The following is a 271,326-nucleotide window of genomic DNA, read 5'->3' on the forward strand; positions in this document are numbered from 1 at the left end:
TGGGATGAGCACTGGGTGTTGTATGGAAACCAATTTGACAATAAATTTCATATATTAAAAAAAATATATAGTGCTCATTTTGGCAACACGTATACTAAAATTGGAATGATACAGAAAAGATGAGCTTGGCCCCTGAGCAAGGATGACACACAAATTTGTGAAGCATTCCATATTTTTTTTAAAGTCATATAAATTAAAAAAAATTTTTTTTTAACATTTTTTTATTTTTGAGAGAGAGAGACAAAGCACAAGCAGGGGAGGGGCAGAGAGCTGGGGAGACACAGAATCTGAAGCAGGCTTCAGGCTCTGAGCTGTCAGCACAGAACCCGATGCGGGGCTTGAATCCACGAACCATGAGATCATGACCTGAGCCAAAGTTGGACGCTTAACCAACTGAGCCACCCAAGCACCCCAAAAGTCATATTAATATTAAAGGGGATTCTTTGAAGGGAAAGGAGAGACAAAAGTGACAAAGACAAGAAAGGAACAGAGAAAATCTCCAGAAACAATAACAGAACAAGTAATAAAAAGTCATATAAATGGAACCATATAGCACAGAGCCTTTGGTCTCTGACTTCTTTGACTCAGCATAATGCTTTTGTGATTCGTGGTGTCATTACATGTATCAGTCATTCATTCATTTTCATTGTTGAGTAGTATTTTTCATTGTTGAGTAGCTGGATTTAACAAACTTTGTTTATCCATTCACCAGTTGATAAACATTTGGGTTATTTCTAATTTTTAGTGACCATGAATGAAGTTGCCAGCAACAGTCACCTATAGGTTTTGTTTGTACGTGTGTCTTCATTCCTTTTGGGTAAATAGCTAGGAGTGGAATTTCTGGGTCATTTGGTAAGTACATTTTTAACTTTATTAGAAGATATCAAATTGTTTTCCAAAGTGACTGTACTATTGTATATATCCACCAGCAATGTATGAGAGTTCCATTTGCTTCACATCCTCACTTGTGCTTCCTGTTGTCTAGCTTTCTTTCCTTATGGCCATTCTAATAAGTGGTATCTCATTGTAGCTTTAATTTGCATTTCCCTAAAGATGTTAGCATGTTTACATGTGCTTATTGGCCATCCAAATCTCTCTTTTGGTGATGTGGATGTTCAGATTTTTTGCTAATTACATTATTTTCTGGGGCACCTCGGTGGCTCAGTCAGTTAAGCCTCCGACTTCAGCTCAGGTCATGATCTTGCGGTTTGTGGGTTCGAGCCCCGTGTCAGGCTCTTTGCTGACAGCTCAGAGCCTGGAGCCTGCTTCAGATTCAGTGTCTCCCTCTCTCTCTGCCCCTCCCCTGTTCGTGCTCTGTCTCTGTCTCTCTCTCAAAAATAAATAACATTAACAGTTTTTTCTTATTACTGAGTTATAAAGAGTTCTTTAGACATTCTGAAGGTAAGCCCTTTATCAATTTTTTTTGCAGATATTTTCTCTTTGTGGTTTGATGTTTTATTTTCTTAGTAATGTCTTTGAAAGAACAGAAATTTAAATTTTTTATTAAGTCAATTTTGTCGACTTTTTATGTGTCTCAAATTTAAGAAATATTTGCTTAAATATAAGATCATAAAGATTTTTTTCCCATGAATTTTATAGTTTTGGGCTTTACATTTAGGTCTCTGACCATTTTTGGTTAACTTTTGTATATGTGGTGAATAAAATTGAGATTTTATTTAATTTCAATTTTTTTGGCATATAAATGTTCCATTTATCCATCACCATTTCCTCAAAAGATTACACTCTGTCCATTGAAATATATGGAAACCTTTGTCAAAAATCAGTTGACTAGATCTGTGACATATTTGTAGACCCTCTATTCTGTTTTATTGATCTATATGTCTTTATCTACTGGAATATCTCACTGTCTTTATTAGTGTAGCATTAGAGTAAGTCTTTTTTTTTTTTTTAAGTATAGTTGATGCACAATGTTACCTTAGTTTCAGGTGTACCACTTAGTGATGTAACAAGTTTTTATATTGTGCTATGTTCACCACAAGTGTAGCTACCATCTATCCCATTCCACCCCTATTATAATATCATGACTATATTTCTTATGCTATGCTTTTTATTGCTGTGACTTACTTATTCCATAAGTGGAAGGCCGTATCTCCCTCACCCTTTACCCATTTTGCCTATTCTCCCACCCCCCCTTCCCTCTGGCAACCATCAGATTGTTCTCTGTATTTATAGGTCTGATTGTGCTCTTTGTTTGGTTATTCATTTGTTTGTTTGTTTTAGACTGCACTTAGGAATGGAATCATATAGTATTTGTCTTTCTCATTCTGACTTATTTCACTTAGCATAATACCCTTTAGGTCCATTCATGTTGTCTCAAATGACACAATTTCATCCCTTTTAAGACTGTAATATTTCATTGTTTATATATGCTGTATTTTCCTTATCCATTCTTTTTATTTATTTTTTTTTGAGAAGGAGAGACAGAGTATGTATGTGAGTTGGGGAGAGGAGGAGAGGGAGGGAGGGAGGAAGGGGGAGAGACAGAGAGAGAGAGAGAGAGAGAGAGAGAGAGAGAGAGAGAGAATCTTAAGCAGATTCCATGCTCAGCATGCAGCCCAACGTGGGGCTCGATCCCACAACCCTGGGATCATGACCTCAGCTGAAATCAAGAGTCAGACACTGAACTGACTGAGCCACCCAGGTGTCCATTCATTCATCTACTGATAGACAATTAGGTTGCTTCCATATCTTGGCTATTGTAAATAATGCTGCAATAAATATAGTGGTGCATTTGTCTTCTTGAATTAGTGTTTTCGTTTTCTTTGGGTAAATACCCAATAATAAATTTATTGGATCATATGGTATTTTTATTTTTAATTTTTCTAGGAAGCTCCATACTTTTTTTATAGTGGCTGTACTAATTTATATTTCTGCCAATAGTGCACGAAGCAAAGTTGTTTTGGCTATTTTTGGTACTAGATTTTCTATATTAATTTTAGAATAAGCTTTTGACTTATAATTTCTGCAAAATATCCTACTGGAATTTTGATTGAGATTGATTCAGATATATAGATCAATTTGAGGAAAGTTGACATCTTCCCAGTATTGGGTCTTGCAATCCATGAATATAGTATATCTGTTTATGTAGGTATTCAATTTCTTTCCTCAGTGTTTTGAAGTTTTCAGCACATAAATCTTGCACATATTTGGTTATATTTATTTCACTTTTTTGATGCTATTGCAAATAGCATTTAAAAATTTAATTTCTGATTTTTCATTGCTAGTAGATAGAAATAATTGATTTTTGTATATTGACTTGCAGACTGCAGCCTTGCCAAACTCACCTATTCTAGTACCATTAAAAAAAGTAGATTATGTGGGATTTTCTACTTAAATGATCATGTTGTCTGCAAATAGTTTTATTTCTTCCTTTACAATTATTTTATTTCTTTTTCTTGCATCTTTGCATTAGTTACAATCTCCAGTATAATGATGAATCAGGGTAGTAAGAGTAAACTTCCTTGCTTCTTTGATTTTAAAGAGAAAAACATTCAGTTTCTTACCACTAAGTATAACATTAGCTATAGGTTTTCATAGATGGCCTTTATAAGGTTGAGGCAGTGCCTTTCCATTTCTAGCTTGCTGAAAATGTTATCATGAATGGATGTTGGATTTTGTCAATTTTTTTTTTGCATCTATTGATGTGAGCGCAGAGCATTTTGTTTTTAGTTCATTGACATGATTGGTTAACTTTCAAATATTGAATGAACCTAAATATTTGAATGTCCCCAAATATTTTGGGGACAACCTCAATTTGATTGTGTTATATAATCTTTTATATGTTGATAGATTCAATTAGACAAAATTTTATTAAGGATTTCTGTGTTAGGATTCATAAGATTCTCTTCCTATAATGTCTTCCTCTGTGTTTACTATTAGGATGATGCTGGCTTCATAAAATGACTTGGGAAATGTTTTCTTCTATTTTATGTACACATTTGTACAAAGTTGGCATATTTCTTCCTTAAATGTTCACCAGTGAACCCATCTAGGCCTGAAGTAGTTTGTATCTTTCAAGGAATCTGTCCATTTTTCCTAAGCTATCAATTCATTGGTATAAAGATGTTTACAATATTATCTTATTATAATTTTAGTTTCTGTAGGGCTTATATTGACATCCTCTCTTTCATTGCTAATGTTGGTAATTTGTGTCTTCCCTCTTTTTTTTTTCATGATCAGCATGGCTAGAAGTTTATCAATTTTATTGATCTTTTCAAAGAATAACTTTTAACTTCATTGATTTTTCTCTATTTTTCATATTTTATTGATTTCTGCTTTTATTATGTCCTTCCCTTTGCTTGCTTTGGTTTTAATTTGATTTCTTTTTTTTTTTTTAATTTCATAAATGGAATCTTAGATTATTGATTAAAAGACTTACTTGTTTTCCAATATAAACATTTAGTGCTATCTATTTTCCTCTTGGCGACATGAATGTGAAAAATGAACTTGTTTCATGCTTTTTATTTTACCCAGTCTAGGTTGAATTGACAATTTCTAATGCTTAATGACAATGTCTGCATTACTTATCATTGATTGGTCATAATCATTTTGGTCAGCAGGTCACATTTGAGTATCTCTGCTTTAGATAATAGAACCTGGGTTCTAACCCAGGTTTGCTCACCACATGGATTAAGTGGTGAGGGCTGGAAGGAGACTGTTGCACCTGTAACCTGTGGGCCAGCCACCCAGAAGGAGAAAGAGACAGGCCTTGTGGAAACAGCAACTTTAATGCCTCACACCCCCCCAGGAGAGAGAAATAGCTGTAAGGAATCAGACTCCAGCCCTCTCCCACCTTAGGGAGTAGCCATTAGGAGGAAGGACTAACTGTCATTCTAATATCCAAAAGAAAGTAGAAATTCTGTCTCCACAAACCTATATAAATAAGGAGAGAGACAATGATTCCACTTGCCTTGTTACTCTCCTATTACATCCATTTCCCTGATTTGCCCACCTTAAAAATCAATTATATTTAATAATTTCCTACTAAACTCACAGTGCTTAAGTGCTATGCATAAACTCAACCAGCTTGTTAGTGTTAACAAAGAGAATGAAAGAGTTCTTGACTCTTAGCCTAATGTATTCTTTTCACAATAGTAAGTTTAAATTATCTTTCCCTTGCCTTTTAGCTTATAGTCAAAGTGAAGGTGTCTGTGTGTGTGTGTGTGTGTGTGTGTGTGTGTGTGTGTGTGAAAAGAAAGAAAGAGAGATGTGGATGTTCATTATTTAAAGGTTTTGATTAATCAACTTCTGGTTAATAGATATGAATATCATAACAAAGATTTCTGTATTAAGAAATAGGAATTTGAAAATACCATATTGTCAACAGTGAGATATGTCAGAGTCACTGAACTTTGGAGCTGGGATCTGTATGACTCAAAACTCTGTACTCTTTTCATTTTGTCTCTTTGCTTCTCACATGTGATTACAAGTCCCAAGTCATAAAGGCACTTGGCTGTCGAGTCCCAAAGGCATCATTTTCTTGCTGTTTTCTCAATTGCACAACACTTGCCCCCAGAGTACTGACCCTGGGACATAGGGCTCTACTGATTGCCCTTATTCTCACTTTACAAGAGGAACGAAGGTTTTCATGAAGTGGAGTGTTTGAAGCTGAAACTAGTGTTGAAAGAACAGTTGCTCCTCTTACTAAAGTGTCCCAAGAGCAAGGAGTCCATTTGCTCTCTCCTCCCAGCCAGCCTCCCACCCCCAACTCACACCCCTTTTACCAAAGCAAAGGAGTATGCATCTATCTGCATAGTCATTAAAATGCACCAAGTCTCAGAACTGGCTTTCTCTCCCCCCATTCTACTGCTTGACAAAGGATTTGTGACAAAAGACCTTCTTCCCGGTTTGTAAAACAGTTGTGTAAAACTCGGACTGTAAAGTCACAGTTGACTGCTTTAATGTGGAACAGCTGGGAGGGTGTAGACACACTGGCAGGTTGAGACAGGGACTGGGAATGGTCCCCCATTCTGCGAAGGGTCGACTTAGTCACACCACCTGCTGCCCCTATTATTTCAAGAGCAAACCAGTCATGACAGCCTCAACAGACGGACACACGGCACCAGACGGTGCAAGGGAAGTTAAGAAAAGATAAATTAAGTGATCAATAAAGATAAGGGACCTGCTCAGCAGTAAATGGTGCTGACAGACCAGACAAAACATGAAGCAAACGGGCATTTGATAATGTGGGGGTGTGTGGAGCTTAGCGTCAACCTTCATAGTATTGACATTTCGGACACCACTGGGACATTGGCAGTGGATTTTCCTGGCTAGGCTGACTTGAGTTGGAGGTGGTTGCCTTTATCTTTCCATTGTACATGCAGAAGAGTTCAGGGTCCATTTTAGAAGTGTACTAAGCTATATACATGGAGGAAGTCACAGCCGGCATTGACCTAAGCCAAACTAGATAGTGCATGGGTATGAAATTGGAGGTTTAAGGTCCACAAAGATGCCTCTCCTTTTGACTTATTTGAACATTCATTAGTTTGTTCACTCCATCTAATCTTGAACAAGCATCTATTATGGACTAGGCACAGTGCTAGGCCATACTAGGTATGGGGGTATGGTGGTCATAGTGGTGATGATGGTACAAAATTGCAGTCATTTCCCTGAGGGTGTTATAGACTAATGAGAGAGACACTCCCAACACCCCACCCCCAAACTAGTTTAGATATCATACTACCCTTAAGTAGTATAGTGGAGGGATGTACAACATGCCAGAGAGTGACTCAGTCTGCTTGAAGGAATCAAGAACATGTTTACAGAGGAGGGTAGGAGGGAGAAAGTCAAGGAAAGCCATTTCTGGCAGAAAAAAAACAACACAAAAAACACAGATATGACAAATGTGGCCTTCCTTCCCAGTTCTGTATGTGAGGAATTCTCAAAACCACAGTCTACTCAAGGGTGAGTGATTTAAATAGTTTGGTTTTATTAATGTAAACACAAGTATATAGTAAAGGAGAATGAAAATTCAAATTAATTTTTTGAAATCAACTCTAATGCTTCCAAGAAATTCTGGGCTTTTCTATAAGTCTGCTTCAGGCTTTCTCCCCAGATATTCCTGGGGCTTATGCTTATTCTTCTCTGCCATAAGTAGAAAGAGTCGAAACTTGTGTTCAATTTGGTATAGCTAGAAAATGAGATGCCTGGAAGGGGAGGTTGGAATGGGCAGGAGAAGAGAGAAGGAACAGGGCTGGTCAGAGGAGGCACAGCCATACTGAGAAGATGTCTTGATGCCTCCTGTTTAGATGGAGTTTTACAATATACAAAGTACTCTTACAGAATCATTTCGTCTGACCTTCATCATGACCCTACCAATGACTTTTAAATGGGGATAACATGGGCATATCTGTGGACATTGTTGTTTAATATTTGAATTCAAGAAAGATTCTCTGGCTTTTGTAAGAAGAATGAACTTGATGGAAAGAGAAGACAAGGAACTACAATTATTGAGGGCCTACAATGTGCCAAACATTTTAACATTCATTATCTTACATGGGTTTGGCCACAGCTGGCAGAAAACTCAAAATAAAATTAGCTTAAAGAGGTGGATTATTTTTAATTATTCATAAGGTTATTCAGAGGTAGTCTTTGCAGGGCTGGCACGGGAGACCCACTGTCTCAGGATTTAGGCTCCTCCAGCTCTCTGTTCAGTCTTCCTCAAGGGCCAAGGAGTTTGTTGAGTTCTAGCCATAATGCCTTTGTTCCAGGAAATAGGAAAGATTAAAGAAAGGCATGGGACACTTCTAACTAAATCTTACTGGCCCAGTTTAGTCATGTGACCCACAGCTAGCTGCAGAGGATATTGGGAAATATAGTCTTCTAATCAGGCAGCAACATGCTCAGATAAAAAGGAAGAGCATGGATCCTGGGGTTGACAACTGGAAGGTTGTTTTTTTTTTTTTAATTTTGTTTTTTATTTTTTATTTTTTAAAATTTACATCCAAATTAGCATATAGTGTAACAATGATTTCAGGAGTAGATTCCTTAGTGCCCCTTACCCATTTAGCCCATCCCCTCCAGTAATCCTCAGTTTGTTCTCCATATTTATGAGTTTCTTGTTTTGTGCCCCCCCCCCGTTTTTATATATTTTTTATTTCCCTTCCCTTATGTTCATCTGTTTTGTCTCTTAAAGTCCTCATATGAGTGAAGTCATATGATTTTTGTCTTTCTCTGACTGATTAATTTCACTTAGCATAATACCCTCCAGTTCCATCCACGTAGTTGCAAATGGCAAGATTTCATTCCTTTTGATTGCTGAGTAATACTCCATTGTGTGTGTGTGTGTGTGTGTGTGTGTGTGTGTGTGTGTGTATACACACCACATTTTCTTTATCCATTCATCCATTGATGGACATTTGGGCTCTTTCCAGACTTTGGCTATTGTTGATAGTACTGCTATAAGCATGGGGGTGCATGTGTCCCTTTGAAACAGCACACCTGTATCCCGTGGATAAATGCCTAGTAGTGCAATTGCTGGGTCATAGGGTAGTTCTGTTTTTAGTTTTTTGAGGAACCTCCATACTGTTTTCCAGAGTGGCTACACCAGCTTGCATTCCCACCAACAATGCAGAAGAGATCCTCTTTCTGTGAATCCTTGCCAACGTCTTTTGTTGCCTGAGTTGTTAATGTTAGCCATTCTGACAGGTGTAAGGTGGTATTTCATTGTGGTTTTGATTTGTATTTCCCTGATGATGAGTGATGTTGAGCATTTTTTCACGTGTCGGCCATCCGGATGTCTTCTTTGGAGAAGTGTCTGTTCATGTCTTTTGCCCATTTCTTCACTGGATTATTTGTTTTTTGGGTGTTGAGTTTGATAAGTTCTTATAGATTTTGGATACTAACCCTTTATCTGATATGTCATTTGCAAATATCTTCTCCCATTCTGACAACTGGAAGTTTTGCCACGAAATTATCACCTAGGTGTTCAGAGAAGGTAGATGAATTGTTCCAAGTCACAAAACCATAACACTGCAGAGCTTAGATTCAATTCTAGTTCTTACTGAATCTGAATCTGATGCTGCTTCTACAGTTGTGCTCCACTTGGACATGGGCTCATGATACGTAAGAAATAAAATTAAAGCTGAAAATTAGGAGTACATCGAATAGCATAATGAAGATCTGAATTGATGATAAAATAAAGCCATATATTTGAGAATATATCAAACCATCTATTTAACAATAATAATTAACAATCATATCTTGAATCTTGGCCACATATAAAGCTTTATTCTACATTAGCCCATTCATTCTCCCAAATTTGGGAGATAGTTATTATTTGTTCTTATTTACAGATCAGGAACCTAAGACTCAGAGAGGTTAAATAATATGCCCAAGTATGATTCTCTGTTCTATTTTTATGCCATGCTATCTCTCAGTGTATCACTAGAAAATAAATATTTTGATTTATGGGTTTTTATTTATCTACAGTTTTTCTAAAATATTACTATCATTAATCCAGAACTGAAAGGAACCTTAGTCTTCCTATTCAATTTCCTTTTCATTGATAGTGAAGACAGGAATGTAACAATGGCAACAACATCAATGACAGTGATTATAGTTACAGTACATTGGGTGCTATAAGGTAGGTGAGTCTCCAGCCTTGTCTCCCAATGCCTACCTCCACTCACCGTCTTCCATGACCCCTGTCAAGGGAAGAAGAATTGCTAAATGAATAACAAGAATCTAAAACATTGAATGGGCCATGGCTGTCAACAGACAAAGTCACCATGCTAAAACACTGCTACCATCGGGGCAGTAGGTGGAGCATCTGACTTCAGCTCGTGTCATGATCTCATGCTTCATGAGTTCGAACCCCACATCTGGCTTGCTGCTTTCAGCAGAGCCCACTTCGGATCCTCTGTCCCTCTCTCTCTCTGTTCCTTCCCCATTGCACTCTCTCTCACTTTCAAAAATAAATAAATCTTTAAAAAAACAAAAAACAGTGCTACCATTTCCTCCTACCTTTGTGTGATAAGCAGATCTAGACAGGGCCTGGCACATCAGTGTGGACCCAATCATCTCTCTTTTTCTTCCTTTTCCGCCCCACCCCTCCTTCCTCTGCTGCTGCTTCCTTTATTTTTTCCTCCCTTTTTCTTCTTTCCAAACCCGGACAACTTTTCCTTTTTCTTTTCTGATTTTTTTTTTACTTCCTTTTCCTGTGAATCCCCTTGAAGGTAGATGATTCTCAGGTTGAATTTTGGGAGGAGAGTGCAAACGTTCTACCTGGTTGTCAAGCTGAAACCATGTGCTCCACCAAAGCTTTTCCGAAACTCAGAACAAGGGTGTGCCAACAGCTAATGCCAAAAGGGAACTTTGATTTCCATCTGCTTTTGTTCTTCACGTGTTTAGCTCCCTCAAAAGGAGGGGAGATTGCAGGGCAGGATTTGGTGCTGCCTAGGCTCCTCACTCTGATATTATCAATTCATCCCTCACCAATAAGAAGAGTTTACCATGCACCTGGCTCAGTGTTCAGCATTTCATGTGCAGGATTTCACATACTCCACACACATCAGCCATCTAAAGGTACTCTTATTACTGAAGAGGAAATCAAGATTCACAAAGTGAAGGACTTGCCCAGTGCATGACCATCCCACCAGGATCAAAAACCAGGTCTATCTGACTGCAACCCTGCTCTTTCTGATGGCATTTCTCGATCCCCTCCAATGTGCAAAAGGAGCCCACATGTGCCAGTCAGCCCTGGCCTTGGAGCTATAGCAATCCTAGATTTCATGGAAGATCCCCAGTCTTTTACAAGCTGTTCCGGTCATGACCATCCTAGTCTTTGGTTAATGCTTTGCATTTGTGAGATGATTCCAGTCCAAGCTGGCCATGGAAGTATTTCCTTTTATGAACTGGCCTCCATGACTCTAGGCCTAAGAAGGCCATGGTCCATTAGTGCTGTCAGATCTTCTCAGTAGGCACACCACATCCAAGCATGATCTCAGCAAACAACTGCAAGTGTTATGCCAGGGTGTGGAATGCACCAATGGCAGCCATCTTATGCTTCACTTGGCTCTGTCTTCTTCTAGCCAAGTTTTTCTTAGCAATTTCTGGGCATCTTTTTCTTCCTCACATGACAATTACTTATCTAAGTAAGTGAGACATTGAGACATTGTGGAAAAGCTTATAATGGGGTGCCTGAATCACCAGTCCTAATCCATGCTCTTCTCCCTGCTAGCTTTGGACTTCTCCAAGGCTTAACTTCTCAGCACACCAGTGTCTTCAGAGCTTAATAGGGATGACAAAATGCTATTGAGCTCCAGCGAGTTAGTAATCCATAGCAGTATCTTGTGAAATAACCAAACAAATGACATTTTTTGGGTAATATTTCTCACTCTAGAATCTGAGCTTTTTGAGAAAAGAGATCTGTTAGCACATATTAAACTTTAGCACATATTGAGATAGCAGTACAACATATGGATTACGAACAACAGCAATAACAATCGTTATTAATACTCGTGCAGACTCTGTACCAGGCAGTATTCTAAGTGCTTTGTATATATCTACTCACTTAATCCTCATAATTGCCCTTCTAGGAAAGTCCTGGTATTATCCTCATTTTACAGATGAGGAAACAGACAACAAGAGGTCACTTACATTTCCCAAGGCATCACAGCTAACACCTAGCAAAGCCAAGATTTAAACAAAGACTGTCTGGCTCTAGAGTTAAAAGCATAGATCACAGACCATGTGTTCAATTGCAAATGATCAACAATTCTTTATAGCTCTTCCCATTAAGAGTCAGACTCTTATTTGCCCACCCATTGAGCCTGGACTGACTTTGTGACTTGCTTCGATTAACAGAATGAGTTCTGAGCCTGGACCTCAGTAGGCCTTGTAGTTTCTGTTTGCACCGTCTTGAAAGGCTGCCACTATCTGAACAAATTGGCATTAGCCTCCTTAAGGATGATGTGGAGAGAGGACCAGCCCTGTAAGTGAGACCATCTTAGACCATCTAGCCCCAGCCACACCAGCCCAGAGCAGCATAACCTCTGAACCAAACCACAGAATCATGAGAGGTAATAAAATGGCTGTTGTTTTCAACCATGAGGTTTGGAGTGATTTGTTATGTAACAGGAGGTTGATCTGCTTAGAGGCTGTGTGTCCTTGGGTAGGCTGCTTAGCCTCACTGACCTCAATGTCATTACTTATAAGTGAGACGAATTTTTCCCACTCCACAGGAGACTGTATGTTTGGCATGTATAAGGAAGTACTCAAACAATGTTAAGTTTTTTCCCCATGAGGAATATATTATGCAAAGACAAGCTTTAGAGGGATACAAAGTGGCTAGAAGATCAATTTGTAGATTCGGATTACAAAAATGTAAGGACATGGTAGGTCACAAGTGCCTAGACAAGGAAGGGGGTATATTGAATTTTTGCTAAGAGGGGATTCAGAGTCTCGGTTGCATGGTTGGATTTGAGGACCCTTAACATTCTTTCTGTTCTCGAGATTGGACGAATCTCTGGCATCATGGATCATATGAACCAGGTTAAAACTTTTCCTCTTCTCTTTTCCTTACTATCTTTCCTAACTATATTTCCTTTAATGCATGCTGGTAATGCCCAATTGTGGTTGAAACTATGCATGATTTGTCGAGTGAATGTCTTTGCTAACTAATTTAAGCACAGCAGAGGGTGGGGGCTCAAAAATGTTAGCTAAATTGAGCATCCAACACGGATGATCCAACCGCTTTTACTAAAATCTTACCAGGAGTGGACAAAGTAATTAAAATAATAAAGGCAGAGGGATATAGAAATGGAAATCTTTGTTTTGCAGGCTGGTAAAACACACATCAATGTGCCCATAGGATGATTATGATGTGGTGTTTTTATTCATCTGTTTTTCTGGCTTGCTAGCTTGGTTTTTCATTTTGTTTTTAAAGATTTGACTTTACAGTGGGAAGCCTTTTATAACAACTGGTCTTGCCGAATCTCTGTCTGTTGCTTATAGGGGTCTCATTTGAATCCCTGAATCCCACTAGCCAATTTCACTAAAAACCCCGTAAATGACCAAACTCAGACACTCAGACTTGCATTTGGTGGATATTTTAATGTGTTCCTTCGGTAAAGACATTCAGAAGCATAAACCTAATTGAAATGGAATATTTCAACAATTGATAAAAAGTATTTGCACTGTCCATTTCACATCAGAATTTGGGGTGTGTGTGCAGGGGCTGTGGCTTTTAATAAAGAAAACTAAAAATATAAAATCAACCCACCGAGAATCGAAGTGAGTTGAAATATTCTCCTGTACTTCTCCAATATTTTTATGGAGGAAAAATAAAATTCCTTGTCCGCGTTTCCCTTCTGTATTCCCTGGCTTCAAACTCTGGCCTTGTGATCCGTCCACATTCCCCTTCTTCACTCTTTCCTGGTGCCAGTTATCTCTCAGCTTCGCAAACCCCAGCACTGCTGATGAATAAACATCGTTCCGTCTGTGGCGCCCCATACACTTTGGAGACAATGTTCAGCTTCAAAGTTTTCAGAATTGCCTGGTCCGGTTTTGTTAACGACATTAGTGGGACCGCATTGTCGGGGTTAGGGGCGAGACAATGGCGCATCTCTTACATCATCAGGCACAAGGAGCTCTGTCTCCAGCTGTACAAACAGCACAGGAAATGGATTTTTTTTCTTCGTGTTATGTTTCGTCTATTAAAATTATGCAAACCCGGCAAATACAATTGCTTTGTTAAGACTCCGAAATGTCTAACCATTCATTTCCCAAGTAAGGAGCCTGCGGTGCGTTTGATGCTGAGGATTGTTAATCCCAAACGTGGAGAACTAATAAAATAATCAAAAAAGGACCCCAGAAGTGTTGATAAATTTCAATTATCTCTTGCTCTGTATCCCAGGATTGGACTAGCAGGATGGGACTGCCTTCAAGTAGTACTTGAGTCGGGGCTGCGTTTTCTCCTCGTTGGGCCCCTAGGCACCGACGTCTCTCCTTTGTGGCTGAATCGCCTTAGCAGGGCTGGTGTTTGGAGGTGCTCAGGGCCAGAGGAGACAAAGCGGGCCCGCTGCACAAAGGCGAGGGAGCCAAAGAAAGCAAAATTGAATCTCTAGCACCCTGCTCCTGAGTAAACAGACAAAACTAATGGGTCTGCCATTTCTCCTCCCATCCAATTACTGGGTTCCAGTAGAGAGAATATGGCAACATCAGCTCACACAAATCCTAATACTCTTAATCCCTTCCATACATATAAACCTCACATCCACCCACATGACTTCATTACCCAAACCACCCAGGCAGACAGTGTGAAGGAATGGGCCCACCAGCTGCAGAAACCTGCCTTCTTCAGGTTTTAATCAGCTAATGAGGGATATGCAAATGAAAAGCTTATGGGATTATGGCTTGTCCGACAGCAGTTCACCCCTAGTGATGGAGGACTAATACAGGTGTTAGTAAACGGGTTATTAGGCCCGGCCTAATTTAGGTCTATTCATGCTGCGCTTGCACTCTTAGCCTAAACATTTGTCCTCGTCCTGGGGGCCCAGCAGGAGCCATCTTTAGGCCTGTGGTAGGTCTCACATGAACTCCTTGCTAAAGATATGAAGTTAATAAATCCGGCCATTGGGTGTTTAGGCATACACAGCGACATCAGAGTGGCCTCTGGTAGGGGCTTTTTTCTTTCCCCACGGGGGGAAGGGCCTGAGAAACTGCCGGGGAGCAGTGAGAGGGAGTCTGACTCAACATCATTCACCACTTACTTTGATTCACAAAGAAATAGGGACATAGACACGTTTAACAATCAGCTCTCTAGAAGAGGAAAAAAAGGCCCTGATTCATGAGTCCACTGATTTCTATGGCCAATGTGACGTCGAGCGTCTTGCAAAGAATTCTCAAAAAGTTAACGAGTCAGCTCTCTCGAGCCACGAGGTGGCTCCAGCACCCCACTGGACACAGGCATTGCCCCCAGGTTACTTATAGTCTAGCACAGTCATTCAGCGAGTCTGTGAGGTCTCAGAAAATTTTTACTTTATGCTAAGATGCTATTTGCCTTTGTTTCCCAGGTTGACATTTGCCCCGTTGGTGCAGAAACAATGGTGCTGTAACTGGACGCTTAGCCCAGATCAACACTGTTACAATCCCTGTGTTCTCCCGCCACTCGCTTGTAGGAAAACAAAAAAATTCCAGCCTCTCTTAAGAATTTCCTTGATGAAGCAGTAAAAATCATTAATTTTATCAAACCTTGACCCTTGAATGCATGTCTTCTTAATATTGTGTGTGACGACTGAGGAAGTGCATATAAAGCATGTCCTCACACCAAAACATGATGATTACAAGGCAAGAACTGAGTGATGGTTTAAGTTCTGAACTGAACTAACTGCTTTCTCATGAAATGCCATTTTGACTTGAAAGAGTGACAAGCTATGCTTATTCAGACCTGGTTGTTTGACAGACATTTTCTTGCAAATGAATGAGATGGGTCTGTCATTACAACTCACTGTATCTGTTGCTAATGGTAAAATTTGAGATTTCAAGCAAAAATTAAAACCTTAGAAAGCTGTCTCCCCCCGACGTGAATTTGACACATCCCAATATAAAGACTTATATGAGATTAGTAGTGATATTAGTGCAAGTGATATTTCAAAGTTGTATCATGAAATATGTCAACATTTGGAAGATCTGCCTGAGTGAACCGATATTTTCCAAATGATCAGTGCGCAATGTTATAAAATCAGGCATGGATTAAAAAAAATCCATTCAGAGTGCCAGATAGACCAAGGGGTATGAAAATCCCATTAAAACAGTTTCAAATTTCATGTTGCAACTCTAACCTTTAAGAAATTACTGCTTGTTGGGGCGCCTGGGTGGCTCAGTCGGTTAAGCACCCAACTTCAACTCAGGTCATGATCTTGCGCTTCCAGAGTTCAGGCCCCGCATCGGGCTCTGGTGCTGACAGCTCAGAGCCTGGAGCCTGTTTTGGATTCTCTGTCTCACCCCCCCCCCATCCCTCCCTGGCTCTCTCTGTCTCTCTCTCAAAAATAAATAAACATTAAAAAAAATTTTTTAAGAGAAAGAAGAAATTACTGCTTGTTTACTTTAGGTATAATGTTGAAGAATAAAACCCAGTCACATGAAATGTTTATTAAAATGCTCATTTTTTTCACCCAGCCACGTATCTGTGAGGCCAGATAGTCTTCATACACTGCAACCAAAACAATGTATCCCAACAGACCAAGTGCAGAGGCAGATAGGAGAATGCACCTGTCCTCTACTGAGCCACACGCTAACAGGATTTGCAAAAATGTGAAACAAAGCCACTCTCTTTTACCAAACATGTTTTGTTTTGGAAAATAGTTACTTTCATAAAAAAAAAATGCTATGTATTTTGCTTTTATTTAAAATTTTTTAATATTCAGAAAAGTTTTACTGATAATAGTAAAACACAAAACAAGAAACAACACCAATGTCTACTGACAGAATGGAGAAATTGAGGCATATGCATAAAATATGATGCAGTAAAGAAAACAAATCTCAAATATAATGTTCAATGAAAAAAAAGCAAGCCCAGGAGACTAGTACAGTCAATATCATTTACAGAAAGTTCAGTTAAAGAACAAAGATAAGCAATATATGTGGTAAACCAATAAGCAATAAGAGATTGACAAATATCAAATGCTAAAAGGTCTAGTGTAACATCGATATCTGGCCCAAACCAAATATCACCATCGTGGAACAAACTTACAGGATCCAAAAAAAAAAAAAAACCCTGAAACTTCATTTTTAAAATTAATTATTGCTATATTTTCATTAGTAAACATTTTATTTTTTATTTTTTTTAATGTTTATTTTTGAGAGAGAGAGCGTGCGTGTGCGAGAATGCAGGGGAGGACAGAGAGAGAGGGAGACCCAGAATCCAAAGCAGGCTCCAGGCTCTGAGCTGTCAGCACAGAACCTGATGTAGGGCTTGAACTCACAGACTGTGAGATCATGACCTGAGCTGAAGTCGGACAGTTAACCAACTGAGCTACCCAGGGCCCCCGGATGTATTATGTGTCTTTTAGTGAATAAATATTTTTAAGCTTTTCAGTTTTAACTTCTCATACTGCAAGTCTCAAGAGATATATAACCCTTACCAACAAAAACCTCTGTCATTCTCAATAACTTGTAAGAGTGACCAGGGGTCCCAAGACCAAAAGTTTAAGAACCATTGGTCTAATGAACGGTACTTTTTGTCATAAACAAGGAGTAGGAGTTTGCTTGATGAAGGTGATGGGAAGGAGAGATCAAACAAGAAGTGTAAAGCCAAGAGGACATGTACTTGGCCTTCCGTGGGAGAGTCAGCACCACGGGGCATGAGGTGTGTGTGTGTGGCAGGAGGGGAGCAAGCTGGGGCAAAGACAGCTTGTAAAGCTGCAGGAGTAGGTGGGGGCCTTGTCCCCTCCCTACATATTTTGTGGCATCCAGGAGCCACAGGAAGCCTTTAAGCAGGGTCATGACCTGATCTACAACTTAGAAAGATCACTCTGACCCCAGGGGTCTTAGTACATTTATCCACGGGTGAAAGGCTGATGAGTGAGAGTCCAGTTTCAGAAGTTTTCTTTAGCTGACACTGTAGTTTGAAAGTTTAGAATTTGACAGCTGTCTTGTTCCAGGCCCCATCGTGTAAGACCACTCCCCAACCCCTGTGTTGATGTTATCTTCCTAGTCCTTATGATGTGTGAACCTGAGAACCAAGGGGAAGGTGTGTACACTCATGGGTACATTCTCTCTACTGGGCAAAACTGGGGACTTCTCCATGCTTTGTGAGGACCATCTCTTTGGTCCAAGGGTTTTTGAAATGCAAGTGATCTTTGGCACAAACAGAAAGAAAAGAAGGGCTTGTGTAAAGGGCAAAATCGGGCTTAGAGAATTTTAGATCTCTTTAAGAGTTCTCTAATGTTCTCTTAGTGAAGAAAGACCATTACATGTCATGAGTTGATTTTCTACAAACTATCTTTTCTGGAAAATAGTAAATTTACATGCCTGTTGTCATAAGGAGTATCTCTTACTCTCCTGGGAACAATCTTACAATACGTTGGACTTTTTTTTTTTTTTTAAGTTTATTTATTTTGAGAGAGAGAGGGAGAGAGAGAGGGAGAGAGCAAGCGTGGTAGGGGCAGAGAGACAGGGGAGAGAGCGAATTCCAAGCAGGCTCTGCACGGTCAGCGCAGAGCCCCATGTGGGGCTTGAACCCACAAGCCGTGAGATCACGACCTGAGCCGAAATTAAGAGTCGGACGCCTAACCGACTGAGCCACCCAGGTGCCCCACGATATGTTGGACTTTTAAAAATTATAACTCTTATTTATTTTGCAAGGATCAGTGAGACATAATAAAAAGCCTCAGGTCAAGGGGGGAGGAAAGAAAGACAAATTACCTCTAATCCCCCTCCACACAGTTTTTATTATTTCTTTCATGGTCTCTCTCAGTGTTGGCCCCCACACATACATAATTATTATGTAGTTGTCATCATAGGCTGGAAATAATTTTATATCCTACCCTTACTTTTCAGTAAGGCAAAGAGAAAATGGACACACCTGAATGCTTGCTCCATGCCAGAGATTGCTAGATGTTATAACATGCTTTATCTTGTTGATTCTTACAGGTACTTAACAAAGTGGGTATTATTCAGACTTTGACGCAGAGGTTACATGACATAATTAGAGGTTCGACTAATACGAATTGGTTATCAAGTTAACCAGCTCGTGAATGACATTGAGGAAGGATTCAAACCTCCTTTCTCTGGCGGGACATCCCCTTCCTCTTTGCGTTGTATTTTCTCCATGTTGCTTCATCATTTCCAATGCTGTAACTCATGCTGGCTTCGCTATAATCTAGTCCATTTCTAGTCCATTATAAACTGCCTGAAGGTAGTTTTACTTGTCTTTATCCCAGCACCTAGCACAGTGTCTGGTAAGTCGCAGGTATTGAATCAATACTTGTTGGATAAATGCAGCCCCTGCACCCACCTTTCTCAGAGTTTAGGGCTAATGAGGGCCTCCTCCTCCTTGCTTACTTTATTTGACAAAATTTAATTAAACTGATGCAGGCCAGCCAGGTCCGAGAACCCAGGGGAGGGTCCCACAGGACCAGCCAAGAGGTGTCCTTGGCTTCACACAGGATAGAAATCAAACGCAAGCCAGAGAAAGTGGGAACAGTTTATTGAATAGTATGAGTGACAGAGAATAGTAGATGGAGCGTGTGGGAGACTAGGAAAGGAGAGAAGAAAGTCTCATTGTTGCTTGGGGTTAGGGATTTATATTGGAAAGGGGTCCAGGGTAGGTGTTCTTTTGGGAATTTAGGGTAGGGTCCTATCAAAGGTGTCAGGCAAATTGCTGAAGGTAGGGGTATTGATGCCAATGTTAGCTGAGGTTTGCTTGAAGCTAACATCTTGGAACATGTTTAGGATCTGGCTCTTCTTAGGTGTTAACAGGTATTTGGGGCTCAGGACAAAAGTCAGAGAATGATTAACTTTCTTGCTTCACCCTTAACTGGGAACATAGCTTCTTTGGCTTATTCAGAGGCAAAATATGGAACATGAGTAAATGGGGTCTAGCAGAAAAACAGCAGAGACAAATCCTTTCTAAAATGGTGTCCCTTCAGTTCTCCACTTGAAAACTAGTATGTCCTGGGCCCTTGACCAGGTACAGGGAAACAAAGCCCAAAGCCCCCTGAAGGGTCGCAGGCAGGATACTGAGACAGAAATGCTCCATGGAGGTACCCACAGGCAGCGATACAGGGAGAAGCAGCTAGGAATGTGTGAGATCATCTGGGATGGCTCTCCAGGAGAGATAGCTTTGTTCCATCTTCTACAAATAGCACCTCGATCTCCATCAGCCATCTTTTGAAAATGTGCACTTGGTTACAAGAGACCAGAGATGAGAAGAATTTCATGTTGCTAAGGGTTGGGGTTTCAGGCTTGTTGTTTACCTTTGAGGCATTTTATTTTAGCTTACACAGAAGGTACACGACTCACCTTTTTGTTTCCTGTATATCATATTTAAATCCATTAAGGCACCTTGCAGTCTGAAAGAATTCTATTTGCAGTTCCTTCTGTAAACTGAGTATTTGCCACCGCCATTGCCCCTCCCCCTTTTACCTTTTGTCTGGATCCATACACTAAATTCTCTAAATTTTGTACTTTATAGAGTTTGGAGTCAGTGTCATGTACAAAAACTTTGGTTTTTATTTTTTTTTTTATTTTTTTATTTTTTTTTTAAATTTTTTTTTCAATGTTTATTTATTTTTGGGACAGAGAGAGACAGAGCATGAACGGGGGAGGGGCAGAGAGAGAGGGAGACACAGAGTCGGAAACAGGCTCCAGGCTCTGAGCCATCAGCCCAGAGCCCGACGCGGGGCTCGAACTCACGGACCGCGAGATCGTGACCTGGCTGAAGTCGGCCGCTTAACCGACTGCGCCACCCAGGCGCCCCAAAAAACTTTGGTTTTTAAAATGTTCTGCCCTGTCATTGCAAAATCAAGGAAAACTCTTATTTGATTGGTGTCAGTTTCCTATGGATTCACTAATGTGATTCTGTGTGTTCTATCTATGCCAACACCTTCAGAACTCAGGGAGGTGATATGAGAATTCTGGTGCTAGATGAAATTGACCAGGTACCTTTTCAGAGTATGTTGTACAAATGCCTGAAGAAATGCTTTTTTCTCCCTTCAAAAATGTCATTTTCCAGGCACATGATCTCATTGCTCTAGAATTCCATCTTTGGATAACAACATAGCCAAAGTCAGTGCTTAAGTACTTTGCAGGATGACTGAAGAAAATTTTTCTGGCCTTTGGAGTGCGTGGGGTTAGGGGGTGGGGGCAGGTGTCCAATTACACTCTTCTTTCCTCCAGCTCTAAAATGGTCTCCTTCTTCCTGCCCTTTCCCCAAGCCTGGATTTCACTGGAGAATTCATAGTCCTAAAATGTAGAAAAGATATTGGAAGTATTTAGATGCCAGAGCACCAGGCAATCGTAGGTACTTCTTGGAAGTTCTGCTTGGCCTCAGTGGGAGAGTAATTCCAAGTGAAAGTTGTTCAACAGGGAATTGTGCCAATTGATGCTGAGAACTCAGAACACAAAACAAGCTTTATCATTTTTTATGTTTAATTGTCTCCTTGAAATAGGGGTGAAATTTTTAACATTTTTGGTTCCCTTGGAGAAGAGAGGACCCAACTAGATTTCTTGAATTCTTCCTTACAAAAGTCTTTTTTTTGTTGTTCGCTAAATACTTTTTCTGTTGGAAATAAAGAACTCAGCAGAGTTAAGTCCTTCAGCAAATGTTCTAAACACCTAATTTGGGCCGACACCTTGTCCTGGGATTGGCCTGTTAACCTTTCACCCTTTACCCAGGCTGCCATGGGGGAATGATCCTCTTAGAATCCTCCCCAGGCAAGGCCACAACATGGGATTCTTAAGTCTATTTAACCTCGGGATTTGGGGAGGCAGCTTTTCCACCCGGCATTGTTCATCATCGGCATTTGTTTTCTGTAGTTCCTTCCAATTAGTTGGCCAGGGCTTTGACAGCACATGTGATTCTAATGCCTTGTAGACCATTCCTCTATTCTGACAATGAGAAATGAGAGCAGGCTCATGACACTTGGTAAAATGGCATCATGCTTACAGATCCAAACATAGTCCATAAAGAGGTATCCCACGTATTTCAACATATATTAATAACTATAATTGACATTTGTGACACCATTTGGAATTCAAAATTATTTTCTATGTCTAGCTTCCTTAGCTACTTACAGTAAACCTGTGGGGTAGGTAGCGATTCTAAATGCCAAGTTTTCAGACGAGCAAACTAACAGTGAGAGAAGCAGTGGAAATTTCCAAAGTCACTCAGTTAGGTAAAACTGACTTGCCTGTTTCCATTTCCTTTTTTCATTTGAATAATACACTTTTAAGATTTAAATAATTTGGTGTTTCACTTGATTAATTCATTTTTCTTATTAAATAACAACCAGCCAAGGAAAGTAGGACTTACCATAAGTCTGCTGCTCTCACAGTATAGGACTGGTAAGAGCATAGAAAAATAAAAGAAAAATAAAGCATTGGAGCCAAATAAAAAATCTCAAAAAAGATCTAATGCATTGAGAACTTAAGATATGAGGCATGGCATTCTATTTTAGGAAAAATAAATATTTCATTTTATAAATGGTATTGACTACCTTCCTAGAAGAAAAAGACCCCCTTAACTCATACCTTATACAAAAATTATAGGTGGATTAAATATTTCAATGTTTTAAAATAAAATTATAATTTTATTTTTACTTAAAAAAATTTTTTTTAACGTTTATTTGTTTTTGAGAGGCAGAGCACAAGCACAGAAGGGGCAGAGAGAGAGAGGGAGACCCAGAATCCAAAGCAGGCTCCAGGCTCTGAGCTGTCAGCACAGAGCCTGACGTGGGGATCGAACTCATGAACCGTGAGATCATGACCTAATCCAAAGTTGGATGCTTAACTGACAAAGCCACCCAGGGTCCCCTAAAATAAAATTATAATTTTAGAAAAATATTTGTAGAAACCTGTTTGGTTGGAAATGTTCCTATTCACAGGAAGCCCAGAAGCTATAACAGAAGAGAGATGTTTTTATGTGACAGATATACCATGACAAAATTTAAAAAGCAGTGGTGGCCGAGGAAAAAATATGAAATACATGGCAAACAAAGCTTAATATTTCTACTATACTATGTGCTCCCATAAATCTTAAAAGCAAACCTTAGAATTGGGCAAATAGTATAAACAGGAAATTCACATAAGAGGAAATCCAAAAGTCCTGAAACACAAGAAAAAAACACTTAACCTCAGCAATCAGGGAGATACCAAATACAGTAATAATGAAGTATCATTTTGACCCATCAAACTGGCAAAACATAAAAAGAGCAATATCGTTGTGAATTGGAGAGGATGCTAGAAAACTGTTACTCCCATAAATTAATGGGATGTGGGTAATCTGTCTATTACTACAACCTTTTTGGAAAGTAATCTGGCAATATATATTAAAATATACTTCATTTTAATATATGAAATTTCCATTAGCTCTAGCAATCCTATTTAAAAAATATATTCCAGGGGCGCCTGGGTGGCGCAGTCGGTTAAGCGTCCGACTTCAGCCAGGTCACGATCTCGCAGTCCATGAGTTCGAGCCCCGCGTCGGGCTCTGGGCTGATGGCTCAGAGCCTGGAGCCTGTTTCCGATTCTGTGTCTCCCTCTCTCTCTGCCCCTCCCCCGTTCATGCTCTGTCTCTCTCTGTCCCAAAAATAAATAAAAAAATGTTGAAAAAAAATTTTTAAAAAAATAAAAAAAATAAAAAATATATTCCGTAAAAATAAAAACATTAAAAATAAGGTTCTGAGTTCAAGAGTGCTTACTATAGCAATGCTTATAATCATAGAAATAAAAATAAAACAAAACTGAAAAGTATTTATTAGTAGTGGTATCTAGCAAATGGTAAAATACATATTTTTAGAATATCTATAGAATATTTTCAGTTTCTAAACAAATTACATGATATCTTTATCTCTCAACCCAGATGAACCACAATGTATTTATTAAATGAAAAAGAGAGAGAGAGAAGTGAATCTGGCATGGTATGTTTTTACTTTATAAAATTTTACGAGTGTGTGTGGGGGGGGTGTGTATCTGTATATACTATCAACTTGTCTAAGCCAATTTAGTTATGCACCACTTTTAGGGTCATATTGGTAAATAATATTAACCTTAAAAGTTTTAGGTAGGTTTAGTTAGCGAGTCTCAGACTCAATCCCACTGCATGTATGGACATTCATAGCCAGCAAGCACACACAGTTCATTTCACATCACCAGTTCTGGAAGCTCAATTAAGTCGAGCTCGATCCTTCAGTTGTTATACTTAACATCCTGCATGACAGGTTCCCTTGAGCCCGATGTGACAATATGGCAGGAGCAGGATTCTGCTCCCTTTATGGTCTATATCAGGCCATCAGAAATCCTCCCAAACTGGACCAGGACCCTTTAGGATCAAGTCTTAGACACCATCTGTAAAGGAGCAGGCTATACAGACTTTGCTAGACTTTTAAACCTTATCCATGCATGGAAGTGGAGTGTCTCTTAAAAGAGTTGAGATAAGTCATTGAATACCACCAATTTCACCAGTGGAAACCCATTTTAAACATATATCATGCAAACAAGCTACAAATTTCACCTGTGAAAAACCCATTTCTAGCATCCACTATACTAATCAGCAAAATGTCTTTGCATTGTCTAAGATGAGGATTACTGATGCAGTTTATAGGAGCCACATCTGAATTAAAGCAAGAGACTTTTCTTGGCTTGTGACTTAAACCAACTAATACACGTTAACATCACATTGTCTGGTTTTAAGCATTTTAAAACAAATTAGCTACACATAACAGCACAACAGGAAGGAGGTAGAGTATTCTACACAAGAGCAATTCATATTGGTTTGGTAGAAATGGCATGAGGATTGGAGAGAGAATATTAACTTATTTTTATAGAACTGTATATCATTTCATTTGGCCCAACATACTCATATCATTTTTGTGCTTAACAATCTTAACATTGTTTTTGAAAGAGGGAGTAACTTTTAAAAAGTAAAAGCAAGGAGGGGTGCCTGGGTAGTTCAGTCAGTTAAGTGTCTGACTTCGGCTCAGGTCATGATCTCATAGCTTGTGGGTTTGAGCCCTGTGTCAGGCACTGTGCTGACAGCTCAGAGCCTGGAGCCCGCTTCGGATTCTGTGTCTCCCTCTCTCTCTGCCCTTCCCCCACTCATGCTCTCTCTCTCTCTCTCTCTCTCTCTCTCTCTGTCTCAAAAATAAACTTAAAAAAAATTTTTTTTAAGTAAAAGCAAGGGTTGCCTTTGCACATGCTGTTCTTTCTATGTAGAACATCTCCCTCTTGTTTTATGTTAGCAGTGGTCTGTTCTTCCTCCAGTTCTCAGTTTGAACATTAAGTCCTTTGTGAAGGCTCCAGACAGTCACGTGCTTGTTCTCTATGCTCCTACAGCACCCTAAATATTTCCTAGCAGAAGAATCATAACAATTCCTATCTGTCTGTTTTTCCTGTTATGTATGCATTTTGGAAGAGTAGGAACTTTGGCTTGAATAATGCTATGTCTCCTAACACCAAGCCCAGCAATAGTTAAATGCTTGACAAATACGTGCTGAACTCATGGATGAATGAATAAGTGAGTGAATGTTGAGATACAGCATTTAGGTTTTTTGTGGGATTTTTGCCTTTACAATGCTTATGAAACAGGCTCAATAAGATTTAAACTTTCGTGCTCAGCCAGTTTCTTATCATCTTTTCATGCAAGAATATATGCGTCACCGGCCTAATTTTCAATACCAACATCTGCAATCCATAAGGAGGGAATAAAAATCTCCTCCTATAATAAGTTGTCAGGCATCATGGAGTAGTAGGTGAAATTATACTCCTCCAGACCTACTTTTTGAGTCCTGGGCTCACCATTTATTAAGTGTGGAATTTTTGAAGAGACTTTTAACAACTCCCTCTGAGTTTCAATTTCATCATCTGTAAAATGGAATAAAAATTGCTACTTCAAAGATTTATGGTAGGGATCAAATGAAATAATATATGTGAAAACACCTTGTTAACTATAAAGTTAGAGGTACATATTTTTGATTATAATGCAGGTAGGATGAAATAAGTCTCACATTTACTCCTGGAGCATTAAGGTTTTTCTATTGTTAGGACTAGGTGCGCCGCATTTAATCTTTGGGGCACCTCGGAAGAGAAGGATCATAGAATGATAAAATATTAGAGCCTGAAGAAATCACAAAATCCTAGGCCACTCTCCCATTCTGTAGTTAGGAAAACTAAGGGCAAGGGAAATGTTCTGACTTCACTCAGGCCATAGGGCAAGTTAGTTCAACGGAGGTCATCATATGCAAAGGATTGTCTTAACATCCTTTCACCAAGTCACTTTTTTTTGTGCTGCAAAAAGAAACTCATTTCAGGCAGAATTTGCCTTGCTTTGACAGAAAGAAGTACTCTTAATCCCAAGCACAACACAAAGACTTCTTTGAGGAATTTATTCATGTGTTGAGCAGTGAATTCAATTATTGCAATGACAAATGCAAATTTCCTTGAAAAAAAATGTGTCATCTGTTGGCCAATTCATAAATGAATCTTACTGCACAGTCTCCAAGAGCTTGTGTAAGCCTTGTGCAGCCCCAGGGAAACAAATATTAATGGCTATGAAAAAACCCACCAAAACCCTCAAGTCCAACACAATATAAAGAAAGACTGTGAACCACAACTCTGCCGTCCCATTGATTATTGCGTTTGGGGGAATTGTTTTGGGAAGAGAGCTTGGGGTTTTGTTTTTAGGGTGGTGACAATAACGATCCCTTACATTTCTGAAGGCCTTCAGAATTTTCAAAGTGAGATCACGCACATTCTCACTTTGATCCTCACATCAGCCCTGTGATGGAAGCATGCAATTTTCTAAGAAAATCCACTCATGTGTTTCAACTGATCTCCTCTTTTGTTTCAGGCATATTGCAACTCAAGGAGCTACAAGTCTCAAGTGCGAAGAGTCAGAATAATTCAGAAAGACAAACATAATGGTTGAGTTTTTCTGAAGGAACTGTGTGTGTGTGTGTGTGTGTGTGTGTGTGTGTGTTTATGTGCATGATAAAGAAATAATAAGCGAATGTGGGAGAGGGGTGGTGGAGAATAAGAATTCCAGTAGCCTATGGGAATAGAATACCCACAGCAGCTGGATTTACTCTTTAAATTTTTCTATTTATATGCTTCTCTTCAGATAAGGCTAAAGACTTTGTAGCCTCAATTTTTAGTAATTTTTAAGTTTGTCATGGTAGTGGTAGGCATGGCTGGATGGTTTCTCTAATAACAGACATGACCAGCCATATAATAGCAACATTTGGGACAATATGATATGGGGGGTAGGAGCGTGGACTCTGAGTCAGACTACCTGAGCTCAAATCCCAGATTCCAAACTTACTGGTTGTACGTAGTGTTGAGTAAGTCACTAAACCGCTCTGCTTCATTTCCTGTTCTGAAAAATGGGTATAATAATAGTACTTACCTTGAAGTGAATTGAATGAGTTAGAATACATAAAGTGCTAGGGACAGTATCTGATACAAAATAAGTACTGTATGTGTGTGTACTATCATTTTCGTCACCATTGATCATCAACATTGTTTCTGAGTCTCTGTCCCCAACCTCTCTTTTCACTAGGTATTGGAGTGCTAGGTGTGTCTTATGAGGTACAAGATTTTATAGTTAGGGATCAGTATTTTCTGAACCTTTTCACATAATAAATTGGTGTGAAAGTATTTTGCAACTCGTTTTGGAATTTCTCACACGGGGATTAGGAGTCCTGGCTCTAGAGACAGACTACATGCACAAAATCTGTCCTCAACTACTTGTAAACTATGTGATCCAGGCAAGTTATTTAATCTAACGGTACTTACCTCCCTGAGTTATTTGAGGCTTAAATGAGATGATATATGCAGAGAGCTTACAAAAAGGGCTCCATATAGTTGTGGAATTACTATTCATCAGCATAAGAGAAGGAGAAAGAGAAATATACTTGCACTCAGAAACTAAACTTCCATTTAAAAAAAAAAGGAACCAAAGGCTAAAATGTAACAGGGACTTACTGTTTGTGCCAAATCTTATATTAAGCTCTTATAAGTCTTATATTAAATTTATATATGTACATTATCTCATATAATTATATCATTTACAAATGATGATAAATATAAATATTTGCTGTGCAAAACCTTTAATTTGACGTAAACCCAATAATTTATTTTTGTGTTTGTTACCCTTGCCTGAGACATATCTAGAAGAATGTTGCTAAGGCCAAAGTCAAAGAAATTACTGCCTATGTTTTCTGCTAGGAGCTTTATAGTTTAATGTCTCACATATAGGTCTTGAATCCATTCCGAGTTTATTTTTGTGTATGGTGTAAGAAAGTGGTTGGACTACATTCTTAAGAAGATGCTCAGTTATAATCCCTGTTCTTCTTTGAGAGCTAATGCTGACTAAATAGATAAACTGCTAGCCGCAAAAGCAACTTGATTATTTGAAGGTATTGATCATCCTTTTGCTCTAAAGCAAATCCTGGGTTGTATGCTATGCCTGTTATAGGTGATGTTGTATATTTACTCTAATAACTAGATATTATGAAAACATTGATGTAGGTTTTATGCTTTATGTTCACAAACAATATAGATAATGCAGACCCTTTTGGCTGAAATTACTACATCGGCACAGCAATGATAAAAGTGTTCCATCTTGGTAATATTCTCTGTGGTTGTCACTGTCTTCATGTGGCTCTTGAGCACTTGAAATGTGGTTAGTGCAACTCAAGTATTGAACTTTTAATTTTACTTATTTTAATGATGAATTTAAATAGGCAGGGAGCACTATTGTCTGTGGCTCTGTGGCTTCTTCTTTTAAAGTTTCACTACCGAGAGAACCTGGAGCAGGAAAGGGCCTAGAAGAAGCAAAACCCAAAAGCACAGTGATCTAGTGCCCAGATCTTGGGTCTTGAATACCATTCTCTACTAAAAGGGACCACAGAGCTCCTTCGAGAAATGATTGATTCAAGGGCAAGGGCAAGGAAGATATGGCCCAGAGTATCTTGTTGAATCAGAAAGCAAGGATATGTTCAAAGAATAATGGAGACACGTTAAAAAGACACAGAGGAGTTTTGATCAGGATGGAAAACGCATACTTCACTCCACTGCTTCCATTGGCTACAACTAAAACCCTGTATAGAATGTGTGAAGCAACATCAGAGGACTCTGCAAGGGGGATGGCGCAGGGGACCGTGTCAGGAAACCCATTGTTTGAGGGACAACCCAGCAATGGACCTCCTAGACTGCTTCTCTTTCCTCTCCTAGAGGCCTGTCTCAGGCCCTAGGGCAGCCCTTACCCTAAAACTACAAGTGGGTGCCGACAGAAAAAGCTTTAAGAAAAGCCCGTGCTTTGTAACCAGATGACTTAGAGAGGGGAGTCCTGTGAGACACAGGTCTTTTGACTCTCCCCCTCCAAATGAGAGCCAGCAGGTCGCCCCTCCTCTTCAGTGGCAGCAGCAGCACTGGAAGTGGCCCCTGCAGTGTGAAGCTCCCGGGATTTTCCCCACCCTTTACCAGGTGAGCCTCATAGGTGTGGTTGGAGGTTTCCACCACAGGGCTGAGCCCTTGTAAGTTTCCAACATATACCAAGCGAGCACCAGCAACAAAGGGGCATTACTGAGATACTCTTTCTGCTGTGGCCAACAATTTGGGAAGGTTGTTTCTCCTTGAGTTGGAAAAAACCTAAATCCTTTAGCAATCCTATGGATAGTACAAACAGAGGAAGGAGACAGAATATAGAAGAGAAAATAATATCGGGACCTCAGTATAACCATGCAACAGGGAAGCCTGACCCTCTCTGTTGCTCCTAAACACCTGCTGCTGTGTAATCCCTATCTGGCTCTCGTAGACACCCATCCATTGGGACGTGGCCTGGAGGCAAGAGATCATGCACTATTTCCTACCTGAGGATATTATTTTGCTTGCTTGCCACCAAGGTGACACCTGGTGATCAGGGTGGGAAATAGAGTGGCAAGATTCTTGCTAGGAGACCCAAACCACAAGACTGGTGTCTCTATTCAGGGGTTAGAAACAGGATTTCTGTCTTTGGACCTTACTCCACTGCCACTAACAGAATACTCACAGTCTAGCAGCCTACCCTGATTTCAAGGGTTGTTGTTGCCAGAGAGATCGCAAGCTTGCAAAATAATGTCTTGAAATCGATCAGCTTTGTTTGCAATCCCTAGATGCCAGAATTGAAACCAGTAGAGAGAACTGCTAAAGCAGTACAGCCCTCAGAACAGGAATTCCCCCAGAATATACCTTCCTGGAGTGGCCACGAGGCAAAAGACAATTGAATTTCTGTCACTTGCAAACTAAAAAGCCTTTACTAATACAAACAGAACTTTGTTTCTCTCTTTTCCTGGCGAGGATGTCTCAAGACGCCTGATGTATATACTCCTCCCAGCTCTTACCAGACCCAAGATCCCTTCTGGGGGTCATCCCTCCAAGTTCATCCTGAGAGTAGAACTGAAAGCAGAGAAGAAAGAGGGACCGTATTCCCTTTGAACCCAGCCGACATCTGGATGTTCCAAGCCTGGCCTGGTATGTTTTTCCCACTTTAAGAAAGATCCCAGTTTTGATAGACTTCATCACTACTGATTGCAATTTCCTTATTATCTGTTAAATTGAGAGTTTGAACTATAAGAGTATTCAAGTTTTTTTTCCAGATTCCTCTGGGGCCTGGGACTCAGGCATCTCATTAACTAAAGTGCACCCTATTTAAGGAGCCACGGCATATGAATGGGTCCCTCTAATTCCCTGGCACAATGCCATGGCTTCAGTAGGTTTCTTAGTTACTATTCTATTGATTACTAATCTGGGGCAAAGCCAACACAGCTAAACCTTTTTCCATATAGGTTCATTTTGCCTTACTGTTCTTGCCTTGGGCTGTTGTAGTCTTTTGATGAAGGTCTTAAATTAACAAGCTCGTTTCACATCTAGAACTAAGACAACCCTTCCTGTTCTCCCCATTCCAAATGAGAACAATTTCATCCCTATCACTGCAAGATCCCTCATCCCCAAAAGCTCAGATACCAATTAGCCTCCATTGGAGATTAATAAACAATACAATAATGACAGATAAAAAGACTAATTCTTTGGCTGGGAGAATCACTTTAATTAATTTAATCCCGGCTGAAAGATCAGCTGTGCTCAGGCCTGCTCACCAGCAGGGTCCATTTATCCCAGTCTGTCCCTTCCTTGAAAGCCAGGGTGAGCCTGGGAGCTGGCACTTAAGCAACAATGAGAAACAGATTGTACTGTCAGGCTTCATTAAAGGTCATCATTAGTATTCCAATTTGAAGACTGTCGCTCTAGCTCAACCTTTTACCAATTCTTCCCTGGTGCATTGTGAAGTTTGGTTCAGCTGTGAAACATAAAAATTCTCCCTGGGCTCCCCATGTCAGGATGGGTATCATTTGACGCCTGTCGCTTTGCAGCTTAAGGGGAAAATCCCCTGGGAAGTGACGGTCCCAGGACTCTATTTGAAAATCAAGCCATGTGCAGCTGCCTGGGATCCAAACATTTCAAGGGTTGGAACTTTCTAGGAGTCAGCCATAGCAATCAGAAATAGGACGGCCTCATCATCTTCCCTGGGAATCTATTCCAACTGTTCTCTTGCAAAATAGCTGAAAAGGGATTCTTAGTGGAACCCAAGCTGGGGACAAATAGGAATCACCATCAAAGTGGGAAATAGCTCTGGGTCAAAGACTCAATAGAATGACGGGAAACTACCCTGGTCTGCTTTCCAGCGCTCAGCTGGCTTTGGAAGACCGTTTTCAGCCTGCTCACTTTGCACCGGATATGAAATGATCATTTTCTTTCTCTGCAAACAGCCAATTTTTAACTGCTTTCCCTCTGCTGAAGCAATCTTTATTTTTAGGTGATTTTGTGCACAGGGTAAAATTTTACGTGCTTTTTACCCCTTTTTTCTAGTAAGTAGAGCAACAGCCTAGTCTGCCTGTTTTTGGCATTAGGTCACCTCCACTCGGTACTGCTCCATCGCCTTTCTTTTCTCACTTACTCCTGCCAGGTTGTTTTCAGCTGCTTATTTGGTTGTTATTATTTTGACTTTTTAAAAAAAAAATTTTTTAACATTTATTTATTTTTGAGACAGAGAGAGACAGAGCATGAACGGAGGAGGGTCAGAGAGAGGGTGCACAGAATCTGAAGCAGGCTCCAGGCTCTGAGCTGTCAGCACAAAGCCTGACGCAGGGCTCCAACTCACGGACCATGAGATCATGACCTGAGCCGAAGTCAGACTCTTAACCGAATGAGCCACCCAGGCGCCCCTCTTTTGACTCTTTTAACCTTCTTGTCTCACATCTTATTTGGTGCTGGGCCACGTTGTTCCTTTTTAAAACTCTCTCCCTTTTTTAATGCTTATTTATTTTAGAGAGAGAGATACAGAGAAGGAGCCAGTGTGTGAGGGGGACAGAGGATCTGAAGTGGTTCCCCACTGACAGCACAGAGCCTGCTGGAACTCAAAAACCATGAGATCATGACCTGAGCCGAAGTTGGATGCTCAACAGACAGCCACCCAGGTGCCCCTAAAACTAGTGTCTCTTTTGCACTGGATTCTAATCTCCAAATCAACATGTCCCTGGAATAATCTCTATCCCTTCCTTCTTTCCCTCCTTTCCACCATCCCTCCCTTCCTTCCCTTCCGCCTTCCTTCCTTTACTCTTCCTTCCCTCCTTCCCCCTCTCCTCCCTCCCTCCCTCTCTCTCTCTCCTTTCCCTCTCCTTCACATTCTCTCTGCTTTTCCATTGTTCAGGTTGGTAAACATTGTCTAGGAGAGAAAAAGTTAAAAAAGGAAAATAAGTGGACTGTCAACCACACTTGTCAACGAATCCCTGATCTCACAGTGGTATGTTACTGATGACAAGGTCTCACCGGGGACATTTTAACAAAATCAGGGGAGAACTAATTTTTAAATAACTGCACATATAAATGAGCCAAATTAAGCCTAAATCCACCTTGCTGCAGTAGTTTCTGTTTCATGAGTGTCTTCTGAAGCTCGATATTTTGAATGCTACAGCATTAACCATAAGGATCAAGTCTTAACATTCCCAGATCCGTCTGATGAACTCAGCTTCTGACAAAGCTCAGCCCATGTCACTGTTTCCTTGGAGCTTCCTCTGACACCCTCTCTTCAATTAGAAGTAACAGCAGTGGGGGCACCAGGGTGCTTCAGTCAGTTAAGCATCAGACCGGCTCAGGTCATGATCTCACAGGTTTGTGGGTTTGAGTCCCGCGTCAGGCTCTGTGCTGGCATCTCGGGTTGGGATTCTGTATCTCCGTCTCTCTCTCTCTCTCTCTCTCTCTCTCTCTCTCTCTCTCTCTGCCCCTGCCCTGCTCATGCTCTACCTGCCTCTCTCTCTCTTTGTCTCTCTCTCTCTCTCTCTCTCTCTCAAACAAACAAATAATATTAAAAAACAAAGAAATAACAGCAGCCTCCTCTGTGCCTGTAGCTGTCCCAGTACATGTTGGATGATGATAATTTTAGTATGTCATTCTAGCTGCTTATTTATGTGTTTGTGAGTAGCCTGTCAGCAAGGAGGAGTTGTGGTTCTTCTCCTTTATTTTATTTTTTTTAATCTTTGTACCCCTAGCACAGGCCTGGGAGGAAATTATAATCACCACATGGCTCTCAGCCCTCAGCCTGCTGGATTGTAAATTCCGTGAGGACACTGAATGCAATATCTTGTTCGCTGCTGTATCCTCGGCAGCTACCATAGTGTCTGGGGAATATAGTAAAAGATCAAATGCTCAAAAAATAGTTTTGGAGTTCCTTCCTCATCAACACAAGGCTCTAGACTTCTGGAAACTGAAGCAAGGATCATATTTCGAACCTCTCAAATCTGCTCCATAATGATGTTGATAATAATGGAAATCCCTAATTATCTGTGTGATACTCTATAGTTCACAGAGCCTGGCTCTCTAACCTGTCCTGTTGGACCTATGGTACCAGTGCCTTTCAGAAATAGTGAGTCAAGAAAAATGTTGATGATCTCTTGGAGATCATCTTGTGTTTTGCCAGACAGATCAATCAGTTGACAAGTACCTGCTGCCTGGGAGATAGCAGGTACATGAATATTCATCAAATGAAAAAATTAGTGAAGTATTTACTGAGCATGGACTGAATATACAGCTCTGTGTTAGGGGTCCTGGGAAATATGTTTTTTAAAAAGTATAAGACACAGATTTTTGCAAAATAGGCAGAGGCAGCCCTCAGCAACCCTGTTTGTGCCCTGCCCTTCTGCCCAAAATGGCCCTACTGCCTTCATTCACCTGGATATCTGTGCTGTCTGTGGTTATAAGTCCTACTAGTTATAAGGAAAACAGATCCAATAGTCATTCACACTTTAGTGTAAAATAGTGACAAAAACTCCCACCATAGGTTGAATTCTGCTTCTCAAGCATCCAGAGTAGGGCCAAGCACTGAGTAGACAATGTATAAATTTGTAGAATTTGATTGAAACAGGAGTGGAGGAAGAGGACCCCAAAGGAGGGTGTCATCAATGGAAGGATTTACAATATATACTAAGGTGGCAGCGTCTGCTTGCATTCTGTTAAGCCCTAAACAGTAACGCTTTCTTTGCCTAATCCACGCAAGACCCCATGCATTCCGCAGAACCATAAGAGATCAAATAAATGCCCTCTGTTACAAATCATTGAGTTTGGGGAATGGTTTATGATGCAGCTTTATTGCAGCAATAGATGACGCAGTGTTGCACAGGTACCTGGAGGGGCTTGTCGGGCGGGGGCAGGGAGAATGTGGATGAAGTAGGGGAAGCTACACAGGTGGCTCAGGGCTGCACCCAGCTTTAATCACAGCAGTGTACTTTTATCTACTTTGCATACCAGGCTTTGAAGAAGGGTGTCCAAAGCAAAAGCATTCTCAAACCAACGTGCTATTTGATCTAACAATTTTTACAGAGTGGAGCTGTTAGGATTCTATGAAAATTCCTGAGTTCTGAATTTTAGTCTCACTGGAAGTAAATGTGAATCCCAGAAATAAATACCACAGGGAAGGGGAAAACAGCCCTACCCATCGGACCTTTCCTGAGCCATTCCTCAGACACCCTGCATGTCACACAAATGAGACAAATGAGAATTTGGAACTTCGTTAGGTCTCTTCTTGGTACTCATCAGTGGTGCTGTCTGGCTGCCCATATCATGCTACCTTTCAGTCCCCGGGTGGTGGGGTAGGTGGCTTTTTCAGATGGCAAGCTCAGTTGTCTTTGGAAAATGCTTTAGTGTAGAAGCCCCTGTACTGGGCAATTGCCACTATTTGTCCCATTAGTCCCACTACGTTTTAAAAATGCCTTTTATTGAGATATAATTCATACACAAAAACTGCACGTATTTAGCATATACAATTTGATGAGTTTAGACATATGTGATGGAACTAACACCACAATGAAGGTAATAAACGTAACCTTCACCTTCAAAAGGTTTTTTGTGTCCTCCTTTTTTCTTTTGTGTCCATCCTGGTAAGAATGCTTAATGCGAGATGCACCCATTTAATAAATCTTCAAGCGCACAATACCAGGCTAACTCTAGGCACGATGTCGTACAGCAGAACTTTAGAACTTATTCATCTTGTATAGCTCCTGGCAACCACCATTCTACTCCGCTTTTATAAGTCTGACTGTTCATGTAAGTGGAATCCTAGGTATTTGTCTTTCTGAGATTGGCTTATTTCACCTCCAGTGATGTCTTCCAGGTTAATCCATATTATTGCAAGAGGTAGGATTTCCTTCTTTTTTAAGGCAGAAGAGTATTTCATTGTGTGTATATGCCACATTTTTTTATCCATTCATTTGCTGATTGCAATTCTTTTGTATATATACCCAGAAGTAGAATTGCTAGATAATATGGTAATTTAATTTTTAATTATTTGAGGAATCTCTATACTGTTTTCCTTAGGAGTTGCACCATTTTGCATTCCCACCAACATTGTACAAGGGTTCCAATTTCTTCACATCCTCGCCCATGCTTATCTTTTTTTTTTTTTTAATAATAGCTCTCCTAAATGGTGTGAGGTGATATGTCATTGTGGTTTTGATTTGCATTTGCATGATGTTAGTGATGTTGAGCACATATTCATGCATCAGTGGCCATTTCATATATTGTCTTTGGAGAAATGTCTATCCACGTCCTTTACCCATGTATTAATCAGGTTACTTGGGGTTTTTTTGCTATTGAATTGTAGGTAGTCCCGCTTCTTATTTCCTTTCTGGATACTTCTCTTTTTTGTGTAGTCTTGGTAGGAGGTAGTAGCTAGTTCCTACCCCAGAAGTCCAAAGTGCTAGATTTCACAGACTTTGGCTTGACTGTTGGTGTGGCCGATCCCGATGCTTAACCTTCCAGGTATCTCATGCTTTCTTCAATTGTCTCCAAGCCTGGTCCCTCAGCCTCCTGTCAATTCTGTGAGTACCTAGTGTCTACTTAATGGACTTCTTTTTTCCCTAATATGGCCAGAGTCTGTTTTCATTGTTGCAATAAAAAAATTTTAATGATATTCTCTGTAAGTTCACTTTCCATCTGCCTCTTCCTCTATAGACTCCCATGTGAAGAAAGTGGTATATGTATTAAATGTTCGAAGCGACAGATACAGGCAAGAGACCTGAGCTCTTGTTTATAGAGTATCATGTATAAACATGAGTCTCAGACCTCTTTCTCTCTGAGTACATTTGGAATAAGAATAAATGGACTTGTGCTTTACCAAGTAGTTAGCTTACAGCCTTATAGTCATTAAAGGTTGTGACAGGAAAATCTGGAATAGACTATGTTCTTCCAACCTTGCTCTTTCAGGGCTATCCAATGGTTCCCAGTCTTTAGTATGCTTAAGAGTTACCTGAAATATTATTAAGACATAAACTTCATGGATACTCCCTCCCCACCCTACATCCCCAGATTCTACCTCAATAGGAGATTTTGATGAGGGTGACCTCGGGATCATACTCTGAAAAACGTGGAAAGCCCGTCTGAAGATGAAACCATTACAGAAAGAAGGAGAAATCAGAGAAATTCAGAAAGAAAGGTAGAGCCCTAATCAAGCTGTGCCTAAAGCTCAATCCATCTATGGAGTTAAAATAATACATTCCTTGTATTATTTAATCCAACACTAAAATTGGTTTTCTGTTACTTACAACTGAAAGCATCCTAACTGATATGAAAACACTTTCATCTCATACATATGATTGGTTAATCGCAACCACCCATGAAGACAGTTTTAGTTTTAGTCCTATTATTAGATGATGAAAACAGCTTTTTTAAAAATCTGGAATCTTTGCTTACATCAAGCATAATTTGGAGCTAGATCCATGGAGATAGGTCTTCTAGAGGCTTAGGGACCCTCTATTAAGGAAAATAGGATTTTTGCCCCTACTCATACTCATTTTGTGTTCCATTATCTTCCTGAAGTCTTTTCTAAAAACTGGGCCCACTCTGATATTCATTATGTGGCTACCAATTGGAAACAGATTCAGTGTTACATATAATTTAGTTGTTCTTATATAGTTTTATGTTTCAATGTTTTTCTTTTTTTTCCTCCAACTCGATTGTGAGTTTCTCAAAGACCACATCTTGAATCCCTCACATTCCCTAGAAGATGCTCAACCTAGAAGATTGCTAGTTATTGGTTAACTGAATTAAAAGGACAAGTAAACCCAGGGGTAGAATAAACTGGTTTATTCAAATGTGTAACTGAGTTCCAGTAGTTTCTGACACATAGTTTGTCCTCAGTAAATGTTTGCTGAATGAATGAATGAATGAATATCAATTGAGCCTTTCTTTTATAATGAGACTCTACATCCATGACATTGGAGAGTGGGCCTTTGAGTGAAATGCTGAAAAACTAACAGCAGGTTAATAGAAGGTCCCACTTTGCCTTCAAAGAATAATGCTTTGAGGCTGACAACAATTTGAAGATTCTACGGGATGCTTTTAGCATCAGTGCTAGTAGCACTAACCATGAGATGTTTATAACCCAACTTTCATATAATTTAAGACCAATATTTCTTCTTTGTTTTACAGTGCAGAGCAAGAACTGCATGACACTCAAGAAAAATTCCAGCATACTCCGACCACAGATTAGGATCCATATGGCAAAAAAGATTTAAAAATTAAGGAATCCAAGCACTCCCGAGGACCAAAGATAGGGATTTTAGATTGTATAATATGTGCCTACCCCATTTTAGTAATATTAATAATTACAAAATCTTATATGTTGCCTAAGTCATAAAAGTTCAAAAATCTTCCCAGAGGTTGGCATTTCAACATGACGTGTTCAACTCAAAAGCAATTATTTTAGACTAGAATACCTGATTCCATTTCTGCCTCTAACACTTACATGGTATGGACAGATGTTAGGCAGTTCACAAACCTGAGACTTCTTTCCTCTTCTGTAGAAGGGAGATGACACTAAGACCCACTCTACCAAGTCATTGTGAGGGTCCAGTCATAGAATATAGAATGAGAAAGTACTTTATTAAATATATCATTTAGGATGATTTGTGTGGCAAGGACAGAAAATCAATTTCAAAGTAGCTTAAATACAGAGAGAAGGTATTGGCTTTCATAACTGAAAAACCCTGAGATGGATTGGGCTCCACCTCTTTTCTCTATGCTTCTCTGCTCTGCTCTTCTGAGTATTTATCACTGGGTTGGCTTCATTCTTAGTTTTACAATGGCTTCCAGCAGTATGCTGGGCTATGGACTTTCTCATTCACATCCTGGGAGGAAAAGATGCTTCCTGTATCCTTCAAACAAAACTTTTAGGTTTTCTTGGGATCGGACTAATCCTGAATAATGACAGAGGTCAGGATTATTCAGATTGCCCCGGAGCAATCAGGGCCAACCCTAAGACCAAAAGACGAGGCCAATACTACCAAAAGTACATAGATGCTAGAAAATGAGTAATGTTTTCCCAAAGGAAAGTTAGGAAATGGGGGGGGGGGGGGGGGAATAAATGCTGAGTGGGTACAAATCCTCACTCCACTGTATAAATGGCACAGCTTTATATTTTGATTGATATTAGTGTCATAGCTCAACTTAGTATACATCTGTGTATTTAATCTATATTCCAGTTTGGCTTCAAGATATTTAAGTGGTTTAACTCATGCTATTTCCTTCCTTACTTTTGTTGCCACTTCTCAAATTACTGGGAGTGTTCCCATAATGAGAGTCATATACACATTTGATTTGTAGCATATGGAAGAGCGTAGAAAACTGGAAAGCACAATGCAAATGGCAGATATTTCCCCTGCTACTTTGCTTGTCAATATGGGCCTTTGACTTTGGGGATGCTGACTAGCATGTTAGGGCTGTGTGATTCTCTGGATGGTCAAATTCCTTGGAAGCTACATTTATTCATAAAGGATATGCTTTATAGGTTCCAAGAAGAAATCCCTCAACCCAGACCTTATTAGACAATCTAGCCTCAGGCTTTTCTTAAACAGGTGGCTCACTGGCTCTTCGTATAATAGTAGTAGTCATTTTGGTAACAGCTTAATTTGTGTAATTCTGACAGTTCATAGACTGCTTAAAAAGAGTCTAAGAGCAGTGGATGGATGTGGAACTTTTATAAAATTTAGGCTTAAGTGTCAGATCCCTGAGTGAGGGGTATGTCTAGTGTAGCTTGAGAACAATCATAACCAAAATTCCGAGTAGCATAATTATTTAAGATATAAACCCTAAATCTTATTTATAAACTTCCTAAATGTCTGCAGTTTTATAATTAGTGTGTGTTGTCACATACCTTAGCCCATTTGATTCCCACAACCTCCTTTGAGATAGGTAAGGATTATTAGCTTTACTTTACAGATGAGGAAACCGAACTCCAGAAAGGATAAAGGATTTGCTGAAGATCAAATAGAAAGTGTCAGTGCACCTGAGTGACTCAGTTGGTTAAGCGTCTGACTTAGGCTCAGGTCATGATCTCACAATTCATGAGTTCAAGCCCCGCGTCGGGCTCTGTGCTGACAGCTCAGAGCCTAGAGGCTGCTTCAGACTCTGTGTCTCCCTCTCCCTGTGCCCCTCCCCTGCTCAAGCTCTGTTTCTCTCTCTCTCTCAAAAATAAATAAACATGAATAAGATACAATAAAATAAAATAAAATAAAATAAAATAAAATAAAATAAAATAAAATAAAAAGTGTCAAGTGCAGATCTTTTGATTCCAAGTTCAGTGTGCTTTCTACATGCATACCGGATTCACTCTGGACTCCAGGGAAGGACTTAAACATTTGTGTTAGTAAGCACATAGAATCAATTAGTAAGATAGGAATAGAATCTTGGGGAGTTTTACAAAGTCAGACTCTCCACCTTAATCCAAAAGAGGCTGCAGGAAGAACTAAATGGCTTAAAAATTCCTCCAACTCTTAAATTCTGGAATTCTGGAATCCATAGTTCAAGGGTACATCTTCATTCCAAGAGCTTTGATTACATTGTCAGGAATGACTTACCCATATTAAAGCATCTGTTTCTGGCAGTTAGCATGTTTTGCTAACAATTAGGTTCACTTTTGAACCATGACCGCAGAATGAACTAATGTTCTCTGGCAGTCCATCTTATCCCAGGGAAAGAGTAATACCAACCAAATGAATTCATGTTGGCCCTGTCGGAAGTATGTGATCTCCTCCATGCAGTTCTAAGGGAAAGGGCTATCCAGCTTTAAATTGAAGAATTTGGTTGACAGATCAAGTCATTAATGTGGACACTAATCATAGTTATCCAAGTTTATAAGCATCACTCTCTTAGAATTAGACTAGGTTTGACTTAAATCACTAGTTTTCCTACAAAGAACATATTTTTGCTTTGTGTTGTATAGTCCTATCTACATAGTCCTTGCAACTCAGATAGTTGCAGTGTGCATTTCATTACAAAAGCACAATAAATTTAAGATATTGCTTTTGATATCCATTTTTGTACACTCTTGGAAAACTGAATGATGATTTTGTAATAAGGAGAGCTAATTAAAGCTGATGCTTTTAAGTGACAGGGGAGGGTGGTGAATCATCTCCAATCTAACATAGATGTGGGGAGATTGTGTTTTGTTATATTAGCAAAGCAAGAACATTGCCCAAATTATGTCATCTTCAAATAAATGCTTGAGTTTTGGGTGTTTTATCTTCATAAGCATGTAAAATTATTTTAACACAACACGCACATGTTTATCTTAAAACTTAATTACTATGTTTGCATTTCATTTCATTCATTTACATGTAGTTGGATTTGTACCAAAAAGGATATAATGCAGGATGCTACATTTTAATAAAAAGTAAGATTTTTAAAATGCTTATAGGGAGAGTATTTCAGATCATCATCAACAACAACAAAACCCCAAAATACTAGCAGCTAACTTTGCACTCTTCCTTTTGTTTATGTACAAATTTGAAAATAAACTTAAGCCTTTCCACTTTTTAATTCCCGAGCGAATTCTTGATTCAGCCTGAATTTGTCCAGGCCAGTAATGATAGTAGAAATTTCTCTGAACCTGCAGAATATTTACTGCTATTAAATATTAGACTCTCATGCGATAATCGCCAGGGGACAAGGGAGCTTCAGTGACTCCTGGTCGTTGATGCTCCTTTCTTAAAACTCTCACCAACCAACATTTTTTTGCTGAGTGATTTATCCATAGCTCAGTAATTTATTGTGATTGACATCATGGCAGGATGGCTGTGGCATGCCCAGGTGAATTCTTTTTACCAACGAAGGCTTGGAAAAATAAGCACTAACATTATCGTTACTACTGTTATTAAATCAGATATTGGGATTTGACAAGAAAAATGGGATTATGAATTCTTGGCTTGCTTGGCTCTACTCAGAAACCTTTCTTTGTTGTTGTTGGTGGTGGTGGTGTTTTTAAGATTTTATTTTTAAGTAATCTCAACACGCACCTTGGGGCTCAAACTCACGACCCTGAAATTAAGAGTCGCATGTTCTACCGACTGAGCCAACCAGGTGCCCCTCATAAACCTCTCTATGACAACATTTTAATATATAATAGGACTTTTTCATCGGCTGTGTCTCTGCAAGAACTCTAATTTCTATATTCAAATGAGTTATACTGATCTCCATAGTCATTACATGGTTTTTCAGCCTGAAAATGAATGTGGCAGGCCTAACATAATTACACTTTTCACCCAGGATGAGGATGAAAATGAACTGTCTGCTGTTGTAATCAGATTTTGTATTACTTGTTTTGTTCAGAAATGGTAAGTGTTGTGAAAATAAAATTTGGTGATAATAATAATCAGTCATACTGCTGCTATATTGTCCCAAGCGCTTCTCATGCATTTATTTAATCCTCCCAAGAATCCTGTGTCCCAAGGCATCCATTTTACAGAAAGTGTGTACCCTTTTATCAACTTTCCCTACTTCCCCCACTTCCCAGCCCCTGACAAACACCATCCCACTCTATTTCTAGGAGTTTGACTTTTTTCTTTCCTAATGGCCTGTTTGTCTAGAAGTCTTTGCAGTCAGCTCTGAGATATTTAGCACTGCACTGCCCTCTTGTGTTTTTGTCTGCATTTACAACATCAAGACAAGTAAATACCTCTCCCTGCCTCCCTCCCACCCAATCTTTCCTTTTGCACTTCAACCGTTGAGTTTGCCCTCTAGTTTTAAATTTAAATTGAGGTTTTAGAAGGCTCTTAGCAGATAATGGTGTCTTTGTCCACACTGAAATCCTGAATGCTTCCTCCCCTGCACTCAAGATTTTCTCCCCTTCATTGCTCTCTCTTAACAGTAAATTGCATAAAAGTGGTAAAAAGACCCAAAAATAGCCAGTTTCTCAGAGCTCAGATGTTTGAAAGGGAAACTGCAATATTGATTGAGCTAAGAAGTTGACTATGTTCTGACAATTCATTTTTATAATTACTCAATTATGAATTCCCGGTTATAAATAATTAATCAATGCTAAACAGATCTCCTGAGAGGAAACACATTTAACAAATGACCAAACTGATGAAAAACCCAACTCAAAGGAGTACTTAAAATGACCTAATAGGAAAAGAAAAGAAACAGAAATTCTTCAAAATGACAAAAATGCTGAAAGATGTTAAAAAAAAAAACCCAAAAAACAAAAAACCTCTCTCCCCAAAGTAAACCAAAACAACCAATTTTTGTAAAACCAATAACTGAGAAAAATAAGTCTTCTCATCAAACTATTATTTTGGTCAGATTGTCCTGTGACTCAATTCATTTCAACCTAATTGCTTTCTTCCAAATCAGATTTGTCTAAATTACTTCCAATTTGCATTTGGCCAAATCCTATGCTACCTTCACAAGTCAATCACTGTAAGGAATTCAGTCATCAAAAGGAGATTTTTTTTTAAACTTCTTTTACCCAGCAATGGTATATATTAAATTTATGTCTTCCTTTATATATCTTGCTTGGTTTTTCAGCCTTTTCATAACGACACAGTTTGATCCTCACAAAAAGCTGAGAGATCATTCCTATTTTACACCTGAGGAAACTGAGGTTCAGTGAAGCTAAAGGATCAGCCTTAGCAAGGCTAGGATGAGACCCCAGATCTTTTAGGCTCTGTACTGGGGCCAATGGAACCTAGAACAGAGTTTAGGAACACTCACATTCAGTTCCAATGTACTAACCAGGCATTCACAGGATCCTGCTGTGGAATCTGCAGGAAAGGATTTCCTTTTAAGGATAGAGTTGAAATATCTATGAGTCATTGTGTGTGTGAGTGTGTGCGTGCTCGTGCATGTGTGTTTAGCTCCTACAATGTGACAATATAGAAGAAATAAACAAAAAGGGATTTTTGACCAATGTTGTCAAATGTGTAATGTTCTCAAATAATCTAGTCTCCAAGTTGTCCAATGTGGTCAAGGAAAGCTAACCCACATTTGTTCATTCATTCATTCAGAAAACATTTAGTACCTATATTGTGTCAGGCATCATCCTCGATGTTGGGGATACAACAGTGAGCAACACAAAGTCCTGCCTTCATAGACTGTTCATTCTAGTAAGGCAGTTACTAAATAGGAGAGCATAGTAGGTAGAGGGATAAATCTGGGGGTTCTGAAAGTGACCTTGACCCATACTCAGGGAAAGGAAAAGTCAGTAAAGGTTCTAGTGATGTGGAAATGTGCCTGTTACATGCAGCCTCAAATGACTGAAGTCATGCTTTCTAAACATGTTGCACCAGCGCATATTTTTTGTCATTTCTGGGAATATCAATTTTGTAATAAGAGTAGGACTAGAAATGGATTCAGATTTTGATTCTTCCATTTATTAGTTACATGACCTTAGGTAGGCTACTTAATGGTTTTTACTCTCAGTTTCATCTGTAAAATGAGAATAATATCTCTCTACCTATCTCATCTCTACCTCATAGAGCTCTGATGAGAATTAAAAGATATGTAGAGCATTTTGCACAGAAACTGACACAAGTTTAAAAATTAATAAATATTGGGGGGCCTGGGTGGCTCAGTCGGTTAAGTGTCCGACTTCAGTTCAGGTCATGTTCTCACGGTCTGTGAGTTCGAGCCCCGTGTTGGGCTCTGTGCTGACAGCTCAGAGCCTGGAGCCTGCTTTGGATTCTAGGTCTTCTTCTCCCTCTGCCCTTCCCCTGATCATGCTCTGTCTCTCTCTTTCTCTTTCTCTCAAAAGTAAATAAACACTTAAAAATTAAAAATTAATAGATATAGCTGCCGTATCAGTCAGGATTCTTTCAGTTGATCCACTTACTTGATTGAAACAAAAGGGAATTTATTTGCTTGCATAATTATATCAAAAAATGCCTTAGGACCTAATCTCTCCATCTGTGATTTCAGCTGGACTCCCAAGGATGGGTAATATCTGAATGTGAATAAATAGACACTGAGCTCTTAAACAGGACACAGTTCCAAGCACAACACCCAATGAGGTAGGTACTGTAACCACCCCAGTTCACAAGTGACGAAAGGAGGGCCCAGAGAGGTTAATAGCTGGAAAGTGGCAGAACTAGGAATCGAACCCAGCTGTCTTACTGCAAGGCCTTTGTGCTTATCCCTTCCATACACTTCCTGTGAAGACATTTAATGATGAATAGATGAAGCGGATAAGGAGGGTTCCAAATAGCATTATGAAAATTTTGACTTGTGAATTACTAATGGGTTCAGTGGGAAACCATGTGTTCACTTATTGCGGTACTGACAGCATCCAACCGGCAGGCACACAGAAAGCAGCTAATAGATGTTTGACAAATGAATTAACTCATCACCTGCAATCTCCTTTACTTCTGCATTCTCCAACACCACCTACTTATTTTAGCTTTTTCATTTGTGAGCTACACACCTCGCCCAAAAGTATTAGCCAGTGAACTTAGGCACCCAGTCATTTCATTTTTAAAAAAAAAATCAAAAGAACTAATAATAAGCATCCTTATACATACATAAAGATCAGAGAGGATTTTCTAACACTGAGGGTTGTGGGGGGGGGGTGGGTGGTCTCTGAACAAAAGTTTCTGCCTTCTGTGGCGCCCCCTGGTGCTTTGTGGTAGAAACTAATTGAGGCCGCTGACGCCAGCTGGAGCTGAGGAGGCATGAAACTGAACGTGGGTTTGTCTTCTGCATTGTACACACACAGCCTTACAGATCACACTTTTGTTTTCTTTCTCAGCACGCTACTCTACCAGTGCCTGTGCCAGTAATTGCAAAATATTATGTGACCTGGGTTTCGCCAGTCCCACTAGGCTGTGATCGACCTTATCAACTTGACTTTGCTTCAGCTCCTCTTCCTAGAGACTCACACAGCCTATAAAAGGCATTTATATGAAGTGTGTGTCATGTGTGTTGTCTGGCAAGACTGTTCTCATTGGCCTCTCTCTCTCTTTCTGTCCCTTTTCCTCAGGCCAACAATCTGAATTCCTTGAGAGGTTAAAGCTGAGGGAAGTTCTCTTTGGAAGAAGACGCACCTGCTCTCCATTCATTTTCCCTTTACTTAAAGGGGCGCTCAGAGCAGCACTGCTTGTCCCTAGGTGAAGGCACTGAAGCACAGAGCTTGTTGTGTTGCTGCTAACAAAATGGGCCCTGTACCTCTTCAAGTCCTCCTGCGCACCGAAGGACCCTTACACACGAGTGCCGGAAAGGAACAGAGGTTCAGAAGTTAATGCAAGTAACAGGTCCCACGTTGCCTTGAATCAGGTGTCCTGCTTCAGCAGCAGGAAAATAGGCTCAGACCCTTAAGATTCTTAGACTTAAGCTGGAACCTGCATTATATTTCCATGTAACTGAATAATTAGTGATAAGTATATTAAAATTATGAGTAATAATGGCTGACTTCCATTTGGTGCTTAGTAAATTCTAAATACATTGCTAAGTACTCTACATATAATCTCTCCCTTCATTTTCACAAGTCCCCTATGAAGTAATGTTACACTTTACAGATAGGGAAAATGAGGTTTAGAGAGGTTACATGCGTGAGAGACACTATAACTTTGAGAGAATCCGTTTGATGTAGTTGTTCAAGCCAGAAGACTGCCCTTCCAATACTGGTGCTCCCTGCCACTTTTTAGCTGGGTGACTTTTGGTGAGCTGCTTAACCTCTCTGTGCCTCAGTTTCCTTATCTGTAAAAACAAAAATTCCTACTTCATAAGGATGTTGTGGGTATTGAATGAATCAATACATATAAAGTGATTCATGGTACTTGACATATAATTAGCATACACCTTTTTAAAAGGAGAGGTTAAGCTCAGGATGCTTCAGGTCCCTTATATCGTCTCCTTAAAGACTGTGTTTGTTCTCCTTATGGATATTATTAGGAAATGGATCCTGATATCATGTCCTGCCAGGGTAAATTGAGCCCTGCGTCGGGCTCTGTGCTGACAGTTCAGAGCCTGGAGCCTGCTTTGGATTCTGCGTCTCCCTCTCTCTCTGCCCCTCCCCTGCTCATGCTCTGTCTCTCTCTATCTCTCTCGCAAAAATAAACATTACAAAAAAACAACTATAGATCTTGATTCAGTAGGTGTAGGGCAAGGCCCAGACATATTCATTTTTCTGAAGCTTCAAGAGATGTTTCCGTATAGTCAGAATTGCAAGTCACGGTCATAGTACTTAGATTCTTTTTTTTTTAACAAAGTTTACAAAGTTCTTCCTTGTAATAAGACGTTTATTCAGTGCTTGCTACATGCTACATACTAAGTGCTTTTTTTTTTTTTCTGTTTATTTGAGAGAGAGAGAATGAGAATAAGAAGGGGAGGGGCAGAGAGACGGTGACAGAGGATCTGAAGCTGGCTCTGCACTGATGTGAGGCTCAAACTCATGAACCATGAGACTATGACTTGAGCCAAAGTCCGACACTCAACCGACCGAGACACCCAGATGCTCCACTAAGTGGTTTATTTGGATCGTCTCACTTAACCCCACAACAAAACCTCCACCATAGGTCATTATTATCATTCATGCTTTACAGATGGAAAAACCAAGGAATAGAAAGTCTAAGGAACTTGCTGAAAGTCCCTCAGCTAGCTGGTGGCAGAGCCAGGATTTTAAACCAGGTGCACTGATGCCATGGCATATACACTTAACTACTAGCCTGTACTGCCCTCCCACGTCCTAACTTGAAATTTGCCATGAAGCTGCACAATAAACTGGTTTTGCCATTACCCACCCTGTCCCATTTATAGATGAGGAAATGACAACCAGAGACTTCACCAAATGTATACAGCCAGTCAGTGTATATAAGCTGGGTGTCAGTGTATATACCAAGGATGATAGTTATTTTATAAACTTTTTCATATGCATTACTTCCTCCTCTTTCCTGCAGTGATTTTCTGGTTCACACCTTCATGCCATAGATTATTCTGGCAAGGGCTTCAACCACAAGCCTTCTTCTGTCTTTATTCCTTTTCTGCAACTACTTCCGGCTTCATCTTCATCCACTAAATGTAGAGCTCATCAAGCAACTCTTTTTTAAGAAATTTTAAAATTTCCCTATTTTTACATGCTGTATGAAATGTATCAGCAGTAATAAGTACTAAAAAATGTACTAATAGTAATTAAAGTAATATGCCACTACCTTAAATTGAAGAAACCATTGAATATACAATGAAAAGAGATCAAATTAGTAAATTTTAAAAATTAAATAGTAATTACACATGTTAATTTATCTTATGAGGTCTTCCCGTAATAGCCTGGACACCTGCCTCTCCAGTGTCATCTCCCCCACCCCTGCCCCATGCTTTTGTCCTTCTATTTCAGCCGAATTGCTTTTTTGGCCCCTCAAAACCAGCCACACTTCCACCTACCTTCCCTCAACATAGATCACTGAGAGGACACACCCCAAAATGCTAGGGAATTTGAATAATACAACAAATATGGGACAATCAGCTAATTTAAGAGGCACTATGCTTTCATGGAAAAGATCCCAGAATTGCCGTAGATATTTTGTCATTGACTTGGATATCTAGGTACTTGTCCTGATTAACTCTGATCTTAGATAAAATATTTAACAGATATGTGACTCATTTCTTCCACCTCTAAAATGAAAAACAAATTAGCACGGAGGCAGGAAACATAAGCACGTATGCCAGCAGCTCTCAGCTCCCACAACTTTCAAAGGGGAAAAAAAAATCACTGTCAAGAACATCATAGATAAACTAAATCAGCTACCTAAGTTGTTGAATGCAATTAATGGTTACATTTGTCCTGTGATAGGGGAATATTACCAGATTTTCTTCTAAAACCTACCTCTACCAAAACCTACCCCTGCCTCTACCCCGCCTTTCTGGCCCAACCACATGTCTCAGTCATGCTGTATTTATTTATAGGTCTCCCATACTCTGGTTTCTCTTCAGATCGCATAAATCTTTCACCTTATTTATAGGTCTCCTTTGCAGAAAAAAAAAAAAAATTATCCAGTACAGATATTTAAGTATAAATGGGATAACAAATGGAGAAGTATGGCCACTTTAGATGCCGTTTAACATCCATGCTTCTTTCTTTTTGTAATAGTGACCCCTACTTTCCTTGGGGGCTCTACCTCCTCCCCTACTCCCAGATGTGTGGAATGAGTTAGCCCCATCCAGGCTTCATTCCCTCAGTTACAGGGATGATCAGGATATAATCCGAATGAAGGAGACACAGCTTGGGACTTTGGCTTACAATTGTGCCCTTTTCTGCTAGACTTGAATCTGGGATGTTGCACTTGATGTCTTGAATGAGCCACTCTCCTCATTTCTTCCCCCTGCTCTATGCCCTGAAGAAACCTGGTCTGCACAATATAAGTTCCCCTAACTTCTAGTTGAGTTCAGCCAATTAGAAGTACCAGCAAGAGATCAAAGGGAGGGAGAAGAGAGAGGTTGGGGTATTATTCCCCTGACTTCTCCTTGGTGGGGGTCTCTTCAACTGAAGATCACAGCTCCTATGAGATAGTCCTGTCTAAGTTTTGGTAACTTATCCCCTCCCCCACCTTTGATCTTTCAAACATCATCCATTTAGTACACTTACCCTAGATTACCCACTTGAAGTGCCATTATCTTTCCTATCTTTGACCTGGGTAAAGGGCTGGAGCTGCTCACAACCTTCAGGTCATCTTGTGGCATATGAGACATGAAGGAGACCAGAGCCAAGGGAGCCAAAGGGACTGAATCCTGGCCCTGTTGGCCAGGGCCTGACTCCGGTTATGTCTGAAGCTGTCACATACACTAATTTTTCAGTTGCATGAGCCAGTATATTTTCTTTTTTGTTTAAAACATTTTCAGTTGGTATTTCAATTGCTTGAAATGAAAAGAGTGTTAATTAAGGTGTAACTAAAAATATAGCTCTAAAGTGAAGATGCATGGATCCCCAATCCTAAAGCCCCTCCATTTGACCTAAATACAGAACTGCCTTCCCATTCCATCTCCATGAGGCCCAATCCTACAGAAGAACCTATTTTCAGATTTCTCTGAGATTCTGTCTCCCTTACACAATTTGTGTATCCTTATAATATTCACCATCTTTACTCAAGTTTTCATGGGTGTGTCTCTGTTCTTTGGAGCAAAATGAACATAATAAAATGGTTCCCATTTTACAGATAACAAAATGGAGGCCAAGATAAATGAAGAAACTTCACTTAAGTTGAAGGTGGATATCAAACCTGGACTTATCAGGTAGGTCTTCTGGCCCGAGATTTTTCTATGTTCCTTTTTCCCTCCTTCCCTTATGCCTTTCTTTTCCTATTTGCCATAATCGTTTGTTACCCTATTGCCCTAGTAGCCTAGGACATGTCACATTATCGCAGGGCCTTGATGCTAGCCAACTGTCAGAGAAGACAAGTCATGGGTTTGTCTTTCTCTGAGTTTCCATTTCTTGTGTGTATACTCATTTGGCATTTAGCGTGTGCTACCCTATGAAGGTTTGGGGATGCTTGATAAGGTTTACATGTACTTCTATTTAGCTCCCGAAGTATTCATGACTTGCCGCCTCAGGTGAGAGTAAATTTATCTGGTATCTGATTCATCTTGGAAAAATCCATAGTGCCTAGCACAGTATTTACCTCACATTAAATAATCAGTAAATATCCATTGACAAGATTGACTAAAAGGATTTTATATAGGGCAAATGCTGGCTAAGCTGCTGAAACAAAATTATGGTAGCTCCAACATGACTTTAGTGTACTTCTCTCCCATTGCCCACAGATGGGCAGGCAGTCCAGGGTAGGTAAGTGTCTCTGTTCTTTGAAGTCACCCAGGGACTCGGGTTCTAACTTCTTGCTCTGCCATCTCCTAGGGTATTTTTCTTCCCAGGACCAGAGCTGGCCCACTATTACCACATTCACATTCTGGCCTAATGATAGGAGGAAAGGGAAAATGAAGGGAAAGCAGGTAACTTCCTTATTAAAATCTGATTCAAATATGTACATATTATCTCTGCTTGAGGTTCATTGGCTAAAACATTGTCACATGGTCATATTGTCTTGCAAGTGATACCAGGAAATATAGAATCTAAATGGACAGCCATGTGGTCAGATATAACTTAGAGCCCTATTGCTCAAAGAAAGACAAGGGGCCCTTTGATCATTCAACATACACTAAATGACTAAAATTAAAAAGTTCAATGATACCAAGTTGGTAGGAGAAGAAAATGGTATGTGAACCTTAGCAAACGCTTTGGTCCTTCCTCTTGTAGGTATTTACCTAAAAGTTATGAAAACATATTCCCACAAAATGACTGGTACAAGAGTGCTCATACAAGTCTTATTCATAAGAGCCCAAACCAGGAAACAGACCAAATGTCCACCCACAGGAGAATGATGGAACATGTTGTGGGATATTCATGCAATGGAATGCCACTCAGCAACAGAGGAACAAAGTACTGATACAAATCTAAATTTAAATTTCTTTAAATTTCTTTAAAATCAGGAGGAAAAAATGAACTTTCAGGCTGAAGAAAACATTTTATTAATATATAATATGGATATGTTTGTTTTTATAGTAACACAGTTATAAAATATAATTTTTTAACTTTATTTTTTATGAAGAAAGGGGCCCATGAAGTCCCAAGGGCCCACGGAGGTCATAATGCAGCCCTACCAACAACAGGGATGAGTCTTAAGAACATTATGTTGAGCAGAAAAACTTGGGGCACAAAAGAGTATATGCTGTATAGTTTTATTTAATGAAGTTCTGTAACAGCCAAAGTAATCTGTATCAACAGAGATCAGAAAATGGTTGCTTCTGGGATGGGGAGGGATTGCCTAGAAAGAAGAATGAAGGTGCTTTCCAGGTTGACAGAAATGTTCTATATCTTGTTTTGGGTGGGTTACCTAGGTGTATATATAATTGTCTAAAATCATGGAACTGAACCTTTAGGACCTGTGCCTTTTATTGTATAGCAATTATGCCACAACTAAAAACAAGAAAGGGGAGAATGGACATTGGGGACAATTAATCTCTGCAAGAGATATGATGAATAAATTCTTGAGACAGTGCTAGTTGACAAGATTTTAAATTGCATTTTAGTGGAAAAGCTTTAGGAGCCCAAAGGGAAGGGTGCAAACACTGTGACAGGTCAGTGGGGAACAAATCACTCTGCTTTGTATCATTCAAGGTTTTTTATTGCAAGCAAGAGAAGTAGCTCTGGCTAGCTGAAGCAGAAAACGAAATTACAGGAAGAATAGCAAACTATAAAGAACAGGCTCTGTAAACAGGCAGGAATTAAGGAGGCAAAACACGGAAAGGATCAAACCATCAGCTCTCTGACAGATCAGAGGATGATGCCCTTATCCTATGGCTGGTTCGCCCAGTCGAACCCTATCTGAGGCTTCCACTGCATCTATTTATCACTCCCCCAGAAGTGAAAGCCTGGATGGCAGTGTCTGATGAGCTGAGCCTAGGTCTCACCTATATATAACAATTCACAAGGAGTTGGGTGAGGGAACACATGGTTCACTTGGCTTCTAGAGGGGGAGGTGGGGTCCTGTGTCCTACTTACTTTGGAACTCCCAAAAATAGGGATAGAGTTTGAATGCTGGGCAGCCCAAAATAACCAACGTTTACAACGCAGTCTATCTCTGTTGTTCAGATTCCTACTTGTGATTCTAATTCCTGACAAGGACTTCAAGATCCAGGGCAGGCCCAATGTAGATTGTTATGTTCTAAACACCGCTGATCTGGGAGAGTGAACCACGGGATCAGGTGTGGAAGATCACCCTGGCTCACAATCTGGGACCTGGGTAGGGAAACCAGTTTTACTGGTGAGCTCTGGTGAGAGAATTACACAAGAGAAATGTCTGAAAGGCAGATAGGATGGCAGGACTTGGAGATTAATCTGGACGGTGGAAAGGCCAGGAAAAAGGAGTCAATGGGGACAGCCCAAATTTCTGACTTGAGAGAGGAGGGGTGAGGATGTGAGAATGTATAGGCAAAGCAAGACCCAAGGGAGGCAAGGAGGTTTGTTTAATTTCGGTTTGGGGTGGTTGGATGGGAACGGTTAAGGTTTTGTCATGGTGAATTCGAGATAGAGATATCCAATACACGACTGAAATGACACGTTTTAGAAAGAGACCAGCGAAGGTCGCGTCTACTGGCCGAGGCCTTGGATGAGGGCGACCTTAGCCTAGGCGGCGGCACGAAGGTCGAAAAAAGGATGCAGGCGAAGGCTGACATTTAGGAAACGGTCTCCAGGCTTCCCACCCAGCAGCGCTGCGCACGGGTTCGCGGCCCGACCCGCGCCCTCCCCCCAGGCCCCGCCCCCCCCCCGGGCGGGGCGAGGCGAGGCGAGGCAGCGGCTCTGCTAAATCACCGGAAGACGTAGTCGGGTAAGCGCGCGCTTCGGCCACCCCCGCGCGCACTTGGGAGGGGCATCCGCCGAATGGGGCGAGGGGACGCGGATCCGAGGGGAAGGGGGGATTCCCTGATATCCGGGCCCGCGGCGCTAAGCGCGGCGGCGGCGGCACTGCTGGCCGCCTTGCTCCTGCTGTGGCTTGAGGACGCGGGGCCGGGGGCCGGCTCCAGGTAACCCCTCCGTGCAGGGGACCGAGCTAGGCCCCTGCATCCCAGTGGGCGGAGGAAGGAGGGGTTGGAACCGGAGGTACCGGTGGAGAACCAGGCCCATGGGTGCCGTGGCACCTGGACGCATTCTCCTTAGGGCCCCTTCCGAGCAGTAGATTTACTCAGTTGCGGGGACGGCCAGGGCGCCACGCCCTGCAGGTGATTCAGCACTTTCCCCTGGGCCCAGACTGCGGAGAAAAATAGTACCGTTTTCTAGAACAAATAAACCACCATTGTTCCCCAGGATAAGCAAGGGCCATCCTTTAAACATCCCAAGACCACATCTGTCGATGTTATTTCTGTAGCATGGCTGAGACTGAGGCGCTGCCGAAGCTTCGGGAAGACTTCAGGATGCAGAATAAATCTGTCTTTATTCTGGGGGCCAGCGGGGAAACCGGCAAAGTGCTCTTAAAAGAAATCTTGGAACAGAACCTGTTTTCCAAAGTCACGCTCATTGGCCGGAGAAAGCTCACCTTCGATGAGGAAGCTTATAAAAATGTGGTGGGTATTTCAGCTGGGACTCAAAAATGTATTTGCAGCGATTCTGCGGAGTGAACATATTTTTAAGCCTAAAGGCTGAACGATTGCCTGTGCAGTGGTGGAGGTGATCAGAATGTGGCCAAGAATGGTCTGTGAGAGCCCTTTCTGGAAGTTTTTGTCGCGGTTTTAAGCCCAGGTCAGCTACCCACTCACTGTGTGACCTTGGGCAAAGCCCTTCTTTCAATCTAGACTCCTGTAAGGCCGGCCTGGATTGTAATGGGGCCTGGGGGGACAGAGAAGAGCACATTTTCAGAGCCATTCAAGCTGGGTTCTAGAAGCAGACCTGTAACCTGGGGCAATTTTCTAAACCACTTTGCTTGTCTTGTTTACCTGTCCACTCAATGCTGATATCAGTGAATTGCAAGCAGAGTCTATGGCAATGAAAGGTGCGGTTATTCACTTATAAGATTGCCCTCTTAACTTCCCAGGGCTGCAGCCTTGTGGATGTAAGTGGAATATTCTCTCCACTGCCAGCTTACATGGTTAGCCAAATGATACATGCCAGATTCCCCTAAATATTTGAAGTCTGAGCTTTGTACAGATTCCTTTCCTCATTTAAAGGGAGTTGTGAACTGTGGCAGATTAAACTATAATGTAATTCTGAGACCCCACAACTACAGAACTTGGTCCCATAGGCTTCACAGGTGGAACATTCTAGGTAACAAGTGTCTCACTATACATGTTCTTAACCCCTGAATACCCACGGTCAGTCATTTTGCATAGAGCTTATGTCCACCAGGACTTTTCTATTTAAAATGGACATCTTTGCTCAGACTTAGGTAATAAGTAGTTTTCATAGTCTGCCTTCATGGAATATGTCAAATACTCCTGGTAATTAAAAACGGAAATTGAGTTCTGTGCTTTGATAACTGAGTTCTGGTGGCACATCTTTTGGTTATGCACTTAATGGGAACATACTTTTCTTCAGCATTGCACATAGTGCCCTGAAAATCCTTTTGAAAAAGTTGTTACTAGGGAAGGAAAACTACATTTTATTTGAACTCCTGGGTGATGGGAACTTCTCAATCTTTTTTTTTTTTTCCCCAGTCTTTATTTATTTTGACAGAGAGGGTGCACACACAAGTTAGGGAGGGGAAAAGAGAGGAGGGCAGAGGATCCTAAGTGGGCTGACAGCAGAGAGCCCTATGCGGGGCTTGAACCCACAAACCGAATCCACAAACCACGAAATCATGACCCAAGCCAAAATCTGATGCCTAACCAACTAAGCCATCCAGGCATCCCTCAATCTTTCTTTTTTAGGTTTCACAACAAATTTATGAGGTTTCATGAAGGTTCTTAAACCTGAGTGAGCATGAAAATTACTGAGGGTGCTTATTACAAGGGCATTTTCTGCTTCAGGAGTATCGGTGCAACACCTAAGAAGAAGCCTTTCTATCAAACACTCACTGGCCGATTCTAAAATAGGTGGTTCATGAATTGGACTGAAGGAAAGATTATCATTCACATTTTATTGGTGGAAAAACAGGCACATGGTAAATAACTTGGCCAAAATCATAGGCTTAGTAAGTAGCAGGCTCGAGTCGAACCTAGGTCTTTGAGGTTCCAAACACCGTTCCTTGCCCTGAAATTATACCTCACTGGTATCCCTTCTGGTGGTATAGACAGGTCTTTTATTTTTCCAGAGAGAAAATGATAATTGAACTTGACTTTAGGGATCTAGGGATCACTTACAGTCCAATTATATATACTGTGGACATCTAAGTGCATTGTTGATTTTGAATTCAGATTAATAACTTTTTAGTGGGAGAAAATGAGCTTGCAAAATTTTTAAAAAATATGATTATGCATTTTCCTTAATTGAATTTCTATTATGTTACTAAACTCGGTTTTTCTCCTGGCAAAGTATCAATTTTATAAATAGTATCTGTAACAATCCTGTGGTCCTAGGTCTTAAAAACTACCCAGTACCTTATTAATTCTGTATAAAGTACTAAATGTGTCCATGCTTAATGTCTAATGCCCCAGCTTTCTGCCTCTCTGCACCAGTGCCGCTCTGGCCCTTTCAGAGGTTTCTTACTAAGTAAAAGAAACACTATGCGGCATCGCAATTTCCGTACCTAGGAATCTGCCCTGCTAAATAGCCTAACATGGAAAAGATAGGAGACTGGCAAGAGAAAGAGATGTCAGAGCAGAGAGCTCGCAAAATTTAATGGTAAGTGGGCAGCCTCTTCAATAATGTTCTGTAACTTATTCTTTAAATCTAGAGGGGTATTTTTCTCTTTTAATAACATCAAGTTATATACAGCTTTGTCCTTGTCGTCTAGAATCAAGAAGTGGTGGACTTTGAAAAGTTGGATGACTATGCTTCTGCCTTTCAAGGTCATGATGTTGGATTCTGTTGCCTGGGTACCACCAGAAAAAAAGCCGGGGCGGTAAGGAAGAAATAGACCCCTTTCCCTTTTGCCGGCCAGTAACGTCAAAGATTCCTTTCTTCCTCTTTTTCTTTATGTTTGTGGTGCTTAAATGTAAATAAGCTCTTATCATTTAAGATTTCATAGGCTGCCCTAGCTTTTACTATTCTTTGGATAGTACTGATAAATTCATCTTTCCTTCAAAGTAATCCTTGAGTTCAGTCCTCGTGCTGAGAGATGTCGTAAATATTTACAAGGTCTTGCCTCTTGCAAATGTTGCTGTCACCACATCCCCTGATGAAGGCAAACCATTATGTCTGAGTAAAAGTAACTGGCTCATGCTGTTGGCAGTAAACTTTTTTTTTCTTTATAAATGTTTTAAACTTAAAGCGTTCTCTCTCACATGAATGATTTGCTGGAACCTATTTTCATGCCAAGCTTTAAACTTCCGATATAGGACGTCAGAACAGAGGCACGATTCAGCTAGCCTTTGGTGATGACTCAGCCTTCGGCGATGATTCAACCCCAGTGGTGATTCAGCCTTAACTGACGCAGAACTGTTCTAATCCGTGTTTTATTTTCTTTTTAATGGTATTCTAAATTGCATCGGCCTCTGTCCAGAAGTCATAGTTTACTACCTAGTTAGAAGTCATTGCTTACTATGTAGATTCTGGGCAAGTGTTAATACATCTTGATATATACCTTGACTATAGTTTATCCCTCTGGCAGAAGATTGCTGGAGCTAAATGTATCTATTAAATATGCAGGACCACAATGCTGCTATGGGGGCTTATCATGGATTTATACACAGGCCCACGCATCAGCACCATTAGGAGAGTGCATGACTAAGAACTCTTGGTTTATACCAGCTGAGGAGTTTAGCTCAGATGTGTTTCTCTGGGCCTGCTGGTGATCCAAATAATAGTTCTATTTATGCTTTCGGTAAGGATGTATTTCCAAATTTTTGCAGTTCTGTTATGTCCACTTGGAACCCAGCTGGGTTTGAGCTCTGTGCTGAAAAGTATGGATTATAGAGAAATTGGACTTTCCCGGGAATGGGCAGATTATGTCTCCTAGAAAGGGTCATGTTCCTGCTCAGCAGCTGGTGCAGGCTTTTCTCTCCCAGGGCCAGTCACAAGCAGTGTGACCTCTGAGAGCATTGAAGAACTTTTGTTCTAGTGCATTGCAGGTTGAACTGTCTCAAGTGCCAACCTGATTTTGGTGGTGACTCAGCAAAATAAAAAACACTGCATTAGGTATGGAGCAGTTGATATTCATGACACAAGGCAAATCTCATTATAGGATGCTCCAGGAAAAAGTCTAAATTGTTTTGATGTATTCAAATCACATAAAGCAGTTTTAATCAGAGGAATCGGGTGTCTTCCCTATCCAGAATATTTTTTTAGATGGAGTTGGTTCCCTCCCCCCACCCCATCCCACCCTCAGGCTACTTGATACCTTTTGTTCTCCAAAATCAGTTTGAAAAGAAAAGTATTGGTGGGGAAGCAAGAGAAATAACCGCTAAGCCAGCTATAATCTCAGAAATGAGTTGGGGTTTAAATGGTTCAAGAGGATAGTGGCAGCAAGTAAGTTGACGTTTCCTCCAGAAAGTCTTTTTTTTTTTTTTCTAATTTGAAACTAATTTAGATTGGATGCAATATAAAGTTTGGGGGTTGTGACAACTTTAGGTAATTTAAAAGAGGTGACAGTTCACAAGTGGCTGGGTAATAATAGTTGTCTGAAGGGGGATTGTGGATTTCCAAGATCACCCTACTCCAAATTATGAGTTGGCAGCCCTCTCTATAGAAAAAGAGCTCATCAGGTGAATACTGTAAAGCCAATGCAAGCCTAGTGTCATTCTGTAGCTGTTTGGTAACTGGAACACCCCACATTTTTCCTCGGCAATATGACTTTCCATCAGAGAAGCTCCAAGAAACTCATGGTTTCTGTCTCATTCATTGTTGACACTTTGAGTAGCCATCTTACCCTCTTATGATCTTCAGTGTCTGAATTTGCTGTGGCTCTCATAACAAGGTGCCATAACCAGGGTGGCATAAACAACAGAAATGTAGTGTCTCACAGCTCTGGAGGCTAGAAGTCTGAGATCCAGGTGTTGGCAAGTTTGGTTACCCTGATGGCTGTGAGGGAGGGAACTTTTCCAGGCTTCTCTCCTTGACTCATAGATGACCGTGTTCTCTGCATGTCTCTTCAGTTGGCGTTTTTCCTGTGTGCGTGTGTGGCTGTATCCAAATTGCTCCTTTTTACAACAACAGTCCAATTGGATTAAGAACCACCCGACCCAATGTGACCTCACCTCAACTAATAATGTCAGGAACGACCCTGTTTCCAAATAAGGTCGCATTCTGAGGTACTGGAGGGTACGACTTCAGCACAGGAATCTGGGGGAGAACATTCCAACCCATAAAATTCAGTCAACCCAGATTTCTCTTGAAACTGGAGCTAGGGATAGGTCTGTTAGCCTCGTCAGCTGTTTGGATAACCATTTCCTTTAGTCGTGTTAGGTGCTGATCTTCTTTTTCACCTTCACAAGCCCCATTTGTCTCATCGGTGCAGTGGCTTCCTTACTTGGCCCCCACCCAGATCTGCTGGATCAGAATTTCTAAGGTTGGAAGCTTGGCAACTTATTTTTAGCAAGCTCCTTGGGAGATTGTGATGCGAGCCAACCTTCCTCTTCTTGTTGGACCTGCTTTCAGGAGCCTGCTTTTCTAGGTGCTGTAGTCCCCAGGTGGCCTTCACCTTGCTTTAATACATAACTTGTGTGCTAGTGAAGGTTGAAATACCCTTTGAAACCCAGATCTACATTGGCCTGGGCTGTGGAGCAAAAACTCACAGATGTCACTGAGAGTAGTGCTTTCCCCTTATGTGTATTAAGGGAAGGATGTGGTTAGTGAGTTTGAGGTGGTGTAATATGGTTTCACCTCTTCATTTGTTTCCTCGCAGTCCAGGTTCTTGGATTCTGTTGAATGGACAATGCCGTTAATGTGATTCATGGAACGATTGTAACGTTTATTAGGCATCGTTAGAGTCTCCTGGCTTCTGATTCTAATGATACATTCTTTTAATCCAGGTTGCAGACCACAGACTGTGGGTCACATCCAGCCCTCCTGTTTTTCTGCAGCCCATTTAGTTAAGAATGTTTTTGTATTTTAAATTTTTTTTTTTTAACATTTATTTATTTTTGAGACAGAGAGAGACAGAGCATGAACAGGGGAGGGGCAGAGAGAGAGGGAGACACAGAATCTGAAACAGGCTCCAGGCTCTGAGCTGTCAACACAGAGCCCGACGCGGGGCTTGAACTCACGGACCGTGAGATCATGACCTGAGCCGAAGTCCGACGCTTAACCGACCAAGCCACCCAGGCGCCCCTGTTTTTGTATTTTAAAATGACTAAAAAAAAAACCCAAAAGGGGAATAATACGTCATGATGTGAAAATATAAGAAACTCAGATCTCATTATCCACGAGTAAAGTTTTACTGGAACACAGCTGTTCTCATTACCTAATGTATTGTCTGTGGCTGCTGTTGTGCCCTGCTGGCAGAGCTGTGTAACTTAACATAAGCCTGCAAATCTGACAGTTTTTGCGATCTCATCCTTTATAGGAAAGGCTCTCTGACTCCTGTTGTAATCTGTACTGTTTAATTTGATGCCTGAGAGGGTGCTCGTGAAGTGATAGGGCCCCCGCTGGTTCGAGGCTCTGGATACCAAATAGCCATGGATGTCCTGGTTAGCTCCCATGGGCCACTGCCTCCTCATTGGTAATGAGAAGGAGGTGACCACTGAGACCCCTTTGGTCTGCAGAATTCTTTGACTTCCATCACACAGAAAGAAGAATGCCCCAACTGGAAACATTTTGTGAGAACGTAGAGATGAACTCAGGAATCTCAGTACCTGTTTGATTTTTATTTTTTTCTCCAGAGCTTTTTCTCTAACCAAGATCTTGGTTCCCGCGCGCTGTGCATCAAATACAGAGATGCCCTCCAGGACACAAACAGACGGGGTTCAGATTATGCCATTTGTTGTTTGTCAGCATCTCTGTTTTCTAGTCTAATTTTATGGGCTGGATTGCAAAGGGAGTAAAGGAGAAAGAATCTGAAGCAGGAATATGGCTAAGTGGGCCCCTTTACAGGATGATAGATCCTCCCTCCTTGGAGAAGGAGGCCCCAGATGTTGAATTGTTGTGGCAGGCTCGTTGACCATGCCAGTCAGCACTGAAATACCTTGTTAGGACGAGTTGTATCTTAAGTCACAGTGTTCCCACTTTTGACACATGTGTAAAGAAGATGAGAAGAAATACTTAGTAGCTTTGGATTTTAATACGATTCAAAGAGTCATTGGAGAATATGTCTCCCTGGATGTTTGTGGAGCCTGTGAAGATATGTCTGCCGAGTTGTATTACATTGTGCTTATTCTTTTGAGCAGGTGCTGGGAAAGGAAATTTATAGCGGGAACTTATTTGATCAGTTCTTTTTTCTAGCTTAAAGTAAGGCACACTGGCTATAACAGAATGGATGTAATGCTCTCAGAAGAGATATCTTTTTCTCCTGCCATATGGTTAGGGAAACTAAACACTGTTTTTCCAAAAATTGTGTTTCTTGGATATGAAGTAGCTTGTTTCAGCTTGTTTCTCCTATTGTTTTTTTTTATTTGTGCAGTTAGAGAACAAGAAAGGATGTTATTAAGATTTCAAAGATAGCTTCCTCCTGTCTCTAAATGGAATCTTCCTCACTCCAGAGAAAATTAGTGTGGGTTGGTATCTCCGAGTCTGTCACCAGGATCCACATTTAAGTTTGGTTTCTAAGTCCTTGAAAGCCGTTGACCCCTTTGCTTTTGAGTTTCATTCACAGCTAAAAGGCCATGCATCAGGGTGGGGGAAGTGAAATTCAAAATTTGTGGGCTTGGAAAAATGCGTATTTATAATCAGCTTGAGGGCTCAGAGGATTTGTGAAATCATTTTGGATTAACAGCCATTGATTGCTAATAAAACAATCTTTAGCTTTGTCCAGAGAACAGCAATGGAGAAAGGTATGGGCACCTTGTCAACGGGGCCCATTGAGCAGGGATGACGGGCTAAGCGTGGGGGTCTCTGCGGCAGCGTGGGTGCTCGTCCTGCAAGGAGTGGTTGTCAGTTGTTCGCCGGGCTGGTGAAAGGAAGGACGCCAGAGTGTGATGGCTGGGGTGGTATTGATGTGCTTTAGCGGACTAATCAGATTGAAAAAGTCCCATGGCATTTATGTCACTCTAATTTTCATCTAACAATTGGAGACGGCAGCACTCTATTAAGGAGAGGTTGATCCAGAACTAAAGCCAAATAAATTAGGGTCTCAGTTTAATCAAATTATCCCTTTACTGGCCCTGGATTAAGCGAGAGAGACAGCGTCGGTCCAGGCACTTGTGATTGGCCGAATCTTTCCTTTATTTTTACAGAAGCCGATAGAAGAGAAAGCATTTTAACAGCGACAGCTATGATAACGCTCCCAAGCAATAGTGCTAAAACAACTGAAAAGACAAAAAGGAATTTATTCCACTAGTCCACTCTGTAATTTCATTGTGAATAACGAACCTGTTATTGAAATCAGAGTTTGGGGAGTGGGGTTGAGGGGAAGAAATAGATGTGGAAGAGGAGCCGAGGGCTTTAGAATTTTTCTTTGTAGCTTTGGATTATTTTTCTTGGCACACGTTCAGCACATGTAAAATCTCAATTCGGAGACTGGCCCTGAAGGGAATCCCATCCCTCTCTCAGGATGAGCTGAGTCGTAAACTCAGTTTGCTTCATACTGGTGTAAAAGAGCAGCATCGTGAGTTGGAATGAGTGTGTAGGGGGTGTGCTGTGAGGAATGAAAGTGCAAGTGTACAACACAGAAGGAGATGGTGATGACGTGTGGGGACCGAGTGAAGTTTCTGTTGTCTCAAATAAGGCAGAAACGTAGCCCTGCCCTGCAGGTAGTGGATATAGTTGGAAATGTACTGTCAGTGATGACCAAGGACAGGAGAGGCTTTGGGGGGAGGAGTGACGTTCTAGTTCTCGATCTGGGAGCTGGTTGCAGAAGGTGTTCAGTTTATGAAAATTCATCGAGCTCTATATTCACGACATGTTCACCTTTACGATCTGTTTTTATACAAAGTTGGAAAAGTTTTCTTGGGCCTGTTGTTTTCAAACTGAAATCTCTTAGTTTCCTATTGCTGCTGTCACCAATTGCCTCAACTTTAGTGACTTAGGACCACATAAATGTATCATCTTGCAGGTCTCTAAGTTAGAAATCTGACGCAGATTTCGCTGGGATAAAATCAAGGTGTCGAGTGGGCTGTGTTCCCTTCTGGAGGCTCTGGGGAGAAATCCATTTCTTTACCTTTTCCAGCTTCTAGAGGCTGCCTGCATGCCTTGCTTCACCGTCCCCTCCCTCCATCTTCAGGGCCGGCAACAGGGGACTGAGTGCTCCTCACATTTCTCTGCTTCCTTTTTCCACCTCTAAGGACTCTTGTGACTAATTGGGCCCAGTTAGATAATACAGAATAATCTTATTTTAAGGTCAGCTGATTAGCAACCTTAATTCCACCTGCAGCCTGAATTCTCCTTTGCCGTGTAACCTAACATATTCACAGGTATGGGGGTCGGGACATGGACATCTTTGAGGGGCCATTATTCTCATCCCCCCCCCCCAGGTTATGAATTAGTCATTGTCGTTAGCTGGAGGCAGTGTGAGATAAGAAGGAAGATGGATACAATGGAGACACCACTCAGAGTCAAGAATTTGCATTCCACTCTCAGCTTTCTCTTCTTAGAAGGAAGTTCACCAGACGCCAGCCCTTGTTTTCACATCTCCATGATGACGGGGTTGGACGTGATACTTCCTGAGGTGCAAGACAAACATCTCCTTACGAAATAAAACATGTAGGATCCAAAACTACTACAGGGAAAATTTTTAGTTAAAATAAAAAAAATCACCAGGGTAGTAATATGGTCTTCAGATTTGGAATTGTCATTATAGAAAACCTCATCATAGAGTTGTGGGTGTGTATGAAGTTCAGCTTCACTAGGCTTTAGACTCTTGTCCAGCCGTGTGGAGATCGAGGATGCCAGCATCCTGGTCCTGAGAAGCCGTTACTTGATGGAATTCTGTGTTTTGGGTACCGGCATGTGACCTTCCGTTAGTTAGGCCCTGGAAGTGAGTTTCCGTTCTGTTGTTTGCACCATGCTTCCCCTTCCTCCTTTATTGCTACTTAGTTCTTCTTTTTTTTCTCTCTAATTGGATTTGCCTTTTCTCTTCTTTTGTTGGATTGTATTCATTCATTCAGATATTTTTAGAGTACCTCTTGTGTGCCAGGCACACACCAATGCTGAGATATGAATTAAGAAGAAAGACCCAGCCACTGCCCTCACCAGACTGAGTCTAGACCGGGGGCCCCCAAACATTCCCGATCATATACCTCTCAGTAAAACAATTTGAGGATTCACTCTTCATTAATATGTAAAGTATGATGTAAAACATATACAAAATTGGAAATTAAATAGACTTTGTTTTGGTAGTGCCCAGATAGTGTTCTCGGCTGTGCCTTCAGACCCTGTACGTTAAACCTGACACAGACAAAACAGAGAAAAGAGAGAGAGGGTTGTAAGCTTGTAAAGTTATTAAAAGACAGAGAAATGTGTGAGTTAAAGCAGTTTCTCAGCCTGACCTTACTGTTCCTTTTGCTCCTTGCAGATTTGTTTGGTGTCTGTGTTTCCATGTCACCGTCCTTATTTTCTCACTGGCCTCGCTGCTAAAGCTGGTCTGTCTATCCTGAGGATCATATTTGGAGTCTTTCCCAGGGTCTATGCTTGGTTGCATTTTATTTAGATCCCCATTCCCCTGCAGGCCTCCTGGCCTGCCACCCAACCTGAATAGTAATCTTTAAGATGAACTCACAGCTTTTTGGAAATAACTCCCATCCTTTTCACCCTCAGGAAGGATTTGTTCGTGTTGATCGAGATTATGTCCTCAAGTCTGCAGAGCTGGCAAAAGCTGGAGGCTGCAAACATTTTAACTTGATGTCCTCTAAAGGAGCTGATAAGTCGAGCAATTTTTTATATCTGCAAGTTAAGGTTTGTGCGTATTTCTGTCTTTCATATATTTTGGAGAACCCTGGTTAATTGGCAATACTAAATAATGTAAAATTATAAATAATACAGAAAGGCATTAAATGCATTAGATTCTTTTTTTTTTTTAATAATGACAGGGACTGTTTTTTGCACGGGTATGTTTAATAAACAGGAGTGATTGGAAAGATAATTCCCAGTGTCTTTCCCCCTGTGGAGTATCTGGTAATTATGAAATAAGATGTAGCAGCTCTGGTCTTGAATATTAGCATGGAATCTTAGCATGAGAAGAGACTTCGAGGCAGTGATTCTTAAACTCTTCCTGAGTAGGTGATATTTTATTATTGGGTATGGCTTTTGCCCCCAAGGTTTCTTGTTTGGGGATCTCCAAGGCTAGCCCCCAGTTTGGCAAATTGTGAGAAGTTCTCACAGGCCTCAGCATATACACTCACAGCCACAATTTATTACAGGGAAAGCAAAGGCAGTAAACAGGGAAGGATGAATGGGGTGAAGTCCAGAGGAAATAGGCACAGGCTTCCAAGAGTCCTTTTGCAGTAGAGTCACACAGGCTTAATTTTGCCGCAATGCGTGTTGAGAATATGAGAGAAAACTTTCTGACCCCAGGAGTTGAGAGTTTTTATGGGGTCAGCCACATTGGCACCCTGAGCCTGGAAAAAATTATAAACTTCCAGAAGGAAACCAAGTGTTCAGCATAAACCACATTGTTTATACAAGCAGTTTAGGCGCTATAAACTACCCTACCGGTTGGGTAATGACAGGGACACTCCTGAAATCCAAGTTCCTAGACACAAGCCAAAGGTCAAGTGGGCCTTTCTAAGATAGTAGAGTCTCAGCCTGCTATCTTAACTCTGTTATGCACGCTGCAGATAGAGACAAAACATACCTTTGTAAAAACTAAGGGATTTGTCCACATAAACACTTGCATGTGAATGTTCATAGAAGCATTTTTCATAATAGCCAGAGCGTGAACAACCCAAATGCCCATCAGCTGATGAATGGATGAATAAAATGTGGTATATACAAACAAAAGAGTATTATTCAACTATAAAAAAGGCATGACACATGCTATAACATGGGTGGACGTTGAAAACTTTATGAGGGGCTGGTCACAAAAGGCCACAACTTGTATGATTCCATGTATATGAAATACCCAGAATAGACAAATCTATAGAGACAGAAAGATTAGTGGTTGGATAGAGCTTGTGGGAAGGGGATGGGAGTGAATGCTGGTTGGTGTGGGGTTTTTTGGGGGGGGAAGGTGATGAAAAAATTCTAAACTTACGTGGTGGTGAAGGTGGCAGAGCTCTGTAAATATAGTCAAAAACATTAACTTTACAAAAGTGTTTAAAACTACCCAAGATTGTGTGATGCATCAGGTTAGGTGCCAAGTGAATGGTATGAACAGGCCCAGAAAGAGGGGGAATTCATGCCACTGAATCCACACGGCCTTTAGATGTTCCCATGGCCTGAGCTCCTCTGGCATTTCTGTTCATAGAGATGCTGGCATGAAAATTCATAGTTTGTTTAATAAATTTAATTGAAAGCCATCATGTAGATGTAATCTCACTGTCTCTTGAAATTTGATGGGGTTTGTTAGGAAGACAGTAATGTAGAGGATCAGTGGGTCCTCTGACTTTACTGGAACTACCTGGAAACCAAAAAAGGTTGATGTTCGTCAGCCTGCGACATTAATTCTAGACTAAGGGGAGGTTATTCATTGATGGTTGAACGCCTAACATGTTACTTACCCTCTGGATCTATTTTAAAATCAGTCACACGAGAGGCCAGGCTGACCATGCAGCCATCCTCTCATTCAGTACATCTTTTTGAACTCTCTACTGCCTGTGAAGATTAAATGATCTCTTCCTTAACTTCCCAGAATCTAAAATTCTGGATAAGGATATTTATAATTATTCGACCTCCAGAAGCAGATTATCTTCAAAACCCCAAGGTATTCCCTCTTAAGCATTATGATGCATTGGTCTTCTTGATTAAACGCTAAAATTTGGTTTTTATTAACAGGGAGAAGTGGAAGCTAGGGTTGAAGAATTACAATTCGAACGTTACTCTGTGTTTAGGCCTGGGTAAGCATTCATCCTGCCCACGAGTATGCCGCTGTTCATTCTTCCCTAGAAGTTAGTTTTTCATTTGAAGAGGCTGACAGCTAAGCTCTCCAAGATATGAAAGAAGCTGGCTGGAGATAGATTGCTTCTCTGAAGAACATACCTTTGGCTTTGGAGGAAAGGGCGGACACTTTGGTAGTGCCAGGTTCAGAGTAGTCTGGAATTTCCTGGGTAGCTTTTGCTGCCTTAAAAAAAAAAAAAGTCCTCTTCATTCACCAAACAAAATATCTTTTACCCATTGGCTTAATCTGTTCAGGCTGCCATGACAGAATAACACCACAGACTGGGAGGCTTAGGCAACAGAGATTTATTTTCTCACAATTCTGGAGGCTAGAAGTGCAAAATCAAGGTGCCATCAGAATTAGTGTCTGGTGAGGCCTCTCTTCCTGGTTTGTAGATGGCCTGACGTGGTCTTTCCCTTGTGTGCACATGGAGAGATCTCTGCTATCTCTCCCCCTTCTGTAAGGATACCAGTCCTATCAGATCAGGGTCTTACCCTTATGACCTGGTTTAACCTTAATTACCCTCATAAGTGCACTGTTTTCAAATTTTTTTTTTTTTAACGTTTATTTATTTTTGAGACAGAGACAGAGCATGAACGGGGGAGGGTCAGAGAGAGGGAGACACAGAATCTGAAACAGGCTCCAGGCTCTGAGCTGTCAGCACAGAGCCTGACGCGGGGCTCAAACTCACAGACTGCGAGATCATGACCTGAGCCGAAGTCGGACGCCCAACCGACTGAGCCACCCAGGCGCCCCAAGTGCACTGTTTTCAAATACAGCCACACTGGGTGTTAGAGCTTAAACATGAATTTGGGGGAGGGCATGGGCACCATTCAGTTCATAACACCCTCTATGGTCTGAATACAATAAACCATCTCTTCCTCGGTTTTTCTTTTTCCCTTTAGAGTTCTCTTGTGTGATAGGCAAGAATCTCGTCCAGGTGAATGGTTGGTTAGGAGGTTCTTTGGCTCCTTACCAGAATCTTGGGCCAGTGGGCACTCTGTGCCGGTGGCGACTATGGTTAGGGCAATGCTGAACAACGCAGTGAACCCAAGTGGCAAGAAGAAGGAACTGCTGGATAATAACGCCATCCATGACCTGGGAAAAGCCGATGACTCTCTCAAGCCGTGACCATGCTGGGGAAATGCTTCCCTCTGTAAAATGCAACACTCACCACCTAATTGGTACTCTCGGTGTCTAAAAGAAGTCAGTGTGTCTTAACTGCGGTTTCACTATTCTCAGCTGCCAGATCCAATAAAAAAATTATTGTATTCTGCATCAGCAGTGCAGAGCCTGCTTGTCCGTATATGTACGTCACCCAGGGAGCTTTTCAAAATTAGATTCACAGGCTGTGCCTCGACCTCTGAATCAGAATCTTCAGGGTGTGAGCACAGCGATCTGTTGATTTGTTTTAGCTTCCCCTGGTGGTTCTGGTGCCACTGGTGGGGAGGCCTGCTTTGAAAGGCTTGTCTGCCGTCAGAGCAGCAGTACAGACCTTTCATATTTTGCAGGGGAGTTCTGTTCCAAAATTGTCATATTTGTGTTTCTTAGTTACCTGGTGCTGACTGCTGTATTTGTGTAAAGGAACATTGTGCCTTACTACTTCTTTAGAATATGTAATAAAAGTTATTACATAACTGCGCTTGTATAATCATGGGGAAGTTAAACATAGGAAGGAAAACAAATGAACAAGTCCTGGGTGCCTCTTATATGGTTAGGAAATGTCCAAGTATTAGTGGTAATATGTAGCATTTTGGTCAGTTGGGTGGTATAATACTGGTTAGTATTTATCAAGTGCCAGCCTTTACATATGCTATGTGTCTTGTAACCCTCCAACAATCCTTATAATCCTTATAGGTTTGAGTATTATCCCCATATCTTAGATGGAGAAACTGAGCCTCACTGTGGTTAAGCGCCTTGCCCCAAAGTCTGAAGCTGAAGACCTGAAGCTAGGAAATGGCAGAGCCAGGATTCTAACCCAAGTCAGCCTGACTGCATAGCTTGTATTTGTAACCGCTCTATAAAAGCCTCCAGTATCTGTGTATTTCCAGGAAGTTCCGTTAATTGTGACTGGATTAGTACATGCTATGGATGAATAAAATTGAAATATGTGGTTTCTTTTATAGGGTCTAGGATCCCTGTAGTAATTAACCATAAAATGTTCACATAGCCAGTAGAAGTGTATGTCAAGGTGCACACTTGAAAAACTATGGACAAAGAAAGATGCAGAAGGAAGGGTCAAAGTCAAGAAGAGTACACAGTGTTAATTTCCATCCAGGAACAAAGGGTAGTGGTGAAACTTGTCTTAACTTCTGTGCTGAGGGAAACAAAGTGATTTGAGTGATTCAATTTTTACAGAGTCTAGGGGATGCCAGGTACCTTTCAAGCTTCAGTGAACACCAGAGGATAAAGGCTATCCCCTTTAATTGGGAGGGTATATCTGTAGAATGGACTGGACATTCCCATTCTCAATCACCTAGGAAAGAGATGTATTTTAGGATGGGGTAGGGTCTTAGGATGTGGACTTCAGAAAGGAGAGGGAACGTCTTGCTCCTGCCAGGCGGGGTTCCTTTGGGGCTGGACTCTGAAGAGCCTGTGGTTTGGGTGATAACAAGCGTGGGCTCCATAAAGGGAGGCATGAAATGAGGGGACCCTGTGAGGATATACTGAGGCCTGTGGGAAACCAATATTTGATAGATACTGTCCTCTAGGAGAGGAATACATTCATAAGAGTTTAGCAATACAGGGCATCATTTTCATTCAGCAAATTTAATGAGTACCTATTAGGAGTTAAACCATGTTTATGTGCCAGAGAAATGAAAGCAAAGAGACAAGGCCCTTACGTTCATACACAGTGCTGGGGGTAAGACAAAAAAAACAAACAGAAAACAAAACAAGCAAATGGTAGGTGCTAAGAAAGAAACTAAGTGGGGGCTGCTGGAATGGCAGTGGAAACTTTTAGAAATGGTGGTTTGTATTTGTATTCTTAGCAAAGGCCTCATTAGCTCTAAATCAGAGGCTGGAGGGTGGGACCCAGAGTGAAGGGTTGAGTTGAGATGGAAGTCAGGATTACGCCCAAGCCAAGGTAGTACATTTAATGGGATAAACGTGCTAGCCTCTGGGACTAGAAGCCTGCGACAATTCCCTACAGAAGTGACTGCTGTCAACTCCCACCTGACAAAGCATTCTGTGGCTTGAGTACATGCTCAGAAGGAGGAAAAATGGCATAAGGTAGGAGAACGTTTGTGTTCCTCCCACATAGTGGCCGTAACATTACTTTCTAAACGTATGGAAGAGCATCTCTCCTTCGCGTAACCGACAGGGTCAGCTGCTTCCCATTGTTCAGGACAAGTTAACACTTATGTGTAAGCACTTTACATGTATCAAGTCATTTTATTCCTACAGTAGTTCTGTGGCTAGTGAAGTCACTATCCCCGTTTTGTAGTTGAGGAAGTGGCGGCAGAGGTCTTGATCTTGCTCAAGATCACAGTAACAAAGTGACGGAAGTAGGATTCAGACTGAGTAGGTCGGCTCCGGAGTCTGTGCTCTCACTTAACCACTGCACTTTAAAGACTAAAATCCTTAAAACGGCACCAGGCTTTGGTCCCTATGTAGGCTCTTGTACACCCACAATGCCTCCTGTAGTTCCCTCTCCCCACCCTGCTGCACCCTACTGCAGGAGATCAGGTAGCTCAGGAATTAGAGTGGTGGCCCAGGCTCTTGCCTGCGCTCCGCCGCCTCCGCCACCAGAGGGCGCCCCAAGCGGGCCGCTCCTCCACTAACTGCTGGTTCCTAGAATAAGGGACGCACAGAGGGCGCGGTGCCCGCTGCAAAACAGTTGTGGCGTCTCTCCGCCTCTGGGCTCGGGGGCGCGAGTGAGAACCTCCCGCTAAGACCCGCCGCAGCGCGAGGAGGAGACAAAGTCACGTCAAAGCCTGCGACGTTCAATCCCCGCTTCAGCGCTTACTCTGCACGCACTACGTCAACCCGGAGGCTGCAGGAGGCGGAGCTCGGGCTCTCGCCCCGCCCACCCAACTCACGTGACCAACAACCGTCGCCTCGGGGCCGGAAGCGCTCCCAAGCCCACGCGCGCGCTCTCGCGTTTCCAGGCGACCGGGAGCCTCCCCAACTCTGGGCCCTGCCGCGCGCTGGCGCTTGTTCCCGGTTTTCCGGGCCCGGAGAGCTCGGAAGCGGCTGCGCGCACGCTGCCCAGCCCGGTCCCCGCCCCCAGGCGCGCGGGGTTCCGGGGCAATACAGCCATGTGCTCGTTAGCGTCGGGCGCTGCGGGTGGGTATTCCTGGTCCCTTAGCACCCGGTTCGCCCAGCCCGAAGGCCGCGCCGCCGCGGGCCGGGAGAAAGACCCTCCTATCCCGCTGCGTCTCCTGGACGCGGGGTCGGACGGTGGGGCCTGGCAGGGAGGGTGAAGGAGGTGCGCCGGCAATGGCCGCGGGGAGCGGGGCGGGGGCAGCATCACCACTCCCCCCCCCCCCCCACTTCTGCTTCACGTGTGCCCTGCTAGCACTGGTGTCCGTCTCGGGCAGGGCTAATCGTTTGCGTGTGCTAGGCGGCCGGGGTGCTATGGAGGACGAAGACGACCTGCCAGAGCTGTCCGACAGCGGTGACGAGGCCGCCTGGGAGGATGAGGACGATGCTGATCTACCCCACGACAAGCAGCAGACCCCCTGTCTGTTCTGTGACAGGTTCGTCCACCCCAGTGCCAGGCGTCACCCCCAGGGTGCCGGGCCCTGTGGGTACCTGTGGTCCGCAGTCGAACCCGAGCGGCCTGCCCTCAAATCCTTGAACCAGTGGAGTGATGGTTTGTTGAGAAGGCAGAAGCACAGTAGCTATAGAGAGAGAGCCATGAACTGGAAGGCAGGTTATACTAGTTCTCTTCGACAGCCTCAGTTTCCCCTTGTGTGAAATAAGAGGGTTTGGACAGAATCTATGGTTCCCAAATCTAGTTGAGCACCCTTTAAAGTCTCACCTGAGACTTTAAAAAGATACTGAACTCTGCACCACAGCACTTCTAAATCAGTCATGGGATCTAGAAATTTCCTATTTTTATAAAGACATTTTCTGAGGTTATTCTAATGAATAACCCGTTTGGGAGTCACTAAACTAGATAATCCCTTGGGTCCCTTCCAGCTTTACCATTCATTCTATAATTCATTTATAAGTGGAGAGCTACTCAAGTTACAGCAGAGCTTCTCAAGTTACAGCATTATTTCCATTTGAACTATCCAAAGAATCATCTTTCCTAGGTAGGGGCTCCCCACCTATGGAAGAGAAAGGAATTGATGCATTTTTCACTTAGGGAAAAAGAGACTGCAGTGTCAATAACTTGTTCAAGGTCACAATGCTGTGGTTTTCTTATATCCAAATCCCTATACTTTGCACTTAAAGTTCTGCCTATTCATCTCAGTAAGCTTTGACTTTGGCCGACTTTCTGGGCAAGTGGCTTGGCATTGGCCAGTATTACTTTAATAAACATTTGCCAGTTTCCCATAAATCTGGGCATGGTGCTGATTGGTGGTGTATTAGCTCCTCTTGATTCGTCATTGTTCTCACATGTAGCGTCATTTGCGTAGGTACAGAATGTCTATGTTTCCTTTAGTTGTCATAAAATAATATTTATTGAGCATCAGGGATGTATTTCTCTGTGATAGGCTGTATATAAGCACAGCAAGGTAAACATCGGTTGTAAACTAACTGCTGCATTTGTGCTAGGCGCTCAGAAGTATGCAGCTTCTCTGCTGTATATTTCTATCGTAAGTGTCCTTCAGTTTTGCAGGTCACATAATAAAGAGGCCTGGTCCTCACAGTGTCCGTAACACAAGTACTTTCAGAACACTACAAGATTACCTTTGAAATATGGCACTTTGGGAATATGCCAGCTGTAAAAATTACATGTTATGCTTTATTTCTAAAAGCAGTTTGAGCTGTTGCAGTTCAAAGCCTCTGGAAGCAGCACTGACAGAGAGGAGAAAAGAATCTTCTGTAGGGAATTTTCGTGTCTTGAGGGAAATAGAATCTATCAAAGGGAGTTCTCTTCCTTAAAAGCCTTCTGATCATCTCAGTGCTATTATTTGGCAAATAAATTAACTTTGACATTTAAAAAGGTTGTTAGGGGTGTAAAATGGGACTCAGAAGTTGTAATTCCCTGTAGTGGTGCTGGGTTCCTCTCATGTACAGGTACGTTTGTTTTTTTCTTAGAAACCACCAGAAGGGGGGGGTATATATTTTACATGAAATCCATATTTAGACTTTTGAGGGGACTGTTTCATAAAGCTGTCACTTGATTTTTCAGGTTATTTACATCTGCTGAAGAAACATTTTCACATTGTAAGTCTGAGCATCAATTTAATATTGATAACATGGTCCATAAACATGGTGAGTATTTTTTAGAATAAAGGAAATTGTTGTTGTGAAATTTAAGTTCAAACTTTGTATTCTTCCAGAACTTTCCTCTACAAGTTCAATATGGTGAAAAATATAGGAGCAGCCTATCTAATGAAGTTTTTTTGACAAGTGGCCTTTGAAGAAGGACTAATTATAAGTCATTCTTCTAGATAAGATTCACTGTATTTAAGCTTGTATTGACTTCACAACTAAAAAGGAAAAAACAACATTGGCATGTGATTGCATTTTTATCGTATTAGAACTAGGGAGAGCAAGGACAGAAGTGGGCTTTGGAAAGGGTGGTGGTCGTTATGGAAAAAGCTCACCAGGTCAGAGCATAACATGAACTTCAGGGCATACAAAGTTGAGTTTGGTAAGAGTATAGAAAAAGGAATGATGAAGTTAAGGTGGTAAGCAAAATACTTAGATGATGATTCTTTTGAAACTTGCATTTACACATGCTTCCTTTATAATTAAAGTCTTCTACTTCTTTAAATGGATGCAGAAGTGCTACACTATTCCACTAAAATTAAATACAGAATTGTTTTTTTAGTCCCTGCATTTACTATCAACTAGAAAAGACATTAAACATGTGATACGTTTATAAATCAATAAATTCAGCTGCAACTGCTTTTGTAAGACATGAATGACTTATTCTCATTTGTTTTTTTATGTGCATTTTTTAATGTTTATTTATTAGAGAGAGAGAGCGTGCACACAAGTGGGGAGGAGCAGAGAGAGAGGGAGAGAATCCCAAGCAGGCTCTGTGCTGTCAGTGTGTCCCTTTATGTGCATTTTAAAACTGAACTGGAATCATACTTTAAATATAATTTTGAGGTATGCCTGGGTGGCTCCTTTGGTTAAGCACCTGACTTCAGCTCAGGTTCGTGAGCACAAGCCCCACATTGGGCTCTGTGCTGGCAGCTCAGACCCTGGAGCCTGCTTCGGGTTCTGTGTCTCCGTCTCTCTTTCTCTGCCCCTCCCCTGCTTGTGCGTGCTCTCTCTCTCTCTCTCTCTCAAAAATAGTTACGTTTTTAAAAATAATTTTGTAATTTTTTTATTTAATAGAGGTTTTTGTATGCTATTATGCATATAAAACATTTTCAACGCTGTTATATTTCTCATAACAACATTATTCATGACAAATAATGCCCAGTTGGTTGGACATTCTATTGCTTTTCCTTGCTTTAAATCCTGCTTCATTTCCGGAAAGAAGAGAACCAGAGAACAAGCCTTATTGTTTTTTAACTTACATGATTTAACTTAATATAAAAGCTATTTCACTTTGTATACTCCATGTCTGACAAAATTATAATTTGGTAGGCACCCTAAAAATAGGGGATTTAAAACTTTTGGCTGTAATATCAACTGTCAAATAGTTGTTAAAATCTACAACCAAATTTTCCTGATTTGTGTTGTTTTTACAAATGAGGATTTGAATTCTAAAAATTAATTTCCTACTGTTTAGAAATGCAAGAAAAACATTAAAAACTGTCATCCATATGGCTGTTTCTTCAGATATTCAGAAGTATTAAAGTTACTATTTCTAGTTCTTAAGAAATTCAAAATATTGTAAGTTGTAGTTTAGAGGACAGAAATATTTTATTATTTAACCTCTATAGAACAGGTCAATTAGACAAACTCCTCTTATATGAAAATAGATGAATTATCTTTTTTTTCCCTTTTAGGACTGGAATTTTATGGCTACATTAAACTAATAAATTTTATTAGACTTAAGGTAAGTTGGTAGCTTAATTTATAATTTTGCTTGGAAACAAAAGAAACACCACAGTGACTAATGATGCCCTGGTTTTAGAAAAATACAAAGAACTGCTAAATGAGAAACTGTTTTAGATTTAGCAGTCATCACATTGGGGGAATCGTGGACGTTAGGAACTTGTCCAACATGCAGCACCAAGTAAATGAATACACACCATGCTTAGTAATGTTTCATTTTTAACTGTGTCTAGGAGGTGAATTGTTGTTATGTGAAAAAGTAATTGAGTGTCAAATAATGGGAAATACTGATACACAATATTTCTCTAAGATCAGAAATAATTTCTAGTGTGATTCCAAGTACTGTGGTTGTCTTTTCTATTTTTCAAATACTTTGTCCTTTTTTCTCTTCTATTCAAATGAATGTTTATGTTGCCACTTCCTCCAAATCCAAACAATATTGAATCCAACATTGAAACCATATTGCATATTAATGTAAGCAGTCATCTAATCAAGTTAATGAAGTGAGAGGTGAACATAGACTCTGTAAATAGAGGTTTTACATAAGGTAGACATGGTTCCTTTTTTTTAACTTAATTTTCCTAGTTTTTGCTAGGGGTGGTTTGTGATTATATACAATGAAAAAACATGCAATTAATTTTATATCCAGAATCCTACAGTTGAGTATATGAATTCCATATACAACCCAGTGCCTTGGGAGAAAGAAGAGTATTTGAAGCCAGTATTAGAAGATGACCTATTACTTCAATTTGGTAAGATGAACTTACAGTATCTACTTTAATGTAGGGTCATTTGTAATGGCAAAATGATGGTTAAAAGTGTTCTAGGAAAATATATTACCTCCTTAATTCTCTGAAGACTTCACCAGGTGGTTGGTCTCAATAGGAAAGTTAACTTTAAGAACTGCTAGTCACACTGATCATTACCAGAGAGAAATTTAGAAATGGGAGCTTGTTTAAACATTGTATACAAGATGTTCTGAAACATAGGGAGACTTGAGAAAATAATTTTTCTTTTTTTTTTTAACATTTATTTATTTTTGAGACAGAGAGAGACAGAGCATGAACGGGGGAGGGTCAGAGAGAGAGGGAGACACAGAATCTGAAACAGGCTCCAGGCTCTGAGCTGTCAGCACAGAGCCCGACGCGGGGCTCGAACCCACGGACCATGAGATCATGACCTGAGCCGAAGTTGGACGCTTAACCGACTGAGCCACCCAGGTGCCCTGAGAGAATAATTTTTAATTGTAGGCTACTTTTTAGTCTACTAAAATTGACTAAAATTTTAATTTAGTTTGCTAAAATTAATTAAACTTTTAATTTATTTTAAATTAACCATAATTTTAAAATCTGATTCAAAATAATTTTAAAGCAGGCAATAATATTTGTTGCTTCTGTCTGACATATTTAAGTCTGATAATTGACTTTTCTTAAGACATCCAGTTTACTGAGATTTTATTTTGATGCAGAACAGATTCCACTCATTTCCTTGGGCTTGCCTACATGCACTAACTCTACAGCCTTCCTTGGGGCAGGGCCACTCTCATCTCCTGACTGTAGCTTTCTTACTTAGTTACTTGCTCTGTGCATTGACCATTCCTTATTGAACAAGGATCTTATGAAAATTCTGTTGGCTTCTTACAGATACTTGAATGTTCTAACTTACCAGGGTTAATGATTTATGTTTTTTCCCCTTGTTTATGTTTGCTTCTATGTTTCTTGTGTCAGTAAGGTGAGGGAGAGGGTTTGCTCTTTTCAGACCAGTAAGACCAATCTAAACAGACATGTACCTTCACATATAGTAATTTAACAGTGTGTATTTGAGCACTTCTCTGAATAGTGAGAACTGTGGAAAACTACTCATTTTCTTGAGTAGTACCATCATTTGGTTGTGTGGTGGTACAGTGCAGTATTAAGGACCTTAATGTAGGAGTCAGGAACTATGTGACCCTGGACAGAGCTTTCTGTTTTTAAGTCTTCATGTATAAAATGAAGAACCCAGACCAGATTTCTGATATTCTTTCTAGTTCAAAATTTGTTGAGTCCCAGGTTGATTCTTTCCTGTTTTTACAAACTCTCTTTAATCTCATTTCTCCCCAGAGTGACCAAAGTGATCTCCTTAATAAATGACAAGTGCGCACTAAGTGTTCTTCATGACTTCCTAAATTCAAAGTCATTCACTGAGCACTCACAGGATGAAAGTAGTATGTTAAATGTAGTAGAAACATGAATAAGGGAATCCTTCCCATAGGGAGTCTGCAATCTTAATAAGAGTGCTTTGTTTTAAATGTCTGTCATGTATTATAGTATAAGGTCAAATATGGTAAGTTTCATGAGAAGTAGAAAAGGTAGTACAGTTCAGAAGAGGAAGAAATTATTCAGATCAACAAATATTGAGTGTTGTATGCTGGTCACTGTGGGTAAAGATCAGTATTGAATCTAACTCTCCAATGGTATATAAAGTTAATTTCTTTCAGCCTTAACTTGTAAAAAAGGTGATAATGAGCCCTACCTTATAAAATTGTTGCAAAGATAATGTGTATTAGCACAGTACCTGTGAGAGGGCAAGTGCTTAATAAAGGAGAATTTATTGTTATTAGTAAGTAACTAAGGCCTCCAGGAGTTTGGATGAAGTCATGACTGTGATCTGGAACACTTAAAGAGACCTAGTTAAAAAAGGAGAATTTGAACCAGGCATGCCCTTGAGTGCACTGCCTGTGTTCTCTGTCTGTGCTCCTAGCCATTGGTGGAGCGGGATGGAAGAGAAGGTCGTGATTCTTCTGGCTCCAAGCTTGATGACTGACTATTGCACTTCTACTGCCTTTCAGTAAATATTTATTGAGCATCTGTTAAGTATTAGGCTTTGAGGATGTAAAGATGCTAAATGAGTAAAGATGACTAAGAAAATAAGCAATGAAAGTATAAGGGAGGAACAGTAACTTTACAAGGGATAAACCTGGCAAACACTACCATAGCCAGATAATCACATCAGCGATAAACCATGCTGATAGTGTGAGCTCTTTATATGATGTCATGAGAATGGTACTTTCCCTCTGGTCTTTCTCCCCAAAACTGATCACCTCAGTCTGACCATGAAAAACCATCAGACACACAAAGTAAGTGTCATTGTCCAAACTACCTGACCAGTACTCCTCAAAACTGTCAAGGTGATCAAAAACAAGGAATGTCTGAGAAACTGTCATTGCTGAAGACAGGCTTAAGGAGACCTGACAATTGAATATACTGAAGTATCCTGGGTAGGATCTTGGACAGAAAGGGGACATTACGGAAAAACTAATGAAATACGAGTAAATAAAATGAGTTATTTTTTTAAGTACTGTGTAATATTTGAAACATACTCTACAAAGGGTTAATATTCTTTTATATAAAGAACTCTTAACCACTGAGAGACAAAGATCTCTTGATAGAACAATGGGGAAAATTACATGATTAGACAGTTCACCCAGAAAGGTTCAAAAATTGCCCAACAGTGAGATACCATTTCTCACCTATCAGACTGGTAAATATTTTTAAAGTATGACAACATTTCTGTTGTCAGCGTTGTGGAGATACAGGCAGTCATACATTGCCAGTAGAATGCGCGTTTGGCAACACCTCACCAAACTGCATATGTACTTACTTTTTAATACAGCAGTTTCTCTGATAATAATCTGTCTTGAAGGTATACCTCCAACAGCCTGAAAAGACATATACACAAGATTATTCAATACAGCATGATAATTTCCAAATATTGGCAACAACTTAAATCCCCGTACATAGGAGAGTGATAGAGTAGGCTATGGTGTGTCCACACTATGGAGTAGTATACATCTATTAAAAACCACGGAGATCTCTGAACTGATAGAGTGATATCCAAGACATACCGTGAAACGAGAAAAGGCAGAGCTCAAAGGAGTATCTATGGTATGATACTCTGTTCATGTAAGAAAGAAAGGGATTTGAGAAAGTACATGTGTCTGTTCGTTTGTTGAAAGAAATACAGGAAGGATAAACTAGAAACTAGAGAGAGTAGTTACTTACGGGACTTAGTGGGACAGGGATGGGAAGAAAGGCATAATGGGGTTGAGGTTACAGGGATAATGAGGGAGTGACACTTCTCTGAGGGTACCTTTTTGTATAGCTCCAACTCTAAGAACTGTGGGAATATTTCTCCTAGCCTTCGTGTAAAACAACAACAACAACAACAACAAAGCATCCTGGATGTGTGTGTGAGGATACTGGGGGTGCAAAATGGAATACAAACACTAACAAATGAACTTAACTATATTACAGAGGAATAATGTAATAGCTGAAGTGGGTAGGGAAGAAAAGAACTGTGTGAGTAACTGAAATCTTGACTGGATATTGTGCTGAGGCTATAGGTAAAAAGAACTGCATAAATGCTGTAATCTAAGTAAAGGTGTTTCTCGCAGAATATGGATTAGCAATTCTGGCACTACTTTCTGTATGTAACAGCATGGACAAGTAAGTAAATATATTACGGATAATAAGAGCTAGGTTTTCACTGTTAGAGAAGGAGGTTTCAAATAAGGAAATAGGGAAGGATAAAATAAGTCCTATGGTGATAGATTGGAATCAGAAGTATCAGTATAAATTCCACACTTTTTAATATATATTCAGATAAATACGAAAATATAGATGTGTGTGCATGTGCGGGTTAGTCTAGACACATGTATTTCCTAGCTCTGTTGAAAGAGCCTAGAAAAACCCCAGTAGCAGTGAGCACACTTACTGCCCAGATTTTAACACCATTATCCAGTAAAAGGAACCAAGGCTCTTTAGAGAAGTGAGTGATTCCTTGGATGGGGCAGGATGATACAGGATGAGTCTGGGAAAGCTTGTGCCACAAATTAAGGACGTACTTAAAAAGAAAAGGTGGTGGCGGGGCGCCTGGGTGGCTCAGTCGGTTAAGCGGCCGACTTTGGCGCAGGTCATGATCTCACGGTCCGTGAGTTCGAGCCCCACGTCGGGCTCTGTGCTGACAGCTCAGAGCCTGGAGCCTGTTTCAGATTCTGTGTCTCCCTCTCGCTGACCCTCCCCTGTTCGTGCTCTGTCTCTCTCTGTCTCAAAAATAAATAGTTAAAAAAAAATTAAAGAAAGAAAAAAAAGGAAAAGGTGGGTGAGGAGGGGACTTAACAAAAGAATACCGGAGCCAACCTGAAGGAATCCTAATGGTCAAAGCTGGAGTAATTTGAGCAACACAGAAAGTGATACTATTGGGTTTTAATCCACAGGATAGAATAAATATCCATAAATCCATAATGATGTAGTCAATCAAATAAATGGAGAAGGAACAGCTTGATCTTAGAGTAAAATTTTCATTAATAAATGTGGAAGAGAAGAGAGAAATAGAAAATCACTGTTAGGCAAACACCACAGTAATAATTTGCAGAAAAGATCCACCAATGGATGCTAAGATTAGTGGGCAGAAATTTAAGGTGAAACAGGTTCAGAGTATCTCCCTCAAGAAATTTAAGTACAAAGGAGATGTTAACTTTTCTAGCAGACACTACCACAACCAAGTGATCAAGGTTAACATCATCATTAATGAGTCATACTGACACCAAGAAACCCCTTGGTAAAATGCACTCAGAACACAACATCATTTTTCTGCTGTTCTTGCCAAGAATGTGTAACTTTATTCCACTAATGAAAAAACATCAGACAAACCCAGGTTGACGGACAAACTACAAAATTAGTGATTGGTACTCTACAAAAAGCGTCTGATACAGTTCTTGGGTGCAGGATTCTAAAAATAATTCGTTCAAGGTGCTGATTATTTTAGTTCTGACTTTTGTATATTTTTGGATTTTTCTAATCTAATTCATCAGTTGTTGATAGAGGTGTATTTACATTTCTGTGATTGAAGAATTATCTGTTTTTTCCTTTTAATTCTATCAGTTTTTGCTTTTGTGAGGTTAATACTCATTTATAATTGTTATGTCGTCTTGACAAATTGACCATCCTTTGTGGTAGTTCTCAGCTGCCAAAATGAACCTCCTAAGACAGAATGTAGGTGATTTGAACCTCCTAAGACAGAATGTAGATGTGGAAATTCATCTTCCTGAATATGGCTTAAGACTTTGAATTAGACTGTTTTGATAAATTGTAGTTATGGATCTTAATGTTTACTGAATCCTTCCTCCTTTTCAACATTTAAGCTTTAGTATATGGTTGTCTATGTATTATTAGTGTTGAAAGTTTTTACTTTGCCTTTCATTGCAGCAAAAAGCAAAACAGAAACTTGCTAAAACAAAGAAATCAATTCCTTTAATCAGTTCTAATCTGTAACTTAAACTAACAGCTTGGCTGGCAAACTGTGTAGAAGTTTTTTTTTTTTTTTTTTTTTTTTTTTAATGTTTATTTTTGAGAGACAGAGACAGAAAGACAGAACACGGGGGGGAGGGGGCAGAGAGAGACACACACAGACACAGAATGCAAAGCAGCTCCAGGCTCTGAGCTGTCAGCACAGAGCCCGATGAGGAGCTTGAACCCATGAGCCGTGAGATCATGACCTGAGCTGAAGTCAGGCACTTAACCGTCTGAGCCACCCAGGCGCCCCTTGAAGAAGTTTGAAAATGAGATACACAGTGAAAGTTGTAGTACGAAGTAGAAAATATGGTGCTGTCCTTAAATAGTTTGGACATACTTTGTTGCTCTCGTTAATTTTTGGTGAATTAAATAGTGAACGAATCTATAGTTTTTTAAAACAAATGACTCAGGGGCGCCTGGGTGGCGCAGTCGGTTAAGCGTCCGACTTCAGCCAGGTCACGATCTCGCGGTCCGTGAGTTCGAGCCCCGCGTCGGGCTCTGGGCTGGTGGCTCAGAGCCTGGAGCCTGTTTCCGGTTCTGTGTCTCCCTCTCTCTCTGCCCCTCCCCCATTCATGCTCTGTCTCTCTCTGTCCAAAAATAAATAAACGTTGAAAAAAAAAATTTAAAACAAATGACTCAGTATTCTGCCAGATGGATTAGAGTTTAGTGGTATACTGCTGTACTGTTTTTATAAGAAGTTGAACTTAGGCTCTAGTGTCTAAGTTATAATATCCTAATGTACTTGTTTCCCTTTTTTTTTTTTTTTAATCTTTATTTTTTGAGAGAGAGAGAGAATCCCAGGCAGGCTCCACGCTTAGCATGGAGCCCAACACAGGGCTCTTTCTTACGACTGTGAGATCATGATCTGAGCTGAAATCAAGAGTCGGATGCTTAACCGGCTGAGCCACCCGGGCACCCCTCTCGTGTATTTGTTAAGCTTGGTTATTTTGTCCCAACTCTAAAGAAGTGTCACCGCTAACAGCTGGCGATAAGAAAAAAAAGCCCTATTTCTCGCAGTGCTATACTGAAGAGAAGATGTATCTTCATTGCTTTTATTGCTTTATGTTGATCTGAAAGTTAATTGGACTGGTAAATAGACATGGATTTTATAACACTCACTAACTCCATGTGTTAACCTCTTTTTGCAGAGTTATTAGTTCTACAGTGGAAGTTAATAATTATACATAGTGAAATTAAATTTAAACCAAGAATTTTTAATAATGTTAGGAATCAGGATATTCAATATCAGCAATAAGACCTCAGTGTATAGATTGCACTACCCCTTACGCAGGATGAAAAACTTACCTGAGTATATAGAATTCTTTATGTGCATACTGTCCTTAGTGAATATGTAAATGTAATACCTGTTATTCTATAGATAAAGACTCAGAGTCTGAGAAGGAACCATGTGTAGTGGCAAGAACGTGAGCTAGGAGGGCAGGCATGGGTGGGAATCTTAGTTTTTTTATGAAACGTTCAAATGACTTTGGGCTAGTCACTTAATTTCTCTGAAATTTATTTTCCCATGCCCTAAAATAGAAATATTTATATCCTAGGTTTGTTTTGAGGAGAAATGAAATGTAGTATGTGTACTTGAAAGAAATATGGTGATAAGTACATATTAGAGCTGTTTCCTTCCACTTTTTTGTTTCTTCTTGGGTTTGGTTCAGTATAATTAATGCCTTTTTGTTTCTTTCTGGGTTTGGTTCAGTATAATTAACACTTTTATATGTGGTTAACTTAGCTACCTAATGAAAAACTTTAATAGCATGCTCTTTAAATTTAAATGGAAACAGCTTCGGTATTAAATATTTATTTAATTAAAAGTACTTTTACAAGTTTTTCTCAGCTGGCTGCATAACAGGCCCTCAGAATATATTTATTCTGAGTTAACATGTTGTATTTGCTTCATTGTTAGAAGATAGCTTAATAATAACGTCCATTCCTTCCTTAGACGTAGAAGATCTTTATGAACCGGTGTCACTCCCATTCTCATACCCCAATGGACTCAGTGAAAATACATCTGTTGTTGAAAAATTGAAACATATGGAAGCCAGAGCACTGTCTGCTGAAGCTGCATTAGCTAGAGCACGTGAGGATCTGCAAAGAATGAAGTAATTTATCAGTCTTAACAGAAAATTTGTTATTTAGATTCGAAAGTAATACGACTTATATAATAAAGTGGAATATGGTAAAACATTTTGTATATTGGAAAGCACAATGTAGGTATCTAACTTTAAATTTATTTTAAATTAATTTTAATGATATGCAACATTTTAATATGTTATAGATATAGTTGATTAACATAAAATTCTGTGGTTTTACCTGTTCTCACATACTTCTTTATAATTACTTTTGTACTAATGGTAATTTTTCTGGGAGTGTTACCCTCTTGAGAGTTTCTGTTCTTTGAATTACTCTATATCTAATAGATTTCTCCATTTTACTTTTTCTCTCCTAGGCTTTTAAAGGGAAGTGATTAATATTTTTTAGGTTTGGGGAAAATACAGTGTTGAAATTTTTGTTTTTAAAGAATCAAAGTATAATTAGGTAGTATTTAATTAGAAAACCACCGGGAGCCTGGGTGGCTCAGGTTATGATCTCATGGTTCTTGAGTTCGAGCCCCGCATCGGGCTCTGTGCGGACAGCTCAAAACCTGGAGTCTGCTTCGGATTCTGTGTCTCCCTCTGTCTCTCTGCCCATCGTCCCCTGCTCATGCTCTGTCTCTCTCTCTCTTTCTCAAAAATAAGTAAATATTAAAAATAATTAAAAAAAAAAAAAGAAAGAAACCAGATACATAGGATGATTTTCTTCAGTGGGTAAATTAGCTTTCTGCTGGCAATACACAGAATTTAATGTGCATATGAATCACCTGGGAATTCATTAAACTGTAGGTTCTGAGTCAGAGATCTGAAACAGGGCCTGAGATTTTGCATTCCTACCAAGTATAGTGTTAGCTATTGGATTTGTAAGTTGGTTGCCATTCCCTCAGTACCCATTTGATGGTTTGCTAGAATGTTCAATAGGGAAGATAGTATAGGTGATTGTGGTTCTCTTTCCCTGTTTTTGAGATTATATGCTGGGTAATCCAGTAACCAACAACAACTCTCCCCCATTATATACATATAGGTTCTTTTTTTTTATGTTTGTTTATTTTTGAGAGAGAGTGAGAGAGCCCATGCATACTTGTGAGTGGGGGGGGGTGGCAGAGAGAGAGGGAGACAGAGAATTTCAAGCAGGCTTCGTGCTAGCAGTGCAGAGCTCGATGTGGGGGCTCGAACTCAGGAACCGTGAGATTATGACCTGAGCTGAAATCAAGAGTCAGATGCTCAACTGACTGGGCCACCCAGGCGCCACATTATAGATTCTTAATGTATTGTGATCAGAGGGAGAACTGAGTTTTAGAGCTGGAGTGCATGGTGGTGGTGTATGTAAATAATTCTCCATTTGGGTCAACTTTCTGCCCTTACTACCTTTCCATGACATACATAATATGGTTTTAAAGAATATTAATAGTGTTGAAATAAACCACATTGATGCAGCTGCTACAATAAGATTTTAGAACAATAGAAATAATAAAGTTGAATAAAGACAATGTGCTTTTGTTCAGTTGAAAGATACAAACAGCTCTAATCTGCAGTTGGCAGTGTATTTGTGGTTTGCGGAAGGAATGTTTACAACCGGGTTTGCATATGCCATTGCTTGAGATCCAGCAGGGGGAGCTTTCAGTTGCTTAAGATAGAATGGAGTTAGAAGGCTCATCACACTGCACGCCCCACTCCCTCCCCATTCCTCTCCCTCAACCTCTAGCCTTTCCTTTTTTCACGGTCCAATAAACCTGTCTCAAGGGTCTATTTCAAATTGATTACAGACAATTTGCTCAGGATTTTGTGATGAACGCAGATGTCAGAACCTGCTCGTCATCTACTACTGCCATTGCAGACCTCCAGGAAGATGAGGATGGTGTTTATTTCAGCTCATATGGGCATTATGGGATACATGAAGAAATGCTAAAGGTTAGAGAAGAGCACAAAAGTACCAAGTCCATACTAAAGGAAAAATAGAATAAAACAAGTTCTTAATACATATGCTATAGGAGAACTGGTCATTTTTTGTTTTGTTTTTTTTTGAACTGCTTGTTAAATCTCTTTGGTGCTTAATAGTACATCTTGGGTTCAAAAGGCTACAGGAGCATCACAGTCACTGTAAATTCTATTGAAGATCATTATTAATCTTTATTAGGAAATCTTTTGCTTGAAATAGAACATCGGAAAAAAACAACTGCTGCTGATTTTTGTCTTCTCAGGAGCAACTGTTAAATAGGAACAAATAAGTTATATATTTGCCTTTTAATGTACAAAGGGAATGATTAATTTTAGTATGTTATATGGTAATATTGACCTCAGTTTGAGCAAATAATTCTTTGGTACAAAGTTAAGAAATAATTCTCACAGTTGTCACGGCATAACTTTTTTACATTTGAAATCAATTTCCTAAATTGATCAAATCAGGTTTTTAAATTTGGTTGGTTTTAATTTTTATAATGATAAAACCCATGTAAAATATAAGTAGATTTCTAGCTGTACCTGGCAATTATGCATTGTATCATGTATTATAGATTGTAAAACAGTAAGGTGTAATTTTTTAATGCATTGAAACTAAAAGTATTTATAGTAAAACAAACATAGGAATGTAAAAAATTTATTGAAAATGTTAGATGTTCATCTCTGTGCATTTTTGGAGGCCACTACCTTTTCTTAAAACCAGCCAGCAAAAAATTCATTCATAAATCCTTCCACACAAGATTGTTTTATTTTATGGAAGCCCTAAGACCATGTTCCCCTGACAGCTATGCATTTAAAATAACCAGGGATATTTAATAACATGTATGTATTTATTGAGTCAGATTTGCAAGATCCCAGAGTGGAGGTCTGCTGATTATATAGTAATTGTAACTACTTGGGGTCTTTTAAAGTAGTGTCATGTCATTTCTTTACCAATGACATGTCACGGTTGTACTTCTTGTTGTCACTTGAGTTATGGCATAGCATTACAAATAACAGTTATCTTATAAACGATGTTATTTTAAGTCCAGAGTGAGTTTGTTTAAAAAAAATTGATTTGCTCTGTTTCCTTTGTTAAAATTAATTTTACCACATCTAGAATTTTTCTTTTTAAGGAATTCACTTAAGCCCATGTTTGTCATTTTAAATCACCCCATGAATTTAAATGCCATGAACCTTTAATGGCTTTGGTATGGAAATTGTGTTGGATTTTCTGACAGATAAGATTACTGAGACTTCAAGTAGGTAGTACATAAAAGTGTCCTAGGTACAGTCATCAGGGAAGTCCAGTTTGAGTACTTACTTCCAAATGTCTGTTGTGGACATTTGTAGCTGTGTGTCCGTAACTAGAGGATTTTTTATATTTTGCTAAGCTATGTGCTGTGGATGAGTAGGAAATGTTCTGTGTATCGAGTAATATTTTGTTTCTTATCAAAACATTTTTTAGCACACATAATCTATTTAATGTTGTGCTACTAGATCTCACTTGATCTTTTTAAAGAACTTAGAATGGAGAAACACGTATACAACTTATCTTAATGCTCAGAGCTGGCCTTGCTTTTATAGGAATAGTATTTCAATTTTTGGTTGCTTAGCCTCAGATAGTTCAATGACACTGTTTTGGCATATGCTGTGATTATAATTATAAAGAAAAGTACTTTGTGATCTTACTTTCTGGAGTTCAGATGAAGATAATGGTTTTGAATTCCAGAGATACAGTCAGTGGAGGGATGGATTACATGAACTTACAAAATCCTTCACCACTTTATCTTTCTGAAGTCATTATTGACTAATGTTGTAAGTCTGAGATGCATCACTCTCTTTTTTTCCAAGAAAAATACTGTTCATCCTGGTGAACGTTTATCACAGATCATAGTACCATTAAATAACTTTTCTTTACCGCATTCTTCTCATGGTGTCTGCAGCTGACTTGTGCAGTCCCTCCCCCTTCATCAGCCTATCCATTTGAAACACACTGCTGTTTATATGTACATGAAATTTATGCTATATAACTCTTCTGTAGTCTCATTTTTAATATTTTTTTTTATATTTGTAGGAATAATTCCATGGGACTTGACTAGTCTTAAAAGATTGTTTTGCTTCTTAGTAATTCTATTTTTCTTGTGTGTTTCTTAGTTTTAATAGGTTGGTGAAAACGGTAATTTTTAAAATTTCTATTAATTGCCTTATTCTGTATTGAAGTGTTAGTCTTTTCTGAGAATACATTCTTAGAAGTGGTTAGGAGTGCTAGTCTTTTATTTCTTGCATTTTCATGTTCACTGGATTTTTTTTTCAGTTATTAAATTGAAGCTCTGCTATGTCCAAGGCACCGTGTTTGGTATACTTTGAATTTTATTGCAGCAGGGTGAGCATGTGAACGAAAGCACATGAATCTGTAGGATGAGCCTGGCATGGAGGAGACGAAGGACTGCAGTTGCGGGAGCAGTGGTGCACAGATTTAGGACAGGAGTTGGGGTGCGAGTGATGAAGTTGGAGTAGTGGTGAGGCAGTGTGATTGGCGAGAGCTGATGGGCTGATGTTCACGCAGCAGAAAATCACCGCTTGTAGTGTATGGAGAGTATAAAAATGACCCAAAAATGTATGGAATGGTATATTTTTTTTAAAGAGACTTTTCATTATTTAACATGTGTGAGTTTATTTAAACATTAGATTCTCTCAGTAATTCTTAAAATAACTTCAGGGAAAGGTTTAATAAACCTGATTTAAAATTTTTGTTTGTGAAGCAATTAGAATTCCAACAGAAAACACAGAATTTTAATTGTGCACCTCCCCATTTTTATATCCTGTAATTAAGTAAAAACTACATGGCTTTTAATCTGAGAACTTCTTTATATTTTTTTATTAAAAAATTTCCCGGTATTGGCTTAAAAATGTTTTTTGAAGTATATGTATTGCCGAAATTTTGATATTGTAGCACTTGGTGTCACATTTCTTTTTACCTGGTGTGAAACCCCAAACTGGAATTGCTGACCTCTTTTTATTGTGCTCATTTTATTTACTTGGCAGCAGAGCCCCTTCCTGCTTAATTCGCTGTCTTTGTAGGTCTCAACTGAAGTAATTTAAAAGGGAATCTGCTCTTTTCATGAGTGAAACTAAATGTTCACATTCGATGCCTGTCTTAGGTACAGGTCATGTGAGACTTCAGAGTGGAGAAGGCTCATAAATGTGGGCTGCAGGGCTCCAATGATTTATCTTCAGGATTACAGGCTTTTAAGCATCGTTTCCTACAACAGACATTTCTATAAACAAAACAGGATTATAAATCAGATAGGTGCTGATCGGTAGACTTTCTTAGAATAACCATACTCAGTGTAAATTCATTTTTTGTATGTATCTGTAAGTTTTACATTTATCTGTTTTCGATATTTTTCTCCCATGTTTTGATACAGCATTTTAACATTTAACATAGCAGTGTCCCTCTACTACAAGGAGTCAGCCTCTATTGAAAGGAGCAAGACATCATGTTCATCTTCTATTAGCTTTAATTATTAGTTGAAGTCTTATAATGACAATGCATGTCAAGACAAAAAATGTGTACATCTTTTAAGAACTTCGATCCTGTTTGACTTTTAGTGATTTTCTGAAACATGTTCTTTGGGTGTTGTTGGTATTTCTGTTTTTTTATTGTTTTCTTTTAGGACAAAAAAATTAAGCTTGGCTTTCCAAGCAAAAAATAACTATGGAAATTAGCAATTTGTGATAAAATAACAAATAGTTTCCTAAAACGTTTTATATTTTTAGTCTATCCTGTAAACAGAATGTTTTTCTCTCCCCTCTAGGACAAAGTGCGAACAGAAAGTTACCGAGATTTTATATACCAAAATCCACATATCTTCAAAGACAAGGTGAGTAGCACAGGTTACAGAATTGTAGCCACATTTCATGTGGATCTTGGGTAGTAGAAGTCCCCTCTTGGGTCATCGTTGTGATAGCAGTTGATTCAGCGCACTCTGGCTTTATTTCATGGAAGACTTACGATGCTGCTCTGTGGTGCAGGATACTGATAGCAGGCATGCTCATTGGTGCTATCATTCAGTATACTGATTTTTTAAATTGAAATTCATTAATTACAGTGATGTGGTTTTAGTTAAACTTTGCTTATCCAGATTCTGTTGCTGAAACCATATTTTTTATTTACTATGATGCCTATGAATTTCCAATGTATCAGATAAGCCCCATACCAAAGTGTACTTTTAATGATTACTCTAGTTTGTGTCAATTAGTTAAAAAATAATAATTTTAGGAAGTTATTATTAATAAGTAGGGGCAAATATTGTAAGGTAGGACTTATGTGCTTTCTTTTCAGATCTCATTTACTCCTTTATGAGACACGTTATATCTTACCATTAGTCTTAATACTCTTTCAGGTTATGTCAAAGATGAAATTTCACACAGTGTGTGTGTGTCTGTTTGAAATTTGTGTCATTTATTTTTCCTCCCTGTGAATTGTGTTCATTTTTTTCTTCTTCACTTCACCTCCTCCTTCCCTCCCTTTCTACGATGGCATGTTGACCTAAAAGTTCAGGTTTTCTGTTCTTCCTTATTGGAAATTAGTCCACTAATTTAGTCAGATATCATCTCTGCCACATGTATATCTTTGGGAATTTCCTCCACTCTCTCCACATCAAGAACATGTATATTGATAACATATCAGCTTTTCATAATTCCTTCTTCACCTTCACTTTATTTAGAAGGTACTTCTCCAAGCTCTTTCATAAGCTTCACATGATATTGCAGCAATGACTAACAGTTTTTATATTTTGAAAAATTTCTTTCCTTGATTCTTATATTCTTTGGAATATAATATGGATAGGCTTTTCATTTTCCATATCTATTTCCCAAGAGCAGTGTTTCACTTATGACTTAGCTGAGTTAACTGAAATTTGTTTTTTTGTTTTTTAATTTTAATGTTTATTTTGGAGATAGAGCATGAGCTGGGGAGGGGAAGAGAGAGAGGGAAACACAGAATCTGAAGCAGGCTTCAGGCTCTGAGCTGTCAGCACAGACAGCTGTCAGCACAGCCCCTGACATGGGGCTCAAACCCACAAACTGCGAGATCATGACCTGAGCAGAAGTTGGAGGCTTAACCGACTGAGCTACCCAGGTGCCCGACAGCTGAAATTTATATGGTACTCTGCTCTCTTGGCCAACAAAGCATTACCTAACATGAGAGGTTTATGATGGTATGTGTTTCTTTGTATTTGCTGATCCCCTCTATAGATAAATAGGTGACTTCATTTTTAAAATCTTAGTTTTTATCAGTTCTTTGTATTTAGCTTTTTTGTATGCTTTTTATATGTTATTACAGCAGAGACTAAGAATTTTTTTATAGTTGGCTCTTACATTTATACCCAAGTGCTGGAACAATTTATCTTACATGTCTAAAAACCCACTTTGTTTCCAGCGAAACAAATATATTACCATTAAAATTCTCACTTTATATTTATAGTTAGATTATGTCCAGATTTTTATTTTATTTTTTCATTAATATGTTGTGGAGAAATTAAGCATGTACTGGTCTGGGCATTATTAATCCTGCCTGGCTTCTCAGGAACCAGATATATAATAATTTTAGACAAGCAGTGGATCTCTTTAGGCCTCATCTGTAAAATGAAATCATTTTAACCCCTCTGGTTCAAAACTTTTATGATTTTTTTTAATTGTAAAATCATGGTCTTTGAGCCATCTTTTCTTAATACTTTTTGATATGAATACAATATGAATTCATTAAGTAAAATTAAGTTGAAGTTTCTTTTTCAGTATGCTTCTGAATAGACTTTTGTCCTATAATATGTAAGAATATACTGAAAAGGCACAAATTTTTTTTAAAATTTTTTTTTAATGTTTATTTTTGAGAGAGAGAGAGCGCACGAGCATGAGTGGGGGAGGGGCAGAGAGAGAGGGAGACACAGAATCTGAAGACGGCTCCAGGTTATGAGCTGTCAGCACAGAGCCTGACACGGGACTCAAACTCACAGACCGCAAGATCACGACCTGAGCCAAAGTTGGACGCTTAATCGACTGAGCCACCCAGGCACCCCGAGAAAGCACAAATATTTGTAATCAGAAGATTAATCATTGAGAAATTAAATAATTCTGAATATTTCTGTATATATAGAATACATCTTACTAGATTTATCAATTTATATACATAGTTACTTTCTGCTTCTAGTTTTTTATTTGCAACAGTATTATAGAAATGTTAGGTATAGGGGGTGTCTGGGTGGCTCAGTCAGTTAAGCATCTGACAGTTGATCTTGGCTCAGGTCATGATCTCATGGTTTGTGATTTCAAGCCCTGAGCCCTGCGTCGGGCTCTGTGCTGACAGTGCAGACTCGCTTGGTATTCTCTATTCTGGCTGCTCCTCCCCTGCTGTCTCATGCTGTCTCCATAAAAATAAATGAAAAATCTTAAAAAAAAAAAAAAAGAAAGAAATGTTTTGGGTATATTTTATACATTTTCAGACAAAATACATGCCTGTGGAAAATAATAATGTTTCAGTTATTTTGTGTTTTACTTCTCTTACTGAAGACATTAACTCTGCCAAAGTCAGGAAACAGCTAATAAATAAGTTGGGAGCACTTTTCCTTAGCACTTTGTCTAAAATGCTTTCATGTAAGTTATCTATGTGTTGTTAGTTTTGCTTGGCACTTACGGCCTCTCAAACATGTATTATAATGTTAAATATTATACCTATCAATTTTTAATTCCCTAAAACACTTTCAGGGTTTAATCTTCTGTAATTATTAATATTAAATAATCTAGAGCTTTCATATTTTTAGATGATGTGGGTGGGATACTGTATTATGCTATGGCTACAGAATTAGAAAATATACTACCATATATTTAAATAGCACTTGATAATTTATAGATTGCTTTCAAACATGATGTCTCATTATTAGTATACAATAACTTATAACTGGGCAGGGCAAATATTTATCTTCTTTTGCACATGCAGGTATTTGAGGTTAGTAGGTTAATTGACTTGCCCTAACACAGGCAACTAAAACAAAAACAACTTACTCCTTGTTGAGTGCCTTTAACCCTGTGCCACTACACTTAAAACACCATTATGTTAGAATGAGTAATTAGGGTGAGATGCATTATTTATGCTTTAATTCACATATCTTTTATATATAGGTTATATGATTTCTGTGTGCCATGATAGAAAATTATTTAATTCTTTTTAAAAATTTATGAAATGACTTGTTTTCCTGAGTTTTATTATCATTGTTTTTATTTGCTTTTATTCCTCATCAGGTAGTCAAACTTCATACACTAGCTTCTATATTATATTACGTAGTGCATAGTAGAGATTTATTTTTCAAGAAAGTACTAATATTTAAAACTGTTTCTTCTGCCTTTCCTTCTCTTCTTCCTCCATCCCTCGCTTCCTGCTTCCTTTCCTTGGTTTCTTTTTTTTTTTAAGTTTATTTATTTTGAGAGAGAAAGTGTGTGTGAGCACATGAGCAGGGGAGGAGCAGAGAGAGGGGGATGGAGAGAAAATCCCAAGCAGGCTTTGCACTGTCAGTGCAGAGCCCGACTGCGGGGCTCGATCCAGCCAACCGTGAAATTGTGATCCACCGGAGCCAAAATCAAGAGTTGGAAGCTCAACCGACTGAGCCACCCAGGCACTGCCCCTCCTTCATTTCTTTCTGAATATGGTTTCGATTCACAAAGCTCCTGTGGAGGCCATATGGTTTCTCAGATTTAATTTAACTTTGGGTGGCATTTAACCGTGTTATCACCCACTCATAATTAATTTCTATTTGCAGTACATTGAAGAAATTCACAGTTAGGTGCCTTCTGTATGCTTTTGGTTATTATCCACAGTTAAATAGATTCACTTTTTTTCTTTTTTCTTTCTTTCTTCCTTCCTTTTTTTTTTTTTTTTTTTAGAAGAAGTGACTCAAATTACTTCATTATTTTATAAAATAATGCTGGTTTATCATTTCTACCTTCCTTTGATTCTGTTAAGTTTTAGTTTCTTACCTAATAACCTAATTTTGAGCTAGATGTAACATATCATTAATGTATAATTAAAAGTATATTTTAAATATATGCTTTAGAAGCAGATTGACCTTTGTTTGCATGCCAGCTTTACAAATTACCAGCTATCTTATCTGGGACCTATTACCTTCTCTCTCTAAAGCTCTCTCACTTTCTTCATGTGCAAGATGAGGACTGAATAAGACTTTTATATATATGCATATATATATAAATTATATATATGTGTGTGTATGTATATATGTACATGTTACCAAAGAACACATACTCTAATTGAAGTATATGACGTATATTCTTCTCTATTAGCTTTCTTACTCAGCAACTTTTCTTAGAGATGATTCCTTATCATTCTTTTAATGGCTCATTTGTCCAATGTAAGAATGTCTGTAAGTTTTAATTTTTAATATTAGAAACAATGCATATAAAAATATAAAATATTTAAAATGTTTTAAATACATGTGAGAGTCCAGTAATAAGATAAAATCCTAACAGTGGACGTCCTGGGTCAAAAAAGTAATTTATTGAATGCATGGGTGGTTCAGTCAATTAAGCATCTGACTCTTCATTTTGGCTCAGGTCATGATCTCACAGTCCTGAGGTTGAGCCCTGTGTCAGGCTCAGTGTGCAGTGGGGCCTGCTTGGGATTTTCTCTCTTCTTCTCTCTCTCTGCCCCTCCCCCACTTGTGTGGTCTCTCTCTCAAAATAGATAAATAAATTACTTTTTAAAAAAAGGTAATTTATACCTTGGATGGAGTTAGTGCTGCCAGCTTGTCTTTCCATAAACAGTATGTGAGTGCTGATATTCCCAGTCACCTTTGCCAAATATTATAGTATCAAATATCTAAATTCCACACTGACCATTTAGTTTTAATTTTTTAATTTTGCAGATATCTTATTTCAGTGAAAGTTTCTGGAAACTTATCACGATTGTGTTGTATATATTTTTCCATTTTTATTTTAGCCATATAATATTTCAAAATAATGTACCATAACCATACTCTAAGCATACATACTATCTATTACAATATTTTCTTGCTGATATGGTTAACACATTTTATTGGTAACATAAAATGTTTTCTTTTTGTTTGCAATGATACACAGTTTCTGTCTTAAAATTCTTAACTTTTTTTGTATGTAAAAGTACTTACCTTAAAATATGTTGACTCTCTCAGGCCACATGTGCAGGAAACAAATTGTCCCTATGAAAGCATCTGGGCCTTGTCCTTCTTGGAGGGGCACAGGATAGGAGACACAGTGGTAGCCTTTCAACAACTTTATTTCTTCAATAGAAATCAGGCTGTTTAATAGATTTTCTCTCTTCTGGAGTCAGTTCTGTAAATTATATTTTCAAGACATAATGGATTGAAGGACTCCACTTACAGTAGTAAACAATATAGAAGATAAAATGCATAGGAACAAACTTAAATAACGTGTAGGACTTACATGAAAAAGAATTTTTTTTTTAAACCTGAAGAATATGATAGATGATTTAAACAAATTGAAAATTTTACCATCTTCTTAAATAGGAAAACTCAAAATTATCCATTTTCCCTGTATCAACTTATAACTTTAGTTCAATCCCCATAAAAATACTAAGACTTTTTAAAAAGACTAGATAAGTTGATTCTCTTGTTCTTATGAAAAAATAAATATAAAAAATTTTCCAGAAACATTGTGAAAAAAATTTTGCAGCGAGCATGGACTAGAGAGTGGACCAACCTTTTTAGATACTAAAACATTCTGTAAAGCTTCTGTAATTACAATAGTTACTGGCACATGATTAAATAAATTAATGGAGCAAAATAAAAATCCAAAAGTAGACCAAAGTATGTACAGAAATTTTACTTAATGTTCAAGATCCCTGTGCATTTGGGTTGCTACAACAAAAATACCATGAACTTAGTGACTTATAATTAAAAATTTTTAAATTGATTTTTCACAGTTAAAAGTCTGGGAAATCCAGAATCATGGCACTAACTGATTGTGGTGAAGGTTTGTGTTGTAGTTCACCATAGGCATAGACATGCCTTCCTCCCCCAGAGAGGAATCTTCTGGGCCCCTTTTATGAGGGTACTAATTCCTTTCACGAGGGCTTTGCCCTGATGACCTAATTACCTCCCCCAAATCCTCGCTTCTAGGATGTGGAGAAATGGGAATCCTCTTGTGCTGTTGGTGGGAATGCAAACTAGTGCAACCGCTCTGGAAAACAGTGTGGAGATTCCTCAAAAAATTAAAAATAGATCTACCGTATGACCCAGCAATAGCACTGCTAGGAATTTACCCAGGGGATACAGGAGTGCTGATGCATAGGGGCACTTGTACTTCAATGTTTATTGCAGCATTTTCAACAATAGCCAAATTGTGGAAAGAGCCTAAATTGTGGAAGAGCCTCCATCAACTGACGAATGGGTAAAGATGTGGTTTATATATACAATGGAATACTACTTGGCAATGAGAAAGAAGAAAGTCATGCCATTTGCAGCAATGTGGGTGGAATTGGAGGGTGTCATGCTAAAAGAAATAAGTCAGAGAAAGACAGGTACCATGTGTTTTTACTCATATGTGGATCTTGAGAAACTTAACAAGACCATGGGGGAAGGGAAGGGGAAAAAACAATAGTTACAGAGAGGGAAGGAGGCAAACCATAAGAGACTTTTAAATACAGAGAACAAACAGGGTTGATGGGGGGTGGGGGAGAGGGGAAAGTGGGTGATGGGCATTGATGAGGGCAATTGTTAGGATGAGCACTGGGTGTTGTATGTCAGCCAATTTGACAATAAATTATATTTTTAAAAAAACTGTCCCAGATATTGGGTTTACCAAAGACTTTATTTTTTTTTTAATTTTTTTTAAGTTTATTTATTTTTGAGAGAGACATAGACAGAATGCGAGTGGGTTGGGACAGAGAGAGAGGGAGACGAATCTGAAACAGGCTCCAGGCTCTGAGCTGCCAGCACAGAACCCAACGCGAGGCCTGAACTCATGAGCTGCGAGATCATGACCTGAGCCGAAGTTGGACGCTCAACCGACTGAGCCACCCAGGTGCCCCTGGGTTTACCAAAGACTTTAAATCAAATATTATAAATATGTTGAAAGAACTGAAGGAACCATATCTAAGTAATTTTTTTAACCAAGCTACAATTACCATTGATAAACCTTATGTCACTATAGATTGGTTTACGAAGTGTAGGATTTTATAAATGAAATTATATAGTATGTTTTCTTTTTTATTCAGCATAATTAAGATTAATCCATGTTATTACATGCATCAATAGTGTGTTTCTTTTTATTGCTGAGTAGCAGTTCATTGTGTATACATCCAGCCTTGGCAATTCAGTTGGCCAACTTCAGCTTGTTGTTGGCCAAATCTGACCATCCCTATCTGCTTATATTATTGTTTATAGTCACTTTCATGCTACAACAGCAGAACTGAGTAGAGACTATATGGCCCAGAACACTGAAAATATGTTTTATTTGTCTCTTTACAGAAAAAGATTGTATGCCCTTGTGTACATATATAGTCATTTTTTAATCCATTCACTTGTTGATGAAAATTTAAGATTTTGTTTTAGTTTTTGGGTTTTAAAAATAAAGTTGTTAATGAACATTCATGTACAAAAAAAAAAGATCCTTCTAATACCATCCTCAAAACTAAATAAACTAAAAAAAAAGTATATTAATGAAACCATGAATGTACTAGAAGAGAATGTATGAGGATAAAATAGAATGAAATAGGAGAGAATATGGGGAAGGTCAGTCTAATTATAATCAAAATCCAGCAGGAAGCCATAAAAGAAATGATTAATGAGTTTCACTGTAAGTAAAGAATTTCTGCATAGCCAAAATCACTATAAGCAGAATCGAAACACAAAAATATATGCTGAGAGAAACCTTGCAGATTATATTATAGAGGTGTCATCTTCTTCACTTACAAAGAACTGTTATTTGATAAGAAAATTTTGATTCAAAATTTCATAAGAAAAAGACAGCTCACTGGAAAAATAAAGAATATAAGTAGACACTTTACATGAAAAGAACTACAGATGGCTCTACAACATAAGGAATGATGCTAAACCTCATGATAGTGGAAATGCATGTTATAACTATGCCAGTGTATCATAATTTGTACTTGCAAGATTGGCAAAAAGCCAAAAGTTTGATTATATGGTCCATAGGCTAGTCTCACCTGTAAGGATATCAACACTTAAACATTGCTGGTTAGGGCCCTCATGAGCAGAACTGCCCTATGGAAGGTAGTTTGGTCATGTCTGGCACAATTATAAATACGCATATTCTCTTTTGACACAGTATTTTCACTTCTAGAAATGTATTCTGTAGATTTACTCATGTGTGAATGGGGTTAGATATAAAGCTATATTTACAGTAATGATTGTCATAGTAAAATTTCAAAACTACCTAAATGTCTATCAGTAGAGAACTAAATCAATAGATTATGGTGTAGCCATAATACAGAATCCTTTACAACCATACGAGAGAAAGAAGTTCTGTAAACTGATACGGAAAGATCCCTACATTACATTGCTAAACACAAAAAGCAGTGTGTAGCAAGTGCAGTGGCATAATATGCTTCTGTTTATGTAAAAAAGGGACGGAAAAAATGTGTTACATCATCTTTACATGAAAATTCTCTTGAAGGATAAATAAGAAATACAGTTTTTGATGTTAAACTATGTGGCCTATATTACCAAGCTGAAGAATAAAGTAATGTTGAACAGTTTGATAGATTTTTAATTCTAGTTCTGTTGTTCTTACGGTAGCTTCCCATTACTCAGAATAAAATCCAAAGGTTCTGTGTGATCTGGCCTCTGCTTAACCTTTACCTCACTATCGAGCAACCTTTTCTCACCCAGCTCAGCCACATTGGTCTTCTTGCTTTGCCTGGAATCTTGTGTTTTGCTGTTAATATCCTCCATTGCTTAGAAGAAACTCCTCCAGATCTCTACATGGCATATTCCTTTATTTCATTCAGTTCTCAGCCCACATATATCAGAGGTGTATTCACAGACCTATTTTAAATGCTTAAAGTATGTATCCCCTCTTCTCTGCTCTGACTTCTATTCCGGGGCTTGATTTTTCTTTATAACACTACTGGCTAACCTTATTTTGTATTTATTTATTCATTGTCTGTAGCTCCATTAAGACAGAAACTTGGTCTTGTTTGTTGCTGTACCCCATCACTGTGATCATGATTGCACTTAGTGATGCTCAGCAAATATTTATAGGAGAATACTGAAATAATTTCATTTTTTTGAGATAAGTACATAGGAGTTTAGGCCATTGATATTGAAAGATTTAAGGCAGTGCAGATTGCAGTCATTTCACAGAAAATACTGTATCTCTGACTATTTTGCTTAATATGTTTCCTCAGTAATTTGTTTTTGTTTTTTACTTTGAATGGAGCAGGTTTCACTATACTATATTGGAAATAGCATGCAATTCTTGATTTGGAAATAATTGCTTTTTACCTGTCCCCAACATCATCTTAAACTTTGATTCTTTTTACCTTCACCATTGATAATGAGTATTATTTTTAAAAACTTATATTCTTAAATGGCTGAATTCTAGAAGCCAGTTTGTTTTTATTGTACCTGTATTATTTAAGTGAGTTGAATATTTAATTTTGGAAATGGAGGGGATATGGCAGTATTCTACATCTAGGATTCTTTTATAAGCATTTTTTAGTTGTATTGGATGATGCTCTCCTGCTAAACTTAATTCTTGTCTCTCAAACTTGGAGAAATTTATTTCTGCTACAGTTTAGAACTACTAAGCCTAAATTAGAGCATGCATGCAATGGGGAAATTAAAAATAGAGAATATTATGGCGCACCTGGGTAGCTCAGTCGGTTAAGCGACCAACTTCAAGTCAGGTCATGATCTCACAGTTTGTGAGCGAGCCCCACGTTGGGCTGTGTGCTGACAGCTCAGAGCCTGGAGCCTGCTTCAGATTCTGTGTCTCATTCTCTCTCTGCCCCTCTCCCACTTGTGCTCTGTCTCTCTCTGTCTCTCAAAAATAAAATAAAATTAAATTAAATGTAATTTTAATAAAATGTAAAAAAAGTTTGTAAAAAAAAAATAGAGAATACTTCCCTGTTAAGTCTGTAGAAATTGCTTATTTTGTGTAAAACATCTCTTAATTTACATTGTTGCATCTGATTGTAGCAGAATATGGCCAGTATGGCCAAAAAGACTGTTAGGAATTTAAAAAAAGTTGGGGTGCAAACAACTTGGTGTATGTACCTGGCCAGCTCAGTCGGTAAAGCATAGGACTCTTGATCTTGGGGTCATAAGTTCAAGCCCCATGCTGGGCATAGAGCTTATGTTTAAAAAAAGAAGAAGAAGAATTTAAAACAACTCATTGTAGTGATATCTTCAGCTTCTTCAAATAGAAATCACTACCATAATTGATCAGTAAAATTTTAAAATATTGTGATCAATGGGGGTGTCTGAGTGGCTCAGTCAGTTAAGCTTCGGCTCAGGTCATGATCTCACAGTTCACGAGTTCGAGCCCCTTGTTGGGCTCTTTGCTGACAGCTCAGAGCCTGAAGCCTGTTTTGGATTCTGTCTCCCTGGCCCTCTGCCCCTCTCCTGCTTGCTCTCTGTCTCTCAAAAATACATAAAAAACATTTTAAAATTTTCAAAAAAATATTGTGATCAATTACTTGCCAGAAACATCATAATATGTGATTAGAACTTAAAATATTAGACCTTTTCAATAATACCTGTTTTTTTATTTTACCAGGTAGTTTTGGATGTTGGTTGTGGAACTGGAATTCTCTCTATGTTTGCAGCTAAAGCTGGGGCAAAGAAGGTTCTTGGAGTTGATCAATCTGAGATACTTTACCAGGCAATGGATATCATAAGGTAGATGTATTTTGAGGCTTGATTTAAGATTATTTTTAAACATGATGATTAACAGGTCTTCTTGTCTTTAATAGCTGTCTAATGCAGACTCAAGACATTTGTCTTTTAGTAAAAATTCATCCCAAAATAATAGGATTTTAGGTTATATTGAGCCAGACGTGTTTAAACTATGAATAATCTCTTCACAGTTCTCGTTGATGGGAATTACTTTTATATAATTTCCTGTCTTTCCAGTTATAGCTATAAATATGCTAATTATAATAATACAGAATTAGAGGGGTGCCTGGGTGGTTTGGTCCGTTGAGCGTCCAACTCTTGATATTGGCTCAGGTCATGATCCTAGGGTCATGGGATAGTGCTCCCCATTGAGCTCTGCACCTAGTATGGAGCCTGCTTAAGATTCTCTCTCTTCCTCTGCCCATCTCCCCCATTCGTGCCCGCACATGATTTCTCTTCCTTTCTCTCTCTCTCTCAAATAAAAAAAAAAAAAAAAATTAAACCAAAATAATAATACAAAATTAGAAATTATTGACATAAGCGTAGTAATTGTTAGAAGACTCTACAAAACTGAATATTTCAGTTATGTTTCCTTTAGCAAATATCAATCAGACTAAAGACTAAGGGGTATCTTTTTTTTTTTTTTTTTAATTTTTTTTAACGTTTATTTATTTTTGAGACAGAGAGAGACAGAGCATGAATGGGGGAGGGGCAGAGACAGAGGGAGACACAGAATCGGAAGCAGGCTCCAGGCTCTGAGCGGTCAGCCCAGAGCCCGATGCGGGGCTCGAACTCACGGACCGCGAGATCGTGACCTGAGCTGAAGTCGGACGTTTAACCGACTGAGCCAACCAGGCGCCCCGGGGTTATCTTTTTTTATAGCACTAACCTTTGTGCCTCAAAATTAAAATAGAGTATCTCGTACTTCTGAGGAGTTAGGTTAATCAATCAAGGATTGATTTTTATGACTGGCTTATGTCATAGTAAGGCCTTTATTTGAACTACAGCTTGTAGAACTAGATATCTTTAGCTGTGTACTTAAAAGCACCTTACAGGGGCGCCTGGGTGGCGCAGTCGGTTGAGCGTCCGACTTCAGCCAGGTCACGATCTCGCGGTCCGTGAGTTCGAGCCCCGCGTCGGGCTCTGGGCTGATGGCTCGGAGCCTGGAGCCTGTTTCCGATTCTGTGTCTCCCTCTCTCTCTGCCCCTGCCCTGTTCATGCTCTGTCTCTCTCTGTCCCAAAAATAAATAAAAACGTTGAAAAAAAAATAAAAAAAAATAATAAAAAAATAAATAAAATAAAAAAATAAAAGCACCTTACATTTGGAACTTAGGAGTAATTTTCAGAGTAAATCACTAATAGGAGCTTCTCAGTAATTCTCTTTTCCCCCCAGCTTTATTGAGATATAATTGACACATAGCATTGTATTAGTTTAAGATACACATTGTGTTGCATTGATATTTTTATGTATTAGTATGATTATCACCATAGCATTAGCTAACCCTTCAATTGCATCACATCATTACCATTTCTTTTTTTTCTTTTTTTTTTGTGGTGAGAATATTTAAGAGCTATGCTCTTAGCAACCTTCAAGTATATAAATACAATATTATTAACTCTAATCACCATGCATACATTTAATGCACAAGTTCTTAAGTGGTCCTCCCATTGATACTTATGTTCTGTTCTTAAAATTGATTAATGTTAATTCTTCCTTGTTAGCATAAAATATATATAAACATCTTAAGTATAATTGTTTAAGTTTTTAGATATTATTGCATAATGTAGAAGTATAGTTGGGGTGCCTGGGTGGCACAGTCGGTTAAGCGTCCGACTTCAGCCAGGTCACGATCTCGTGGTCCGTGAGTTCGAGCCCCGCGTCAGGCTCTGGGCTGATGGCTCGGAGCCTGGAGCCTGTTTCTGATTCTGTGTCTCCCTCTGTCTCTGCCCCTGCCCTGTTCATGCTCTGTCTCTCTCTGTCCCAAAAATAAATAAAATTAAAAAAAAAAAAAAAAAAAAAGAAGTATAGTGTTGTGGTTAAGAGTATAAGGTTTGAGTCAGGATTGGTTTGAATCTGTACTGTCTCACTTACCAGTTAGAAGTGAGATATACATATAAATATCTCTTTGGCACATTGCTTGGCACATAATAGGTATTTGAAAGTTACCTACTATTATTATTAACAAGCGCCAAATTAATGTTAATGAAAAAATTACATTGATCTTGCTTAGATTTTTCATAGATCTAGGTTTGTGGTTATGATTTTCTTTTTTTTAAGTTCATTTATTTATTTTGAGAGAGAGAGGGAGAGAGAGAGCAGGGGTGGAGCAGAGAGAGAGGGAGAGGGAGAGGGATAATCCTAAACAGGCTCTGCACTGTCAGCACAGAGCCTGACATGGGGCTCCATCCCACAACCCTGGGATCATGACCTGAGCCGAAATCAAGAATTGGATGCCTAACCCACTGAACCACTCAGGCGCCTCTGTGGTTATGATTTTCATATTGGAGAATGTGCGTATGTGTCGCAACTCTGTAATCTGGTAAAGTTTTTCCTAGTTCTTATGGTACCATATGGACATCTTCATCATTTTTGAGGTTCCATAAAAAGTACCTACACTTGCTTGTGCTTTGCCATACAAATATGAAAAACACTAAAGAAGATATTGTTTTAGAAGAATTATCAAACATTTATTGTGGATAGTAAGATTATGGTAAGATATTTCTTTCTTTTTTTTTTTTTTTTTTTTTTTTTTTTTTGAGAGAGGAAGTGCAAATGGGGGAGGGGGAAAGGGAGAGAGCATCTCAAGTAGGCTCTATGCCTGGTGCAGAGCCCCACCCGGGGTTTGACCCCACAACTGTGAAATCATGACCTGAGCCGAAATCAAGAGTTGGATGTTCACCCGACTGAGCCACTCAGGCACCCTCGTACGACATTTCTATTAGAAGCTTTATCTTATAAAAGATCATGTTCATTTACTTGTCATTTTTAATTTCTATGAAGTGAGACTAGATGTGTTCTCATTTTAATTTCTTTATGGAAGAAAAGGAAAAGGATAGTAATAACACTCATTTTATTTTTTGTTTTGTTTCATTTTATTTCACATAAAATTCCTACTGACTTTTTAGAAATATCTTTATATAGTGATTATACTCATATCCATTGTGTATAAAATTTAGTGCTGCTGTGTGTGGAACTTTTGCGTAAGAGCATTTATTGAAAATAACTTAGTACTCAATTTTAGGTGCTTCATTTTAACAATAAAAATTGCTAACGTTAATTTAGTACTCTCTATTGAATTTCTTTTGCGGTAGATATAATTACAATATATTATTATCCTTATTATAGAGATTAAGAAGTTGAGGCACAGAGATTAAGTTACTCTCCTTATTTGTAGTGGAGCCAGGATTAGCTCCCAGGCAGCCTGACTCCATCTTCATTCTCACAGTCAATTTACTGTGCTGTATCTCCCTTTAACTACTTACAGGGCATGTGTTAGTTGCAGTCAATAGTTTGCTTTACTTAGAATCTGTAGAGTTTGAGGGATACCTGGGTACCTCAGTCAGTTAAGCATCCCACTCTTGATTTCAGCTCAGGTCATGATATGTCTCATGGTTCATGAGTTTGAGTCCCATGTCAGGCTCTGTGCTGACAGCATGGAGCCTACTTGGGATTCTCTATCTCCCTCTCTGCCCCTCCCCCACTCGTGTGTGCACTCGCTCTCTCCGTCAAAAAGATTTTAAAAAAGAATCTATAGAGTGTGAAAATCCAACCTTTTTGCTTTAGATTAGTTTTGTTTTGGATAAGCCAACATTATACCATTTCTTCAGAGATATTATCCATTGCCTGTTTCATATTGTGCAAAAGTTACTTCCATAGTGTCTATAAGCATCTCTCCCTTGTCTTCCATTTAAAAATTTGAAATTTATACTTGGGTGAAATAACTTCTGTTCTTCTGTTTGTGAATGTCTCTCTAAAAGGATGTGCAGGAAACAGTTTACTGTTAATATTCCCACAATTTACTGGCTCATTATTCTACCAGTTGAAGAGGAGTATAGCATATTCCTCTCAGCATCTGTAATCACATGACTTGATTTCTGATTTTGGCTTTTTGATTAACTAGCTACTTGATAATGGGAAAAGTACTTCTTTAGTCTCTGGTTTCTTCATTTATAAAATGAGGTTGATGGTGATATCTATCTCCTAAGACTGTTATAAGGACTGAATCCATTTATGGTGCTTTGCAAAGTGTCTGGCATGTGCTGCTTATTAAATTTTAGCAGTGATTGTAATCATATTAGTTAGTAGTAATAGTGGTATATTTAGCTTGGCACCAGTGCCCCAAATAATATTTTATGTTTGTTGGTTATGTTTCTAAAATAATCATTTGGGGTGCCTAGCTGGTTCAGTCAGTGGAGCATGTGGCCCTTGATCTCAGGGTTGTAGGTTTGAGCCCCACATTGGGTGTAGAGATGCTTGAAAAAATAGAATCTAAAAACATAATAATAATATTATAATAATAAATAAAAATAATCATTTATTGTAGTTGTCCCCCCAAAATATGATAGCTCTCTTTTCTACATTTTTTCAGTTGCTCACAGTCTCTACTCTTCTGTGCCATAAAACTTCCAGATTTGGCCAGTTTTTTTTCTGCACTGACTCTCTTTCCTTGAAATCTACTCTCAACTTCTCTTATATTTGTCTGTGTTGTATATTGAGGCTTTCTGGAACTATCATCAGTCAGTGAAAACAGGTCTTCCAGTTAGCAGGCTGTGAGTTGTCTTTGGCTCTTCTGAGGCTTCTTTGTCAGAAATGTGTACACAGCAGAATTTCTGTAAAACTCTGTAAGCTTACATCTATAAAAAAGTACTTTAAATTCTAAAAGAGAGACACTTTTATTTATTTATTTATTTTTCCAATATATGAAATTTATTGTCAGATTGGTTTCCATACAACACCCAGTGCTCATCCCAAAAGGTGCCCTCAATACCCATCACCCACCCACCTGTCCCTCCCACCCCCATCAACCCTCAGTTTGCTCTCAGTTTTTAAGAGTCAGACACATCGCTTCTCGGCCTTTTGGCTAAGATCAAGTGAAGAGTCAGAGAGACATTTGTAAATGCATTTTTCGTTACTTTTAAATATACTTAGTTTACAGTCCTTGAATTGTGTTCAAAATGATAAAATAATTTGTATCTCTCTTTTTTTTTAATTTAAAAGAGAGACCTCATGTTTTAAAGAAATGAGTTTAGAATGGAGTAAACATTGATTTTAATGTAAACTGACATACATATTAGGGCTTATATGTAATATATAGATATATGTATATATTAGGGCTTAAGGTTAGGCTTGCAGTTTTGAGGTTGCAGACTTGAATAAAATCAAATATAGGTTTTCAGAGCTGTTACATTACAGGGGCAAATAGAACTCAAAGTGATACATGGAGGGAATGAGAAATTGTTTCTTATCTGTACTGTCATACTTGAAACTCTGCAGTGAATGATCATTTTAGAAACAAACTTACCTAAGGATAGGAAAGCTATTCAGTGGCAGACAGTCGTATGCTGTGTTCGCCCTCAGGAAGCAGGGGTAGCTTCTGGTAATACTTTTACCATTACTCTGGCTGCCTTTGGCTTCTCATTGCCTCAGCCATGGAATAGCTCATTATTCAGACGCTGAATGTTATTGCAGAGGAGCTTTCATGAGAAGGCTGATCCATCGTACAGCTGCAGTGCAATACTTTCAATCTCACTGTGACGTTAAAGATGCAATCTTTTATATTGCCTGTATCTAGAATACTGTTAGAAATGAAACATTAAGAAAAGCCTAGAGAATAATTGATCTGTTGTCATGTTTATGTAAGTGTCCTCTAGATTCTAGGATGGGTGCTATATCTTCTCAATCTTTTTATCCCTAACACCTAGCAAAATGTCTGAATCACAGTAGATGCTTAGTACAGGTCTTTGAGAAGAACAAATTTAACATAATGATTTTGAAGATAGTGGTGACCCCACTATGTCAGATTTGGAACAAGATCACAAAATGTACCAGGAAAAATTCTTGAAGTAAGGGATGTTCCTTCATATTTTGTTTCTAAATTTGATGGAAATAACATAGAAGAGTAAGTTAAAGCTGAAGAGAACTTTGAACTGCTGATGAGGCTGAAATGGTGAGAAACATTTGCTGCTAAAAAAAACCCCAGAATTCTACTAAAGGTAGTGAACGTGATCGAGACACTTTACAAGGAAACTAAATTCATTTCTTCTCCCACCCCACTAAACCCTTCATTTCCTGTCCACTCAGTGCTCCTGGCTTGGGATCTCACAACTACCCGCTAGTTCAGTGGTTCACTGGAAGAACAAAGCTTAATATAAAGTTGTATCCACAGCTAAGATTTGTTACAGCAAAAGCCACAGTCCAGGGACAGCAAGAAAAAGATATCTATCAGTTATAAGTCACGTACAGGCTCCCAGGTAATCCTTTCTTTGCAAGAGTCACACAAAATGTACTTTTCTCTCTGGATGCAAAACTCAAAGACACATGTGAGATGTCTCTACCCAAGGAATTTTGCTTGAGTCTTACAGCCCGTAGTTCTCAAAAAGAGCTGATCATACGAGCACCTGCTATGTGACCCGCCATGGTGTACATGCATGTCAGACACCAGGTGCCCATCAGGAACATTCATGTTTGTTTTAAACATGCTGTCATCCTTGTTTAGCTTGGTTCGTGGCTTTGCGCATATAGAATAGTATCATTACCCAGTGACTATGTGAATGTTCAGTTGTTTTGTTAGAGTTTGGCCAAGAATTACTGCTATGGTTACAGAGATAAGTAAGAACTAAGGGAATAGACCTGCATTGACTCTTTTCTCACACGTAAAAATTGTAAACCTAGGATTCATACTTGACCTTTGCTTCTTTTTTACCAACATACCTATTGGAAAGAGTCCTGTTGATTAAGAATCCCCAATGTGTCTCGATCCGTCCCTTGTCTGCCATTGAGGTTCTTAAATCTGTCTTAATTCACATTTTTACTTTTCTCACCTAAATTAATACAGTTGCATGTAACTGGCTTGGTTATTTGTACTTCCTCTTTGCCTCCCAGCAGCTGTCATCCATTGTCTCCAGGACAGCCAGACTGATTTCCCTGCTCAATTCTCTTCCCCTTTAAGTAAAAAGGAAAGGGGCAGTGGGGGAAGGATGTATTTTGTGTTGGGAACACATAAGAGAGGATAAAAAAGAAACTAAGATTACCTGTGATCCTAGTATGAGAGATCATTATCGATATTTTGGTAAGGCTTTTTAAAGCCTTAGGTCACAGGAGATGAAATACGTAGAAATGGAAGCTTACCAGAGTGTCAGCTCCTCAAGGTTAGACAGGAATTTTTCTCTGTTTTGTTCATTGATGTGTCCCAACCACCTGGAAGGGTAACATGACACATAATAGGTATTCAACTTAAATACTTATTTAATGAATGAATTCATAAATTCATGAACTTTCAAGACCCAGAACATTGAACATGAAAGCCAGGTAAATCATCATCAAACCTGAAAACCCATTGTCTCTGCTTGAATCCAGATGATTCTTTTCATCTTTTTTTTCCATCGTATTAGAAGTTGAGTTATTTCTCGTTTTAAACAATAAATGTTCTCAATGTTGGTAATTCCACAGCTGCACATCTGTAATCACAAATGATACATTCGGGAGGGATGCAATTCATTGAGTAGCTTTATTTTGGCTTTGTGTCTGGGCCCTGCATTTGAAATGATCAGCCTCGTAGTGTTTATTTTTCATGAGATGTACTTAATCTGCCCTTTGTCTCATATGTTTGAGAATCCTTGTTTTTTTATTTGCATTTATGAATGGAGAATTAGGTTTTTTTTAATAAAGGTAACCGGTATATGTTTTGTCTCTGATGGGATTGGAGGGGAAGCTTCCTTTCTTCCATTGATTTTTCAGGCTCTTGTTACTTGCACTTTGTATACCTCTTGACTCGAGGGGTTTGTGTTGTGAAGAATGGCTTCTGCCTCCACTCTGATTTTCTCTGATAGGTGCACTGAGCACTGGATCCATCAGATTTACCAATGTAATTTAATCCCCCCTTTTCTCCCATGAAATTATCAGAATCTTTGCTTTTGATATCACCTTCTAAAATCCTTATGCATTTATAAATTTTTTATTGTATTTTATATTAATTTATTGTCAGTTTGCTTTGGGAACTAAAGAGAAGTATTTGCCCTTGGATGTCATAGTGAAATGAAAGCAAAGTAATATATCGTGTGTATTTTTATATGAGGGTATTCCCTCCCTGCCCTTCTCTAGTACTTATGTATTCTTCTAGAGGAACTTTATAATTATTTTGTCACAAACATTAAATGCCACTTATTTGACTAGGTATTCATTGCATGAACTACCATACTTTATGCTGCTTACATGTCTATTTCTCTACTAGACCATGCTCTTCTTTGGACCTAGACCAGGTCTTTGAGTCACATTTGCAGAAGTACATTACACATTTGATCCTATGTTTCCCATTTTAAAAATCCTGAAATGACTCTTTATTGTCTTGGAATAAAATCGAGACTCTTTAATATCACCTTTATCTCCAAACCCTGTCACTATATACCTTTTGTTGCTCTAATCATACTGTGAACTATTTATAGCTCTTCAAATTTGCCATTTCTCTTCCATTCACACACACACACACACACACACACACACACACACACACACACACAGAGGCAGTTTGTGCACACAAAGATGTATGCACTTCCTTATCCCCATACCCATATACGTCTTCATGGGTGCTCTGTCTTTTCCTAGTTAAACTCAAATGTCTCTCACTTAAGGGCTTTTTATATAAGCTACTGTGGTACCCTATGCTGTTTACTGTTCTGTCTCCCTTAGACCATGTTCCTAAGTGTATCGACTGTGTCTTTGATCTCTGTGTGCTCAGTCTAAGAATTAGTCTTGCTCATGTTCCTATATCATGAAATAAAAGTTAAATTGCTACTTTTCAGCTAGAAAAAGCTGAAAAGACTATACTTTCCTGTCTTATTCCTGTCTTATTTCCTATACTTTCCTGTCTTATTTCCTAACAAAATTTTCACTCAGAAAAATAGATGATTTCAGTGCTTATTGGATTAGTTAAGAGACATACTTAAAATACCCTTTTTATTACAATGTTATATTTCTGTAGATTAAACCTATGCTAGTTTTTGAGCAAGTAATTCTAGAGATAGAATTCATTGGAATGCTTTTTTGCTGAAGAAAGGTTTAGTGAGTAGCCACTTGAGAAAAAGTAAGTAAAATGTATAGTTTTTTTCATGAATGGGAAATCAGGTGGTGATTAAGATGAACAGTCCCATGAAAGAGGTTATCTGTGTGAATGATATCTGTGTTGAGCTGTTTAATACAGAATTACTGGGAATCATGGCCTTTGTCTTTTTGTGTGTGTGTATTGCCTGAAATCTTAATCTTTCCTGTTATATTTATATTTGAACAAGTAATTACTGATGCAAGTAGGATTATGACTTGTAGCAGACAATAAACAGCCTGAGCAGATGGCCTTTTACAAAACACATCTTGTTTCAGCATTAGCATTCCGAAGGTATTTCTAAGCAATGGGAACATTTTGCTCTTTTAAGAAGCTCACTTTTTGTTTCCTTTGAAGTGTTTGTAATTCTTAGAGCCTTAATAAATATTTCAGTGAATAGTAAGCAACTACAGCAGTTCTATCAAGAAGAATTTTATTATTTCTTTGATAAAACCTAAATATGATGTAAGCATCCTTTTCTTTTACTTTTGTGTGAAATATAACATACATATTAAAAGTTCATAAACCATAAGTAATGTTATAATATGCATAAGTATGCACAAAATAATAAGAACTAGAATATTACCTCACTTTCGAATCCCACCCACCTGTATTGCCCTTTTTTAGTCAGATGCTGCCCATCCTGATTAAGGTTACTCCTGTCCTGACTTTGATGGTAATCAATTTGTTTGCTTTACATTTTAGCCACTTATATGGCCATCCATTTAAGATAGTTTAGTTTACTAAACTTTGATTTTTAAATAAATGAAATGATATGTCAGGCATTCTTTTTGTCTAGCTTGTTTTGCTCAACATTATTTTTAGTGTTCATTCATGTTATGTCTAACTGTAGTTCATTCATGTTTATTATTGTAAAGAAAGCCACTAATGAATATATCACAATTTATCTGATCTGTTCTTGATGGACATATTTTGGGTTTTCCAATCTATTATGAACAATTCTGTTACGAACTTTTTGTACATAACAGTTCTGGTTGGCATTGTCTTATCCTTAAAAAATTTTTCCAGGTGGTCTTATAGCACCTCATTGCAATTTAAATTTGCATTTCTGTGATTATTAATGAGGCTGAGCACCTTTTTATGTGAATATTGGCCCTTGGAGTTTCCTTTTCTGTGAAATAACCTGTTTATATCTTTATCATATTTTTGTTAAGTTGGATCTTTTTCTAATTTATCTGTAGGCTATCTTTATATAGTTAAAAGTTTTATTTATTTATAGGTTTTATGTAATGCAGATGTCTTCTTTCTTTCTTGCTTGCCTTTTTACTCTTTCATAGTGTCTTGAGGTACTGATGTTCTCAGTTTTCACGTAGCAACATTCTTGTTTAAGGCCACTATTTGTGAGTTGGGTACAAAACCTTATTGAGATATTCTTTTATATCGCTTCTCGGCCTTTTGGCTAAGATCAAGTGGAGATAATTCTTTTATATTCTGTTGTAAATGCTTTATGGTTGTGGGTTTTTTTGCATTTAGGCATCGTATTGGGCATTGTTTTAGTGTATGGCATGAAGTAGGGATCCAGTTTTATTCTTTTTTTTTTATAATCTTTTCATATGACTTGGTTGTCCCAGTCTTGCTTATGACAGAGACTGTTCTTTCCTTTCCACTTTGCAGTGTCATTCATCTTTGTCAGGAATCAAGCATCCATATATGAGGGCAGTATAACCTTTATACCAAAATTCTACTGAGGCAATAGAACAGAAAATTACAGGTTACTCATTCATGAACATATATGCAAAAATCTTCATCAAAATGTTAGAAAACTAATTGAGCAATATATTGGAAGGTAAAGTTTATCCCAGGAATACAAGGTTGGTTAAGTACAAGAAAATCAACCAGAACAATCTATTGAGATCATCTCAACAGATGCAGAAAAAAAGGTTTGATAAGATTCCATATCCACTCAGTACATCAATGTATTAAAATTCTTAGGAAACTAGAGCTAAAAATGAATGTTCTAACATGATATATAGTATCTCAAAACACACAGATAAACAAAAAGAAATCTACAGCCAATATCTTGATGAAGCTTTGAAAGCATTTGCTTTAAGTTCAGGAACAGGCCAGAGATAACTGCCATCACCTCTTCAATTTAATACTGTAAAGAAGATCCCAGTACAGCAAGGCAATAAAAAGAAAGCTATAAGAATTGGAAATGAAGAAAGAAAACTATCCTTACTCATTAACAATATGTTTGCAAATATGAACTTCAGAAATAAACTATAAATAATTCCAATAATAAAATTATCAAGGTGCTGAATACACAATTAATACATAAAAATCAATTTTATTTCTATAAGGAACATAAAATAGACATTAAAAATTAAAATATATCAAAGTATATTGTTAATATTTCTAGCCTCCCAGACAATGCAAGGACATTAAGTCACTTTTAATGGAAAATTCACCCAGGGGATGAATATCCCCCAGTAAACACTGTGCATGAGTCATGAGTCAGCTGTTTTAACTTCTTCCCCAGTCTACCTTCTGACCTTGGTCACTATCTCATTGCCTTACATTTCTGTAACATTCTGTATCTGTAACATTATAACATTTTCTGGAATAATTTCTGCTAAGAATAAGCCTGTAAAGACCCTAACAACCCTACAATGATTTGAACCATCCTCTACAAAGTTTGTTAATAACTCCTCAATAAAGACCTCATCTAATTCCTCCACTGTTTTTCAAAAGCCATTGAAACTACTTTTCTCAATGAGCTGGTGTTTGTTTCTTCCATCTTTTTTTTCTCTTACTGATGCTCCCTTTCTTTTGTATGTCAAGAACATCAGGCAGTCCCATTCTTGGTAATTAAATAAGGTAATCAGATAGTCCCTCTTGATTACTTATCAAGGTTACATAAAATGGTCAAGAATGAAGAGTCACTGAGTCCCACATCTATCATCATCTCTGTCAATAGCATTCAATTATATTGTTTTTGCAAAGCCAGTCTAAGTTTATTTGCACTCACAGTATTCCTTCTGCTCTAGAGGACTATCTGTGCATTGGGAAGAGGGCAGAGCAGTTACCTTCTTGGAGGTAAGCACAGCTGTAGACCAGTTTTCACCCAGTTTATTTGTTGCCTGTTGTAGCACCTGTTTGTTGCCACATAGGGATAGATCTATCATCAACCCAAGTAATTATACTCTGTTGTATGTAAAATAAGTGATGAATCCTTCTGATTGTCCATGCCAATAATGATTCACCAGGCTTTTCTGGTATGTGTGTGAAATACCAGACAAGAAATACGCTATTTCTTTCACAGAATACTCTCAGCACTCAGGCGTTCTCTGACCTTGACCTCCACCTACCTATAGTATCTTTGGGATAACCTATAGCCTTAAGTTCATTACTTTCTTAGTGGATATTTCATCTCCCCAGAGTAGCCATATAAGCACAAGAAGGCCTTCCAGTGAGAGGAAAAACTGTTATTATATTTTTTCTCTTGCCATTATCTCCTCCCTAAAAGGGTTGGCATTTATCAAACATGCTAGTAACAGCTAGACAATAGAAGTTTTCACTGTCTTCCCCTCTGCCTACTGATCCCTGTCAGGCTAGTGGCCAGTTTGTCAGAGTCTTAAGTTTTCCCATTTCAGACCAAAGATGTCTAGGTAACCATCCCAGGACTATATCCTCCTGGTTTTTTTGTGTTTTTTTTTTAGTCTCCTCCTTTTTCTGGCTTTAAAAAGTACCCTAAGCCTTTGTGATTCATAGATCTGTATGAGAGTCCTCCTAATAACATCACCCTGAGCTAACAGATTTTCCAGTCAGACTCCCACAAACCTGATTACCCAGGGATGTTACCCAGTATTAAGCTTCATTAATAATTTCAAAGATATTGACAATCAAGAGATTCACAAGTAGGGAGCGATCTGGTACATGGAGAGGAGCCTCTTACTTAAAGACCATGTCTACTCTGGGTGACAGAGTACATGCCTGACATAGAGAAGGAAAAACCTAAGCAGCTGCCTTTATCTTTAATGTCCCAGACTTCTCCCTAATTACTCTGGACCATTTAATTGCCCCTATTTTTAAAATTGTTTGTAAAGCTTGACCTTGGATAAAATCTGTGGGTTCATGTGAGTTAGATTTCACAGTCTGATCCTTTGTATTCACTCACCCATATATGTCCGTCCTCTTTTCTTATTCCTTCATATTTCACTATCTCGGATCATTTTCCTTCTTCCTGAACTAATTCTTTAACATTTTTTTCATTGTGCATTTATGGCCATAGCCAAACAACAATGATGTTAGTTCATTCGAAAATGTATTTTGCTCTGTCTTGGAGGTGTTTTTCTCTGCATGGAGACCTTAGGTTGGTGGTGATAATGCGCTAATATGGAAGTCAATAAACTTTAGCCATGGACCAGCCATTTGTTTTGTAAATAAAGTTAGGACACAGCCATACCCTTTTGTTTGCATATTGTCTACGGCTGTTCTCACCCAGCAATAGCATTTGAATAGTTGCAGCAGAAACCATATGGTCTGCAAGTCTAAAATATTTATTATTTGGCAGTTTAATAAAAAGTTTGCCCACCTTTGCTCTAGTTCATTGGTAATATCATTTCATTGCCTTCTGGCTTCTGCTTTTGTTATTAAGAAGTCACCTGTCACAGTAATTGTTATTTTATTGGAGGTAATCTGTCTTTGTTGAAGGTTTTTTCTTTGTTTGATTTTTTGGAGTTGTACATTATGTAATATATGGATCTAAAAAAAATAGTCTTTTGGAGATTCTTTGCATTTGCCTGTGGCTTAATTCTTTTTATCAGTTCTGGAAAATTCTCATCCTTTATCTCTTCAAATATTTTTCTGTTCCTTTTATTTCTTCTCTTTCTGCAACCTCATTTAATTCTATTCTAGATGTTCTCATTATTCTTTGTCCAGCTATGCTTCTGTAGTGTTTTTTTTTCCTTGAAGTTTATTTATTTTGAGAGAGGGAGGGAGAGAGCCAGTGGGGGAGGGGGAGTGAAAAAGGGAGAATCTCAAGCAGGCTCCATGCTGTCAGTGCAGAGCCTATGTGGGGCTCAAACTCATGAGACCACGAGATCATGACCCAAGCCGAAATCAAGAGTCAGACACTTAACTGACTGAGCCACCCAGGCGCCCCTCTGTAGTGTTCTAAAGCAAGTGTTGGCTTGCTTTTTCTGTAAATGGCCAAATAGTAAATATTTTAAACTTTGTGGGACATCTGTGGTCTTTGTCACTTGTGCTGCTGATGCTTCCTCTTTCTTTACAGTGCTTAAGCATGCAGACTACACAAAAATGGTCATAGGCTAGAGAAAAAGGCCATAATTTTCCAATCCTTGTTCTAAAAATCCAGTTAAAAGAGATCATTAGACCAGATAAAAAGTAAGACCCATCTGTTTTTTGTCTTCAAAAAAATCCAGTCTAAATATAAAAATACCATAGGCTGAAAGTAAAAGAATGGAGAAAGATATGTTACGAAAACACAAAATCATTTAAAAAGTTGAAGTGAATATATAAATATCATACAAAGGAAACATTATCAGGAATAAAGAAGGATATTTCATAATTATAAAGGAATCAAATAATCAAGAATATATAATAATACTAAACCTATAATTATCTAATAAAGTCTTTAGAATACAGGAAGCAAAAACAGAAATTAAAGGGGAAATAGACAAGTTTATAATCATGCTAGGAGATATCAATACTTTTCTGTCAATAATTGGTAAAACAAGTTAGATACAAAATAGCAGTATGGAAGACCTAATTGACATTTATATAACACTTTATCCAAAAATAGCACTTTTTAAGTGTACATAGAATATTCATCAAGATAGATTACTTGTAGGACAATAAAAGAAGTCTCAGTAAGTTGAAAAATATTTAAACCTTACAGACAGAGCTTCTGAGCTTACTGAAATTAAATTATAAATCCATAACAAAGATATCTGGTATATTCCAAAATATTCAGCAAATAACATACTTCTGAGTAACCCATGGTTGAAAGAAGAAATAACAAGGGAAAGATTTTAGAAAATATTTTGAACTGAACTAAAAGCACAGTGTATCAAAATTTGTGGTAAACAGCTAATGCCATACTCAGAAGGAAATCTAAAGTGTTTTTTTTTTTAATATGAAATTTACTATCAAATTGGTTTCCATACAACACCCAGTGCTCATCCCAACAGGTGCCCTCCTCAGTGCCCATCACTGACTTTCCTCTCCCTCCCACCCCCCCCATCAACCCTCAGTTTATTCTCAGTTTTTAAGAGTCTCTTATGGTTTTAAATGCTTATGTTGGGAAACAAACAAACAAACATTTAAAATCCATGACCCATTGCTTGGGTGGCTCTGTTTGTTAACTGGCCAACTTCAGGTCAGGTCATGATCTAGTGGTCTGTGAGTTCGAGCCCCACGTGGGGCTCTGTGCTGACCGCTCAGAGCCTGGAGCCTGCTTCCGATTCTGTGTCTCCCTCTTTCTCTGTCGCTTCCCTGCTTCTCTCTCTCTCTCTCAAAAATAATAAACATTAAAACTATATAAATAAATAAAATCCATGACCCAAGCTTCCATCTTAAGATATGGTAGAGGAGCACCTGGGTGGTTCGGTTGAGTGTCTGACTCTTGATTTCAGTGTAGGTCATGATCCCAGGATTATGGGATCAAGCCCTGTGTCAGGGTCTGCACTGAGCATGGAGTCTGCTTACGATTTTCTCTTCCTCTGCCTTTCTCCCCTGCTCATGCACACTCTTGTGCTCTCCCTGTCTCTCTCTCTCTAAAATAAAAAAAAACTTTTAAAATTTTTGAAAAGATATGGTAGAGAAAAAGAAAAGTTAAATGTACCTGAGAAAAAAGGTAAAGAACAGAAATCAGTGCAGTACAAAACAATACAGAAAATTAATGAATACAAAGTGAATTTAAAAAAGAATTGATAAACTTTTAACTAGAATTAACAAGAAAAGGGAAGATACAAATTACCAATATTAGGATTGAAGGGGAAATCTCTACAGATCCTATAGATAAAAAGAATAATAGAGGAATATTATGAACACCTTTATGCCAATAAATATGACAGTTTAAAATGGAGAAATTGTCTGAAAAATGAAAGTTATCAAAATTGATTAAAGAAAAACTAGAAATTCTGAATATCTCTAGATCTAGTAAAGAAAATGAGTTGGTAGTTATAATCCTTCCCACAAATTAAACTCCAGTCTCAAATAACAAACATAACATTTAATGAAGAAGTAATACTAAACTGTTAGAAGTGGACAGAATCTTTTGCAACATATTTTATAAGGCTGGCATCACAGTGATACTAAAGCTGAACAGAGTTTCCAAGAAAAGTAAACCACAGACCAGTATGAACATAGATGGAAACATTTTTTAATTGAAAAAGCTAATATACAATATTACATTAGTTTCAGGTGGACAACTTAGTGATTTATATACATTATAAAATAATCACCATGGTAAGTCTAGGAGGTGGAAATATTTTAAATAAAAAAATTAGCAAATGGAATCTAGTAATATATAAATAGGATAATAAGCTATGACCAAGTGAAGTTAATCCTAGAAAGGCAAGATAGGCATAATATTTGAAAATTAGTATAATTTATCATATTAACAGAAAAGAAAACTATAGAATCATCTTAATAGATGCAGAAAAACTATTTGTCAGAATTTGAAAATCATTCATAAGGAAAACTCAGCAAACTAGGAAAGAAGGGAGCTTTCTCACCTGGTAAAGATAAGTAGTGTCATATTTAATAATAGTTAATGAATGTTTTCCCCCTATAATTGGAAGCAAAACAAGGGATGTCCACTCCCACCACTTCTATTCACTGTTGTCTTAGGGAATCTAATAAGTGCGATAAACCAAGAAAGGGAAATAAAAGATGTGAAGGAAGTAAAACTGTCATTACTTCCAGATGACATGATCATGTACATGTAAAGTCCTAAGAAATCTATAAAATAAATCACTATATTGCACACCTGAAACTAATGTAATACTGTGTTAACTATAAAAAGAAATGAGTAAAATATTTTTTTTTAAAGATATCTATAAAATAGCCATTAAAACTGCTAAAACTAAAACCTTTATCACAGTCATGGGATTTAAGGTCAAAACATGAAAATTAATTATACTTCTTTTTATTAGTAGCCACAAACAACTAGAAATTGAAACTTAAAAAATATACACTGTTTAGAATACAACCAAAATCATCAAACATGTAGGGATAAATTTAACAAAGTATGTCTAAGATATCAACACTGAAAAGTACATTACATTACCAAGAGCTGATGCTAAAATTTATATAGAAGCGCAAATGACCCAGAATAGCCAAAAGAATTTTCTTAAGGAAGAATAAAGTTGAAAGATGTACACTGTCAGATTTTATTACTTAATGAAAAGCTATAGTAATCAAGAAAGTGTTCTATTGGCATAAGGATGCTTACCTAAATGGTGGGGCGGAATTGAAAGTCCAGAAATAAACCTACACATATATGGTTAATTGATTTTTGACAAGGATACCAAAATAATCCTATGGGTTAGTGATACTTTTTCTTCAAGAAAGTTGAAACTATCCCTTGTGAGAGATTTCCAACACCATATCAATAGGTATTGATATGGGGAAAAAATGAAAATGATAGCATATGGAAAAATTAACTCAAACGGAAACAAAAATGTTAAAAGAAAATACAGGTGAAAAGATTTGGTGAAGGCAAAAATGAACCACAAAAGAAAAAAAAATGGTTAATTGGTCATCATCAAAATCAAAAACAAGCTCTTCAAAATATGCCATTAAAAAATGAAGAAGCCTGGGGCGTCTGGGTGGCTCAGTCAGTTAAGCGCCAACTTCGGTTCAGGTCATGATCTCCCAGTTCATGAGTTTGAGCCTCCATTGGGCTCTGTGCTAACAGCACAGAGCCTGGAGCCTGTTTCGGATCCTGTGACTCCTCTCTGGCTCTCTGCCCCTCCCCCGCTCACACGCACTCTCTCTGTCTCAAAAATAAAATTTTTTTTAAAAAATGAAAAAGCTACAGTATGTTAGAAATTATTCACTATGAATATATCTCACAGAGTTTTTATCTAGAATATGTCAAGAACTCTTAAAATTCAATAATAAGAATACAGCAGATCCAATTTTTTAAATGGGCAAAAAATTGGAACAACAGGTGATGTGGGAATATGGCCAATAAGCACATGAAAAAAATGCTTGGTCATTAGAAAAATGCAGTTGGTAACCATGAGGTCTCATCACACACATAAAATCTAAAAGCTTAATAATACCAAGTGCTGACAAGGATGTGACACAGTAAGAATGTACATATATATTGCTGGTGGAATTTAAAAATTTGTATGTACTTTGTAAAACAGATTGACAGTTTCTTTAAAAGCTACATAGACACTTTCATTTGATGGAACAATTTTACTTGTACACAATGTTTATGGTAGCATTATTCATTATAGCCCAAAGCTGGAAATAATCCAGAGTTCCATCCACGTGTGGATAAACAAAATTGTTTTATCCATGCAGTGGAATACTACTTAGCAACAATAAAGAATGAACTACTGATATACACAAAAGTATGCATGAATCTAAGAAGTATGTTTATTGAAAGAAACCAGACACAGAAAGGTACATTTGCTATGATTCCATTTATCTGAGACTCTACAAAACACAAATCTAATATGTAGTGAAAGAAAGAAAATCAGTGGTTGCTTCTTCAGGATGATTTTCTGGGAAGGGGGTGCTAATGAATATTTTTGAGGAGATAGAAATGTTCTATATATTGATGATAGTGATCGTTCAAGTATCTATGTTTTAAAATTCAACAAAATTTACCCTTAAAATGAATGCATTTAATTTTATGTAAATATGTCAATGAGTTTGAGGAAAGACCCTATCCTTTGTTAGCAGAAAAAATCCTTTGTAATTGAGATGTACATCCTCTGAGGATTGAGAGCTTATTTATTTAACTAGATAACAACTTTGTAGTTTGCTTTTAGCTTTTTAAAATAATCTCCTTAACTCTGTTGTTTATTTCAAATTGCAAAAGGAGGATGAAAAATACATGCTAGTCTTAGATCGAGCATATAAAAATACCTAATGAATATCACTCGACAAGGTTAAATAATTTAAGATTGTAGTAGATATTCAGGTTTTATGCAGCATATATTTTGAGAAAATATGTGCTGAGGATGTATGTGCTGCTTTCACAAATCCTTGATTCTCATAATAGGCTATGAAGTAGAGCAAGTATCATCCTCTTTTACACATGAGCACACAGGCTTAGGGAGATTATGATATAATTTGGTGAAGATCGCTTAGTGCTTGCTTCGGCAGCACATATACTAAAATTGGTGAAGACCACTTAGCTGACAATTACTAGAGGATCTGGAGTTTAGAGAAAGAGCTTTTGGCTCCTAGTTCTTTCTCCACTGTGACACACTACTTGCCTTTAAAATATACTTTTGTCGTCTGGTTTATACGTCTCTCTCCTCCCCTCCCTTAAAAAAAACACAGTAATTTTATTGACATGTCTTCTTGATAAAATTCAAATTTCCTTTCAGGCTATAGTTTTAAATATTTGTTCAGAGTATTGCCATATTAATCAGAAACATTCTTGGACATTCATGTAGTGGTCAAAAGTAATTCTAATGCCCAGGGAATAACCAAACTTTGAATATGAAACAAAGTTTGAATACGAATAGTTGCCAAGAAATTATGTAATTTGACTAGTTTTCTGAATCTATTTAATGTACTAATTTAATTCATTGTGATAATTTTCAGACTAAATAAACTTGAAGATACTGTTATACTAATTAAAGGAAAGATTGAAGAAGTTTGCCTTCCTGTAGAAAAAGTGGATGTTATTATATCTGAGTGGATGGTAAGTGTTTGCAGAAAAAACTACTTTTATTGGTTTTAAAAAAAAGAAAACAGGGAGGAAGTAGTTTTTCTGCATTAAATTCTGTTTGACAACTGGCAGAGTGGTGGGATTATTTTAAAAACAGCTACAATCTTTTTATGGTAGTTTATTCTGTTACGGCACTTGTTTACTGACCATTCATAATCTTTTTTTTTTTTTTTTTAATTTTTTTTTTTTCAACGTTTATTTATTTTTGGGACAGAGAGAGACAGAGTATGAACGGGGGAGGGGCAGAGAGAGAGGGAGACACAGAATCAGAAACAGGCTCCAGGCTCTGAGCCATCAGCCCAGAGCCCGACGCGGGGCTCGAACTCACGGACGGCGAGATTGTGACCTGGCTGAAGTCGGACGCTCAACCGACTGTGCCACCCAGGCGCCCCCATAATCTTTTTAAAAAAGAAAATTAGCTTCTTTACTTGTAAAATCATTATAAAGAATTATTGTTTTTCTACTTTCTAAATTTGTAAAGACGTGATATGTTTGCTAAAAAGCCTCTGAGGACTAGTAATAACTTACTCGTGTTGTTTCGTCAAAATTAACAAGATGTTGCCACTATTGCTGTCATACTGAATGTGCTTTCTTATGTCTGGTCATGTAATCAGTGTTCTTTATCACAAAAAATAGAACTTATTAGCATTATTAAGATAATAATATCAAGATACGTCATATAGCTTTAGAATTTGCTTTTGAAATTGTAAGTTAAGCACAGAATGTTTATTTTTAAAGGTATATAAAGTGAAACTAATGGTATTTAACAGATGATTTGACTTGTTGATATGCCAATTTGATGAAGACAAGTTAGTATTTATAGATAAAGATTTCCTAACCATTTGGAGAGGTTTTAAGACTTAAAAATTATATGATACATATATTTTCACTAAATCAATTTATCTAAAAATTTTGAAAAGAATTCATTTTGATTTATAATTATGTATAAATTTTGAATAAACAATAACAATTATAGCAATATTTTAGCAGGAATTTCAGGGAGCTTTTGAAATGTGCAGATTTAATGTATTAGTAAATTTCACTCGAGTCAGTGATGGTCACTGTTGTTGGTAGTTACTCTTTTGTACATGAAAAAGTATATTAATTTTTTTATCCTAGCATTGGCTTGTAATAATTCTTTTTTTTTTTTAACATTTATTTATTTTTGAGAGACAGAGACAGAGACAGAGCATGAGCAGAGGAGGGGCAGAGAGAGAGGGAGACACAGAATCTGGAAGCGGTCTTCAGGCTCCAAGTTGTCAGCACCGAGCTGGGCTCGACACAGGGCTCGAACTCACGAATCGTGAGATCATGACCTGAGCCAAAGTCGGACACTTAACCCACTGAGCCACCTAGACGCCCCAGCTTTTAATAATTCTTAATCATAGTGTCTTATAGTAAAGAATTTGTACCAACACTGATTTTTTTTAATGAATTGAATAAAAAGGTATGGATTTAGTTCATATAATTAAAAATCCAAGGTGTGTTAGGGCTTGGATGGCTCAGTGGGTTAAGTGTCCAACTCTTGATTTCTGCTCATATCTTGATCAAGCCCTTGAAGGTGCTCTGCACTGAATGTGGAGCCTACTTAAGATCCTCTCCCTCTGCCCCTTCCCCACTCGTGCTTGCTTTCTCTCTTTCTCTCTCTCTCTCTCAAATAAATTAAATCTCAAGGTATAGAATACAAAAATATTTTAAAAAATAAATAAAAACCCAGCATCTCTTGAAGGATAACAAAAAGGTTCTTTGGAGAAAGCACATGAGAGACAGTTACACAGCAATAATTTAAAATACTGTATACTAAATGTTGGCTGACATCCTTATTTTCCCAAGGACCGTTTTATTTTTCTTAGAAAATGCATCTCTTAAATTATTCTAAATTAGGCTATAAACAAACTAAAAGACAGACTTTACTAAAATTCTTGTCCCCTCAGTTGAACATTTTTTATATATCTGGCTATAACTATTTGAATAATTCTTGCCCTACCTAGCAGAATTTTAGTTATAGATACTGATATTCTAGGGATTTTCATTTTAAAATCTGAAAAGATGATCTAGAAATATTAATATTCAGTTGAAATCTTAGAGCCTGTTGGCATAATAACAAAAAATTGGCTTGACTGAGTGAACTTAAAAGATCGTCACATTTACAATATGAATTTTATTGAAAAGGTATAGTGGTCTTGAACTTGTTTGCCCTCAGATGCATTTTACACTCTTCTCTTGCTTGCTTCTGTACTGAATGAGGTCTAACGCTGCAGGCCGCAGTTTCTAGGCTTCAGGGACAGCTATCTTCCACAGGGTTTGGGAAACATGGAAGATTTCAGAAAGGGAGAAGCCAGGGCATTTCTCTGCTTCTGTTTGCCTCTAGTTATATTGCTGACAGAAGCTATTTCTCTTGTGACTTCAATTCCCGCTGGACAGGTATGTCATAATCCCAGTGTCCACTGTGTGACTCACCCTGGACTCAGCACTGCTTCTTCCTTCCATCTCTCTAGCCTAGGAGTGTTAGTTATTTCCTGGTGTCATTGATGTCCAGTTGTCTCACTTCCTTCTTGATGACTTCGTTTGTGTAACCAACTTCCTGCGTTAATTTTTCTCTATTTTCATAGCCTGTGGTTTCTGCTGTCCTAGACTCTAATTGATGTAAAGGATACCTTTCACTTTGGAAGATTGGTCAGGTGTAATCTCTTTGTGTTTGTAACACAAATAATACTCAGTCAATAGAACCTAAAATGTAAGCCAGTTGTTTGGGACCACTTGCTTTCAGAAGCCCTTCACTCAGGGAAGTAAATCAGTGTATTCAGGAAATGTTAATTAAGTAAGAACTTTCCTTACTCCTCTTCACAAAGGTGTAACTTGAGTTTGCATTATCTTACCGTCTACCCTCCTTTTAAGCATCAGTGGAACTGAAGTCTAGCAGATTGTGTTAATTGCATTGGGTGGAGCATTAGACACTAATTTATGGCAGTTATTCTAAGGCAATCAACTTTGGACGGCCTTATTTCTCTAGTGAGATTTGCATTAAGCTTTTTAAGTAGGCTTGTGCTGGAAAGTTTTGAGACAACTTTGTGGATTGGCAATATCATTTATAGTACCTTCTAAATCCTGTAAACTCCCTCCTAACTTGGGTACTTCTAATAGGATTTCTGAGTTGAATAGCTGGAAAATTCCAAGTATGTAATGAAACAAGGAGCGGGTATGCTTTCTAAAATATCCAACATTTTTCACATATTCCTACTTGGGCTGAAATGAGGGGCAAATGGTAAATGGCTGACTATTTTAAATGCATTTTAAAGCCACATTTTCATGAACCAGCATTTTAAAATTAAAATATACTGCATAGAATCCTGTCTTTGATTTTTTTTTCTTACATATAGTGGTAAGGATGCAAAAATCTAGAAAAAAACACAATTTTGAGCCACAGCTTACATTTTTTTGTCCATTTTTAAAAGTATTTTCAACAAGGATGGACAAAAAAGGAATATACCCTACATAGTTGGGCACAGATGTTTAATGGACTTGTAATGCAGTATGGCACCGTAGGCATCCTGTATTGCAGAGATGTCCATCTGTTCTCTTCTCCTGTGGTCCACTAAGTATTCCATGTTAATCTAGATATGCTTTTTGTCTACAGCTATTCATGAACTTTGCCTTTATTTTGGAAGATGTTCTTAGTTAAGACTGTAATTTTAAAAGCCAGGTCATTGCTGTTGGCATATTATTTAATAAACTGTCACTTGCCTCTTATGTTTATGAATTTCCAGATTTAGGCTTCCCTTGAATTTTACATTTTCATTTTTATTGAATGGGATTTCTATTTGATAAAATTACTAGTTAAATAACTGATACTATGTAAATATCATTTAAATCAGTTTAATCTCTACAAAATGTTAATATTTATTCCTATGAGTATCTCTTTTCATTTTTCATGTTTTACAGTACCTATAGAGCCATTCATTGTGACATCTTATTTCTGACTGCCTAATAAAACTGTTCAAAGTGGGGTGCCTGGATGGCTCACTCAGTTAAGCGTCTGACTTCAGCTCAGGTCATGATCTCACTGTTGGTGAGCTTGACCCCCACATCAGCTCTCTGCTGTCAGCACGGAGCCCGCTTTGGATCATCACTTTCCCTCTCTCTCTGCCCCACCCCCACATGCTTGCTCTCTGTCTCTCTGTCTCTCAAAAATAAACTTAAAACAAAAACAAAAACTATTCAAAGTAAACGTCCCCAATTCTGTGCTACAAACCAGTTAAGCCAGATTGACTCATTTGGTGTTGCTGTTTTCCATCTATGTTTTCATTATGACCTCCTTAGGAATACATAGATAAGATCCTCACATCATATGGTACTGTTGCCTATGATGATTCTTGTTTGCACCTTTGTTTTTTTCTGTCATCAGGATTATCAGCAGAATTACACATTAGGTGAACTTTATATTTCATTGTCATGATCATTCATGACATACATTCAAATTGTCTGAAGTCCCTTGTAATGTTTCTATCTAGGCCTGCTTTTCACAGAAGCTACCTAAAATTTCTACTTCTTGGATTTGTCCTTGAAATTTAAAGAATTGACTTCCCTCCCTTCACCAGCATGAGTGTTATCTGTGTAATATGCATTCCCAAACCTACACCCATGTGATGGGATATCTTTTATTCATATTTAATACTCTTTATAGTTGATGAATAGCGTTTCAGGATATCATTTAGCAAACATGGCTGTGATTTGGCTTATCAACAATCTTAAACTGACCATGAAGCCTGTCACAGGTCACATTTTAAACTGGTGGATGTTGAGATGTTTTTGTTGGCTTTAGTCTGACAGTGAAGCCATGCTATTTCAGCCAACTGCCATGAGGATAGGTGGCCTTTCCTGATCTGTTTTTAACAACACAAATTTTCACTTATACAGGTGCACTTTTGCCTTTCTTCTTTTGGCAAGAAATATGCTTATGACCCAAATTTAAGAATTTTTAAAAACTCTTATATTTTTCTTCTTTTACATATATTACTCTGAAAACTTTAAGCTAACTAAATTTTACAAATTTAGTATGTATTGTTTACTTACTAAAAATATTTTTTGGGGGTGCCTGGGTGGCTCCATTGATAAAGCATCCAGCTTCAGCTCAGGTCCTGATCTCTTGGTAAGTGGGTTAGAGCCCCCATGTCAGGCTCTGTGCTGACAGCTCAGAACCTGGAGCCTGCTTCAGATTCTGTGTCTCCCTGTCTCTCTCTCTGCCCTTCCCCTGCTCGTTCTCTGTCTCTCAAAAATAAATAAATGTTAAAAAATTTTTTTCTAAAATAATTTCAAATGTTCAGTGGTTCAAGATAAGAAATATACTTCCTCCCTAACTCTATACCACTTAAACATTTTTTCTTGCATTTTTTTGTTCCTTTATTGTTCCATTAGAGAAAAAGACACCTTTTCACTGCAGGATTTGTGGTACTTAAAAAAAATTAATAAAAATAAAAATGAATAATAAAAATATCACCAAATTAAAAAAAAATGACAAAGTTACATAAAATGGACTCTTCAAAATGTTCTTTTGATGACAGAGATTATTGTTGTTTTAATGTCTTTTATTTCTCTTTCTTGTTTTTAAATGTTCATTTATTTTTGAGAGACAGAGTGCATGAGAGGGGAGGCGCAGAGAGAGAATGAGACAGATAACCTGAAGCATTCTTCACACGGGCAGTGCAAAGTGCAATATGGGGCTCAAACCCATGAACTGTGAGATCATGACCTGAGCCAAAGTCAGACGCTCAACTGACTGAGCCCCTATTTCTATTATCGTGTTTTTGTTAGTGTATTTCTAGCAGAAACAGTTTGTCCCTTAATGGAAGATAATGATGATTAGTGAGAACAAAATACGTGTTAGCAAATTGTCTTATTTTTCTTAATGTGTTGTATCTTCCCTGTCTGGCAGACTCTTAGTAGTTCTTTTAAGACTCATCTCAGACACCACCCCCATGAGGCTTTCTGATTTGTTCTTTGATCACATATAAAATCTCTTTTCTCTCTCTTTTATTCTTCATTTTAAGCTTCTATTTTCCGGTTTTCACAGGTATTGTAATTAATTGTTCATGTACCTTTTTCCATTCTCTCAAGATGGGAAGCCAGGATTTATTTGGTATGGCCAGATTTTATCACAGGGTATTGCATTAGTGAATGATGACAGAATGTACATGAGAGAACTTTCCCACATAGAAATTCACTGGCCACAGATATGATCTTATTTATAATTTTCTGTACAGCACATGAAGGCAGGGAGGTAGCATATGACAGGGACATGGCTGAAGAACATTCTTTGGTGCTTTCCCCTTGGTTTATGAGCCCTTTGTTAAAGCACGTGACCCTCTGTTTTCATGGCTAGCATTTACTCCTTGACCCTGCCTATAATTAGTGCAAAGAAGTCTGAAAATAAACTGATAGATGTGGATTATTAGGGCTTGGGATACTTTTAGTATTTTCTTAATGTTAATTAAAATTATATGTATGTTTCATGCAAAATTCTGTTTGTCCTAGTATACAATTTCTAGGCAATACTGACAATATGTAATATTTTAAGGAAAAGTATAAAATGCACATTTTACAGTAATATTTTTTAGTACTATAAGTATTAACAGGGAGACAGTTACAGTTCTTGAACAATGAAAGGAAAATTGTGGTTTATCAGATTTTTTTTTCATAGATATGCTGACATCTGCATTGAGAATAAAATGAAAACTAAGAGAATAAAAATGTAATTAAGAATATGTCCCTTATGTATAATTATTTCAGTTTTATAATATTTACACTTATCTGAGCTCTTAACTACTCCCCAGCCTCTCCTTTATTGAATAGTAATATTTGTTTAAATTAGAATTCAGATCGCACTCTGCAGCCATTTTATTTCATACTCTCGCAAGGGGAATATTTTATAATAGTAGGACCTTGGTATCTATAGAAAGCATGTAACCCTTTGAGAAATCCTTAAAGTGGAACTCAGGCTATTTTATAGTTGCAGGTACATAAACAAGTTTAGTAACATACATTATTCAAATATATGCTCTTTTTTTTCCTATGCTTGATACCAAATCTAAGTAAAAATATTTAGTGCTTTAAGCAAAGTCGTCTCTATTGAAACAATTATGTGTTATAGGGAAATTTTATTTTAGGTGTTTTGTATTATTGTCATCAAATTTCTGGAGATTGTCTTTGCCAAGAGATTCGGTGCATCATGTGTGATTGATTTGATTGTATTTATTTGCTTTTTTGGCCCTATGTAATTCCCTTTGCCATATTCCATTTTAGGTGCTTCTATTATGGCCTGTTACGAATTGCTTTTTTAGTAAATCTTTTTGTTCATTAAGTAAATTACCCTGATTATGAAGATAAAGAGGATAAGTTATTCAGGAATATGAGTCAGTTGCCCTTATGAAAATTTCTCAAGCTAGTCGGAGAACATGAACTGTTTGTTAGTTTTGATCTCAAACTCTGAAATTATGTATCAGTTTATGAATTTGTCAGTAATACTGTTTACTTCTACCTCATAATGAAAGAAAGCTCCTAAAATTTACAATATGCATTTTCAGATATTTGGGCATTTAATGTAAACACAGATTTTCCTATGTAACTGAGTTGGCAGTTGTAATTATGATGATTAATATGAAGTGGTTCTATTTAAAAATTATCCATGAACAAATAATTCGATTCACAAGACTTGAGTAATCCTATAAATGCTACCAATTTGTAGTAAAGAAAACTTGTTCCTGTACTTGCATCTGGATTTAGATAGCTGCCAATCATGTGTTTGACCAGTAACAGGTTAGATATGGTGTGAAGATTTGGGAGGAAAAAGCATTATTTATATATTTTTGGAGTGGAATATAAAATCCTCACAAAATTTTATGATAAAATGTTAGCCTTCATAGCTATTTGAGCCCTTGCTGTGCTGATTTTAGTAAGTCCTTCCTAGTTCCTTGGGAATTTCAGTTCATTCTCCTTTGCCTTTAGAGATACTTCAAGGGACAAGTTTAAGAAACCATGACTTACAGTTCTTTTTGAAACTGATTCAAAAGGGCTTGCTGAAGATAATTGTCCTCTTTGGTTTTCTTTGAGTATAGATCTTTCACATGTTATACTATCTATAATAGAGTCTCCAAATTGGCAAACTTTAGATGGCAGGACTATGAAGTCATTGTTTATTTAGGTTAAGTGAGAATTTTAGGGTAGGAGTTAGTTACAGTAAATGTTGATCTGTTCTTATGAATGGTTTTTCTGACCTGTTCTTGGTAGATTACTTACTTCGAGTATATTTTTCAGTAGTGGTGATACATTGATTTGGTCTGCTCCATTTTCCATTCTCTTCCGTCTATCCTTTTTTAATACTAGAATATTTATTTGGGAATACCCAATTTAAAGTAACTTGAAGTTGAGTGAATGTGAGGCTAGCTGACCTTTCCTGGAATTCAGTCTTCAGGAAGACTTTTATTACTTACTTACTTTTATTAATATGTGCTACTATCCAATAAAAGTACCATGACCAGAGACAAACCCAAGGCTTAATCTATTCCCTCTTATTAGGAAATAACATGTAATTTGTCTTGATCAGTTTTGCTAAGGGTTTGTCCCTTACTGCTCTTTTCAAAGAACCCAAATTGTGGCTTTGTTGATTTTTCTTTACCAACATTTGTTTTCTTTTGTACTGATTTCCACTTCAATCTTTATTATTTCCTTATTTTCTCTTAGAGTTTGATTTGCTGCTCTTTTTCTAGCTTCTTGAAATGGAAGCTTAAGGGCATGTGGTTGGCTCAGTCAGTTAAGCATACAACTTCGGCTCAGGTTATGATCTTGTCGTTCATGAGTTTGAGCCCCACGTTGGGCTCTGTACTGACAGCTCCAATCCGGAGCCTGCTTCGGATTCTGTTTCTCTCTCTCCCTCTCTCTGCCCCTCCTCCACTTGCCCATGCTCTCGCTCTCTCTCTCTCTCAAAAATAAATAAAAACATTTAAAAAAACTTTTTAAAGTGGAAGCTTAGATCATTGATTTTCAGCTTTTCTTTTTCTAATATTTGGCATTTGAAGCCAATATTTCTTTTTATATATATACTTTTTTTCATTTTATTTATTTGAGAGAAAGTGTGAGTGTGAATGGGGGAGAGAAGCAGAGGGAGAGAGAGAGAAAGAATCCTAAGCAGGCTTAATGCTCAGTGCAGAGCCTGAGGTGCGGAGCTCTATCTCCCGATCCTGGGATCATTACTTGAGCCGAAATCAAGTCAGAAGCTCAACTGACTGAACCACCCAGGCGCCCCAAGGCCAATATTTGTAAGTACTGATTTAGCTGAATCCCACATTCAAGTGATTTCTAAAAATAGTTCTAACTATTACTTTTTTCTTGAATTATTATTCTTCATGCTATTATTAAAGAAGAAACACACCAGTACTATCATATTTGAGAGATAATTTACCATTAGAAAAACAAAGGCATTGGCACTTTTGCCCTCCACATAAGTTGACTAAGTGCTCTAAGGAACCCTTATTACAGAACCAATAAGCCCTGAAGAACAAACATTTTGTATTTTTTTTCTTATGGATATTAGTTTTGGTGTTATTTCCTCTTTTCTTGTTCAGTTCTCTGTGACTACTGTGTTTTAGAAGAGAATGAACACACTTTTCTTATTAAATAAGCATTAAGCGAGAATGTGATGCACATCACAGGCAATTGCTAAGAGATTGCAGAGACAGAGATCTCATCTTGTATATATCCATGAAGATACAACTAATGCATTACAGGCATGTTCCCAAGATAAAAAATAATAAATACTTTGACTATTTCAATTGCTAGTTTTTTCCATTTCATTTTGTATTCAGAGGGAAATTCTGGAGTGCAATTTTATATAAGAATTTCAGAGGGAGTACATAATTCAAATACTTAATAATGTTTAAGAACAATGTGTGCATGGCTCATTTTGGCATTTTCAGCCAATTTCTTTTGCCTGTGTTTCTCTTGGGGCTTTTTATCTTTTTATTATTTTTTGAAAAGAGTTCCTTATTTATTCTAGTTGCCAATTTGTTAGAGCTCTTCTCCTGTCTTCTGCCTCTCCTGGTTTCTGGGCACATATTAAAATTTTACTCTATCTCCTTTGAAGTTAGATGTGGCCCTGTGAATTATTTTGGACAGTGAAAGTCGTATACAGACAGAATGTTTAACAGCCAGTACACAATTTGCCACATCCCCTTTCTATGCATCAGTGATTGTGGAAGCATTTATTAATATGAACCTTCTGTCAGCCTGACTCCTGGGTAATTATAATAAGCAATGACTCTTGTCAGCCTGTGATGTAAGAAATAAATCTTTTTTTGTTTTAAGTGATAATTTGGATATTGTTTGTGAATGTAGGATAACCTGGCTTGTCTTGATAATTGTCTGTCACTTGTTTGTTAGCAGCATGTGGCTTGTCATTGCACTATTTTTTTGATGTGATTTGATGAATAGACATTCTTAACATTTAATGTGTTGTCAGAATTCTTTTATCATTTGAGTTTTTGTATCTTATTTAATAAATCTTTCTAGGATTGCTATCACACATTTATTAGACTTCTCTATCTTCTATACCTCTTACACGACTTTGCATTTTCTATTGTTTTGACTTTTGGGGTTGCATTCCAGATAACTTCTTCAGTTCAGTCTACCAATTCACTAATTTTTTCTGAAACTCTTTCTAATTATCAGTTAAACTCATCTATTGAGTTTTCAAAATTTCAATTAATCTTTTTTCACTTGTAGGAATTCTCTTAGGGTCTTTTAAAATTTTGCTTGCTTGTTATGATCTTCAAGCCACTTTTAAGCTCATGAATCATAAACAGTAGCAGAGAGTTTGCACATCTGCTTTTGCTGATTGTTGTTTCTACTAGCCCTTATTCATGGTGCTTAGAACTTGTTTATTTGAGTGTTTAGTACTGTTTGATATTCTGCTATATATTGTTCTAAGGCTTTTATTTTATCTGTGAAAAATTCTTTGATGCTTGGGTTTTACCCCAAATGATTTGTATTTGTTTTTGCTTTGTACCTGGGACATATACATATGCAGACCACTGTTACTTACTGTTTTTGATTTTTAAAAACACTTTATTAGGGATATTTTCCAATGTGAAAAATTTAGAATGAATGTTTCAGTGAACAATTGTACCTATCACCCTGCCTCAACAATCATCAGTGTTTGTAATTTTTGTTTTATTTATCTTTGTGCTATTATATATTTTTTTGCTATCTTTAACTGATAAGTACTTATAAAAGTGTGTGCTTATTATGCCTTTATTCATTATATTACTGAACCTAACAAAATTACCAATGTAGCCACAATTCCATATTATAAAAATATTCTTTAAAAATTTTTTTTAACATTTATTTATTTTTGAGAGACAGAAACAGAGTGTGAGCAGGAGAGGGGCAGAGAGAGAGGGAGACACAGAATCCAAAGCAAGCTCCAGGCTCTGAGCTGTCAGCACAGAGCTCGATGCAGGGCTCGAACCCACAAACCCTGAGATCATGACCTGAGCTGAAGTTGGATGCCTAACTAACTGAGCCACCCAGGCGCCCCTTAAAAATATTCTTAATATTCAGTCTGTTCACATTTCCCTGATTGTTGCAGGAATTTTATATATATTTTTACTTTTGATTTGTTTGAATCAGGATCTGAGTTCTGTGTACATGTTGAATTTGATTAATTTGTTTCATAAATCTTTTTGATTAAACTTTTTATTTTGAGATAATTGTAGGTTATCACATGCAGTGGTAAGAAATAATACAGAGAGATACCTTGTACTATTTACCCAGTTTCTCTCAATGATAACATCTTAACTATGGTGAAGCAGCACAACCAGAATATTGATTTTGATACCATTTAGATACAGAACAGTTTCGTTGGTACAAGGAACCCTCCTGTTACCCTTTTATGGCCATACACACTTCCCTCTTCCCGTCCCCAGCCTTGACCTCTAGCAACCACCAATCTGTTCTCAATTTCTATAATTTTGTCATTTCAAGAATGAAATGGAATCATATAGGATGTGACCTTTTTGGATTGGCTTTTTTCACTTAGCTTAATTCCCTGGAGATTCATCCAAATTATTGTACATATCAATAGTCTCCCTAGTTTCTGAGTAGTATTCCATGGTATGGATATACCAGAGTATTTTAACCACTTAACTTTTGAAGAATATCCAGTTTGGGGCTATTACAAATAAAGCTGTATGAACATTTGTGTATATAATTTTGTGTAAACATAAGTTTTCATTTCTCTCATATGCTCAAGAGTACAATAGCTAGTCATATGGTAATTGCATATTTAATTCCATAAGAAACTGCCAAACTGTTTTCTAGAGGGGCTGTACCATTTTATATTCTTACCACCAATATGACTGTTCCAGTGGCAACATCCATCTACATTCTTGCCAACATTGTATATTGTCACTGTTTTTTGTTGAAGCCATTCTGATAGGTATGTAGTGATATCTCATCTGATTTTAATTTGCATTTCCCTAATGGCTAATGATGTTAAACATCTTGTCATATACATATTTGCCTTCTGTATCTTTTATTCAGTAAAATATCTATTTGTGTCTTTTGCTCATTTTCTAATTGGATTGTTGATTTACTGCCAAGTTTGATAGTTCTTTTTTGTGAGTTCTTTATTCGATATGTGGTTTGCAAATATTTTTTCCAGTCTTTAGCCAGTCCCCTAACAAGGCCTTTCACAGAACAGAAATTTTTCATTTTGGTGAAGTCGGTGTTTATTCATTTGTATTTTATGGATCATGCTTTTGGTATCAAGTCTAAAATCTATAGTCTATAGGTTCACCTCTTCTTCTTTTTTTCTTGCCGTTTTTTGAAGACACTGGGTCTGTTGTCCTGTAGAGTTTTCCATATTCTAGATTTTGATGATTGCATCCTCATGGTGTCATTTAACATGTTTTTCTATCCCTTGTATTTCTTGTAAACCATAAATATGAGGAGGTCTAGAAATGGATTAACAAATTAAAGTTGTGTGTGTGTTTTTTCTAGAATACTTCATGGAGGGTGGTGGTAGTTTGTTTCTCTTGCATTGAATCAAGGGACTCTTAATCTCTCTTTCTATTATATTAAGGTTGATAAGTGGCTTTTGGAGTTGTCAGCCTAATCTATTCATTATAAACCTACCTAATGGTTTTAGAAGCCAATGAAAATGATTTCTTGGATTCATTATTTCATTAAAAGTTGCAAAATTTTGATATTTTATATGTATCATTTGTTCTCCATGTGTTAGCTGAAATTATTGCTTAAGTATATTCTCTCATCAAATATTTGGTTATGAACTATAGTTTATATAGGAAAATTAGGATAAATTCTCAATCTTTTCTATTTACCATTTTCAGATTAATGAACTGTCATTGGAATGTCATTGCTTGTGTGTGTCTTTTAGTGGACAGATGTAGCTATTTTTTAATATAAAAAATATGAGTTTATACTGATTTTTCCAATTTAAGATTATAGAATTTTTACTTGAGGTTTTTAGTTTTATAGTTGTATTTTTTCCATGCAGAAAATCTTGATTCCTAAGATAATTCTAATTATTTATTTGCTTTATTATGGTTTCACAAATTTTACACCAACTTTACTACTAAACAGTAAGGCTTCTAAATGCAGTTGAAGGTCTTTTATATTTTGTTCTAGAATACATCTCATGAGAAATGTCCAATCTAAATATTGTGTTTGAAAGTCATTTGAAGGAATTACTTTCACTGGTTATGTAACCAACTTGACATACAACCAGACTTATTTATTTCCTTTTTCTCCAATTTGGGGAATTGCTTTTTCCTTTGTTTAGTTTAATTGTTATGTTTTAATTATGAGGAAATTATGTGGTTCCATTTCTTTTGTCCCTAAGTGAATAGATAACCTTTTTAAAGCTTTTAACTTATTTTTAAAAATAGTAGCTATATATCTATTTATATTTTTACCCTTATGTCTTATATGCAAAAGATAGCATACTTTATACATGTTATATGTGTATATATATATATATATGTACATACATATATATATACACACACACTTTAATGTAATTTTCTTTAATAAAAATGCTAGTTAATATTTTAGTTGCAATTTTTAAAGTTGACTATCCAGTTATAATTAAAGATTTTTTTCATCTGGCATGGAGATTAGGAACACTTTTAAAAATCAGTATGCATTGGGGTGCCTGGCTGGCTCAGTCGGTACAGCCACTCTTGATCTCGGGGTTGTGAGTTCAAGCCCCATGTTAGGTGTAGAGATTACTTTAAAATAATTTTTTTTAATAAAAAGTAATATGGATATTCTACCCTTATCCTGGAAAACCAATTCTGTAACTCTGGAATAAAGGGGAGACCCACGTGTGCATATGGAAAGATCTTGAGATGATTCAGTTTTGCTTTTGATATACTTGCTTATTGGACCATTTGCTGCAATTTGAAGAAAAGAACCAATTTAACTGTCAGTCTTTTGTTCATTAAATGAGAGTGCCATCTAGTGGGAGAAAGACTTTTAAACTGATAAAAAGTTTTTCAAACTTTAGAAGAGAATGCATAAAGAATTATTACAACTATATGTTGTAAGGTATGAGAAGAGGCAGGAAGTAATCCTGCAGGGGAGTAGCAAGCACATAATAGTTGCTTAATAAATGGTAGTGGGGATGGGAATGCAAGCTGGTGCAACCTCTCTGGAAAACAGTATGGAGGTTCCTCAGAAAACTAAAAACAGAACACCCTGTGACCCAACAACTGCACTACTAGGCATTTATCCACGGGATACACGTGTGCTGTTTCGAAGGAACACATGCACCCCCATGTTTATAGCAGCACTATCAACAATAGCCAAAGTATGGAAAGAGCCCAAATGTCCATCAAAGGATGAATGTATAAAGAAGAAGTGGTGTATATATATATATACACACACACACACACACACACACACACACACACACACACACACACAATGGAGTATTACTCGGCAATCAAAAAGAATGAAATCTTGGCCATTTGCAACTACGTGGATGGAACTGGAGGGTATTATGCTAAGTGAAATTAGTCAGAGAAAGATGAAAATCATTATGACTTCACTCATATGAGGACATTAAGAGACAAAACAGATGAACATAAGGGAAGGGAAACAAAAAAAAAAAAAAACGGAGGGGGACAAAACAGAAGAGACTCATAAATATGGAGAACAAACTGAGGGTTACTGGAGGGGTTGTGGGAGGGGGGATGGGCTAAATAGATAAGGGGCACTAAGGAATCTACTCCTGAAATCATTGTCGCACTATATGCTAACTAATTTGGATGTAAATTTTAAAAAATAAAAAATCAAATTAAAAAATAAATGAATAAATGGTAGTGGGGAGCCTGGGTGGCTCAGTTGGTTAAGCGTCTGACTTCGACTCAGGTCATGATCTCATGGCTCATGGGTTCGAGCCCCAGCATCAGGCTCTGTGCTGACAGCTCAAGCCTGGAGCCTGCTTCAGATTCTGTGTCTCTGTCTCTGCCCCTTCCCTGCTTATGCTCTGTCTCTCTCTCTCTCTCTCTCTCTCTCTCTCTCTCTCTCTCTCTCAAAAATAAATAAACATTAAAAAAATTTTTTAAATAAATGGTAGCTACTAGAATTATTCCTCTTGTATGGAAGATAGTGATCAGGTAAAATAATGAAATAGCTGCTCTGACAAATTATTTGTTATATACATGTAAAATTTTATTATTTATTTTTGACTAATAATACATACAAGTTCCAAATTTCATCTTTTCTTTACCACTCAGGACCTACATGGAATCCCCCAACAAAATTTGTTACCAGTTTCTAGTGTATCCTTCCTGAGACATTATAATAAGTTATAAAATGTGTATTTCTACTCCTTGGCACACTCATTCCGTGAACAAATATTGTGTGGCTTCTAGGTGCCCGGCACTGTTCTAGGTAGGATAAAACAGTGAACAAAATACCTGACAAACCCCACCCTTAAATTTAGGGTAGGGTAAGCATATTTTGCATATTGTTCTACACTTTGCTTTTTTCATCTCTTAAATAAATTTCCCATTATGACTGTTATAGCTTTATCCCATGATTTTTTTTTTATTCAACTCAAAATATTACCCAGGGATCTCTGCTTTGATCAATGAATTATTTCGAAGTATGTTGTGTAATTTCTAAGTGTTTGGCAGTTTTTTTTAGGTATCTTTCTTTTACTCGTTTATGATTTAATTTGGTTGATATCAAAGGACATACTGTGTATTTTATCATTCCATTAAATTTGTTCAGACTTGCTTTATGGCCCAGAATGTGGTCTGTTTTGTTGAATGTTCCACATTAATTTGAGTGAATGTGGATTCTGCTGTCATTGAACAGACTGTTACATAATTGTCAATTGGATCAAGTTGGTTGATAGTATGATTCACGTCTTTTAAATGCTTACTATTTTAAGTCTACTTGTTCTGTTAACTATTAAAAGAATAATACAGTTTTTACCTGTACTTCAGGAGTTGTTTCTCTTTTCACTTGTGTCAGTTTTTGCTTCAGATATTTTTATGTGGTTTTGGGGTACATATACATTAGAATTGTTATGTATTGTTGATAAGGTTTGGCTTCTTTATAATTATGAAGTATTGTTCTTTGTCCCTGATAATATTCTTGGTCCTTTAATTTACTTTAGCATTTTTCTAATTAATTGTGTACTATTCCAGATGTGTTCTAAGCATTTTTTTTTTCATTTTGTGGCCCCGTAATATCAATGGTTGCTTTTATTTTTTTTTTCTTTTTTTATATATGAAGTTTATTGACAAATTGGTTTCCATACAACACCCAGTGCTCATCCCAAAAGGTGCCCTCCTCAATACCCATCACCCACCCGCCCCTCCCTCCCACCCCCTATCAACCCTCAGTTTGTTCTCAGTTTTTAACAGTCTCTTATGCTTTGGCTCTCTCCCACTCTAACGTCCTTTTTTTTTTTTTTTTTTTCCTTCCCCTCCCCCATGGGTTCCTGTTAAGTTTCTCAGGATCCACATAAGAGTGAAACCATATGGTATCTGTCTTTCTCTGTATGGCTTATTTCACTTAGCATCACACTCTCCAGTTCCATCCACGTTGCTACAAAAGGCCATATTTCATTTTTTCTCATTGCCACGTAGTATTCCATTGTGTATATAAACCACAATTTCTTTATCCATTCATCAGTTGATGGACATTTAGGCTCTTTCCATAATTTGGCTATTGTTGAGAGTGCTGCTATGAACATTGGGGTACAAGTGCCCCTATGCATCAGTACTCCTGTATCCCTTGGGTAAATTCCTAGCAGTGCTATTGCTGGGTCATAGGGTAGGTCTATTTTTAATTTTCTGAGGAACCTCCACACTGCTTTCCAGAGTGGCTGCACCAATTTGCATTCCCACCAACAGTGCAAGAGGGTTCCCGTTTCTCCACATCCTCTCCAGCATCTATAGTCTCCTGATTTGTTCATTTTGGCCACTCTGACTGGCGTGAGGTGATACCTGAGTGGGGTTTTGATTTGTATTTCCCTGATAAGGAGCGACGCTGAACATCTTTTCATGTGCCTGTTGGCCATCTGGATGTCTTCTTTAGAGAAGTGTCTATTCATGTTTTCTGCCCATTTCTTCACTGGGTTATTTGTTTTTCGGGTGTGGAGTTTGGTGAGCTCTTTATAGATTTTGGATACTAGCCCTTTGTCCGATATGTCATTTGCAAATATCTTTTCCCATTCCGTTGGTTGCCTTTTAGTTTTGTTGGTTGTTTCCTTTGCTGTGCAGAAGCTTTTTATCTTCATAAGGTCCCAGTAATTCACTTTTGCTTTTAATTCCCTTGCCTTTGGGGATGTGTCGAGTAAGAGATTGCTACGGCTGAGGTCAGAGAGGTCTTTTCCTGCTTTCTCCTCTAAGGTTTTGATGGTTTCCTGTCTCACATTTAGGTCCTTTATCCATTTTGAGTTTATTTTTGTGAATGGTGTGAGAAAGTGGTCTAGTTTCAACCTTCTGCATGTTGCTGTCCAGTTCTCCCAGCACCATTTGTTAAAGAGGCTGTCTTTTTTCCATTGGATGTTCTTTCCTGCTTTGTCAAAGATGAGTTGGCCGTACGTTTGTGGGTCTAGTTCTGGGGTTTCTATTCTATTCCATTGGTCTGTGTGTCTGTTTTTGTGCCAATACCATGCTGTCTTGATGATGACAGCTTTGTAGTAGAGGCTAAAGTCTGGGATTGTGATGCCTCCTGCTTTGGTCTTCTTCTTCAAAATTCCTTTGGCTATTCGGGGCCTTTTGTGGTTCCATATGAATTTTAGGATTGCTTGTTCTAGTTTCGAGAAGAATGCTGGTGCAATTTTGATTGGGATTGCATTGAATGTGTAGATAGCTTTGGGTAGTATTGACATTTTGACAATATTTATTTTTCCAATCCATGAGCAGGGAATGTCTTTCCATTTCTTTAAATCTTCTTCAATTACCTTCATAAGCTCTCTATAGTTTTCAGCATACAGATCCTTTACATCTTTGGTTAGATTTATTCCTAGGTATTTTATGCTTCTTGGTGCAACTGTGAATGGGATCAGTTTCTTTATTTGTCTTTCTGTTGCTTCATTGTTAGTGTATAAGAATGCAACTGATTTCTGTACATTGATTTTGTATCCTGCAACTTTGCTGAATTCATGTATCAGTTCTAGCAGACTTTTGGTGGAGTCTATCGGATTTTCCATGTATAATATCATGTCATCTGCAAAAAGCGAAAGCTTGACTTCATCTTTGCCAATTTTGATGCCTTTGATTTCCTTTTGTTGTCTGATTGCTGATGCTAGAACTTCCAGCACTATGTTAAACAACAACGGTGAGAGTGGGCATCCCTGTCGTGTTCCTGATCTCAGGGAAAAAGCTCTCAGTTTTTCCCCGTTGAGGATGATGTTAGCTGTGGGCTTTTCATAAATGGCTTTTATGATCTTTAAGTATGTTCCTTCTATCCCGACTTTCTCAAGGGTTTTTATTAAGAAAGGGTGCTGGATTTTGTCAAAGGCCTTTTCTGCATCGATTGACAGGATCATATGGTTCTTCTCTTTTTTTTTGTTAATGTGATGTATCACGTTGATTGATTTGCGAATGTTGAACCAGCCCTGCATCCCAGGAATGAATCCCACTTGATCATGGTGAATAATTCTTTTTATATGCTGTTGAATTCGATTTGCTAGTATCTTATTGAGAATTTTGGCATCCATATTCATCAGGGATATTGGCCTGTAGTTCTCTTTTTTTACTGGGTCTCTGTCTGGTTTAGGAATCAAAGTAATACTGGCTTCATAGAATGAGTCTGGAAGTTTTCCTTCCCTTTCTATTTCTTGGAATAGCTTGAGAAGGATAGGTATTATCTCTGCTTTAAACGTCTGGTAGAACTCCCCTGGGAAGCCATCTGGTCCTGGACTCTTATTTGTTGGGAGATTTTTGATAACTGATTCAATTTCTTCGCTGGTTATGGGTCTGTTCAAGCTTTCTATTTCCTCCTGATTGAGTTTTGGAAGAGTGTGGGTGTTCAGGAATTTGTCCATTTCTTCCAGGTTGTCCAATTTGTTGGCATATAATTTTTCATAGTATTCCCTGATAATTGTTTGTATCTCTGAGGGATTGGTTGTAATCATTCCATTTTCATTCATGATTTTATCTATTTGGGTCATCTCCCTTTTCTTTTTGAGAAGCCTGGCTAGAGGTTTGTCAATTTTGTTTATTTTTTCAAAAAACCAACTCTTGGTTTCGTTGATCTGCTCTACAGTTTTTTTAGATTCTATATTGTTTATTTCTGCTCTGATCTTTATTATATCTCTTCTTCTGCTGGGTTTAGGCTGCCTTTGCTGTTCTGCTTCTATTTCCTTTAGGTGTGCTGTTAGATTTTGTATTTGGGATTTTTCTTGTTTCTTGAGATAGGCCTGGATTGCAATGTATTTTCCTCTCAGGACTGCCTTCGCTGCGTCCCAAAGCGTTTGGATTGTTGTATTTTCATTTTCGTTTGTTTCCATATATTTTTTGATTTCTTCTCTAATTGCCTGGTTGACCCACTCATTCGTTAATAGGGTGTTCTTTAACCTCCATGCGTTTGGAGGTTTTCCAGACTTTTTCCTGTGGTTGATTTCAAGCTTCATAGCATTGTGGTCTGAAAGTATGCATGGTATAATTTCAATTCTTGTAAACTTATGAAGGGCTGTTTTGTGACCCAGTATATGATCTATCTTGGAGAATGTTCCATGTGCACTCGAGAAGAAAGTATATTCTGTTGCTTTGGGATGCAGAGTTCTAAATATATCTGTCAAGTCCATCTGATCCAGTGTCTCATTCAGGGCCCTTGTTTCTTTATTGACCGTGTGTCTAGATGATCTATCCATTTCTGTAAGTGGGGTGTTAAAGTCCCCAGCAATTACCACATTCTTATCAATAAGGTTGCTTCTGTTTATGAGTAATTGTTTTATATATTTGGGGGCTCCGGTATTCGGCGCATAGACATTTATAATTGTTAGCTCTTCCTGATGGATAGACCCTGTAACTATTATATAATGTCCTTCTTCATCTCTTGTTACAGCCTTTAATTTAAAGTCTAGTTTGTCTGATAGAAGTATGGCTACTCCAGCTTTCTTCTGGCTTCCAGTAGCATGATAAATAGTTCTCCATCCCCTCACTCTGAATCTAAAGGTGTCCTCAGGTCTAAAATGAGTCTCTTGTAGACAGCAAATAGATGGGTCTTGTTTTTTATCCATTCTGATACCCTATGTCTTTTGGTTGGCGCATTTAATCCATTTACATTCAGTGTTATTATAGAAAGATACGGGTTTAGAGTCATTGTGATGTCTGTATGTTTTATGCTTGTAGTGATGTCTCTGGTACTTTGTCTCACTGGGTCCCCCTTAGGATCTCTTGTAGGGCTGGTTTAGTGGTGACAAATTCCTTCAGTTTTTGTTTGTTTGGGAAGACCTTTATCTCTCCTTCTATTCTAAATGACAGACTTGCTGGATAAAGGATTCTCGGCTGCATATTTTTGCTGTCTAGCACCCTGAAAATCTCGTGCCAATTCTTTCTGGCCTGCCAAGTTTCAAAAGAGAGATCAGTCACGAGTCTTATAGGTCTCCCTTTATATGTGAGGGCACGTTTACCCCTTGCTGCTTTCAGAATTTTCTCTTTATCCTTGTATTTTGCCAGTTTCACTATGATATGTCGTGCAGAAGATCGATTCAAGTTACGTCTGAAGGGAGTTCTCTGTGCCTCTTGGATTTCAATGCCTTTTTCCTTCCCCAGTTCAGGGAAGTTCTCAGCTATTATTTCTTCAAGTACCCCTTCAGCACCTTTCCCTCTCTCTTCCTCCTCTGGGATACCAATTATGCGTATATTATTTCTTTTTAGTGTATCACTTAGTTCTCTAATTTTCCCCTCATACTCCTGGATTTTTTTATCTCTCTTTTTCTCAGCTTCCTCTTTTTCCATAACTTTATCTTCTAGTTCACCTATTCTCTCCTCTGCCTCTTCCATCCGAGCCGTGGTGGTTTGCATTTTGTTTTGCATTTCCTTTAAAGCGTTTTTCAGCTCCTCGTGACTGTTCCTTAGTCCCTTGATCTCTGTAGCAAGAGATTCTCTGCTGTCCTGTATGCTGTTTTCCAGCCCAGCGATTAATTTTATGACTATTATTCTAAATTCACTTTCTGTTATATTATTTAAATCCTTTTTGATCAGCTCATTAGCTGTTGTTATTTCCTGGAGATTCTTCTGAGGGGAATTCTTCCGCTTGGTCATTTTGGATAGTCCCTGGTGTGGTGAGGGCCTGCAGGGCACTTCCCCTGTGCTGTGGTGTATAACTGGAGTTGGTGGGCGGGGCCGCAGTCCGACCTGATGTCTGCCCCCAGCCCACCGCTGGGGCCACAGTCAGACTGGTGTGTGCCTTCTCTTCCCCTCTCCTAGGGGCGGGATTCACTGTGGGGTGGCGTGGCCCGTCTGGGCTACTTGCACACTGCCAGGCTTGTGATGCTGGGGATCTGGCGTATTAGCTGGGGTGGGAAGGCAAGGTGCACGGCGGCAGGGGGGGCAGGCTTAGCTCGCTTCTCCTTAGGTGATCCACTTCAGGAGGGGCCCTGTGGCAGCCGGAGGGAGTCAGATCCGCTGCCGGAGGTTTGGCTCCGCAGAAGCACAGAGTTGGGTGTTCGCGCGGAGCGAGCAATTTCCCTGGCCGGAGCCGGTTCCCTTTGGGATTTTGGCTGGGGGATGGGCGGGGGAGATGGCGCTGGCGAGCGCCTTTGTTCCCCGCCAAACTGAGCTCTGTCGTCCGGGGGCTCCGCAGCTCACCCTCCCTTTGTCCTCCAGCCTTCCCGCTTTCCGAGCAGAGCTGTTAACTTATGACCTCCCAGACGCTAAGTCACGCTTGCTGTCGGAACTCAGTCCGTCAGGCCCCTCCGCTTTTGCAAGCCGGACTCGGGGGCTCTGCTTGGCTGGCGAGCCGCCCCTCCGCCCCGGCTCCCTCCCGCCAGTCCGTGGAGCGCGCACCGCCTCGCCGCCGTTCCTACCCTCTTCCGTGGGCCTCTCGTCTGCACTTGGGTCTGGTGACTCCGTTCTGCTAATCCTCTGGCGGTTTTCTGGGTTATTTAGGCAGGTGTAGGTGGAATCTAAGTGATCAGCAGGACGCACGGTGAGCCCAGCGTCCTCCTACGCCGCCATCTTCCCAGAATCCTGTTCTAAGCATTTATAAACAGATTTGAGTATGTGTTCCTTTTGCTTTCTCCCAGACTATTGCATGTTATATAACTAGGCATGTAAATCTTTCTTTTAATAAGTTGTGAAATATAACATACACAGAAGATTCGCTAAGCTTACAGTCTAAGAAATAGTTATGTAATGAACACCTGTATAATCACCAGTCAGATCCAAATATAGAAAGCAGCTGCCAAGTATCTTTTCACCTTTCTTTAGATGTCTTTATATTCTAATTTCATCTTCAAATGTCTTTCTTATATATTTTTTCAAATGTCTTTTCAGTATCTTTTTATCTTTTAATTATATCTGTTACAACTTCTTTCCTACCCCAGAGAGGTTACCACTCACCTGACCTCTATGGTGATCATTTCCTTGCTTTTCTTTACATTTTTGCCACTTTCATCAATAGTATGCATAATTTGTTCATTTTCATTTCTATATATTCTCCTGTGTGAATATACAACAGTGTGTTTATTATTCTGAAGTTGGTGGGTACAGGATCATTTCCATTTCTTTTACAATGACGAATAATAATGTTATAGTATACTTGTACATGTATGATATTACAGTCGAGTGTGCTTTTTTAGAAGTATTTTTAGAAGTAGAATTGCTAGGGGCACCTGGGTGGCTCAGTTGGTTAAACGTCCGACTTTGGCTCAGGTCATGATCTCACGGTCCGTGGGTTCGAGCCCCATGTCAGGGTCTGTGCTGACAGCTCACAGCCTGGAGCCTGCTTCCAATTCTCTGTCTCCCTCTCTTTCTACCCCTCCCCACTTGTGCTCTGTCTCTGCCTCTCAAAAATGAATAAACTTTTTAAAAAAAAATTTTTTTAAGTAGAATTGCTAGATAGCAGGGTTCACTGCTTTTCTGCATTATTAGATAATGCCAAACTTTTCCAAAGTAGTAAAATTTTTCTTTATTACTCCATATACTTGTCAACACTGAACATTGTATGACTTCATAATTCTTGCCGCTCTGTTATCAGTAGTAGTTTCTTATTGTGTTTGAATTACTAATGAAGTTAATCATTACCATATGTACCATCTCTACATATGATTATTGACTATTTGGACTTCCTATTTTGTGAAGAAATTGTGTATAATTCTTTTGTCCATTTTCCTTTGAATTGCCTGTGTTTTTCTTAATGATTAGTTTTCTTTGTGGCAGATAAAGGGGTTGTATGTTTGTGTGTGTGTTTGATATCTTTTCAAACTCGGATTTGCCTTTTAATTCTTTTTATGTTTTTTGATGAACACAGGTTCTGAATTTTAATCTAGTCAAACTTATTGGTCTTTTTCTTTATAGTTTGTTCTCTCCCCCACCCCGCTCCAGAATATGAAAATATTGTCTATAAACTTTATCTCTTTTTTATCCACATATAAGTCTTTAATTCAGTTACACAGTTGTGAGGATAAAAATTGTCAGTCTTTCTGGAGGCAGCTTGATGATACGGATCAAAATCTTTTTTTTTTTTTTTTAACGTTTATTTTTGAGAGAAAGAGAGAGTGGGGGAGGGGTAGAGAGAAAAGGAGACAGAGGATCTGAAGTGGGCTCCGAGCTGACAGCAGAGAGCCCGACGCGAGTTTGAAGTGAGATCATGACCTGAGCTGGAGTCAAATGTTTAACCAATTGAGCCACCCAGCCACCCTGATACAGACCAGAACCTAACTGTGCCTGCCCTTTAATCCAGAAATTCTGCTTTAAGAAATTTCTTAGCTAGACACATAAAACATCGAGAAGATATCTGTGTGTGTGTGCGCTCATGTGCGCATACATGTTCAAACATTATTTTTCCTACCCATTCTATAGTAACTTAATGTAAAGGATACAGATATTCTTGTTGCTTAATATCAACAGCTACCTTGCATTTGCCAAGTGTGTAAGCATAATATCTCTCTCAGTGATTTTAGAGCTGTCAGTAAGGAAAGTACCTTACCCAAAATGATTTTATACATAATTTTTTAAATCTCACATAATTTCATTATCACATTTGTGATAAATTCATTAGCATTAGCACATTTTAAATTAAAAGAGTGAAGGGATAGACTGGGGAATCATTGAAAAAACTTCACAGTTCAGGTATTCAGTGTGTAAGACTATTATGAATGTAACAGTGAAATAAATAGAAGTTACATCATATCTTGTAAAAACTTAAGTTTGGCACATTTTTAGCAGAGAGCACTGTAGATTAGGAGAAAATACTTATCTAATTACTTTTTTTGATATTTCTAGAGCAGTGGTCCTCAGTGGTGAGGGGTGTCCAGTTTTACCCACCTGGGGATATTTTGGCAATGAGAAATGTCTGGAAACATCTTAAGTTTTTACAACGGGAGGTTTGGGAGGGAGAGAGACAGGAGGGGAGTGCCGGTGGTTTTGGTAGGTAGGAGCCAGGGGTACTGCTAAACGTCATACAATGGACAGGATTGCATCTACAATAAAGTATTATCTGGCTCAAAATCTGTCAACAGTGCCAAGGTTGAGAACCCTTGCTTTAAAGTTCTCATTTCTATGCATTGATAATAACTCAATCTCTAAACGACATTATATTATAAAGCCCGCCTGACCTAGTATGGGACATAAAAGAAAATTTTCCTTAAAAGGTGGCATCATTAAGAATACATTTTGTCACATGAATATACAATAGACACTTCTTTACCAGCCTGTGTTTAGTTCATCAAATTAATGATGTTCTGAATTCTTTTTTTGTATAAGGTGCTAAATTCCATGCCTAACTGAACACTTAAAGCTGATAAATTACCTTTTATTGTGCTGCTCTTGTTTTGCTCCTATTAGTTGTATTACATGTTTACCAAGAGCTTATTGTGTTTGTTTCCCTGCTTCTTTATGTAATATCAGTTAATATTAACTATATCAGTTAATATAAGCTTTTGAACAAGATTTTAAAAAAATTCCTGTTGAATAAAGTAGTAACAAATCAGTTGTGAAAGACTAGAAGCAGGAAGGTGGGAGTCACTGTATTCAGAGATTCTCCACTTGCCAAGTACCCTTAGATTATTTTTTCTATTTTAAAATAGCCAAAACTGGAGATTACTTACAATCCATTATGAATATGGTTTATGTAAGGAAGATTGTGAAGATTCTAATTCATAGATTCACCCTCAAAGAGTATTAATAAACAAAACTATATGTGTATTTGTATTTTTTTTCTTAAAAGTACTGTTTTCAATTAACAACAAACTAATAGTCCGCGTACCATTGGATAACAACTCTGTCTACAGTAAACTTAATAGAATTGAGAGTAGTATTGGAAAAAGATGTCATAAATATTTATTATGCTTCAGAAATATACTAAAAATTGGGGTTTAGATTTGATAGCCATACTTACTTGTTAGAAGTAATCTTGTACTTTTATCTTTAGATAAATTCAATTATTGAGTATTTGTCACTTGACTTCCTAGATTAACTCTTCATTTTATTTGTGATCTCTCCTGCCTCTGTTTTTTTTAATAAGTTAATTCTGCCTGGGAGTATATCTGTAATTCAGTTATCTGCATGAAAAAAAAAATTAGAGAAGACCTTAGACTGAAGGTATCACGTTTCTTTTACCATTAATTTATCCAAGATATGAGCAAGCATTTTAAAAATAAGATTCCCATTTCAATGAACAGTGTTAATATCTTAGTCCCAGATTTAATCCTGTGTGTTCCTTTTGTAGTAATTAATTTTTGAAGTGTAAATGCAAATTTTAATTTTAAAAAGTAAATGTCAGTTTGGAAAGAAGAGTGCCCCATGAGCATCATGGGAGAAAATATTGGGTATAATTCTCTTCCAGATGGCACCCCTACAGGTGAGGCAGCAGCCTGTGAAATTACAGTCTGAATTACACTGCAGATGAGCCGGGCATTTGGAGCAGCGCCTTCTGATATCAGTAATAAATGACTTGGTTCAGAACCAAGGACAGTTCCCAGGAAATTAAAGGCTATTCTATCACATAGGGAGCCTATAGTAGAATGAAGGAACTGTCTTCATTCCCTCCACTTGAGGGAAAAGTCAACAGTTAGCAATACATATATGAATCTTTTCATCTGCTAATATTTTAAGCTAAATGTATTTTTCTCATAGACATCATGTATTGGTTCTACATATATTCTAATGTTTGCATTGATTTTCCAAACATAATTTTCATAATGGACAGTGGCTAAGAGCCAGTTGTCAACCAAGTTATCACTTTGAAATATTATAAATCATATATCTATTGTAAATTCTAATCTTGTTTAATATGCTCTATGGGAAATTTTTCATTTCAAAACACTTGAGTCCTTGTAAATACTAAATCTTATTTTCAATTAGGTAAATCAATTTAAGAAGCAACATAGAATAGTTATACAGAACATACTCTGCAGTTAGACCAAGGTTCAAATTCTGGCTCATTCAGATGTTTCTGTAACTATTAACTTTTTTTTTTAAGTTACTCAACATTGTAAGCCTTATCAGTTAAATGGAAATAACAATAAAATGTGCTTTAGGGAAGAATTAAATAAGTTAATCCTTATAAAGATACTTAATACAATACTAATCACTAATAACTATCACTACTATTACTATTTGAGAAATTTAATTTGAAAGCAAAACAGCATTTTAAAATAACCAGTTTTATTTTGTACCAGAAAAATAGCAAAAAGCAGATAGTTTCATTTTAACAAATATAATGATGTATGATATTAGTAACTGATTCTTTTATTCATTCAGAAATTCCTTACTGAGTTACTTCTGTCTACCAGCCACATTTGTAGCCTTAGTAATATAACTTCAAACAATATAGATAGAGGCACCTGGGTGGCTCAGTTGGTTAAGCGTCTGACTTCGGCTCAGGTCATGTTCTCACAGTTCATGGGTTCGAGCCCTGCATTGGGCTCTATGCTGACAGCTGGAGCCTGGAGCCTGCTTCAGATTCTGTGCCTCCTTCTCTCTCCCTGCCCCGCTCCCTCTCGGTTTCTCTCTCTCAAAAATAAAACAGATATCTAGATAGATAGATAGATAGATAGATAGATAGATAGATAGATAGAGTTCTTGCACCTCTTGGAGCTTACATTTTAATTTTAGTCAGAAGTTAAACACAAAAATACACAACATTTTAATTCATGAGTGCCACAATGAAATACCAAGTAGGGTAAAGAGATAGAGCTCAGAGGAGGAAAAAGATGATATTTTACGTGGAGATATCAGGAAAACCCTTTCTGAGGAGGTAATACTTGAGCAGAAATCTGACTACTAAGTGAAATGAATGGCCAGTAAAATGGCCAGTCTCCATTGAGTAGCATATTTAGGAGGTACGTTAAATATGAAGAAATGTGTAATCTATTGTTGGTTCGAAGGAATACTTTTCTGTTAATTTACTAGTTCAGCTGTTCTTTAACTTAAGGTTTATAAGCTATTTAGACAGAATAGAAGCCTCATCATATACTTACATAAGCAATACCTTGATGCTGAAGTGAAAAACATATCAGAAATAGATTCAGAATACCATTTTTAATTGTATACCAATGAAGAGAGAAAAAGATAAAAATGGGAACAATGAAAGAAGAAAGACTTGGTTTAGCCTTCTGCTTCTAGCCATTTTAGCCCAGTTCTACCACATGGTAGCTGACTCCACATAGTGCCTTCTGCCAAACTAAAGAATCATGTGATACATCCTTTTATAGGTTTTATGTGTTAACCCTATGCCAAACTCTGTGCTGAATCCTTTACCTGTGTCAACAAAAGCGTTTCATCATCTGCTTTCAGAAATTCTCAGACCTAATAATGATGACTGTCTGAAAAAATGGGAAGGAAAAGCATGGCTTTTAAAAAAGGATATTTTTACTGCCAAGAATGATTGTCTTCTTTCTTTTGTTTGCGCTTGAGTTTAGCAACAGTAGGAATTGAATCTTAAAGCCAGTGTTTTATAAGGGGGGCTAAAATTTGTATGGTATTATTCATCTGATCATATGACTTAAATCGTTTAACCTGTCTAGTGCTGATTTCTATAATGTGAAAATTAAGTTATTTGAATAGTTAGAACTTTTGAAACTATCTCTTACTGTTTGATCAGAATTTTAAGCTTAGCTAAGGTAATCATTATAGGGTATGTGGAAAAATGCTTATTGATGTTTGTTATTTTATTTATTTTATTTTATTTTTTACTGTTTATTTATTTTTGAGAGAGAGAGACAGAGACAGAGCACAAGCAGGGGAGGGGGAGGGAGAGAGGGAGACAAAGAACCCAAAGCAGGCTACAGGCTCTGAGCTGTCAGCACAGAGCCTGACACAGGGCTAAAACCCAGCCGAAGTCAAACACTTAACCAACTGAGCCACCCAGGCACCCCATATTATTATTTTTTTTAATGTTTATTTATTTTGAGAGACAGAAGCGGGGGGAGGGGAAGCAGAGAGGGAATCCCAAGCAGGCTCTGTGCTGTCAGTGCAGAGTCCAACTCAGGCTCAATCTCATGAACTGTGAGATCATGACCTGAGCCGGAATCAAGAGTTGGATACTTAACTGACTAAGCCACCCGGGCGCCCCTAATGTTTGTTATTTTCAATAGAAGAAGACATATGGGAGAGTCATAAGTATAAATACCAAAGTTTGAAGTATTAAATAAAACTGTTTTGTTTTTGTTTTTGTTTTTGTTTTTGCCTAGGGGAAAAAAATCCCTGTGATTATCTTTGTGAGAAGAATCTTAAAGTAGGAATTCCATGGCACTAATTTGGTGAATGTGGCCAAATTATTTTTACTGGGTTTTAAAATTCTGTTTCTTAATTGTATAGAAATTTTGAGCGTTTTATTTTTTTTTTGTATGTGCACAGATATGCATAGTCTAGCCTGGTCTGAGAAAAGAAATGATACAAGATCTCTGAAATGATTCATAGATCCCTGAAAAAGCAAAGACAGGAATTTCAGTTCTGACTCATGGATAGTAATATAAGACCATTGAATAAACATATGATTCTGAACAGACTGATAAGCCTTTATTCTCTAATTTATTAAACATAATTTTAGGGGCGCTGGGTGTCTCAGTCTGTTGTGTGTCCGACTCTTGGTTTTAGTTCAGGTCATGATCTCATAGTTTGTGAGGTCAAGCCCCACGTCGGGCTCTGCACTGACAGCACGGAACCGTCTCCGTCTCTTTCTGCCCCTCCCCTGCGCGCACATGCTCTCTCTGTCTCGCTCAAAAATAAATAAAAAAAAAAACCCATAATTTTAAAAAATTGGTTAGCCTTTACAAATATATTCTTAAATAGCTCTTAATTTTTTAGCTAAATAAATAAGATTTATTTTTCCAACCTTTTACATGTATTAACATATTTAATCCCCACAGGAGCCAATATAAAGTAGAATACCATAGTTGTCACTTTACAGATGAAGAAACTGAGACACAATGATGTTAATTTAACTTTTCCAAGGTCACATAGAGGAAAGAATTTCTCTGGGATTTAAATCCTGAAGTGTACCCTCTTTGCCACTACACTATTGGTATTGACTGCAGCACCAGTTTAAAATATGCTGCAATTTAATCTCTGGTGGATGGCTAATAATAACTTTGTCATAAATGCAGTAAATAAGCATGTTGTTAGAAGGAGCTACTTTCAGTTACTGATGGAGAAGACTTTTGGTTTGTTTGTAGTACATGGAATTAAGACAGAGTTTGGACATAGGGAAGTAAAGTACTTAGATTTTGCCAACCAGTTCGAAAGTAAATCCTAGAAACAGTTTGACACACTGCCAAATCAATGACAAACTAATTTTTTTTGCCCCCTTCCAAAAAAGACTAGACTATAATGAATAATTTTTACCAATATGTGAATTTATTTTATTTATTTTAATGTTTTAATATGCAGTAATCTTACAAATACGGACAATTTTTCACCTAACCTATTAACATGTTTTACCAGCTGATCTTTTTCCCGTAAGGTAATTAGAAGACTTCTTTTTTAATAATTCCTTGGCATAAATTATAATTTGCTTTAATCAACAGTTGAGTGCTTATTTATAAGCATTTGTGTGCATTGATCTGCATGAATTATGTTGGATTGATAAAGATTTCTTAGTTGACTTCCAAAAGTTCCCTGTTCTTTGAGTACACAGATGATATTAATAGGGAACTAACTTGTAACAGTCAGACGTATTACTGAAATACTCTAGCCAGAAGAACAGTTTTCACCAAGTCCTTAATTTTCCTAACGTTGACACATTAATAAAAGAGCTTTGTTGCTTAGTCTTTTTTTTTGTAGGCAAGCATTTTCTTCTCAGTGAATTGGTGTGTTGCTGGGAGTGGGTAAACATCAATGTAGAGTTGCTGGTGTCCGTTTAATTAGGTTGTTTTAAGTGATTCAGGCTTGAGAGCTATATTTTCTATAGGTTTAAATGTGCCGTTTATTAATCTTTTGTGAAGATTATCCATCCCAGGTGTGCAGGTTTTTCTTGTTCTCGAGACCCCTTTAAAAAGTCTTTGCTCACGTGGTTAAAGAATATTGTATTTATCCTGTCAGTTATTTGTGCACAGAACAAATGAAGTAAGAGCAGTTTTGATTTAGAATGCTGTCATTAGGGCAGAATTCATGTTGTTTCACTCTAAGCAGTAATAAAGTGTTTTATGTGCTAAGCACTGTGCTGAGCCCTTGACTGTCCCTGCTGCCCCGGGGTAGTGGGGCGGTGGGGGGGTGGGGGGGGGCGCGGTGGCCTCTAGAAGGAGAAGGACTGACTCAAGCTGACATCTACCCTTCACTCATGATACCAGTAGTGGTAAATTTTCTTTTCACCTGTACTGAAATTGTCCTTTCATAGCAGAGGCATTACTGGTCTCTAAAATCTGGAGTACTCCAGAGCTGTAGTCCATGAACATAGAACAACACTAGTTGTGCAAGGTGTTGATAGGTGTAATACGTGAAAAAAAAAAAGAGGTTTGTAGTCAAAAAGTGGGTAACACATGGGTAAGGTATGTTCAACAAATTTTGAACATATATATATGAGTATATATATATATGAACATATATATATATGAGTATAAGGTATGTTCAACAAATTTCTTTAACAGTTTCCAGAACTATTGAAGCATCTGTGTTTCTTAAAGATTCCCTCCCTTCCTTTTTTTTTTTTTTTAAACAAAAGAGAAAGTCACTGGACAGGAAGCTCTTTGGAAAATGGTGTTTTAGACTAGGATTTCTTAACCTTAGCCCTATCAGCTTTTGGGGTTGGACAGTGTGTTGTGAGGGCTTCCTGTGCATGTTGTAGCCTGTTTGTCAGCATCTCTTGGCTTTACCTATTAGATGCCAGTAGCATCCTACCTTCCCCCGACCCCGCCAAGTTGTGACAATCAAAAATGGCACTAGACATTGCCAGATGTCCTGCAGGGGATGGGGTGGGGGCGGGGGGAGACGGGGACAAAATTTAGTTGAGAATCACTGTCTAGATTATTAATATTGCAATACTCCAAGGGTAGTTAGAGGGTATTTTAACAATTTCTGTCTCAGACTTTCCTTTTTAAATTTTTTTTTTTTTCAACATTTATTTATTTTTGGGACAGAGAGAGACAGAGCATGAACGGGGGAGGGGCAGAGAGAGAGGGAGACACAGAATCGGAAACAGGCTCCAGGCTCTGAGCCATCCGCCCAGAGCCTGACGCGGGGCTCGAACTCCCGGACCGCGAGATCGTGACCTGGCTGAAGTCGGACGCTTAACCGACTGCGCCACCCAGGCGCCCCTCAGACTTTCCTTTTAATGAGGAAGAAATAAATAGTCTAGAAAGTGGAAGCACAGATAAAGAAGGTTCAGTACATTCAACCATAATAAACTTTCTGTGTCCACGTTATAATTACTTGGAGAATTTAATGCAAAAAGTAATTTCAAACTTTGCAGAAAAGTATATGGCAGAGACAAAAAAACATGCCTTTTATAAAAAGAGTAGCCCAGATATTTAAAGTGTTCTACATATGAAGATATTGATTGTGCATTTCTAAAATCCTTTTTTTTTTTCATATTTTTTATGCAGGGCTATTTTCTTCTTTTTGAGTCTATGTTAGATTCTGTCCTTTATGCAAAGAACAAATACTTGGCAAAAGGAGGATCGGGTGAGTATAAAATTCTAGTTTTAATAATGTAATTTTAGTCTGGCAGAACCAAGTGAACCTTTGGATTTCCAATAAACTATGCATGACGGAGAAAGTTCCCAATAGAAATGAAAGATGTTTCAATTAGCTGAAGCTTGAAGGCAGTCGTTTACTGTTGATTGTAGAACATTATAGAAGATATGCAGGACTCTAAGTTAATGGTATTCTCAAGAATGCTTTTTCAAAAAATACTAAGGACTAGATTTAGAAACTATTTGATAATTGAAATCAAAAGCTAACAAACTCCTTTTGATTCTTAATCCTTATGACATTTAGTTGTTTTTTTTTTTTTTCCAATAGAGTATTTCATACTAGGTTGGAAATTACACACTTTACTGGCAAATTTTCCATGACTTCACTAAATATATAAACCTGTCATCTCTGTGTTTTAATGAGAACATTTAAAAACTGACTGGTTTCTAAGTTTTTAAAGTGTAGCATATCCAAACAGTATTTTTATACTGTATATATTAGATTTTTTATCAGTATTTTTATTGGATCCCAATAAATTTGGAAAGCTTTCTTATATTAATTCTGTATACACAAAGTGAAATTGTGTTTTTATAAGCCTTCTGCTGTGAACAGTTATATACAAACAGTCCCTTTCAGAGCAGGGATTATGTTTTGTTCATCTTTGATTCTTCAACGAGCTCCACAGCTCCTGGAACGTAGATGGAGCATCAGGTAAGTTTATTGAATCAAATCATTAAAACTGAATTGAATAGCATCTGTCTCCCTTTATTCACCTCTCCCTGTACCTTCACTTTCTCCAAAGTGTCAATATCATCAAATGGTTTCCACAGTCAGAGTACAGTTGATAAAATTGTTATATAAAAGTAGATGAAAATGAGACATTTTGAACTAGTGACATAAAGCACTGAATCATACTTATGCCTCCTGCCCATCCATATTCTATGAAATCACTTTGGCGATTATGATACAGTAAAAATCAGTGAGACCAAAACATGAAGCACAGAAAATTCTCCAGCACAATAGAATTCTTTTATAATAGCTTTTAAATGGATTGCCTTTCTTTTTCAAAATGCTCTCATTTATTTTATCACTATATTTTCTGCAAGCATTTCAAGATGTGTTCCTGATCTCTGCCATGAATCTGGCTAGAATTTTTAGATATACTTTACCCTACAGAAATTAGCTATATCTGATATATTCTATAATTTCAGTGGCTTTTTTTAAAATGACTGTTATACCTAATGACTGAAACTAATATTATCTACCATTTGTGGATTGTCTACCAGCTGCCAAATACTATACTTTGTTTTATATTATTACATATGTAATCCTCACAACAGCCAAAGGTGTCCTAGAGGATACATATTAAGTGGTCAAGCCTTGACTTTTTTTTTTTTAAATCGCGATCTGTCAATTCCAGTATTCCTGTTCTTTTCAGCATCCCTTTTTATTTCCCTATTAAAATGCACTTTATTAAATCTGATTCTTGTTTTGATGTTCTAGGGAAGATTCAGTTTCCATATCTCCCTGAATGGTATTCATTGATCTTACTGAAGGACTGACAGCAATTTAATACATTTAAATTGACTTCTTGGTGAAATTCATTAAGAACTTACAGCATGAATATAATGAGGTTATAGTTGAGGAAACAATAGCAGAGTATTTCCCACCATCAGGAATGAAGTGAAGGCTCCTAACTCTAGTTCTTTTTGTATTTTTATATAGCTAATATTAACATTGAGGTAATCTGGAGGCATATTGAAGACAGGTCAGCATTCAACTGCCTAGGCAGTGCTAGTGAATGTTGCTTGTTAACAGAATTAAGAGAAAAGAAGGAAAAGTCAGAAATGAGTAACATGAGGTAGCCTATTTAGCGTGTTTTGTGTTTGAGTGTGCCTTCCTGAATATCACCAGTCATGTATTGTGCTTGTTCTTCTGTTGCAAGGAAAGTTTTCTTTATGTTTTTCTGAAGGAAAGATTTACTAAGCAATTAGTAGTGCAAAGACTTTGGAAAGAGTTATTGAATTATGAGAGAGGGAAAATATTAAAATTTCATATAAGCATAAAGGAACCACGGTTTATTTTTACATGACTTTAGGTTCAGTGTATGTCTCACTATATATATAATGGTATGGATTATAAAACACAGTCAGCCAGTAGTGAGTATTTATTCTCCCTGTTATTGCCATTGACAAGCAAATTCTGTAGTATTTTGGAGGTGTTCATTTACTGCTATTGCTATTAATAAAAATAGTTTTATAACGTTAATGAAAATGGGTTTACTAAAGACTACTTCTGTTTTTAGCTAAGATTTAGTAAGCACGAGTTGTATGTCAGAAATTGTAGTGTTTTACATTCAACCAACTTATAGATGAAGAGGAAAACTTAAGAAGATGATTTATTATCAGAGGGAAGGAAGATACATTAAATAGGTAATGGGTATTAAGGAGGACATTTGTGATGAGCACCAGCTGTTTTATGTAAATGGTGAATCACCAAATTCTATACCTGAAACTAATATTGCATTGTATGTTAACTAGCTGGAATTTAAATAAAAACTTGGGGAGGGGGGGAGAAAATGATTTGCTGTGACCAATGCATATTTTTACAATTAGAATTAAGACAAAAACAAATGTGTGTTTTAGGATAACTACAAAGAATGTAAATATTTTATACTCTAACAATGTGAAATGCCGCATCTTACAAAAATTGGAAAGAGAATGCAGAAGGCAGGTGGGAGGAAGTGTATATACTTGAGTTGCTTTATCTTTGATAGGAATTCATTGAATCGCATTTAAAGCTGACAAATCAAGTAATAGAATTATAAGCACATTTAGCACTACAAAGTAAATGTTAAAATAATACTATTGATTAAAATTTACCATTGAGGTTTGTGACCATAGATTCTGTCTATATCTTGATTGTTGTGGTGACTGTATTTATCAAATCACGTAGAACTATGCACCAAAAAGGCCAAAAAAGAGTGAGTTTTATTACTGCATGTGAATTATACCTTAATAAAAGTGATGTTTAAAAAGAAAAAAGTGAAGTGGCATTTCCCACCTTCAGGTCAATTGAATTGTGACATGTTTTGATTTCTAACTTTTCAAAAAAACGTATTAAAGCTGTGTACTAACTCTGTGCCCACCTCTGTATTTGCTGTTAGTATTATCAATACATCTCTCTTTTAATTAAAAAAAATTATAATGAAAAACAAGGAAGGGGAGGAATAAAGAAATATACTAATTTTATGATTACTCATGATAGGAGATTAAATAGTGTTGAAAATAGAGAACAAAATGTATCTTATAATGTAATTACAAAGTTAGCTACTACTAAAACAAAAACACAGAAGTTCTTAAATAGAAGAACTAATACTTAGGAAGAAGTCAAAAAGACCATGTAGTCAACTACTTAAAAACAAAACAAAACAAAAACTAAAGATACAGAAAAGATAACATAAAATGGTGGAGTATGAACAACAACAACAAAAAATGTCCTATCAATAAATGTAAATTAGGGTTAAACGGACCTATTCAAAGAGAAAAAACTTCAGATTGGATCACCAAAAAAAAAAAACAAAACAAAACAAAAAAACAAACCCTAATTCTGTATGCTTTATAGAGTCACACTTAAAACAAGATCATTTGGAAAAGTTAAAAGGATGAAAAAAGATATTCAGTGAGCAAATCCCTCCAAAATGAAAGTAGCGGTCATGGTATTGATACCAGACAACAGGAACTGGAACAAAATATTATATAATCAATCATATGAATAAAGCTTAGAGCTAAGGCATAAAATCATGCCCATATTCATAGATACTAAAAAGGTTTTTGACAAAATACAATTTACGTTCTTGTCTTTTTTATGAGAAAATAAGAATAGTTGGACCCTAGCTTACATGATAAAGTATATTGTTTCAACTGAAAACCTGCATCATGTTTAATGGGGAGATACTAAAAACATTTGCCCTATAGTCAAAACAAGATTTGGATGGCCACTATTATACCATTTACTTCATATTATACCATTACTCAATATTTTATCAGAGGTACTAGTCGGTGCTATTAGAAAAGAGAAAGAACATAGAAGATAAATAAAAAGGGAGATAAAACTAATATTATTTGTAGATTCTATGATTCAAAGTAGGCACCTCAAGTGAATCAACTGAAAAATGATAACAATAAAAATTTAGTACATTATTGAGTTACAAAATAACATAATTAGAAAGAAGCAAAATTTATATGCAAACAGCATTACTACTAAAGGACAGAAAGAAGATAAATAAGTGGAAAGATAGACCATATTCTTGGAAGGAGAGAACAAGTGCCATAAAGATATCAGTTTTCCCAAAATTAATTTAAAATGTGTAATCCAAAAACATTGACATTTGTTGAAGACAGATAATAAGTACATGAGAGTTAATTATGCTTTTTCAATTTTGTCTGTATTCGATATTTTTTATAGGATAAATTTTATAAAATGGTAATTCCAACACACAGGTTTTTTTCTTTTTTAATTAGGCTTTTTAAACTTTTTAATGGCAAGAAAACTGAGATAGAAGGGTACCAGACTAGCAGACTAGTGCTACCAAATATAAAACATATTACAAAGCCTCAATAATTAAAACAATGTTTATTTCATTCTTTTTTTTTTTTTAATGTTTATTTTTGAGACAGAGAGAGACAGAGCATGAATGGGGGAGGGGCAGAGAGAGAGGGAGACACAGAATCGGAAGCAGGCTCCAGGCTCTGAGCCATCAGCCCAGAGCCTGACGCAGGGCTCGAACTCACGAACCGTGAGATCGTGACCTGAGCTGAAGTCGGACGCTCAACTGACTGAGCCACCAGGCGCCCCTTATTTCATTCTTGAATGGACAGATAAGTTGAACAGAATTGAGAATCCTGGTATAAATCCAGCAATATATGGCGTCTCATATAATTAAGGAAATCGTTTACTGTAGTAAATTATGTTGAGAGAGTTGGGTAGCCCTCTGTGTTAAAAAAAATAAGAAAAAATGAAAAAGTAATGTTTAATCGACACAATTAATTATAAAGTAATAAATCTACACAAAAAGTCACATACTGTAAATATTAAATGAGTCAAGGTTAAGTGCAAAAAAGAAAGGATAAAAATACTAGGAGACATAAGCATATTATTTCTTTATAAACTTGGGGAGAGAGGCTTTCTAAATAAGAACTTCATTCAGATGTGTGTATTGAAAGAGAAATTGATAAATTTGGTTATATCTAAATAAATAAATTTCTAAGTGGCAGCATATGCCATATGGAAAGTTACAAAAGAAGGTACAAACTGAAAAAATTGGACTGACCACAGACTGGATAGAAAGTTGAGCAGGGACACATGGGTGGCTCATTTGGTTAAGCATCCGACTTTGGCTCAGGTCATGATCTCGCGGTTCGTGGGTTCAAGAAGCTCAGAGCCTGGAGCCTGCTTTGGATTCTGTTTCTTCCTCTCTCTGCCCCTCTCCCGCTCATGCTCTGTCTCTGTCTCTGTCTCTCAAAACATGAATAAACATTAAAAAAAAAAAAGTTGGGCAAAGAATTGAATGGCAGCTCCCAGAAAAGGAAATACAGTTGACTCCTTTAAACATGTGCTCAGTCTCTTGTCATATTAAGAAAAATATCCAATATAAGAAATCTTTGTCTTTTTGCATAGAATATTCCTGTGTTTTTCTTGAAGTTACAACTTTTTACGTTTAGGTCTATGATTCATTTCAAAATAATCTTTCTGTATGGTACACAGTAAGGATGGATGTTAATATTTTCTAGTCATTTCTTTGTTGAAATGACTATCCTTTCCCATAAGTAGCTTAGCATCTTTGTAGAAAATTAATTGGCCACATATATGTGGGTATGTTTTTGTATTCTGTTCATTTGATCTGTAAGTCTCTCTTTCCACCAATTAGCATGCTATCTTAATTACTGTAATTTGTTTTGGCAATGTGGTAGTGTGTGTGTGTGTGTGTGTGTGTGTGTGTGTGTGTGTGTGTTTAAAAAATTTTATTTTTAATATATATTTTTAAAGTTTTTATTTATTTTGAGAGAGAGAGAGAGACAGATAGAGACAGAGAGAGTGAGCTGGGGAAGGGCAGAGAGAGAGGGAGAGAGAGAATCCCAGGAAGGCTATATGCTGTCAGCACAGAGCCTAACACAGGGCTCAAGCTCACAAACCATGAGTGAGATCATGACCTGAACTAAAACTAAGTGTCGGACGCTTAACCAACTGCACCACCCAGGCTCCCCTAAAACTAAATTTTAGAATTTTATCAATTTGAATCTGTCAGTCTGTCAATTTTAAAGAGATTGCTAGCATTGTGGTAGGATTGACTTAAATGAATAGATCAACTTGAGAATAATCAGCATCTTAACAGTGTTGAATCTTTGAAACCATAAACACAATATACCTTTTGTTTTTTCTAAGTCTTTAATTTCTCTTGGCAATATTTTCTAATTTGCAATATAGAGATCTTGCACATCTTCTGTTAAGTTTATTCTTAGGTATTTAAAATTTTTTGTCATTCTTACAAGTGGAAATTTTTAAAATTTCATTTTTCAGTTGGCTACCGCAAGTATAAAAATACAATTGACTTTTGTTTATTAACCTTGTATCCTATGACCTTGCTAAGTTTACATGATAGTTCTAGTAGTTGTTTAATAAATTCCTTAAGTTTTTCTATGTGACCATTCATGTTGTTTGCAAGTAGAGACAGTTTTTTACTTCTACCATTCCATACTTTCTACCTTAAATTTGGGGGGCAGGGTGGGGTGCCATAACTCTTTGAATAAAATAGGAAACAAATCTATTGAGATATAAATAAATAATCTGAAAGTTTGATTAAGATTGGAATATTTACCTATTTTCAAAGAACCTCCCCACACAGTATCTACTAATTACAAAAAGAGTAAATTTCAGCCCAGAAGCCTACCAGTCTCCACCTTCATCATTAATCAGGGTTGACATTCTCAGGAATGGGTCAGACTAAAATTGTGGTCTGATAGGAGCACATAGAAATAATTCATTTCTTTCAAACTTCCTCAAAACTGGTAATAGTTTTGTAAAATCATAATTGTTGCATAGAAATGTTAGGGGCTCATCAAAGGAGATATCTTCTTCCATATTACTAGAAAAAAATGTTTTCATTGCCTTTTATTACAAGCAAAATGAAAGATTTTTCCCCCTCACAGGACTCAATTCACATTTCTTATGGGGTTCTTCAGAATATACATCTTTGAGTTGTAATTATCAACATTAGGAAGTTGAGGATTGCATCCAGTACAATGCGCAATTACTAAAGCAGCCAGTTCCAAACTCACTGTTTTCTCTTCTTGACAGACCATCACCGTCACTGGGGTCTTTTTGTTAAAAATATGGATGTTCAGGCCCCACATCAAGATGCTTTTGAACCAAAAAGTAGGAGGAAAGTCTTGTTTTAAAAATTTATTTAAAATATACATTTTCCTTTCTATCAATCAAAGGTATTGTTGGAAGAAATAGAAATCTACCCTGGCTATTCAACAGAGAAGGAAGGACTTTATTAAAAGGATAGGTAGGGTAGGTTACTAAGTTTTTATGAGAACTAGAAAACCAGGCTGGAAGGTTATGCAGCCAGGAGTAATGTCCAAAATTATGTTACAGGACTGGTTTAGAAGTGATACCACTACCCTGATATTGGGCACTAGCTGACATATTACATTGCTGATCTTACCAACAGAAGGCATTGCTGCCTCTGAAAAGTAGCCAGAACTTTAGGTGCTTATCATTAGTGGACGTAGGTCATGTGTGCATGCCTAACCTGCAAGGGAGAGAGGGAAAGCAAGCTTCTGTCGTTTTCAGCTTCTGTAGGGTAAAGCTGGCCCTGCCTTGTAACATAGAGAATTTCACAAATAGTTTACAAGGGGGCAGCAAAATAGAGTGGCAGATACATAAATATATATTGGTCCACAATAGATCTGTCTTGAAGGTTTTGCATTGGAATTTGCATTGGAAACCTAACCTATGCTAATAAGAAATTAAGAAATTGCTTCTGTTACAAAGTCCGGATTTGCTGCTTTATCTTCCTTATATTTCCTTCTGTATGTGGAAAGCTGAACTGTACAGCTTATTCACTGTTCCCTCATTTCTACTTGTTTGCTTTCCTTTTTGGTGTTTCTTTTTGCCCCATGATCTCCTTCCTTAACTCAGCTCGAATAAGTAAAGCTGAACGTTTCCGTTTTCTTCACTTTGCCCTGAAATTTTATTAATCTCCCATCTTTCTCAACTCCTTTCTCCTTCCTCTTTCTCTTCCAACTAGTATCCATTTACCTAAGGAAAATAGGGTTCCTCTTTCCCTTTCTTCCATTTGAAAAGCATAAAATGTAGCATCATGCATAATGGAAAGCATATAGATCTTGCAGTTAGACCATAAATTGACCCACCTTTGTCAGATGACTTGTTATCTAGTTAGCTGATTAAGACCAGTAATTTGGGCAAATTACTTTACCCCTTGGAACTTTACTTTTCTTATCTGTAAAATGAAGATTATGATCTAGCTTTAAAGAATCAGACAAAAGTCTAAATGAGATGCTTCAAATGAAGTAGTTGCTCAGTAAAGGTGAATTCTCCTGAGTTACATCTGGTAAACTGTAGATTTATAGTAAAATGAGCTATAGCTAGTAAAATGAAGTTAGTGTTAGGTTTATACCTTATAAAAGTTTCAAAATGAATTTGGGCATCATACTATTCAGACTTGATTTTCACATAGCTTATCTCAGCATAATCAGCCACTGACCATGGTTCATAGTGTTTGGAGGTTTCCTTTAGTATTTCCATAATACACTACTTCCTCCTCTTCAGATCTGTGTTTTTCACATTTGTTACTTTTCTTTTGTCCAGTGATACTACAGTAGTACCGTTTTCTACTTTTTTCAGTACATAATTTTTCAATGCATATTGCAGCTACATTTTAGCCTAGCTAAGCTAGGATGTAGATATCCATATTATATAAATTAGAAATTTATTTCTAAGCTTATTCAACTCCAGGATATTTGCTCATTTAGTAACTTAGTAGTATACGTCCCTTGATGGATATCAATCATTTTGTCATTGACCATTAGTTTACTAAAATCTTTCTCCATGTTGTTGATGTATATTGTGAAAAGAATAGTTTATTTTTGACTTATTATCCTTCTAAACCTTTTTACTCTCTGGTTTTAATATATATGCAGTGATGCCAGTGCTTACTAGGAATTGTTTCTTTACGCATCTCAGTCTTATCCTTTAGTGTCCCAAAGTTTTTGAGGCATTTCTAAGGGATAAAGGATTTCCCATCTTTATCTGTTCACCATGTGAGCTGTTCTAGTGACAAATGAATTCTGGGCAGTGAATCGAGAAGGACACAGATGTCAAAGCCATGAATTTATAAATGGTCTGGTAAGAGGGTGCTTTGTCCAATCAGCACTTTGTTAATTTCACCTACAAGAAGGAGTAATTATTCAATTATGCTTCTATCTGACAAAAATCAAATGACAAATGGGTCAGGATGTGAAGGTAAAGGGTTAGTCAGGATTCTGGCAGGTGGCCCAAAATTTTAGACAGCTGTGAGGAGGTGGATATGGAACTAGATTGACCTATAACATTGATTACAGGTCCTTTATGAATATTCATAGCTCTTACTAACAAAGATTAAAAATAATTTCATTTCCAAATGCTAACAAATACAAAAAACATTTTTCTCTACCTTTGTGAAATATAATTAGCTTGACAAATATACCTCAATACTAGAAAAAGTAAAATCATATTTCTCTTTACTTCTTCTTAGTACCAAAATATTTTTTAAACATTTGCAAGTTTATTGGGGTAAATTCTAGTTCTTCCTTATGAAAAAGTTATCCTTACTTCTGAGTAGTATTGCTAGTATATCCTATTGCTTGATACAGAGCCTGAGGTCAGCAAACTTTTCTACAAAAGGCCAGATAATATATTTGCAGCTTCGTAAGCCATACAGTCACTGTCTCAACTACTCAACTTTGCTACTAGAACACAGTGTAGCCATAGACCATAGGGAAATAAATGAGGGTGGCACTATTCCACTAAACTGTTTACAAAAACAGCCAGGGGGTTGAATTTGACCCATGAGCCACAATTTGCCAGCCTTGATATAGAGACTTAAGATATTTTAAATTTTTTCACTAAGATTTTAATAATACCTGAAATAGAAGAACTCTGTGGGCTGTAGTGATTTGAATGTCTGTGCACTGCACGACTCCAAAGGCTATTCAGTTTCCCATAGACTATAGTGTGAATGACACTCCCTGAAGGTTTACAATATGGTGGCCCTGATAATGACCTCCCTCATCCATTTCTCCCACGTCTATATCAGTGGTATCCATATCTGGCCTGCTGCCTGTTTTTGTAGATAAAGTTTTATTGGAACATAGCCAAGCTCGTTTATTTACATATTATCTGGGGCTGCTTTCACAGTATAGCAGCAGAGATGAATAGTTTCAACAAAGACCATATGGCCCACAGAACCTGAAATAGTTACTTTATAGAAAATGTTTGCTGATCCCTGATCTGTGCCCTTATTATATTCCTATTTAAGTATAAAATTACAGGGAAAAATGTGGGAAACTTGTATGATTGTCATATTAAGTCCACCAAAGGATATCTAAAGAAGTTGCCAAATGTCTAAAGTTGCTGTAAAATTTGAACTCTTCATTGTTTCTCATATAAGGACCTGGTTTGAGAAAGTAAACATACTTCCACGTAGCTGATAGTCTTACTGGTTCAGCATATTCAACAAAAAGTCAGATTCTTTGAAGAATTTGTATTATCAGGAATTTAAACCCAGTCAAGAGGCTCACCATGTCTGTGAAGGAGGAGAGTAGAAGTAACTCACCTTACATGGCAGTCAGCTCGAGCCCAGTCAGCTGTCACATCTAACTCCCATGCCCCCTTGCGGATGACTTGAGAAACTTCGCAGTGACATAGCACCAAGTATTTTGTCTGGATGTCTCACGTCAGGCTTGAAAGGAGCAGTTGCTTTGATGCCAACAGCTCTTATCATGGGCTTTATTTGGAAGATAATTTAATGCTGCTGTCATTGAATAATAAATTCCTAAGTCTGTGGATAGAAACAAAATTTAGGGGGAGGGAAGGGTTATTTCTCTGCTGTTTAAATCCGAAGGCTGGTTAATAATCATGAAATTATTTTTGTGCATTTCTTTGGTACATACGTACTTGCTTTCAGTTTATTGATATAAGAAAATTTGATTTATATTTTAATTCATGAATCCCCTGAATCTTACTTGAAGGACAAAGTTAACTTTGTTATTTACTTATCAGAGAAAAAATCAAATCAATATTATTTTTTTAATTTGGTGTTATACAGACTTTTTAACTCTTGGAATAGAGTTTCTTCCTGAATTACTCTCTTCCCTCCCTTCTCTTAACACTTACTCTCTTGGTTTTCTTCCTACTTCAGTGGCCCCAGCTTCTCAGCTGTTTATTACCAGTCTCCTTTTCTTCTATACGTACCTTAAATTCTGGTATGTATTATGTACTCTCCCTAGATGACCTCATGAGCTCGCATAACTTACACTTCGCTTTATATGATGATGGTCCCAAATTTATATCTTGAACCCAGATCATCTCTTGAATTTCAGGCCCATCTTTTCAATTGCTTATTGGATACTTTTACCCATTTGTCCCATAGCATTGGACTTTCATATTCCTCTTGAATCTGACCTTATTTATTCACTAATGTAATGGTTACTACTACAATCTGCCCAGCTGCTAAAACTAAAAACCTGTGAGCTCTTCCTCCTACATATCCCTTGAATATGCAATTGATCCCTTGAACAATGTTGGAGTGAGGGGCATTAACTGCCCCACCCCCTGTGTAGTCAAAAATCTGTGTAACTTTTGACTCCCCCAGAACTTAACTACTCATAGCCTACTGTTGATGGAAGCCTTGCCAATAATATAGTCGATTAACATGTGTTTTGTGTGATATGTGTATTATATACTGTATTCTTAGAATAAAATAAGCTAGAGAAAAGAAAATGTTATTAATAAAATCATAAGAAAGAGAAAACACATTTACACTACAATACTGTATTTATCAAAAAAAACCCATGTGGAAGTGGATCTGTGCAGTTCAAACCCTTGTTGTTCAAGGGTCAGCTGTATGTATCTACCCCTTTCCATTCCCACAGTTGTCATTCTACTTCAGATCGCCTGGGCTATTACAACTATCTCTTATTCTGTCTCTGTCTTAATCTTGCACCTCCATTCATTCCCCACATTATATTCCATCTGGCTTTTCCAAAACCAACATCTGCTCAAGTTGCTACCCTATGTAAAATTTTTCACAGCCTTGTTATTATTCTTAGGATAAAATCCATTTTACTAACATGGTTTATCCAGCTATGTTTTCTTTGCTCCCTTATTATCTTTGTAGCCTTATATCTCTTTCTCTTAAACTAGAGTGTATATTAATTGTAACCCTATATGCACACTGCTTGCTCTACCTAGAACACTGCTTCCCACCCCCACTCCTAACTTATGTGGTTTTCAGTTCTTATTTTACATAATATCCCTGCACCCCTGCGATAGCCAAATATGAATTAACTATTTTTGCTGTGAGCTTCCCCGTACCTTATACTTCCCCTTTCTTAGTATTTATTACATCATGAATAATTGTCCATTTATTTATCAAAATTGTCTAAATATAAGTTTCTTGATAGTAGGGACATGGACATGGATCCACAGTCTATAAATTAGAATAACTTATCTGGCACATTCTTGATGCTCATAAATATTTCCTTTTTTAATACATAAGAGAGGTTAATATAAACTGGTCTTCTGTACAACTGTAAAATTCCATCATAATGTTTTTTACATGTCCCATATATTTTTAAATGATGTCTCTTTCTGTATGTTTCAGAGTAATGTATAAAGATTTAGTATCTTTTTAAAGTCAGCATATTGTAAGTTTAATGTTAATAAATTTGTTCTTTTCATGTTTATTTAATTCTGCCATCTTGTTTTAACTATTGTAATAGGAACCTTATTTTAATTTTGCCATTACCATAACAGAATTTTTTTTTTAGAGATTACAAGATGGAACTTGGTTGTTTTCCCTGATCTACACCTATGTTAATACCCCACCGCTAGTAATCAATTGCTAATAATTCATACTGATGATTTTGGTGTTTATACTTAGCCTTTTAAAGTATATCTTGCCATAAAGGGAGATGATGGTAAATTGTTGGGTATTTTATCTGTTACAGTGTACCCTGATATTTGCACTATTAGCCTTGTGGCAGTAAGTGATATGAATAAACATGCTGATAGAATTGCCTTCTGGGATAATGTTTATGGCTTCAACATGTCCTGTATGAAGAAAGCAGTTATTCCAGAAGCTGTTGTGGAAGTTTTAGATCCAATGACTATTATTTCCGATGCTTGTAGTATTAAGGTAGGTGTTTTTACCAATTTTATTTTAACAGACTTGCCGTTTTTATTAGTTTTCATTTATGAGTTCAGTATTCAAAATTAATATATTGATATTATGTTTGGACCTTCAAAACTATGATTATTCTTCCTATATTAATCAGTCTAATGTACCTTGAGGTTATAATATTTACGAGTTGATTATATCAGCCTTTGGGATCACTTCTGTTTGTATTGAAATTCCTTATACTGAGGGGCTTACAGACAAAAAGTCATTTCTGCTTCATTACCACCTCCCTGGCCTTATTCTGGTTTCTCATTTACAGCCAGATTATTCATTCATATCATATATTCTATACAGTTTAACTTCCCACATTAACGTTTCTTCCGCTTTTTCAGATTAAGTAGTAACAGTGAATTTGCCTATGAAACTAAAGTCCAACTGTCTTCAGATTTCTCGATTAATTCCTTTTCTGTTTTAAAATCTTATTATTCACAGTGTCAGTCTCTAGTTTTATTGTGAATTTTGCTGTGTCAAATTTACATGGGTTAAACAGTAAATTTTCAGTGAAAAGTCATATTGCTTCAATTAGATATAAATGAATATAGTTCAGTTTTAGGTTCAGAACATCGTCTGCTTTTCATAGTCACACTGTTACTTTCATAGCATCAATAATTGTACTCTGCATAAAATGGATATTCAGTAAATATTTGTTAATTTTCTTAATAGGTAAAATATTTAAAGTTGGCATAGAGTAATAACCATGTAAAGTTTCTCAACAAGAGCAAGCTGATTAAAATTGCTTTCGGCTTTTAAGAAAAAAACTATAGCCTGGCTAATGATTATAGGATTGTTCAATGCTGTGGTACGCTGATAGTAAGAGATTTATTTGGATTTTTTGGTTCAGGGTAGGAGTGTACAGTTATAGCCAACTCAGCCTCAAGGCTAAGCAAAAAGGAGAGTTGTTAGGGGGAGGGGCTAATTTTTGTCTCCAGTGATCTCTCTGTTTAATGCCAAAGACTACTATGAATAAATAGTTGAAATAGAAGTTTTTAGACTGAAAACAAAGATGTTTAAAAGGTACACATACCCTTTCTCTTTGTTTTTTAAATATTAATCATTTATTTGTTTGTTTAGGTAAATATATTTTGTTCCCTGTTCCACAGTCCTCTACAAGTAACAGGCAACCAAACTGTAACTTCTTTTAAATTTTCTGAAGCTCTCTTAAAGAGGGTAATGCCTCAAGTATAGTCCTGTGCATGGTGTATGCTGTGTCATAATCTGCTCATGGCAAGTCAGGCCTCCACAGCATCCCTTCTGGTTTCACTGCCCTGGCTTGAAACCGCTCCCCATAGTCCGCTCCCCATAGTCAAGTGAAGAAGGGCTTGAACTAGGGCAGAACAGGAACATGAGGCTCTTTGGCCATTTTTTTCCTGAGTGGAACCTTCATAATTGGTTTGGCTCGTTGGTTATAACTGTTACCGTTTTCCTAATATCTAACAAACTTCAAATCCAATTACAAAATAGAATTCTAAAACACCTTATCCTTTTCATTACCATATGTTTTCAAGTTGGCATTTCCTATGAAAATGTTGACTCTTATCATGCATAATTTATAGCAAATGTGTACCACTGGTTGTATACAAAATGATTTTAGTTGGAGCACAGGGAAAAAATTGTATTTGGAAGTATTTGAATGTATCTTAGAAAAACTTTAACAGCACATCAGAGCCATGATTTGATATATAGTATTCTTACAAGAAGTCTAACTAAAAATACTAACTTGGTTTAAATAAAAATTAACTAAATGATAGTGCTAGTAGCCCTTAAATTTGCAAACAATCCCAGAAGTGAGGTTTGAATGATTAAACCTTGCAAAACATCTGTTTACAGTAATTCTTTTTGCATAAAAAAGAAGTAATATTTATCTGTTTGTTTTTGGTTTTGTTTTCACGATTTTAGTAAATTCTTCCCTCTACTCTTTTTTAACGGGTAGCAAATAGATTGCCATACAACCTCTGTCTCAGCTTTGGAGTTTTCTTCGGATTTTACCCTGAAAATTACAAAGACATCCATGTGCACGGTAAGCTATTTCATTCTACTCTCACAAATTTCACTAGCAGTACAGTTGATTGGCAGGCTAATGAATTAATTACCAGACTTGTGATAAATGGAAAAGACTATTGCCTTTGACACTCTATCTTTGCCTTTGTTAGGCTATTGAACAGATCTGTTTTGATAGGTCAGTAGACTTCAAAAAAGTTAGTTCAGAGGAGAAAGTCATGTTTGCATAATGATTTTTTTATAGACTCTTCTTTATTGCCTCTCATGTAACTAATTGAGAACACGCATCTTTATCTTCATAGACAGAAGTTCATGTTAACTCTTAATAACTCTTAACACTCAATGTAGATGGAAGTAAAATACGTTTATTTGGTATAATATTTTATATTCCTGTGTGAGACATAATAAACTGATGATTTACCTTTCCTTAAAGAAACATCATGGTGTAACAGAACAAGTATGGGCATTAGAAAAGTTAGACAAATATGGATGCACATTTGGTTCTGCCACTCACTAGTTTGTTACTTTATTTAAATTACCTAAGTAATCTATACCTCAGATTAATCAACTGCTTTAAGAAAAATGGTAATAACTTCTATCTTAAAAACTAATTAAACAGATTAATGAGTTAATATATGTAGAAACACCTAAAAAGTAGCCAGAAGGGTTATTAAAATATATAAATATTTTTCTTAAACAATTTGTAAATGTATATTAATACTAAGATAACAGTATTTGTTTTTTCCAGGAGACTCAGAATATTAATAAAATGTGGGCCTTTACTTAAGAAAGTATGAATTCACATAGGCAATATTGATATATTATTTAAAAAATTGTATAGGTTTTGAAATATTAATCATACCTATACAAAATTAAAATTTTGGGGGCGCCTGTGGGGCTTAGTCAGTTAAGCATCCAACTTCAGCTTAGATCATGACCTCACGGCTCGTGAGTTCAAGCCCCACATTGGGCTCTCTGCTGTCAGTGCGTAGCCTGCTTTGGATCCTCTGTCTCCCTCTTTGTCTGCCACTCCCCCACTCGTTCTCTGTCTGTCAAAACAAAAATTCACTGAAAACTGTATAGTTAGGAACTGTGTGAAACAGATTATAGTTATGTTAACTTTGAGTCTTAAACTTGATTTTTTGAACCATTGACACATAAAATATTTTACGGCTTTTTAAAAATTGTCTCAGTTTATTTTGATCCAATAATTATTTTACATCCAAATGAGTTTAACAGTGTGCTTTGATGTTTTGAGGAATTCTTTTTGTTAAAGTTGGTTTTACAATTTTAAAAGGTAAATATCTAGATTACAGATTTATGATTTGGGGGCAATCATTATGTTCATTTAACTGATAAAAACAAAATTTCATTCTTCTCATTCATTTCTCTCAGATTTTCTAATTGTCCGTTTTAGTAACTAAAATGATTTGGTCAATTGACATTATAGGCTAAAGGCTTTAACTCTTAGATTTACCCTGTGTTTTGATGTTAGTGATCCGTGAGAGTTAAAAAAAAAAAAAAAAAAAAAAAAACCTCTAGATTAATGACATTTGATCTATCTGTAAAGGAATTCTTAGATAGAAAATGCCATATTACCAATATTATTAAATAATATTATTTCAAATCTACTTTCAGTGTCCTTTGCATGAATCAAAGTAGAGCAAATGTAAAACTGTAGTGAAGACCTCAAAAGCTGTTTTCAGTTGTGCATATTTTTTAACATTATGTAGACAGATGAGTTTATTGAGTTTTTTAAAATGTTCTCTATTTTTTGGGTTATTGGTCAGTGTTCTTAGTTTCAGACAACAAAGTCCAAATCACTCGTTAAAGCAGAAGGGGATTTACTAAAGAGTTAAATAACATCATTCCCAGACACATTGAAAGAGGTAAAGGAATAGACTGTGTTTTGAACTTCTAGAAAATACTCTTTTTTTGTGTTTATTTATTTATTTTGAGAGACAGAGAGGGAGCGCGAGCACATGCACAAGCAGGGCAAGAGAGGGAGATCTTGCAAATCCTAGGTAGGCTCTAGAGCAGGGCTCGTTACAGGGGCTTGAACTCCTGAACCACTGTAAGATCATGACCTGAGCCAAAACCAAGAGCCAGATGCTTAACCGACTGAGCCACCCAGGTGCCTCAGTAGAAAATACTCTGAAACCACATCTGAGAATTAGCCTGCTACAAAGCTGCCCCCGCCACTTCAGGCCCTGTAAGCCCTAGTGCCCCTGGCCCACTCAGTAAGTGGTAGCCACCACTGTCAATCCCAGGTGAATAAAACTCTTCACTATCATCCTGTTTCTGTGCCCCCTGCCCAGCTCATGCTGTCCAGTTCCTCCTTACAGATCTTCAGTCAACATATCTGTTTGGCTACACATAGGTCATGTTGTACCCTAGCAATTAAAAAGCCTTAGAAAGTAGTTTTAGCTGCAGTAGTGTTAATGCTACAGAAAGAGTTTCACAATGCATATATAGAATTATTTTCTATTCCTATTATTTGCCATAGAGTACAAGAAACTTTATGTTGAAAGAACTTATATGTATCTGTTAATTATCTTTGTTTTATTCCGTATATTTAAAAGACTAAAATAGAAATAAAACATGAAAAAAAGCTGGTAAAGTCTGTTTAACACAAAGATTGTAATCAAAACTTTTGTATTAAGGAATATATCAAATAAGTATTTGCTGCATTTGTTCCTGTACAGTGTTCCATAAGAAAAATGAATAAAAAATAAACTGTTCTCTTATATCTGTAAAGAACCTTTTAGATTTATATTTTTATTTCCAACTTGCCTGAATGATTTTAATGTAAAAGTCTGGAAATGAGAAAGTGGCAGAAGATTGGAGTGGACTTGTATATGTCTGATCACTGCTGAAAACATAGTCTGTAATTCACCTTGAGAGGAATGTATAGTTTCAAATGATATGTATTAGATGCATGCCAGGTACCAAACATATAAATTCTAGCACTTACTCAGTGTTAACCCTGCTGAGATTATTCTGTCAATAATTAGTCAATATAAACTGTCTTGGTGATAATGTCTAAGTCCTTGAACACTCGCATGTCAGGCAATGTGCTAATCACTTTAAAAACATTATTTCATTTGGTCTTCTTAATAACCATTTGAGGTGGGTACTTATATTCCTATTTTATGGGTGGAGAAAAATAAATCACTATGTTTTGCTTTTGAAATATCTTGACCCCAGAAGACCACCTTGGTGGGATTGTACAAACTATTAAAGAACATAAAGAAACTTAGGAATGAGATATTCCACATGTGGAAGCATTCCAGGTAGCATGTTGCATTTGAAACAGATCTGTAAAATCTAAACCGTGTTGCATATAAAACAGATACGAAAAATGTGATTCTCGGCCTGTAGTCTAGCAGTTCTTGGAAGGGAGAGAAAAGGAGAGTGTGATCAAAATGCACTCTTCCTCAGAGATAGGGCTGACAGATTTATATGATAAAATAAGTCACATATCCCATCGTCCTCTTTGCTGCAGAGAAAAAGATCTTCGGAAATTTTTTCTTCACTCTTTCAGAGTAAATGTATCGTTATTTGGTCAAGCATCTACATTTCTTGGGAACTTTCCTTCCTTCCCAGCATGCTTATCCTAACACGAGCCTGGCACGAGTAAGGTTTTGTGGCCTGTGGTGCCTTTATTACGTTTTCATTATTTGTAGAGTCCCAACTGTCCATCCATATCTACTCCGACTATCTTCTGTTCTTTGAGGTGGTGCCAGCTCCTTATACTCTTTTGCTACCAACCATCTGGAGCTATTATGCAAGCTTAGTCTCTAAGGCTACTTTTGAATAGATAGATTATTCGCCTGGTTACTTGGGAATAATCCATAACAAAGGTATTAAAAAGGATGCGTGCCTAATTGGAACTTTGTTTCTCTTTTATATTATAAGAAGAGTTAGTGAAAATACTAAAGAAAAGCGATGCCTGGCAAAAAAGATGGAAAGAGTTACTTTGGGGAGGGAAGAGGTGTGGCTTTTTTAGATAGAATGAAGAAAAATTTATCTGGTTTTATACTGCTAAGTACAAACCTTCAAACGTAATACATACTTCTTTTCTTGGGCTTAAAACTTGAATGCATAGCCAGAAAGTAAGATGGATGATCTCTCCGAGTAGTTAAGCCCATTTTAAATAAATGCATAACCATGTATTTCTAATGAGATTCCAAAATTGTAGCCTAATTAAAATATTAGAGGAAATTGGATTTTTCAAACTAACAAGATGCTAAGAACACCCCCTTTGCATTTAATTTCAAAAGCATGTGTGCTGTAGACTGATAGTGTTTTTAGATGGCTTTCTCAAGTTTCTTAGAACCCTTAATAGAAAACATCTTTTCTTTGTGGTCTTCACCACCAACACACACAGGCACATACACATACCACAGAAGAAATTTGATAGCAGTTTTATTGTAGTGTTTTGCATTAACCGCTTTTTTTTGTTTTGGGGGGAATTTAACATGATATGATATTCATACGTAAATGTCTTGGGTCTTGGTTACAGGATAATTTTCCACTGAATACTAGTAGCACATACATAGCAATTTTCTGAGCATTTTTTACGTATCATGATATTATTGACAGTTTAGGCCACATTGCCTTTGCTTTTATGATGGGATATAAACTTTAGTTAGCAACTGACTTTCTATCATAGCAGCCTGCCTAACCTTGTAGTAAATAAACAATAAGGCCCATAATTTTATGGAAAGTTTGTAAGTGTTCAAAAGCAAATGGTTTAAGGCCATACAATTTAGAACTAATATTGTTTATGTTGTGAGTTCTAGTTTATTTTTAATGTCTTTTTTGTAATTGTGTAATATTCTCTCCCTCGTATCCCAGCAGCATTTATATTGGCATCTGTCTTTATAAGCTCCTTAAAGTTACAGCCAAGCATCCTTTTTCATAACCCTAGTATACATTAAATGACTTTTCATCTTGCCTTTTGTATACAAATGACTTGTTTACTTTAAAAATGAAAACTTTAGGATGATTTTTTCAGGCTACGTACTCACATAAATCTTTGACATGTAAAGATTGATATGTTGAGATTGATATTTGATACAGTTGATATGTTTCCTTAACATACTTATAATCATTCTTTTAAGGTCCATTTGCTACTTCCCTGAGCCAACTGTGATTCTACTTCTGTGGCTTTTTTTCTTTTGATTACGGGTCACATTTTGCTGTTTCTTCTTATATTTCATAATTTTATATTTTGTGGTAGTCACTATAGGAAAGGACAGTACAGACTAAGATAGGTAATATTTTCTTCTAGAAGGTCTTCCACTTATCTCTGTCTGGCAGCTAGGATTGTTGGGGGTTGGGGCTGATCCTTTCATCTAATCTGGGATTGAGCTTGGTTAGGGCTGGGTATCACTGCAGTTAATTTCCAAAGTCTTGGGCACAGGATCAGGCCCCTTCCTCTCACGAACTTCCTGGGAAGGCCATCGAAATACAGCTGAGTTTAGGGAGGAAGACAAAGTCAGGATATTTATGAGGTTTGAGAAATCTGATTTGCAGTGGATCTCTCAATGCAGAGCAAGGGTTTACCAGGGAGAGGAAAGGTCCTGACATGGATTTGGTGTGGCTCATGGCCTTGCTAAGAATTGGTAGACCCAGTGAGAGGTGAGTTTCAAAGTGAATCTTGAAGAATAAAGTCTAGTTGAGCCGCCTCTTCCTAAGAAGAGGGTATTTGCTCTCAGGATTAGTTGAAAGGTCTGTTGTTCATATAAACAGGTTTTCTTGAGGTGCCTGAAACTACCTCGTCTTCCTGGGCAAGAGTTTCTGGAATAGCAGAGAGTTGAATGGTAATATCATGTTAAAGGTGACAGTGAATTGTGTGGTTGCAGATGATTTTGGCTTTGTGATCCAAGCATTGCAAGAAAACCTCTGCCAGCTTTGCAGCACCACCACCAGCTTCATCCACCTTCTTGGTTTGCTAGCTCTGCCTTTCAGGCTTCCAGTTTCTAGTGCACCATGCTAGCTCAGACCCGCCCATTAAAATTGGTTGGGTTCCCCTTGTCCCAGCTAAGTTGCTGTGCCTCTGGTATTTTTGCTCCTTTTCCCACCCAGGGCCTAGCATTGGGTAAATGCCATTAGGTATGAAAGCCACTGCTTCTCTCTCCTCAACTAGGAGAGCTGGCTCATTCCTCTCTGAAAATAGTTTACCTAGACTTCTTTGCATCCACGGCTCTTCGATGGTTAATGAAAAATATGATGATTTAGCTTTGCCAATGCATTTTTTTTATTGTTATGTCATAGTGAAGATCTTTTGCAAACCTCTAAATCCTAAGTAGAAACAGAAGTATATGTTGTTTTTAAAAGCCGTCTGGAAAATCTGGGCCTACATATTGAAGAGTTTTGAAAGTTAAGAAAAGAAAATGAACATAAACAAATTCATGAACTAAAAATAAATCGTGTGTTGCTTCCCAATTCTCATTTTGGTTTTTCCCCCCCTTTTTTTTAAATGAAATACTTGATAAATGGTAGAAAGATGTATTTAAGAGGCACTGATATTTAGCTTTCAATGGAGTCAAAACAAGTCTTTGTGTTAAAGGTTTTTGTTTTGTTTTTTTAGGATACTTATTTATTTATTTATTTATTTATTTATTTACTTTTTTTTCAATATATGAAATTTATTGTCAAATTGGTTTCCATACAACACCCAGTGCTCATCCCAAAAGGTGCCCTCCTCAATACCCATCACCCACCCTCCCCTCCCTCCCACCCCCCATCAACCCTCAGTTTGTTCTCAGTTTTTAACAGTCTCTTATGCTTTGGCTCTCTCCCACTCTAACCTCTTTTTTTTTTTTTTTTTTCCTTCCCCTCCCCCATGGGTTCCTGTTAAGTTTCTCAGGATCCACATAAGAGTGAAAACATATGGTATCTGTCTTTCTCTGTATGGCTTATTTCACTTAGCATCACACTCTCCAGTTCTATCCACGTTGCTACAAAGGGCCATATTTCGTTCTTTCTCATTGCCATGTAGTACTCCATTGTGTATATAAACCACAATTTCTTTATCCATTCATCAGTTGATGGACATTTAGGCTCTTTCCATAATTTGGCTATTGTTGAAAGTGCTGCTATAAACATTGGGGTACAAGTGCCCCTATGCATCAGTACTGCTGAATCCCTTGGGTAAATTCCTAGCAGTGCTATTGCTGGGTCATAGGGTAGGTCTATTTTTAATTTTCTGAGGAACCTCCACACTGTTTTCCAGAGTGGCTGCACCAATTTGCATTCCCACCAACAGTGCAAGAGGGTTCCCGTTTCTCCACATCCTCTCCAGCATCTATAGTCTCCTGATTTGTTCATTTTGGCCACTCTGACTGGCGTGAGGTGATACCTGAGTGTGGTTTTGATTTGTATTTCCCTGATAAGGAGCGACGTTGAGCATCTTTTCATGTGCCTGTTGGCCATTCGGATGTCTTCTTTAGAGAAGTGTCTATTCATGTTTTCTGCCCATTTCTTCACTGGGTTATTTGTTTTTCGGGTGTGGAGTTTGGTGAGCTCTTTATAGATTTTGGATACTAGCCCTTTGTCCGATATGTCATTTGCAAATAGCTTTTCCCATTGCATTGGTTGCCTTTTAGTTTTGTTGGTTGTTTCCTTTGCTGTGCAGAAGCTTTTTATCTTCATAAGGTCCCAGTAATTCATTTTTGCTTTTAATTCCCTTGCCTTTGGGGATGTGTCGAATAAGAGATTGCTACGGCTGAGGTCAGAGAGGTCTTTTCCTGCTTTCTTCTCTGGGTTAAAGGTTTTTAAGGCTAATGCAAGTGTTATTTTTAAAAACTTTTTTTATTTTATTTTATTTTATTTTATTTTATTTTATTATTTTATTTTGATAAAGAGTGAGTGAGCAAGCAGGGGAGAGAGACTGAGGGAGAAAGAGAATCTTAAGCAGGCTCCATGCTCAATGTGGAACCCAATGTGGGGCTCAAGCCCACAACTCTGGGTTCATGACCTGAGCCAAAACCAAGAGTCAGACACTTAACCAACTAAGCCACCCAGGCACCCCTATCAATGCAAGTGTTATTAAATAAAACTTTAAAATGTTTAAAATTCAAACTTTAGTGTTTCCTTACTGAATAGTACTCTTTTGTTATTTTACTTTTTAATTAAGCTTTAAATTTTTCTAATAGCTTACAGAAAAACTTTAGATGAACCTATTTCTTTGTAATTGTGTATTTAAATCTTCTTTCAAGGCTCTTGAAAAATCTCTGACAGTAGAAACCTGCTAATTCCAAACTCATTCTTGGGTTTTAAATCAGTTCTTAGTACTTTTAGGTGTAAATTGACCTAATTTTGACCTTGCAAAGCTAATCAGCTAGAGAAACTAATTATTAAAACACATCTGTGCTGCTTAGAAATAGTAAGATTTGTTTTGAACTTGCATCATAGATTCTAGTGGGACATCTGGTATATATTTTAATAGGCTTAATTAAGTAAATTTTATGTGCAGGGGGAGAACATTTGTAATTATGTGATTCCATCTCTACAGTCAGTTTTAGGTTTCTCCTGATATAAATGACCATATGATCTAAGGCATGGTCCTGAACTTTGTACTCTTCTCTGAAACCTGAACCTTTGTAGTTAGTTTTAGATGGTGGTGAGGATACTGAAATCTCTTCACGTAGTCCCAGAAACTATTTTTGAGTAGTATTATGTGCTAAGAGCTACAAGGCATTGGGAATATAATAATAAGCCAAAACAGTTTACGAAGCATAAATGAGGGAAACATATTTAAATTCACCTTATGTTACGTGTAATAAGGGCATTCTAGTTATATAAGAAATGTCCATATTTTTCAGAGATATAAACTGAAGTACATATGTAAGGGAGAAATGACTTATCAGGCATTTGTTTCAAAAACAGCTCAGCAAAAAAGGAGGTGGAGGAAGAATAGATGAAGTAAATGTGCCAAATACTGGTAGCTTGAATATAGAGGATAGGTACTCAGAGGTTCTACAATTGTATATATGCTTGAAAATTTTCATACATGGATGTTTTTAAAGAATCACACTAGGGGCGCCTGGGTGGCTCAGTCGGTTAAGCGTCCGACTTCGGCTCAGGTCATGATCTCACAGTTCGTGAGTTCAGGCCCCGCATCGGGCTCTGTGCTGACAGCTCAGAGCCCGGAGCTTGCTTCCAATTCTGTGTCTCCCTCTCTCTCTGCCCTTCCTCCCCACACACTCAGTCTCTCTCTGCCTCTCAAAAATAAAGAAAACTAATCAAAAAAAAAATTTAAAGAAAGAAAGAATCACACTAATGACTGCATTCTAAGAAATGCATAAGAGTGATGAGGCAAAGGCACTGTGCTCAATTGTTTCCATACATCTCAGCTCCTTGCTACAGCTACCAAAGCTGAACAGGTGCTTATTCTATGGCTTAACCATTTCACTCTTAGGTCTTCACTCTTAGAGATGTGTTCATATGTTTACCAAAAGACATGTACACAAGTGTCCATTGCAGTATACTTCATTGTAATACCAAACTGAAAACAAGCTAAACATTGTCAGTAGTAAAATGGATAAATAAATGTGGTATATTTGTGGAGTAGTATACATCAATGAAAAAAGATGATCTTGGATTACATTACAACATGGATGAATTTTTCATGAAAGAAAAAGCCAGATACAGAAAAGTTTCAATATTTAAATTTGTAAAACAAGCTAAACTAATAATGTAGTGATAAAAATGTAGGGAGTACTTAATCATTGGAAAGAGAATGATAAAGGTCTGGGGTATCTTTTTTTTTCCTTTAAAAAATTTTTTTAGGGGCGCCTGGGTGGCGCAGTCGGTTAAGCATCCGACTTCAGCCAGGTCACGATCTCGCGGTCCGTGAGTTCGAGCCCCGCGTCAGGCTCTGGGCTGATGGCTCAGAGCCTGGAGCCTGTTTCCGATTCTGTGTCTCCCTCTCTCTCTGCCCCTCCCCCGTTCATGCTCTGTCTCTTTCTGTCCCAAAAATAAATAAACGTTGGAAAAAAAAAAAATTTTTTTTTAATTTTTTTTAATGTTTAGTTATTTTTGACAGAGAAAGAGAGACTGTGCACAAGTAGGGAAGGGTCAGAGAGAGACAGAGACACAGAATCTGAAGCAGCCTCCAGGCTCTGAGCTGCCAGCACAGAACCCAACATGGGGCTCAGACTCACAAACGGTGAGGTCATGACCTGAACTGAAGTCGGACACTTAACCAACTGAGCCACCCAGGCGCCCCCTGGGGTCTGTATCTTGGTCTGAGTAGTGGTTGAGTGTACTCACTTTGTATAAGCTTACTGAGCTAAATCACAATGATTTGCTCACTTTTATACATGTGTGTTGTGTATTTTATACTTGTGTACTTCCGTAAAACTTTTTTTCAGAATAGAAAATAATTCTTACATTAGCTTTAAATGTCTGTATCTTTTGCATGTATGTGATATTTAAATTAAAAAGTTTATTAAAAAGAAACCAAAAGAAGGGCATCTAGTGTCAGAAGCATAATGAATGAAAGGGCTGGTGAAAGAAGCCCAGGCTGGAACATGGAGACCATGGTATTTAGGGAGGGTGGAGAGCTGTCTGGGTCATTAGCACCTTATGCTATTGGGCCTTTTCCTTAGACTAGTGGGAAATAATCAGAGTTTTTTAGCAGAGAGTGATGTATCTGAAGGGCACTTGGGAAAGATCGTGGCTGGAACATAGAGAACAAATGGAGATCAAGATGGATGTGAGACACCGGTGGGTAGGCTGTTATAGTAGCTCAGGCAAGAAATGGCAGTGCTTTACAAAAGGCAATTTTAGTGGAGATGAAGAAAAGTAGACTTATTCAAGAGTGATCTGGAAGGTGAAATTGACAGGACTTGAGAATGGAATAGATAATGGAGGATGAGGAAAGGAGATGACAGTGGTAACTCCGAGGTTTCTTCCTTTTACATTTTGAAGAGTGATGGTACTCTCTTTTAAGACAAAGGAAACTGGAAGAACAGGGTTAGAGGTTGAGGATCGGAGCTCAATTATTATATGTTGAATTTGAAATATCTTTAAGATATCCAAGTAGTGATATCCAGTAGAGAATTGGGATACTCATTTATGGCTTGTCTTGTCAGGTCTGACTTATGGCACACTTGGTCCAGATATGATGGATGAGAATAGAACCAAAGGATGTTTTGTGGGAAGATGTTTTGAAAATATCCCTCAAATATAATGACACTGTTTAACAAAGTATTGAAAAGCAATTATAAAATTACATAAATTGCTCTTGAACTTAGGATGTATTTTTTAACTTGTGCAACTTCATGAAGTTAATGGGCTCTAAAATGTTTTTTAGTTTGTTTGTTTGTTTAGCAAATCCAGTGGAGTAGCAGCTTGTGTAAATATAACTTGATCCAAATAAACTATTAAGGTTAAAAAAGAGAGAGAGAGAGAGAGAGAGAGCCCAAGAGAGAAATAATGGTCTAAATGGCGCAGATGATTCTACCTTCCATTTTATTTAGTGAACATGTACCCCCAAATGAGGACAGTGTGGAAAACACATCTGCCATTTCTTCGGTTATTATCAGCTTCCAAGTCTTTCTCTAGTATGAGCATCTTGGTGGAGTGTATGTGTCTTACCTCTAAAAGTATTTGTTTTAATACAACATGGCACTCTATTACAAGCCATCTACTTCCTCTGAAGCCCAGCCAAAGAAATGGTGGTTTGTGCCATTGCCAGGAGAACTGGTTGTATTGAACTTACTGAGGGTTGATTTATACATGAGTCTCTAGTATAAAACTTTATTAAGCATTCTCCAGAGTAATTTAAATTACCTGAGATTTTCCCATTATGTGACTAATTCTGTACGTAATATAGGACTGTCCTATAAAAGGAAGCGTTGTATCATATTCTATCTAGTTCTAATATTGTTTAGATTTGATATAAGTCCAGGTATACCCTACGCATTGCCTATAAAATTTTGGATACTTTCACTTGATTCTGCTCCCCTGCCCTTATCTTTCATCTTTCCCAACCACAGAGTCTAGGCTTCTGAATTGGACCCCAGAGGATTTTAGCCTTTTTAAAATCTGGATTTCTTCAACTCTTTTCCGTGTTTAGTTGCTTTTCTATCTATTTCTGTACTCTCTCCTTGGAAACATAAGAAAAGAAATTTTTTTTTTGTTTTTTTGAGAGAGAGAGCGAGCACACATGAACAAGGGAGAGGCAGAGGAGAGAGAGGGAGAATAGCATAAGCAGACTCCACACCCAGCACGGAGCTATGTGCTGGGCTCAATCTCACGACCGTGAGACCATGACCTGAGCCGAAATCAAGAGTTGGACACTTAACCGACTGAGCCACCCAAGTGCAAGAAAACGTAATTTTTTAAAAAGACACGTTTCCCTCTTCTTATTAACTTTGAGGTGTATGTTCATTGAGTAGAGGAAACACCTGCAGTATTAAAACATTATTTAAACCTACTCAAAGAGGATGCCAAAGTCCACAAATTAAAAAACTCTGAAGTTGAGTAAAATAACTTGTCCTTAGAGTGGATAGAAATTCCTCTGCTTGATCCTCCTTTGAAAGCCATGGAATAAATAGTGCCTCTGAGTTGGCATTTTAAAAAATTCATTAACGGTGATTTTAAATCTGCCAGGTGAGTTATATTATAAAAGGATTAGCACATCATATTGTTCTAAAATATAATTTGAGTAGAGTGTTGAAATTCTTAAGCTGTATTACAATCATAATTTAATTCTAGATGGGAATAGGGTCATGCTTGAAATCATTAATGCCAAGAGGCAGAATAAATCTGAGAGAAATAATCACACTCAAGCAGGACTGAAATAGTTATCTCAAGCACAGCAATAAGCATAAAAATGGTTTATTTATCAAATAATCAATAATAGTGGACTCTTGATTAGACATGTCAGGGGAGTTCTTGGACTTATCTTAGAGGCTGCCAATTAGCATTATTAGACTGTGATAGTAAATGAGTTTGACCAGGTATTTTCCTCTTTGATTCAGGCAGTTATCCCTGGAGTAATAACCTACAAGGAAATAATCTTTCTCAGTTCAGATTTCCTTTGACTTGTGCTCTGGCAGAAGCCATCGTGAATATTGGCATTCAGAAATTCTAAAAATCCTAAAGCACCTAATGCTTTGGGATACTTAACTGACTGAGCCACCCAGGTGCCCCTATTTTTAACATCCATTTGGTAAGGGGGATTTCAGATTGTGAGAATTGATAGATGGAATTTACTTTTTCCATCAGGATTGAGTAAGCATGATTAATCTGGCTAGAAGTACCACCTCACTAAGACTGGTTTCTTTACAGGCACAGGTAATGCAATGAAAACTCTTTAATCTGTCCATATACCAGAATGGCTAAGGTATTGGAGAAATGAGACCTTTTTTCAGAATGCTTCATTTATGCATACCAGCTGCTTCTCAAAGCAAAATCTCTTCTTTTCTACCTGCAGTTTTACAAAGAGTCACATTTTAAATTTCTAGATCACAAAGACAGTGACATAACTATTACAGAATACCCTTTGCTTTAATTAATAAGTGATATGTCCTGGCTGTCCCCAGAGGCTGTACCATCATGTTCCATCTGATTTCTTTTTCTCTTTTCCTCCTCATCCTTTCATTCATCATCCAACCCCATGGATATAGGATGGGCCAGAGTGAGTCCTGGGGCCCCAGAGATGTATGTCATTGTCTCACCCAGCAGTGTGCAGAGGTAGCAGTCAAAACAAACAAACAAACAACAAACAAACCCCACTGAAATTACAAATATAAAGGCAGAACTTAAGACAACTGGTATAATTACCTTTTTTGAAAAACTGTAGCCTCAAAGGACACACATAAATGAATGCTACCAGGTTTTTAGATCTCACTTCAGATGCTGGATACTTTTTTTAGTAAGGCTCACATGACGAAGTGGAAACCATCTTTTTACCTCAACGTTTCAAAAGAGAAAATATCTTGTCCGTTTCTGGAAAGTAAAGTATATCACATCTTCTGCCTACCCCTTTACACTTTCTGTCAGAATTTCTTTCAGTGTTCCATCCCTTCATTTGTAAAACAAAAGGCTTGTAAAGACAAGTAGCATTTGGTAGAACTTGATCACCTAGCCACAAAAGTGAATTAATATTTTTGAGTTTTAAAACTCTTCAGCTGTCACAAAACTAGTATCCTTTTTCTTCTGCATTGATTTTTAAATTCAATATATTTTCTATTTTGTTCTTAAAATGTATAACATTTACTTACCTCTGGTAGTATTTTCTGCCATTTGAGGAATTAGGAATGGGCCATAGAGCCTTTAGGCGATGGTTTCTAGGGAAAGCATGCTGCCTTTTAATGGAATATAAGGAAATTTCAAAGGAATATAAGGAAATAATAAGCACTGATATAAAATAGTGAGAAACTGATGATATATCAGGAAACAGGTAACAGAAATCTAGAGAAGCAATGGGCTGCAGGAGTTTTTAAGTGGCAAGCACACACACACAAAATACTTCCCAAGACAGCTTTTCATTTAAGCAGACTTGTGTGTTAGGCACTGTGAATATAACACAGAATATAATCTCTGACCCCGAAGACCTTTGTTTAGTAGGAGAGGCCAACATATAAATAGATCATTGTAATACGGGATTCTATGAGAGAATTTAATAATAGAGGCATGTAAAAGATGCCCTTGGCCTGGTGTACTCCTACCTACTTTTCCTCAATAATCCTACTCATATTTAAGATTATACTTTAGGTGTGGCTTCTTTCAGGAAGCCTTCCTAATACTGTAGCACTAGATTAGTAGAGAGTGAGTAATTGTTGGTACAGACATCAAGGGTTGTTTCTCAAAAGTAGTTGACATCTAATACCACTTTAGAATTTTAAAAAATAGGAAGTTATAAGAGGTAAAGCATCATGATTTTCTTTTCCCAAAGGTTGATAGGAGTTGAGCATATTATGTCGTTTCATCATTTATTTTTTGGTTCACTCAATTAGTGAATCGTTATTAATTTCCTATAGTCCCTGCACATCCCACACTCTTTCATGCCTTTGTAACTGCACAGTTGTCTTCACTGTTGAGGTAGAATGTCCAGGCATTGTGCTTGGGCGGTGAGGACACGGAAGTGAGCACAGACATAGTGAGACTGCCCTTAAGGGCCTATTAGGGTCTGTAATTAAACAAAAAGCATTATCAGCATGGGAAGTGTTATTACAGGTAGTGCAGAAACATCTATTCTGTGGGATTAGGGAAGGCTGCCCAGAGGAAGTAACATTTAAATGGAGACATAGTAAGTGAGAAGAAGCTAGTTTAGGGAATGGGGGAGAGTGTTACAGGCCAGGAGCCTTAGGTAGGAAGAAATAATGCAATAATGAATCTGCCTCCTGTAATGGTGGACTACACAAAATGGAGTGACCCTTTTGCTAGAACAACTACAGAAGCTAAAGAAAATACATAAAACACTGTCTGTTTGAAGGCATCACAAAGATAGTAAAGCATTACCAAGCTAAGACTCAGAAAAGAAGAAAATCCAAAGAAATGAGACTGACATTTGGTACTGCTTTTGCCTCATAGGCATTTACTAATTCAGAAGAAGCAGTTAAAAGACTTGTGTAGCCCTTTGATAGCCTGGATGGCTAGCCTGGATGGATCCGAATATAAAAATAGGGCCTTTACGATTTCTCAGTGTTTGCAACATGACCCTGAAAGACTGCACCGAAGAATAGAGTAAAATTAGAGATAAATAAACCTTTTCATGGACTGCAGCCTAGCTTCAAATCATCTGGGTGGCCCAGGAAATTCTCAAACCCCATTATTAGATTTAGGATGATCTCAGTGTTTGCTAGCACTCCTAGATTCCTTGCACAAACTAATTCTTTTTAGAAGATTATTATAATAGGTCTTAAATTATTTCTACAGTGCTTCAGACATAATGTTCAGAGCATAATCAAAGGTAATCAGTCACCCAAGGCCACAAGACAACCAGCTGAAATAGTAAGCAATGAAAACAGAGCTCCAGGTGCTCCAGGTATCAGGTATGGACTTTAAAGATAACTATGTGGGGTGCCTGGCTAGCTCAGTCAGTAGAGCATTCAGCTCTTAATCTTAGGGTCATGAGTTCAAGCCCCATGTTGGGCATGGAACCTACTTAAAAAAACGAAAAATAAAAATAACTGTGCATACTAAGTTGAAGGACAAAAGAAAGTGCAAATTTCAAACAGAGTTAGAAACATTTAAAAAGCAGTATAGCAGATTTGAAAAAGTCAAACAGATACTCTGAAACTGAACTTAACATGAATTTAGCAGCAGATCTTAACACACTGGTGTAGAGAGGTTTATTGAACTGGATTTTAAGTCAGAAAGAAATATCTAAAAGGAAGCATGGAAAGATACAAGGATGAAGGTTTGGGAGGGGCAAGAGATACAGAGCATACAAGAAAAGGTCTAATATAAGTTTAAATGGGAGTACCAAAGGAAAGGAGGTGAGAATATTTCAAATAGTATTTCAAGAGATAATGGCTGAGGATTTTCTAAAACAGATGACAGACAATGAGCTACAACTCAAGGAGCACAACATAACTTGAATAAGATTCTTTTTTTCCCAATTTTGTTTTTATTTAAGTATGATTAACATACAGTGTTACATTAGTTTCATGTGTACAGTATAGTGATTCAGCAGTTCTGTACATTACTCAGTGCTCATCAAGATCAGTGTACTCGTAATCCCTATTATTTCACCCAACTTCCCCCCACCTTCACCTCCCCTCTGACAACCACCAGTTTGTTCTCTGTATTTAGGAGTCTGGCTTTTTTGGTCTCTTTTTTTCTTTGTTTTGTTTTTTAACTTCAACATATTAATGAAATCCTATGGTATTTGTCTTTCTCTGACTTATTTCACTTAACATTATACCCTCTAGATCCATCCATATTGTTGCAAATGTCAAGATTTCATTCCTTTTCATGGCTGAGTAATATTCCATTATATATGTAAACCACGTCTTCTTTATCCATTCATCTATGGATGGACACTTGAGCTGTTACCGTATCTTGCCTATTGTATATAATGCTGCAGTGAACATAGGGGTCCGTGTATATTTTCAAATTAGTGTTTTCGTATTCTTTGGGTAAATACCCAGTAGTAGAATTACTAGATAATATGGAAATTCTATTTTTAATTTTTTGAGGAGCCTCCATACTGTTTTCCACAGTGGCTGCACCAGTTTGCATCCCCAACAGTGCACAAGTGTTCCTTTTTCTCCACATCCTCACCAGCACTTGCTATTTCTTGTGTTTTTATTTTAGCCATTCTGACAGATAGAAAGTGATATCTCATTATGGTTTTAGTTTATTTTTCCCTGATGATTAGTGATGTTGCATATCTTTTCATGTGTTTGTTGGCCGTCTGTATGTCATCTTTGGAAAGATGTCTGTTCAGGTCCTCTGCCCATTTTTAATCAGATTATTTGGGGTGGGGGAGGGGGTTGGTATTCAGTTGCATTAGTTCTTTACATATTTTGGATATGAAGCCCTTATCAGATATATCATTTGTAAATATCTTCTCCCATTCAGCAGGTTGTCTTTTTGTTTTGTTGATGGTTTCCTTTACTGTGCAAAAGCTTTTTATGTTGGTGTAGTCCCAATAGTTTAATTCTGCTTTTGTCTTCTTTGCCAGAGGAGACATAGAAACAAAAATGTTTATACAGCTGATTCAGAGAAATTACTGCCTATGTTTTCTTCTAAAAATTTTATGGTTTCAGGTCTCACATTTAGGTCTTTAATCCATTTTGTGTTTATGAATAAGACTGATTTTACCACTTCTAGGTATATACCCAAGAGAAATGAAAACATATGTCTACACAAACGCTTGTACATCAATGCTTATCGCAGCATTATTCATAATAGCTAAAAAGTGGAAACAAACCAGACGTCCATCCCCTGAAGAATGAATAAACAAAATGTGCTATATCCATACAGTGAAGTAATATCTGGCCATAAAACAAAATAGGTTCTAGTACATAATACTACACAGATGAGGCTTGAAAACGGTATGTTAAGTACAAGTGCTAACTACAGAAGGATTCCATTTATGTTAAATGTTCAGAATAGGCAAATCTGTAGAGAGGGCTGGGATTAGAAGGGGATACAGGATATCTTTTTGGGGTAATAAAAATGTTCTAAAATTAGATTGTTGTACAAGTCTGACTATTCTTTAAAAACTGAATTATACAGCTTACTTAAATAGAATTTTATGATATGTGAATTGTATCAGAAAGAGGAAGAAAAAAACCTACACTTAGGACATCCTAGTAACAGTATAGAATTCAAGGAGAAAAAAAATTTTCTTTTTAATGTTTATTTATTTTTGAGAGAGAGCGCACGCACAGGGGAGGGGCACAGAGCAAGAGAGACAGAGGATCCAAGCGAGCTCTGCCCCGTCACCGCAGAGCCCCATGCGGGGCTCAAATTCACGAACTCTGAATTCACGACCTTTGCTGAAGTCAGGTGCTTAACCAACTGAGCCACCAGATGCCCCAAGGAGAAAATCTTAAAAGCAGTCAGTGGGGCTATGAGTAGAGTGCTGGAATTATCTTCAAGGGAGCAGTAAATAGACCAATAAATGTTATCTTAACAGAAACAACAGAATTAAAAAGATAATACAGTGATGATATCCTCAGTGTACTAAAAGAAAATAGCTGCCAACCCTGAATTTTACACAACTAAAATATCTTTTAGAATGAATCTGGGGGCACCTGTGTGGCTCATTTGGTTGAGCGTCCAACTTCAGCTCAGGTCATGATCCCACGGTTTGTGAGTTCAGGCCCCACATTGGGCTTGCTGCTGTCAGCTCAGAGTCTGCTTTGGATCCTCTGTCCCCCTCTCTTTGTCCCTCCCCCACTTGCGTGCTCACTGTCTCAAAAATAAATAAATATTTTTCAAAAAGATAAAAGGGGTGCCTGGGTGGCTCAGCTGGTTAAGCATCCGACTTTAACTCAGGTCATGATCTGGCGGTTTGTGGGCTCGAGCCCCACGTTGGGCAGGCTGGAGCCTGCTTCGGATTCTGTGTCTCCCTCTCTCTCTCTCTCTCTCTCTCTCAAAAATAAACATTAAAAAAAAAAGATTAAAAAAAAGAATGAATCTGAAATTTAAAAAATTTCAGATGAACAGATAAAAAGAGGGAAAGACAGTTTGTCCCAGACAACCTGTACTAACCTATACTAAGGAGATATGAATAGGTATTCAGGCAAACAGAGAACGACCCCAATGGAAGGCCAGTATATAGGAAAAAATAAAGATTAACAAAAATGGTAAATACGCACATACCAGTAGTTCCACTGTTAGGTGTATACCCAACAACAGTTAATACATATGTTCACCAAAAGACATAGTCATAAGAGAATGTTCATAGCACTACTCATAAAAGCCCCGACTTAAAATTACTTAGTGCCTGTCAATCGTAGACTGGATAAATAAACTGTATAGTCACATATGCCTTACAGCCATATAACAGTTTAAGTAATACACAACAGTATAAATGAATCTAAAAAAGCAACAAGGAAAGTAGCCAGTGACCAGCACTCCCTGGTGTATGATTCCATTTATGCTGAAGTATATAATCAGGAAAATGAATCTGTGTTCTTAAAAATCAGTATAGTAGTGAGGTAACAAGTGTTGGTGAGGGTGTAGAGAAAAGGAAACCCTTGTGCACTTTTGGTGGAAATGTAAATTAGTATAGCCACTATGGAAAACAGTTATGGAGGTACCTCAGAAAATTAAAAATAGAACTAACAGGCACCTGTGTGTCTTAGTTAAGCATCTGACTCTTGATTTTGGCTCAGGTCATGATCTTAACTTCAGGTTCATTGGTTAAGGTGCTGGCAGCGCAGGGCCTGCTTGGCATTCTGTCTCCCTCTCTCTTTGCCCCTCCACTGCTTGCTCTCTATTTCTTTCTCAAAATGAATAAAAAACAAAAACTTTAAAAGAAAATAGAATGAGCATATGATCCAGCAATCCCACTTCTGAATATCTGTCCAAAGGAAATGAAAACAGGATCTCAAGGAGATAGATGCACTACCATATTTTTTGCAGTGTTATTCACACCAGCCAAACTATGGGAGCAACCTAAGTGTCCATCGATAGATGAATGGATAAAAAAGATTTGGGGGGGGTGTGTGTGTCCACACATAATGGACTATATTATTCAGCCATAAAATGAAGGAAATCTTGCCATTTTCAACAACATGGATACTCCTTGAGGGAACTACACTAAGAGAAAGAAGTCAGACAAAGACAAGCTGCATGCTATCATTTATATATGCAATCTAAAAAAAACTAAATGCATAGGGGACGCCTGGGTGGCTCAGCCGGTTAAGCGTCTGACTTGGGCTCAGGTCATGATCTCGTGGTTCTTGGGTTCGAGCCCCCCACCAGTCTTTGTGCTGACAGCTCAGAGCCTGGAAGCTGCTTGGGATTCTGTGTCTCCCTGTCTCTCTCCCCCTTCCCTGCTCGTTCTCTCTTTTCTCCCTCTCTTCCTCTCTCTCTTTCAAAAATAGACATTAAAAAAGTAAAACAAAAGCTTTTTAAAAATGAAAATGTTAATAAATGTCAGTGAGTTTCGAGTGTACAAAACAGTATCTTGTGTTTATAGCTAGGAAGAAATGTAGAGCAGTTAGGACATGTCAAATATCAATTTATGAAATGTCAGAGGTAAAGTACTTTTATTCTAGGCTCTAAAGAGGTGATCCCTTCTGCCCCCTAAAATCACTTTAATAAGCAAGTTTGAAATTACAAGGGAAGCAGACTAAGTAAATTTAAAAGAAATTTCAGTTATAATCTGGGACTATTTTATATAGATCAAAAATTAATTACATTAAGGTTTTCAGTAAAGGTACCTTTTTAAAAATATTTTTAGACCTATCGTCTGTTTTGCTACTTCCCATATTGCTTGGTCTATTTCTAAACTCTACTCAATTTGGCAGTATCCCTTGAGAGTTATATGGCACTTAATGTGTATTGTTCCCTAGAGGAATCATGAAAGAAAAGAAAGATGCAAATTTTCTCTTGGGATAAAATAGAAAATTAATTGAAGAAGAAAGAGTCCATAATTTAAGCTATAGTTAATATTGTGATAAAATCATAATGTATAATTTTCGTATTGATTGATTACATCTTCTTAGTTTAATTACCAGTTATTACTAGCAGTGTTTGTAGTCTTTATGCAGCAGCTTGCATGGTTTATGTTTGTATTTTCATCTCATTTGTATACACTAATGTAAGCTGTGTAATCATTCTTAGGCATTATCTTCTTACTCTTTCTTTACTTGTTTCAGACTCATCATCAGTAAGCTTTTGAGTTCTGTATTAAGATTTTGAAAGAAGTACTCCAACAAAAAATGAATTGTATTTTTGTCATAGTGATTCTGCTGCATGGATTACAAACACTCTATCTCCATGCTTGGATAAACTCCATCAAAAGCACATTATCCTCCTACTTCTGTGGCCAGCTGCCTAATTGTATCTGCTGTAACCACACGCTGTTGGAACATGATACCAATGAAGAACAGAAATGATAAATTACTCCCTGCAGGTGATAGTGATAATGATAATTTTTAATTTCCTTCTTCCTCATAAGGTCTAGTCTGGTCTTATTTCATTGGCTGCCATCCTGTTACATACACACGATACGTTTTCTTTAAAGAAATACTCACTACACAAAAATATATGAGAAAATAATTTATTTTTATTCCAAGTCATTGTTCTTCAAACGAGCATGTGTAAAATGAACTGCATCTACCTTTGTGTATATAGGATAAACAAACAAAATGTAGCTTAAAACAGATTTTTAAATATTCAGTTTACAAATATTGTCAGTTCTTTTCTTCCTTTTTGTGAAACCCACAAAGAAGAACAAAGAACTCATTTTGAAAAACCGTATTCTAATGCTTAGGAATGTTTAAGATGCACAACAAAGCTATCTGCCTGAATTATTTTCGTGTATATACTTCAAATGAAATGTGGAGGATTCCCACCAAATTACAAATGTGATCAAACTGCCCAGAAGTTTACCGTATGTGCATGTATTTTCCTTTTATTCTGTTTACTTCTATTATAATCCTTCTTGTTGTTAATTAGCACAGATTCTCCTATCTCTCAGTCTAAGGATGTTTTAACTAAAATTTTTCTGACAGTGGTACAATTCAGTGAAATTTTATTTATTTAACTGTGACCTTGTCTCCGAGGATTAACCCAACTCCTACAGATATTTTATTTTAATGCTTATTTTTCCCCTCAGCAGCTCCCTTTGCTCCTGACAAGATATACATGTGGAACAAAAGAGAAATTTATTCTGTGCTCAGGCCTTATAACCTATCTGATCTTTTTCAAGCACGTGTCAAGCTGTGCTCCAGTTATTTATTACCATTGCCTATTAGTCATCATTTTCAATTTCCTGTGGTTGTTGTTTATTCTTACATTTGAATGACTTTAACAGAGAGAGTGTAAGTTCATTGAAATTAACATTTGAAAGACCTAGAGATAGTCTGTCAAAGTGCTGGTAACAAGGTGGTGAAACTAATTGAAAAATAGTGTGGCATGTTTACGTTCTGCAGCAAAATAAATAACTTTGTCTCCAAGTCAGCTGACGTATTTGATTGGTTATAATGGCTTTGCAGAAATAAAAACACTAATCATGGTTCAGTTGGGTTTTAGGACTGTGATTCAAGTTTAAGATTTTTTCCTCTTTTTTCTAATACCTATTTTAATTATTAAGGAGCACTTATACAGTGGCGGGGGGGGGAGTGGGGGGACATGGTGGTAGAGGGAGCCCTTTCCCTTTATTTAAGTGGCATTCTATTTGAGGGTTAACACCCATTTTAAAACCAGAAATTCCCTTTGGTTTTTTCAGAGCAAGAATTTTCTACTTGCTCAGTTAGGGGAATGTTCAAAGCCTGATGAGTAGATAGATTATTTGCACATAATTTTTTATCATAGGTGAATTTCTTCCTAACTTCTCATGGTTCTGCTTAATGTATGCTATGAAACTGATTTTAATACTACCCTCCACCAGATATCATTAGGAAGGTAAATCTGCTTGAGGAGTTGAAGAAACTCCATTTCAAAGGGAACTGTAAGCTAGATGTGATTTCAGATCTTTGTCATAGATCCCTGCCGAATTCTCAAAACCAAAATGAATTTATGCTTTTCATTTTTATTTATTCATCTTGAGACATAAAACCTGTTTTCTTGTTACCCCAAACTATGTAGTATCTCTTTCACTGTATTTTTGGGGGGTTAGGGGAAAGTTAGTTTCTTTTTTGATTTTGGACTAAATTTCATAGGTAGTGCAGTTTGGGAATTGGAAGACAGTTCTAAAGTATCTTTGTATTCACAAATATTTTGACTTTTTAATTTCACTGTAAAGTCATGCATCAACCTCTTCTCTTTGTTATGACCTATAGTGTATTGTAATTGCAATTGTTCTACCATAATAATATTGCCAGTCTGTCTTTTTACCAGAGTTAAGCATAGGATGTTTTACTTTGTGTGTTTTATACATTTCAGACTTAGGTCACATTTTCTGATCATGTATATTGTTATTATTATAGAAATGTTATTGTATTGTAATTGGGGAAATTGTCTTTATTTTCAAATTCATGTAGTTCCTGTTACGTTATTAGATACTGCTGTAGCCCTGGGAGTGCAGATATGAGTAGTTTTTGGGTGTTCATAAGGGAACTGATACAAAGGTAATAGTTGAATTGAGTGCATCTTCATGCAGTACTGTAGACCATTTAGCTCAAAAATGATTTATTATTATCACAGAAGCTGTTTATTTTTTTGGGGGGGAATGTAAATTATAGATAAGGATTAAGAATATGAACTTCCCAAATCTGTCATCCACTTTCAGTAGCTTGGTGAATATCTTTTCAGACATGTACATATATACTCACGTTTGTATAACATATAATAAGTGCCCATAATACATGTACTGTTCTTTTTTACCTAATATCCAAATCGATAAATATTTACCTACAAGATTACTTTTGATGGACAAAATGTTATTCCATGATATGGAAGTATTATGATTTATTAACTGGTGACCTGTTATTGAAAATTTAGGCTAAAATTGGCCTCTTGTGGCTAAATCTTTGCAAGCATTCTTGATAATTTCCATGGAATTTTTTTTTAAGTTTAGATTTACTGAGTCAGTGAGTATATGCATTTGATTGAGTCTACAACACATACATACACAACAGAAAAGTCCACAAATCTTAAATGTAGTTTGAAAAAATTGAACAAAGTGAATGCCTACCATGTATCCAGCACTCAGCTGGAGAAACAGAATATTACTAGCAGCCAGGAGCCCTCCATCTGAGTCTTTCCAGTTTCTATTGCTGTTGCAAGGGCGACTACTGTCCTGACTTACAACACTGTAAGTTAGTCATACTATTTTTGAATTTTCTATATATGGATAGAATCATATATTTTGTGTCTGACTTCTTTTTAATGCAAATGTCTTGCCTTTTAATATGTATTGCTAACTGAGTTCTCTCTAGAAAGGTTATTTCAGTTTGTTCTCCCAGTATGAATGCTACTTTCCCCATTTACTGTGGATATTATTAAAGATTTGTTTTCCTCATCATTATCAAAGAAAACTGTATCTGGTTGTTTTGTTTTGTTTTTAATTTTTTTTAACATTTATTTATTTTTGAGACAGAGAGAGACAGAGCATGAATGGGGGAGGGTCAGAGAGAGAGGGAGACACAGAATCAGAAACAGGCTCCAGGCTCTAAGCGGTCACCACAGAGCCCGACGCGGGGCTTGAACTCACGGACCGCAAGATCATGACCTGAACTGAAGTCGGACGCTTAACCGACTGAGCCACCCAGGTGCCCCTGTATCTGGTTGTTTTAATTTACTTTTTTTTCTAAGTAGGTCAAATATTTTTTATATATGCTTTATTATTTGATTTTTCTTTTATAAATTTCCTGCTTTGTCTTAATTTTTGACATATTCTTACTAATTTTGTAGTAGCTTAATGTACAAAGGACAGTGACTCTTTGTAATATATATTGCAAATGTTCTCAGATTTATTCAGCTTTTAATTTTTACACTAAAATTTTATTTTTTTATTGAAGTATAATTAACATAAAGTGTCATATTAGTTTTGGGGGTACAACATAATGGTTCAACAATGCTATACATTACTCAGTGCTCGCTGTGATAAATGTAGCTACCATTTGTCACCATAGAACATTGTTACAATATTATTGACTATATCTTCTATGCTCTACTTTTCATCTCCATGACTTATTTATTTTATACTGGAAGTTTGTACCTCTTGATCCCTTTATCTGTTTCACCCACCTCCTCCCACCTCTCCTGCAACAACTGCCAGTTTATTCTCTGTATTTAATAGTCTGGGTTGTTTTGTTTGTCTGTTTTTTAGATTCTACATATAAGTGAAATCATGTGGTGTTTGTGTTTCTTTTGTGTATTTTGATTCCCTCTTGGTATCTAAAATATAATGAACCTCAACATTGAATAGTGAGCTGGTTTTGGACCCAGTTCATATTAACCTTACAGACCAATAAATTAACTTCACATTCTCAACAAAAGCAGCAGGATACACAAATTATCTTTATAGTGATTTTTTAGTAATCAGTGTCCTGTTTTTAACACTTTATAAGCTTTTTTTAATGCCGGTTTTAAAAATAGATTATGCTAGGTCTATTAGTGAAAGAAAAACAAATGGTATCACTTAAATTTTAAATAAAAAGAAATGAAAAATATATATTTATCTGAATAATCATCTTTTAGAGACCTCTTTATACTATTGCAGTAACCCTTAGAGTTATTTCAGAGGTTCTCCTTTGGGTATATGCTTAAACATAAGTTTTACTTGAATACTATTACATGTTTTATCATCAGAAAAAAAAGTGACATTTAAAAATTCCATTGATTTCATCATAAAAATAGTCATAGTACTTTAAGATTGGATGCACAAGATCAGAAGAAATTAAATGAGATCTTTGTATAAAAGAGTATGTTTAAATTACGTTTATTGCTGTGTAACAAACCACCCTAAAACTGAGTGCCTTGACATCACAGTCATTTGGATTTATTTGTGTATGATTCTGCAATCTAGACTGTACTTATCTACTATTTCTTCTGCCGGTCCCTCCTCGGGTCCCTCCTGCTGCTGCAGTTGTCTGGTTTGACTGGAGCGAACAGGGTCCAAGATGGCTCAACTTGTTCAGCAGCCTCCTTGGGACAGTGGGTCAGCTAGGGGCCGATTGAGCCTTCTTCCTTCGTGTAATCTCTCACCTTTCAGTAGTCTACCACAGTCATTTCTCTAATCAAACATGTGTTGATTATTTGATTAGCCTTGTTGCCCTTCTTATTATATTGTTTCTGTGGGGAAAAGTCAAATTACGTTACTTTATTTTTACATGTAACTTCTTTTACGGGAAAAATAGTGACCTATCATAAGTTTAAGAAGTATCTAAGTTCAAAGAAGTATCTTTGAAATGGATTCTTTTGCTAAGTTTGTTTTGTTTTGTTTGTTTTTAAGAGTATGTGAACGGAGGAGGGGACAGAGTGGGAGAGAGAATCTCAAGCAGGCTCCACGCTCAGTGAGGAGCCTAACACAGGGCTCATTCCCGCTACCCTGGGATCACAACCTGAGCTGAAATTAAGGGTCGGACGGTCAACCAACTGAGCCACCCAGGCTCCCCTCTTTTTGCCAAGTCTTGAAAGACTGAATAATTATTATGTCATGTAATTAGTTTAATAATTATTTATATTTCTTTTCTTAAAAACAGGCAATTGCTGGCTACTTCGATATATATTTTGAGAAGAATTGTCACAGGAGGGTAAGTATCCTGAGTTTTCTCGTAAGAATTAATTATGTGAAATACATTTATTTTATTTTTGTGCCCCCAGGTGTTTGATCATAAGCATTTTGATGTTGTAAGCAATTGGAGCTTGTATTTGATGTCGTAGATTAATGTACCATGATATTAAAAATCTTGTACTTCATCAGATACTTTTGAACTCTACCAATGCAGGTTGTGTTCTCCACGGGCCCCCAGAGTGCCAAAACACACTGGAAACAAACAGTATTTCTACTGGAAAAGCCATTTTCAGTGAAAGCAGGTGAGAAGTAATAGTAAAAGGGGAGAAATGTCTTATTCATTTTGAAGTTAACAATATCCCTTCATTCCGCACAATTTTTTGTGTGCCCACTGTGTTTAAGTAACAACAGATCTAAGATGTTCTCAGAGCTACATGAATTTTAGATGGCATGTTATTTCATTAAAGTAGTAATTTAAAGAAAACTCTTATTTAAATCTAGTTCCCACCATTTAAAATGTATGTGACTTACTCTGTGGCTTTTGAGTACCACAAATCATTCAGAAAACGTTTCTTTAAGCAATAAGTAGTATTTCCTAAGTTGCAACTATAACTAAAAATATTTTCGTTTCCAAAGTGACTAAAGAGAAGTATCACCAACAGAGGTGAAGTATAAATTAAAAAGAATGCCATTCAGTAGTTATTGTATTCAATATATATGCCTAGAATGCTCTCCACTGTCATCACCTGCTCAAATCTTAAAGTGTTCGAGGACTGGTCCAATTCTACATTCTTTTGTTTTACACCTCATTGATTTTTCACTTAGATGAGCACCTATAGTTCTGATATACCTACACCCTTAACTCCACAAGTTCAAATTTGATTATAGAATCTTTTTTTATATTTAAATTACTCATTACATATAAGTTGTCCTGTCCCACTTTCACTGAAACCTTCCTGACTATCTTCTTCCTTCGTGTACAGAGCTGAATGTACAACTGAATGTACAACTAACTGTACATACAGAGCTGTACATACAGAGCTGAATGTACAACTAACTTTGATGAAAAGATACTCAACATCACTAGTAACTCAGGAGAGGCCAGGTAAAACTATGTAAAAGACTGTGTTTTAAACATCACTACAGGAAAAAACACATAAAATTTAACAATGCTGAGTGCTGACAATAATGCAGCCAAATGGAACTTTTAAACTCTTCAGCTGATAGTCATGATTGGTACAACTTTAGAGAACAGTTTGCTGCCATCAAGTGAAGTATAGATGTATAAGTATCCATCACTACAGCCAGTTTTCTTCCCTAGGCATGTATTCTGAAGGGTCTCCCCCACAACCTGTGTACAAGTATCTTGACAACAGTATGGTTTGTAGAAGTGAACAGTTGGAGGCAACCTTAATGTCCATTAACTGAAGATAAATATGGTAGTTACATACAATAAAATCTCTGTAATAAATCATATATGTGTGTCTGTCAGAAGCAACTTTAAACAAAAGAAGTTGCAGGATTCCTACAATGCACTGTTTATATGGAGCTTGAAAACATGTGAAACAATTATACATACACACACATAGTAAAAGTAAGAAGCAACACTTAAAAATGATAACTACGGAATTCAGTGAGTGGTCACTTCTGGGGAAAGGTAGAAGTAGGATCAGGGAAGGCTATAAAGAGGGTTCGGTGCCATATATCTGAATCATTCCTTTTAGAAATTGAGGGAACTGTGGGAGGATGGTAAGATTTGGCAAAGCCGAGTGTTGGGTCCCGGGTGGTCATTATATTGTTCTCTGTATGTTTAAAATACAATTTCGTAAAATTCATTTCTAGCTTTGATTTCATTGTTGATGCATAAATTGAATTTAGTAGATGCAAATAAACACTATTAGAGTAAAGCAGCACCTTGTTGCCCTGTTTTCACTTTAAGATCACAATGATATGGAATTAACACCTTGATAGTATCATTTTCTCTTTCTCCAAAAAGCTTGAACACAGCAAAGCAAGTGAAGCAAGCACAAATGAAATTTTATTGCATTTTCTTTTTGTTTGGTTGGTTGGTTTTTATATACCTTTGGTATTTGGATGATATTTGGAAACTTGAAAATGTTGCTTTCTTCTTTACTGTAACCATTTTATTGTTTCAGTGCTAGAATTGTATTATTTTTTTTTAAGTTTATTTATTCATTTTGAGAGAGAGAGACAGCACAAGTGGGAACGGGGCAGAGAGATTCCCAAGGAGGCGTCACACTGCCAGCACAGAATCCAACGTGGGGTTCAAACCCCCAAACCGTGAGATCATGACCCGAGCTGAAACCAAGAGTTGGACTCTTAACTGACTGAGCCACCTGGGAACCCCTTAATGCTAGAATTTTAAATACAGTACTAATTCATTCATGTTTTAATCTTAGAGGAGATTTAAGATAATATTTTCATTTTCTCCTACCTAATTATAACAAAATATTATTTGATGTCTAGTGAAATTTTGAAATCCTAACTACGCTTTACCTAGTAATCCTTAGACTAATTGTTTCAGCTGTTTTAGAATACTATGAAGGAGGTGTGTGATTTTAATGTTTCCTTCTGGCACCATCTACATTCTATATTTCTTTCACTGCTATTGTATATGTACTTGTATTTAAATAAATAGTAAGGCCAATACATCAAAAATATTAGAATCCCCTTTTAAAGTACAACCAGGAAAGTCTTGAAAGGGAAATTTCAAAGTAAGGAAAATGTGGTCATTTCAGCTATGGAAGTATAAAGGAAGAATTATACAAAGAAATATAACACTTTTTTTTTTTTTTAAAAACCCTGCTGAGCCTCTGGTGGTAGTACTAAATGAATAGAAGCTGGAAGTTGCAGGGCCAAGTACTAAAAAGGACACATTAATCAGAAAAAGAGCTCCAGAAATCTACACATGATGTCCCCTTCTGTTTTGGATGAGTACTAAGATGTATATGTGTAGGATTAAATGCCTGAGTTTAGGCCGAACATCTGGGGCAACTGTGAACCAGACAGTTCCCAAAGTTTACAGGAGGCTGTTTAGGGTTTTGACTTTCAACCAGCAAGAGTGGGGAGTCCATAGCTTCATAGTGGAAATAAACTGTCCTAGAATAAAGGCTAACCTGCATGCTCCTTAACAAAGCTTAAAAACAAGCCTTAAAAGAAAAAAACTGGACCCAAGTGACTTTAATGGCAACAAAGGAAAACAAAAAACTCAGACATTGCACAACATGAAATTCATCATGGCAAAAACTTTTCATCAGTGACTTTTCATCAATCAGAAAGACTTTGTTTTCTCATTTTTTTAATTTGGTAAAAGATAATTGACTATTTAAAGCAAAAATAATGTACTATGCGTTTCAAAACATAGACTGAGGCACATGGGTGGCTCAGTCGAGCATTCAGTTCTTGATTTCAGCTCAGGTCATGATCCCAGGATCGTGGGATCAAGCCCCACATCAGGCTCTGCGCTGAGCATGGAGCCTGCTTAAGATTCTCATTCTTTTTCTGTCTCTCTCTTCCTCCCTCTCCCTCTGCTCCTCTCCCCCCTCTTGCTTTCTTTCTAAAAAAAAAATAATTTTAAAAACATGGAGACATAAAATGTATGGCAGTGATCAAAGACATTAATGAGAAAATGGAAATACCTTAAATTCCTACATGGTACATGAAGCAATTTAATGGTAAATTACGATAAATTAAATATGTACATTGTAAATGCCAGAAGAACAGATTGAAAATTTAAATTAAGCCACAAAATATAGCTAATAAGCTAGTAGTGAAGGTAAAATGGAATTTTGAGAAAAAAGAAGATACAAACATAACCAGGTGGACCAATAAAAAACAAATGGTATGATGGTAGACTTAAATTCCAACATTAATAACTATATTAAAAATGAATGGTCTGCACACCCACACAATGGAATATTTTGAGTGCTAAAAAGAAATAAACTATCAAGTTATGAAATGATATGGAGGAATCTTAAATGCATATCACTAAGTGAAAGGAGCTAATCCGCAAAGGCTACCTACTGTGTGATTCCACCTATAGGACGTTTTGAAAAAAGCAAAACCACGGAGACAGTGAAAAGAACAGTGGTCACCGGGGACAAGGGATACAAATGAGTAGAGCACAGAGGATTTTTATGGCAGTGAAAATAAGCTCTTTCACTGAATGCAACTTCAATACCAGAATGCATGGAACAGCTACTTGACATCTCTGAAAAGTAAATAATAGCAGATAAATTGGAGAAGACCAGAATTCAAAGAACCCCGAAGTGGTGGTAAATATATGATTTATTTGCTTCCAGTATCCCCCAGTCTGGACTCCAGACAGCCTGAAACCCAAAAGGAGGGCATTAGCACAGAAAGAACTCCCAACAGAGCCCTCTAACACTAACTTAAGGAATGGGGAAAGGGTCTTCTAATTAATGCTCAGAGAGAATGGAGGAAATTCCTTTTTCTTTTCTATTTCTCTCTGTTCTCTCATACACCAACCCCCAGTTAACCCCACAGTAGTAGCAAAAGTAACAGTGGCAGCAATGGGGACCCAAAGACAACTTAAACTGTGGGGAACAGTAGGTAAATGAGTGCATATGGCTGTGCCCCATTAAATTTTATTTACAAAAACAGGAGGCCAGCCTCAAATCCATCTCCAGGTATAGATTGCTTCATTGCAAATTCTTCCAACCCTTAAAATAGAAATAATACCAATTCTACACAATGTCTTCCAGAAAGTAGAAGAGAACTAAATTTATGAGGGCCTTGATACCAAAAACTAGATAAAAATTGTACAAGAAAATTAAACTACAGAACAGTGTCTCTCATGAATATAGATGCACAAATTTTAAACAAAATGCAAATTGAATCCAGCAATATATTTAAAAAAAAAAAAACAGCACACTATGACCAAGTGGGATTTGGTCCAGGAATACAAGACTGATTTAATAATTTAATATTTTTTTAATACTTTAGAATCTTTTAATGCAGTCAACCATGCTAACCATCTAAAGAAGAAAAACCATATAGTCACATCAGTGGATGCAAAAAAAGCATTTGACAAAATTCAGTATCTATTCATGATAAATACTCATACTAGAAATAAAAAGAGAACTTGCTGAACCTGATAAAAGGTGTCCACACAAAGTCCACAGCTAGCATCATACTGACTGGAGCAAGACTGAATATTTTCCCTCTGTTTGGGATAGGGCAAGAATGTTCACTCTCATCACTCCTATTCTCTTATTTTGGAGGTCTTAGCCAGTGCAATAAGGAAGGAAAAAATTAAAAGCCCTTGGAAGGGAAGAAATTGAAGTGTCATTATTTACAGATAACATGATTGTATACACAGAGAATTCCAAGGAATCTCCAAAAAAACCTACCAGAATTAGTAAGTGAATTTAGCTTGGTAGAAATTGATAGGCTGATTCTAAAATTTGTATCCAAATCCAAAAGACCTAGAGTAGCCAAGCAATTTTCCAAAAATCATATTGGAATCCTTACACTATGTGATTTCTAAACTTATTAAAAAGTTATATTAAGCCAGACAGTAATGTATTATACTATAGATAGACGTAAACATTGATGTAACAAATAGAGAACCCAGAAATAGACCCACTTTTGTATAGTTAATTATATTTTTCCAAAGAGTCAGTGTAATTCAATGGGAAAATGATAATCTTTTCAAGAAGTGCTTAGAACTAAATATTTGTATAGGAAAAAAAATCTCATTGCTTACCTTATATAAAAACCAACTCTCTCTCTCTTTCATGGGTCATAAACCTAAATATAAAAGTGTAAAACTGCCAGATTTCTAGAGATAACATAATCCTTGAGACTTGGAGTAGGCAAAAGTTCGCAAAGATGAGATAATAGTAAAACTCATTGAACTGCACATGTAAAATATGCACATTTTACTGTTTGTAAATTATGCCTTACTAAAGTTAATAATTAAACAAAAACCCTCACTGGATTGTCAATATCTCCAGGATAATATCCAAATTCCCTATCATGGCCCTTTACAATCTGACCATTTTTCATCATTTCCAGCCCTACTCTGTTACAGCCCCACATAATAAACACATCATATGCTCCAGCTCATATGGTTTTAGACACACTGCTCATTTTTTAGCTAGCTTTCCTTTCTTAGTCCTTGTCTTTGTCTAAGATAGTCTACCTAGAAAGCTGTTTTGACCTCTTTCACTTGATAAATTTCAATTTTCTCTTTATTGCCCAGCTTAGTTTTGTAAATCTTTATCACTATCCTCAGAAAATTAATTGCTGTCTTTGTTCTGCTAGATCATTTCATGCATACATCTGTATTATCACATCTCAGTGTGCTGTGATAAAGGGTTCTAACAGAAGATGAGTTGTTTGTCTTTCTCCATTTTGATCTGATGTAGTATTTCCCATATTGTAAATATTCTGCAAAATATACAAATAAGTATAGTAATATGCAGTGTCATTGAAATTTAATTTCCTCTAATCACCTTGGTGATATCATGCCAAAGGCATTTACTAACTTTTATTTGGTGGTCCCATTTTGTCAACTCTGATGTTCTTAAAAATTTCATCATACTATTGCCCTTGAATAGACTGGTGTTCATATTTGCCTTGGCATGACTGAAGAATTCTCTATAGTTGGGTTTAGTTAAACTAAAAGTAGTTTTTGACTCATTATTCTGCTGTAAAATTATTAGATAAAATTAAATAAAGCCAAGAGTCTAATCAGAATGATTTACTATATATGTAAATCTTATCTTAGTGTCCAAAAAGTAATATAATATTTTTAAAATAAAAACATTATAAATATTCCTATAGAGTTATGCTGCCTAGATTGGGGGCGGGGGAGGGTGGATGTCTTCAGTAATGGTAAATCTCATTCAGTAAATATTTTCAGTAAATGGTAAATGGTAATGGTAATTCTACCCTTCAGGGTAGCCTTGATATTTAGAAAGCAAGAAAAAGCATTGTGAATAGGGAATTTCTTAGATTAAGAATTGTACATTTGGCCAAAAGCAAAATGGAACATAAAGTAATGAGCCTAATTTGTTTTATTTTGTTGTGTTTGTTTTTATTTTTTGTTTTTTGTTTTTATTTACAACCTAGATTTAAAAATAATTCAGAAAAAAAATGTTCTCAACATTTGAGCCCTTCCAGCATTCTGGGAGTAACAAACCAGCCTCCCAGAATAAATACTTTTAACACTTAGCTTTAAATTTTAAATTCACCATGTTTTTCCTCTTTGCTTTAATGTGCAGTTTTATTGTGCATTAAATGTACAATACTTGTACATTTCACTGCCAATGATGGCACTGTTTACTTTTAAAATCCAGATATTTTTCATGTAATTTGGCTTTGAAAACATGACTAAAATCAGTCTATTTATTTTTCTTTCTTTATATGTATCTAGTAAGCTTGATGATAGAAAAATCCATTTATTTTTTTCTTTCATTCTTTACCTCTAAGCTTTAATAGTGATAATAATGATTTTTAAGTTTTTCTCCTTTCTGGGGAAATGAAATTTCATTGCTCTAGAAGAAATTAATTTAAAAAAAACACAAGAACAGAATTGAAATGAAATCAATTTTGTTCCTTACTGAACGCAACACTGCTTTGTGGTTCTAATAGCCGTCTGCCGATGATAAAAACAAGGTGATACAGCTCAGCTTCACAGAGTGTCCTTTCCAGCTCTCACCACAGTATGCACGCTTAACATCAGTCATTTTATATCTATTTGACACTGATAAATGACTACGATCTATTCTCGTATTACAGCCACTGTCTTGGCACTTTTGTCAGGCCTAAACAATTGAAGGGAGTTCAGCAGTGTGAATTATGTATTTATTACCGTGACCCTTCGTGCTATTTAATTAACTTAAATAAGTGCTGTTTGCATCCTCATTTTGAAATTAAGATTATTAGAGAAATAGTTGTTTTGCTTGTATTTCATTTTAAGACATTAAAATTACCATATCAGCTTATAAGGCAGTTACTGTTAAGACTTTTTAATTATTCAGATGTTTTGTTTAATATTGATGCTTAAATTTTTTTGTGAAAATGTAACGAAGGTATCCATTACTAGTTTATTTTGACTTATGCTAGATTTCTGAATTAAATGAAACAGCAGAACATGCAGTAAAAAGAAATAATTGCAGCAATACCTCATATATATCAACAAAACCACTCACAAGAATGCACAAAGGATTTTTTTGTGTGTGGTGATTAAGCATTTGAAATAATTGAGATAATACCCTTCATCACTGATAATCGCTGAAATGCAAAACAAAGCAGGCAGATTCTGGGGGTTGTTTATCTAAGTAACAAAAATATTTTTATTGTTTTCTTTCACTCATTTTTTATTTGGTTTCTTTTTTTTTTTTTTAACATTTATTTATTTTTGAAAGATAGAGCATGAGCAGGGGAGGGGCAGGGAGAGAGGAAGACACAGAATCTGAAGCAGGCTCCAGGCTCTGACCTGTCAACATAGAGCCCGACGCAGGGTTTGAACTCACAAACTATGAGATCACGACCTGGGCCAAAGTTGGACACTTAGCTGACTGAGCCACCCAGGTTCCCCTTTTGTTTGGTTTCTCGTAACACCTAGAGTTGATAAAGATGGCAGGAATGTAAAACTGGAATATACTTTATACCTTTTATGAAGGTTTTCCATTTCTGATCATTCTTCCTAAGGAATCAAATCAAAATTCACTTTAAGTATTTGTGATTCAAAGAAGTGAAAGTAATAGTGTTTTAAGTTGCTTTTCTTTCTTTAGAGTATCTTATTTTATAGAATTTTGTTTTTACTTTTATGTAATCAAATCTTCAAACTTTTCCTTTTCATTTCTGACCGGCTTCTTATTGAAAAAGATTGTATTACTGTATTTACTGTGTACTAAATTGCGTTAATGGATCTTTTGGTTTCTCTACTATATTCCATTTATCTATGAGTCACTTTATTCCTAAGTCACCACAGTTGTTAAACAGTTTTATTCTATAATTCACATATAATAAAAATTCACATATCTTTATTGTATACCTTGATGAGTTCTGACAAATGTAGGCACCATTTGTCTAATCAAGATAAAGAGTATTTACGTCAATACAAAAGGTTTCTTCCTTGATCCCCTGTGTGGTTAGTCATCCCAGCTCCAATCCCCAGACCAAGACAACCATTTATCTGCTTTCTGGCACTATGTATTAGTATTATTACTACTACTAAGGTATTAGTATTCTTTTAGAATTTTACAATCAAAGTAGTTCTGCAGAATGTACTCCAGCTTGTTAGCATATTTGAGCTACGTCTGTGTATCGGTAGTTTGTTCCTTTTTATTCTCAAATAGTATTCCTTTATATGGCAGCACCACAGTTTACTTACACATTCACCTGCTACTAGACTTTGGATTGTTTCCAGTTAGGAAACATTATGAATTATGAATGAGTGAAGTTCATTATGAATGAAGTTGCTACAAACATTCATGTAAAAGTATTTCTTCATGTGGACAGAGGTTTTCATTTCTTTTGGGTAAATACCTAGAAGTGGAATCATTGGGTCTTAATGGTAAATATATGTTTAACTTTATAAAAAAACTAGCAAATGTTTTCAAAATCACTCATTATTCAGCAGTCCTACCACCGTTGTGATTTCAGCTGCTCCCCATCCTTGTTAGCACTTGTAGGAAAGGTCAGTCATTTTAACTGAAGTCATTCTGTTGTCTGTGGAGCAATAGCTGTACTTCTAATTAGCATTTGCCTGGTGGCTGACAATGTTGAGCGTCTTTTCATACGTTTATTGGTCATTTGTATATTTTGTGGGTGTGAGGTTTCTGTGAAAATGTTTTGCTGCATTCTTAATCAGGTGTTTGTCAACTTACTGAATTAAAAGAATCTTTATATATGTGGGTACAAATTCTTTGTCGTATATATGTGTTGCTAATATTTTATCCCAATCCCTGGCATGTCTTGTCATTGTCTTAACATCTTTTGAAGTTTGTACTTTTGTGTCCTAATTAAGAAATCTTTGCTACCCTAAGTCTTTCTTACATGTTTCTTCTAAAACTGTTACAGTTTTGCCTTGTACATTTAAGTCTAGAATGTATCTCCTGTTAATTTTAAGAGTCATAGTTCATCTTTTCCCAAACGTATATTAGGTTATTTCATCATCATTTCGTGAAAAGTCTGTCCTCTTCCAATTTAAACACTTGGCTCCTTAGTCAGAAATTAATTGACTATACATATATATGACTATTTTTGAGCTCTGTTTTGTTCCATTGGTTTGTGTCTATCTTTATGGCCGTTAGACACTGTCTTTATAAGATGACATAAGAGCTCCCACTTTGTTGTGTTTTTTTTCAAAATTGTTCTCACTATTCTAGATCCTTTAAATTTCCATATGCATTTTAAAATCTAGTTGTTAAGTTCTACACAAAAAACCTGCCAGGATTTTGATTGGAATTGTGTTGAATCTATAGATTACTTTGAGGAGAACTGACATCTTCACAGTATTTTGTCTTTCATCCACAAGCAAAATGTGTCTCTCCATTTATAGTTGACTCTTGAACAGTGTGGCCAACTCCCCCATACAGTTGAAAATCTGCATATAACTTCTGACTCCCCAGAGTCTCAACTACTGATAGCCTCCTGTTGACCAAAAGCCGTTCCAAAAACATAAACAGCCAATTAATACTTTTTTTGTATATGTATTCTTACAATATATAATAATTTTGTACATATAATAAAATTGTACAATATACAATATTTTGTATACTGTATTCTTACAATAAAGTAAGCTAGATAAAAGAACATGTTAAGAAAATCACAAGAGGGGCGCCTGGGTGGCGCAGTCGGTTAAGCGTCCGACTTCAGCCAGGTCACGATCTCGCGGTCCGTGAGTTCGAGCCCCGCGTCGGGCTCTGGGCTGATGGCTCAGAGCCTGGAGCCTGTTTCCGATTCTGTGTCTCCCTCTCTCTGCCCCTCCCCCGTTCATGCTCTGTCTCTCTCTGTCCCAAAAATAAATAAACGTTGAAAAAAAAAAAAATTTAAAAAAAAAAAAAAAAGAAAATCACAAGAAAATGCATTTACAGTACTGTACTATATTTATTTTTAAAAGATCCACATGTAAGTGGACCTGTGCAGTTCAAACTTGTTTTGTTCAAGGGTCAACTGTAAAGTGATAATCTTTAGCACTATTTTATAGTTTTATGTGACTAAATAGTACACATATGTTACATTTATCTTTAAGTATGATATGCTTTTTTTGATGCTATTGTAAATGCTCTTGTGGTTTTTTATTTCAGTTTCTAATTCTGCATTACTAGCATATAGAAATGTGATTTTTTTATATTAACCTTATATCCTAAGATTGCTAAACCATCTTACAGTTCTAGTAGCTTTTTTTGCATATTAGGATCTTCTTTTTTTTTTTAATTTTTTTTCAACGTTTATTTATTTTTGGGACAGAGAGAGACAGAGCATGAATGGGCGAGGGGCAGAGAGAGAGGGAGACACAGAATCGGAAACAGGCTCCAGGCTCTGAGCCATCAGCCCAGAGCCCGACGCGGGGCTCGAACTCGCGGACCGCGAGATCGTGACCTGGCTGAAGTCGGACGCTTAACCGACTGCGCCACCCAGGCGCCCCTTTTTTTTAATTTTTTAAAAATGTTTATTTATTTTTGAGAGAGAAAGCACAATCGGGGGTGGGGTGGGGGAGGTTGCAGAGAGAGAGAGAGGGAGACACAGAATCTGAAGCAGGCTCCAGGCTCTGAGCTGTCAGCCCAGAGTCCGATGCAGGGCTCAAACCCCCAAGCCATGAGATGGTGACCTGAGCTGAAGTCGGACGCTCAACCGACTGAGCCACCCAGGCATCCCGCACATTAGGATTTTCTGTAAGATCATGTGTTCTGCAAATAAAGACTGTTTCGCTTCTTTTGTTTTTTCTCCAATCTATATCCTTTTTTTATTTCTCCCCCCGCACCTTAATACCTTCACTAGTACATCCAATAGAATACTGATTAGAGGTGGTCAGAATGATCATCCTTACCGCAGTCCCAGTCTTAGGAAGAAAGCAGTCAGTCCTTCACCATTAAGAATGATATTACCAGGAGTTTCTTATAGATTCCCTTTATCAACTTGAAGAAGATTCCTTCTATTGCTAGCTTGCTGAAAGTTATTACAAATTAATGTTGTCAGATGGTTTTTCTATATTTTATGAGACAGTAATATGATTTTTCTCTTTTGTTCAAAGGATGTTTGAATCTTTGTTTATGAGGGATATTTAGCTGTAATGTAATGAATTTATCTTGTTTCAATATCAGAGTAGTGCTGCCTCCCAAGGTGTGTTGAGGAGTATTCCCTCCTTTCTTTTTTGTAAGAATTTATGTAATTTGTTATTATTTTTCCTTAAACATTTGATAGAATTCACCAGTGAAGACCTCTATGCTTGTTTTCTTTGCTTTCTAATGTGAACAGTTAAAGCTATAAATTTTTCCTCTAAGCACTATTTGAGCTGTAGGTCACATATTTTTGTATTTTGTGATTCATTATTCAGATTAAATGCTGCCTAATTTTCCTTCTGATTTTTATTTTGATTTATGGAATATTTAGAAGTCTGTTTTAATTCCTAAATGTTTAGGATTATTCCAGTATTTTTATGTTTAAATGTATTAAAATTTGTTTTATGACCCAGCATGTATAGATGTAATCGATCTTGGTTCTGTAATGTCAGCCAGGTCAAGTTGGTTAATAGGGTGTTAAGTCTTCCATATACTTTCTGGTTTTCTGTGTAGTTGTTACTGCAATGTTATTGCAATTATTGGAAAAGGAGAGGTGAAATTTCCAGTGATAATTATGGATTATTACTTTCTTCCTATGGTTCTGTCAGCTCTGCATCATGCATTTTGAAGCTCTGTAATCATACATACATAAAAGTTTCCTTTGTCTCAGTTATGAATTGAACACATCATTTTTAAATGTGTCTCTTTATCTCTGGTTATATTTTTTTTTCCTGAAGTCATCTTTGTCTAAGATTAATACTTCTATTTAAAACTCTTTGTGATTAATGTTTATATAGAATATCTTTCTCCTTCCTTTAGTTTGACCCTGTCTTTCTATTTAAAGTATATTGAACACATTTCCATATAATGTTATTATGCGTGATATATTTAATTCTGTCATTTGTTAATTTGTTTTCTATCTGTCCCCTCTGTCATTTATTCCTCTTTTCCTTCTTGCATTTTTTTTTGATTGAATACTCTCTATTATTTCATTTTATCTAAACCCTTGCCTGATTAACTATACGTGTTGGGTTTGTTTTTGTAATTGTTGCTCTAGAGTTCCAGCATGCATCTGTAGCTTACCACAGACTGCCATCAAACATTATTACACAATTTCATTTATAGTTTAAGACTCTTTCAGTATGATACTGTCATTTACACCCTCCAATCCTTTGAGCTATTATTATAAAAATTTCACTTCCCCAAATATTGCTGTACCTGTATTGTAGATCCACCTTGTTAAAAAATTAAACATAAAATTGCCCTAAAAATTAAATGTTAATTTTTTTTAAATAATGAAACATCTCACAACAACAACAAAAAAAGAAGTACCACGTATACATTATTACTTTTCTGCTAGATTGTATCCCTTGAATTCTCAAACACATATTTTGCCTTTCTTTTATAGGTGAAGCCTTGAAAGGAAAGATCACAGTCCACAAGAATAAGAAAGATCCACGTTCTCTCATTGTGACCCTCACATTGAATAATTCAACTCAAACTTACGGTCTCCAGTGAAAAGCCCACAAAAGCACAACTAACTTGCGGTTTTTATTATGGAGGGTGGGACATGGGTAGGCGGTGGAGAGAGGGGCTTTGTGTGAGCATGTGGATGATCCTTCCCTAATGATTCTCCTCAGTACCAGAAACACATGGTAGGAATCTAATATAATTCAGCTGAGGGGAACCAACTGATCCTAGTGGACTGCCTACATAATCACAGTCTTAGGAGTCTGGTCAGCAAGATTTTACTAGATATAACCCCTACATTGAGTTTAGCTGCATTGAAGATCATTTAAATAGGCCTAAATTTGGAACAGAGATATTCTTTTGTTGTTTTTAATGTTTCTTACTATAAATTTTAAACACTAGTAACTGATTATTTGGATAATGTTTTACACAAATGTTGTACACAAGCTATTATACATTTTATTGCAGATTTCTGCTCTGAGGAGTAGTTTTTAATTGTATTATTTAAAAGAATATCAGCAAGTGGAACGGACCAAAATATGGAAAAGAGCGTCACACAAATCACATTTAAAGGACAGCTTAGTTGATTATCCTCTAGTTCTGAACTTCTCATTTTGTAGCTGCTTTCCTCTTTGCAAACACACAGTTTTCTAGTGCTGCCCAGGAAGTCTAATTTCAGTACATTTATCCTAGGTTTCATGTATGTTTTCAAAGGTTGGGAAGAATAAGTACTTATTTACTAATATGTCTTTTTCAAACTAGATTTATGTGCAAAGTTAAACATGTAACTGTTAATATACTTCTGTCACTCTGTACAACTGTGTCACTTACAGCTGTTTACACAGTTTGAAGTGCAGAGTAGAAAACATTCAATAGAATGTATACAATAACCGCCAGCATTATAAAATGATATTTTAACATACTAAAGCCTTTTATACAATCAGAAACATTTAAAACAAGTCTTAAAGGAATCATCCTTAAGAAAACAGGGATTTAAGGACAGCTGGGTCACAGTTTCTTTTCAGTTCAAAAGCTGGTTCTTTTTCAAAATAAGGCACACACAAGGCAGCATAGCATAGTGTTGAGAATCATGAGCTCTGGAGTCAGTGCCTAGGTTCAAGCTTTGGTGCCCGCTCTTACTTGCTGTGTAATCTCAGTCATGTTCCTAACCTCTCTCCCCCACTATAACGTGCCAGTTCATGAGTTAATACATTTCAACTACTTTGATCAGTGTGTGGCACACAGAAGACAGTAAATGCTGGGTGGTAGTATCATAACTATGCAGTCAAGGATCCCTTCCGTGGAATATGTGGTGTCTACATTAGATTAGGAACTGTCACGTCAATGCTACCCTTAAGTACATGAATGCATGGGAAGATTTCAGCAAAACTTAATGTTTAATATAGCAAAAACTATCAAAAAGTTGTCTTTTGGAGTTTATTAGAGAATTGGAGTTCTAGCAATGGGAGAATTAACACCTTCAGATGATGTATTTCAGACCATACATAGTCTCTTAAGTCTTGCTTCTTACATAAGCATGATTTCTGTTTTCACTGGGTTAAACAAGCCAGCTTGTTTTCACCATTTGAATTCAGAACATTACTGGAAATGTGTGGTGCTAATAGTATAGTTCAAAGTACTTCAAATTTTGTCCGGAATGGCTTCATGTAGAAATTTGAGTGTGTTGGGGTGATGAAAGTAAGGAAGCCCCCACAAGATTTAATGGATGTTTAAAGTAACCAAAAACCATCTTATTTTTTTTTTGCTTTGTTTTTCTTTCTTGTAAGTGAATAACCTTTTTTTTTTTTAAGTATTTCTTAACAATGATTTTTTTTTTTTTCCAAAACTCTTGTTTGTTTTACATGGGATTTTCATCCAGTGGCTCTCTTCAGTTTCTCCCGGTTATAAATAGCCCAACCACAGTTGGTAGTTCTCTGTTCTTTTCAGTTTCCATTTTCAGGGTAGAACCTTTTAATGTATGTAGCTAAACATTTTATGAGAATACGAGAGTCCAAATATTAGCTCTTTGATTGGAATTTCAGCTGTCAAACTACTTTGAAAAATAAGTACTTCATATTCTTTAACAATGATAAATACAGTGTCCTTTCATGCTGTGGCAGCTGCACATTTATGAATAGCAAACTACTTTGTTGCAAAGATTTTATTTCAATTAAGAAGATACATTTTTCCTCCTATTTTTCATTGTGAAAATTAACATTGTTATGTTGTAATGTGTGGGGTTCATCCAAATATAATCATCATCTCTATTCAGTGGAACAGTATTTTCTGAACAAGCATTTGGAAGGACCGTTTCAACAAAACAACTCTTGAGGGCGTACAGCATTGCACAAAGTGGTCCAAGAAGTAGCCCCAACTGCTAAGAACACACTTTAAAATAAATTAGGGAGCTGTCATTTCACTTTGAAATAATCCCTGTTTGAAGTAATTCTGGTCCTACAGAGTTAATTGCTTTCTTACCACTTAATCTGGATTAACCTGGTGGTCCACCTGTGTCTTTCAGCATTCTACCTTTCTCACTTTTTAAAATGAAATATCTAAAACGTATTGTGTGAAGTAAAGGACTTGAGATCAGCCCATACCGATCTCACCAATCATACTATCAAGTGAAGCAAGTATGCTAACAGTACTGCTAAGAATATTCAATAGGAGAGATTAAAACAGTATGATACGGATGATACATTACTTAGCTCCTGCTAGCCATGCCAGAAATGATCACTTGGGCTACTGGGCTGTAGCACACACCCAAAACAGCTAGGGATTCAGATTTTTCTGTGGAGAATATCCCCAAAACATATTAAGCATGCAATACTGTCATGGAGTTTGAATCTATGATGAAAGGCAAGGTCAATGAGATAGCTGAGGTCAAGCATTGCCTGCCGTAGGGTTAGCAAACTATAGCCTGGGGCCAAATCCACCCCATTGCCCAGTTTGATAAAGTTTTATTGGAGCAGAGATAGCTAATACTGAAGGCAGAATATTTCTTCACAAGATTCATTAATGGCCATGGCAGAGAATATACACCCAATAGAGCACATTACAAAGACTACAGTGTTTACAAACATGGAGCTAAGCAACTAGATGTACTTCATTTATGAGACTTAGAGGACTAACCACGACTTACCCTAATTAAAAAAAAAAATTGTGTGTGTGTGTATTTACATACTTGAGACTGGTGTCTGGAATTGTAACAGTTGTAATTGTGCGAAGGGAATCCATACACTAAAACTTTATAGCTGATAATCAATTTTATTTAGAAAATTTTAATAAGACCAGAAAAGGGTACAGAAGAACTTTTCAAAGTTAGAGATGGATGAACCCCGCCCACAGCTACAAACTCAACTAATAAAGAAAGACTTTTATGAATCTCACTAACCTCTGGGTTTTTAAGAGGGCTCTGGATCCAAAACCAGCTGCCGACATTAGGAGAGACAGTTGGGAAAATTGCTTTATATCAGCACTTTTCGACATGCCTTGGCGTCTTCCTTGCTGGGTTCTCACCGTAGAATGTGGTGTTCCTAGTTCCCATGCACTAGGCCCCGTGGGAAGGTGTGTAAAGTCCCTGCCCACCTATCAAATGAGACCATGTTGCCTTGGAGGTACATGTATTTTTAATGATTTTGTGTTTCTTTCCTTGCTATAAAGTTAGGGTGAACTTTTCCAAGCAGAATGATGAATGAGCAAAGTACTTTAAGTGTCTTAGCAATTCACTTGTCCTTTCCAATAAAGTTTTGGGTGCAAAAAAAGTGTGGGGGGGTGCCTGGGTGGCTCAGTTGGTTAAGCATCCGACTTCAGCTCAGGTCATGATCTCTCGATTCCTGGGTTTGAGCCCCATGTCGGGCTCTGTGCTGACAGCTTGGAGCTTGGAGCCTGCTTCAGATTCTGTGTCTCCCTCTCTGTCTGCACCTCCCCTGCTCATACTCTGTCTCTCTCTCAAAAATAAAATATTTTTTTTAAAAAGCCTACAAAATAAACGGTTTTCATATATTGCCGCAACACCTTGGCTGATGTGAAATGGTTAGCCTTCATTTATCTCTAGAATGTAGCTAAATATATACAAAAATTGTCTATCATTGAGTTCATTGTAATTGTTTAAAATGAAAACAACAATAACTTAACAAATAGTCAAGGAAGATGAAGCCACTGCCTCCCAGATTGTTCTGCATCCCATTTCTTACCCCACTACAGTTCTGTATATCTCCTCTTTTCTCTCTTAAAATCCCTTGCCCTTCTGAGGATATTGCTTACCCTGTGGACCTCATATTGCGGCTGTCCTCTCCAACACCACTAATCTCCCTAGACTTGGGTGTAAGATAGGTGACTTCCGTGCTTTTGGTTGCCAGCTATACATCATTCTCCCCCAGAGTCCTTTCCACCCCCTCTCATTTTTATCTCTTGTCAAGACTGTAACACACTTTTATTTTGTTGCTATTGACTCCCCACCTCCAGATCAGTCTCCATTCCTTAAAAGTTTTAGCTGCCAACACTGCCACACGGTGCTCCTGCTTAATCAGTGAGTTTAAGATCTCCTGTGGATGATCCTTTTATACCCTGACCTTTTGGCTCGTTGATCTCAACTAGTGATCTTGCCCTCCACCTTACCTCAGCCACTCACCACTATGGTCGTCCTCTGGAACTGGCCATACCCAGAACTCAAGCTCTCCTGTAAATCTCCACATTAAGTATCATTCTAACTTTTCAGCTCATTCTCTTTTGAGAATTTCAGCAATCCTTCAACTCCATCAAGACCAAATCCATTAATTCCTATCACATTTTCACTGTCCCTCACCTCTTCATGTTTATACCTCCCTCTTGGATCAGTTTAAAATCCATAGTCCCTCATTATAAACACTCCCTTTCACGTAGCTGCAATTTCTTTGCCTCTCCTTCACTTTTCTGTACTCGTGGGTATACCACAGTTGCACTTCAAATCCAAATGCATGACTCCACATGTGTAGCTCAGTGAGACTGGAAGAAAACACTCAACCATGTTGATGGTCTAGTCTTAAATTCATGAGCCCTAATCTCAAGTGTCCAGAGTCAGTCCTTATTTCCCTAGTCCATTTGTCTCACACTGTCATCAATGATTATTTTATACCTTCTCTTCTCCAACCTCTAGAGCATCTTCCCTCATTCTTTCAGCTGAGGTCCTTATTTCCTATTTTACTGAGAAAATAGAACCAATCTGAGAACTTCCACCGGTTTCCATAGCACACCCCCCAGCCAACATTTACCTGTGCCCAGATACTGCCTTCCCGCTAAGTGAACTTCTACTACTTCTAGCCAAAGCCAGCTTCTCCCTGTGTCCCACATCCCACTCTCTCAGTAGTTAATTGTTTCAGCATCTCTCCTCTATCATATTTCCTTCCCTGACTCTTATTAACCTACAAATAGGCTATTTCACCTATGATTAAAAAAAAAAAAAATTAACTCCACTTCTCCCTTCTGCTATTGCCACATTTCTAATTTTCCTTTTACATTGAATCCACTCAAAGTTGTCCATGGGGTGCCTGGGTGGCTCGGTCAGTTAAGCGTCCAGCTTTGGCTCAGGTCATGATCTCACAGTTCATGAGACTGGGTCCTGCATCAGGCTCTGTGCTGACAGCTCAGAACCTGGAGCCAGCTTCAGATTTTGTGTCTCCCTCTCTCTCTGCCCCTTCCCTGCTCACGCTCTGTCTCTCTCAAAAAGTAAACATTTTTTTTAAATGCTTTTAGTTAAAAAAAAAAAGATTTGCCCATGTTCACTGTCAGCGTTGCCTCTCTTCCCATTATTTTTTTAAACTGTATTGGGGTATAATTTATATACAATAAAATGCACCCAAATTAAGTGTATGGTATGATTACTTTTGACAAATTTATGCATGTACTCATCACCCCTATTAATATTTAAAACTCTTCCTTCACACCAACAGGTTTTCTTGTGCTACTTTGCAGTCAATATTTATTCCCACTCCCTTTTCCAAACACTAATCCGATTTCCATAAAGATAAATTTGTTTTGCCTGTTTTAGAACTTCATGTAAATGGGGTCATATAGTATGTACTCTTTCATTTCCAGCTTCCTTTAGCACAGTTTTTGAGATTCATCCTGTTGATGTGTGTCAACAGTCCATTCCCTTTTATTACTGAATATTATTCCATTTTATAAATGGAATTCTACTCCTTTGTTTATCCATTCACCTCTTGATGAACATTTAGATTGTTTCCAGGCTGGGGGCGCCTGGGTGGCGCAGTCGGTTAAGCGTCCGACTTCAGCCAGGTCACGATCTCGCGGTCCGTGAGTTCGAGCCCCGCGTGGGGCTCTGGGCTGATGGCTCAGAGCCTGGAGCCTGTTTCCGATTCTGTGTCTCCCTCTCTCTCTGCCCATCCCCCGTTCATGCTCTCTCTCTGTCCCAAAAATAAATAAAAACGTTGAAAAAAAAAAAAACAATTTTGATTGTTTCCAGGCTGTAGCGATTATGAACATTTGTGTACAGATCTTGTTTTTTGAACCCATTCTCATGAGGATTTCTGCCTCCACTTCATTGAAACTACTCTTATCAAGGTCACCAGTGAACTACATGTTGCTAAATCCGGTGACCAAGTCTCAGCCCTCATTTTGAGCTACTAGCAGTATTGGATGCTGATGATCACACTCCTGGAGACATTGATCTTGGCCTTCCCCACTCTCCTTCCTCCTTGACCATTGTTCAGGTTTCCTTTGTTGGCTTTTCCTTGCCTCTTCACCTTTAAATATTGGCACCTTTGTCCTGGGATCTCTTTTCTGCCCATCTTCTCTCCCTTGGTGATTTCATCCGGTGTTGTGGCTTTAGATACTTATATGTTGATGACTCTTAAATGTGTCTCTAGCCATCTATCCTCCACTGCAGACTGTATCCAGCTGCCTACATGACATGTCTACTGGGCAGCTCAAACTTAGCATTTCCCCAAACTGTATTTCTGATCGTCCCCAAACCCTGCTCTTGCTATCTTTCTCTACTTCACTTACTAGAATTTCTTATTTCAGTAGCTCAGGCCAGAAACATGAGGGTCCTCGACCCCTTTCTCCTTGACTCCACATCCAAGCTGGCCAGCAAACCTTAGAGGATCTACTTTTAAAATCTATCCAGAACTAAAACAGTTTCGCTACTGCCATGCTGGTCCAAACCAGCATCATCTTTCACCTTGTCATTAGTTTTCAGAATGTAGACAGCAGACCCCTAGTGACTCCAAAATAAAACTCTTGCAGGAGTTCAAAACTATTTTTGCAATAATACTAACACATTGTTTGTCTTTTTCACTGTATTGGCATTTACACTAATGATGCAAAAGCAATTGTGGATAATAGTGCTGGACCTTTAGCACAAATCAAGGCATCAAACTATACTGAAGTAATCATTTTATTCTTCACTGACACATACTCTAAAATGTCCTCAGTGAAGTGGTAAGTATTAATTTCACTAGATCTTGACCCTTGAGTACAACTATACTGAAGTAATCATTTTATTCTTCCCTGACACATACTCTAAAATGTCCTCAGTGAAGTGGTATTAATTTCACTAGATCTTGACCCTTGAGTACATGTCTTTTTAATATTATGTATGATACTAATAAAACACTTCTGCTTCATGCTGAAATACAATATTTTTCTCCAGGGAATGCACTGGTGCAATTGATTTGTGAGCTAAATTAGCCATTTTTTTCATTTAATATTATTTTTATTTGAAAGAATGACTGGCGAACTATGGCAGACATTGTCCTGCAAAAGAACAAATTGAGCTTATCACTTCAAAGAAAACAACTGGTAGAATTTGTTGCTAATGATAAAATACTAGTTTTCTAGCTAAAATTGTAATTTTAGAAAGCCTGTATCTATCCCTATGAGTTTGAGGGTTTCCCAGTTCTTAAAGATTAAAGATAAATGGTATAAGGGAAGAAAAATACCTTTTTTGTCTACTTTAAGTTCTTGACTAGGACCCATGTAACAAAAGACAAATTCACAAGAGAAAAACTTACAAATTTATTTAACATAGACATACTTTGTTTTATTGCACTTTGCTAAAAAATTTTTTTAAATGTTTATTTTTGAAAGAGAGAGAAAAACAGCTCATGAACAGGGAAAGGCAGAAAGAGAAGGAGACAAAGAATCTGAAGCAGACTCCAGGTTCTGAGCTGTCAACACCAGAGCCTGACGTGGGGCTTGAACCCATGAACTGCGAGATCACAACCTGAGCTGAAGTCAGATGCTTAACCGACTGAGCCACTCAGGCACCCCTACTGCATTTTGCTTTATTGTGCTTCACAGATTTTTTGCAAACTGAAGGTTTGCAGCAACCCTGCATTGATGAGCAAGTGTGTCAGTGCCATTTTCCCACAGACACTTTGTGTCTGTAATTTCAGTAATTATCACAATATTTCAAACTTTGTCATTGTTACTGTATTTGTTATAATGATCTGTGATCAGTGATATTTGGTGTTACCATTATTGTTTTGGGGCACCACAAACTGCACCCATATGAGACAATGAGCTTAAGTGTGATTCTTCTTACTCCTCCATGGACTAGACATTCCCCTCTCTCCCTCTCCTTGGGCCTCCTCTATTCCCTTTTGAAAACAACAGTATTGAAATGAGGCAAATTAATAACCCTATAGTAGCCTCTAAGTGTTGAAGTGAAAGGAAAAGCCACACATCTCTTGCTTTAAATCAAAAGCAAGAAATGATTATGCTTAGTGAGGAAGGCAGGTCGAAGGCAGGGACAGGCTGGAAGCTAAGCCTCTTGTACCAGTTAGCCAAGTTGTGCATGCAAAGCAAAAGTTCTTGAAGGAAATTCAAAGTGCTGCTCCAGTGAACACACAAATTGTAAGAAAGTGAAACAGCCTTATTGTTGATATGGAGGAAGCTTTAGTGGTCGAGATAGAATATTAAACCAGAGGCAATGTTCCTTTAAGCCAACGGCTAATCCAGAGCAAGACCCTAACTCTCTTCAATACTATGAAGGCTGAGAGAAGTGAGGACACTGCAGAAGAAAAGCCTGAAAACAGCAGAGGCTGGTTAACGAGTTTTAAGGGAAAAAGCCATCTCCATAACATCAAAGTGCAGGATGAAGCAGCAAGTGCTGATGCAGAAGCTCCGACAAGTTATTCAGAAGATCTAGCTAGTTAATGAAGGTGACTGCTAAACAGATTTTCGGTGCAGACAAAACAGCCTTCCATTGGAAGAAGATGCCTTCTAGGACTTTCATAGCTAGAGAGAAGTTAGTGCCAGCCTTCAAAGTTTCAGAAGACAGGCTCTCTTACTGGAGGCTAATGCAGGTGATGACTTTTAAGTTAAAGCTAGGGTTCTTTAACCATTCTGAAAATCTTAGGGGCCTGAAGAATTATGCTAAATCTACTCTGCCCGTGTTCTGTAACTGCAACAACAAATCCTGGATGATAGCATATCTGTTTACAGCATGGTTCACTGAATACTTTAAGCCCACTGTTGAGATGTGCAGCTCAAAAAAACCTTCATTTCAAAATTTTACTGCTCATTGACAATGCATCTGGTCACCCAAGAGCTCTGATGGAGATCTATAATGAGATGAATGTTGTGTTCATGCCTGCTAACACAGCATCCCTTCTGCAGCCCATGGGTCAAGGAGTAATTTCAACTTTCAAATTTCATTTAAGAAATACAGTACAGCTCTAGCTGCCACCGATAGGCATTCCTCTGATGATCTGGGTAAAGTATATTGAAAACCTGGAAAGGATTCACCATTCTAGACGCTAATAAGAACATTTGTGATTCATAGGAAGAGGTCAAAATGTCAACATGAACAGGAGTTTGGAAGAAGTTGATTCCAACCCTCATGGATGATTTTGAGGAGTTCAAAACTTCAGTAGAGGAAGTAACTGCAGATGTAGTGGAAATAGCAAGAGAACAAAATTAGAAGTGGAGTCTGAAAATGTGACTTGCTGAAATCCATTATAAAACTTAGGCTGAGGACTTCCTTCTTAATTTTTTTAAATGTTTATTTATTCTTGAGAGACAGTATAAGCAAGAGTGGGGGAGGGGCAGAGAGAGAGGGAGGGACACAGAACTCGAAGTAGGCTCCAGGTTCCATGCTGTCAGCACAGAACCCAATGCAGGGCTTGAACTCACAAACTGTGAGATCATGAACTGAACTGAAGTCGGATGCTTAACCGACTGAGCCACTCAGGCGCCCCTGAGGACTTCTGTCTTATGGATGAGCACAGAAAGGGGTTTCTTAGATAGAATCTGGTCCTGGTAAAGATTGTTGAAATGACAACAGAGGATTTAGAATATTACATAAAGTTAGCTGATAAAGCAGAATTTGTGAGGATCGGCTTTGATTTTGAAAGAAGTTCTATAGGTAAAATGCTGTCACATAGCATCACATACTACAGAAAAATTGTAAAGGGAGGAGTCAATCAATGTGGCATACTTCATTGTTGTCTTAGGTAAGAAATTGCCACAGCCACCCCAACCTCAAGCAACCACAACCTGATCAGTAAGCAGCCATCAATATGGCAAAACCCTCCACCAGCAAAAGGATTAGACATGATGCTATTGCACACTTAACAGACTACAGTAGAGTGTAAACATAACATATGCACCAGAAAACCAAAAAATTCATTTGACTCACTTTATTGCAGTGGCCTGGAACTAAATCCACAATACCTCTGAGGTATGCCTCTGTAAGTTTTACATGACACAGGAGCCTTCATAAGGAAGTAAATGAAGACTCAAAGAAACACACCTGAGGTTTTTGTGTGAGGTTTGATGAAGAACGGAAAGTTGTAGGAAGATGTGATCGGACAAAGATAAGCTAAGTGTAGTTAACTAGGGAAACTTAGCAAGCCCTGTTTGTTTGAGGGCTATCTTTTCTGTGTTCCTTCCATTTTGGGAGATACTATATTCCTTTTCTCCCAAGACAGAAGAGCCCCTCTCACATGAGGGTTTTATTACCTATTTTGGAAGAAAGTTTTTTTCTGAAAGAAGAAATCATAAGAACAGATGAAATACATGTTTGCTCTAATGACCACTGTTGAACACTGGGTTCACCTGTGTACTGACAAGCAACAAGTCACAAGCAGAACTAATGAAATAGAAAAAACGGAGGGAGGAAGAATTCTTCCTTCACATGCCATTTCTCAAATTCCTTCAGCTTGAATATGCCAGGATGCTGCATTTTGGGGTAGCATATCCTGAACCTGATTAGAAGTAGTAATAACAACTGTGGGTTTTGATACTATGTAATGAAATGTGTGAATATTTGAAAGATTTACATAACTCAGTGAACTAATATTCCTCCACCCACCCAAAATGCATAATGTTACAAATACCTCAACCAGAAAACATACTGTAATAGACTAAATGCAGAAGCAACTATGAGAATCTGGGTGTATTCTACTAAACCAGAGAATAAGGTGATTTGTAAAAATGTTACTAAATATTTTTTGTTTTGAAAAATACAAAATTTATAGAAAACTTATTTCCATAAAATATGTTATTTCTGTTAACATGGGTTTATTATTATTTAGTGAATTAATAACCAAATATAAATGTTTCTCAGTTTTAATTTCTACTATGGTAAAATACCAATAGACGTAACCCACATGAGCAAAAGCTCTTTGGAGTTCTTAATAATTTTTAAGAATTTGTAAAGGGGTCCTAAAACCAAAAAAGTTTGAGAACCACTGACTTAGATTATTTTAAGAGCCTCTTTTCTGCTTCTGACCCATTTCAGCCTTCCCTCTCCTATCCCCAGTACTTCAGCCAAGGAAATCCTCTTAAAAGAGGAATCAGATTGTTATTCACTTACTCAAACACTCTAAAAAGCTTCTCATCTTGCTCAGAGTAAAAGCTGAAGTCCATACATTCACCTACAAAGCCCTACTGACTCATCTCCATTCCTGCTGGCTTTCGTATCCATCCTCACTCTTGATGGGCACACTTCCATCTGAGGCTGTTCCTTCTGCCTAGAAAGCTCTTCCCACAGATGGCCACCTGACTCCCTCATCTCCTTCAGGTCTGGGCTAAAGAGTCACTTTCTCAACAAGATTTCTCTCACTGGCCAATTTAAAGTTGGCAAAAACACATGCCCACACTCCCAATTCCCTTCCCTCCTTCATTTTTCTCATGGTACTTATTGCCATCTAATACACTGTTTTATCAGTTCATCCTTATTTTTCTTTCTCCCTCCTCTATCTGCTGAATGAAAGCAATTGTGAGAAATAAGCCCACTGCCCCCAAAGGACGAACATGGAGATTCTGAGTGAAACCAGGGTTCAATCAGTGTTCTTGCAACGGCAGGTGTGTGATGGACAAGCACACTGGGGGCAGTTACAGCAGGCAATTTATCTCCTAGGCGAAGTCCCTCCCCTGATTCCTCATTGGCTGAGTCCTACAGAGGTTACAGCCTTATCTGGGAGGTACCGCAGAGACTTCAGTTCTTTGGCATACTCGTTGCAAAGCCCACGAAAAATAAGCCTGCAAAATGGATAGGCCGGGGAGAAGAACCAGAAGCGAAGTGTCTAAGGGTTTGGGACTCCATTGTGGTGGGCGGGGCGGGCCGGGCCAGGGGGAATGTTGCACATATTTCTAATAGGCTGTAAACTTACTGCTAACTAGACAGCACAGCTTTTATTTGGTATTTCTGAAAATTAATCCTCTCACTTCTCACAAAATGAATACAGCCTCTAATGACCAATAATCTAGGCTGGTAATTTGTTAATCAGTGATACCATGGCAGTTTTTCCTCTTCCATTACTTATTTTATTATCTATGAATTAGTTTATTTTGCTTCTCTGAATTAGGAAACCTTTCAGGTGTCAGTAGTGCACGTTTAAATGTTTCTTTTTTCTCAACCACAGTGATGTTTTAAAACTTCAGAGCCTAAAACCTCAAACGGTTTTGAGCCCACAGAAAAACCCTTTATTTGCATATGGATGGCTCATTTAGGTAGCATATACACGTTTAAATGACTTTGGGGTTTTTAGTATAGTTGACGCACAATGTTACATTAGCTTCAGATGCACACCATGGTGATTCCACAAGCTTATACATTATGCTGTGTTCACCACCAACAGCATCATTGTTTCTTATGCTGTGCCTTTTGTTCTCCTGACTTATTCATTCCATAGCCAGAAGCCTGTGTTTCCCACGTGCCCTAATTTAAATGTTTTTTTATTTACTTGCATGTTGATCCTTTTCAAAAAGTAGACAATTTGGTATATTGGCAGAGGCTAATTCTGCTGTATTAGTTAAGTGTGTGAAAACTCATAGGTATAGTTTAAACTTCCTTTAAAAAATCAAATGTATTATTTCTAGATTCTCTCCCTCTCTCTGCCCCTCCCTCACTAATGCTTTCTCTCTCCCAAAATAACTAAATTTAAAAAGTGGGGGGTGCGCCTGGGTGACTCAGTAGGTTTAGTGTCTGACTTCGGCTCAGGTCATGATTTCACGGGTTCATGAGTCTGAACCCCCACCGCCGGCCATCGGGCTCTGCACTGACAGCGTGAATCCTGCCTGGGATTCTCTCTCTCCTCTCTCTCTGCCCCTCCCCCACTCATGCTTTCTCTTTCTCTCAAAATAAATAAACTTAAAAAAAAGATCAAATATATTATTTCTGAAACATATTATTTCACTTATTTATTTTATTTTTTTAATCTTTTATTTATTTTTGAGAGAGAGAGACAGAGTGAGAGCAGAGGAGGAACAGAGAGAGAGGGAGACACAGAATCCGAAGCAGGCTCCAGGCTCTGAACTGTCAGCACAAGCCCCACGCGGGGCTCGAACGCACGAACCGTGAGCTCATGACCTGACGGGAAGTCTGACGCTTAACCGACTGAGCCACCCAGGTGCCCCTATTTCACTTATTAATTAATAGGTAAGAAAACGAGGAAAAATTATGAGTAACCCCAAAAATTTATTCAACACACGGCTACATAAACTAATATCAATAATTAGGAATAGTTTAATGAGAAATCTTGACCAGAAAACTTTTTTAAACCTTAATGAAGTTTTATAGCAACAGTGACAGCAAGGATTTCTTTTAAAGTGGTGTTTTTATTCCCATCTCTCTCCTAAAGGTTTTTGAAAGAAGAAAACCTTTTGCATAGTTTAAGGAGTGCTTTTGAAGTGTTTTCAGAAAGCAAGCAGGATATGTTGTTTTCTTTTTAGAACTGGAGCTGAGACTATGTGAACATGAGTGGAGCCCCAGGTCTTTCTCTCATAAGTGTGTGTGTCTCCAATGATGCTCCTGCTGGGACCCTAATGAGATTTATTCCCCTTACACCTTTGTCTGCCCTGGCTCTTCATGCTGCTATATGGTGTTTGGTTTAATGAGATAACTCCTGTGATCCAGGGCAAAAAAAAAAAAAAAAAAAAAAAGAGAGAGCCTATCTTTTCCTTAAATGGACAAAAGGATAGCTGAGGGAATTCAAAATTATGTTCTCTGCTGTCATTTTATGTGACCAACATTTGATGGCAATCTTGAGTATTCTGAGCCAGGAAAATGACCGTAGCCACTTAATCTCAAAATCTCAGCCATGGCTAGGCAGACTGCATCTCACAGAAGTCTATTTGGTCTTAATGTAGAAAGACAAGACAGTAGCTGGGAGGTGTCTGGGGTGGAGTGCAGAAGAGTCGAGGAGAGGCTAGGAATTCTAAAATTCTTTTTATGAAATAACTTGAAACAATCTAGGGTCGATGGAACAAGCAATAAAAGTATATGTGTAAAATGTTTAGAGGAATTGGGAAAGTTATGGCAGTAGAAGTAAGTGAAATCCTCCTCTGTCATAGAGAAAGGAAACAGATGATGTCTAAAATGAATGAATCAAAAAATAGGGATAATAAATACATTATTTAGGAAGGCAAAAGTGACCACAAGAAAATTTTTAAACAAATTAGTTAATAAATTTAAAGAGGTTGGTTCTGAGGAGGGGTTGGGTTGGAGAGGACTGGAGCAAGGGAATCTTGTTTTATTATTTTTATAATCTCTTGTACTCTTTGATTTTATCACCGTGTGTGTGTGTATACATATATACATATGTATATATATATGTACATATACATATATATATAAACATTTTTATAAAAAATATATTTTTGTATGTAGTATACTAGATATAGTAAAAATGAAATAGGTAGCAAATCTGACTTTGGTAGTCAGCTTAGGGCTGGAGAGAGAGAAGGAACAGGGTCTGGGATGTCTGGCCAAGGGACTGGTATGGTATATCCACTTTTGCTCTTGGCGTTGTGCAGGTGCGCATGATGAGCAGGATTTGCGGTCCTGCAGTAGTCCTGGTATCTTGGACTTCCTGTCCAGATGTGGATGCAAGGCAGGTAAAAAAGTCATGATGGTAAAGACCATTATGAAGTGCAGTTTCAAAACTCAGTTATTTCCACATCCTTCAGATGGCCTAAGGAAATGGTCCTATCGTGGCCAAGTTACCTTTGGAGGATTCTAGACATGAAATAGCTTTGGAGAGAATAGGCCCCCTTTCTCTGCCTCAGCCCCATAACAAGTCATACTTCAGAAAAAGAAATTTTGATTTTGTGCTTGCTGCTTATGCTGGAGTTGGAACAGATACATGGCTCTTCACAACTTGTCGGTTCAGAAATCTTCTCTACTGGTAGCTTTAACCACTTGTCCCCAAATGCAGATCTGCATGTTCCGGGGAGCTTTATAGAAAGTGCAGATCTCTGGGTATCATCCCAGGAGATTCTCTGCTGGAGGTCTTGAATAACATCAGGAACCTGTAGGAATTCTGATGTGTAGTCAGATGTGGGAGCCACTGCTTTAATCCAGACTGGTTTATGTAACCCGCACAACAATCTTTTTTTTAATGTGTCTATTTTTAAATTTTTATTATTTTATTTAGAAATTTTTTATTTAATTTATTTTCTTTAATTTACATTCAAGTTAGTTATCATATAGTGAAACAATGATTTCAGGAGTAGATTCCTTAATGCCCCTTACCCGTTTAGCTCATCTCCCCTCCCACAACCACTCCAGTAACCCTCTGTTTGTTCTCCATATTTAAGTCTCTTATGTTTTGTCCCCCTCCCTGTATTTATATTATTTTTGCTTCCCTTCCCTTATGTTCATCTGTTTTGTATCTTAAAGTCCTCATATGAGTGAAGTTGTATGGTATTTGCCTTTCTCTGACCAATTTTGCTTAGTATAATACTCTCCAGTTCCATCCACGTAGTTGCAAATGGCAAGATTTCATTCTTTTTAATTGCTGAGTAATACTCCATTGTATATATATCCACATCTTCTTCATCCATTCATCCATCGATGGACATTTGGGATCTTTCCATACTTTGACTATTGTTGATAGTGCTGCTATAATCATTGGAGTGCATGTGTCCCTTCGAAACAGCATACCTGTATCCCTTGGATAAATACCTAGTATTGGAATTGCTGGGTTGTAGGGTAGTTATGTCTTTAATTTTTTGAGGAACTTCCATACTGTTTTCCAGAGTGGCTGCACCAGTTTGCATTCCCACCAGCAGTGCAAAAGAGATTCTCTTTCTCCGCATCCTCGCCAACATCTGTTGTTGCCTGAGTTGTTCATGTTAGCCATTCTGACAGGTGTGAGGTGATATCTCATTGTGGTTTTGATTTGTATTTGTCTGCTGATGAGTGATGTTGAGCATTTTTTCATGTGTCGGTTGGCTATCTGGATGTCTTCTTTGGAGAAGTGTCTATTCATGTCTTTCTTCGCCGGATTATTTGGTCTTTGGGTGTTGAGTTTGATAAGTTCTTTACAGATTTTGAGTACTAACCCTTTATCTGATATGTCGTTTGCAAACACCTTCTCCCACTCCGCCAGTTGCCTTTTAGTTTTGCTGATTGTTTCCTTCGCCATGCAGAAGCTTTTTATTTTGATGAGGTCTCAATGTTCATTTTTGCTTTTGTTTCCCTTGCCTCTGGAGACGTGTTGAGTAAGAAGGTGCTGCAGCCAAGGTCAAAGAGGTTTTTGCCTGCTTTCTCCCCGAGGATTTTGATGGCTTCCTGTCTTACAGTTAGGTCTTTCATCCATTTTGAGTTTATTTTTGTGTATGGTGTAAGAAAGTGGTCCAGGTTCATTTTTCTGCATATTGCTATCCAGTTTTCCCACTTGAAGAGACTGCCTTTATTCCATTGCATATTCTTTCCTGCTTTGTCAAAGATTAGTTAGCCATACATTTGTGGGTCCATTTCTGGGTTCTCTATTCTGTTCCATTGATCTGCATGTCCATTTTTATGCCAGTACTATACTGTCTTGATGACTACAGCTTTGTAATACAGCTTGAAGTCCGCACACAACAATCTTAAGGAATAGAAGACCAAAGCTCAAAAGCACAAAGTCATTTTCCCCAGATCATACTTAACAGTGAAGTCAGCATTTTAAGCATATGTGCCTCCAGTGGTGTGCTGGTAGATGTTTAACATCCAGTCTTCCCAAAATAGACCTCTTCCCCTCAAAAGAACCCTGATGTGGAGGCTTTGTTGATTTTGGTGTTGTCAATACCCTTGCTGCAGCTAATTTCAAGTTACCAGCATGCCATCAGTGAACATGGAGCTGGGAAGAGATGCTCAAGAGCACCAGAATATTTCTACCATATAGACACAATGATCTAACTAGATGTATAGCCATAATCTTAAGAGCCTAGTTTATAGTAAAGTGTAGTAAAATAATGAGGAAGTGGTAAGTCTTGAGTAACCATTACCTGTGTAATATAATTTATTCAATTGTAAGTTTAATTTTTAACAATGAGTGAGTTGAGCCACTGGCTTTCACAATCACCTGAAAATCTAACAGCTGGCTCTCACAAGCTGACACAAGTCTGTATGCCTGACTCAAAAGCCCTCTGTACTAGTGTTTAACAGCATGTGGTCTGTGGAATACAAGTTCTTTAAAATCTCTTCTGGAGCAAGATTTTAAAGGTCAAATATGTTTGGGAAGTGCTGCATAGTTGATTTGCTTTTTTTTTTTAAGTTTTTATTTATTTGAGAGAGAGAGAGAGAGAGAGAATGAGTGGAGGGAGGGCAGAGAGAGAGGGGGAAACGGGATCCAAAGAGGACTCTGTGCTGACGACAGACAGCCTGATGCGGGGCTTAAGCTCATGAACCATTAGATCATGACCTGACCCGAAGTCAGACACTTACCCAACGGGGCCACCCAGGCGCCCCTGATTTGCTTTTTTGAAAATCTGCCATTTAGATTGGTGTATTGTAGTCCCTAAGAAGTGCTGGAGTAAAGAGACCTATTAACCTCAACCCCAAGTTTCCCTTTGCATGAGACATCATTCACCATCCTGCGGGATGGTTGCTCCTTCGAATCCACTTTGGGACATGCTATACATCTGGGGCACTCCTAGCCAAGTGATTAAAGCACCAGCTCTGGAGCCAGACAGCCTGAGTTTGAATCCTAGTTCCACCATTTACTAGTTGTAGGTCTTTGGGCAAATATAAATTGTCTTCGTTTCCTTATAATAATAATTCCTATTTCATATGGTCGTCCCCAGGATGAAGTGAGTTAGCATATATGTAAAGTGCTTAGAGCAATGCCAGGCACCTGAGAAGTGCCACCTGGGTCCATTCCATGGTTATCATTATTCTCCTGCCCTTGGCCTCCAGCCAAATCCCGTCTCCCCAAATCCTCCATCGCCCCGCCTCTCAAGTTTTCCAGCAAGTGGTATGGAAGAAGGCAACAGAAGGGGAAGAAAACATCTCTTGACGTTCTTGCCTGAGTTCGAAGCATTTCTAGCCACCCTAGAAGGACTTAGGATTTGTCATTTTCTTCCCAGAAGCTGCCAGCTCAGACTGTGATTTTAGATTTTACATTTAAATTAAAATGCTCTTAATTAGAAACCACTTAGATATCCTGTCACACTGATTAGAGGGGAATTTTCTCTTGCCATCAAGAAAATAATGGTGACTTTATAGCAGGCCTCTTCCTTCTGAGTCAGCATTGTCAGGAACAGGGACTGCCACCCTTCACAGAAGACTGGTTCCAGGTTCTGGCCTTCCTAGCTCTGTCACATCCATGGCTTCTCCCCGGTCACCTGAAGGGCATGAACCCCTCTGATGCTTTGCCTTCTTGCCAACTTAGTCAACTGCATTCTGCCTGAGTAAAGGGGATGGTGATGAGGTGACAGCATACAGATTCCACAAAGCTGGGTTGGGAGAAGCTAGTTTTTACTTCAACTTAGTTTTCTAGGAATCTTATTTTATTTGAAAAATAGTGAGTATAGGCAAAGGGCATGAGGAGGTCACTCAAAAAAATACTTAAAAGACCAACATAAAAATATTTCTAACCTCACTAATAATAATCAAAGAAATGTAATAAACTTAAGGCATCATAGTTCTTATATTGGGACAGATTTTTTTTTTTCTAATTGACAAAACCTAGTAATGGCAAAAGTGTGAGAAAACCAGCACTCTCTTAGACTATTATTAGAGACTATGGAATCTTTTTGGAATACTATTAAACAATACAAATCAGGTGCGCCTGGGTGGCTCAGTCAGTTAAGCTTCCGACTTTGGCTCAAGTCATGATCTCAGTTCTTGGGTTTGAGCCCTGCATCAGGCTCCGTGCTGACAGCTCAGAGCCTGGAGCCTGCTTCGCATTCTGTATCTCCCTTTCTCTCTGCCCCTTCCTTACTCACACTCTGTCTCTGTCTCTCAAAAATAAATAAACATTGACAAAGTGTTTTAAACAATATGAATCAATGTTTGAAATGTGTATGTCCTTTGACACAGCTTCGGCTTTAGAAATTTATCACAAGAAGATAAAATTGGATGAGTAACCAGAAGTATATGTTCAAAGAGCCTCATAATTATAAAAAATTGGAAACAAGAATAATTATGTATGTGGTAGATTGAACTATAGGTCTCAATTCTTCACCACAATCTGTACTCACAAAGTCTATTTCCCCATCTCTTGACTTTGGACTTGGCTACGTAGTGTGCTTTCAGTGGCACGTGGGCGGATTCTTTCCTTCAGGAAGAGCATGAGAGACGTGGAGGAGAGCCACTCTTGCCCCTATGGACAGTGCAGCTACAAACTGAAGCCGAACTGCCCAGCTGAGGCCAGCCTAAGTCAGCCAAATTCCAGCCAACCTAGACATGTGATACATATATAACATGCGTATGCATCCATCTGTATCTATATGTGGAATCTATATAGGATATGTTATAATTATATACATTATGCATTATATATAAATCACTCTTAAGTCACTGCAGTTGCAGGGTGATTTGTTAAGCAGCAGTTAGTTCACCAATACAGCCCATCAGCAGAGCATATATGTAATACCATCCTATGCAGCTGTTACAAATGATGGTACGATCTATGCTCACTGGCACGGAAAGAAGGCTACTCAATATTGTTAAGTGAAAGAAATCAGATTTCAGAACACAACCTATCTAGGTACAATTACACAACTATACACATACAGATGCGAGAAAGGATGTTTTTCAATGGTTCTTTCTCGAGGGTGGGAATCAGGATTTTTTTTCCTTTCTCTGGAGTTTTGTGTGTTGATTTTATTTTTCAAAGAGCACCCATGGTTTTTTTTTTATAATTGGAAACATGGCAATGGTAGTGATTATGACATGTACTGAGAGAATAAAAAGATGAGTCTTTTTAGAATAAAGAGAAATGCAGTTAGGGAAAGAGTAGCCCAGGTTACATGCAGCCTTTGAGAGGCGGACAGAGTTCAGATGTCGACATAATAATAGCATTGATTAGTGTTCACCCTGTGTATGCTGGGAAGTGAAGGATCTCATGTGGTCCTTGTAGCAACCCCATAAGGTCATAATTTTAATTTTCTTCATTTCACAGAAAAAGAAACAGTTTCAGCGAGGATAACTAATTTTTTCTGGATCACACAGCTTGGATTTGAATCCAGGTCTGTCTCCAGAGCCCATCCTCCTTCCAGTATACATGCTTATTCTTATTGCGGGGCTTTGAGCAGAAGGAATGAAAGGGAGGAGTGACAAGGAGGCACAAGGTATGAAATCCAAATACCTGAGCTCTTACAACTTGAGGGGCTGTTGATAAAGAATAGGCAGAGGATAGCACAGAGGATAGGTCGGAGAATCAGCCAGAATCAAAGGTGCAAACCTATCTCTGCACTTAGGAGCTGAGTGATTGTGCACCAGTTCCTCAGGCCCCTCTAACCCTAGCTTTATCCTTCCATGAAAATATAGAACAAATAATAAATACCTCCTTCATAGTCATGAGAATCACTTCAATGCCTGGCACATAAGTCACCAATAAATGGTTGCTAGCATTTTAATGTAAGTAAAAGCACTTTGGAAAATGTTAAAATGCTAATCAGATACTAGTAGTTGCAATCTACAATTTCCCTAAACACAATGTTTAAGGGAAATTGATCACGTGGGCTGAGGGGCGGTTAGAGTGGACTGAGAGACTGCCTGCCTTGCCCCAGAGTGCCCTCGTGAGCTTGGCTAGGGGCCTGGCAGTGGGGATGCCAGGTTAGGCAGGGAGACGTTCCCATGCGAGAATCCACAGGACTTTGAAGCTGCCTGGCACCTGCAGATGAATGAAACGTCACAAGTTTAAAACATCACGAACGTTTCAGATCCGGAAAAATAGTGATGATCTTGATGAAGACAGCTTCGTTACTGATTTGTGAAAAATGTGTTGAAAAGTCAGTTTGTGGCAGTGAAAGCTGTCTATGAAGGATATGTTCATTTGCCCATTCGCAAATATCTATCGTGTGTCTGCTGTGTGCCTGGCACTGTAGTATACTCAATCACATTATGGTGTGAGGCAGCGGTGGGGAACAAAGATCACACAAATAAATGCAAAATGCACCTGTGATCAATGTGGAGTGAAGAGGGACATGGGGTTATGAAAACAAAGAATTGGAAAATGTTTCCAGAGAAAGTGATGATTCAGATGAGATCTGGGGATGAAAAGAAATTTAAACAATTTAGTTCAGGTTGTTATTTTGCAGATGTGTGACCAGTTTTCTGAGAGGCAGTTTACTTTTTTAAATTTTGTTAAAGTTTATTTAGTTGGGTGGGGAGGGGCAGAGAGAGGGAGAGAGAGAGAATCCCAACCAGACTTTGCACTGTCCGTGTAGAGCCCGACATGGGGCTTGAACCCATGAACCATGAGATTTTGAGAAAAAAATCAAGAGTCAGATGATCAACTGAGCCACCCAGGCGCCCCATGAGAGACAGTTTATATTTAGTCACGTAAATCAAAGGTTCTTAAACTTGAGTGTGCACCTGAGTCACGTGGAGGGCATGCTGATACACCCCCTGCTGCACCTTGCCCACAAAGCCTCTGATTAAGAGGGTCTGGGCTGGGGCCTAAGAGGTAATGTTGATGCTGCTGATCTGGGGCCACATTTTGAGAAGCACTACTGTAAATTAACACCCATACTACCTCTTGCCAACTAACAGAACTAAACACGAGCAACTTCTAACAAATGTTTTCCAGGTTGCTTACCGCAAAAATCAATTTCCAAAGTCTTTTGGTTGAAGTGTTTTTACACCAGGTTGAATGTTAACATTACGTGTTCAACCTTTCTCTTTATTGAAAAAATGAAAAAAAAAAACACGACTGTAATTGTAGCCTCGCCCCACAGTTACGTCTGGGTGAACAAATGTCAAAGCCCTGTAAACAACGCTAATGGAACCTTTGAAGGGGAAGATGAGTGCCTGACCTCCAACACGGCAGTGGGCGCAGACCCAGATGAGGGGTGTGCTGGCTGGGGAGTGGGTTGGTTTGGGATGATCCTATCATTCATGGCAAAGGAATTCTGTTCCTTGGAGGCTGGGGAAAGGAAAAACTGTCAACCATCAACCACTGATATATTTTAATACAACATCATCATACAAGAAATACGTGAATATATTGCCATTCTAAACAAACTAAAGCGGTAGAGATAACGCCTCCTCAGTGCTCATTCTTCTCTTCCTTTCTCCAGAACTAATTTATGTTGTCAATTGGCGTTTATGTTTTCAGACCCTCTTGTATGCAGTTTCTATGGGAACAATTGATTGTGGTTTCCTGTGAAGGTGTCATACTCTGCATTGTTCCACAACTTACTGTTTTTTTCCCACTCATTTGTATGTCCTATGGATTCTTTCATGTCTGTACATAACTCCACCATGCTCTTTTACATATTTCTGCAGAATACAGAACTAATGAAGTTCATTTATAGGCAGACATTTAAGCTGCTTCCTCTTCTGCCAATTTTGTTGCTATTTTGTTCTGGTTTTTAGTACCTACAAGCAATGCTGGAGTGAACATTCTTGCATGTGCCTCCCCATAGGCAGGTGTGGGTGCTTCTTGAAGGCACGTATTGGGAAGGAGAACCACTGAGGCCCAGTATTTGTTTTACGTTTTAACAGATAATTGCCAGACCGGGTCCCTAATCGCACCCACAGGGGTCACTGGCTTCCTTATACATATGCCAATAATTGGTAATCCCAAATGTCTTTCGGGCCACCATCCTGGTGGGCGAGAAAACAGTATTCCATTTGTGTTTTAATCTTCATTCCCTTCATTGGTAGTAAATTTGAGCATATTTTCATATTCCAACTGTCCACTTGATTATCTAAGCTATGAATCACCTAGTCATGATCTGCTCATCTTTCTTTTGGGTTAACTTTTTCTTATTGATTAGAGGCATTCCTTATGTAAACATGAATCTTTTGTCTCTGTGTGTTTTACAAATACTTCTGCCCACGTGTTTTCATTTTAACTTTTTGTTTATGGATATCTCTTCTAGGATGGAGAAGTTTTAAATTGGAAGTAGTCAAATTCATCATCCTTTTCCTTTTAAGGGCTTTGCTTTCTGCATCTTGATTAAGAGATTTTTATTTCCATCTGCAACTATCTTGGACCCACCTACGTGAATTACCTTTCATGTCAGTGAGTTGTAGAGCCAAAAGTGGTCTTACAAATGTGGCAGTCTAAAGCTGAGGAAATGAGGCATGAGCAGGGGATGGGGTGTGTAATGCCAACACCGTGCCGCCACCCTGTAGCTGAGTGACGGAGCCAGGCCCCAGCCCAGGTGGGGCCACCAAGGAAGGTGACTCTAAATCTGTCCTTGATGCATCTACCATGACTTTGAACAAGCTCACACAGAGAGGCCTCTGACAGAGAGCAGTCCACTACAATTGGCACCAGGCACCAGATGGTCAAAGGGCCTGGGGGAAACATAAGACCCTCCCCAGAGCCAGGCTGCCTATCCACTCTGTTATGGGGATTCAGCATGTCTCCACTACCTACAAGCTGCATGACCTTGAAGAGGTGACACGCTGCCTCAATTTCCTTGTCTGCATGGTAGAGACCAATAATAACACATATGGCAAAAGGGTATTGTGAAGTTAAGTGAAATGATTTATCCATAAGGATTTAGCATGTAATCATGTCCAGTAAATACTAGCTATTATTTATTAATAGCAATGACAGTGTATCATTATTCTTGCTTGTTTCTAGAAATTTCTCTAAATCAGAGAGAGGCCTCACCGGCTCATGGGTGTCTGTTTTGGGCACCTCTTTTCTACTCTTCCAGATCCCGCCAGCCCACTTTGGACTCCAGCCACTGTGTGGTGACCAGTTGAACATAGATTTTGGCCTGCTTTGAGCAGGTGCATCTGTCAGTACCTCCCCTTGGGCCACCTCTCTTGCCCCAGGCCTTCTATGACTCCCTGGGTGGGACTCCTGAGAAGTTGCTGGAACTGCTAGGCAATTAAAACCCATGGGTCACTGTGACCAATGGGGGACTGAAGCTTGCCCCTTTCTTCCCTGGGCAGACAGTCCTGAGATGATGCCACTGGACTCACAGAAGCTCCCATGCATCATGGGGTGGCTGACCCAACAATACATCCTTCTATAGTGATCCTTCTATGTTTCACTTGTCTCTCCCTCCTGCTTCTCGGGATCACATTCCCAAATAAACTAATTCCATGTAGACCTTTATCTCAGGCTCTACCTTCAGGGAGCCCAGGCTAAGACATAATGGGATAGAGGTATCTGTCACATATCAGTTTCCAGCACAGGACCTTAGGCTCAGCCCCTAATCCAGCACCTTCCTCGTCCTGCAATATTTCTGGGAATCCTCAAGATCAGCTCACTTGTTTCCATGCATGAGTCTCCCTCATGTATTCTTTGCCCCAGGACCCTCACTGATGGTCACTGCCTGAGAAGCCACTTAAGGTACTATATTGTCCCTTCCGGTCCTGCCTGTGCCTGGTGAGGATGCATTCCTCCTTAAAGCACTGTGTTCTGGTGTTCCCAGACCTCAGCCCGAAGGAATGAAGGCACCATTTTGTTCCTGGAATGCTCCCTCAGTGGAACCACAAGAACATATGGGAAGAAGGACATGCCCTCTGACACTCTCGTCACCTGTCGAGATGACTTCAGCAGGCCGCTAAGGTCCCCAGGTCTCACACAGTCCCTCATGAAAATGGCTCCTCCAGCCTCCATCTGTCCTCTGTACGGCTCAGACACAAGTCTTTGGGACCAGGCTGGGGACCAAGAGCCTGGAAGATACCCTACTCCCCTCCCCAACCCTGACTTTTCCCCTAAACTCCAACCACTTTTCGGGATTAGGAACCCCAACTCATCTGTTTATCTCACAGATGTCTGAACCCCATTTCAGACTATAGCCAAGACCCCTGGTATACTTGAAAGATGAAGGGCTGCAAGCATTTTATTGGTGCTGATGTCTGTATTTCAGAGAGAATCATTTCACTGGGCCTGAGACATACCTGGTAATTTTCATTCACTGGGACTTGGTTCAGCTGTTATGGCCCTTGTACCCCTCCTCTAGGCAAGGTTTAGAGTTCCTTTTGATATCAGACAGAACCCTATATGGGATCTGACTCCTGTCTGACTATGTTGCAATCATTTAAGTGCTGACACTCCTACCACATTGGCCAAATCTTGAAAACAGATGGTCTTGCTTGCCTTTAAGTTACCAGTTTACAGGCTGGCACTTCTAGGCACTCAGAAAATGTCTTTCAAGTGAATGAATAAGGCAATAATACATTGAGATCTTCTGGGGAGTGGAACTATCACTAACAGCTGGGTTCAGATACAGACCAGCTCAACAAGGCAACAAGGCAGGGTAGCACAGAGGCATCTAAATGCTTGCTTGTTGATTGTCCCTTCCTCTAGGCTGTATGCTTCATGAAAACAAAGAGTTCACATTTACTGCTGTATCCTCATATCTAGAAGAGCTGGGAACATATATGCCTCCCATCAATATTTATTGAATAAATGAATGAACTATAGATATATTTCCATCTGTTTTCTCTCTGGATGCACTAGTGGTCTTGATTTTCTGGTTTTCCTCCCTCCCCCCCCCCCCACCTCCGGGAGGAAGAGAGCATGGAGCTAATCTTCCCCCTCCCAACACAACGGTGTACTGCAGATACATTTTTGCAGATGTAAGCTTGAACCTTAATGTCAGGCAAGCCAGAAGTACACCCCAGAGAGCCAGGGTGAGCAGTCATCCAGAAACACAGTGCTATAGATGGGCTGAGGGAGGGCAGGTGAGAATCTGGCCAATGAACTGAAACTGTAGGGCAGAAAGTAGTGGGTTTTGTGGTATATTTTTCTTTTGATTTATTGCTTTTGTAAGAAGTGGCTCATGTACCCAGAGAGTTATGAAGATAACGTAAAAATCAGTACAAATCCTGCAATCCTGAGGGAAACACTGTTAACATGTTGAACATCCTTGAAGGAATTTCTGTATGCGTGTGCACACCCACATGTTTGCATGTGTTAGGTTACATTCACCTACAAATGACAGATGACCAAAATAATGATGATGCAAACATGACCAGCTCATTCCTCTCTCACATGGAAGTCTGCGTAGGTGGTTCAGGATTGGCACGGTTCTCCCCAGCTATCAGTCACCCCGGCTCATCCCGTCTTGTTGGTGTATTGTATGTGGCTTCCACCTCATGGTCCCGAGGACAGCATCTGCATTCTAGAAAACAGAGGAAGGAACAAAAAAAGAGAGGTTGTGAGAGAGGCCAAAGGAATACAAATATTTCTGCTTATATCCCATTGGCCCAAACTAAGTTACATAGCTGCAAAGGGCATTGGGAAATGTAGTCCATGTTTTTGGCAGCCATATGCCCAGCTAAAAATCCTATTACCATGAAAGAAAGGAGAAATGAATATCCAAAGGTATCCGGCAGTCTCTGTCGTAGGGTTCATGCAGTATTACGTAACAGGATCAAAGAGACAGTGTAATACAGATTACAAGCTCTGGAGATAGCCATGGGCTGACATCTGGCTTAGCCACTTGCTCTGGTTTGCTTGTCTATAAACTCGGGGATTATAATGGAACAAACCTATTTCATAGGACTGTTGTGATGACTGAATGAGCTAATGTATGTAAAAGGGCTTAGCATGTTGCCTGACAATAAGCTCTCAGTAAAGTGGCCTGTTAATCTGCTTTTTTTTTTTTAACACTTACCAATATAGCTTTGCTTATCTTATCCTTTTAATGGCTGCCTAGGATTCCATTATGTGGAGAGAACATAATTTGTTTAGCTAGTCCTCCCTTGATCACCATGTTCCTAATTTTTGCCATTATCAACAATACTTGCATCAACATTATTTTGTACTTGCATGATTATCTTCTTAGGGTAAATTTCTATACGTAGGACAGCTGGATCAAGTTCATGCAAGCAATTTTTACAAGTAATGACATATCACCAGAGGTGAGTATTATTAACAGCTAGCATCTGAGGACATGGGAGCGTTCCATTATAACCAAGTTTTGAGCACCTACTATATGCTGAACCTTGTACTAGTTGCTACAGAGGGTCCAGAGATAAATACACCATACCCTGAAATCCAGGAGGAAATAACCAATCAGGATTTGTGAATACAAAATTCGGATGCTGTGAGTTGACCTGGGGCTCGAGCGAGGGTGGGAGTCTGAGAGGGTCTCTGTGATGAAATGCTATTTCATCTGGGACCTGATTCCCAAAACATGTGTGGGTGTGAGGAATGGGAGGATTGGAGCAGAAAAGCATATTCCAAGGTGGGGAAAGAATGTGTGTTGAAAAGGATAAGATAATGGTTAAGAGCATACACTCTGGAGCCAGAGTGTCTGGGTCCAAGTCATGGCTCTGCCACTTGTTACCTGAGAATGACCTCTTTATGCCTCAGTTTTCTCATCTTTACAATGGGGGTGGTAGTAATAGTAGGGCTATTATAAAGATTGAATAAGTTAATGCACGGAAGTATTTAGAAGAGCTCCTGGCAGCTAGAAAGCACACTGTACCAGCTAGTATTTTTCAAAAATTTTTAAGTTTATTTACTTTTGAGAGAAAGCAAGAGCGTGAGTGGGGGAGGGGCTGAAAAAGGGAGTCAGAGAATCCTAAGCAGCACGGAGCCTGATGCTGGGCTCCAAGTCAGGAACCTGAGATCATGACCTGAGCCAAAATCAAGAGTCAGACGCTTAACCGACTCCACCACCCAGGAGCCCCTGTGTCAGCTAGTATTAATGCTTTCAGCTTCCCACCTCTGTATAAAAGTCAGCTCAAAACTGAGAGTTCGTCAGTATTAAAGCCACTTATTCATTTTCCCCAAGGGTTTCCTCTTTTCACTCTTTCAACATGTATTACTGAACACCTCCTAGAGTGTAAGCAAAATAGTCCCAGACCCAGGCCTCAAGAAACGACCGTCTGGTGGTGAGAGATATCAGTAATAAAAAATCTTACACAAGTAGAAGCCCAGTTACCTAGGAACCAAACTGTGTTGTGCAGAGAAGCACAGGGTGAACTGTGAAAGGCAGGATCCAGAGGATTAGGGGGTTAGGAGACCCAGTAGACTCTCAGAGGGAGCAGCCAATGGAAGGACCCAGAGGAGGGCATGTCTAGCCCATCGGAGGGACTGAAAGATGGCAGTGAGATAATAGGAGAAGCTAGAGAGGGCAGAGGCACAGAGGGAAGTGCAGTGGGAGGCAGGAGCTGGATCACGGCAGGTCTCCAGCCCCCAAACAAAGACAATCCTTGTAGTCTCGGGGTGAGCAGGCCAACTGAGTCCTAACATAAACACCTGGGTAGCCTCTCCAAGGTCTTCATTTTTACCAACCGAAAGGTACCCTCCTTCCAGCCAACAGTTTCTCAAAACTTTCCTTGTACTTGGCTCCCAAATAATCCTGAAGCCCAGCAGAGAAGTCCAAGGAATGCTTGGACCAAGGAATGTTCCTAGCTCCTAACCCATCTTAGCTCATTTACTGCCTGATAATCCATGCAATAAGTGGTATTACCTTCTTTTGATAAATAAGAAAATAGAGATCCCGAGAGCATAAGTAACTTGCCCAAAGTCATACAGCCTACCAGACAGTAGAGTCAGGTCTCTGAGGGCAAAGTCTGACCAAAGTCAGACCATAGGGCAGGGATGGTGTTTCACGTGGGCGTGTTAGAATGCCAGGAAACCACTCCACTGTGCAGTGTGATACGGTTTCAGGCAGCAGCAAGCTGAAAATTATAGAAACCTCTTTTCAACCAAGTGTAGAGTTCATTAAGCTGCAGGGAGCTCTTAATATCTTCGGCATTTCAAGGCAGCTCTATGCTCCATGGATAAAGGAAAGAACGAATACCCTCCCTAAAAAGGTGAATGAAAGCTTCTGCTAACTAAATACTGCAGATAAGCATCTTCCCCATTTGGCCGCAATTACCTCGGTTGGTCCCAAGTTACATCATTGCTAGTGAAATGATTAACAAAATAATGGTAATGATACCGACGGTAAATTAAATGCAAATAAAAGGAGCTCAGTGTACTATTCAATTTCCCACTTGGGGACCACTCCTAAGTTGTGTTCTTCAGCTTCCCACTGGGAATTTCCACATGTAAATAAATATGCCTGGTTGAAACTGAAAACTTAGACCTCTGTACGGGGATAACACTGAAATCTATCCCTGGGATTGCTTCTTTCTCATCCCAGGGACAGTTCCTGAGGCTAATGTCAGTGAAGATGGATTCCCCCTCCCCCCAGAATGTTCCAATGAATTATGTAAATAGAGACAAACACCTTATAGGACTGACCTCTGTCACAGAATTTGACATCCTCGTGCCCCAGCCAAACCAAGTGGAAAATTGGATTTAAAGAAAATGAATCAGGACTTCCATTGCAACCCAGATGCTTTGTGGTATCTGGGTTCTCACCACCACAAATCAACACAACCCCACCAAGAGAAATTACCAACAGATGTGACAAGAAATGGGCATATCACTTGGGGTCCAGTTCATGTCATCAGCAGGTTCCTATCTTGTCAGAAGCCCTTTTATTAGGGTTTCAGCTATAGTCATTAGTTTTTTTAATAGTTCACCCTACAAGAAGAATGAGAGCCCTGGGTTTAAAATCTAGCCCTGCCTCTTATTAACTGTGTGATTTCAGAAATGTTACTTAAAAAGCTTTTTGAGAACTATTTCCTCATCTTTAAAATAAGGATAATAATAGTAGCTATTTACCATGTGGCTTTGAGAAGTAGAAAGAGAATACATGTTGCAGTGCCTGACTGAGACTAATTGCTCAAGAAATGAGGTCTGTTCTTATTACTATTAGCCTTCAATTAAAGGGTGATTCCATTTCAGGATGAGCATAAATTTGGTTTTAGACTCTGATTTTTAACACGACTTGAGACCCTCTTAGGTCTTGAAGTTACATTGATATCAGGTTGTATAAAATTAAACTGTTTTTTAAAAAATTACTTACCTGACATGGGGCGCTTGGGTGGCTCAGTCAGTCAAGTCTCTGACTTTGGCTCAGGTCTTGATCTCATGGTTTATGGGTTCAAGCCCCATGCCGGGCTCTGTGCTGACAGCTCAGAGCCTGGAGCCTGTTTCGGATTCTGTGTCTCCCTCTCTCTTTGCCCCTCCCCTGCTCATGCTCTGTCTCTCTCTCTCTGTCTCAAAAATAAATAAAAAGATTAAAAAAATTTTTTTAATTACTTACCTGACACTTATTAGCAATGCAATTTGGAGCAAATCCTACCTTCATGGGGTCTCAGTTTCCTTTTTTGCTCAAGTGAAATTGAACAACAATAGATAAACTTATAAGACTCTTAGAAGATAAAGGGGCGCCTGGGTGGCGCAGTCGGTTAAGCGTCTGACTTCAGCCAGGTCACGATCTCGCGGTCCGTGAGTTCGAGCCCCGCGTCAGGCTCTGGGCTGATGGCTCAGAGCCTGGAGCCTGTTTCCGATTCTGTGTCTCCCTCTCTCTCTGCCCCTCCCCTGTTCATGCTCTGTCTCTCTCTGTCCCAAAAATAAATAAACGTTTAAAAAAAAAAAAAGACTCTTAGAAGATAAAATTATAAGAGAAATGAAGTTATAAGACTCTCAGAAGAAAACATAGGAGTAAACTTTATGACTTTGGATTAGGCAACGATCTCTTAGATGTGACAAAAAGTGCACAAGCAAAAAAAAGAGAAGATTTACAAGTTGGACTATATCAGAATTGAAAAGTTCTGTGCTTCAAAGGACACCATCAATGGAAACCAATTTGACAATAAATTTCATACATTGAAAAAAAAAACAAAGGACACCATCAAGACAAGAAAGTGGAAGGGCAACCCACAGGATGGTAGAAAATATTTGCAAGTCATACATATTAGATAAAACTTGTATCCAGAATAAAGAACACTTACAGCCCAACAATAAAAAGGCAAACAAAACAATTTTAGAATGGGCCAAATTTTGAATAGATGTTTCTCCATAGAAGACATGCAAATGGCCAATAAACACGCGAAGAGATGCTCGATCAACACCATTGGCCAGCAGAGAAATACAAATGAAAACCATATGAGATAGTACTCTGCACCTATGAGAATGACTATAACAAGGACAGACAATAACAAGCATTGGTAAAGATGTGGAGAAATCAGAACCCTCATACATTGCCAGTATAAAAGTGAAAAGGTGCAGCCGCTTTTGGAAAACAGTCTGACAGTGCCTCAAAGGATAAACACAGAGTTACTTAGTCACCTGGGAGCTTCATTCCTGGTAGCCAAGAGAGATGAAACCGTATGTCCACATGAAAACTCGTGCAGAATGTTCACAGCAACATTATTCATAATAGCCCCAAAGTGGAAACAACCCACAGGTCTACTGACTGATGATGAACCTTGAAATCGTTAAGGTAAGTGAAAGAAGTCAGTCACAAAAGACCATCTATTATATGATTCCATCTTTATAAAATGTTCAGCATAGGCAGATGGGTGTAGACAGCCTCCACAAGGCTGGGAGGGAGAGGGATGGGGGAAAATAGGAAATGATTGCTGGTGGGTACAGTTTCTATTTAGGGGGCTGATGAAAATGATTTAAAATTCGATTACGGTGATTGTTGGTCAACTCTGCAATTCAAAAAGCATTGAGTTTACATTTAAAAAATTAAATGGTCTGGACAAGATGAGTTATTTGGATCTTGCCCAATTTAAAATTTTATAGAAGAGAAGCAGATCTTGAAATGGCGCTGGGTGCTACAGGAAAAGAATGAACCGCTTTATGTTTGGGCACAATGAAGGCTGAGGAGTGAACTTAGCCCGTGCACAGTGACAAATCCCACCACCCTACTACAAAAATTTGCTAATTCACAGGTTAGCTGCTGCTTATGCAAACCAGTGGTCAAGCGCTTACTCGCCACTTATGTTTGATGGGATACTCATCATATGCCTGGTCCTGTTCTAAGCACTTTCCATGTATCTCATTTAATCACAGCAGCCCTGTGAGGGTTCCAAGATACTGAGGCTCAGAGGGCTGCAAAGATAAGAAGTTGAGGGGTTATGTGCAAATGCAAACAGCTGGACTCTAAGGCCTGTGGCCACACTCCTTTCTACCCTGCCTAGCTTTCTCCATCCATCTACCTGGGTACAAGGAAACTGTGTGCTTAATCAGCAGTGAGCAAATAACTACGTTAAAAATAACCTTATCATCTCTTGCGCTAGTTCTTAAACGCGGGTGGTATGATCATTTCGTATTTTAAAACCGTGAAGTCAGCTTTCCCGGATGCTCAGGCAGGCACTGTGATTTGCTTGCAAGGCACACACTTCCGGCTTCCCTGGGCTAGATACGCGCCTCTTATCTAAACCAGGCTGACTGTTCTTTTTAATTTTTCCTTTGTAAATGTCTGTAATGGAGCGGCTTCCCAGAGGGCTCCCGGAGCTCCGGATTACTCTACAGCTGGGAAGTAGAAGCTACAGGGGCCCTAAAGAAGCCAGATTTCAAAGTGCCTGTCCCACAGTCCTTGATTCCTCCATCATAAACACAGGATAAGAACTCCTGGAACTTAGCGATCTGAAGGAGGCGGCAAATTCTGAAACCCCGCCTTCACCGCAGGCTGTCCGGCTGGGCCCGTGGGGGCGGATGCCGCTTGGGCTCGTGCCCCTCTCGGACCTCCTCTTCCTGCGCGCACTGGAGGCTGGGCCTCGCGCTGCTGCAGCCTCTTGTAGCTCAGGCCCAGGCCCAGAGCCGGGTCTAAGGGCAGCGGAGGCTGTCCAGAGAGCCCGACTGTCGGCTCACTGCGTGCCTATAACTGAGAAAGCTCAGTTGAGCTCTGGAGCTTACCATAGATAAACGGAAGGTTGGAGCCCACCGTGGGCGAGAGCCGCCAGGCTCCACATGCGCACCTGGGCCTCCACCATGTGCGTGACCCTGCGAGGCAAGGCGAGGCTGCCGTCCAGCCCGAGTCCCTGCCAGGGCCCTTGCCTGGTGCACGTGGCCTGCGGCCGAAGGAGGTCACGCAACGGTGTCCTGGGTGGGCTCCTCAGTCGCCAAGGCCCAGTGGGCTGCTGTGGGCGCCAGAGGCTCCATTGGAATGACACTTCCTTAGCAGATAACCAGCGCTTGTAAGAAGTTACAAGGTGTGTGTGTGTGTGTGTGTGTGTGTGTGTGTGTATGTGTGTGTGTGTGTGTGTTTAAGAGTTTTTTTTTTAATTTTTTCATGTTTATTTATTTTTTTTTTAATTTTTTTTTTCAATGTTTATTTATTTTTGGGACAGAGAGAGACAGAGCATGAACGGGGGAGGGGCAGAGAGAGAGGGAGACACAGAATCGGAAACAGGCTCCAGGCTTGAGCCATCAACCCAGAGCCCGACGCGGGGCTCGAACTCACGGACCGCGAGATCGTGACCTGGCTGAAGTCGGACGCTTAACCGACTGCGCCACCCAGGCGCCCCCATGTTTATTTATTTTTGATAGAAAGAGGGACAGTGTTAGCAGGGGAGGAGAAGAGAGATAGGGAGACACAGAATCCAAAGCAGGCTCCAGGCTCTGAGCTGTCAGCACAGAGCCCCGTGCGGGGCTTCAACTCAAGAACTGGGAGATCATGACCTGAGTGGAAGTCGGATGCTTAACTGACTGAGCCACCCAGGCACCCCAAGGTCTGTGTTTTAAAAACAAGAAAAACCCACCCAAACCCTAAAATCCAGAGGTGTATGATGGCCTCACCTGGAGTGACAAAACAGCCCCAGAACACTAGATCCCCACCTCCTTCCTACCCTCACGTCCAAGGAGGGCTCCCTGGGGGTGCTGAGTCCAGCCTCTGCATTCCCTGTCTACAACCGATTTACAGGAGGGGCTAGAGAGGGCCCCCTCCCGGCATGGCCTGATCTCCCAGGGTCAGATGGACTGCTCTGATAGATGTTCCTCTCTTCTTTAATTGCTGAGGCAGCCCAGAGAGTGGGAAGAGCCCGACAGGATGCAGAGCGAGATCAAGTTGCCAATCAACTGTGTCCAGTCCCTGCGTGGAGAAGCAAGAAAGCCCTGAGGAAGGGAATGCTCTGGAGAGCATTTAATTTTCCGGGACTTCAGAGAGGTAAGGTAACACAGGCACATACTTTGATAAACCGCTTGAAGTGGGTGCAGGTGCCGAAACCTCCCAAACTCCCTTGCCTGAGTCGCACCAGGTAAGTGCTGCCTTCTTCCCTGGGAAGGTCTGTCAGGTTAATTGGAGAGGAGGCAAGTCTCGGCCAGATCTTCTTGAACAAGGAGGATGGAGCCTGAGGCCTGGTCTCTGTGTTCATTTCGGCCTCTCCCTTCCCAGGCTCAGTCTCTTCTCTAAAAGATTAAAGAAGGTCCGATGGAAGACGCATCTAGTTATGAGGCTTCCAGGATCCGCCAGACCTGGTTAGCTTTTGTGGCCTGTCAGTCTTCCCCTCCCCCCACCTGTGTGCAAACAGCGCTTTCTGCATTTGTACAATGTGGGGCTGGAGTTGCAGGGTCAGCCCGTGAGCATGTGTGTGCCTCTCAGTGAAACCCAGAGTAATAGAGTCTGAAGCTCTTCCTGTACATTTAAAAAAAATTTTTTAATGTTTACTTGTTTTTGTTTTTTTGGGTTTTTTTTAAAATATAATTTATTGACAAATTGGTTTCCATACAACACCCAGTGCTCATCCCAACAGGTGCCCTCCTCGATGCCCAGCACCCACTTTCCCCTCTTCCCTACTCCTCATCAACCTTCAGTTTGTTCTCCGTATCCAAGAGTCTCTTATGGTTTGCCTCCCTCCCTCTCTATAACTTTTTTTCCCCTTCCCCTCCCCCCATGGTCTTCTGTTAAGTTTCTCAAGATGCACCTATGAGTAAAAACATATGGTATCTGTCTTTCTCTAAGTGACCTATTTCACTTAGCATAATACCTTCCAGTTCCATCCATGTTCATTCTTTCTCATTGTCAAGTAGTATTCCATTGTGTATATAAACCACATCTTCTTTATCCATTCATCAGTTGATGGACAGTAAGCCTCTTTCCATAATTTGGCTATTGTTGAAAGTGCTGCTGTAAACATTGGGGTACATGTGCCCCTGTGCATCAGCACTCCTGTATCCCTTGGGTAAATTCCTAGCAGTGCTATTGCTGGGTCATAGGGTAGATCTATTTTTAATTTTTTGAGGAACCTCCACACTGTTTTCCAGAGCGGCTGCACCAGTTTGCATTCCCACCAACAGTGCAAGAGTGTTCCCATTTCTCCACATCCTCTCCAGCATCTATAGTCTCCTGATTTGTTCATTTTAGCCACTCTGACTGGCGTGAGGTGGTATCTCAGTGTGGCTTTGATTTGTATTTCCCTGATAAGGAGTGACGTTGGGTATCATTTCATGTGTGTGTTGGCCATCTGGATGTCGTCTTTGGGAAAGTGTTTATTCATGTCTTCTGCCCATTTCTTCACTGGATTATTTATTTTTTGGGTGTAGAGTTTGGTGAGTTCTTTATAGATTTTGGATACTAGCCCTTTATCCGATATGTCATTTGCAAATATCTTTTCCCATTCCGTTGGTTGCCTTTTATTTTGTTGATTATTTCCTTTTTTAGTGCAGAAACTTTTTATCTTGATGAGGTCCCAATAGTTCATTTTTGCTTTTAATTCCCTTGCCTTTGAGGATGTGTCAAGTAAGAAATTGCTGTGGCTGAGGTCAGAGAGTTTTTTTCCTGCTTTCTCCTCTAGGGTTTTGATGGTTTCCTGTCTCACATTCAGGTCCTTTTCCATTTTGAGTTTATTTTTGTGAATGGTGTAAGCAAGTGGTCTAGTTTCATTCTTCTGCATGTTGCTGTCCAGCTCTCCCAGCATGATTTGTTAAAGAGACTGTCTTTTTCCCAATGGATACTCTTTCCTGCTTTGTCAAAGATTAGTTGGCCATACTTTTGTGGGTCCAGTTCTGGAGTCTCTATTCCATTGGTCTATGTGTCTGTTTTTGTGCCAATACCTTACTGTCTTGATGATTACAACTTCGTAGTAGAGGCTAAAGTCTGGGATTGTGATACCTCCTGCTTTGGTTTTGTTTTTCAACGTTACTTTGGCTATCTTGGCTATCGGGGGTCTTTTGTGGTTCCATACAAATTTTAGGATTGTTTGTTCTAGCTTTGAGAAGAATGCTAGTGCAATTTTGATTGGGATTGCATTGAATGTGTGGATTTCTTTGGGTAGTATTGACATTTTGACAATATTTATCCTTCCAATCCATGAGCATGGAATGTTTTTCCATTTCTTTATGCCTTCTACAATTTCCTTCATAAGCTTTCTATAGTTTTCAGCATACTGATCTTTTACATCATTGGTTAGGTTTATTCCTAGGTATTTTATGGTTCTTGGTGAATGTTTATTTATTTTTGAGAGACAGAGTGAGAGCAGGGGAGGGGCAGAGGTAGAGGGAGACACAGAATCCAACGCAGTCTCCAGGTTCTGAGCTGTCAGCACAGGACGTCACACGGGGCTCAAACTCAGGAATAGTGAGATCATGACCTGAGCCGAAGTCAGATGCTTAACCGACTGAGCCACCCAGTCACCTCTCTTCCTGTACATTTTCTTTTATTTTTTTTATTTTTTTAAAGTCTTTTTTTGTTTGTTTTTAATGTTTATTTATTTTTGAGACAGAGAGAGACAGAGCATGAACAAGGGGGGGTCAGAGAGAGAGGGAGACACAGAATCCGAAGCAGGCTCCAGGCTCCGAGCTGTCAGCACAGAGCCCGACGCGGGGCTCGAACTCACGGACTGTGAGATCATGACCTGAACCGAAGTGGGCCGCCTAACCGACTGAGCCACCCAGGCGCCCCCTTCCTGTACATTTTCAAGATGTTTTCTTGGGTTGGTTTGCTCCTCTGTCTCCGATTTTGGCCTGAAAGAGCTAGGCCATAATCAGATGATCAAAGCCCCCGGTGTAAGACGATTGCTTTGATTTGCTGTTTGCTTCAAAATCCGGATTACCAGCCTTTCTAATGAAGCCACTGTGAGTACAGGATTTAAAAACTCCCAGGTATCAGAGCCCTGACAGTCATTAGTCCTTCCCCATCTGTCTCAAGACCCCCTTTCTCTAAAAAATATTTTATACACCCTCTTTACTGTCCTGAAACTCATAAATAATATAAGCAATCCATATACATGATTTTTAAAAATCACCCTCATACCCTTATTATATAGGAGCAATTAAAAGAAAGTAATTTAAGTCGGTTAAGCGTCCGACTTCAGCCAGGTCACGATCTCGCGGTCCGTGAGTTCGAGCCCCGCGTCAGGCTCTGGGCTGATGGCTCAGAGCCTGGAGCCTGCTTCCGATTCTGTGTCTCCCTCTCTCTCTGCCCCTCCCCCGTTCATGCTCTGTCTCTCTCTGTCCCAAAAATAAATAAACGTTGAAAAAAAAAATTAAAAAAAAAAAAAGAAAGTAATTTATTAGAAATAATACATACTTTAATATAAGCATGTTTGGGTACAATCCAACTAGAGACATCAGGAAGAAGTCAGAGCCTATACCAGGCATGAAATCATATATATGATTCAGTGTATATGCCTGTGTAAGCTGTACATGGTGTATTGGTGATGCGGACACCATTAGTAGTGTCAGTTTTCCAGAATGAGTTCCAAAAGAGTTTAAACAACTCTTGATTAAAGTAATAGTAATGATAATAAAGTAACCCAACAAATCCTACCCTAAGTACATGTTCAAGAGAAATAGAAACACATGTCCATGCAAAGACTTGTACAGGAATGTTCACAGCAGCATTAGTCACAAAACAGAACAGGGGAACAGTCCAAATGTCCATCAGTTGGTGATGGACTGAAAAGAAATGTGTAGTACATTTCAGTGGAATACTATTCAGCAATAACAAGCAGCAAACTAATGATCCATGGCACAATACACATGAACTTCTAAAAACATTATGCTAAGTTAAAAAAGAGAAATACAAAAGACTACATATTGTATGGTTCTACTTATGTAAAATTTCTAGGAAAAACAACTCGATTGAGACAGTAAGCAGATCAGTGGTTGCCTAGGTTTGGGGTGGGAGTGGGAATTGACTGCAAACAGGTGCAAGGGATGGAAATGTTCTGAGTCTGCGTCATGGTGATGGTTGCACGACTTACCAAGCTTACCAGCACCACTGAACTGATTAAACACTTAACTGATAATGCTTTAAAAATGAGTGAATTTTATAGTATGTAAATCACAACTCAATACAACAATTTTAAGATGTACTCTACCCTTGATTTATATGATAATTCCATTTTTCAAAAACTTGATGTATACCAGTTGTGCCAAAAATGAATTGTGTTCATATTTAAAGCAGAGCTAGATTTCAGCATCAGGTAATTATGAGCAAATTTTTCCTGCACATGAGTGTCCAGTAGGACATGGGACAGATGTGAGGGACAGTTCACTGTGAGGGACTGTCCTACATGTAATAGATTATCTACCATTCCTGTCTCCTGCCCACTGAATTCCAGAAATAGCCTCTAATCACAGTGACACTGAAAATGTCCCTATAGAAATACAAATCGCCCCCTAGGAAGTGGTTTCATCGGCACCAACGATTCCTGATGTAGCCCATCATCACATGGGGAAACTAAAGCCGAGTGAGGGGCGAAGACTTGCCCAGGGTCATAGAATGAGTTAGTGCTTAGTGGCATTCGACCCAGACATTCTAAACCACACTTCAGAGCTCTCTGGCCTATATCGGATCTTATCACCCTTGTTTTTCTTTCCCTCCAGACTGCTCCATCCTTTGGTACCTAGCGTGTAAAAAGCTCAGCCTCATTCAGAGTTATGGAAGAGGCAGGTAGGGGTCCAGAGATTGTCAGTATTATACTAGCACAGGAAATTCACCTTCAGGGAGCTGTAATGGGGGCAGCTGGTTCTGTGAGTCTCAAATGTGAAGCTTCAGACAGTTTATGAGCCCAGGAATGTCAAATATCCACCATACAGACTGCAGTTCCAACCTTTCCTCCTATGGCAAACATGACTAATTGATTATGGCACGCCTGCCTTCTGAGGCTGGATACGGACTCTGCCTCTTTCTCAAGGCAGCCATTGTTAATTAACTGAAATTTTCAGAAGAGGCAAATAGTTATTGTCCTAGAAGTGCTGGGCCCAAAGAAAGGAAATGGGCTGGATGCAGGTATGAGACAAAGAGCCACTCTATACTCCGGGAGGAGGAGAAGGCTTCTGGGTGTAGTAAAGAAAGGAACAGACCAAAATGAAAGACTAGACAAGGACACTGGAAACAACATTTCAGGCTTTGGTTCAGACAGAGTCCTCAGAGAGCAGATGCTCAGTAACTGTGTGATGAATGACCATTGAGAGAATAGGAACTGTCCGTCCTGGTTGTAATCTCTTGGTCAGAGCCCAAGTAGGTAGGCGTGCGCTGCTCCCCGAAGTGAGGCTGAAATCCAAAGGTCTCTGAAGCTGAGCTCATAGCCTAGCCTCCCTGGAGAGTCCTTCTTTTATATTCGAGGAGATTCATCCTCGACCCAAGGAGTTCTCCAGCACAGAGAGATGTGATCACAGGGACAGGTTTCTCTTAGAGGGAACCAGAGACCCATGCAGTGTCTAAGATTTGGGGAATAGAGTCTAGTGGCCAAGTACCTGAGCTTTGGAGTCAGATAGACACGGGTTTAGATTCCAGAGCTGCCAGTTACTAGCTTTGTGATCTTGAGCAAGTTGCTTAACTTCTCAGAAGTCATTTTTCTCATCTCTCCATGGGATCTAATTCACAGAGTACTGCGAGGATCAAATGAATGGACATTCATCTTGCTCTTACATTTATCTCTATGCCCATTTGAAAGTAGCCATTGCCATTTAGTAAGGATGGCCTGCATCCTAAGCTTCAGGGATAGGCCATGACTGATCTAATCACACAGGACCATCCCAGCCCTGTTGCTCCACTGATGGTTCAGGGATGAGTTACTTAGGCTATGCCAATCAACATGTGGTTTTCTCCTAGTTAGTTCAGCCTGGTTTTGTTGGAATAAAGTTTAGAAATGGTGTGTGGTAGTAGGAAAAGGGCTGACTCTGTCTCTTTCTCTTTGTCTCTCTGTTTCTCTGTCACTCTTTTTCTTTCTTTTCTCCTCCTGGATATGAATGAGGCATTATGTGGCCTCAGTTTCTGCCAGAAGCTATTTTGCATCCATGAATAAAATCTGGCCTGTGGAAAGTCAACATATGGAATAGGGCAGAGCTAAACCACAGAGAAACCGAGCCAGACCCCTGATTAAACCTCACCTGACTCAATCTGAATTGTCCCTGGACTTTTAAAGCAAAATATGGATTGGGCTTCCTGTTACTTAAAATGTAAAGGGTTAGCACACTTAAGTGCTCAATAAATGCTAGTAACCAAAACTATTTGTATTTTGATCAAAATAATTACCAATTAAAGCCCCCAACAGGGCTTGACAGTTTCATCCCGAGATACAGCACAAGTTCCCAATGGTATTCATTTATGCCACAAACTTATCAAATTCATCAACAAATGATGATCCAGTTCCTACTGTGTGACGAGCCTCGTGCTAGATGCAGTTACGGTGGTGAGCCAGACACACTTGGTGCTGCCAAACGCACAGCCCCATTGGCCTGGGAAGCCCCACCCCGTCGCCACCCCTCGGAGAGGTCTCCTTGCTGAGCTGAAAGGGTGACCTGAACACTCACAAAAGTGTGCATACTTGAAAGGAAAACCTTGGGAAGTGATTATACATGTGGAATCTCTGTGTGAAATTCAAATGGTTTTTAGTGTGGGGAAGGCAGGATTCACTCTTCTTTATTTTTAATTTTGTTTCAATGCTTATTTATTTATTTTGAGAGAGAGAGAGAGAGAGAGAGAGAGAGAATCCCAAGCAGGCTCCATGCTGTCAGTGCAGAGACCAGTCTGAGGCTCGGTCTCACAAACTGTGAGATCATGACCTGAGCTCAAATCAAGAATCAGATGCTTAACCGACTGAGCCACCCAGGCGCCCCCACTCTTAGTTCTTCCTGCCCCCACATACTGCAATTCAGCCAGGTATACCCTCCGCCCCTTCCTCTCCCTCTTCACCTTCATCTGCCTTCAAGACTTCAACAGAAACTCTAGAAGAGGCTCCCTGGCTGAAGCGGCTCACTGTTCTCCTCTTGGAACCTCACATCTGTTTCCTTTGCATCTCACACTTCTCTGAGCCCTTAGTCACCCTGGGTCTCCTGGCTTCCAGCTGCCCATTCTTCCAGCTGTCACCTTGCCCTGCCCTCCAGGCTCTGGCCTCTTTTAGTTTATACTTAACCTGTGATTTCCAGCCCACTGCTCTGCCCCAAGGGCTCACTTTTAACCTGCCCAGATTCCCACTTGCCCACTGGTGGCTTCTAGGGGTTCTGAAGATAATTCCATGGTGCCTAGATTGCTAACTTCTATTGTAGCTCCTGGCCACCAGCCTAGACTTGCCTGGTACCTAAATAAATTCCTGCCTTTAACATAATGGGGACAGTGCCTTGTCCTGACTCAAAAACTACATTGCGGAAAAGAAAAAAAAAATGCTACAATGCTGTCCCATTTCCCCCAGCCTTGCTTTTTCTTTTGTTATATACACTTAAAACAAACAAGTAGCACATGTTTAAGGGGGAAAACTCACATGATAGCATTTGATAAAGTAAAAAGTGAAAGCCTTCCATCTGCTTTCCCTCAGTCCCTCTCCCCAGAGGCAGCCGTGCTACCATTTGGGTGTGTAGCTCTGACCCAAGGTAGTCGTGGGCTCTAGAGGCAGGTCACCTGGATTCAGATCCCAGCTCTACCACTTATTAACTATAGATGTTGAACCATCTAGCTTACTTCCGTGAGCCTGGGTATACTTACGTGTAAAACTAGGATAATAACAGGACCTCCTCTTGAGGTTACCCAGGGTGAGGGTGGGGGAACTGAAAATAAAAAAAGCAGTAAAACACATAGAATAGTGATTGACATATGGTTAAATGCTTCATAAATGTAAGTTATTATCTACCTCATTTTTAGTAACAGCCATGTAGGGTTCCATAGTTGAATGTCTTTTATTATAAGCCCATGCAGTTTATAGAGTCACTGACCAGTTACTCCAGACTCGTGCTCCAATGCTGAGAATGTGTATTTGGAGTTGGGCATGCTTGGAAAACCCAGAATATATGGTTTTGGTTTTCTTGTTTGGAACCCAGTGACATTGTTCATCCAAGCTTCCAAGTGTTCACATCCTGGCTAGAAGGTATGGTAAGAGACCATATTTAGCAAAGGTCACTTCTGCTTTCTTCTAGACATGTTCTCGAACCACACACCCACATGTTCTCAAACCACCCACAGACCCTCCCAAGGTCTGTGTCCTGGGTAGCCAGCACCCTGGATGGCGAGCTTTGCTCTGAGCCGAGCTTACTACCAATTAGAATTAGAATAGTTTTTCTCTCTGCTCTTCAACATGCTGGGCAGGCAACACCCTGGCTTCCTAGCAGGTTAAAGCAATCACAAGGTATCTTTGAATAGTTCTTTCCTGGAGAAAAAGAAAGGGGAGAAGCAACAGACCAGATGGATCTAAATTGAACACACTGTTCTCGGCACTTAATTTCCCTTACACGGAGCACAAGAATCATTTGGCGGCCTTTTGGGAATACTTCCCAAGCAATGCCTGGAGTTTTAACCATTTGACAGCCGTTAACCATATTGAACCTCACAGGGCTTAGCTCCCTACCCGCCACTGAGGAGCATGATCAGAAACTACCATTTACCCTGAGAAAACGTCCTGTAAGTGGCACCAACCAATCTTCCCCAGTACAAGCAGACCACAAACAGTGCTGACAACCATGCTCAGCAGAACCTTGATGCAGGGGAGAACAAGAAGGATCCGGGATAACCCCTCAGAAGCACATTTTTCACCTTCCCCAATTAAGATGTCCATGCCTCTGTTGTCCCCTTTTGTCTGTGGTGCTATCCTATGGTCGTGGGATTCACAGTCATTGTTTCTTTTTCACCTCTCATACCCAGTCAGCCAGCTGGCCGAGTCTACTCAATGATGCGTCTTACATCCATCCCTAGCTTTTGCAGCTCTGCCATCTATTTTCTCATTCAACAAAGCCTATTGGAACTACCAGGGGCTTTGTTAATACTAAGCTGAGAGAACAAATGTTAGCAATGCTCCTTATTAATTGTGTGACCTCCAGCAAGTCCCTTCACCTCACTGAGTCTTGGTGGTCTCATCTGTTAAAGGGGAAACCAATGCCTAATGCAGTGTGTTATTGTACAGATTAAATGAGAGCTGCATCACAAGTGCTAATATCCAGTAGGTCTCAGTATATATCTCTTGGACAGATGAAGAAGTGAATGGAGACTTGCAGTTGAATGTGATGGAATTGACTTGAATGTCTACTTTTATTTCTTTCCAAAACCATAATAAAATGGAGATAAAGGGAGATAAATGGGAGATAAATGGAGATAAAGGGAGATAAATGGAGAGAAGTGTAGCCTTACAGGAACACATAGAACAAAAACAGCTTAGCCTTGACTTGTGATCCCTAAATACACAGGAAATTTCAACGTGACACCTGTGTATCAGTTAGTACTTGCATAACAAACCACAACAAAACTAATGGCTTAGTACAAAAATCTTTTTATTTGTTCACAAGTGTGTAAGTCTGTGGTTTGGGCTGGGCTGAGGTGGGTGGCGCTTCTGCTGATATGAACTGATTTCACTTTTTTGCAGTCAGCTGGTAGCTGGTGTGACTGAGGGCTGGGATCTGCTCGGATGGTTAACTTCTCCCTCCCTATTGTCTTTCACTTTGCAGGAGGCTGGCTTTTGCTTCTTCACCCTGTGGTCTCGGGGTTCCTAGCAATCAGAGAATAATACCCAGTTCTCAAGCTTTTGCTTGACTCATATTTGCTAATATCTCATTGGCAAATCACAGATTCAGTGTGGGAGGGGGCTACAAAAAGTCACAGATACCTTGATTTATTGGGGGACATTATTGCACAACCTCTGAAGCATATTCCCCATCTTTCTCAGTTAAGACGATCATGTCTTTGTTGCCTCTCGATAGAGATACTCTCCAGTGGTACTGACAGAGTCAAAGGTAGATTGAAAGAGATAAAAGCAGGTGGGCAAACGAGACCGACTTAGCAGACCAGAGAAAATGGAAAGCAAAGCCTAACATGGGGGACACCAAGAAGGTAACTAGTTCCTGCTATAGATTCCCAGAGATTCAGAAATTGAAGGCACCAAGTACATCTGGAATTCAGAGCTCAGGTGGGGCTACCAACAGAAGAACGGGCTGAAAGTCTGTGTAAGAGGAACTATTGTGACTCTCTGTGTCTTTGGCCCTGCCCCACACAATCAAGTGAATACCTGTCCATATCCCAGAGTTAAGATGTACCCTGGGAGAGGTGAAACCAGAAGGATTCATATCTTGGAATACGAGGCACTGCTGAAGGTAGGGGCACCTTATTAAACTACAGGAGGATTACTCAGTTGACAGTAAAATAACAATATTAAGAAAATTAGATGATGCCACAAGTGATTAATAGAAATACCATAGATGAAAAATAAGTGAAGTAGTTATCAAAGACTTCAATAAATTTCCATAAAGTTTCTCAGAACTTAAGGAACTGAGTTTCTAAATTGAAAAGGCCCACTAAGCACTTTGCAAAATGGAATTTAAAGGGAAAAAAAATAGAACTAAGGCAAATCACTATGAAAGTTCAGGATACTGGGAATAGAGAAAATCCTAACAAACAATCAACAGTGAAAACATGGTAGTGAAATACACATGGCATCAGACTTAGTGGCCACAGTAGATGCTAGAAGATAATGGAGAGATGCTTTCAAAATACTGTAAGGATATACTCAAACTGTAATTGTGATGGTAGGTTGATGATATTTTAGACATTAAAGACCTAAAGAAAATTATCTTACACGCATCTTTTTTAGTAAGTTGCAATAAGGAAGACATGAAAAACAGAAAACAGGACCTGCCCATTATTAGCATATTGTCTCACAACTGCAAACTCGTATTTCCAATACTCTGCTACGTGATGCTGAGGTCCAGACTCTGCCTCTCCCCTTCTGCCTTGGCCAGCTGGCTCCCTGTTAAGTTGTGCTAATGAGGAAGGGGCTTGCTAGAAGGAAACTGGAGGGCTGGAGAAGGAAGAATGGACTTGCTTCTTCCTGTTTGCTTCCTGTCTCCTTGCAGTTCCTGAGAGGATCACACTGGCCACTTCTTCACCCTGGCAGAAGAACCTTTTTCTTGAACAACAGCTAAATCCAGTCTTCCCAACACTTGTAGAATCTACAGTGCCCTCAGAGATACCAGCACCAGCTGAGCCACGACCTTCACCCCCTCAACCCCGTCTTCCTGCGTATGCGGTTAAAATCACTGCTATGGTTTCAGAAACCTGATGGTAGTGAGAGGAGACCCCAGCACAATGGCTATGCATCAGACTGCTGAGTTGCTTCAATTGATCGCCCCAGTTTGTGACCTTCCCATATCTGTGCTCTTTGCAGACTGACTTTCAGAATCTTTTACTGAAACTTGGAATCTGTTCTACCCCTTGATTATAGACTGCCATTGTGACTTGTTTGGCCAGTAAAATGTGATGGAAGTCATACCAAACCAGTTCTAATCCTAGCCTCAAGAGGTCTTGGTTAATTACTTCCTCTGTCTATACAGCCCTTGTCTCCACCATGCAATCTGGGCTAACCCACTGGAGGATAAGAGATCATGGAGCATACCATCCTATAGCCAGCTACTCCACCCCTAGCCCCATAAGCAGGGTTGCAGTTAACTGCAGATGCCTAAGGAAGTCCAGCTGAGCCTAGGAGGACCAGTGTGCAGAGCTCAGCCCAATTCACCAACCTGCAGAATTGAGCTGAAAAATTGTTGTCTTTAACCACCACATTTTAAAGCAATTTGTGGTGCAGAAATAGCTAATTGGTGCACAGGCTTAGTTAGAGAGCAGCCAGTCCACATTGGAATAGGAGGACTGAAGGCTCACCAATGGATGTATTCAAGAAACAAAATGATAGCATTAGATAAGCTAATGTGTTTGAATATATTAAAACAATATTTACATTTCTAGGGGAGAGTTATATAATGATTTACTTTTAGATCATAGAAAGCTAGGCAATTTATAATAAAAAAAAAGTTGTAAAGGAAAGAAAATGCATCATAATGTTCAACATGTCTCCCCTATGAATAATATTCACACAACCATAATAAATGCTGAATATTGTTTTAACCCCAAATTATGATACAGTGATATTGGGATATCATTGTGAAGCTTGGGGGCTGGATGTGACTTGTGCACGTGTGTGACGGAAGATGGAGAGGTAAAACAGGGAGAAATCTAAATCCTGTCTTCAATAATTGGAAGTCAAGAAATAGTATGATTATGTTGAAATCATAGAGAGAGATTTCAGAAGAGACAACTAAATTAAGTACGTGCCTCCATGGAGTAACAATGTTAATGGGGTGAGTTGGGATTCTTATTGTAAGCCTTGAGGAACTATTTAATATGAGTGTGTGTGTGTGTGTGTGTGTGTGTGTGTGTGTGTGTAAAATAAATTTCAAATTTACAAAACTGAATTACCTTTGTGGATTTGTGGATTTTTTTTTGTGGATTTCTGTCTGTAGTAATTGCCAACTCACTATTGTGAACTTGAATCCTAAGGTTTCAGCAGTTCTGTCTTTTCATGAAAGTGTTTTTACTAACAGAAATACAGATAATATCCCTCACAGTTCTCTTGTGCCCCTGGGCCCTTGCTCCCAAATCCAATCACCATCTTTAGCTCTCCCTCCCAAATATGGCTGCCTACCTCTCTCCACCACCATGTATGTGCAAGAGCTCAGGACATCTTCCCAACTAGTTTCCCTGCCTCTTGTCTTTCTTGTTCCCTTCAAATATTCTTTTTTTTTTTTAATTTTTTTTTTCAACGTTTATTTATTTTTGGGACAGAGAGAGACAGAGCATGAACAGGGGAGGGGCAGAGAGAGAGGGAGACACAGAATCGGAAACAGGCTCCAGGCTCTGAGCCATCAGCCCAGAGCCCGACGCGGGGCTCGAACTCACGGACCGCGAGATCGTGACCTGGCTGAAGTCGGACGCTTAACCGACTGCGCCACCCAGGCGCCCCCCCTTCAAATATTCTTAACTAAGCTGCAAAAAAATGATAAATAAGTCATCTCAGGCCATGCCCTGTCTACAATTCTTTATTGATTTTCCTCAGTCTACAGGACAAAGTGTATACTCACTAAGATGTCATGCATGGTCCTTCATGGTTTGGGCTCTCACCTTCCCAGCCTCACCTCTTGCCACCTGTTAAGCTTGTCTCCAGCCACACCAAACTTCTTCCCACCCCTTGTTTTTGTCATGTTCTGGTTTTCTGCTTAGTTTTTGCACTTGGGATTCCCTTTGGCAGACCCTATTTGTTACCAACTCAAAATTCACCCTTCCTTTTCTTTTTACCTAACAGAATCCTAGAAATTTGTTGGTCTCAGGGAAGGTGGGCCCTTGTCCTAGTCCAGAGGTGGGCATATAACCCAGTTCTGGCTAATGATTTGTAAGAGGAAGTTGGTATAGGACATCTGGAAAGATTTTCCCTTCTTGATAAGAGAAAGGTATGCAAGCAAAAACTCTCAGCCTCTTGTCCCCCTAGCTTTCTTTTCCAGAGATCGGCTAAGGACATGGACATGTGGTAGAGTAGTGGGAGGCCCCTCCTGGAACCCAGACTTCCTACACCCTCTGCACCAATGCTAGAAACACCCCCAGACGTTTTACTATAGAAAAATAACTCCCTCCTTGTTTACGCCACTGTTGGCTGAGCATTACTTGAAGCTAAAAGTGTTTATGTTGGATATACTTACAGTTACCTGACTAAATCCTGTTCATTAAAGAGCTCTGTCTGCTGACCTTGTGTACCTAGAGCTTCTTTAATTATAGCATAGTGGCTAAAAGCACCAGCTCTGAGGCCAGACTGCCCAGGTCCATCACCCAACTCGACTGCCTACTAGTTGGTAACCTTAGACAAGTTATTTATCCTCTCTGTCTATTAAATGGGGGTAAGAAATTATTAACTTTATCCAATGTTCATAGGGGGTAAATTAGTTAATGTATATTAATGCCCTTTGTAGTTCGCTCCCGATAATCATTCCATTAATGTTTGCTGTTTTTAACACAAGCTTCATCATACTCCATCACAATAGCCTTATAATCCTCTTCCCTGATAGGTTGTAAAGTTAATGAAGTCAGGGGTACATCTGTCTAGTTTATTATATTCTCAGGGATACTTTGCCTAGAGAAACTGCCCAATAATTATTTACTGAATAAATAAACATAGTTCATACAGTGTGAACAGTGTACAGAAAGTAAACCAAGTCAAACATCAACCCAATTGGGAAGTCTTTTTCACATGAAGTCAGTGAAAGGAGTTATAAATTGGCAGCTTTGTGAGTTCTAGAGGGCTACTGCGGGAAAAATTCCCATCGTTGCTTCAAAAGACAATACACCCATGTGCTTATAAGACCCCCAATGAACAAACGTGATTCCATTAAGAAAAACCACAAGATCAGCCAAAAGATATTCAACAGCCCGTGTTGGGCCAAGTGTCCGTAAGCAATTGCGTTGACATTGTCCACATTTGGCTTTCTAAAGATGGGGGCTGTAATCAAAGACAGGATGTAGGAACTAACAGTAGTTTAAAGGACATCAACTCCAGAATACTGTTCCTCCAGTATCTTTCTTGATTTCTTTTGTTTTATCCTGCTTTTCCTTGCCACTCACACCAGTAGCAGAGGAACACCCACTGTCTGGGCTTTCAACTCATCCTTATCCCCCACTTTAGTTGGATTGTCCTGACAAAGTTATCCTTTACAATGTGTGTGTGTGTGTGTGTGTGTGTGTGTGTGTGTGTGTAAATAGAGGAGAAAGATCTAGCACAGGAATGGTTGCAATACAAGTATTTTCTGGCTAGTATGCAATTTTTCTTAAAATTTTTTAATATTTTATTTATTTTTGAGAGAGAGACAGAGTATGAGCAGGGGAGGGGCAGAGAGTGAGGAAGACACAGAATCTGAAACAGGCTCCAGGCTCTGAGCTGTCAGCACAGAGCCTGATGTGGGGCTTGAAACATGTGAACCATGAGATCATGACCTGAGCCAAAATTGGACCCTTAACTGACTGAGCCACCCAGGCACCCCATTAGTATGCAGTTTTATTCCCTCATGTCTCTTGACAGGCAAGACAGGGGAAAATACTTCCTGGGCCTTCAGAAAGCTTCTACCGTCTATCCTCATGATAATTTACTTTCTTACTTCTTTCTTTTCCCTTCACCTTGAGCAATTATGGCATCTTTCTTTTCAAAAGCTCAGTAATTGGAAAACTGGTTTATGAATCTGGTAACCCTTTCTTCCCTAAAGGTTATCCCCCACCCCCATCACACAGAGAGCTACAGGAAAGAGAAAAGAAAGGGAGGTGTATGTATTTTGTGAGATCTAGAAGGATGAAAATTGAATTTACTTAATAATCCCACTTGTTGCTTTTTAGGAAGAACTTGGAAAGGGGCACAAGAATTTGTTTGGGTCACAAAAGGGCTGAAGCTACATGAGACATTTTCTTCTGAAAAACATGTATACTTTTGGGCTGCCTGCATGGCTCAGTTTGTTAAGCATCCAACTCTTGTTTTCGGCTCAGGTCATGATCTCACGGTTCATGAATCTGAGCCCTGCATCAGGCTCTGTGCTGACAGCGTGGAGCCTGCTTGGGATTCTCTCTCTCTCTCTCTCTCTCTCTCTCTCTCTCTGCCCCTCCCCTAATCTCTCCCCCCACCCCATCAAAATAAATAAATAAACTTCAAAAAACTAAAAAGATATGTATACTTTTTGTTTTTTAAGTAAGCTCTAGGTCCAATCTGGGGCTTGAACTCATGACCCCGAGATCAAGAGTTGCATGCTTTACTAACTGAGGCAGCCAGGCATCCCCTTTTAAAAATATTTTTAAAAGTTTGGTAGTCTCTGAATTGATCAGATTTTAAACCACCATCACCAGACGGTATCAGCTCTAGAGATCACTCCATAACAAAGAGAAATAACAAAAATAATAATATTAGCAACAGCTCATATATATCAAGGACTATGCTAAGCAGTTTTTATATATTACTTCATTCATTCCCAACAAATACATGGCATAGGTCCTATTGTTATCTCATTTCCCAAAAAGGGAACTAGAGCATAGAGAAGTTAAAAATTACTTGCCTGAAGTCATAGCTAGTAGTAGAGGAGCTAAGACCCCAAACTAGGTCTGACTCGAAAGCCCACACTCTCAACCAATATAGGAACTTCTATAACATGCATGACCTGTATAGGACAGTCATCTGAACCCGTTGTAAAACTGCATCCAGTTTTCCCAGGGCTTCTTCCTTCTGAGTGTTCATGCTTTGAGAAGCCTGGTTTTCATCAAAGAGGTAACCACAAAGAGTGGAGACAGGAGGTGCGAAGTACAGCTGGCATGTGTGCTTTTTTGCTCTAGAAGTATTTTTAAAGACAATATTATTAGGAAGGTATTTTTCATTTGCAGCAACAGTCTCCATACCTTTCTGGGACCCTCCATAAACCCAGAGAACATCTGTGGAGGGAGTCCCTGCAGTCAGCCTGGGGGAACATCACCCTCATCAGCCTCTCACTGGCTATATGATCTTGTGCAGGTTTTTACCACTTAGTGCCTTTTTCTTATCTGTAAAGTGAACATATCAATAGCATGTGCCTCAAGTCATGGGCCCAGATGCAGAGCCTCCAGCCATAGAGGATTGTTCCCAGGCCTTGACACCTGATGGAATTTTCACTGATGGGTTTAGAAATTTTGAAAGGTTGACCTCTTTCTTCTTTCCATCTCTCCCTTTTGGAATGGTAATGTCTATAACCGCCTGCCCCACTGTTGTATTTTGGAAGTAGATAACTTGTTTTCTAATTTTATTGGTTCCAGGATGGAAAGGAAGTTTGTCCTAGGATGGATCATACAGTTTCATGGAGATGATTTATCAATGATGAGATTTGGGACTTCTGACTTGATATTTAGATGAGATTTTGGGTTTGAGCTGATGCCTTAATGGGTTGAAATTTTGGGGAATGTTGGGGGGGTGACTTTATTGTGCATGCCATCTATGGCAAAAAAAAATCCCCCCAAAACAAAAAACCTCTTTGCAGATGTGATGAGGTTAAGAACTTTGAGATGTTAAGATTATCCTGGCTTATCCAGAGGGGTCCAAAATGCAATCACACGTATCCTTATAAAAGGGTGACAATTTTCACACACAGAGAAGGTGATGTGGAGACAGACACAGAGATTGGAGAGATGTGGCCCCAAGCTAAAGAATGCTAGCAGTCTCTAGAAGCTGGAAGAGGCAGGAATAGATTCTCCCCAGAGCATGTGGAGGGAGCACAGCCCTACGAACACCTTTGCTCTAGCCCAGGGATATTGATTGCAGACTTCTGGCATACAGAACTTTGAGAAGATAAATATCTGGTTTTAAACCACCAAGTTTATTGAATATTTATTAGAGAAGCATCCCATTTCCAAGTACCAAAATCTGTATTAGCTTCTTGTGGCTGCTGCTGTTACTGGAAACATTAAATGATTACATACACGTAAAGCCCTTAGAACAGTGTTTTAAAACAGTTCTTTGTTGTTAGGATTGTCATTATTATGGACGTTGGAATGTTTTCAGGAAACGGAACTTTGCAGTGGTCCTTCAACAGGGGTCCATGGATGAATCCCCAGAATTTGTGTGCAAAACTCATGGTGTATGTGCATATGTGTAGTTTTATATCATTTTGCCGGGACCACAGATTGGGTGGCTTAAACAACAGAAATTCGTGGTCTCCAGCTCTGGAGGCTAAAAACTTGAGATCAAGGTATCAATCAGTAGGGTTGATTTCTTTGAGGGCCGTGAGGGAGAAATCTATTCTAAGCCTCCTTTGATGGCCATCTTCTCTATGTCCCTTCACAAGATCTTCTATGTTTGTCTGTTTCCATGTCCAAATTTTCTCTTTCCATAAGGATACTGGTCTTATTGGATTAGGACCTACCCTGATGACTTCATTTTCACTTGATTACCTCTGTAAAGACTTTCCTCCCAACAAGGCCACATTCTGAGTTACTGTAACTTTGGACTGCAAAATATTTTGGGGGAAGGACACAATTCAACCCATAATGGTGTGAATGTTTCCATAGCTTTCATCAGATCTCAAAAGTACCCAGTACACATGCTCATAGGTGCATAGTCACACTTGCTCACAGACATTAAAAATCCTCTCACAGTATAAAAGCCTAGAATGGTTTTGGGGAGGGACTAGTGAATGGTTTGGGGGAAGGACTTCCAAGCCCTAGGATTCTCATCTCAATAGGTAGATGCCAGCTTTACTTAAGCAACCTCAAACCATACTTGGAAGTAGGCGTTTTATTTGAAGGCAGTTCATGTAGTAGAAGAAGCACAGGCTGTAGACTGAACCAATCCACCTTGACACCTAGGCTCTGTATTGCATCACTCAACCTCTGAGACTGTTTCTTGGTCTGAAAAATACCACCTGCCTTAAGGCTATGATATGAAGTACCAAACTCAGTGTCTGGATCCTAGCAGGCACACAAATACCTATTCTCATGAGTGGGGTACAGCTAACTAATGGGAGCCAGCTCAACAGCACACAGAATGACGGGGTATTCTTTGACACATGCTCTGCCCTTAATCTGATATAGACACTGCTTGCCTCTTGTAGGTGACCTTGGCAGGGCAGGCTGACAGAAAATGGCTTTTAAGAAAAATGGCCCATTGGTCTTCCAATCAACCAGAATGGCAGGTAATCCTGTAGTCGGGGTTGCATGGACACTGCCTCAACTTGACAGAAGACTCAAGCTCCCACCTAGGGCAAGCTCAGTTTCACATTGTATGGAACATGCAGCGTGTTAGTTAGGGTCAAGTGTAAGTTGCTATAACAAAGAAACCTGAAAGGACCCCCGTTTAACTAGATACATTTATTTGTCTTTCGTGTCCTAGCTAAGAGATGGTAGGCTGCCTGGCCATTCTTAATATGTAGCTTTTACTTGTGGGTCTAGAGGTAGTTGCAGCTCTCATCATCTCTCAGCCAACAGGAAGGGGGAGCATACGCTCAAGGTTTTTAAGGCAAGATCCTGAAGGTGCACATCATTTGCTCACACCTCGTTGGCAGAATTTAGTGACAAGGGCTCATTGAGCTCTAAGGAAGATGAGGATATGTCATCTTTAACTGGATTGCTATGTGCCCAGCTAAACCCAATTACTATGGAAGAAAAAGAGTACAAATAGTGGAGGATACAGCTAGCAGATGGCCACATCTGGCTCATGGGATCATTTTCTTGTTCTAGGTCTATCAGTGGCCCTATCCTTAGGATAAGTGACTTTCTCAGTCATGCTCCTCTTCAAGAAACACCCTTGTCTTGCAACACACATACATACATGGACACCTGTGTGACTCAGAAAGGATCTATGGGCCTCAGATCCATGAACAGTGGAATAGCAGATTCAAGTTCTTATGACTGCATGGTATTTCACAATTGACTAGCTCTCTCCATTCTATTATCTTATTTGATCTTCGCCTCAGTTTTGAGAGTTGGGCAAGACTTATTATCTCCATTTTACAACTGTAGAAACTTTTTCCAGCACTGTGGAAACCTGCCCAGCTCAAGTGCAGAGTACCCGCAAGAACTGGGGACTAACAGCCTCAGGAACAATCTTCTGCCAGGAAGCGATGAGAGTCTGTGACAAATTGCCTCCTACCTTCCTTGTCCCTTGGTGGGAGAATTCTGCCATTGTTCCACGTGGTGCCTCAGAGGGTCCCCAGTGGGCCTAAACTACAATTTCCCACAGTGGTAACTCACTCACTCATTAGTGCTCTCCTTACTGACTCTTTTCCCACCCCTGTCTTACTTTCCTTGCTCCCTCATCTAGGACACCCTCCCAAATTATCCACCTACATCAAAGGCCTTGTCTCAGGGTCTGGCCTTTTGCAATCTTTTCCCAAAACTTCCCAAACTGAAGTAGAGATATAGCTTTCTCTTTCCCTGTAGATGATAGTCTATGAAAATGGGAACTTAGAACTCTGGATGGCATGACTTCTATGCCATGACAATCTGAAAACATGTGGCAGATGGACCAATGGGGTCCAAGACTCAGAGCGAGGATCCTGATACTGTGGGCAGCCTGGGATCCAGCCCACCTTGAAGTCCATTCCATTTGTACCTTGACCTCGCCATTACTTGGTACCTTGCGCTTCAGGTAATTTTGAGTTTGTTTCTGTCCCTTACAAACAAAAGAGTCCTGGTGAGATGATGTTTATTTTCTTCCTTATGCTTATATTTTTCTATAGTGTAAAACAAAAAACCCATTTTAATGCCCAAAATGACAGAATAAAGTTCCAAAGGAGAAAACAATTTTTGGAAATGTCTTTGACAATGTCACCTTGAATAACCCATGTGGGGGCACAATCCACATTTTTCTCTTAGTATCAGTGAAACCAGGCCTTCATGAAACAATGGAATCACTGAACCATGAGTTGTCATAGGCAATCACACTCTCCAAATGCTCCCACAGTGCTGAGTGACAGAGGGCCTTTCCTTTGTCAGCTCCACCAATCACCCAGACTCTTAGAATGGTTTGGATGTAGCTTCTCATTTGGCCCCAAAGCTGTGCCCAAGTTAATGACTTGGAAAAACATGCCATCATCCATATAATCTGTAAAAAACAGAGAGAGCCCTGAATCAGGCATTTCCACTGCAGAGGAAGCATTCACAAATCCTGCACATTTCAATGATGTTTGCATTATTTCTCACAACTGTTTAATTAAATCCTGTGTAAACAGATGGGCTTATCTGTTTGGTCCTAATAGTTGTAAAATTTGGATATTGTGTGATACTGACAATTACAAATATTTGTATTTACCAAGTAATATCCTTTCCATTAAAAAAAAAAACTCCTTTATGCTAAAGAGAAACTGATTTAGTCTTTATGGAAACATACTATAGCTTTTTGTTCCCATGGCCTTTTTATAGCCAGAGGGATTCACAGATTGCTGGGCATCTCTGGGAAGAGAAATGGAAACAAACCACAGAGCACCGTCACCCTCTGCTCGGAGCTTAAGTATGTCTTCATAGGCAGCTCCATGTCCGTGTCTTGGGGTCAGACATAAAAAAAATCTGGTCCAGATAAGATAGGTCCAATTTTCAAAAATATGCAAGTCCTTTAAATAGTAATTTATATATAACTTATATTAAATATTGGAAACAATCCAAATGTGAAGTAATTATTTATTAGTTAAATTGTGGTGTACAATGAAATCTGTGCAGCAATTAAAAATGGTTACAAATGATAATGTACATTTTATGGCAATAGGGCAGAGATATATCAACTCTATATTATAAGTGAAAAAAAAAGACATGTCACAAAAAACTATGAATAGCATTATCTAAGTTTCATAAAAACAAAAGCCATCTTTCTACACGTGAAAGTCTAGAAAATCTTACAGCGAAATGTTAATAGGATGTATTTTTGGATGGTGGAATATATATGTTTATGTTCTTTGAGCTTTTCCAAATTTTCTGTAATAAACATGTGTTATATTTGTAATGAGAAAAAAAATGAAAACTAATAAAAACACAAAATAATATGTTTTAGAGAAGGCAGTAAGGTGACATATAAGAAATTAGGAGGCTTGGGGCACCTGGGTGGCTCAGTCGGTTAAGTGTCCAACTTCAGCTCAGGTTGTGATCTCACAGTTTGTGAGTTCCAGCCCTACATCAGGCTCTGCGCTGACAGCTTGGAGCCTGGAGCCTGCTTCAGAGTCTGTGTCTCCCTCTCTCTCTGCCCCTCCCCACTCAGGCTCTGTCTCTCTCTCAAAAATAAAATAAAACATTAAAAAATAAAAAAAAAAGAAATGAGGAGACTATTCTAGGATTTTTAAGGCACTCATTCAAAAGCACTAAGTGCCTACTGTGTGTCAGTCCAAGTAGAAATACATAGGCTTTTAAAAAATCAAGCTCTTCTGCCTTTGAAGTGTTCACAGTTTAGAATAGCACCATCTAATAGAATTTTCTGCAATGATGGAAATGTTCTCTGCACTGTCCAATGCAAGTTGCTTTTGGGTACTAAGAATGTAGTTAGTGTGACTGAAGAATGGAATTTACACTTAATTTTAATTTAAACCTAAGTATCCACAAGTGGCTAGTGGCTTCTGTAGAAGAAAAGACATACATAGAAATAATTAGTATTCACTAAGTGCTAGGGAAGCACACGGGATGGAGATATTAACTCTGTTCATTAAAAGCCTCTGAGAGGAGATACATTTTTGGCGATGGGTCTAAAGGTGTAGTTAGAAATTCACCCTGGAGGGAAGAGCATTTTGGGTAAAGGATACTGCAGATGCAGAGGGAGAGACATGACTGGGCCTGACACTTGTAAGAAAGAAAAAAAACAAAAAAACAAAGCAAAAAGGCACTAGGCAAACTTCATGTCCCATCAAGAAAGATAGAAAGAGGGGCGCCTGGGTGGCGCAGTCGGTTGAGCGTCCGACTTCAGCCAGGTCACGATCTCGAGGTCCGTGAGTTCGAGCCCCGCGTCAGGCTCTGGGCTGATGGCTCAGAGCCTGGAGCCTGTTTCCGATTCTGTGTCTCCCTCTCTCTCTGCCCCTCCCCCGCTCATGCTCTGTCTCTCTCTGTCCCAAAAATAAATAAACGTTGAAAAAAAAAAGAAAGATAGAAAGAATAAAACCTAGACAACAATCCAGTAATATTAAGATCTATAGAAATGAGTCATTTTCTTACTTGTCCAGGGGAATAGTGTCACAATTCAGGTAGTAACTTTCAAGTCCACTAAAACTGGATTATCCCAAGGGAGGAGGAGCTCTTTGAGCCAAATACTATTACAGAAGCTTTCATATACTTTATCTCATTTAATCACTACAAAAACCCCATTTTACTGAAAAGGGAAGCAAGGCTCACAGGATAAGTAACCGACCAAGAACACACAGCTAGTAAGTGGCTGCACTTAGGTCTAATATTAAATTACCATAAAAAGATCAACATATGTAAACATATCATGTTAATCCCACCCAGGAAGACATTGAGATTGAAAATAGAAACACTCTATTTTTAATAGAATGTAGAATGTAGACCCTGAGAGATTATGTTAAAAGATTTCATGGATCATTTCTAAGCTCTAATGGTGATATCCCAGGAGACAACTACCATCATGATAAATTAACTCTGGGCTGTCTGTCAAAGATCGTAGACTGAGCTGGCCAGTGTTTTATATAGCCTCATCTTGTATCGAATGCTGCAGATTACTAAAACCAACAGTACCAAATTTGATGCCAATGTCCATGGCCCCTCTAAGACCAATTTACAAGGGTACCACCAAGTGACAAAATTATAAGGTCCTGAAACTTATCTGTGTTGCCTACTGGTGTATAAAGAGTCTTGAGTTTTCAGAGTCCCACATCCTGGACCATTCTCTTCACCATTTCGCCTTTCTGAACCTTGTTCAGATTCGACTCAATAGCCTTGGTTAACTCCATCAACTGCTTTTATGGTGATGCTTCCCAACATCTGTTCCGCTCTACTTGTGGGAATTCCTGCTAGGTTTGCATGACGTTGAACTCAATTTTTTTTAATCTCACTAACTAGGACAGCAACAGAAGGCTAGGGGAAAAAGGAACATTCAAGAGAAAAAAGAATCTTCTTTACTAACACTGTAAACATAAAATAGCAATTTTCTTGTACTTCATATATTAGAAATTTCTTATTTCCAGTAATGTGAGAGTTGACCTCGGCTGCAAGGCTGATATCTCCCATTTTGGGGTTTGAGAAATTTGAGCAGATGAATAAACATAGAAGACTTGAACCTGGAAGGAGAATACTAATTAGTAAACGTATACAACTAGTAAAGCAGTTGTATAAAGAACTAGCCAAAGAATGACCAGAAAAAGGGACAGAGGAAAGAAATAAAGATGTTGTTTACCAGAAAACCATCTATGTTGTCATTATGGAAGGATTAGAAATCAAATTTTCTGATTTAGTTTAGTGTAATTTTAGTTTATTTCATAGTTTAATGTACTCTACAAGGATGGGGGTGGGAGGCTGAAGATCATCTTCGTATTCCCCAAGACCATGTTCTTTAAAGGTTCTACCCAACAGAGCTAGGAGATAGAAATGCCAGGACTTTAGGAGGAAGACTAGCCAAATATTAGTGGCTCAGGTCCTTAATTAACTGAATTCCTTTTTCTGAGCTCTGCTCCTCAGAGGAAGACAGTAAAATAGATGGAGGCTGAGTACTTCCTAATAAAAGTAGCCTGTTTGGTGAATATCCTCATTAATTAAACTAGTAGTTTCTAGCACTGAATTAAAAAAATTGTTTATACATTTTTTACATAAATTTATAAACATGACAATTACAACACTGATCGCGCCAGTCTGTGTGCCTTTCTCTCTCTCTCTCTCTCTCTCTCTCTCTCTCTCTCTCTGTCACACACACACACACACACACACACACACACACACACACAATGGGATCATATTATACACACTTTAATGCATCTGGCTTTTCTCACACAATGAAAATTTCTCACACCTCATAAAAATCCGAGCCAACTGTGTGGCTCTAAATCACTCTTTTTAACAGCTGGAAATCATTCCATATTTTAGCTATACTATTGATCTAATGTGGATATTTCTCCCCTAGTCCTTTGTTTATCAACCATGCTATAATAAACATTCTTGCACCATGCTGTTGTTTCTTTTGGGTGAGTTGCCAAGTGCGAGATTGCTGGATCAAAGGGTAGCGTAGTTTTTTTTTTTTTCTTTTTCTCTCCCTTTTAAAGAATAGATGCTACTATTTGTTTCTAATTTGCAAGTAACCTTGAGCACTCACTTTTCCTCCCTTGACCTCTGTTTCCTCGCTGCAAAAGGAGACGTGTGGGACTATAGATGACCTTGAATGTCCTTTGCAGCTTGTTCTAAACTTGTCTGCTTCTGCGCCTGCGCCCACTGCCCTGTGTTTTGCTGCAGTGTAGTGAGAATCATCACTACTGCTGACTCAGGAACAAACGCCCTGCCTGTCTGAGTCTCAGGATTTGAGACCTACATTTTGCACACAGACTAGTCACTTCACTGAGCCCTTGATTTCCAAGTTCAGACTCTGCTGAAATGCCTTGGTGAGGGAAGCTGCCTTTGATTAGTTGGGTTCTCCCTGACACCCAAGGTCCAAATGAGAGCTGGACAGCAAAGCTGATTACACAGCTCTAAGCTTCTGTCATTTTTGTTGAGATTTACCTTGATCTAAACAAAAGGTGTCTCAGGACACATCCATAGCAGCCTCTGTGTTTGAGCACTTTTTCAGAATGCTCCCAATTTTCCTTTAATGAAGATAAATACTGGATTATTGTGTGACCAAACTACTGAATGAGAAGGGGAAATGTTGCAAAATGATGATCTACTCTGTAAGGCTTTCTGCTCCGTGCATGTCTATCCATTTTAAAACTTCTTTTTTTCAACGTTTATTTTTGAGACAGAGAGAGACAGAGCTTGAACGGGGGAGGGGCAGAGAGAGAGGGAGACACAGAATCGGAAACAGGCTCCAGGCTCTGAGCCATCAGCCCAGAGCCCGACGCGGGGCTCGAACGCACGGACCGCGAGATCGTGACCTGGCTGAAGTCGGACGCTTAACCGACTGCGCCACCCAGGCGCCCCTGTCTATCCATTTTAAACCATCCAGACCAGGGAGAAACAACGATTTTACTTGCTAAATCTGAGGGACTTCACACAGATCATTTTTCCAGACTGAATAATAATTGCTTATTGATAGCAAACCAGGCAGCTGACCTCACTCTAGGCACTTCACATGCCTACTCTCAATCCCCAACCCGTGAGGTAGGTTAATATTCTTATTATCCTCATTCTACAGATCGAGGATCCCCCCCTTCCCCCTGCAAGGTCACAGAGGCTAGGAGGTGGTGTAGTCTGTCTGCAGAATCCATATTCTTAGCACAAAACAACACTGCAGGGGAACTCAGCAGTAGTGGGCAAGTGGGACAAAATTACTGCACGGGGCTTCTTAACTATCTTGTTAATGTCACCTGAAACCCACACTGAGCGCCCTCACATCCACCGTCTATAGAAGTTTAATGTGTTCACGGCTCAAAATCATCTGAACACCGACACAGGCGCTCGCTATAATTATATCCGGAGTGGTGGGGTGGACCAGAGGCAACACAGATTTGGGCTCAAGTCCTGGCTCTGCCCGCTGGCCTTGGGCAAGTTTCTTCCTCTCTCAAATTAGTCCCTCAGCTCTTTCTCACCTGCTGCCCTGGGGAGGCGAGGAGGCTGTAGGGTACCGCCAGCCAGGCTAACCCCAGAGCAGACGCGTGTAAAGGGCCGGCTCCTCTCCCTCCAGCCCCGCTCCCTAGTGCTGTGGAGGGCGGCACCTGGAATGCGCAGGGCCACCTCCAGGCTCTCTCCCTCTTGGGTTCCAGTTTGCCCCCCAAATGTCGTGGCTCAAACACTGGGTCAGGACTGCCACGGGATGACCTCTTCTTCAGTAGACTCCCCACCCTCATCCAGCAAATGCCGGAGAGACATGGGTTTTCAAAAACAGCTATTTATTTGCTTATCTGCAAGGAGCGGGGGCAAAGTGATCGAGGGCGAAATCAATTACTATTTTTCATCTTTGACAAAGTAATTAAGGCCACAGTGACTGGTTAATTCCGACCGAATGGCTGCGCGGTGATGGATGCGGATTTACGGCCTCTTCGGCGGCCGCGCGCGGGCCGGATTATCACTCCAAACAGGCGGCCGCGGAGGGCGGGGGCGGAGACCCAAGTCCGGAAGACTTGCGCTTTTTATTCTAATTCTTTTTTAATGCTGCGGCTCCATCCCGGCGCTTCCAAGCGTTGACACACAGCTGTACGCACGACGAGCTGCCCCGGGCCACCAGGCTCTGAAGGCTGGCTCTCTCCCGCCCTGCCACCCCCACTCTGCTGCCAGACGGTGCCCGACCCCCCGCCGGTTTAGGAGCTACCCCTCTTGGCCTCCCCGCCCGAGACCCCCCCCCCCCCCCCGCCTCCACTCGGAACGTAGCCTCTCCTTTCTAGAATCTTGCGTCTAGAAGTGGGGTGAGGTGGGAAGCTCAAGCAGCGTCTCCACCACCATTACGCCCCCACCCCGCAGCTTTCCCTGCGCGTCAACCTCCTCTGAACTGCCTGACGCGTGACGGGCGCCACGCTGGAACTCAAGTGCGCACTAGGCCAGGGAGGGCCCGCAGGCGACACGTCAGGCCTGGGGACCGATCGGGGGCGGGAGCGTCACTTATGCTCAGGGCTGCAGTTCACCTGGCTCCCCCCCACCCCCTCCAGCCTGGAACGTCAGTGAGCCCCGGAATGTTGGGGGTGCAAGTGGACGCTCCACCCGCTTCCGCACTTGGCGGGGGCGGCTCAGACGCACGAAGAAAGGCCAGAGCCTTTCCAAGTCGTGACTGTCCACGGTGGAAGTCTGCCCAGGGCCTGCAGGGGGGAGCCTAATCCGACCCAGGGGCGCATCTCTTGGCGCGGAAGTGGGGGCTGTCAGGCCTGCCCTTACCCTCCTTCTCCTATCCTCGTTTGTCTCGTTGGAAACG

At 38.6% G+C, this 271,326-nt stretch overlaps 2 protein-coding genes, 1 non-coding gene and 1 pseudogene across 5 annotated transcripts; all 4 read left to right on the forward strand.

Moving 5' to 3' along the window:
* The first annotated feature begins 70 nt into the window (after positions 1–70).
* On the forward strand, positions 71–177 carry LOC124506510 (U6 spliceosomal RNA). Its single transcript, XR_006960773.1, has one exon. It is a non-coding gene; the product is annotated as a U6 spliceosomal RNA (small nuclear RNA).
* A 52,673-nt stretch (positions 178–52,850) lies between these two features.
* HTATIP2 (HIV-1 Tat interactive protein 2) lies at positions 52,851–67,927 on the forward strand. 2 transcript variants are annotated; one of them, XM_047071020.1, is made up of 6 exons: positions 52,851–52,904; positions 53,442–53,637; positions 55,962–56,069; positions 64,013–64,150; positions 66,188–66,249; positions 67,196–67,927. In XM_047071020.1, the coding sequence occupies exons 2-6, from the start codon at positions 53,443–53,445 to the stop codon at positions 67,419–67,421; spliced, it is 729 nt and encodes a 242-aa protein (XP_046926976.1). In that variant the 5' UTR covers positions 52,851–52,904; position 53,442; the 3' UTR covers positions 67,422–67,927. The 2 variants fall into 2 exon arrangements, with proteins under 2 accessions (XP_046926976.1, XP_046926975.1); XM_047071019.1 differs by lacking the exon at positions 52,851–52,904 and adding an exon at positions 53,005–53,100.
* A 2,421-nt stretch (positions 67,928–70,348) lies between these two features.
* On the forward strand, positions 70,349–210,323 carry PRMT3 (protein arginine methyltransferase 3). Of its 2 annotated transcripts, none has more exons than XM_047070907.1 (16): positions 70,349–70,577; positions 70,855–70,990; positions 72,598–72,680; positions 74,378–74,427; positions 75,076–75,178; positions 82,713–82,872; positions 84,630–84,774; positions 88,623–88,688; positions 99,613–99,734; positions 119,825–119,924; positions 152,701–152,779; positions 166,087–166,274; positions 168,247–168,333; positions 195,119–195,169; positions 195,365–195,452; positions 208,840–210,323. In XM_047070907.1, exons 1-16 carry the CDS (start codon positions 70,550–70,552, stop codon positions 208,947–208,949), a joined length of 1,596 nt encoding a protein of 531 aa, XP_046926863.1. In that variant the 5' UTR covers positions 70,349–70,549; the 3' UTR covers positions 208,950–210,323. The 2 variants fall into 2 exon arrangements, with proteins under 2 accessions (XP_046926863.1, XP_046926862.1); XM_047070906.1 differs by having other exon boundaries at positions 70,351–70,577; positions 70,832–70,990.
* LOC124506613 (uncharacterized) lies at positions 104,793–104,933 on the forward strand (annotated as a pseudogene).
* Positions 210,324–271,326: the final 61,003 nt, after the last annotated feature.

The sequence above is a fragment of the Lynx rufus genome, unplaced genomic scaffold (assembly GCF_022079265.1).
Source record: "Lynx rufus isolate CCGP_SWC_20201006 ecotype Redwood Valley unplaced genomic scaffold, mLynRuf1.p SCAF_9, whole genome shotgun sequence".
In the NCBI taxonomy this organism is placed as follows: Eukaryota; Metazoa; Chordata; class Mammalia; order Carnivora; family Felidae; genus Lynx; species Lynx rufus.

Coding starts and splice junctions, on each gene's coding strand:
- HTATIP2 (XM_047071020.1), top strand. CDS start 53,443: ATGGCTGAGACTGAGGCGCTGCCGAAGCTTCGGGAAGACTTCAGGATG. Junction 53,638..55,961: donor AGGAAGCTTATAAAAATGTG/GTGGGTATTTCA, acceptor CTTGTCGTCTAG/AATCAAGAAGTGGTGGACTT. Junction 56,070..64,012: donor CCAGAAAAAAAGCCGGGGCG/GTAAGGAAGAAA, acceptor TTTCACCCTCAG/GAAGGATTTGTTCGTGTTGA.
- PRMT3 (XM_047070907.1), top strand. CDS start 70,550: ATGTGCTCGTTAGCGTCGGGCGCTGCGG. Junction 70,578..70,854: donor GTTAGCGTCGGGCGCTGCGG/GTGGGTATTCCT, acceptor TGCGTGTGCTAG/GCGGCCGGGGTGCTATGGAG. Junction 84,775..88,622: donor TACATGAAGAAATGCTAAAG/GTTAGAGAAGAG, acceptor TCTCCCCTCTAG/GACAAAGTGCGAACAGAAAG.